This window comes from Cryptomeria japonica, chromosome 2, assembly GCF_030272615.1.
Source record: "Cryptomeria japonica chromosome 2, Sugi_1.0, whole genome shotgun sequence".
In the NCBI taxonomy this organism is placed as follows: domain Eukaryota; kingdom Viridiplantae; phylum Streptophyta; class Pinopsida; order Cupressales; family Cupressaceae; genus Cryptomeria; species Cryptomeria japonica.
Genome location: NC_081406.1, coordinates 444,187,616 through 444,475,973, shown reverse-complemented (window position 1 = coordinate 444,475,973; position 288,358 = coordinate 444,187,616). Strand labels below are relative to the sequence as shown.

The window sequence follows — 288,358 nt, the reverse complement described above, 5'->3', positions numbered from 1 at the left end:
ATCATGTATTAACCTCCCTCAGTCCAAAAAGGAAGTATTGAATAAACATCTTAGGTCTTTTTTTCTGGCAGGGTGTTGAGGAGAAGAAGAAGATCTCCCTTATGGATTGGGATAAGATTTGTAGGCCAAAGTCGGAAGGGGGTATTGGGATTAAGAATATTAAGGTCCAGAGTAGAGCGCTAGGGGATAAATTAGTTTGGAGAATGTTCAGATTCCCCCACCTCAAGTGGGCTCAAATCTTATACCACAAATATCTTAGAGGTAGTGACAATTCTAACCTCTTTATGGAGTCTTCTCCCCCGAAAGGCTCTCACATTTGGAATTTTATGTTGGATTGCAGGAAAATAATTTTAGACAAATTATCTTGGAATTTGGGCAATGGCAAAGAAGCCCTTTTTTGGACAGATTCATGGGGAGGTTTCAAGGCCATTCATAAGAGTGCAAATCTAGAATTGTACAGAGCAATGCTGGAATCCACATGGGACAGGTATGTCAAGGATTACATATCACCAATTGACAAGGACCTAGTTAAGGGTTGGAAATGGAAATCTCTAGATCATGTGGATATTCTAGTATTGGAAAAACAGATGCTCCAAGACATCCTTAAAAAGAGAATGGTCACTTTCAACATGGGGTTTGGTACTCTTGTCTGGGATGGATCAAAATTGGGAGAGTACACCTCAAAAGATGGTTATAATCTTCTCCTTAGTCATCAACTTCCCTCAAGAACTTATGTCCTCTCAGTCCTGTGTTGGGATAAGATGTGTTTGTCAAAAGCAGGACTGTTTTCATGGTTTTCTCTCCAAAATAAGATTCTAATAGTAGACAGATTTAGGAAAATGGGCTTTGAGGGACCCAGTAGATGCCCTTTATGTGAAAAGGTAGAAGAGGATAAGGATCATATCCTCCTCAATTGCAATTATGCCTCCAATTGTTGGCTCTGGTTATGTAACAAATTAGGATGGAGCTTAGCTCTCCCTAACTCCATTTTGGGAATGTTTCAGGCATGGCCTATTCTTCATCAATGCTCCCTCTTTGGAGGAATATGGAAATTGGCCCCATCTTTAGTTATTTAGGAACTTTGGAAGGAATGCAATAAGAGACTCTTCAAGGATAAACAAATCAATTGGCTCCAACTTGTGAATAAAATTGAAGCCTCAGTAGTAGAGACCCTTAATAGCAGAACTTCTAAATTTCCTAGAAAACTCTTTGAGATGATTTACTGGGGTGAGAAAATGAGAGGCAGATGGTTAGGTCTAAAGATTCCTCCCTTTGTAGGAGTAAGCAATTCTAATAAAAAGGAGTTAAGAGAAGCCTTCAAATGGAAGGTCCCAAAAAAAGGGTGGGCTAAGCTTAACTTGGATGGTGCTTCTCATGGGAACCCGGACCCTGCAGGGATCAGATGTTGTCTGCATGATGATGTTGGAAGGGAATTAGCTATGATGGCCAAACATATAGGGATTGAATCCAATAATAAAGTAGAAATTTTAGCCTTAGTTGAAGGCCTCCTCTTATGTCAAAATAGGGGCATTAGAAATCTCGTCATTGAAGGAGATTCGGCTATTATTATCAATGGCCTTAGAAAAGGTTTTCTTCCTAACTGGAAGCTTAATGCGATCATGTCAAGAGCTCTAAGCCTCCTTAATGATTTCAAGAAAAGAACCTTCAATCATGTTTATATAGAAGGTAACTCCAGGGTGGATGAATTAGCCAATGCAGGGGCCGATGGTAGGTTCATAAGTTAAGATAGAGCCCTTCCTCTTGTCTTAAGAATCTGCTGCATGGTTTAGACTCTTAGCATTTTGTTCTCTATAAGTTAGGTTATGGTATCCCTCAGGGATTTGTCCCTTGACCCAGCCTCCCCTTTAAGTGGGAGAAGGTTTCATCAATGACAGATGGTTAAGGCTAGGTCGAAGGATGTAGAGTAATTTTATCTTGCATTTCTTAAATCCTAAATATACTAAGACATGTTGGATATCAGAGCACGCTCCTCTTCTTTATATCTCAAATTATGAATATCAGAGGTATTTGGGATAAACACTCAGTGAAACATTTCTATATGTTCTTATATACATTTATATACATATATATACATTCTTATATATAGAAATATTTATATATATACACATATATTTACATATTCAATTTTTAATATACTCGGAGCCATCTATTGAAAGAATTTATGTATATAGGTATATATGTATATATGGATATGCATATATATATGGACATACATATATATAAATATATATACATATATGTATGTATGGATGTATATATATTAATACGCATATATAAATATTATATACAGATATGCATAAATGATATTGTTTTTGTAAGATCCGTATATATATTAATAGGTGTATATGTAAATATATGGATGTATTTATATAGTATTTCATATATAGGGTTATACATATGGTATCAATCATCTATAGACATATTTACAAATTTAAAGGGGCAGTTAAATGCCTTTAGACATATTAGTATGTCTTCATCTTGTCAGCACATTATCTCGAGTATTGCCTTGTCTGGAGGCACACTTAGAATTGATGAGGTGACTTCCCTTGCCGTATGATCCAGCTAATACTAAGAAGCTCACTCAACTAATGGTGGTGGTATTTATTACCTTGATCTTGGAGATTGTCTAACCTGCATCATGACCCTTCATCATTGCTCCTCTAACACTCTTTAGCAATCAAATCGGTCCTTTACCGAGATAGATGAGTTGTATTTTTCGGCGCCTGTTAAAACTCAATTAATATAAGTAAAGTATTTGTTTTGAGCAGATGGTTATCTAAGAAACTTGAAGCTCATTATGAATACTCCGCTAAGGCTTATAGGGCTCAAGCGTCAAATATATTTTATAGGGGAAATTACGGAAGAAATATTGAAAGGCATACTAGTTGTACCAAAGGTCCTGGTTATCAGGGCAGTCATGAAAATTCTTGGGGAGGAATATATCAAGAATGAAGACTGCACTAGGGCTAATTCTAATATTGATGCTATGTTCTTAGCGGTGGCTATGCATTATGAGAAGGACGGGGATGTGTTGATAAAAATTTGTAGAAGTGTCTTCAAGAAAGACTTGTTGGGCGAACTTGAGAGGGCGGTTGTCAATATTGATGAGGCGTTAACTACACCAAAGCCTCACAATTATGATATACTCATACAAATGAATAACCCAGTTCCTATATTTCCAATCCTGTAAATTGAAGATATGGATGCCTTTGCGGCTTATAATCCGACTAGGCAAAGAAATTTTTTCTTCTTATGCGGCTTTTGCATGTTAGAAAATTGTCATGTAACAGGTGGTTGGCCAACTATCTTGAAGCTGAAAACATTGAAGTTGTCATGGATGAAACAATCATCCCTTCTATCCCTGCCATTAGCCTAGATAATTCTCCGGCTAGCTTAGGGAAGAAGGAAACAGAGGTGCGACCGAGAAGGTGTCAGGCTAGATAGTCGGTTTGTTGTCTCGGGTTTATCTTATCGTTACTTTTTTATTCTTAAGGGTTTACCATAATACTTTTACTTTATTTCAAACTTAACTTTCAAGGACTTATGGATGTTAAGGTTAATATTTTCTCTAGCTTTAGATATGCTTTTTCTTCCTTTAGTTCAATAGCTTTCCTCTCACATTCTGCCATAAAATAATTTTTCTAAATTTTTGTGTGACTTTTATGGGTCTTGCTTGTGGGGTTAAGCAGATTATGTCTAAAAACTAAGCTTCCTATAGTATTTTTCAATTCTTGACTCTATGTGGTGAACCAGTGCTCTCATCTTTTTATATATATAAATACATACATGTGTGTGTGTGTGTGTGTATTTATATATATACATATGTACAGATATATATATATATATATATACATATATACATTTATGTATACATGTATACATACATGTATATATGTATATATAGATATATATATATATGTATATATATGTGTGTGTATATATATATATATATATGTATATATACATATATATATATATATATGTATATATATATGTATACATGTATGTATAGATACATGTATGTATACATACATATATATATATATATATGTATGTATATATATATATATATGTATGTATATATATATATATGTATATATATATATATATATATATATGTATATATATATATATATATATGTATATGTATGCGTATATTTATATATAGACAGACATATATATTCAAAGGCATAGATGATATATTCATAGGTAGCTTTATGTTTTGGCAGAGGTGTGAAGGTTGACTGCTTTTATTTTTTTATTTTCTGAAAGTGAACTAATTAGCATGGAAAGGATATGGAAAGTCTAGTTTCCCCTCATACTTTTATTTCCTACTTTCGGTTATGCTTGGTTCTAGTATAAAGGTGGATAACTGTTTTTTTAAATTCTCTTTGGTGACTCAAATAAGTTGACTTTTTGAAAGGAATAGGTTTCTGAAAATCAAATATGATTAAGACTTTTTGAAAGGATTAGGTTTCAGAATATCAAATATGATTAAGGCTTTCTGATAGGAGTGATGTGTCTTTAAGATCTTTTTGGACGATAGATTCCCTTTCTCCCAGATCCATGCTATGTTATTTCTCTATCTAACTTAATTATGATCAAGATGAATACTAAAGTTCAATGGTTGTAGTAATTGTTGGGGAATATTCTTGGCAACCTGGATATGGGATTATATATTAGCTAACAATTCATGAAGTGGTTTGTTGTAGGGCAGGTTTGAAGGTTTTTTGCAGGTATCTGAGATTTTATTTTGTCGAAGTGTACTGATACCAGTGGAAAGGCATTTATAGTCTGTTGATAAGAAGTGGTCCCCCATAGGCAGACCATGGCTATAATTTGAGAGAAGGGATAACAAATCTTCTGGGCCTGTAGGTGAAGGTTCAATTCAGGATGATAGATGGTATTGATTACGATGTAATCTCAAAATTTTGTAATCATAACTAGTCTTTTTGTATCTGGACTTAATGTCTAGGGCAAGGCCGGAGAATTTCTCCTCTTCGCTCTTTCCTACTGGTGCTCGCACTGAGTGGAGATTGTACTGCAATGTAATGAATTTTGAATCTAATAAAAAATTATGGCTTCGACCTTTTACCGATCAAAAATATATATATATATATATATATATATATATATATATATATATATATATATATATATATATATATATATATATATATACATATTTGAGAAAGGGTTAAATGATGAAATGATTAAGGAATAGAAATTAATTAATTAATGAGATAGAGAATGATGATTGAGTTAATTTAGAAGAATAATTAGCTTAATTAAATAATCAAAGAATTATTTAATTAATTAGGATGAATAATCAGTGTGCGATGGATGAGACATTTTTAGGTGTCTTCATTTACCCCTCTTTGACACAATGTCAAGACGACATTGTTTCAAAGAAAATGAAAAATTTCTGCCCTAGTGACGCTTATAGTGTAAATATGCCCCCACTTTTTCTCGACATTGTTTCAAAGAAAATGAAAAAGTTATGCCCTAGTATGCCCTAGTGATGCTTATAGTGTAAATATGCCCCCTTAGAAAAAGTGGTCAAAAAATTATGAAATTGAGATCATTTTTTCAATACCATGCTAGTGAGCAATCGTGTGATGTTTCGTGCGATTTTGAGTCTGTTTAACTGATCTATAGGTGCTTTGAAGTTTACGGGGACCACGACCGTTAGAGTGGTATAAACCCTAATTTTGAGCTATAAATAGTGATTTGGCCCTCCCATTTGTTCATTTGCATTCTTGTGAGCTTTTGGAGATCATTGTGAGTTTTGAGCTTTCATGCGACTTTGCGAGCGTCATGGCTAGCTTCTGAGCACAATTACACCTTTCTGATCGAGTTCGATCATACCAGAGACCACCTGGGATTGGAGGCATGATACTTATTTCAAAAAAATTGTTCGCTTATGCCTGTTTTTGCTATTTTTTTCCAATTTTTCTCTGAGCAAAATGTTTTAGTTGATGTGCATTCGCATTTTGATTTGTGCGCAATTGTCATTATTAATTCACATTTGATATTATTGATATGCAATTGATTAACGGATTCATATTAGTGTATTGTTATGCGCATTTGGTATTACTATTACTCATTCACCCTGATAAATTTGCATTCATATATATTGTGACACAATAACTCTTAATAGTTCGCATTTGCTATAATTGATTCACATTCATTGTAAACTATGATTTTTAATATGTATATATCGAAATTTGTCATGGGAATAGTTAGTCTAACATACTTTTCATGTTTTCACTTGCAGGTGAACTTTAATGTGCTTGTATGTAAACAGATGACGTCTGATGGTCTCGATAGGTGAGATGAGTTACTTGCTAAGGAAGTAGCATTGGTCAAACATTTGGGATTATATCATACCATTCATCCTCCAGAGGTTATGACCAATAGGGCTAGATCACTATTTTAGTCAAGCGATGGCATTTGAGACTTGGTCCTTCCATTTGCCTACTGGAGAGGCATCCAATACATTCGAGGATGTTTGGCGGATTTTGTACATTCCTATCCATGGTGTGAGACTCATATGTGATCGTAGAGATGGGATAGATAGATTATGCGATCTCTTTGAGTGTAGTGAGTAGGACTTGCGTATGAGAGGTCGATATGAGATACCATGGGAGTGGATGGACTATGATGACCTCATTGTAGTCTTGTGTAGTATAGTAGCAGGTCCATTGATACCAGATAGAAGATCGCATGGATTTCCAGTTGGATGTGGTCATGTGATCCATGCTATGATTGTACACAGACGAATGTTTTCTTTGGGTCCATGTCTTCTTGTGACCTTACATTATCAGATGCATGGCATAGTATATCTGAGGTAGAAATCTATTGGATGTGGTGTTACATTGGTCTAGGTTTGGGCTTGGGAGAATATAGCCATCTCTTGACCAGTTGTTCATGTTTCTCTCGAGGGTGAGCAGCCTTATATGTATAGGTACACTCTAGGCATCAGACATAGGAGTTCGGGGAATACCTTGTATTGGAGATATTAGATAGATATTTTACAGTACTTCACATGGCAACCATATTTGGATTTCCCCAGTTGGGCAGATGATGCTTAGTATTTACCATTCTATCATCACCAGTGGTATCTTAATGGTCGAGCCTTGGATACTCATCAAATTATTGACATAAATCTTCTAGGATGGGTACTTTAACAGTTTGGAGAGATAAAGGGTATTCCTGATATGATTTATTATTTTGCTCGTGTTACTTATGAGATCAGCGATTGGGGAGCTTGCATTCAACCTCATGTTGTCATTGGTGATTTTGATTCTCTACATCCTATGCAGTAGGGTTGGGGAGTTGGTCCAACGGATTCAGGGATTACAACTCAATATGATGGGTTGTGGTTGATACATAGACCCATTCCTTTGACAAATCCTACCATTCCCATATCACCATAATAGATTCGGCATCAACGATCATGGGGAGCAAGAGGGAGAGGGAGAGGAACTATGATGGCTATAGAAGCCACAGGAGAGGAGGAGGAGGAGGAGGAAGGGGAGGACGAGGAGAATATAGAGGTAGACATCAGTGGAGACACTATGTCCAGTAGCTCAATCGAGGGGGGAGATGATGATTCTAATTCAGGATCATCGAGCAGCAGACGGGATGATGATTACAATGAGGGTGCAAATGATATTTAAATGTCTGAGTTGGAGGATGTTCCTATTGCAGAGGGAGGTGGGGATGGAGCACAGGGTGGGGATGGAGATGATGATGATGATCCATAGGTACTGAGAGCGCAAACTCAAAGTCTGGAGGATGCATTGGCAAGAGAGCGACAAGCGAGGAGAGAGGGTGATACTGTGCAGATTCTCATAGCATAGATACATAGCTTGGAGGATGTGGTGAGGAGGGTTAGGCAGAGACAAAGGGAGGATAGAAAGATATTTCAGAGAGATTATGGATCCTTGGAGGCAAAGAGGGATCAGATTGCAACAGGGAGGGATCCTCTCTAGCAGGAGAGAGATGAGGTTGTGCACAGAGCATAGTTGACGATGGATGCTTATGATTAGTTGTTTGGTCCAAGGACAAATGCACAAATATAGGAAGAGAGATTTTTCAGTGTTTCCTAGGAGGCTATATACTATAGATAGGCTTAGGAGAGAGTCATTCCCAAGGGTCAGAGGGAGCCTAGCTATTGAGCCTATAGATCTTAAAGCAGGTGTAGCAGAGACACAAGTTGAAAAACTAGCAGTGGAGGAGTGATGGGTCCTCTTAGGGGATCAACAGGACGTCCTAGAGAAGGAACCAGTAGGCAGGACCTTCCTGGAGATAGAGGTGGTGTTAGTTGACACTTATTTGATGATATTAGTCGAGCCATTGGGCCTTTTATTGTATACTTTGACACATTATCATTTTTGAGTTATATGATATGCAGTTTTGGTAGCGTTTTAAATGCTTGTGTTTTATTAATGATGCATGCTTATGTTATGTAGTCTATATGATTTTATTTGTGCTTTCTATGTGATGCATGATGCAGTTTTAGGTGATGTGTGATTCTATATGATTAGCTTTAATGATTGAAATGTAGCTATTAAAGTGGTTAAATGATAATGCACTTAAATGAAATGTAATTGAATGAATGCAATTTAACATGATAATGCAATTAAATTAATTTAATAGAATTAAAGATCTAAATAAATGGTATTTAAAGAACTAGCTAAATGAATCAACTAATTGACTGCAATTAATGTTTTTGTTTCAAATGTGCCAAAGTATTGTTTTATCCTTTTTGACTCAATTCAAGTAGAAGAAATCTTAGTAGGATGAAAGAATTGATGAGAGAGAGATAATGCAAAATGATGAGAAGATGAGAAAGAAATCTAAAGACAATCCACTAGGAATGGTGATCTTGATTGATACAATCAGCACAATAGGACATGAAATGATACGATACAATAGATGATGAATAGTCTTATTGTCTTCATAACACATTATCATCACTGAGCCTTATTATATAACAATGAAGTTGTGTACATCAAGATATAAATATATCTCATTGTAAGAAATAAACACTTAGCAGACAAGGAATGAACCCTCCATTTTGGGAATTATTCTAGGGGTCGAGGTATGTGTGGCATTCACAAGTTGAATGCTCTTATCATAGACACCCACTAGAGCCATTGCCCCAGAACTTCATTGCTTCACACCACAAACAACAAACAAAGAAAAGGATAATGCTCATCATAGCTCCTCTAGTCACTTTTAGATATCCTTGAGTAGCATAGAAACATGATCTTCACCTATTGATAAAAGATAAAAACCAAATTAGACAAAACTCAACAGCTTTATTGATTGTGCCTTTGCTTTGATTTGTTTGATGTGATGGTTGATAATGTCTGGTTTTAGAAAGTTGTGGACCCCATTTGAGACTGATATGTCTGGCTTCAAGTGTATTGTCTTCTATTTAAGACAAGATAATGATCGTGTTGATATGGATAGTTTGACGATTGATAAGACTTGATCAATTTAGTTATAGATATTCGATAAGATAGTTATATCCTTCACGTGAAGTGTTTGCTAGATATCTGCTAGGGTATTTATTTCTTGCGAGACATTTTATTGCATGTTTTTTATTGTTTTTCAATTTTTAGTTCTTTTTAAGACCTTTTTGATGTTTAGGTTTTTTTCCAGGATCATATTTGAATGTTTTTGTTTGATTTTGTTGGATTTTTTTATGTTTCTCGCTGATTTTTTGGATTTTTTGATGTTCTTGGTATTTTGCTTTTTAAACATTTTTTAGGAGGTTTTTCAAGACTTTTTATGATTTTTAGGTTTTTTTTAGGACTTTTTACGATTTTTTTGGATTTTTTCAAGACTTTTTCAGCTATGCCCCCAGTATGCAAACCTATGATGACATGATGATTTGCAAAATGCAGTGGAGACAATGAAATTTTGAAATGTAGCTATGTTATGATGATGCAAAATGCATTTCCTATTTGAACAAGAGTGATTGTGTGTGTATTTCATTCTAAAATGCACTAAGGTGTAAAATATTTCAGAGATAGGAATTCAATCCATTTTTAGAAGAGTCTAGACCATCCAACTTAACATACTATGTAACCAAGATTTATGAATGGAGGTGTGGAAAAATTCTCCATCAATTCTTGAAACTTTGATCTTATTTTCCCCATGTGTGTGCATTTGAGTTTATTCCCACCCTTATAATCATTACAAACCCTTGGAATCCTATGGGACTAGCTACGTAAGTTATTCTGACTTCAAAAGAAACCTAAATAGAGCCTCACTGCCAGCAACCTTAAAGGGCTCTGATGAGGTTATACACTATAACCTCTCGAATATTGCTCCATTTCCCACAACTATCCATAGCCCTAATGGAGTTATTCACACGTTCCCATAGTCAATCTTTTTGTCGCACTTGTATGCATGATATTTCAATTATATATCATTGCTCATTTTGCCTTGATGTTTTGATATGGATATTGGCATAACAATTTTTTTCTTTTATGTTCTTGCCTTGACTTGAAAGTAATGAAACCTACTTGGGTATGATGATCACAGTGGCGTTGAAGCATAATTTTAGATTTTTCACTAGCCACATGACCAACTAGATATCTGTGACAACTTAGAGCATGTTATTAATGTGTGAGATAAATAGCAATTGATAGACCTTGGGTAACAAGAATTAATAGTGAAACTTATACACAACCATGAATAAATCTTAATCATAAGGTTATGTTGAAGATAAATGACTGAAGACCTCCTAAAGACTTCATGAATAAGTATCTAGGAAATGAGACCACCTTCTCTCCTTTTAGCGGAGACAGGTGAATGACTTAGACAACCACCTTGTTTTATTGATGCAACTATATGTGCAAGTGAATATTATATGCTATGAAGATTGAAAATGTGATGCATTTAAGAAATAAACTATATGAGATGGAATGCCTGAAGGAAAATGATATGCAAATGCAGAAAGTAAATGCAAAATTAACCCGACCCTTAGATGTAATATCTTTTTAGGTGCATGTTGTTCATGGGATCTTGGAGTGGATCTCCATCCATTGTTGTTAAATGATAAGCACCATTTCCAACCACTTATGTTATGACAAAAGGACCTAACCAGTTAGGTTCAAATTTTCCCAGTTTTTTGCGTTCTACGAGGTTCTTTTGATTCTCCTTAAACATGATATCCCCTACTTCGAAGCAACATGGATTTACTCTTTTGTTATAACTTCTTCTCATTCAATTTTGATAACCTTGTAAATGATTTAGGGTGCTTTTCCATTTTTCATCCAATAATTCAAGTTCTTGTAAACGTGCGACTCTGTAGTCTTCCTCTGATATGATGTGTTTTAGGGAGATTCTTAGTGATGGAAATTCTACCTCGATAGGCAAAATGGATTCTGAACCATATACTAAAGAGTAAGGTGTATCACCAGTAGCTATGCGGACACCAGTTCGATAGGCCCAGAGAGATAGATTTAGTTGTAGATGCCAGTCTCGTCCAGCTTCGTTGACAACTTTCTTTAAAATTTTCAATATGGTTTTATTTGTTGCCTCAACTTGACCATTTCTTTGGGGATAATAAGGAGTTGCAAAACATTGTTGAATGTGGAATTGATCACAAATTTCACTTACTTATTGATTTTTAAAAGCTCACCCATTGTCAGTAACAATGCACATGGGGACTCCATATCTGCAGATGATATAATTCAAGATAAACTTAGCTATATGTTTGCCTATTGTGTAGGTCATAGGGATTGCCTTGACAAATTTGGTAAACTACTCAGTAGCTATGAGTATGAACTTATGTCCATTGGAGGAGGTAGGGTAGATCTTCCCAATAAGATCTAATCTCCATTATGAGAACGACCATGGTGATGTAATCGGTTGAAGATCTTGAGCAGGTGCATGGATTAGGTTTCCATGTATTTGGCATTGTCTGCATTTTTTGACATACTTGTAAGCATATTTTTCCATCGTTGGCCAATAGTACCTGTAGACACCTAAAATTGTCATGTCTAATTAAATAAATATCTTTATTTATTTAATAATTTTAGTCTAATTCTTCTATTAATTAAATAAATCTTTATTTATTTAATTAATTCTTTTATCCTCTTCTAGCCTTATTTCTCATTTAAATAAATACATTTATTTATTTAAATTATCATTTTGCCTAAATTAAATAAATATCTTATTTATTTAATTGATCCCACTTCTTCTATTAATTAAATGAATCTTTATTTATTTAATTAATTCATTAACCTTTTCTACCCATGACACATGTCATTCATCTATTAATTCATACTCTACCTACCCTCTCATTATTTTCTTATACCTACCCTTTAATCATAGCCGATCATTTATCTTTTACACCTCTCAATCTTATCCCTCCATTTCATATAGTGTCTTCTATATAAGGAGATGCTTCCTTCATTATCAACCCTATGCACCCCGATGATTATTCAACTACTCTACACTTTCAAACTTTCATATGCGATCAAGCCTACTTGCAACCACATTTTCGTTCTTTGTTGAGCTCTTGTGCACACATAAAATCTGAGAGCAAATATATCAAGCAAGATCAATGGAGATAGGAAGAATGGAGATTCAAACCCTATTGGACATGTGATGGTATAATCTTTGTGATTTCATTTGATTTGCATTGTCTTAGGTAATCTTCATATGTTATGGTGGATCTTTGTTGTTGTTAGGCTAGGGTTTTGTGGTTGAATTCATTTAGCCTTTCAATATTGTTGTTATCCATTTTCAACGTATACATTTTGGCATGCCTAGTGGGACTCTTGTCCCTTTTGCATTTAACATCTTTTGTTGCAGATTTTGTGTTTTTGAAGTTGCAGATCTAACATTTTCGACAATATTTTGATATTTTTCGCGTCTGCGTACTTTCAGATTGCATTTTTTATTTTTTGTCACATCTGTGACATCTGGAATTGTGTCTACGCCTTCGACGGTATTTTTTTTTTTTTGCAGATTCTAGGAAGCGCGTCTGTGTCCCTAGTCGTGTCTGTGAAGTCTTCAGGCGCGTCTATGTTCAGGAACCGCGTCTGTGGTTAGGAACCACGTCTGTGTTAGTTCTAACCATGTCTGCGAATTTATATAGCGTTTGTGTTTCTGATAACCGCGTCTATGTACAGTTGTTGCATTTTGGTTTCTTTGATTTGGTTTTTTGTCATTCGGATTTCAGATCTGATTATATTGAGCTAACATCTTCATATCTAGCTAAATTTGTGCAGCTTGTTTTGAAAGCAAAAAAATCATTTTGTTGAAGGCCCCTATTTCACAAAGTCTTTTGGATCTAAAATTTACCTAACTTGTGTGCTTGCAGAAAGGGGTGATCATTTGAAACAATCCAAACTACTAACAAATCTTTGTTGCAGGATCTTGGCAAGGATTTTATTTTGATCTTTATTGTGTGCCTTATTTTCATAAATTAGCAAACACTTCAATTGGTGCACTAAAATTGAACCAGTGTCTTTTGTGTCTTGGGCAATAGGCTCTTTTTGTTTCATCTTTAGAGGGTCTGTCTCCCCGTGTGGTCATTAGGACTACTAGTGAGGAGAGAATGACCCAAGTGGTAGCAAGGAAAACCCACCTCTTTCAAACCACTATAAACAATTGTATCCATGGTGAAAACTATGGATAACGTGTGCTTATTAATTCATACCAACACTATGTCTCCCCATAAACCCATTTGATCAATTTTATTTGATCGGTTGTAGGGCGTAACCCCTACCGGCTGAGAGCCTTTTGTATTTACAGAGCTGAAAGTGTCGCATGTATGGCCACACAAGTGGATGCCCTTACTAGCACCTTTTTGTTTTAGAAGCCAAAATCCTTCTAGTTGTTGGGGAAGGAGGTCGGACCTCTGGAGCGGCCCACACACATACGGTTCTTAGTAGAGATATAAAGTTCGCCACGGGGAGTTTTTGTGGGGACTGATGCTTGGCTGCCCTAAGAAGTGAGTGTCGAGGGTGGAGCCAGTGGGGTCAAGCATCTAAGTATCCGCTCTGAATTGCGTAGCCTCATGTGGGAATCAACAACTATTGTCCTAGCCAGCCATAATAATTGTGCTTGTCTTATTTTGAACAATCAAACATTCAAGACCAAACATTAAAACATTTTGTCTTTTGTGTCTTCCAGTGTATGCAAAACATTTTTTACATCAAACAAAACACTTTTATTTGAGTCATTTTGGGTCTAAACACTTGCAAACATTGAGTCCTCATCAACATTGTGTCCTCTTGTCACGAAAAATAGTCAAACATTCAGATTTGGTCACAACAAGTCACTTCACAGATTGGAAAAATTGCACAAAGTTTCTAGAAACGTGTCTATGTCTGACAGAACCACGTATGTGTTATCTAAACGTGTCTATGAAGGGCAAAAACACGTCTGTGTCTTTTGAGCAACATTACACTTACAACATCTCAGAAACGCGCATGTGTCTAACAGAACCATGTCTGTGTCATTTAAGCGCGTATGTGTCTAACAGAACCACGTCTGTGTCTTTTGAGCAACATCGCACTTACAACATCTTAAAAATGCGTCTGTGTCATTTAAGCACGTCTGTGAAGCATACAGGCACGTCTGTGTTCATAATTGAAAACTTTCATAATCCAGCAAACAAGAAACAGTCAGTTTCAGACTTATTGAGCTTCCTAGGTATCTCTCTGGGTTTTCATCTAGCATTCAACGTATCTTTGGGTTTCACAAAGTCCATCATTGCTCTACACCTTGCATTACATTCACATTTGTCTAAACTTGAGTCAAAAGGTCACTTGCTTGTCCTCATCATACTTTGTCAACACACTACATACAACAAGATTTTGCTAAGTGGTCCCTCATCAAGGTCTATCACCTTTGGGTCTCATTTGGTCTTACTTAGAGTCAAGGTCACTATCATCTCTTTGGAAGTCACACCTACTCTACTACATACATACTTGGTCTTACACTTTGGACATTGCAAATACACTTCAGATTCATTTACATTCCATCCAACTCTTGGTCTTCCATACTCTTTCCATTTTCATCTAGTCTCACATATCTTGGTCAATACCTAGTTCATGGTTGAAACCCATTCCCAAAAATCTAGGAGAGAAACTAAAGAGGCTCAAGAGTCCGCAAACACAAGTTCCTATGAATTTGACAATGATATCTTTTTCAATTCTGATCATACTACATTACCTGACATAGATGCTTATAGAAACATTCCAAATTTTGAGCACATGGACACTACAAACAACAATGATACACACAATGACAATATGGACAACTTTTTTGTACATTCAGCAGAAGTGGAAGACACCATTATGGATCCCCGTTTCAATCGATTGGTTGAGGAAATAATGAGGAGAGATAGACAATATTTCTTACAAGTGATGGCACAAAGTGGAGCCAAGATACCTCATGATTTTGACATGTCTCAAATAATGGAAAATTGACCTTTGCAACAACCTCACCTCAACATGGATCAAAGGAGGCCTAATAGTGGAGGCAATAGAGGACCACATCTTGTGCCTGAATCACCATCATCTTTGTTTCAAAAACCAGAGGTCCCATACACACATGGTCAAGCATATGATACTCACCTTCGCAGACCATTATGGAAGCCTTATGCAAAAAAATATACTCAAGCACATACCAATGCTAAGGACCTACCACCAAAGCAATTGGATATCCAAAGGCATGATCAAAAGTTGGACACAAGGAAACCCCATGTCAAATTTGGGGGCAACACACTAGAACAAACTCATGACATTCTTGTAGAGTATGGTATACATGAACAAAGCAGATATTCCATTCCTCATCGTGACTCTATACCAACTGGTCCATATACGCAGCATCATTATATACCTCCTCCATATGAACATGTGTATGATCAATACCATCTATATATGCAACATGCTCCTCCTCCACCCGATGGTTCAGGCATGGGGTATGGTCCAAGAAGTCGGTCTCCACCTAAGAACAATTTAGAACAACAAATCAAGGACTTACAAAAGAAAATGGAGGACATAAATACACCGAAGCCAACTTACACAATGAGAGACATATGTCCTTATCCATTTGACAAAACCATTCCAATGCCTCCATTCCCTACACACTTTGTGACACCTAAGTTCAATAAGTATAGAGGAAAAGGGGATCCTAAGGCACATATAAGATAGTTTTTCACAGCTTGCATTGAGGTAGCAGCAAAAGAGACATATTTGATGAGATTATTCCCACAAAGCTTAGGTGATCAAGCTATGGAATGGTTCTCCCAACTTCCACCTGGAATTAAGTCATGGGATGACTTAGCAGAGGCATTTATCCAACATTTCTCATACAACATAGAGACAGACATATCAGTCACTACTTTGTGCAACACCAAACAAAAGGATGGAGAATCTTTTTCATCATTTTTACAAAGATGGAGGAATCTAGCCAGCAGATGCTCTTGTGAAATCCCACAAAAACAAATGGTAGAAATGTTCACCCAGAATGTTAACAAAGACATTGGTTATGACCTAAGAAAATCTTGTTTGTCCACCTTCAAGGACGTCATTGAAAAAGGCTTAGCGATAGAAAAGGTCCTAATTGAACAGGGAGTCATCAAGATATTCAAAGAAAACAAAGAGGACTTTAAAGGAAAAGACAAGCCAAGATTTTGGAATAAAAACAAGAACATAGTCGATGATGGTGTTGTGGATGCCAATATGGTACAACCCAAAATTATTTTTTCTAGATCAAGCTCTACAAACAATTAGGTGAATACTCAAACATCGTCAAAGTCACAAAGGAAGTACACTCCATTGGGAGAACCACTTGAGTCCGTTTTCAAGAAGCTAGTGGCAAACAAGATAATAACAATTCCAGATATGCCTCCATATGAACCAAAGGTTAAACCAAATTGGTGGAATGATGATGAATATTGTGAATTTCATAAAAGCAAAGGTCATAAAACAGGAAATTTCCATCGACTGAAGAACATCATAAAAGATATTATTGATAGAGGTGACATTGAGATTGAAGGACACTCATCCAATCAAGAACATGAGATGTTTAAGGAACCATTCCCAAAACATGACAAGGGAAAAGCTAAAGCCACAGATGACCAAACCAACTATACCAAAGCATCCTATAACTATGATTCAACTATCAATCACATTTCGATAGACAATTATGTCTCTACCATTATCATCAAGGACAAAACGCCTAAAAAATTCTACCCAAAGACCCAAGATTGTCCTAAAAGGCATTGGATCTTCTTCCGAACCAACCTCTGAATGTAATGTCATAACTCGTCAAGGTAAATTCACTTTGCAAGGTGCTCCAACTAAAAACACTGCTTCCTCATTAACCAAACCTGAGTATGACCTTGTAGAACAGTTGGGGAAGACACCCGCGCTCATCTCCATCCTTAAGCTCTTACGCATATCCCCCGCGCATAAAGCTATTCTTGACAAAATCTTGAGAGACACTGTTGTCCCTATTGATCTAAACATGGACCAGTTTCAAGCCATGGTGGGATACCTTTCCATTCCACACTTCCTCACATTCACAAAAGCCGATGACGCCTCCGTAAGTCAGCCACATAATGCACCGTTACACATTGAAGCCTTCATACTCAAAAAATCAAATAAAATGAGTCCTGATAGATGGAGGAGCAGGTCTAAACATTTGTACATTTAGCACTATTAAACAATTGGGATATTCAGATAAAGCTGTGAATTCTACAAAAAAAATTACCATCAAGGCATATGATGATGAGGAACATGCATCCAAAGGCACAGTCACCTTACCTCTCAGGGTTGGGCCAGTTACAAAGGATGTGGCTTGTCAAGTCCTAGAACTGGATCTCACATACAACATATTGCTAGGATGTCCATGGATTCATGAGATGAGCGCAGTACCATCTACATATCATCGATGTATCAAGTTCCCACACAATGGAGTTGAAGTGATCGTAAAAGGTGATCCCAATCCATTCATATATTGCAACAATCTGCGACCTAGATCGGAAATAACAATTCCAGTTAATAGAGAAGCAACTCCATCCTCAAAATATGTGGATCCAGAATCCTTGAAACCTTCGGCATCAAAACAAACAAAGCTCAAAGAAAAGTTCAAGTTTAAAGACATGGGATGTGGTGAGTATATCTTTCATTTTCATCAACTCCCACTATCTCCTAACACATTTTGTTGACAGGAACAATCTACAAACAACTTGCAATGCAAAGGAATTGGGTGTGAACCACCTAGTGTTGTGGCTACTAAGTCTGAATGCAAATCTCCTCTAGTAGTGCAAGCAGCTCTTGATTTCAATAGTCCTAAGAGTGGTCCCAACAAAGAATCTATTGAGCGTATCGCCAGCCCTCTTGAGAACTCACTCTGCTCATTCCATTTCCACTCCTCTTCCAGACTTGGATCAACAAGAATCACAAAAGCCCTTACTAATTGGGGATCAAAAATCAAGCTTTGAAAAGAAAAATCTAAAAGTCAATAATAAAGAAAATTCTTTTAGTCCAAATCAAAATCAAAAGCTATTAGACTCTACAAAAATCAAAGTCAAGGATAAAAATCCTACGAAAGAAAAAGAGCAAGAGATGATCTCCCCTAATATCAAAATAACTAGGGGCAAAAGTTCTAAAATTTCAAGCCAAATAGCATACTTGTTGATCTTAAGTCTCCATCATGCTATGATACTTTCACTTCTTTTCGCAATCATAAGCCCTCATCACTCATCCACTTGTTCCACACATCCATCCCCTTCTGGGGATACATCATGGACCTTTAATGGAGCTTCCTCGAAGGACTTTGTTATTAGGGATGCCCAAACTTCTTTAGGTGACATGCATACGGAACAACGTAGTTCACACACTAGTAATTCTATCTCAGTTCCTTCATCAAGGAAGACAATCACTCGAGCTACACATCATTCAGTCAAGGAACAATGCATCTACAATCATAAGGTAAAGCCTCATACATTTGAGGTGGGTGACCTAGTTCTCAAAGAGAATCCTAAAAATTAGCAAGATAGAGAGAAGAAGAGAAAATTCGAACCAAATTGGCTTGGTCCTTACATCATTACAACAACTTAGGGATCTGGTGCATATCAACTCTCAACCATAGAGGGTGAACCTTTGGAGGATCCTATGAACAACATGCACCTTCGCAGGTTTTACACATAGCTCTTCTAAGTATCCTAATTCAAAAATACAAAAAAATAAAAAAAATTCAAAAATACAAAAAAAAAATCAAAAAATTCAAAAATACAAAAAAAATCATAAAAATAAAAAAATTGTTACTTGGTGAAAACCTAGCAAATAGGCACCTCGTGACACAAAAAAAAAATTGAAAAATAGAAAAACATTTTCATCCAATGGTGAAAACCACTTCGGTGGCGCCCTGGGCAAGTACCATGGTGAAAACTGGGTCACCGGTGCCATGTGTAGAGACATTGCTCCTCCCTCCTTCAGGATTCCATTTCATCTTTCACTTTGCACACAATCATAACCTATCCATACATAATAAACTTATCCATTCCCATCATGGCTTGTTATTGATCTATCTAAGATTGGTTAGCCATTCATAATAATCCCTCAGTTTCTATCCATAATAAACCAGTTCCTATCTGTGGCTAAGACAAATCCTACGTCTAGTGATGGGTGTGGAACTAAGAGCATCACATGTTTCGAGGAGTACAGTTTCTTCTAGCTTTCTTCAGTCTATCCATGCACACTCCATAATAAAGCAACATTTTCATCACAATCCGCAATAAAGTTTAGTCTTCTCCGCAATAAAGTATCAATTGCATGGATTTAGTCAGTTTCAGATGAGACACGACAACAACAATGGGATTCAACAAATCAAATCTTTCAACAAACTTAGACAACATTATGGTTCAGTGCTATCTATCCTTTTGTGAAAGTAAACATTGTGACCACAATCAAGTAGACTTATACAAGTGACAAGAGACACTAAACTTGAGGAGTACAGTGGATGTTGGTGTCGAGTCTTGGTTTTCTTTTGATTTTATCTTTTGGTGACATGTCTTTTAGCTTTTCTGGGATGTCTCTGACTAGAGATTCTATCTCCAAGATGTCTTTGACTAGAAAGGCGAGGATGGGGTATCATCACCTATTTTCTTTTATGTCTGCGGATTGTCTCTTAGTAATGCTATGACTTGTCCAAGGATATGAGGAGACTGTGAGTCTAGTGTGAACTGGGGCATTCCTTGTTTGCAACTGTCTTATCTCCATGCAAATAGGTACAATGACTTTTTGGGTCGAACATATGCCTCGATTGTCATAACCTATTTTGCCATAATAAAACTCAATGATGATAACGCACAAGAAGCTCTTTCACTTTCATATCTCCTATCTTCCATCCCCCTTTCTTGATTGACCTCCATTGTCCTTCCTGAGTCTGTGTAGCCTACTATCACATGAATGAGTATAATGACACACCAAAAATATTTGCATTTCATGTAGTTGCACCTGCATTACCACATATAAGCATTTCATACATACATATAGATATCGCAATTGCGTCATATCCTGCACACAACACATGTTAGCACTTCTACATTCTCATCATATTCATTTGCATTTCATACATTCACAATTGCATATACATAACATATAAAACATAAAAAAATCAAAAATATTGCATTTCATTATGTACATATTTGCATCCATATCATAACCATCACATAGAAACATACAACATAAAACATATAGAAGCATCACATAGGTACACATGCATATAGCTGCCGCAAAGATGAATCATCTTGTATATATATATAATCATAAGTGTCATGATACAATGATGTCAAAATCATATGGCTACAATCATCTAAAGGTGTCTACATCATCATACAAAATGGTACAAAATTGATACATAGGGAGCCCTCTAAGGCTATGATGAACTCCCTCCCTCGAAGCCGCCTGGCCTCGACAGAGTCTGAGCCATGGAAGGACCCACCCCAGGATCATCCCTCCTGTCCCCTCTGTCTGGTGGTGGTGGAGGACCCATAACCCCACCACTAGATGCCTGTCTCTTGTCCCTCCCTCCAATGGTCGTCATTGTTTGTGATGGTCTACGGAAGCTCCTGGCCCGCTGCTCTGGTGGAATAGCCCCATAGTATAGGTCTCTCCAGTAGCCTATCTCCTCCCCGGCTCGCAGAACATAAGCATAACCAACTCCTATGTCCTCTATCGCCTGCCTCCCTGCCCTCAGTGTTGTCTCAGCCTCTGTATAATGTTGGATAGCCTGATCTCACTCCCGCTCAGTGTCCCTCAGCTATCTCCTGAGTCCATCCCTCTCCCGCTCGTGATCCTGGATCTCATCTGCCTATCCCTAGCAGATCTCCCTCAACTCCAATAGCTCATCCTCCTCCTCTCCCCCTGTACCTATGGCTACTCATGCCCATGTACCTGTGGCTGCCCCTGCCCTTGTCCTCATCCCTGTCCTTATCCGTGAACCTGTCTGGGACCTTGTGCTGCTGGCATCTATAAAGGCAATCGACCTCTGCCTCTCACCACACAAGCCTATCTCTCCTCCCCACCCTCTCTCTGTGGAGCCACTCTCCTCTCTCCTATCACACCTCGCCTCCTCCGCTGGCCTCTACCCCCACCATCTCCATCATCATCCTCATCCCCCCTGCCATCTCCATCTATCTGCTCACCTGGACCTGTCAGCTGAGGAAATGGATGTTCAGCTCAATATGCAGTATACTCTGCATCCATCCCTGCATCCTCTATCTTTGGCCACATATCCCAAGCTAAGGGAATCATCTCTACCAGCTGCATCACTGCCTGATCATATGACAATAACGGATTGAAGTGTGCCTGATCCCTGACTATCCGAGCATATATCCCAGAACCCCGTGGCATCCGCTGAATCCTGTCAAACTGCTTGCCAACCCTGTCCACCAACTGACTCTCCAGTAAATAGGGCATTTGCCCAATCAGATACCTGCTCCTGAAGGTGTATGGCAGCTCCACTACATCATCCTCCCACTCCTCGCACTCTTGGTATGGCCTCCATACCACAGTGTCAATCTCATCAATGACCCTACGCTAGTTCTCCAGTCTCTCGATCCGCGGCTGCGAGGTAATCATGTCATATAAGTGAACAAAGCTGCGCCCATGACCCCTACCTCTGAAATGTATTGGTCAGGTCACCGGCAGATGCTCATAAGCCCATACCTATAATAATGTCACTCCGCAGCCCAATCCTACGGATCCATGGTATACAAACTAATGAAGCTCATAGTACAAATGTGCCAGCATGCACAGTCCCCTGGCATATCTGGTATGTTGTGTCACCAGTGTCTCCAATGTGCTCCCCCAGCCCAAAGCCAACCCTCGTGTCGCCCTATCCAGACACAAGAACCCACTGATCACTCCTGGTAGTACTGCTAGTAGTGCCAATCATGTCCATGTCATGGTATCCCATGCCACGTGTCCTGCCCTCATCTCCAGTCCAGGATTCTAAAACACTCATCTCAGGGCATCCTTATCTCCCTCTTGATCGTAGGGTATCAACTCCCCATCAATCGGTATCCACAGTATCCTATATACATCCTCTAAGGTGACTGTCATCTCACCCATCGGCAAATGGAACGTGCATGTCTCAGAGTGCCATCTCTCAGCAAGTGCAGTCAGCAATCCCATGTTTGCCCGAAACTTAGGCACATACAGAATGAATCGCAAACCCATAACCTCAATAGCTACTCTATCCTCAAAAGTCAACTCTGGTCGTAAAATCTGAGTCAATGGGAATCTCTCCCATGACTCCAGCATAGGTAGGTACTCCTGCAATCAAGCAAATCAACTATGTCAGTCAAAGTGGCATTCCCTGTTCATCACAAAATGCTGCTCTTTATCCTAGTGCTTATGATACTCTATCCTAGTGACACTCACTGTTCATCACAAAGTGTTGTTGTTTATCCTAGTGGTACTCCCTATTCATCACAAAGTACTACGTGTTTTTGCACTCCCTATTCATCACAAAGTGCTGCTCATATTTGCACTCACTGTTCATCACAAAGTGTTGCTCATATTAGTACTCCCTATTCATCACAAAGTATTATGTCTTGGTACTCACTGTTCATCATAAAGTGCCTCGGTCTATCCTAGCCCTATTTGCTATTCTGGTCTTCCCTAGAGGACCTGCTTGAGTGTATCCTCTCAACAGCTTATCCAATCGACAACGTATGTTCATCACAGAACTGTCGATTTGGCCTAGAAGACTTAAACGCGCCTTCATGACATAAATGCACTTACATATTGCATAAACGCACCTGCTCTGCACAGACGTACCTTCTCTACACAGACGTGTCCACACAACACAAACGCGCCTGAACAATGCAGACGTGCTCGCATTTGACATAGATGCCTTTTCCTGCACAGACGCACCTGGCACAAACATAGATGCTCTTAGCTAACCTAGACACGCCTAGCACCAATACAAACGCGCCTCGATGTTTTTTGACCTTGTTTGACATACCTAAAATGCAATTATTGCGCTACCTAGCATACATTAATGACAACATTTATTGCGACAAAGTACAAGGAGGTTTTGTGGTACTTACCGACTCTCCTGCATTTGCTAGCCTCTGAAATCGGCAAACATGATCGAATCTATGCACCAATGCCATCGTTGCTGACTGTTGCTGCTCTATTCTCTCTCTACACTGTGATCTCTTAGGTGTGTGGATGACAATGAGGATGTATTCCCCTCGTGGTCTATTTTATAGACTGCCCTAGCCCTAGCCTTAGCTCTAGTTTCCTGAGTCAGTATTCTTTATCCCGTGACCCTGTCACTCTATCTTGTCAGTCCATTCTAGCCTTTCTCTCTATATCGAGAGATTGTCTGCGATCTTTTCAACCATTTTCATCCAATCTCTCAATGGGGCATATCATTCCCATCTTGGGGCAACTTTGTATCAGTTCATATTTGTAAAGCGGAAAAATCGAACCCTAGTTGTTCTCCCCTCCCCAACTCTAAGGAGAGAGAAGGGAGGTCACTAGGGTTGATGGTTTTCACTTAGGAGAGACTTTACATTCAAAAGAGGGGTTGAAACCCACAAGATCCAATCCCACACAATGCAGGATTGGATTCTAAATGAGTTTCAAGGGTTGTGATAGCAAGGATACCCTCTTTTGTAAAGAATGTAGATAGAATGATTGAACTAGGAATGAATGTAGAAGCAAGAAAGATTCGCTTGTAAACAGAGCTAAGGATACGGGATGAAGCTGCGGACCTGGAATTAGCAGTAAAATGTCGAGACGGTGCTGTTCTGCAAATTTGAGCGAAAGTTGACGGGACGATGGCACCCGGTGTGCACACGGTCCTCCGAAAAATCTGCAAAACGAAGGTGGATCTGTTCGTCTCTGCACAAGGATTCCAGATCTTCAATTACAGCCGCGTACCTACAACCTTGTTGTAAGAATGTTTGTATTCTTACATGGGAAGGCGTAATGTATGTTGTATGTAATGTGTTGTAAGTGATCTCCTCTTCAATGGTTGAATCCTTGTCTTGAATGCAACACTTAGCCTTGAATGGAGACTTAGAATGCTCAATTGCTTGAAGGAATGCTTGAATGCTTGAATGTTTGAATGTTTGAATATTGCTTCCGCCTTTTGCACCTATGTCCTCCTCCTTTTTGAGAGGGGAAATGTAGTTTATATACTTGTCAATTAGGGTTAGAAGACTGATTTTTCCGACCTTAGGCCGACCAGGAAACATTATTTCCCAATTTGCAAACTTAAAGACCCGATGCCCAAAAGGAGACTGGGCCCAAAATAGGGCCAGGGACCAGGGCGCTGGGCGCCATGGTCCCACCTCCCGGGACAGCAGGGTGCAAGGAGGGATCATGCCAAGGTGCAGAAAAATGCAGTTTTTGGTGTCACAAGCAGGTTTCGAGGTCTCCATTCAGGTTCAACGTTGCGCCGCCATCGTGAAGACCCAAATGCAGTCGAAATTGCGAGTGTCGCAATTTTAGGACGCTACAATATTATCTTCTTTGAAACAACGCAACAAGCTGCATTGTCTCAAAGAGGGGCAAAATGTACACACCTAAAATTATCATGTCTAATTAAATAAATATATTTATTTATTTAATTATTTTAGCCTAATTCTTCTATTAATTAAATAAATCTTTATTTATTTAATTAATTCATTTATCCTCTTCTAGCCTTATTTCTCATTTAAATAAATACATTTATTTATTTAAATTATCCTTTTGCCTAAATTAAATAAATATCTTATTTATTTAATTGTCCCACTTCTTCTATTAATTAAATGAATCTTTATTTATTTAATTAATTCATTAACCTTTTCTACCCATGACACATGTCATTCATCTATTAATTCATACACTACCTACCCTCTCATTATTTTCTTATACCTACCCTTTAATCATAGCCGACCATTTATCTTTTACACCTCTCAATCTTATCCCTCCATTTCATATAGTGTCTTCTATATAAGGAGATGCTTCATTCATTATCAACCCTATGCACCCCGATTATTATTTGACTACTCTATGCTGTCGAACTTTCATATACGATCAAGCCTACTTGCAACCACATTTCTGTTCTTTGTTGAGCTCTTGTGCACACATAAAATCTGAGAGCAAATATATCAAGCAAGATCAATGGAGATAGGAAGAATGGAGATTCAAACCCTATTGGACATGTGATGGTATAATATTTATGATTTCATTTGATTTGCATTGTCTTAGATAATCTTCATATGTTATGGTGGATCTTTGTTGTTGTTAGGCTAGGGTTTTGTGGTTGAATTCATTTAGCCTTTCAATATTGTTGTTATCCATTTTCACCGTATACAGTACCAGGTTCTCAACAGTTTTTTCGCTAATGCAGGACCAGAAGAGTGTGCCCTACATATGCCATCATTAACTTTTGTCAGGGCCATTTGTGCCTCCTCAGGATTGAGGCATCGAAGTAAATTACCATCTATGCCTTTTTTGTAGAAAGTATCAGTAATGATTGTGTGTCTTGCAACTTAATAGATAAGTGTCTGTCTTTGATTGCATGAGAGATCAAGAAACATATATTGATCATGAAGGTATGCATATATGTATTTATATCAAGGAGAGTTAGGTCCTACCATCATGCAGACATATTCAGAAGATGGTATTTCATATGTTGGTACCATGAGTTGTTTGACTATGAATTCAATGTGAGTTCCATTGTTAGGCACATCTAAGAGAGAGACTACTATTGCCATAGCATCTACCACCTTGTTTTGTATTCTTGGGATTTACTCAAATGTTATATTGGTGAAATGTTGCTTGTATTCTTTAACCAACTATTTGTAAGGTTCCAACTTGTTAGCTTTTGTATTGTAATCGTCATTGACTTGATTGATGATAAGTTGCGAATCTCCATAGACTTGTAACTCAATGATTTTCCATTGTATGGTGGTACAAAGTGTTGGCATGAAGTTGTCATTGATGTCAAAATGTGTGTGTGCAAGGATGATCTGATGAAGTTGTAGAAGAGTGCCATTGATGCCATTGAGGTCAACCAAGTCAACTTGCAGGCTGCAGATTAAGCAGAAGAGTTGTTGTGATCAGGATAATGGATCGGGATGATGGATCAGATTGATTAAGATGAAAGTGATGTTGCAGACTCCCACAATGTCATATGACATGTCTATGGAGTTCTTGTTGGATGTTCTGAAGCTAGAGTTGTGAAAACAACAAATCTTGTATATCGACATAACCTCACTATGTTATATCGATCAAGTGTTGTACAGGTCAAGTGATTACATCAAGATAGATTATATCGATAGTGTTGTGCAGGTGATATCTACTCAAGTGGTTGTATCTGAATAGCTATGTCGATACTAGGTCATGCGGTGTTCCTATTTTGCTTCGTTGGATTGAGATAGCAATGTTGAATGTCAAGGCAATGTTACTTATCGAGATAGCTGAATATAGGCAGAGTAACATTTTTTAGTAATATCGATGAAGTAAACTATTCTGACAATCGCTATGTCGATAGAGAAAAAATAAAAATTGACCCATTGTTTAGTTCATCGGAATAACATATGTCACTATGGAGGAGGTCTTTGAAGTTCAGTGTCGGAGTAACTATGTCGATGTTGGTTCATGTTGGGTCATCAGGATAGGTGTGTTTTGATGGGATAGAGTCCAAATGTTAATTTGATACTGTTAACTATTCTGATGGGTATGCACTTTGGTATAATCTAGGTTGATGGGGTTTTGTCACTATGGATTTGTGAGTTCAGAATGCCTATGTCGATATTGAGAAGATAATAGTATGTCTTCAGAATAACTTTTTATGTCAATTTAGCATTTTCTGCCTATGTGGATAGTGTTGACTATTCTGATGATGGTCATTTTGCATGATGATTTGTTATCGGTGTAACTTATGCCGATAAGGTGTGTCCACATGGAGATTGCATTTCAGGATAGCTTATGATGATAACTGAAATCAAAGGTAAAGGAGTTCATCAGGATAGGTTATGAAGGCAGGATAAGTGATACTTGTCTGTCTGATAGAGATTGTTATGCTCATGAATGGACAAGGTAAGCGATTGGTATAGTCAACCCGATACTTGTAGTATAACACAAAGGTTAACAACAACATGGAAATCAGTCGATCTTGGCAACTCGATAGTCCACGTGGATGTTTGACCTAGTTTGACCAAGTGATCTGGATGTAGATTGAGGATAATTTGAGGATACATTGCATGTCAAAAATCACAGGGATGATGTGGCATGTGGAACTACCACAATGGCTATTATGATCAAGTCAACCTAGTTGAATCTTGCAGATCTATGACTTAGATTCAAATTTGTTCATGAACACAGGTTGGCGTATCTAGAAACTTGAACTGTTTACTAGGCAAATACAAACTGACTATGTGAACGATATGTAAGTTGCTTTAGAAATTGTATAGATCGTAGGGCATGACACCAAAGAAGGATAACAATTGTCCTGTGTGTGATGAGTTATGATCCCGTCAACTATTTGGAGGTGATGAGTGCTTTATGAACTGAGGAGTCAACATAGTGGTTGTTGTTGTTGAAAATAAGCAGAGAGAAAAATCAGATGAGATAATTTACAGAAGAGAGAGACAAGAATTGAGTAGTAATAGAAGGTAGATTTGAAAAGATAAGGTAGAGACAGAGGGACAAAGATAAAGTATCATTAATGTACATCTTTCAAAGCAACAGATAGGTGTTACAAAACTCTTTTGTAGAAAGGTGTTAGTAATTATAATAAATTGTTCATTGAATTATTGTGTATCTCTGAGTGGGTGCTCAGAGAAGGGGTAGGTGCTCCTTGAGTTGGTGCTAAAAATTGTAGGGTTTGGTGCTCCTTGGGTAGATGCCCTAATTCATATTGTAATTGTGATTTACTTTTGAGGCTAGATTGGATTAGTAGACTGCAACAGCTATTCTCACCAAGGTTTTTCCCGCATTGGGAATTCGGCATAAAAAACTATCATGCACTGCCATACTTAGTTTTTGCATGAGATCCATTAAGTTAAATATAGGAAGATTGGAATAGTTTTTTTTTAGATTAGATAATATTTGTTTTTTAGTAAATAAAGCATGTTGTGCATGAACTTATTGTATTATTAATTTAGGGAGTAGTTTGTTTTTCAGTTTGAGAGACTCAGTAGCTTTCCATGCAATGTTGGGAATATAATTAGAACTGCACTTATTATTAATTCTTCTAGGCTGCAAATTCTTTATATACACATTGGGTTTTCCTCATAATTACTGGTGTTATGTTATGTGTCATTATGTGTGTATAATTCCGGTTTTGTTTTACTTGCACACACACACTAGATTGAAGTTTTAGATTATCACTCATTCCCCCCCCCCTCTCAGTGTTCACTCATGTTCATTAATTGGTATCAGAGCAAGGTTCCCTTGTTGTAAATCTTTCTCTAGCTTGGGTAGATCCTATCTTGTGAACACAATGGCTAGGAATGAATCCTCTTCTAAAGCACCTATGTTTGATGGTACTAACTATGCCTTCTGGAGTAGAATAATGGAAACTTACTTATCCTCTCTAGGCTTTGATGTCTGGATGTCAATAAAAAATGGTTATACTGTTCCTCAAGTTCCTCCTACCGATCCTGATGCAAAGAGGGAATACGAGAATGATGCCAAAGCTAAGAATGCAATCTTAAGTGGTATGTCTAATACAGAGTTTGTCAAAGTCTTGCACTGCACTTCAGAAAAGGAAACATGGGATAAGATACAAAAGGTATATGAAGGAGATACCAAAGTGAAAGAAGACAAATTGCAGAATCTAAGGGCTCAATTTGAAAGCCTAAAAATGAAAGAAGAGGAAAAGATAGTGGATTATCTGCAAAGAGTGGATGAGATTATGAGTGCTATAAGAGGACTTAGAGAGGGAGTGAAAGATGAAGCCACTGTCAAAAGGTGCTAAGATCACTCACTTCAAAATATGATACAAAGGTCTCTACAATAGAAGAAGCTAAAGATCTAAAAACTTTCTCCATGGATGAGTTGTTTGGCTCCTTCTCAGCCTATGAGATGAGGACAATTGGTAATGAAACCTCAAAAAGAGAACCTGCTTTTAATACTACAAAGAAAGTAAAAGAAGTTGTGAATGTGGAGGAAGATGACTCTGATGCTACTATAGTCAACTTTTCAAGAAATCTCAAGAAAGGTTCAGGTAAATATAAAGGTAAGCTCCCTTTTAAATGTTTCAACTGTGGTAAGATTGGACACTTTGTATCTAAATGTCCCTATGGGGAGAAGGATGAATATGAGAAGCAAAATATGAAGACCTATGGTAAAGAGAAGATGAAGAATTTTTTCAAGCCAAGAAGAAGAAACTTTAGGAGAATGAACAACCTGTACACATTTGAAGAAGATGCCACTGATGAAGAAAGTATGTCTAATGAGTGATATAGTAAAAATGAAAGAGAAGTCAATCTCTTTATGGCACTAGGAGAGTTGCATGATGAATGTATTGTTGATGAGGAAATTGAGGTTAAGGTAGATCTTAAAGGTGAACTTGTGAGTGCACTTGAAGAACTCAGAAAGGTAAGGAGGGAATGCAAAAAGATTATGTATGCTACTGCTGAAGAACAAGACAGATTGAACAAATGTCTTGAAGAATCCGAGCAAAATATTTTAGATCTAAGAGCACAATTGGATGAAGCTAAAAGAATGTATGAGGTAACTAAAACAAAGTTAGAGAATAAGGAGAAGGAATACCAAAAAATGGAGGAAGAAATTGTGAATCTCAGAAAGGATCTAGAAAACTATAAAGATGAACTCAAGGTGAGAATCAAGTATGAGGGTAACACAGATGCACTCGATAAAATGTTGAATAAACAAAAGCACTCCAAAGACACAGAGGGTGTTGGATTTGATGTTGGTCAATGTTCTACAAGTAAAGACTTATCAAGAAAGGAAATACATTTTGTTACTTCAAGTAATAATGAAAATAGGCAAACCTTCACAGTCAAGGATGCACCAAGGAAGAAAATAGATCTGACTACAACTCCTGAAGAGATGAAGAAAACATATGTTGATGCTAAAAAAGGCAAACTTCCTAGAAAGACCGGGATGGATAATGATGATTTCATAAAAGTCAAAGACACAAGAAAAAACTCAAGAAGACAAAACTACGCTGCTCAAAGGAGAAACAACTTCAGCAATGATTGGTATGTACTCCAATTCCATGGCTATTGCTACAAATGTAATACATATGGTCAGAGAATTGTTGATTATAGATTAATGAATAGGTCTCCTCCTAGATATGAAAGTAGAAATTATTTTTCTGCTCTTAGAGATGCAAATATTATTTCTTACCATTGTAATGGTATTGGTCATAGAAGTTATGAATGTAGGAGATGTAGTTTTTAGTTCTATGATAGTCCCTCGAGTTCATCATTCAATATAAATATCAAATGTTATTATTATCAAAATCTTGGACATATAGAAAAGCATTATAAAATTAGAACAATGAAGCAAAAGATGAAAATGTCAATCTTGGAACCTGAAGCCAATCCAGATCAGAAAATAACAACAGACAAGAAGAAAAAAATTAAATAAGTTTGGGTTGAAAAAGATAAGAATAAGGCCGAGTCAAGTCTGATTGTTCAAATTGCCCTACATGATAAAAGGAAGAACTTATGGGTAGTAGATAATGGCATCTCAAATCACATAACAGGTGATAAGAATAAATCTATCAAGCTTGAGGATTGGAATGGAGGCTCGGTGAGGTTTGGAGATAATTCATCAATCAAAATCAGAGGCAAAGGTACTTTCAGCATAGATGGGAAATTAAAATCTCATGATGTATACTATGTGGAAGATTTAAAACACAATCTGCTGAGTGTTAGCCAAATGTGTGACAAAAGGATACAAGTTTACTTTCGATTTAAAAGGATGTGAAATCAGAAAGGAGAGAAATGGTAAAATGATTGCAGAAGGAAAAAGGACTAATGGAAATGTCTACTACCTAAAAGAATGCTTTGAAACACAGTGCATGATGGGATAAGTTGATGAGATTTGGTTGTGGCATAGAAGGTTAGGACACATTAATTATGATAATCTTGTTAAGGTCAACAAGAAAGGGTATGTGAGGCATATACCACATACAATCAAGCTATCAAACACATTCTGTGATGAGTGTCTAAAAGGAAAACAAACTAAAGTGAGCTTCAAGACAAAAGAATATTCACCTACAAGGCCCTTAGAACTTGTGTATAACAATTTATGTGGTCCTACTAAGACAAGAGCTTTAAATGGTGAAAGATACTTGATGTTGCTTATTGATGACTTTTCAAGAATGACATGGGTTACCTTCTTGCAAGACAAATCGCAGGCATTTGAAAGATTTAAAATTTTCAGAAGGATGGTTGAAAAGAAAGTGGTTATAAACTGAAATATTTAAGATTAGACTGTGGAGGTGAACTCACGTCAAATTAATTCGAAGACTATTGTAAAAGACATGGAATCAAAAGACAATATTAAGCCCCTAGGACACCACAACAAAATGTTGTTGTAGAAAGATAAAACAAGACAATCAAGGAGATGGAAATAACTATGTTAAATGAAGCAAATATGTCTAATTTATGCTAGAAGGAGGCAATCCATATTGCTATATATACACTGAATAGAGTGAAACTAAGAATGAATAGAAGAATGACACCCTGTGAGCTATGGTATGATAGAAAACCCTCAGCCAAGTACTTCAAGGTGTTTGGCAGTAAATGCTTTATCAAAAAGGATGAAGATGGTTAGGCAGTTTTGAATCAAGATGCGATGAGGGCATCTTTTTGGGTTGTTCTTCTCATAGAAAATCTTACAAGTATTTCAATAAAAGACTAAGGAGGGTGGTTGAGAGTGTGAATGTTAGAATAGATGAGAACTTGCACAAAGGAAGGGAAAATATAGTAAATCAGGTTGAAGAACCTTATGTTGAAGATGAAGGACAATCTGAAAGTGAACAAGAAGAGGCATCAAATAAGACACCAAATAAGTATGTTCAAAAAAATCATCCTGAGGATCATATTATAGGAGACAAAAATGAAGGTGTGCGAACAAGAAGAAGTTATGCAAGAAATAATGAACAAGTTAACTTTTATCTTATGACTGAGATGGAACCCAGGACATATGATGAGGCTAGTAAGAGTGATAAGTGGATGAAGGCAATGGAAGAAGAGTTGCAGCAGATTGAAAAGAACAAAACATGGGAATTGGTTCCTAGACCCGCTGATAAGAATGTCATTGGGACTAAATGGGTTTACAGGAACAAAAATGAATGAAGAAGGAAAGGTGATAAGGAATAAAGCAAGACTAGTCTGCAAGGGGTATGCTCAAGTAGAGGGCATATATTTTCAAGAAACTTTTTCTCTTGTTGCAAGACTTGAAGCAATTAGAATGTTCCTGGCATTCTCAACATATAAGGGATATAAGGTTTACCAAATGGATGTAAAGTCTGCTTTTTTGAATGACAATCTAGAGGAAGAGGTGTATATTGAGAATCCTGAAGGTTTTTAATTGCATGAGAATGAAAACTTTGTGTGCAAGTTGAGAAAAGCATTGTATGTTTTAAAACAAGTACCAAGGGCGTGGTATTCCAAGTTAGACAAATATCTCCAACAACAAGGATTTAGAAAAGGGAATGCTAACAACAACTTATATTTAAGGCAAATGGTAATCACTTGATCATTGTTGTTGTATATGTAGATGACATCATCTTTGGAAGCAACAAGGATTCCCTATGCAAGGATTTTGTTGATCAGATGCAGTCTGAGTTTGAGATGTCTATGCTTGGAGAGTTGTCATACTTTCTTGGTTTGCAGATTTCTTAGTTAGAAAAGGGTATATTTATATCACAAACCAAGTATGCTAAGGATATGTTGAAGAAGTTTCAAATGGAGGACAAAAAGACAATGAGTACACCTATGGTTATAGGATGAAAATCAAGCAAAGCTGATGAGTCACGTAGTGTAGATCAGACCTTGTATAGATCCATAATTGGCAGCCTATTGTATCTTATAGCCTCAAGGCCTAATATTGTGCAAGTAGTGTGCATGGTAGCTAGATTCCAAGCTACTACAAAGCAATCACATGTGAATGCAGTTAAAAGAATTTTTAAGTATCTGCAGGGAACACTTGATTATGGTCTATGGTATTCAAAGAGTGGTGATTTTAGCTTAGAAGCATACACAGATGCAGATTGGTCAGGATGTATTAATGACATGAAGAGCACTAGTGGTGGTGCCTTCTTCCTTGGTGATAGATTAGTCTCATAGCACAACAAGAAACAAGAATCCATCTCTTTATCTACTATTGAAGAAAAATACATAGGTTCTGTTACATGTTGTTCACAACTTCCCTGGATGAAGCAAACACTTAAGGATATCCAGGTAGTGTATGCAGACCCAATCTCCATCAAATGTGACAATTAAAGTGCAATCAATATCTCAAAGAACCATGTCATGCACTCAAGGAAAAAACATATAGAAATTAAGTATTATTTATGGAGGGAGAAGGTAGCTGACAAGGAAGTCAAGGCTGAATATGTAAGCACAGGTGAGCAAGTGGCTGATATTTTTACAAAACCTTTACCCAAGGATACCTTTGAATATCTGAGATTCAAATTGGGGGTTGTTCCAATTTCTTTTAGCACTTAAGTGTTTACAACAATCTGTGGTTTAGGGGGAGCTCATTGGTTTACTTATTTCTATCCCTGAACCTTATGTATGGCCTCAGGGGAAGATCTAAATTTGTGTAAGCAGCAGAGGCCTTGCCTTTTATATTGTAATAATGGTTCATCTTGCTTAGTTGGAGAATGCCCTTTGCCATTGTTGTCAAAGGGGGAGAGAAGAAATGTATGGTTTGTGTGTTGACATCAATTGCAAAGGGAAAGATTGTTGGCATTGAAGTTATCATTAATGTCAACATGTGTGTGTGCAAGGCTGATCTGATGAAGTTGCAGAAGAGTGCCATTGATGCCAATGAGGTCAACTAGGTCAACTTGCAGGCTGCAGATTAAGTAGAAGAGTTGTTGTTATCAGGATGATGGATCAAATTGATGAAGATGAAAGTGATGTTGTAGACTCCCACAATGTCATATGACATGTCTATGGATTTCCTGTTGGATGTTCTGAAGCTAGAGTTGTGAAAATAACAAATCTTGTATATCGGCATAACCTCACTATGTTATATTGATCAAGTGTTGTGCATGTCAAGTGATCACATCGAGATAAATTATATTGATCAAGTGTTGTATAGGTGATATCTACTCGGGTGATTGTATCAAAATAGCTATGTTGATATTGGGTCGTGTGGTGTTCATGTTGTGCTTCATCGGATCGAGATAGCAATGTCGAATGTCAAGGCAAAGTTACTTATTGGGATAGCTAAACATAGGCAGACTAAATTATTTGAGTAATACCGATGGAGTAAAATACTCTGACAATCACTATGCTGATAGAGGAAAAAGAAGAATTGACCCATTGTTTAGTTCATCAGAATAACATATGCAAATATGGAGGAGGTCTTTGGAGTAACTATGCCGATGTTGGTTCATGTTGGGTCATCGAGATAGGTGTGTTTTGACGGGATAGAATCCAAATGTTAATTCGATAGTGTTAACTATTCTAATGGGTATACGCTTCAGTATAATCAACATTGATGGGGCTTTGTCACTGTGGAGTTGTGAGAATGCTTATGCCAATATTGAGAAGATAACGATATGTCTTTGGAATATCTTGTTATGTTGATTGAGCATGTCCTTCCTATGCCGATAGTATTGAATATTTTGATAATGGTCGTTTTGCATGATGATTTGCGATTGGGGTAACTTTTGTCGATAAGGTGTGTCAACATGGAGATTGCATTTCGGGATAGCTTATGGCGATAATTGAAATCAAACGTGAAGGAGTTCATTGGGATAGGTTGTGAAGGTAGAATAAGTGATATTTGTCAGTCCGATAGAGATTGTTATGTCGATGAAGGGACATGGTAAGCGATTAGTATATTCAACCCAATACTTGCAGCATAACATGAAGGTTAGCGACAACATGGAAATCAGTTGATCTAGGCAGCTCGATAGTCCATGTGGATATTTGACCTGGTTTGACCAATTGAGCTGGATGCAGATTGAGGATAATTTGAGGACACATTTCATGCCGACAATCACAGGGTTGATGTGGCACGTGTAACCGCCATGATGGCAATTATGATCAAGTCAACCTGGTTGAATCTTGCAAATCTACGACTTAGATTCAAAGTTGTTCATGAACACAGGTTGGCGCGTCTAGAAACTTGAACTATTTACTAGGAAAATACAAACTGACTATGTGAACGATCTGTAAGCTACTTTGGAAACTGTATAGATCATAGGGCATGACAATGAAGAAGAATAACAGTTGTCCTGTGTATGATGAGTTATGATCCAACCGACTGTTTTGAGGTGACATAGTGGTTGTTGTTGTTGAAAAGAAGCAGATAGAAAAATCAGATGAGATAATTTACAAAAGAGAGACAAGAATTGAGTAGAAATAGAAGGTAGTTTTGAAAAGACAATAAGGCAGAGATAGAGGGACAAAGATGAAGTATCATTAAGGTACATCTTTCAGAGCAACATATAGGTGTTAAAAAACTCTTTTGTAACAATGTTTCGGTAATTGTAATAAACTATTCATTGAATTATTGTGTATCTCTGAGTGGGTGCTCAGAGCAGGGGTAGGTGCTCCTTGGGTTGCTGCTCAAAATCGTAGGGGTTGGTTCTCCTTGGGTAGGTAGCCTAAATTATATTGTAGTTGTGTTTTACTTGTGAGGCTGGATTGGAGCAGTAGATTCCAACAACTATTCTCACCGAGGTTTTTCCCACATTGGGTTTTCACTCATAATTATTGGTGTTATGTTATGTGTCATTATGTTTGTATTATTTTGGTTTTGTTTTACTTGCACACACACACACACTATATTGAAGTTTTATACTATCATTGATTCACCCCCCGTCTCTCAGTGTTCACTTGTGTTCATCATGAAGTCCTATTACTAGGGCTTCATATTCAGCTATGCTATTGGTACAAGAGAAGCTAATTCTGAATGATTATGGAATGGAATCCCCTTGAGGAGTTATGAAGAGAATTCATGCTCTTGGTCCATGATTTGTATAAGATCCATCAAAATACAATTTCCAATTTGTTGGTGCTGAAAGTGTGAACACTGATTCATCTGAAAAATCTACCATCATTGGATGATTGTATTGTAAGGGTGCCTTTGCTAGTTTCTTTGTTATGATCTATCCTTTGATAGCCTTTCTTTCGACATATTCTATGTCGAATTCACTTAGTATCATGACCCACTTGGTGAGTCTTCCAGTTAATGCTACTCTGTTCAATGGGTATTTAAGTGGATCAAAATGTGCAATGAGCTAGACCTTATGGCTCAACATGTAGTGTCTTAGTTTCTAAGATAAAAATAACACTACTAGATGAGCTCATTTTATTGGCGTGTAGTTGATTTCATATCCAACGAGTGTTCTATTGATGTAGTAGATAGACCTCTCTTTTCCTTGCTCATCATGTTGTGCTAGGAGAGCACCTAAAGAGGAATTTGTTGCAGATATTTACAAGAGTAATGGTTTCCCATGTACTGGTGGAACCAAGACTGGTGTGGACAAAAGATACTCTTTCAATGTTTGAAATGCTCCTTGGCATTGTTTTGTCCATTTGAATGTGACACCTTTCTTCAAAAGATGTTGCAATGGTTGGCACTTGTCTGCCAATTATGCAATGAAACGTCTTATGGATTGTAGTCTCCCTTCTAGACTTCTTAATTGCTTGAGTGTGGTGGGTTACAACATGTCTAGTATAGCTTTTACCTTTTTTGGATCTATTTCTATGTAGCGGTTTGATACAATGAACCCCAAGAGTTTATCGGATGTTACTCTAAACACACGCTTTTTGGGATTGAGATGGACATTGTATTGCTCAAGTCTGTCAAATATTTTAGCTAAGGCATCCAGATGACATCCCTTGTTTTGGATTTTGCCAGTAAATCATCTACATAGACTTTCATGATTTTGTGTATCATGTCATGAAACAAGGTGGTCATTGCCCTCTAATAACTAGCACTGGTGTTCTTGAGACCAAACGACATCGTATTCCAACAATATGTTCTCCAAGGACAAGTGAAAGTTGTTTATGTTGATCTTTTGGTGCAATCTTGATTTGGTTATAGCCAGAAAACCCGTCCATGAGTGACAACATTTCATGTCTATTTGTTAGATCCACGATCATATGTATATTAGAAAGTGGAAATCATCCTTGGGGCAGGCTTTATTTAAATCCCCTAAGTAAGTGTAGATTCTTATACCTCCAGTGGGTTTGGTCACTGATACTAAGTTTGAAATCCATTATGCATAGTCTATGGGGCTGATGGAACCCACATCTAGCAACTTTTATAATTCAAGTTTGACTAACAGGGCTATTTGAGGATGCATCTTCCTGAGCTTCTGCTTGTATGGTTTCACACCTGACAACAATAGAAAATAATGTAATACTAACTCAGGATCTAACCCTGGCATGTCAGCCTACGACCATGCAAAGATGATTGGTCGCTGTGAGAAAAATTCAACATTTTATTTTTCCATGGGGTTCAAAGACTTATCCAGGTGTATCTTACGTACATTCTCAGTATCTTCGATGTTGATTTATTTAGTTTCCTCCACTAGCAATGTAGATTGTTCTTTTTTTATAGGAAGATTATCCAATCTATTCATAGAGGCATTATCTACTCCGTTTACATCTCTTGGATTGGAAGAGGAGCTTGCTTCTCTGAAGTAGGTGGTTCTGTCCAGATCTATAGAAAAAACAACTTTATGATCATCGTAGGAAAGTCCATCTCTAGCACCCAAGAATTCTATTATGGACATCATTTTGTAACCAATCCAAATGTGGTAGTTCTTCTTACCCCCGGTCTATCAAGTGAGGATACATGAGAAAAAGGTCTCTATCTTCATCAGTAGGAGATGTTGCTGAAATCATGTAGATTCTACTATCATATATATACTTGACCGATTTTGGGTCAATTGGTATGTCTTCATATTCAATGTCGTCATCCACAATTAGTTGGTTATCGTAAGCTCTAAAAGTTGAATATGTACTACAACCGTGGAGAGATAAGAAATAATAGTCATGGTAATCAGTTATGCTATCAATATATGTTTCTCTTGTTGGCATGATTTGCATAACTGATGCAGATGAAGAATGGTGGTTGAACCGGTAAAGGACTGTTTGTGATGATTGTGATGAAGAGATTGAGATTGCATGATCGGATGACTTTGATCAGTTATTTGTGTTGTCATTGATGGTAACTAATGTTTACTATGTTGTATTTTGTCATCTAAGTCTTTTTGGTCTACCTGAAATGCCTTATCGGTATTATAGACAGTGAACTAGGAATTAGGACCTTAAATGGTAAACAAGGAATGTTTTGATTTGATCTAGCGATTGGTGATGATTGAAGTGTTGCGGTTTGGAATGTGAGCTTGTATCATTGTAATATGTATCTGATTGGAACCACATCATATTTTGGTTATCCAAAATCATGTTTATGATTTATGTTGTATTTTTGCTAGGGTTTAAGGACTGGTAAAGAATTCTCTTAACTAGTAATGATTTTTGTTTTGGCGGTGATCTACATCAAATTCAAATGTTGGTGATGGCATGGCACAAACCACGTGAAGTGTTTGAAAGATGTTTTGGTGCGTTTGGAGAGCAAATTTCTTGAGAATATGCAAAGTACTTAGCAAAGTGTTCTAAGGGTTTGACTTTGTATTAGATCGAGATGCGATGATCAGTCAATGATTGTAATTGATTGTAATGATCCATATGATGATCAATGATGATCTGTAATGAGTTGTAAAAGATTTGCGATGATCTATGTTGTAAGTCTTAGGGTTTTGTAACCGACTAAGTTGAAAAGGTTATTTATGTTGGTATAGTTGATGTTTGTAGTGTCGGTGGTTTTGAGAAAAGTGTGAAGCCAAACCAAAGTATGTTGGAGCTTAATTGGATCTGATCAAGCAAGTAGTTAAGTGTTGTACCTAGATCATTCACTATTGTTCTCTAACAATTGCAGCAGTCAAAATCCCTTAACCGAGTAGGTCCTTACAAGCCTTACATTGTAAATCCCTTAACCGGGTAGCTCTATATCAGAGTAATAAATCCTCTCGTGAGGTTGATCCTAACAGGTCAAAGCTCCTAACAAAGCTCATCATCTAAATCCCTTAACTAGGTGACTCCTAATATGGTCTTCTCCTATCAGGGTATCATTGTAAGCTTCTAACCGATCTAGGCTCCTAACAAGGCGCATTCTGAAAGAGTGCACAATTTTTGTGGGTGCCAATTCCCACCGTGGTTTTTCCCTATTTGGGTTTCCACGTGAAAAACATGGTGTTCATATGGTGAATTTTTTTATGTGTTGTTATGTTTTAGTTTCAGTTTATGCATACTGATGAACACTTAATGAGTTATTCTGATTAACCGGTTTAATAGTTGGTTATTAGTGATTACCAGTAATGGTAAAGACTTTATTACTGGTTTATGATTAATTTGAAGAAGTTTTATAAGTTCCAGTTTGAGTTTGAAATTATTGTTAATACTGATAAACCCCCCTCTCAGTATTAACCGGATCCTCTAAGATTAACATCTCTATTTGATTCATCTTCATCAATTTCCTCAATTGGAGAGAGAGGAGTTTCAAGAGGGTTGATGATGAATGGGAGAGTTTCTTGAATTTTAGACCCTTCTTCTATGACAGAGGCATCATTGAGTGCTTGAATAAGAGATAGGGGTAATGTTGAATTATCATCTCTTGCTGGCACTATCCTTGTTTCTATTGATTCATTTGTTGGTGCAATTGTTGTTGCCATCATTGCTTTGTTATGAGATGCTGGTTTAATTTATGTTTCTGTCATTGCTGATGTGATTCCTATTTCTATCACTGCATTGACATGTGATGTTGGTGCAAAGGCAATTATTGATGTGTTGGTCTGACTTGGTGACTTAGGATCTTCATTTTCATTTGTAAGTGGTATTTTTGTTGGTTGAGATGTTTTTCGTCTTCTTGTTAGACCAATATATCCTAATCCCCAATTATTTGGATTCTCTTATGGTAATAACCATGTCATTGTAACATCATAACCATGTCTTCCATCATAACCATGTCGCTGTAACATCTTGAAGTCGTCGCCATATTGTTCCAAAGGAATTCTAACACCTGGATTGTCACTTTCTTCTTTGTATAACCAATTGTTGACATCTTCTTCTAAGGATTATTCATCAAGCTCACCCCATATTATAAAGGAACAAGAGTCTAAGAAACTAGATAATTTATTTTCCTTTATTTTTATTGGATGGATTTGGTAATGCTATCCCAAAAGATCTAGGAGAAAATTGTCCTACTGACAATGTTTCGGAACAAGAATACTCGCCACACCCTTCATCCTTGATTTGGAGGGGTGGTGTTGTAGGTGTGTGAGATGATGATGTTGGTTTGTCAGAGATTTTTAGAGATTCCATTTGCATGGTGAGCGGAGTTGCTTGATTAATGGGGACTTCATTGTTTGTGCTTGCCCTTAAATAGTTGCAATGTTGGAAGGGATTTGGATCACCGTGTATTGTGATCTCGATGTCGTTATAAGGGAGCTTAACACATTGGTGGAAAGTTGATGGTACTGCTTGCATGGCATGTATCCATGGGCGACCTAGTAGCATATTATATCCCAATTCTCGGTCTAGAACCTTAAATGTGACATCTGTGGTAACATGTCCTACTTGTATAGGCAACATCACTATACCCTTGGATGGATGTTCTTCATCATCATATGCTTAGATGTTGATTCTCTTGGTAGGCTCAATATGATGCTGTGAGTATCCTAAATCTTTGATCAAATTTAGAGTGCATAAATTGAGTCCGGATCCACCATCTATTAGCACTCTTCTAATGTTCTTTTTATGAACAAAAACTTCTAGGTGAAGAGGATCATTGTGCATGGGCCTGTTTGTTGGTACATCCTGCTCTATGAACGATACCTTGGAAGCTATCAAATTTCCCACCATGGTTTGGAATGCATTTTCATCTATGTCCTGGACAACAATAGATTCTTGTAGTGCCTTATCTAAGATCGCCTTCTGAGCTAGTGAGATGCGAAACAATTCAAATAATGAAATTTGAGCTAGTCTTTCTTAGTTGGTCAACCACATTATAGTTGCTTGTTGGTGGAGAAGTGTTAGTTGAGACACCTTGTAATGTGACCTTTGATCTGCGGGTAATAATTGCACAATCTCGGTTCCTTGGGTTGACGGTAATTGTGGCTACTATTGCATCTCCTACACTGATTGCATTGATTGTATAATTATATGCTACATTGGTGTAGTTTGCAGTATTATTCTGTGTCCCTGAGTTGGAAGCTTTTCCTTTGTCATGTTTAACAAATGGGTCTTTGAATATGGCATGGTTTGTATTGGTTGATCCTTTGTTAGCATCCACAGTGATATACCCTTGGTCAATAAGGCCTCGTATCAAGTTTTTGAGTTTCTAACAACTTGTTGTTTTGTGGCCTTTGGAACAGTGGTATTCACATAAATCATTGTCATTCCACCAAGTAGGATTGAATGGACCAGGTTCGTAGGGTCGAGCCTTTGGCAATGTTATGGCATCATTTTTTATCAACTTCTTGAGAGATGACTCAATTGGTTCCCCTAAAGGTGTGAAATTTGTTTTTGGCGCATTGATCCTTGGGGGCCTTGGATTACTTGACTAAGCCGCATTTGCATTTGCATTGTTGTTTTGAGTTTGATTCTTATTAAAGAATCAACTGTTCCTTGAATTGATACCACTGGTTGATCTCTATTAACAACACGGGTATCTACAACCCCATCATTTATAATATTCTTGTTGTTAGACCAAAACTTTGGCTTTTCATCGCTTGTATTTATGGTTGGTCCATTATCCTTGTGATGTTTCAATATTCCTTGTTCTAACAAGCCCTTTTCACACTTTATGCCCTTTTCTGTGATTTCTTTGAAAGTGCTTAAAAATTGCATTTGTAATGGATATTTGACTTGGGGAACAAGGTTCTCAATAAAAATGTCTACTTGCTCGACTTCAGGAATGTGACTAAGACACTTGCGGTATAGAGCTCTCCATCTTTGCAAGAAGGTAGCAAATGCTTCAACTTCCTTTTGTTTGGTTGCACACAAATCCATTAAGGTAACTGGATCATCTATGTTGTGTGAAAAGTTTGTGATGAATAGCTCAGCCAACTCACCACATGAAGCAATCTTAGGCGGTAGATGTGAAAACCATTCTAACGATGTCCCTCCAATACTTTTGGGGAATAGGTGCATCAAGTATGTGTCTTCATGGGCCACTTCGATACATGTTGTGAATAATTCTCTGACATGATTTCGGGGATCACCTTTTCCTCTATACTTGTCAAACCTTGGTGTCTTAAAATGTGGTGGAAAAGGTGGCATATACAAAGTCCTATCGAGAGGATAAGGACAAAGATCCTCCATAATATAATGCTTCTTGTCATTCACTATTTGCATGTTGGTCATCTGCTTTTGGAGGCTCTCTACTTGTTGAGACAAGATCTTTGTTTGGGTCAAAGGTGTGCTGACCCTATAAGTATTTCCCACAAATGAAATAGTGTTTGTGTATCTTGGAGCTTGTTGGAATATTGACTGACTATGTAATCACGTGCCTTGAATTCCACCAGGTGGTGTGAAATATGCAAATTGTGTACTGATATTTGGATGACTTGATCTATTCATTCTTGTTGATCCCTTGTTCACATTCTAACCACTGTATGTGGGTCCAATGACAACTGATACTGTAGGTTGAGATGTACTTGTAGAGATAGTGTTTTGAGCCATGGTTGTTGTAGCTTTGGTTGAAGTATTCAACATGCTTGACATTGTAACACTTGGTGCGGTTTGAGATGTGAGACTAGTGCTTGAAGATGCAACTGTTTATTGAGCGTGAGTTGTTGCTGCTTGAGTTTTTGCAACGCTGGGTGTTTGAGTTACATTTTGGGTCAATGTTACCCTTGGTGGCAAGATTGTCGAAACGTCAACACTTGGGGGTAGTTTCACCCTGTTTTGAATTAAAAGTGCGAGATATCGATCTCTATCATTATTGATGAGTGCATTCAAAACCATGAGAAGTGTTGGATCTTGTTGGGATGCCTCCAATTCCTATTGTGTTAGATTATGTTGAATTTCATCTATGGAAGGCATCCTGTTGGTGTTTGTTGGTAACATTGCAAGTCTTCTACCTCATGATTGTTGATTCACGGATAAATCCATATTCCAAGTGGGATTGACCAAGGGGTCATTGTTTGGATCCATCTTAGCTTTCTGTGATCTTGTTAATGGCATCAATGTATCTCTAAAGTGATCTTAGCTCTCTATGACTCACTATGACACTCTAAAATGCTAATGGTAGATTAAGATGGATGCAATACTTATGTAATGACTGACTATTTATGTATGCAATCTATAAATGATGACACTCTACTAAGGTCTTTGATGAGGGATCAGACTATCTGCCATGCGTTTTTCAACCAATTGTTGAAATTCTTCTTGATCTCTTTGTTCCTTGATTTCTTTTTCTAGTTTCATATCAAGGCGGATAGATTTTTGAATTCCATCATCTATAATAGTTTCGACTTCCTCGTATTGGGGAAGATCAATTCTCACTTCCCAAGCAAAATTATCCATACCATCAATTATTTCTAACTGATCATTGTCTAGCCAAAGATTGGGTTGTTCAAATGGGAAATTGTCGTCTCCTTTAGACCCATGCAAAGGATATGCTCTTAAGACTTCTATTGAGTGATGAACCAAAATGCGGACTATACAAGGGTTGACTTCAAAACTAAGATGGTAGATGTGGAATCTAATGCGCCCTATTGTAATATGCAAGACCAAGGTGGATCCTAAGATGAAATAGACGATGACACGGTGATTAAATGGATGCAATCTTTGACAAAGGTTGAAGCTATTTCTACGTGAAGTGACGACTTGTGTAAGGACTTAGTGTAATATGAGGACACTAAAGAGACTATGTATGAACTAAATGCCTAGGACCTAAGATCACTGAAAGTACAATTTTCTCCATTTCTTGAATGTTGCAATGTTTGATTTCAATTTTGATGTTGATGTTGGTACTTGGAGTTTTCTTTGAGTTTTGAGTTGATTTCTTTGACAAAACTTGGTTGATATTCCACTTTGTAACATGTTTGATCATGTAGCAAATACACAAAAACAAAGTAAGAAAATCAATCTGAGATAAAGAGAGTATTGTTTAAAGGATTTTTTTCAAACCCCTATGAGTGTTGGAATCTTTTTCAAGACCCCATTTTGTTTTTGATAAATTTTGGCAATTTCGATCATACAACAATCAGACTGTACTAAGGTAAAACGGTCACGGATAGTACCTCAACCCACATCTTGATACTCTATTATCTCAAACAAACTTGTCACACCCTAGGGTACGCCCATTTTTTTGCCTTTGTCCAGAAACTAAACCAAAGAGGATCGCTCCTCAATTCGCTCATTATCCTAGGAGATATATGGCGAGTGTTTTGGGGGCAGATTCTTCACCACCCTTGCACTATGATACTATAAGTGTTTGGTTACTGATTCAGATTGGTCTCTAATTGCTAAAGATATTAGTCAGGGTTCCGTTCGAGTGGTCACAATCAACAGCGTTTTCCACTTCGTTGAAGGAGGTCTCCTAGTTTGTAGAGGTTATGCTCTACAATTTTTTACGTGCCATAAGACATTGAGGCATAATGCCGTTGTGACAACATGTAACACTTGTTGCTTAAAATTTTCATTGCAAACACATTTATTTTATAGTGGCTTGGATTACCTGGCTTTAGCCGTTGCCACTTAGGTTGTTCCCTCTCACTTGGTAATATAAGCTACTCGGGAGCAGACCTTCTAAGAGTTTTATCTTAATGTAGAATTGATAGAAAGCATGAAAAAGGTGGGTCTGGCTTTTTGGTCACCTAGTTAAGGGGAGAGCATATGCCTACCACGTTTGAAAACACGGAGAACAAGAGTTCTTTTTAAACCTTCATCGTAGAATTGTCTATACTACTTAGAGATATTGCTCCAAAATATATGGTGTTCATTTTAACTGACATAGCAATGATGGAATTTGTGTTGTTCTTAGCACCAAAAGAAAAATTATCTAAACTAAGTCCAGCTATCCCTGTAGAAATCCATGAAAAAGGTTAGCATATTGTGGGCTCTCCAGCCTAATTTTCTTCTTTTGGTTACAACTTTTGTCTTATTGTTTGCTAATGATCTGTTTGTAGAACAGAACAGTAAAAATGTCACAAAATGATAGGAAAAGACATAACATAAAGGTTTTCGAATTTCCAGCGAATGTGAATCAATGTAAAACCGAATGCGCATTTTTGTCAAATCGAATGCGGATTTATGTGTACTTGAATGCAAATTTATGTTAGTCCAAATGTGTGGCAGACTCTTACTGAATGCGAACAACAAAATTAGAAGACAAAAGAAAGAGTCAATCGATCATGACATGAGTTGAATCCATGATCAAATTTCCCATGATCTTAATGTTATCAAATACGTTGAATCTGTTTAGGTACTTGTGCACAATGTGATAATATCGGGATAGGGCGGTTGTTTTTTTGATATCTTACAATCTCTATTATGCTCTTATCCACCGTTGATGTGCTCTTCTTTGTCTCTTGTGTTGTTTTCTTTTCATGGCACTTGAAATCTTGAATGTTACCTTTTCTGTCATAGGATCAAATGCATTTTATACAAAATACTAGAAAGTTCCAAATTTTAAAAATAATTGCGGGTCAGAAATGCAATCAAGTAACAAACAAAAGTGACAAAAGAATTCAATTATGCAAGTAAATCCTACGAATGCGTGTCATTGTCTAAGCGAATACGAATTTGAATGATCGATTGCGCATGACTGTCTACTCACATGCTATATGTTGTAGGCAAATGCGAATTTCTGCATGCGAATCTGTGACACCTTCATGTGCATCCACACAAACTCTGCAAGACAGAAAGTAAAAAAAGATCAGATGTTGTTGCGTTCACATCGGGTTCATCATTGTTTCTTAGGAGTAAATTCAGTCATAAATAACATAATCAGATTATAAGAGCAAATCACAACTCTAATCTAATTAAAAATACTCCTAAATGATAATTGAATAATGCAAAATCAATTGAATTAAAATGAATTCTAATTTAAGACTCCCTCAATCAATTTGACAAAACTTCCATTGCTCTTCTCCATAATTGTTGGTTGATTGGCTCTCAGGTGTTGCACTGAAATTCTTGCATAAGATAGACAATTATTTTGAAGACTGTGATTCTAGATTGATTTGAGAATATGATCTTGTTTATATAGATTTTCAAAATAGATGGGGGGAGAATTTGAACTGAAGTGCTGATTGATAGATAACTGATTTTGATTGATTAATGAACTCATCTTGATTGATTTGTTAACTGGATTGATTGAGTTGTTAACTCATTTGATTGAGTAGTCAACTAGATTGATTGGATAGTGGACTGAATAGATTAGCTAGTTGACTGAGTTGATTGGAAAGATGACTAGATTGATCGATTAGTTGATTGAATTGATTGGTGAGAGGATTGAAATATATTGATTAGTCAGAAAAGGTGATTGAGAGTGAAAATGGGAGATCGGAGAGTTAACTGATTACATGTGTTGTAGGATTTTGAATTTGAAATTCAATTTCATGTTATTTGTATTTGAATTTTGATTTTCGAATGTTGAAATGCACATGGAATTTTATTGAAATGTGATGAAATTTAGATTCGGTGAAATGTTAATTTGATGACTTGGAATTAGATGAAATTTATTGAAATCCGAATTTAGAGAATTGGAGGAGCAAGTTAATTAATTTAAATAATTGAAATGAAATTATTTAAACATTAGAAGTAGAATTAATTAAATAATAAAGAACATTTAATTAAGGAAGTAATCATAATTAATTAAATAATAAGTATTTAATTAATATCCGAGAAAAGGTTAAATGATGAAATGATTAAGAAATAGAAATTGATTAATTAATGGGATAGACAATGATGATTGAGTTAATTTAGAAGAATAATTAGCTTAATTATTTAATTTATTAGGATGAATAATTAGTGTGTGATGGATGAGACATTTTTAGGTGTTTACATCCCTCAAAGTCTGGAACTTTACACCCATCATGTTCACGAGTCTCTATAAAGAAGGATAATATCTTTCTTTATTGCTATGGGCCCTAAACTAGGTCCTCTTCTCAATGGGTAGCCTCTACAATTTCAACTTACCATTGTTAAGTTTTCTTGGGGTCCTCGAATTCTTATTTCTTGTGTGCCAAAATATTTTGTCATTGATTTGGGCCTTTCCATTTTGTAACCAAGCCCATTTTCCAATAGCTCTTGCTACCTTTACTTTTTCCCACTCTTTTCGTCTTTCTTCTTGTTGATTTATTGTTAGGTCCTCATCAAGATATATTTGTGTACCTTTGAGGAATATTTTGTTTCTTAGTATCATGTTTTTCTCTTTTACATTCCTTAAAGTAACCCTTACATGTTTGCTTTTGGTATTTGTTATCCATTTACCAATTCTTTGTGCTTGCTAAATGTTGGGAAAAATGATGTCTCAACCTTGCATTTATGTGAGGTTACTATTTATAGTAAGTTTTCATTTGAGCACGAAATGGTGCGAAACTCTCCCTAAAGCTTCTGGTTGGCTAGATAAGCATTCCGGTAAAGTTGCGTCGCAAGGTCACGGCTAGTTTTGAAGATATTAAAGTTTTCGTCTTGGAGGGGTGCAATAAAATGTTTAAACTTAATTTTGGGGACTTTAGAGGCTCCGAAACGCCCTGAAAAGTGGCCGTAACCGGCGAAGCGGGTTACAAGGTGATAGAGCACTTCGCGAGCTTTCCGGCGCTTCAAACGGTTCGTCAATCGGACACCCGGTTCTCAAGTTATGGCCTCCGGAAGTTTGTACTCCTGAAATAGGAAAAATAATTTGTATCAGATACATAAATGAGCTGTAAAAGGGAGCGACACGTGTTGATGTGTGCTTTAACATGTCATAGGGCATCTAGAAGGGAGATAAGGTTGGCTACACCTTATTGGATGGTTTTAGCCCATGGTTTTGTAATACCGTTTGACGGTTTCTTGTATTGTATCTCCTATTTATGAGGTGTGTGAGATAGAGGTTGTGTGTAAGAGTCCTATGGCTATTGAGTTGCCTCTGAATCTCTGATTAGTACTACTCCTGCGAAGAGCTTGCTCTGCGAGTATTTTGTAATCTGTTTTTGATTGCTGAATAAAATATTGAGCTGCTTTTGGAGGGTGGGGTTTTTCTCCCGAAAGGGTTTTCCCCACGTAAATCATTGTGTTGTGGTATGAATGCTATTATATCTATTTCTATTTTCTGTAACTGTTGTAATGATCTGAAAAAGTTTTGCATTACCCTCCTCTCAAGGTTAGTGTAGGAAGTTGTTTCCGCTACTTAACTTCCTTACAAGTGGTATCAGAGCCTGATCACCTTTGGTTTCAATTGTGGGCAGTTAAGTTTTTTGAACTAATCCAGATTTGAGTGGGAGCTTGTGCAGAAGACACTTTTTGATCTTGTTGCAGGAATATTCAGATGGCGAGTTCGTCAGGGAGAATAGAGGTGGAGAAATTTAATGGAAGTAATTTTGAGATGTGGAAGCTGAAGATGGAAGATCTGCTAATAGATCGAGATCTTTGGGATGCTGTTGATGCGAATGTCCAAAGACCCTCAGATCCTACTGCAGCAACTCAGTATGATGTTATGGACCGAAAAGCCAAGGGTCTAATCAGACTGTGCCTGGCAGACTCTGTTTTAATCAATGTCCATGAAGAGAACTCTGCAAAGAAGCTATGGACTAAGCTTGGTGAGATGTATCAAGTGAAATCTTTATTAAATCAAATTTTCTTAAGAAAGAAATTGTATTCCTTGAAGATGGAAGAGGGTGGACGAATTGCAGACCACCTAGAAGCATTCAATATGATTGTGGCTCAATTAGTATCCGTTGGTGTTAAGATGGACGAGGAGGAGAAATGTCAGATCTTGCTTTGTTCTTTGCCTGATTCGTGGGATTCTCTTGTTATGGCTATCGGTAGTACTTCTGTTGTTTTGAAATCTGAAGACGTGGTGGGTGCCCTACTCGGTGAAGAGATGCGAAGGAAGGTATCCATCAGTTCAAAGGAAGCCCTAACCGTTCGTGGAAGACCTAAAGAGAAAGGCAAGAAGAATGAGAAGCGTGGCAAGTCCAAATCCAAAGGGAGATCGAAATCTCTTGGAAAGTCCAAAGTCATTTGCTGGAATTGCGGTAAACCGGGTCACATTCGTAAGGACTGCAAAGAAGAAAAGAAGAAGAAAAAAAAAAAGTTCGATTCTGATTCTGAGTCCGACAAGGAAGATGGCGATGCTTTTATTGCGGCTTTGACGGCTCATGCAGGTAATGATGCCTGGCTAATTGACTCAGGTGCATCTTTTCATATGACTTCCAATAGAGATTGGTTTTCTGAATATGAAGGATTTAATGGAGGTAAGGTGTACTTGGGTGATGATTCACATCTAGACATTGTTGGTCAAGGTAAAGTTAGAATCAAGTTTTCTGATGGTAGAATAAAAAGGATTAATGGTGTGTTGCATATCCCTGGATTAAAACGAAACCTGTTATCTGTGAGCAAACTGATAGATGCGGGTGTGCAGGTAGTCTTTTCTGAAGCAGGATGTAAGATGATTAAGGGTGCTATGGTAGTTGCTAGAGGTGTCAGGTTTGGCACTTTGTATAAGCTTGAAGCATACACTGTTGAGTGTAATAGCACTTCTGTAAAAAGTAAATCTGCGGATACTTCACTGGAAGATTTGAAGGTTTCACCTTTAGCAGATGGAAATGGTTTTTGGGTACCTAAGGGTGCTCTTTCGTCTGAAGCAAAGTTACCTGCAGAGAAGACTATGTTATGGTACCAGAGACTTGGCCACATTGGAGAAAAGGGTCTAAGGACCTTGAAAAATAAAAACTTTGTTGAAGGTTTGAATGACTGTAATCTTGACTTTGATTTCTGTGAGCATTGCATTTATGGAAAACAAAACCGCGTTCAGTTTTATTCGAGTTCTCATAAAACTTGTGGTGTTTTGGATCTTATCCATTCTGATGTGTTTGGTCCAGTAGATGTCTCTTCGATTGGAAAATCCACATATTATGTTTCATTTATTGATGATTTTAGTAAAAGGACATGGGTTTATTTTCTAAAGAGTAAATCTGAAGTTTTTAGTCGTTTTAAAGAATTTAAAGCAATGGTTGAGTTGCAGACTGGAAAGAAAATAAAATGTTTGAGAACTGATAATGGCGGTGAGTTTTGCTCTAATGATTTTGATAGATTATGTAAAGACTGTGGAATTAACAGGCAGAAGACAACTCCGTATTCTCCACAGCAGAATGGAGTTGCAGAAAGAATGAACAGGACACTGATGGAGAAGGCTAGGAGTATGTTGAGTGGTGCTGGTCTTGAACAAAAGTTTTGGGCTGAAGCTGTTGCCACTGCTTGCTACCTGATTAACAGGTCTCCTACATCAGCTCTTGTTGATAAAACGCCTATGGAAGCATGGTCAGGTCACAAGCCTTCATTGATACATCTTAGAGTTTTTGGTTGCGAGGCATATGCACATGTGCCAAAGGAGAAGCGAACAAAGTTGGAGAACAAGGCTGTGAAATGTATCTTCATCGGGTATAGTTATGGTGTGAAAGGATACAAGCTTTGGGATCCTGTTGCACAAAAGGTAATTCACAGTAGAAGTGTTATTTTAGAGAAATTAAGTCTCCTTCTGTTACATTGCAGCCAGAACAGACTAAAAAAGAAGATGTGATTCAACTTCCTTCTACACCTGAAAGAGTTGAATCGAGACCCCTAGATAGGCAAGAATTTGAGGAGAGCTCGTCTAGCTCTGAATCTTCAGAAGAGGAGGAAGAACCTCCAACTCAGCTTGTTTGAAGGTCTACAAGACATAGACAACCACCTGAAAGGTATTCACCTGATGATTGGAGATGTATTTTTGCTTTGAATACTAGTGTGGATGAACCAAAATCTATAGAAGAGGCATTAGGTATGAATGATGCAGAATCCTGGAAGATTGCTATGGAGGAAGAAATGGCAGCTTTGAAAAAGAATGATACATGGGATCTTGTACCATTGCCTGAAGGACGAAAACCTGTTGGTTGTAAATGGGTGTTCAAGAAAAAGATTGGTTCAGATGGAAGCATTGAGAAGTATAAAGCAAGGTTGGTTGCAAAAGGCTACTCTCAGGTTGAGGGTGTTGATTACGGTGAGATATTTTCTCCTGTTGCAAAAATGACGTCCATTAGATTTTTGCTTTCTATTGCTACTGCTTATGATTTAGAGGTTGAGCAAATGGATGTGAAAACTGCTTTCCTTCATGGTGATTTGGAGGAAGATATTTATATGACACAGCCGGAGCACTATGTGGTGAAAAGCAAAAGTAATTTGGTCTGTAAATTGAAGAAATCTTTGTATGACCTCAAACAAAGTCCTAGGATGTGGTACCAGAAATTTGATACATATGTGTTGAGTTTGGGATTTGAACATTCTAAATCAGATCACTGTGTTTATTATAAATCTTATGGTGATCATTTCTTATTCATTGCATTATATGTTGATGATATGTTATTCATTGGTAAAGGGAAAGGTATGATTTCAGAATTGAAGTCTCAGCTTGCTGCTAAATTTGAAATGAAAGATCTTGGTGCAGCAAAGCACATTCTTGGGATGGAAATTAGAAGAGATAGGGTGAACAGAAAGCTATGGCTAGGCCAGAGTAAGTATGTGAATTCAGTGTTACAGAGGTTCAACATGCAAAATTGTAGACCATTGAGTGTTCCTTTTACAGTTGGAACGAAACTATCTGTTTCAGATTGTCCTACATCCCCATTGGAGATGGAAGACATGAGCAGAGTGCCTTACCAGAGTGCAGTTGGAAGCTTGATGTATGCTATGGTCTGTACTAGACCAGATATTGCCCAAGCAGTGGGAGTACTTTCTAGATATATGTCTAATCCTGGTAGAGTTCATTGGGATGCAGTCAAAAGAGTCTTCAGATATTTGAAGGGTACTTCAGAGTATTCTTTGTGTTATCATGGTAATTCAGTTGGAGACATGACTTCCCTTGATATCCATGGTTATGTGGATTTAGATTGGGCAGGTGATATTGATAGCAGAAGATCCACCAGTGCTTATGTGTTTACTTTGTTTGGTGGTGCAATTAGTTGGATGAGTAAGCGACAGGCTGTGGTTGCTTTATCCACTACTGAAGCAGAGTATATGGCAGCTACTCATGCTTGTAAAGAGGTCATTTGGCTTAAGAGACTGTGTTCGGATATTGGAATAAAACAAGGTACAGTGGCAGTTTACTGTGACAGTCAGAGTGCAATTAGCCTAGCTAAGAACCCGACATTTCATGCCCGGACCAAACATATTGATGTTCAGTATCATTTTGTTAGAGATATGGTCGAAGATGGTAGGGTGAAGCTGGTTAAGGTGGACACTTTGATGAATGTTGCAGATGCTTTAACTAAGGCTGTGAGCACAGAGAAGTTCAGATGGTGTTCAGAGTCTATGGGCCTTATGGCCCCTAGCAATTGATTCATTGTGTTGACATTCCCTTCCGCTCATGCAAGGTGTTCGACAAGTGGGAGATTTGTTGGGAAAAATGATGTCTCAACCTTGCATTTATGTGAGGTTACTATTTATAGTAAGTTTTCATTTGAGCACGAAATGGTGCGAAACTCTCCCTGAAGCTTCTGGTTGGCTAGATAAACATTCCGATAAAGTTGCGTCGCAAGGTCACAGCTAGTTTTGAAGATATTAAAGTTTTCGTCTTGGAGGGGTGCAATAAAATGTTTAAACTTAATTTTGGGGACTTTAGAGGCTCCGAAACGCCCTGAAAAGTGGCAGTAACCAGCGAAGCTGGTTACGAGGTGATAGAGCACTTTGCGAGCTTTTCGGCGCTTCAAACAGTTCGTCAATCGGACACCCGGTTCTCAAGTTATGGCCTCCGGAAGTTTGTACTCCTGAAATAGGAAAAATAATTTGTATCGGATACATAAATGAGCTGTAAAAGGGAGCGACACGTTGATGTGTGCTTTAACATGTCATAGGGCATCTAGAAGGGAGATAAGGTCGGCTACACCTTATTGGGTGGTTTTAGCCCATGGTTTTGTAATACCGTTTGACGGTTTCTTGTATTGTATCTCCTATTTATGAGGTGTGTGAGATAGAGGTTGTGTGTAAGAGTCCTATGGCTATTGAGTTGCCTCTGAATCTCTGATTAGTACTACTCTTGCGAAGAGCTTGCTCTGCGAGTATTTTGTAATCTGTTTTTGATTGCTGAATAAAATATTGAGCTGCTTTTGGAGGGTGGGATTTTTCTCCCGAAAAGGTTTTCCCCACGTAAATCATTGTGTTGTGGTATGAATGCTATTATATCTATTTCTATTTTCTGTAACTGTTGTAATGATCTGAAAAAGTTTTGCATTACCCTCCTCTCAAGGTTAGTGTAGGAAGTTGTTTCCGCTACTTAACTTCCTTACACTAAATGACTCTTGACCATTACAGTTGGTCTTCGAAAAAGTCTCTTGTTAGCTCTTTTGTGTTTTCCTTTTCCTTGTAGTTTTTCAGTCCTTTAATGATGATATTAACAACCCTATCACTTCTGTCCTTCTCTTCTCTTATTTGTCTCCTTACTTGATTTTCTATGAGTTCATTTTGTTCCCTTGATGGTCCTTTCACCATTTGAGTCCAAGATTTGGCCTCTTCTATTTGTTCTCTTAGTTGGCTTTCTTTTAACTCCATGTTTGCCATTACAGATTGAATTTAATTTGTGAGTCACTACTTCTTTCTTTCACTTTTGCCTTGATTTCTTCTACTCTTCTGATTTGCTCTAACATTTCCTTTATTGAAATCAGCGCTTATTCAAGAACACAAGTTCTTCACCGAAATGAAATAGTTGGCAAAAATATTTCTATAATAAACAATTAAAAAATAAATAAATATAATAACAAATCCTCATCATTAACGTTAATAACGTTAATATGTTCTATTAACAAGTGAAAGCGCCATTACCATAAAAAGATAAGAAGCGAGTGTTTAAGGCAGTTCAGCTCACATTTCAGTCTAAACAACAATGGCGGCAATCACAGAGTCCCACATGTCGTTCAACCGCAGAAGCCTCTTTCAAACGTCTCTATTTGGTTCTTCCTGCAAGACACCGAGAGCAGCACCACTAATATGTTCACCGCAGGTGGGCATCCAACTTTTTTATTCAGTTTCTACTTCTAACGAATGATGTTCTTGGCATTCACACGTTTGCTTTTCTCTCTCTAAAGTAAACGCTTTTTTTAATGATTGCGTCTTCTCTGAATGGTTTTGAGTCATCAAGCGTTTGAGCAGATGAAAATGAATGTAGTTGTTGCTTGTAATTGTAACAGTTTCCAAAAATAAGAATGGAAGCTCAAGATTTGGCGAAGCAGATGAAGGAGATGGCAACTGCACGAAGGAGATGGGAATCCCAGGTACTTCGAATTGGATGAGTCCTAGATGTCTGCTGCTTCTTTATTGCTTTGGTATGTACTGGGTAAACTTCTGTTGTTCTTGGATTTTTTTCTCTTACAGCTTGGGCGACGTCAGCGCTAGTAAATTAGGGTCACATTCTCAAGTCTCTAGTGTGCGCAACGGTGGAATGTACTCCATATTGGTTAAACAATGACATCACCACGTTACGGGCAGCCTAAGTGCAGTTTAGGGGATTTGTGATTTGAGTTATTCTCTTACTAGTATCCCCTCGCCATTACATGACACTCCCTTGGACAAGAAGTTGATTGTGTTGACCATATAAAGTAACAGCTGAAATAAATGGAGAATTGTATCTCGTTATTACTTTAATTGCACCTATCGGCACAACATAAAACAGAACATTATGTAAAGATAAATATTTAACCTTTCTTTGAATAAGAAGGTGACCGTAATATAAAAGAAAACTAAACCCCAAAACGACATGCACAAGTTTAATCTTACATTTGAACATACATTGCAAATAAACTTAAAAAAATTCTCTCTTTTTTTTGGTTCTTGGGTAACGGTACAAGGCTTATCAGTACTACGCAAGCTGAGAGATTTTTATTTCTTTTCTTGAAAGTAAATACCTGCAATAGCTAACACACATTCTCTCTCTAGCTAAAAGCAAAGACTCGAAAATGTGTATAAAATACAAAAACTAGAATTGGATTACACACGGGGTTAAGCAAATTGCAAGGAGCAAATCGCATACAAAGCTACACGTATTCCTTCAATGAAATATGCAATACAAAGGCTACAACTTTCAAGAAAAACAATTCTATTTTTTCAAGGTTACCAGGAGATGGGGGTGCTTCGACACTTTGGAGATGGGTATCGGTACGACAAATTTTCAGAAGTAGGAGACGAGGGTACTAGGAGACTGGCATTTTTTTATTTATATAATTTAATAATTTTTAGAAAATATCATAACATAGAACATTGAAAACAAGAACAGTGGTAGAGTTTAACAAATTAACATTAACTTTCAAGTTTAAATACACAAATGTCAAATGTCATTTTGTCAAAGAGTCCAAGAGTTCAAAACTCACACTACATATTTCATATTAGATTATCATTACATATTGAAATCCAAAAATATTGATAGTTTGATGCTGATACACAAACAAAAAACAAAAATCAGAAATCTATCATCTGCTCTATTATGTTTCGATCATCCATATCAAGGTCCTCAACTAGGATGATCTCTAGATACTCATCACTCTCTAACTCAAGTTCCTCTGATGGTAGTATAACTAGGGGCAATTCATTAAGACCATTTGGTTCAACCGCTTCATCCCCCATGGCTGCAACTTCTCCATCAGGTGCAATTTGGTCCCATTTTGCTGAAGGACCCTCCATGTACCCAGGATCAACATGAGAGAGAAGACAAAGTGAGATATGAATGTAGAACAAGTTCTTTGCTTTTTTTAACCCTAATTTGTCCCTCTTTTGTGGATAATTAAAAGCTTAAGTGCTCCAATTTCTCTCACAAGATGAAGAGCTAGCTACTTGCGAGAGCAATCTAATTCCAAGTGATTGTAATTTAGGGGTTTCACCACCACTCTAAAGGGTCTTTCTTTGCTTGCATATCATATAAAGCTTCCATTGAAGCAAAATCACTTTGCCCATGTGAAACTTATTCCATTGACTGTTTATAATTTAGGCATGCTCACTTTGACCATAAATCTTCTTTACTGCAGCCCAAAATTCCTTCATTACCTCTCTATCCTCATGTGGAGCCCTCTTATTTGTCTCTTTGTATTATGCCATTTAGGATTTAAGGCATGGGCAACACAATGAAGGGGTGCATTAAGTTTGTTCCGTCTTCCATTTAACTTTTCTTCTATCAAAGGATATAAAGAAAGATCTTTGGCATCAATTATTTTCTTACTCTTTCACATGTGGAATCTATTTCTTCATAAACTCCCTCCAAACATGGCTTGTCTGAGTTTGTAAATTTAATCACCTCACATATAGACCTAATAAAGTCCACAACAAATCTCACATCAGCCTAAAAATGGTTATCAAGGACCAAACCTCTCACCTCAATTGCAGTAACTGATGTAGATTGCCTCCAAGTTGCCCATGTATCACTTACAACCATGGAACACAAAGCTCCTTTGACTTCACAAAGGCAGTCAAGAAGAATAAAGTAAGAAGCAAATCATGTATCAGCTGGTTTGAGAAGTTCCCCCTTGACAAACTTATGATAAATGGTTTGTGTGTGGTGATAGTTATATGAACATCTATATTTTTCTGCCCTTTTTTGAGGTCTGAAACCCATTGGAACTTGCTAATATCTTTGAATGCATTGTTCAACGAATGCACACAACATATGCTTGTACTTTTTTTGCACCATCGTATTTGCTGCTTTACAAATAGGGGTAGCATCGGTAACAACTTGGATTACATGTGATGCCCCACCTCCTCAATGCTGTCACATAGTTGGTTATGAAGAAATCTGCTTTCTTTTCTTGCCCTGAACAGTCTATTGTTTTCAAAAAATAAGGCCCTTTGTTGCATGTCACCATGAAATTAAGTAGTGGACGATTTCTAGCATCTGTCCACACATCCATCACAATATTGCATCCTTCTGTAGACCACACTCTTTTCATTGGTGCAGTTTGTTGCTCTAATCAAGTTTTTTTCTTTGTTATTTAGAGTTGTGCCAAGCTAGTACATTATTGATAGCTTGGACCATCTCTCCATACAAAGGTGAGCAAGTGGCATTAAACAGTGTTCCATTTGCATAAAAGAAGCATGCAATTGCTGCATCAACTGCTTCTCAACCTTGCACATCAAATAGCCTTCCAATGGGGTTTGAGTTGCTAGTATGTGGTCTCTTGTGAGACTATTGTGGTGCTACATCACTAGAAGACACATCTACCTCTGCCTCTCTAGTTGCCCTTGTCGTTGAAGCATGAGAGGAGCTCATATTATAAACTTTCCCATCAACCCTTTCTTGATTCCTCAAAGCCTCATATCGTTCTGATTCATTTAGACAAGGATCAACACCTTTTCTAGGTTGGTGAAGGGAATGAGTGTTCACCCTCATGTAAGTAATAGAATATTAAAATAATGTTATTTTAGTATTAATGCTCAATAGTGTATATTCTATTATAGTTAGATCGTCTTCGATCTTCTCAGCAGTTTCTTATTAGAAACTTGCTATTCTTGTAAATATCCGTGTATTATTTATGAGCGTCTTGCTCATTCTGTGAACAACATCAATTCTTTGAAATCCATATGCTTCTGCATTTGTTTTATGGTATCAGAGCTATAGGAGAAATTTTTTCGAAAAATTTTTAATTCTAGTTTCCAATTAGTGGAAATTTTCGAAATTTTTTCTGGTTTTTTCAAAAAAATCCATCTAGGATTTTTCGGTTGCCTAGCTCCTGTGAAATATCTTGGGTTTGTACAGTCGCGTTTTGTTTTTCGCGACCTGTGTTCGGCGGTGGTCGTGTTGGTGCGCGACCTGCAGAGCCGTCGCAACTTGTGTTCGGCGGTGTTCGTGCTGGTGCGCGATCTACAGCATCGTCGTGGTGCTCCGCCTGTCCGCGACCTTCGTGCGTCTGCAACCTTTGGCGTCGTGCGTCTGCAACCTCCGGCGTCGTGCGTCTGCAAACTTCGGCGTCGCCACCTCCAAGCGTCGCGACCTGCAACCCGCGACCTGCAACCCGCGACCTGCACCTTCGGCGACGCCATTTTTTCTGAAGCAAATCATGGATTCCACGACCCTCTGCAATTTTCGATTAAGGTGTTAACCTTCCAGTTTTTTATCGAAAATCAATTTTTCTTGCAGATTCTTGGTGGGTTTTTCGAACACCAATCTGGTTAGTTGTCCGTTTTTTCTCGGTGTCTCGATTTTTGTGCCTCGATTTTCGAGCCCGTGGATCCAGATTCTGACAGCAGATTCCTTCTGGGTTTTTCGCACGAATTTGTGGGTTGTCTTTGGATTTTTCTGGGTCAGCCGGGAATTGTTTTTTGGGAAACGTGCAAATGGCTTCTCTAACCAACCTGATGTTAGAAGGCAGTTAACGCTTTAATGGCAACAATTACAACATCTGGAAACAGCTTATGTTGACCATTTTTGAATATAGGCGTCTTGACTAGCTCGTTTTGGGAAAAGAGCTCAGTCCTGGTACACCTGGTGCAGATCAAGATAAGTTTGATGAACGCAATCGGGAGGCCGTTATGCTTCTCAAACTCTTAGTGACTGATGATCAGTTACCGTAGATTCCTTCCGGCAAGACAACTTCTGACATCTGGAAGCATCTGAAGGAATTGCATGAGACATCCGACAAGAGCCGAGCATTCTTTCTAAAGAATCAGCTGTTCTCCATTATGATGGACGAACGTATGTCCTTACAGGAACACCTCACAAGGATTAAGGACATCCGAGATCAGCTCGAAGCTATTGGTCGGACTATGGAGGAAGAAGACATGGTAGTAATGACTCTGAAAAGTCTTCCGAAATCGTATGAACACTTCATTGAGACCCTCAATATTACTTCCACTAATGTTGATCTGAAGTTTTCAGAATTGTGCACCAAACTTCTACAGCAGGATCGCTGGAAACAATAGTTTGGTAGTGGTACTACATCAGCCTCCTTGGAAAATGCCTTCACAGCCCAATCCTTTCACAAGGATAAAGGCAAATTTCAGTCCTCTCAGTCTTCTCAGCAGAAAGGCTCTTCTCAGACACAGGATGGAGCTAAGAAGAAGAATGTGCAGTGCAATTACTGTCACAAGTATGGCCATATGAAGAAAGATTGCCGTCAGAGGCTCGCTTCTGAACAAAAGAAGCAGGGAGGGTCACACCAAAAGCCGCATGTTGCTGAACATTCCGAGCAGAAGGAGTCTGCCTTTTATGCCTTTATGGCTAAGAGGTCTTCAGATCATGCCAGGTCTTCTGCTTGGTACATCGACTCTGGTGCATCACGTCACTTTTCTCATCGGTGTGACTTGTTTACAGACTTCTCACCTTTCAGTGATTCCGTTGTATTTGGCGGAGGTGAGGAGTATACAGTTGTTGGCAGAGGCACTGTTCAGATACAGTCTGGTGGCAGGACTCTCCTTTTTCTGAATGTGTACTATGTTCCTGGAATGGAACTTAATCTGCTCTCTGTCAGCCAAATTATGAGGAATTCTCCTCAACTAGATGTGGTGTTCAGTGCTCACAAGTGTTCCATCATTGATCGGGAGACTCGTCTTACTGTTGCTGTTGGTCTAGAGGATCATGGCCTATATAGGCTTCTTGACACTGGTGATTCTCCTGAAGTGGCTCTGGCAGCTCGTGTTTCTCCTCTCAGCACTTTGTGGCATCAGAGATATGGACATCTCAACATTCAGTATCTCTCTCAGCTATCTCGGGAGGGACTTGTTTTAGGGTTACCTGATATTCAGACTCAGCATCTTGGAGTATGTGGCGCCTGTCAAGCTGGCAAACAACATCGGACTTCATTCACACATGGAAAGTCTTGGCGCGCATCTAAGGTACTTCAATTACTTCATGCTGATATTTGTGGTCCTCTGAATACATCTTCTGTTACTGGTTGCAAATACTTTTTGCTTATTGTAGATGATTTTAGTAGAAAGATGTGGGTGTACTTTCTTAAACATAAATCAGATGTATTTAGTATCTTTCAGAAGTTTAAGTCCTTTGTTGAAAAAGAGTCTGGACATAGTATCATTACTCTTAGGACAGATAACGGGGGGGAATTTTGTTCTTCTGCATTCTCCAACTTCTGTGATACCCATGGCATCAAACGCCAATTGACTACACCCTACACTCCTCAGCAAAACAGTGTTGTCGAGTGTCGCAATCGTACGGTTGTTGAGATGGCTCGCTCTATGTTACAACACAGGAGTGTTCCGAATAAGTATTGGGCTGAAGCAGTGTTTACTGCTGTCTACCTACTTAACCGTTCTCCTACTCAGGCTGTTAAGGGGAAGACTCCAGAAGAGGTTTGGTCTGGTCGGAAGCCTAAGATCAGCCACCTAAAAGTTTTTGGCTCTGTTGCCTATGTTTGGATTCCAGATGCTAAGCGCTCCAAGTTGGATTCCAAAAGTCAGAAACTCATGATGACAGGATACAGTGATCACCATAAGGCCTACAGACTGATAGATATAGACACTGAACGTCTTATCTTCAGTCGTGATGTTGTATTTGATGAAGACAGAGGATTCTTTCAGTCCCCGTCTTCTGAGCAGAGTTCTGAGGATCAGCCTCACAGTGTTCTTATTCCATTAGGTTCGCCTGATGGGAGGGATGATGCAGAATCTATTTTCGATGATGCACTACCTGAGTTCCCTCCGGAGAATAATCCTCCTCCTGCTGCTCCTGTTCCTGATCTTGAGCCTCTTCCAGCTCCTCCAGATGTTCGCACTTCTACTCTCCGGCCTAAATGGTGGGCCAAGACCATTGGTGATCTCAGGGATACTGAGCTCATTGAGGGTAGGACTTCCCGTAATGGAGCAGTTGTCTACCATAAAGAGAGCTCCTCATGAAGTCATGTCAGATTTCAGCCACCGTTTTCAGAAGACTTGGGATAGAATCCCACAAACGGTAAGACCTACTGCTGACCATGCTTTCTTGTATTATTTAAGAGCTTTGAATAGTGATATCTCAGTAATGGTACAATCGATGGGAGACATTTCTTTACCCCAGGCCTATGCTATAGCTATTAGAGCTGAGAATAGCCTTATACAGACTGGTAAAATTGCCCCCAGACCTGCTCTACCAATTTTTCCTACCATTCAGCCACCGATAGCAATGCAAATACCTCCTTTAGCTGTTATTCCAGCTGTACCAGCATTACTAGCACCAAGTTCTCAGTCTGTTAGACAAGAGAATAACTTTCTAGCACAGTCCAATGACTTACAAGAAATTAAAGGACTGCTGCAGACATTTGGCTGCGAGATTGTGAATCTGAAAAGGCAGCAAAACCAAAATTATAGGCCAAATACAACCCCTTATCAGGCCCCTTTCCAGCCAAACAGGCCTCAATACCAGCAAAATCCTCAAGGCCAAAGACCATTTATGAATCAAAGGCCATTTCAACCTTACAATCCGAATGCTGCGAGTACCTCGAAAGATTTGGTTCCTATGCAAAATAATTTGTTGCATGAACCAGAATGGTGTTTTCCATGCAATCTACCTCATGACCAGGCCACATGTTCTAATGGTCTTATTAACCAAGCTCTTATGGTACAAAGCGCATCTGCTGTTCAACAAGTTTCAGTGGACGATACAGCGGAACGGAATGCATCCATACACTTGGATATGCAAGGGGAAATGTCCTTTCTTAACTTTCAGAGGGAAGAATTTTGTGGAATGAACAACCCACAAGCACCAAATCAATTACATAATGCTGTTGCAACGTACACAAGGTCAAAAAGGAGAGCTGTAGATGATGGACAGCAAACAGATAGCGATATTTCTCTGCAGAAGCACGTTCCAAACGCCCAACAAGGGGCTGCTGGCTCGTCTAATGGACAAAAAATTCCGTTTTTACCAGCAAATCAATCTGCTGAAAGTACAAAACAGCTAAAAGATTCAGCGCAGCCAGCGTCGGTAAAGGAAAAAGGTGTTGCTGTTCAAAAAATTCAGAACAAAGTAAGTGTACCTGCCTTTAATATCATTGATCATATGAATAAGGCTAATGTTACCTTGTCCATGTGGGACTCATTGGCTATCCCTGGTCAAAAAAGCCTCCTACAATCAGCCTTGTCAGATGTCAATTTGGCACATGAGCCCACCAATGAACAATCTAGAGTGATGCTTACCAATGTTTCGAAAACAGGTATTGAACAGCCAGAAAAGGAAGTCAAGCCACCTCCTTTTTATGTTTCTCTAATCATTGGTAAACACCTAGTCCACAATTGCATGATAGACTCAGGAGCTAGTAGCTCCGTGATGCCCAAACAAATAGCTGACAAGCTAGGAGTGGAATATGAACCTCTTGAACAGGGAGTAGTCCAGTTAGATGGTACTGCTGTTAAAACAGTCGGTGTCATAAAAAATCTGAGTTTGACCTTACATGCATGCCTAGGTTTTGCCATTCCGCAAGAGGTTTATGTCATTGATTTACCTCCTTACTTTGCTATATGTCTATCACGGGATTTCACTGCTAAGATCGGTGGGTATTTATCTTCGGATTGGTCCCACATGTTTTTTAGGACCAGGTATGGCACTAAGGTCACTATTAAGTCAGAGGTAATAGCAAATGACCATATAGAACCTTATGTACCCCCTGCTATAAATGATAACTTGTCTATTCTTGACGAAGAAGAGTGTCCTATGGCCAAAGAATTGGATACATAGGTCGATGGTATTCCTGATATGATATTAGACAAGTGGGCAGCTGAAAATAATCAAGTTTTAGTAAACAAACAGCTGTAGGAGCTTGGTTTTGGTGTTTACTTAATGCACGAACCTGATACCTTCCTTCCCAACTTGGTGAAAGTTGAAGTCCAGCATTTAGATCAACTTGATAATGAGGTTTGGAGGTTATTTTTTGATGGTTCTAGGAGTTCAAATGGCTCAGGAGGAGGTTGCATGCTTATATCTCCTCAAGGGGGAAAATATTATTCTTCTTTCAGGTTTTCATTCAGCTGTACTAACAATACAGCAGAGTATGAATCGTTGATTCAGGGCCTATTATGGGCAAGGAAGAAGAAAATCAGATGTCTCCAAGTGTTTGGAGATAGTGAACTCATTGTAAATTAGGTATGAAGTATTCATGTTACAAAAAATGATACTTTGAAATGCTATAAACACAGGGTATGGGAGTTGATAGAAGAATTCTGTGCTTTCAATTTGCTGTCTATTCCGAGAAGTAGGAATAAGAGTGCTGATAGACTCGCTGCCATAGGAGCACAATATGATATCCCGGATAACATGAATAGTGACAGCAAGCAGCAGTATGTGAAGGTCGTTGTTAGACCTTCTATCCTAGATAATAATGTTTTTTGGCAAGTCTTCGAAAATGACCAGCAGATTGTAAACTTTATAAGGGAAGAGGCTGAGTTTCATGCAAAAATCAAGATAGATTCCAACAGCAATACGAAGATCATATCATACAACTGAAAGGTAATAAGTTACCCAAGGGATTGGTCACCTTGGAATCCATCTTCAATTTTGACGACCAAGTCAGGAAAGAAAGGTCCAACATTCAGATTGATCGGGACCACTATGAGGAGGTTGAGATTTCAAGGGGTAAGCTTCTTAAACTTGGCAAATTTCATATCAAAGGAAAAGAGGAAGCTTTTATATCCCTTTGTCAAGAATTTAATGATATATTTGCTTGGCAATATTCTGATTTGAGGGGATTTGACCCTAAGCTTGCACAACATACAATAGAACTCTAGCCTAATTCCAAACCAGTAAGACAAAAACAGAGACCATTAAATCCCAAATTGGAGCCCTTGATGAAAAAGGAATTAGACAAGCTGATTGAGAGTGCTATAGTTTTTCCCATCAAGCATACTTCATGGGTTTCAAACTTAGTTCTCGTAAGAAATAAAAATGGTGAAATCAGGCTCTGTGTAGATTTTAGAGACCTCAATTGAGCCTCACTGAAAGACCATTATCCTCTACCTTCTATGGAGCAGATTCTGCAAGTAGTTTCAGGTTCTGAAATGTTTTCTCTACTAGATGGTTTTTCCGATTATAACCAGATTTTGGTCAAAGAGGAGGACCAATATAAGACAACTTTTACTACCAAATGGGGTACTATGGCCTATAGGAAGATGCCTTTTGGGTTGTCCAATGTAGGAGCAACTTTCTAGCGAGCCATGGATATGGCATTTCAAGGTTTGATGTATAAAATAGTGCTGGTTTATTTAGATGATATCACAGTGTTCTCAAAGGAAGCCAAGGATCATCTAAACCATTTGAGGCTAATCTTCGAGAGGTGCAGACAATTTGGGGTGTCTCTTAATCCCAAAAAGTGTATATTTGCTATCCATCAGGGCAGGTTGCTTGGTTATGTGGTCTCCAAGCATGGTATTGCCATTGATCCCGAGAGGATAAGTGCCATTTTGGCCCTTCCTCTACCAGCTCACAAGAAAGGTCTGCAAAGCTTCATAGGAAGGATTAATTTTGTCAGGAGATTTATCCCTGATATTGCAGATTTGCTGAATCCTCTAACTGCTATGTTGAGGAAGAATATGTCTTATAGCTAGACTAAGGAGGGCAAGAGAAGTTTTGAACTAATTAAAGAAGCATTGGCTGCTGCTCCTACACTTCTAAATCCTGATTTTTCTAAGGACTTCACTTTGTACGCCTATGGTAATGTAGATTCTATCTCAGCTATGTTGGTACAACAGAACGATGAAGGCTCAGAACAGCCTTTAGCCTTCTTTAGCCAAACATTGAAAGACTACGAGCTAAGGTACACTTTTGTAGAAAAACATGTGCTTGCTGTTATCAGGAGTTTGAAGAAATTCAAACACATGCTGTCTAACAATAGCATTAATCTAATGGTTGCTCATCCGAGCGTAAAAGAGTTTCTATTGAGCAAGGATCTCAATGACAAGAGGGCTGGTTGGGTAACCAAGGTGATGGAATATGACGTCAAAATTCAGGTTACCAAGCTGGTTAGAGGCAAAGGGTTGTGTGAACAGCTTGCTGATGGCATTTCTAGCTCACCAAAGCATGAACAGGAAGCTGTTCTAACACTGCAAGATGACGAGTAGGCAGAAGTTTTGACTCCTACTGCTGATTGGGTGCAGGAAATGGCACATTTTCTGCAAACTGGTGAGTGTCCTAAGCTGCTGGACAGAGCTAAAAGAAGGTATTTTAGACTACAGTCCATACCTTATGCACTTCTTAATGGCATCTTGTTCCGTAAAGATTTTAATGGTGTATTGCTGAGATGCATTGGGCCTAACCAAGTAAGTAAAGTGTTGCATGATTTTCATGAGGGATCAGCTGGAGGCCATTTTTCACCAAGGGCGACAGCTCTTAAAGTGATGAAAGGTGGCTATTATTGGCCCACATTATTTAGAGATGTGCATGTATGGGTTAGAAAGTGCAAAGAATGTGCCCTTTTCGCTGGAAAAATGGGATTGACAACTTTACCTTTGCAACCAATCCAAGTGGAGCAGCCCTTCATGAGGTGGGGTTTGGACTTTATTGGGGTGATAAACCCTTCATCCAGCACTGGCCATAAGTGGATACTTATAGCCACTGACTATTTCACCAAGTGGATTGAAGCAGTAGCACTCAAAGAGGCAAATGAGACTGCTGTTCTAAATTTTTATGAGGATCTGATTGCCAGATTTGGAGTTCCTGAGTCCATCATTTTAGACAATGGCCTCACTTTTGTTGGCTTTAAAATCTCTGATTGGGCTGTCAAGAAAGGGATCTACCTAAATACGTCTTCCAACTATTATCCGCAAGGCAATGGCCAGGTAGAATCAACTAATAAAAATCTGATTAGGATCATTAAGAAGACCATGGAGGGTAACCAACGGAGTTGGCATACTCAGTTAAAATCAGTCTTATGGGCTGATAGGATCACCCCAAAAAGGTCCACGGGACAGTCACCTTTTATGCTGGTGTATGGTAGGGAAGCAAGGCTTCCTATCTCTTTCGAGCTTCCAGTGCTTGACTTAGCAAATCAGCTGGAAACGCTGGAGGAAGGCCCCCTAATAGTGAGATTAGCTCAGTTATTTGAGCTAGAAGAGACTAGAAAGGATGCTATGAACAAGATAGAGCAGCATCAAGCTCAGATGAAGCGATCTTTTGACAAAAGAGCGTCTCCAAGAAACTTCCAGGAGGGAGATGTGTTGCTGAAATGGGACACCCTCAAAAGCAAGCCTGGAAAGCATTCCAAGTTTGATGCATTTTGGAGCGGGCCTTACATTATTTCTGAATGTAAACAGCACAACGCTTTCTAGCTCTCCAAGCTGGACGACAATATGGAGCCAATCCCAGTCAACGAGATTCACCTCAAGCATTGCTTTTGAGGTATGATCAACAACTTTTATGTAATAGAGTAGGGTTTTGGTTCTGAATAAGTGCTGTTGCACTGTTAGTTAGTTGCTGTTTTGTTTTCCCTAAGCGCTTCGTGTGCAGTTAGTTGTTAGTTGTTTCAGTTTTCGCAGTGGTAAGCTGCTGTAGGGTGCTATGGTCCTGTAAAGTAGGCACCCATCATATGAAGGAGTGAATGAAAGAATCACTATCACATAATGCATGTCTGCCTCACAAAACATTAACACTCTCAGCAGTTTTTGAGTGTTTTTAGGAGATGTTTTGTTGCTGCCCTGTCCTAACCTATCAATTACACATGTAGGGTGCATGACAGAAAGATTTCAAACTAACTGCCATAAACCATACACCCATACTCAATAGGTTAGGACAGTCTTGGAAAGAGATTTTTGTAAGTGCTATGAGCGTGTTTGTTTCAATTTTCAGCAGTTTTCAGTGACTCTGTGCCCAATGAATAGTCTAAGGCAGCTGGTCAGGATGTTTAGCAGGCAAACATTTAGCAGAAATCGCCAAAAATGTTACCAGATTTTCACCTACAGGCTCAATCAGGTAGAACCACTAAGTTTTTTGAGCAAGTGGTATTTAATGGCTTCTCTATGTTGCATTTCATTACAAATGAAATAACCTCAAAAGAATGTAGAAAGAAAAGATTGCAAAGAAAGCATTTCATTGATATAAATGTACGAAGCATAGAAAGATTAGGCAAGTCTTTCGGAAAGAATGTAATCTTTATTAAAATGATAGAATGCATGTCTCACACAATAAACCGTGAGACTGACCATATTCATTCAATATGCATGATGCACATGAAAGCTAAATTATACATGAATAAGTAAATGCTAAAAATGCATGTCTAGAGGGTGACCAGTCATTGCTTGAATGACTGGCGCTTGTTGGCTGATCCATAAATCTGCTTGTGTTGTCCTGCTCCTCCTTGCTTCCCAGGTCCTCAGTGCTCCTTTTTCCTGCATGATTCAATAGGCAATAGGTTAGAACTGTGTTCTAAGCAATGAAAAGTCATACACTATACATGAGCATTCATTTATACATGTATAAGTCAGTCTTAATGTGCAAAGAAAGGAGATGCATATTTTAGGTGTCCAAGAGAATCAAGAGAAATCATCATAAATAGGCATATTATTTCTAACATGTTTGCTTCATGTGCAGCTACAAATCTGATCATGTTCATTTTCAGCATGTGGGGTGAAATGGGCTCCCACAAGGGTTGAGCTCAGCGTGCTACAATCTAGTGTTTAAAGCGAAATATGGATTCTCTAAATGTTTCAGTATAACACAATCAAGTAGGGGTTCATTATTCACAACAGTGAACTAGTCAATTCACTGGTACAAACAACAAATCATTACTCAAAAGAGCTACACTGAAACATCAAAGACCAAGCAGCCAAGTCACATCAGAGTTAAGAGAAGAAATAAGGCATCTCATGGCATTTTCAGAAAAAGCACAAAGGCTTCATGTGCATGTAGGACAGCAAAGGCATTTTGGCAGTCTATGCGTGAATACCACGACAAATAGCAGGAGGACAACCTTCCTATGACAATCCTCCATTATAAATCAGTCACAATAACAGTGCCAGGCATTCACAACAGACAAAGACAATCGTTTTCAAAGACTGCATGTGCAGTACATATTATTACACAGGTAACAATCAGATCATGACATTTATAATGGCCAAGATTTAAAGGAATCAAGGTATATCATGTTACTCACAGACCAGCTAATGAGCACCTTCAAGGCACAATGATGATTTACATAAGTATGCCTCATAGTAGTGACAAGCATGCCTAAAGATACGCAGTGAACTGGTAATATTTGAATCTGAGATCACAAAGAGGGTCTTTTGTGAAGCATGGAAAAGGGACATAACAGTGAGTACATTTATACAATGGAGGTGCAGCCATAGAGCCTAATAACTGAAAGAAATATAGGCCATAGATACAAAGATGACGGTCACCATAAAATTGACAGTCTGAAAAGCCAAATGCACAGTGAACAGATTATTGATAGCAGCCATGCTATGAAATAAGAAAGAAAGCAATACATACAGACAGTCATATTGAAAAGTATAAACCATCTTTGAAAAATAATATATATGAAAGAAGAGCAGCATCTATATCGAAGCAGCTCTTGCGACATGATATGTAGTGTGACTATGATCAACTACTTGCCAAGCCGCCGAATAGGCCTGATGCCATATTTCATTGGCCCCAGGATTTGGCTTACTGGCCGATAACAAAGGATACCAGGACTGCATCATTTTGGCTTGCCATTGACAACTCCACAGTTGAAAATGGGTGTCTGCATTTTGTTCCAGGGTCACATCTGGAACCAGAATTGCGAGACCATGGTATTCTTCATGCTGATCGTAATAAGTCCCATACAATTTCAGCTAAACTTTCTGGAAAAGACTCACCCAAACCTGCAGAATTAAAGCGTGGGGATGCTACTGTGCATCATGAATGAGTATTACATGGATCAGGTGGCAGCTACAACAATTCTAATTGGAGAAGAGCATGGGTTATAGCTTTCAGATCTTAAGAAACAGTTGAGGAGGATGACTGTCAAAGAGGTGACTGCAGCAGCAGGTTTCTACAGTCATTTTCCAAATAAATGCAGAAAATCGAATTTAATTTGTAACATAGTGAAATAGCAAACAAGAAGCCTCGCCTGGAGCAACCATTGATGGCCGAAATACACAGCAGTGTTCAAATAAAAGAAAAAAAAACTCATGATCTGAAGAGTATGTGCAATAATAGACATATATCTACAAAAGTGCAGTATTTCAACCCCAAAGAGTAGTAGATTTTCACGTTTTTAAGTGAGCTACAATAGAAAATCGAAAATGAAATGCTTGAAATATGCACCTGGAAGTCAGCAATCATTTCCAGAATTTCGAAAACCCTCAGAATGTAGCAAGAAATCATCATGGCAGCGCCCAGCAGATCAACCAAAGGAAGAATCACGCCCAGCAAGAAGCCCCTGCGAATTTTCCTCATGGTGGCACCCAGAAGCAAGGCAGAGAGATAGGAAAATAGCGCCCGGCTAGAAAGAAAATAGCGTCCAGCACTCAGTGGAATCGACAGAATGATGCAAATCAAATGCCCTTCGTTTCAGCTTTCAAACCCTAGCATGGCAGCCACTCCACGCAACAGCTCGAGAAGGAGAGAAGAAATATCGAATGAAGGAAATGATACTTTAGGGTTTTTTCTTTTCCCTTTATCCTCTTTGTAGCCTTTGAGCATTTTTGCCTTTGGTTTATTTTCATTCCTTTCCCATGCCACGCAAAAATGCCTAAGGGGTCGATGAAATGTTTTTCATCCCCTTGTTTAAATTTATTAAGCGATTTATTAATATCACTTAATATTTGATTTGTAATGTTAAAATATATTAAGTGATATTAATAAATCACTTAATAAATTTTATTTCTTTGTGGAAGCTAGGCATGGGTTTTAACTTAAATGAGATAAATATTTACTAAAATGATTAAGATTTATTACTTAATTTTATTTTTGTTTAATCTCATATTTATCTTTATAAAAGTTAAAAAATTTAATAAATACATAAGAATAATGTCTACTAAAGTGATTTAAAATTCATCACTTTAACAAAGGTTTTCTTATTGCATTTATAAAATTTTAATAAATAAAAATAATAAATTACTTGTTAAAGTGAATTTAATCACTTTAATAAATAACTTAATTATTTTCATGTTATTAAATTTTGACTTTAAAAGGTAAAAATGAAATTAAACAAATATTTAATTAAGAAATGAATTTTAAATCTCTAAATGAGATATTTTTCTCATTTAATTGTGAAGTCAAAGAGATATTTCTTGCATTAATGAAGGCTTGTAGGCTTGTCTGGGAATATTTGTGAGTCATTTATGATGCAATTAAGAGCTTTTATGGTAGCATATGGGTTGGCTTGACTTTGGTTCAAGTGTGTTCCCTTTCAGACCTGTTTGAGGGCCTGAAAAGTGGATTTTTTGGTTCTGCTCGCCCAGGAGGAGGTGGAATTTTGTATTCATTATCTGCTTTTTAGAAGGCATATATTCTACCTTCCTTCACTTTTGTAAGGGTTCTTCTTCATTCATCTTTTTAGTAGACTGTAATTTCTGAGTTCTCTCTGCAAGAAGGAATGTTTTTGTAACACATTTTCAGGAACAATAAAGCTTAGTGATACCTTTTTGGCAGGGATAATAGCTTGACTTACCTCTCTACTTCTCATTTTTTCTGTTATTGTGTCTTTAGTGTTAGGCAGTTCTTTGTGGTTGGCTTATGCCCTGTAATGTCCCCTTCTCATGATGCTCTTTCAGTGGTACATTAGCCTATTCCTGAGACCCGTAGGCTAGGTGGAATGAGTAATCAGGGTCTAGCATCGATGAAACGACGACTTACTATTTTTAGTAAGTCAGGGAATGACCATTCTGGTGCCACTGTCCTACTGAGTCCTCCTTGCTTTGCCTCTAGACGCGATGATCATATTTTTTTGAGCATTAATTCTTGACTTACTATTTTTAGTAAGTGGTTGTGTGGCACAATTCTATTTTTGGCAGTAGACAGGGTTCTGAATTCTGCAGCAGTCTGTGGTCGTCCGGGCTCAGTTTCATCCCAGTGGTGATAATAATCAGTGCGGGAGAAAATTGCAACATAATTAAATATTATTTCCTTATCCTAAGGTTAATATTTAATTAATCTATTTATTGGCTACTGGTTTATTAATTTGGGATTAATGCCTATTTAATCCTAAGTTTGGCGAAATTCAGTTGTTTTATGGAATGAGAAATATTTTTAGAAGGATATTATTTCACTTTGCATCGCCATTATGTGCCTAAGTGTCTAACGTGGGTCCTCCCCCTTCTTGGGCGTGAGTTTTGACTTAGGAGAATGGGCGCTACACTTGGGTCCACATGTAAGTGGAAATGAAATTCAAATGCAAGCATGGAATTTGGAGGGATGTCATTTGAATTTGATGAATGAAGTTATAAATATGAGGCTTGGGTTCTCATTTGCATCATCTTGAAAATCTGTAATGTTATGCTACCGGATTGGCGACAGAACTTGAGGCTTCGGAGTGCGTCTCCCTAGTGCTACCCGGTTTCGTACTTGAAATACAGTACCTAGCTGTGCCTTGTATTCCTCTACCGTTTTCAGAGCTTTGCCATTGACATCTTGGTGTTGCAACGATTCTGTAGTTGCTGGTTTTGCCTGTGGCTGAAGCATATTTTTACTCACATCTCTCTGCTGGAGCGTCTGACAGTTATGGGTATCAATCCTATCTTCCTTCCCAGCACTGGCAAATAAGTTTGTAAGTTTTTAGCACGTTTGTTTGAGTTTTGAATTAATTATGCAAAATCGAAATTCCTAGTCTAGGCATGGGTTTTCTGCCTTGCATTGGGATGCGTGCAAAATAAATAAGGGTCTTTTGGGGGTGTTGTTTTGATTGGTTAGCATTGCATATGTTGTACGGTGGGTTTGGGACTGGTTTGAGCTAAATTGGATGTAAAATGAGGGAGATATGAATATTTTGGCATTTATCTAGGCTGTTGGTTTGTGTTTCCAGCCTGCAGATTTGGTTGTAATAGAAATTTATATCTTTACTATAGAAATCTGCATTACTCTCCTTCTATCATTTCTATTATTGTAAGGTTAGGTAGTAGTACTACTAACCAGTTCTCTCTTTGTAATTCTCATCCCGCTGAATAAGTGGAAGAGGCTGGCTTGCCGCCTGATATGCAATAATTTGTAATTTTCAGTCCTCCCGCTGAATAAGTGGTTGAGTGATAAGTTCAATGTTTTTGGTCCTCTCGCTGAAATATGCGGTAGAGTGATTGTTAATGTAATGTCCTCCCGCTGAAATAGGCGGTAGAGTGATTGAACTTTAGTTTCTTGTAATCTTTCCCTTGGTCGGTTCACCGCCAAGAAGTTTAGTTTCTATCCTGCTGGATAAGCAGAAGGGGATGGCTTGCCGCCCATGCAATTGTAATTTTCAGTTTGTTTATTGATGCTGACGATCCCCGGAACACCGTATGCTCTCACCCTCCCAGTCTGGGCTCTCGGTGAACAAAAGGTGGAAGGGTTCCCTTTTAGTTGTTTGCTTATTACTCTAACCTTAACGGGTTAATTGTTGTGGATGAATTGGTATTGGCCTGAAAAAACAAAAAAAAAATTAGTGGGATATTACATGCCCCCCTTAAAATTGCGCTTTCTATTGATGCCTTATACAGAAATACATATACTCTTGCAGGTCATAAGCTGTGTTTTTCAGTAATTATCAGTCTTAGGTTGTGAAAGAAGGAGTTTTTCCTCTTAGGATTGTGGTTATCCAGCCTTCTTATGAAGTATTGATGCAGAGATTATGGGTTGTTGGTTAGTGTAAAAGAGCGTCATTATCACTATTATACTGTGTATCTTTTGCTTATTTGAATTTCAACATATCATCTGGTGCATCACCTTAGGTTTAGATTTTAGTTTCATATGTTCTCCTCCTCACTCTTTTCCCTGAAGAAATTGTTAGTTTAGGTGAAGAATTTGAAAAGAACCAGCTTACTCTGGATGTCCACTTCAGTCTTTAGGTTACCCACAACCTCGAAGTGTTCCCATGTTTCAATAGGCAGCTGAAGTTCACAACTTTAGCAGAGGGTGCAAGGCTTTATTGATAACACTTCCTTCCCAACCTGATCCTTCTTCAACTTTGCTAGTTCTGCTTCCATCCTTTTGTTCTTGGCTACTTGTTCCTTCACTATACCAACCAATTCCACATTGGTGACTCTAGAGGGTATCTCTTCTTCACCTTGTCCCTCTGTTCTATCTCCCATGGTTCAAACTCTTCCCAAGTTTTTCTAGAGCCTTGATGCAGAGATTGGCACCAGTAGGGTGATAAACCACTCACACACCTCTGGTCTTCTCTTTTCGGTTATGTTTCACACCTCAACGGTGATATCAACTTCTCACCACTAACCAGGTTGACACACTCCTGCCCACTTCCTAAGACCTATTAGGGTCTTCCACAATGCTTATTTGAAACACAAGACGAGTATTGGTTTTTTGAGGACTAGGCAAGCCCACCGGTATAGGTCTACCGGTACAGGGTTCACAGTTTTACCGATACTGGTTTCACAATTTTACCGATGCTGGTTTCACAGACTTAACGGTACTAGTTTACCAGCTAGTAGCCCTATTTCACTATCTTTTGGGACTTTTCTCCAAATAACACCAAACAACACTTTAAACAAACTTAGGTTTCACACACCCTTTTGGGACCACTATCATGTTCGAAAAGATTAGATTTCCACCCTATTCTTGCATTCTTCAACACCTACTTGGTTACAGGCCTAATTGATCAGGTTAGACTGGTCTCACAAAAGAGGTATGGAGAATGGGATCATAGGAAGGTTCCAACCTTTCGGGAAGTTTCTCCCATATTCCAATACCCAGTTTCAACACTTCAACTCATCTTCTCATCATTGTTCATTGTCTATTCAAAGAAACTCATCTAATCTAATCTATACTCTCAACCGGTTTAGACTAGGGCTTGGTGGCACTGTACCAACCAACTCCTCTGACCTCGCCCCTATGGAATCTCAAAATACACATCCCTAACTAGCATTCTACTCATGGCCATCGGATCCCAATGAGTAGACTGCAAGTTAGGGTCTTTCTTGCATTATAACCCTTGAAAAATGGAGGGTTTCAATCCGCAGAAAATAAATGTTTGTAACTTCTACTAAACTTTACCTTGAGAGGTTAGACTTGGTGCATTAGAAAGGTGTTTCAGAGTCACTCCTAACCAAATCAAGACTTCATCAGAAATTTTCACACTCTGTACGAATCGTACGGAAAAACCTCTGTGTGGTGAAATCAAATTTGTCTTATTTTCTTTCTCCACCAAACTTTACAAAACCTTCAACCATCTTCCTATGGTTGTCCACGTATATATAAACCTCTTCCAACGTCCATAACCAACTTTTGAATAGTTAGGACCGTTGGAGAAGTAGTTGTCATTCTACCGGCAACTTTGAAAAGTTGCTTGACAACAAATGTAATATTTTGCAATTTTTGAACAACGTCGGTTATAAACTACCTAGACCGGTCATTATTTACTACAACACCTAAGACAACATCCTAGACATACTAACTTTGACAAAATCGAAATTCCAAGCCTTCATGGCCTAATAGACCTCTAGGTTTATATGCTCACCTAAGAGATTATTGACCATACAAAATAGGCATTCAGTTACATCAAGGTTGATCATTGATCCAACCCACAATTACAACATAAAGAACCTATAGACAACACTATGTGCTTGAAAATTAGCTGTGAAATGAAGTGTGCAATGAAATGTGCTCTGCACCACTAAGAACAATCTCCAAAACATAAAACGATGTGCGGATCTCCGGGAATACCGGCCAAGGTCCAAAGCAACATCTCCAACAATCCGCAAGTCACGGAGATCAACCGCAACCCGATCCAACTCATTGTCAGACTAACCGGTAAGAACATATCAACTGGGCCAATACCGGAATCGATTACTCACCAAGAACAAAGCCGAATGCCATGAAACTCGAACATGACAAAGACCACGAACACAAGGGAATAAACCCAAAACCACAATGCTAAACACTCAAAAAAGAAGAAATGCCACACTCTCAAGCAATTCCACTAAAAACTGCCCAACCGGTAAGAACTAGACCGGTGCTCCTGCATCACCTTCTTTCATAACTCTGTGAAGGCTTGAAGGAATGGCAACCTTATGTCATCCCTTGTGTCTTTGGAGGGTGCCCACTTATCGTCAAAAGTTGATATATCTCGAGAGGCATCTCATTATTTTGCTGCGTTGTTCACATAGGCCTCTCCCCCAATGAGTGTGGAGGAAGCTGCAAATTTGAATTGCATCCCCCCAATAGTTTATCAAGAGATGAACAAGACCCTCATCCACTCTATTGCTCTTCAAGAATTGGAAGATGTAGTGTTTCATATGAAGAGAGGTAAAGCCCTGGGTCCTGACGGATTTTCCATTGAGTTATTTTAGGAATTCCTAGAGATAATCAAGTTGGATCTTCTTGAGGTGGTTTAGGAATCACATAGGAATAAGAAGATGTTGAGGGCTATGAATGCTACCTTCCTTGCTCTTATTCTTAAAAAAGAAGCTGCAAATAAGTTAGATCAATTCAGGCCCATTGCTCTTTGCAATGTGGTTTATAAAGTCATTACCAAGCTCATTGTTGAACGTCTCAAGGTGTGCCTCAAAGATCTGATTTCTAAGGAACAGGGGCATTTGTTGAAGGCAGACAAATTATGGATGGAATTGTGATTGCTGCGGAGACTATTCATTCTATGGCATCATCTAAGGAAAAGGCCATGTTTATTAAGCTGGATATGGCAAAAGCCTATGATAGAGTTAAATGGACTTTTTTGCAAAAGGTCTTGTTAGCCTTCGGATTTGCCAGTGAATGGGTTGATTGGATCATGAGTTGTCTTTCCACTACCTCCTCAATTCTCATTAATGGTGATCCTTTTGAGTTATGTAGTGCTTCTAGAGGTCTTCAGCAAGAGGACCCACTTTCTTCATTTTTGTTCATCATTATGGTAGAAGGGCTTGGTAGCTTCATTGAGTATAAGGTCCTACAGGGATTGATTCAAGGTTGGAGATGGTGTAACAATTTGCCTCCTTCCTCACACCTCCAATTTGTTGATGACATGATTTTGATGGGATTGGCTAGAATTCAGGAAGTAGTTAATTTCAGGAGAACTCTGGACACTTATTTGGCTACATCAGGGTGTTGAATTAATGAAGCCAAGTCTTCCATCTTTTCTTTAATACTCCTAGGATTATCCAGAGTAGGATTGCTCGTATCCTAAGATTTCGGATTGGTACCCTGCCTTTGGTCAATTTGGGGATTCCTCTTGGTTTGGGATCTCAACGTTGAATTTTCTGGCAAGAAATCTTGGAAAAGTTTTGCAAGAAGGTTAGTCATTGGACCTTTCGTTGGCTCTCTTCTGTTGGCAGGGTTACTCTTTTGAAGTCTGTTATGCAAGCTCTCCCCCTTTATAGATTCTTTTTGTAGGTGGCCCCTTCTAGTTTTATGAAGGATTTTGATGCTCCGTCTCGTCAATTTCTTTGGTCTAGTAATTTTCTCTTAGCTAAGTTGAGTTTGGTCAAATGGGACTTAGTTTGTAGACCAAAACAAGAAGGAGGTTTAGGGCTTCGTCCTGTTGGGATGTGTTGATGTGTTTTTAGGCACAATCAAACACAAAATAAAATACCCAAAAGTATCTTATCCTCTCTTAAGCAAAATCTTCCCAAATGCTAAACTTTGTGATCAATTGGAAGACTCCAAGGTTCCTAATGTCGGGTCACGACTTGTGGATAAGCACAGTTGGTCGATGTGATTGCTGGTAATCCAAGGGACCTTATGTTGAATAATTGAATGTTTGATTTGTTGGAACTTAGATTATAACTACTTGCTTGGAGAATAACAAAAAGGGCAAAGGACATAGGGTTTAAAATGTCTAAGATTGTAGGAACGATGGACAATCTTTGGTGAAACTCGACTAAGCCTTTATTTGACATGCAAAGCAACAACTCCACAAAGCTTAGTGCGATCTCCTAAGGTAAGCACATGATGTTCAAATCACTATCAACAACGAGGATACCATCAAGGCAATGCATATCAAAGTGTTAATAGCAATTGAAGTTAAGTTCATTAAGAATTCCAGTTGACCACACAAAGCTAACTTACAATCAGCAAATTGCTAGTGATATGGATAAATGAATTTCACTATTATCATTCATCTAATCAACATGAAAGCAAATGGATTGAGAAGTAGAGACCATGCAACTTTTTTAAATGACACATTAATTCACCATAGCTTCAATGAAATCAATTGTCTTTTACAACAAGATTTTGGCAACAATCTTTGCCTTTCCTAATCTAACTTCTACTCTATCTTCTATTCTATTCTTCTTACTCTTGACCTATTAACTATTATTAACTTGCTATTAACCCTTTACAAATGAGGTACTTGAGCCTTTTATAATGCTCTCAATAAAATTCAATGGCTCAGATCAATTTGGGATCAATGGCCGAGATTATTTACAATAAAACTCTAACTAGGGTTTGTTACATCAAACTTCCTTTTGGCCAATAAGATCATTACAATGAATTGGGCACCTATCCATCTTGATTTCTAACCAATGAGAGATTAGGTTAGGTACATAAAATAATATTTGATGAGGCGCCATGTGTCACTTGCTCCACCACGAGATGAATCAGGTTCATTGAACTTGGACTTGCTGATGTGGAAGTAACTTGATTGGCTTGAATGTGAATAGGATGCCACATCAACCTCTTTTGAAACTATCTCCATTCCTTGATCATGTTCACTCTTCTTTACTCTAACTTGGAAATTTCCTTCCTTGTGATGCATTCTCAAATCTCAACCTTTGAATCTTGTAGTACTTCCTTCCTTATCCTTCTTTGACCTTGAACTTTTTTGATGTAATTCCTTACCTCATGTATGGAATCCTTTGTTTGGTGAAATTCCTATGATGCTTCCTCCTTTTGATTGCGGTTATGATGATCTTCACGTGGAGAAATGTTGCTTTAACCCTCTCACATCCTTACCATGCTTGTAGAGCACTTAGAAGTTCAAACACTTGGTGATTCTCTTGGAATGTTCTGATTATTGTGTCGAAAGGCTCTTCATCTCTTGGAATACATGTGAAGTGTCCTTCATGTTTGGGATAGTCTACCTCTTAACTTGACTTTGTGCAAAACAAAGAGACTTTTGCATTAAAACACTAGGAATGAAAACAAAATTTCACAAAATTTATGTTTTTTTAAAACCCTTTCAAATCTGATTATGAATTTCCAAAGCTTGAACTGATGTTGCTTGACTTGTGATCTGATCAGATGATGTTCAAACCAGAATGCCCTAGCTGGGGGGATTCGCCAAAATCAGACCTGATTTTCTTCGAATTTGATGAACAAAATGGCAGACTGGAGTAATTTATCCTATATCAGGTTAATATTCCCTTCACCCTAGGCTGGAATTTAGCAGATTTGAGGATTAAAATCAGATGAAGCAAAGTTGAATCACTTCAAGCAGCAGCTCGTTCTGGAAGAAGACTTTAAAAATAACCTTAAGTTAGGTCTGATTTATTAGGTTTGATTTTTTTTATGACCTAACTCAGGTCTGGACCAAATTTGCTTTATATTCCTCACCCTTTTCTGCTTTTGGATTCGTTGCCCTTGTTGACCTTTAAATTTGCCTGAATAGTGTAAGATTTGCTGATGAAATTGCTCCACTTCTGCTGGTATAATGCACTCAGATCTGCCTGTAGAAATTCGCCTCTGCTTATTTCTGCTCTTCAAATTCGTATGTATGCTATTCCTTTACTTCCAGCGATATCAGTAACTTTAAGCGATTTTCTCCCTCCAATCTGCTGAGCGAACTTCTTCTAATTGGGATAATTGGGACTGCTGGGCGAATTTCTTCTTTGCATTTGAAGTTATGCTTTGAAAGGCATTTCTCCTTGTACTAATTGAAGTTTAGAGTCATACCTTTTCATGTTCTTTGAGGGCCGACTTGACATTTTAATGATTCAATTAATAAAATCGCCTCCCTTTTCTTTCTTTGCTGGCCGACTTGAGCAAGTTGTTTGTGTGAATTTTCAAAGTTGTTTAACCTCTAGCTGTGTAAGTTGAAGGTCGCTTAGTCTTTGGTTTCAACTCCTATGTTTGGAAGTTAGAATTTTAATTTAATGATTTCCAACCTCCATTAGTGTGACTTGAAAGTCTTAAATTTGTGAGATGTCAATTTTATTTTCTCCTTAATCATACCTTTTCATGTTCTTTGAGGGCCGACTTGACATTTTAATGATTCAATTAATAAAATCGCCTCCCTTTTCTTTCTTTGCTGGCCGACTTGAGCAAGTTGTTTGTGTGAATTTTCAAAGTTGTTTAACCTCTAGCCGTGTAAGTTGAAGATCGCTTAGTCTTTGGTTTCAACTCCTATGTTTGGAAGTTAGAATTTTAATCTAATGATTTCCAACCTTCATCAGTGTGACTTGAAAGTCTTAAATTTTTGGAAGTTAGAATTTTAATTTAATGATTTCCAACCTTCATTAGTGTGACTTGAAAGTCTTAAATTTGTGAGATGCCAATTTTATTTTCTCCTTAACTAAGAGAATTAACCTCCATCTCCCTTCCAGCGAACTTCATCTTATCTGACTTGTATCCTTCTAACTTCTTTGAAATTCGTCTTGATTTTGATTAACTTGTCCATTTAGAGGTTTGGTTCTTTTGACACTTAGTAATTTCAACCTCTATCCTTGTGGCTTGAGGGAGCGAATTTCATCTTTGTTTGCATTTCAACTTCCAGCCGTCTAGGTTGAATTTACTTTGTCTTTTGTTTTAACTCTCATGTTTAGAGGTTCGAATTTTGATTGGGTAACTTCAAACCTTCATCCTTGGGACTTAGAAGTCTCATGTTTGTGAGGCGTCTATTTTTTTCTCTTTTACTAAGCGAATTCACCCTTCATCTTCTTTCAAGCGAACTTCATCTCATTTAACTTAATCTTTCCAACCTCTATCCGTCCAAGTTGAAATTCGTTTCATTCAATCTTCAAGTGAATGTGTTTCCTTTTGATCTCGCTTCCTTAGTAATTTGATATCCTTCATCTTTTAGAAATTTGACTTTGTTACTTGAGCATTTCAACTTACACCTTTGGAGGTTCGATAATATTTCAACCTTGATCCTTGGAGGTTCGATTTTGATACTTAATTTTTCAACCTTCATCGTTGCGAGTTAGAAGTCTTATGTTCTTACCAACTTAAGTTGATGCACATGTTTTAAACTTAGACAATTTTGCCAACTTACACCCTTGGAAGTTCGATTTTGATAGCCGAGTCTTTTCAACCTTCATCCTTGCAAGTTGAAAGTCTCATCTTTCATCTTTTCAACCTCCATCCGTGCGACTTAAGATTTTCACCTTTCATATCTTCAACCTTCATCCATGCAACTTAAGATTTTCACCTTAAGTTAATTCGCCTTGTCATCTTTTGGGAAATTTGCCTTCTTATCAATTCTAGTTGGTTCACACTTTCTTTCTTATCATTAAAGGTTGAAATTGTTCAATTAAACTTCCCAACTTAAGTTGGTGCACAAGAGGTTCAATACTTGTTGATATTAGAATTATATCTTTCTCTGTGTTATTAATGGTTATTTAAGTTGTTTCTAATTTCGCCTCTAGTTAATGATTGTTTCTTTTAGAAACATCATCTTTGTAACTCTATTTAAATGAGCTTTGTCTCCTTGATTAATTGAACAACATCGATTCTTTGAAATCCATATGCTTTTGCGTTTGTATTATGGTATCAGAGCAAAAAGAAATTTTTTGTTATTTCGAAAAATTTCCGAATGAAATTTTTCATCACTGAAAAAACAAATCTAGGGCCTGTGATTTTTTTAGAATTCGAAATTCAAATTTCTTTTCTAAAGGGTTTTCTTTCAGGCGGTTTTTTCTACTGTTCTTTGTGTTTTCTGTGGCAGATTTCTTTTTAACTAGACCTTTGTCCCGCGACGCCATTAATCCTCTACGCGTGACATAATTTTTCTGCCATTTTTTTGGACGAAAATCTACATTTTCGATTAGGGTTTTTACCCTTCAGATCAAGTCAATTTTTTTTTTCTGATTGCAGATTCTTGGTGGGTTTTTCGAGAGCTCAACTGGGTTGTTTTCAGAATTTTGTGGGTGCATCGTTTTCCGTGCCTCAAATTTCGTGCCAGCGGATTTCAATTCTGATTTCAGATTCTTTCTGGGTTTTTCGCAAGGATTTCTATGTTGTCTTCGGATGTTTTTGGGTCAGCCGTAATTTTTTTTCGAAATCTGTGCCAGCCATACCTTAGGTTTTGTGCACTTAGCATCTTCTCAGTACCTCATTTTTCGTGCCTTGAAAAGTGTGAAGATGGCTTATGGGCATTGATGTTTGTTTCGGTTTTTAATATTTTTTTACCTGAAAAAAATTCTGATGGGTTTTAATATTTTTTTCCCTTAAAAAAGTCTCTGGGTTTTTAAATATTTTTTGTCCTTGTAAAAAAAAATCATGGGAGGGTTTATGATTTTTTCCTCAAAAATTTTACTTTGCTGCAGTCTGTTTTTAGTCACACCTGGAGTTGTTGTGTGAACATCTACACTAGTCTCTTGTTTGCAGTCTATTTTAGGGCATCTTGCTCATCTGCAATAGTTTGGAGGGTTTGCCGATTTTTTCCTTAAAATCGTGACAATTGTTCTTGGTGTGTCTCTAGTTACAGGGAGGAACAGTTCTCCAACATTAGGTTGGATGGTTGGTGTTGTTTTGGGTATCTCCAGAAGTTCTGCAGTTTTTGGGAGGGTTGGTAGTAGACTCATCTCAAGTGGCAGAGTTAGTGGCAGGCTCTTGTCTTTTGTTGCAGCGTGTTCTGAGAAGAAGGGGGCAACCTTCTCTGTTATTTCTCTTGGTAGTTAGAACAATGACCATTAAGGGAGGGTATTAGAATAATATCTTTCTCTTTGTGTTATTAATGGTCATTTAAGTTGTTTCTAATTTCGCCTCTAGTTAATGATTGTTTCTTTTAGAAACATCATCTTTGTAACTCTATTTAAAGGAGCTTTGTCTCCTTGATTAATTGAACAACATCGATTCTTTGAAATCCATATGCTTTTGCATTTGTATTAGTTGAGGTCGAAATGCTCTTAATATTATCTCCATCGATCTTTTTTGCCAACTTAGATTGATTCACAGCCTCTTTCTCATCATTGAAGGTTGACATTCATTTAAGCAATTTCACTTTCCTATCAACCTAAGTTGATCTGCAGGCACACTTAGAGACTTCCTACCAACCTAAGTAGATCCACAGGCTTCCATACTCGGGAAATTTTTTTCTCATCATCAACTTGAATCAATCTGCAGGGTCTCCTCTAGAACTCATTTTCAACCTAAGTTGATTCGCACTCTATTGACACTATTGACAACTTAGAACTTCAAATAATTTTGCAATGTGACCTCAACCTGACATCTCTTACTCATTAGCAAAGGTTACCAACTAAAGAAACTAAGAAACCAAGACACCTAATCTAAGCAAAAAGTAGGGGTCCCCATTTGCAATGGGGTGATGTGTGAAAACGTCCCAACAGGATGATAAATCAGGTCTTAGTTGCTAAGCTTTATTGGAGGTGGTGTACTTGTCAGAACCAGGGCTTGGTCAGAATCCTCTCCCACAAGTATCTGAGGGTAGTTAGTGGTAGTGACTTGCTTAGATGCTCTCCTGGGGGAAAGGGATCTATGATTTGGGACACTCTCAAGAGGGGCAAATCTTATCAAGGATGGTTTTTTGTGGATATGTAATAAGGGTTCTGATGCCCTTTTCTGGTACGACTCTTGGGATGATCATCCCCCGATTTCGTCTTAGTTTCTGCATCTTCAATCCCTCTGCAACCTCTTTGTTGCGGCTGGATGGTCTAAGGTTCAGGATTTTAAGAAGGTTATGTCCCATGATCAAATGGAGGTGTGTTGCTGGAAAGACCCCTAGGAATGGCTGATGGGTGGATTTGAAGAGGATCGACAAGAGCTGGTTGGGATTTTAGTCGAGAGACTTTGTAGTTCCCTTATGGACAAAGATGCTCTAGCTTGGAGCCCTGGCCCGAAAGGTAAATTTTTGGTTGCTTCAGGGTACCTTGAGTTAGATAGAAAATTGTATGGTAGAGTGGGGGTCTCTTGGTGGAAATTGGTTTGGAATAGATTCTCATGGCTTAAGTGCAATTTCTTTCTTTGGTTGGTAGCCCAAAATAGGTGTTTAACATGGGATAATCTGAGAAAGTGTGGATTTCAGGGTCCTTCATTTTGTGTCCTTTGTAGAAATAATGAAGAGAGCGCATCTCATTTGTTCTTTTAGTGCCCCTTCTCAAGGGAGATCTGACATCTTTGGTGCGATTTATGGAATCACGCTTGTGCTCATGCCTCCTCTCTGGTAGAGTTCTGGGAAAGCTTGGGCAAACCCCCTACCTAGGCTCCTTTCCTTCAAATTGCTTGGATTATTGGACCCTCTTTTATCATTTGGAATCTTTGGTTAGAAAGAAATTGAAGAATCTTTTAAGAGACTGACCTAGTGAGTGGACTTTTGTGGCATAAGATAGTTGGTAAGCTTAGGGAAACTATTGCAGCTAAGTGTGATCTCTCAGTTGAGGTGAATCCTGCTGATATGGATAAGGTGAGGAAGTTGAATCTCGTTAAGAATGGCTTGTATACTAATGTTGGTAGGAGATTTAGGAAGGCTAAACAAAAAGTCCAAAGAGAAGGGAGATGGCACCCTCCTCTATAGGTGGTTTTGAAAATAAACACAGATGGTTCCTCCAAGGGGAATCTTGGTTTGGATGGGATTGGAGGCGTTGATAGGAGTAGTGATGGTAGTGTTGTGTTCTTTTTTTCCACTTTTAAAGGGCTTCATTCCAATAACCTTATGGAAGACCTAGCTATTCTTCACGCTATTGAAAAAGGATATGCCCTTGGTTGGAGAAGGATTGCCTATGAGTCTGACTCGCAGATTGTGATTGATATGTTGAATACTTAGCGTTTGAAGGATGTTAATTGGCAATTAGCCTTGGTAGCTAGGCAGATTCTGAATTTATGCTTGGCCCTGGAGCAAATTTCTTTTAGTCATATCCCTCGCGAATGGAATAAAGTAGCTGATTGTTTGGCCAAGAGGGCATCAAGGAACCCTGGTGGGTGGGATGTTGAGGATTAGGGGCTCTTACCCCCAGAGTATTTTGGCTTTTTGGAGAAGTTAGTTATGGAAGACAAGAAGGTGTAGCACTTTCTTTGGGGAGGTTCCTAGGGGACCTCTTCCTCTTTGTTGATTGGTTCTTTGTGCTGGCTTGGGGCCCTTTGCTTTGTATTCCTGCCTTTCTCTGAATAAATTTTTACCCTCTTTTTTAAAATAAAAAAGGAAAATTAAGTAGTGACTAGGCTCTGTAAGTTTGCTAAAGGAATCCATTGTAAAAGATATAGAGATGAAAGATTTAGTGATTTCTATCAGTAGCATATCCCTCTCTTATCCCAGTTATTTGTGAACATAAAATTATCTTCATATGTGTTTTGACGTCTTCACACATCGCCCCATTGCAAATGGGGACCCCCACTTTTCTCTTTTTAGAGTAGATGTTTTGCCTAGCTTCCTAGTGTTTGCCTTTGCTTATGAGAGCATTTTTGAATTTTGAATAGGATCATGTGTTTAAAATGTCGAAATGTTAGAGGGATCCTAAGTTTTGCCTAAGTCTAGGGGTTGTCTTAGGGTTTTGATTTATTCTTGCTGAGTGTTGAGTTTTAATTTTGCCTTGACATTTGAGCGTAAATGCATCTAAGTGTGGTAAGTCGGCGATATTTTTGTGCCTAGGCATCAAGAGGTCCTTTAGGGGCTATTTTCTCACTCCTAGGAATCTATTCAAGTCAAATTTGCACTTTCTTCCAATGAAATTCCTATTTTTTCGCTTAAAGTTTGATAAATTTGGCGTTGTCACGATGCGTAATGATGAAATTCTGAGTGTCCAAATGATTTTGAGTGGTTAAATTGTTAAATTCTTAATGAAAATCCAAGTTCTAGGGGTCAAAAAGTCAATTTTCCTGATGGAAGGTGCTTTTCCCCCCACACTTCTGATGACCCATGGTTTTTCCCACTCAAAATCCCGATGGGAGGTGAATTTCCCCTAGATTCCTGATGAACCTATTTTTTCCCCCACTCATTATCCGGACATGGGTTGATTTTCCACCAGGAGGGCAAAATTTTGATGAAGTATGGGAAATTATCCTGATGACCCTCGATTTTCTCCTGGAATGCATATAACTTTGGTTCGGATGAAATTTCATTTCCTGATGAAGATCGATTTTCCCCAAGACAGTTTGTGAACAAGTTTAATGGATTTTTATCCAGATGGAGGTCGATTTTCCTCAAGTGGCAATTGAGTTGATTTATGATACTTTTTAATGAGGATTTTTATCCAGACATGGGACATTTTTCCCCCATCTAGCCAAATTTGAATGAAATTTAAAATATTTTTTAACGCAAGTGGCCAAATTTAATTGTTTTACATTTGATAATGATTATTTAATTATAAAAAACAATTATTTAATGATTTGCAATGATCATTTAATAATTAATTATTTTTCTAATGCAAATCGATTTTCCTAGGCAGGCTATAAAGACAAAGTTTTATCCCACATTGCTTGTGTGGTGAAGTTTTAAGGTGAAAATGTGTTTAAGTATGCTTGCCCAACATTAAAATAACATTTTAAGTTGCTGATGTGATAGTTAGGTGGTTGATTGGAGGCAGATTGGAAGTCCCAGCTGGGCAATTTTTGCCCAAGTGTCAAGTTGACACCATTGTTGGAGTTGAAGTTGCAGATTTGAAGGAAGAGTTTGCCCAATCAAACTTGGGCGCCACCATTGGAGAAGAGCTACAACATGTTTAATGGCTGATTAAGCCACATATAGCGATTTTGGGAGATGGTGCCATGATTGGAGGGACTGCGATTTTGTTTGTGAGGCAGATTGCCCTTCATTTTGGGTGATTTTTGTGATTCTCTTGAGCTCCATTGTTGCTGGGAGGCTGCCATTACACTCAGATCAGAGTTTGATGCCATTGCTAGAAGTGATTTGGATACCATTGTTGGCTGAAGTGTGCATTTCCATATTTAAATTTTCACTCCCAGCCATCTTCACACTTGGGAGATATTGTTTGAAAGTCATTTTAGAGTGGTTTGGAGGCATTTTCTGAGTACACCATTGCTGGTGTGAAGTTTGAAACTCCATTCTCATGTTGTCTTCAGACTTATTCTTCATTTCCAGCCACCTCTACCCTTGGGAAATTTTACTTGTGCATCATCCTTATGAGTTTTTTGGGCATTTGGTGGAGCATCCATTTCTGATTTAAGTTTGAAACTTCACTTTCAGATTTGTCTTCAGATTGAGGTATTTTTTATCAGCCCTTTGTTTGTGCCCAGATTTGACAAAGTTCACTTTGGGAAGGTAAAATCCATCAAATACAGGCGTTTCCTATGACTGCGACAAGTTTAAATGACTGTTTTATTGAAGTTACAGGTTGTCTTCAGACTTTGGACAGCCATTGTTGGACCTTGGAAGGGTGTCTTCAGACTTTAAGAACTAAAAATCAGACTTTTCCATAACATTTTACTGAGTATACCAGGTTGTCTTCAGACTGAAACTTAATTTCCAGCCACATACTTATGCCCAGGCGTGGCCATTTTTGAGCTTAGAAAGGTGAAACAACTTAAGTGCAAGCATGTGACAGGGTTTTGACCACTTCCAGCCAGTGATTTTCATCATCTTCAGTGTGTCTTTAGACTTTTTTGGAGCCATTTTCAGACTTTCAGAGGGTGTATTCAGACTTAAGAATCAGAAAATCAGACTTCAGTACACCATTTTATGAGTATTTTCAGACCTTGGAGGGCGTATTCAGACTTTGTCCTCATAAACCAGACTTTTTTGACAACTTTTTTTCAGGCCTCCAAGTGATATTTCCGGATCTGGAAATCCATTTTTGGGCTCCAAATGCTTGATTTCCTGAGTGTCTTCAGACTTAGCAATTGTGATCAGACTTATCCTAAGTCTGAAAATCGGGTTTTCTTAAGGAGAATCTTCCAAATTTCAATTCGGACCTTCATATTTTCCAGAACTGGTGCTACAATTTTCTAAGACTACCTATCACAAGTTAGGAAAAATGTTAGGAATGTTGCCCTCATTTTTGTTTTAAAAAATGAAGGACCATTACATTGAATTTTTGTGAAAAAATGATTTTTTTTACTCTATGGCATGCTTCCCGAGGCAGAATTTTGACTAATCCTTGGACTGGCTTAATCCTCAGTCTATCCTCGAACTACGTTTGCTATGTCTTTCCTTCAATTTCGGGTTTTTTCTCCCTGACTGCAAGTGGAGAATTTTCCTTGAACTGCAAGTTTTAATGATTTCCATTGTTTTGGTCTTTGTAGGGAAATTTTTAGCTTATTACATGTGCACTTTATTGAAAAATAAAAACTTGTAATTTGCTTTTTATTTCCCCTTTGTTGTTTTTGTTGTTTTTTGGCTTTTTCAGTTAAAATAGGGATTTTTTGGTTAAGTTACAAGTAAACTTGTAATTCTTTCCAAAAACCCCTACTTTAATGGTTTTTACATGTAATAGGGATTTTAAACCCCTATTACATGTGTGCAAGTGATTTAAAACTTGTTGTAGGGATTTTATTTCCCCTTTGCAAGTGATTTTAAACTTGCATATCTCTCTCAAAAACCCGATTTTGCCTTGTAAATGAAAAAGTGACAATTTTAAACTTGCACTTTGTAAGAACCCACACCTGGTGGACTCTAACCAACCACAATTTTCTGCCTTTGTTTAGTTTTTCAATGTTTTCAGTGTTTGGGTTTTGCTTGAGTTTTCAATGATGTTTCACCAAGGAATAAAGAAAGTGCAAATAACATATGCCAATGATCAAATATGATTGGTATGCTGATAGTACTATGAAGGCTGGAAAACAAATCCATAATATCCTTTACAAGGAACAAGTGACTTTAATACAGATTTGTCTTTTACATTTCATGAAATTATGAGTTCATACCGGAAGTATGCAAATCTGAACCCTTAACAGCAATGACTGGAACAACAATTATTTCGTGGATTTTCTGAGTGAAGGCATGACTGTCACAAACTAGATTAACCCAGAATTTGAACAGCACTTAAAAGACTCAGTCTAGAACATTATTTACACACAGCCATGGTAAGATAGCACCCAGAAATGTACACAGCAGTAATTCTGGACTTATTTCAGTCAATAATAGGCATGGTAACAAAAGGTAAATACCAGTTTATGATCTCCAACTGTGATTATGTGGTAACAACAGATTATAATTGCAGAATAAAAGATTTCTGATGATATTTAGAAGCTACAACAGATCAGAAATAAGCTACAGAATGTCTGAAACAGAGCGTCCATAACATGATCAAACTGGTCTTCAACCTTGCATTCATTCTGATTAGTAATAATGGCACTAATTCGATAGTATGATATCCTTAGAACTTACACAACAATCATTGAACATTTACCAAATTGATTACAAGTCTGAAACAAATTAAAGTAAGCAAACAGAGTGCATTGAGAACCTGATTTAATCCGCTAGGACTGGAGAATAACACCCAGAACTCCAATGCAGGTCAGAAAAGAGACTTTGCATGGGAAAGAGTAAAACTCAAGCATCTCACTGTAACAATCACTGTAGCGATTTTACTATTCACGAGTTACTGTAGCGCGGCACTATTCACTCGGGTACTATTCACGCGAGTACTGTAGCAGTGGATGAAAAAACTTGCAATCTGCTCTTAAAACCTTGAATAATTTGTTGATAATCTCTCCCAACAAGAATGATATAACTCCATGTGCCAAAGAAGGATGATTCACAACCAACTATAAATGTTCTTCAACAATAAACTTCAAACCCTTGTAGAAAACTTCACCAATTTGCACAAATGAAAGAACTGAAGTATTCTTTCCCACAACTGCAATAATTCAAGTGTTATTTCACACCTTCAAAATTGCTATCAATAGGAAGTTTTCGTTTCCTATGATCAAAGAAGAAAATTGCAAAAGCCCTAGGCTCCACAATAAAAATCAATCAAAATACTATTCATCAACTGGATGCCGAGAATGAACTCTTGCCTTTCCTTTTATTCTTTCCTTAAGAGAGCTCAAACACCTTCCTGGCCAATGTGGGATAAAAGATTTATTTCCACATTAAATTATTCACTTAACGCACTTTATTATATTAAAGTGACTTTATTATTATAAAGTTACTTTAGAACTTTATAATAATATTAAAATATTAAATAAATCACTTAAGTCACTTAAACTTTAATATCTCTTGATGTACTTGTCTGATTTCTAAGCCATCTGAGCCAGGAGTCGACTCTCCCTGTTCTCCATGTGATTGGATGCCTGTCTAAAAATAGAAACCCTGAATAGTGACTTACTATAAATAGTAAGTATGTGGAACTGAGTCTAGAAATAGCTACAAAGGCCCAATCAAGGTCGACACTGCCAATAAGCTCTGCTCAGGTGTCTTTCTATTAATAGGAACCCTGACTCTCCCAAAATAGTAACTTACTATAAATGGTAAGTGTGCCAATCTGAGTCAAAAAAACCTGTGCAAAGGCCAAAACCTGAATCCAGCTGAAGAGTAATGTCTCTAATCACCAAGTAATTGCCACACGAGGCCCTCTATCAATAATTGTTAGCCTACGAGGGTCAAATGATAGGCTAATTCTTACAAACTTTGATGCTCGCAAAATGGGGACATTACACACTTTGTCTCCAAAAACCCGATTTTGCTTATAAATTGCATTTTTGACATTTTAAACTTTGCTATTTGGTCAAAAAATCCCGATTTTGCCTAACATGTTGAAAAAGTGAAATTTTAAACTTGTTATATCCTCCAAAAAACCCGATTTTCATTGTTTTATGCAATTCAAACTTGCACTTTATATCCAAAAACCCGATTTGCAAGGGAAAAATGTTTTTTTGAGGATTTTTAGCAAATTTTTGTGGAGAATTTGTTGGAGGAGGAAGGCGTTTAGGATTCCTTCCTATTTTCATGCATTGTTAGACACCTTTTTCGCCATTTGGAGGTTAAGATTGCTGGTTTCTTGGTTTATAACAGCAAACACTTTTTTGTCAAAAACCACGTTTTTCTCCTCCAAGGATGCCACGAATCAGCAATCTCTCAAGTTGTTTTTGCATCTCATGCTAAGGCATTGAGGTTAGTGGGAGATTTATCCACTTTCTACGCCATTTCCTTTGCATTTGGTGCCACGATTTGCTGCTGAAAACGTTTTAAAAAAAAACGTGGCAAGGGTTTTGAATGCGGTTCATTGTTTATTAAAGAGTTTTTCTTTCTTATTCCAAAGATTAATCATCTTGTTGAAGAGGCATTTTCAGATTGGAGCAAGGTAAGATTTCTTTTCTTCTTGTTTCATTTTTCTTGTTTTCAAATATGTTGGTTCTTCCCCAAAAAATCGGTTTTGTGAGAGAGGTTTTCCCCTTTGTAAAGCAATTTTAGAATTGAATTGTTCTTCCCCATTTTCCCTCTTTACTTGTATTCGGGATTTTAAATTCCGATTACAAGTTGGATGAAAATCATTGTTCTTCCCTTACGGATAAAAGATTTAACCATCTTTTGTTGAAATTCCAAGTTGCAAAGATGAGAAATACCCATCCTTTCAAAATCGGGTTTTTGGAACCGGATTGCATATTGAAAGTTCTTCCCATTTTCTTGAAGACGATCTTCCCAAAATCTTTTCATATTCATTTCCATCATCCGTACATACCATTTCATCCACTCATTTCACACCTTCATTCATTTTTCCCATTTAAAGTCTTCACTTGCAGTCAGCCATCCAGAACCCGAAATTGGTCTAAAATGCACTCAAAAAACACTTGAAATGAGTTTTAAAGGTCCAATTACAATTGCAAACTTGTAGTTACCCATTACACATATGAAGTTGCATGTTTGTTCTCCACAATTGCAAGTTAATGCTCTTGTTTTTCCCACACATGTAATGCAACTTCCAAAACCCGAAATTCACTTGTGAGCCCATTTTTGCATCAATTTATCCCTTCCCTTGTCAATTCGGTTTGCACACACGATTTACCAAATCAATGGATTAAGACATGGGCCTTATTTTGCAAGAAGATTTCAAGAATGAAGGAAGATACAAAGAAGAGATACAACAACAATTCATGATTGAGAGCATAGAATGCTTTCAAGACAAAGATGGTCATGACATGAAAAGAGGAAGGCGACCCTTTCCCTCTTGAAAAGCTAGTACTACCCCAAGCAAGAAGATAAGGATGCAAGTTCCCGTTCCGGTTCAAGATGTCTTTACCAATCTAGAATACTTCAAGTTCTAGCATCCTGAAGCGACATGGAGATCATCATAGACAAACAATGACACAGTTAGAGTCGTGTCTTTAGACACATGGAATAATTTTAGTTATGCATTTGTAATTTTGTTTTGACAAGTTACATGTAAAAATATCTTTGTAATTGCAAGTTAACTCATTACTTGCACTTTTGTAATTATATGTAAAGCAACTACAAATTGTGTTCAATTAGGACTGTAGTTGGAATAAGTCTTAGTTAGTTATTGAAGTCTTAGTTGGTTATTGAATAAGTCTTGGTGGTTGAGAGAATCTCTCAAGTTAGTTGGGATGCTCCCACCTTTTTCTCAAGGCTCCTCTTCTATAAATACTTGAGGGGGTCTATTGTAATCTTTATCTTTTGGAAAGCAAGCAAAAACTCTGCCAAATTTACAACAAAGAAGTCTTTGAGCTTTCATGTGTAAATTCAAAGATTGAAAGGAATAGAAGGAAATTGCTCAAGCTTTGGGTCTTTGTGCTACATTCTTGAGTTAGTGTTCTATATTATCTTTCTTGCAAGTGTTCCTTAAAGAGCTTAATCACATCTGATTTGCAGTCTTTGTGCTGCAAGTAGTTGAGGTTAATATAGATTAAAACAAATATTTTGTTGAGAAAAGCTGTAAGTCTTTGTGCTTTCACTTGTTCTTAGGAGAATTTAAGAGTAGATTTTGTGAGAAATAGCTGTAAGTCTTTGAGCTTATACTACTTCCCATTCTTTTAAGTAGAAAAGAATAAGATATTTCAGTCTTTGAGCTGTTATAATTTGTTCTTTATAGCATTAATATAGAAAAGGGTAGATAGGACTTCACATAATCAAGTCTTTGAGCTTGATATTTTTGTCTCGTCCCGAAGGAAGTGACGGAAGTCTTTGCACTTTCAGGAAACTTCATTTCCTTTCTCTCATTTCATTTTGAAAGTGGTTACTGTTGTTTATATCAAATCGCTATCCTTTTCTGTGAAGAGAAAAGGATATTGTCTTTCTTGAAGGAAGAAGAAAGATTGCTGTCCCATCCTATTTTATTTTCAAAGTTGTAGTTAGATAAGGGGAGCCTTCCCTTAATTAGGAGAGTTTTACTCACACACTGTGGTTGAAACCACAATTTTGTATATTTCCCCAAGTGTACAAAATTTTCAACCAACAAGGAACAAAGTCTTGATGGTGTCCAGATGTCCACTCCATCGAATGGTGATCAAATCAACACAAAATTTTCAAGGACAATGAGTTTGGATGAGGGTCAAATTTCCACTTAAAGACAAAATTACAAAGGAACAGATAAATCAATACAAAGTTATCCAGATTGACATCAAATTTCCACCAAGTGAAGAAATGGACAAGGATAATGCGGATGTTTTGAGGACTAATCTGTCCTTATCTTGATCAATTTCCCACCAAGGTTGAAATCAAGTTTATCATACTGGTGTTTGATTCAATGTCTATTTGTTTTGCAGGACCAACACGAGGAAGGGAAGCATGAAGATCAACACTTCAAAGATTGGATGAGGATTTCTGGATAGAGATTCTAGAGGGTGAAGATGCGGACTAGATCAAATATGAAAAAGACTTCACCTTGATGATGAACAAATGAAGGAAAGAAAATCCAGAAATACATCAAGAGATTCCAATATCAAGGTGTCTCAAGGAATGAAATAATTCAAGATTCCAAGATCGGGAAAGTTTTCCAAACATAAGGAGGGAACATGTTGTGCATTTTGCACCCCATCCCCGTCATGGATAGGGGACCCCCATCTCTTAGGTCATCGTGTGAAAGAAAGTCCAAGTCAGAATGTCACTGACGCCAAATTCGGTCTCTAAGGCCAAATTGCGAACTCAAATCTCCAAAATCGGCCTTATAGCCTAAATTGCGAGATACAAGTTTCAAAATCGGCCTCATAGGCCGAAGAGGATAACACTTCATAATCGCGCCAATCACTTTAGATATCCGAGCTTTCATTGGCAAACTTAAAACCTTCAGAGGAGGAAAATCGCACAATACCTTAAATATCCCCGAAAATGATCAGAAGGAAAATCGCGCGATATATGATTTTAGCCAAGAATCCTCAGGTTTGTAAAATTGCATGAGAAGCCGAAAAGGTAGGAAAAATAGAGCTAAATATCAAATCACACATTTCGCCTTCAAGGGCCGAAAATGATAAGCAACTTCAAATCGCACCAACTTCCTCACTGAGCCGAAAACCATGAAAACATCTAAATTCGCATATTTACAACTCGCAAAATCAACCTCTGAGCTGGAAATAAAGAAAGAAAATCGCAAAACTTGTAAAAGAGAGGATAAAAGCCGAAGAATAGCATAAAGCTCACAAAAACTCTTCATTAGGCCGAAAACTTATAGACAGGTCTAAATCGTGAAGTCCAAACAGTCCTCATTTGCCTGAAAGCAAAATGCAGCCAAGAGCTTTCAAAATGGCTCCCTAAACCGGAGAAACTTAAGGTTTTCCAAATTCGCGCAATATAGTGATTCAACCCGAAATAAGAAGTTGCGCGAAATGCTCAGTTCACCACGAAAATGGATAAAATCGCACAAACGGCCCCCATTTGCCCAAAATCTTCAACAGTCTAAAATCGTGCAAACTTTCTCTCTAGGTCGGAAAACCACTTAAACTCTCAAATTGGTCTTTAGGGCCGAAAAAGCACAAATACAACCAAAATCGCGCAGATGGTTAAAAGGGCCCGAAGTTTTGATGACATAGGGATAAAGAAAATACAACCCAAAATTCACAAAATTGGTGTTAAGAGGCCGAAATCATTCAAATCTCGCAAATCCCCTCCATAGGCCAAAAATGAGAAGAAGTCGACAACTTCAAGATCGCGAAATTTCTTTTCATAAGCTGAAAAGGTACAAAGGCTTCGAATTTGTCCATTTTGATCAAGGAAGCCGAAATAAATCCCTAGAACCCTAAGTTGCGAAAAGGAGAGCTTCAATCCGAAATTCGAAATGCTTAAAAGCTCAAAATTTGCCTACAAACCGAAAAGTTACAACTCAAAGGTTTGAAAATCGGCTTAATAGGCCAAAATATGAGCAAAGGTTTAAAAATCGCACATACTAGATAAGTTCGGCATTTTTCGTGAAAAAAAAAAGAAAAAAAGAATGAAGTTCTCACATTTTATTTGAAAAGGCCGAGTTACTCCACCAAGGCCACAAAGGCGTTCAACTAAGGCAAAATCGTGCCTAAATCAAAATCGCACTAAACTTCTAAAAGTCGAATTTCTTAGAGGGCCAAACTTGGCTATTTTAAAGGAAAGTCCAAGTCGCGCATTTATGTCTGAATCGTCGAATTTCATAAAGAAGATAAAGTAAATCCTTGAAGTCCCGAATTTCGTTTAAGAGAGCAAACGAAGGATCGAAGTTCATGTTTGAAGAGAAACATTTAAAAGATACATCTCACAAAGAGCTTCTCAAGCCTAAACTTCACCAGACAAATCCCGATGTCATTTAAAATTTGATATATTTGTTAAATTAATTTATTTAATTTTTCAAATTGATTAATTAAAGGTGAAATTGATTGTTTACATGTCGAAGGCGTTGTCGGAAAGAACCAGGAGAAAGCCTGAAACGCAAATCAAAGAAGGATAGCGATCAAAGCCAGGAGCAAAGATGTAGTGTAGGATCCATAGTTTAAAAACTCGTGGACTCGCCACGGACTTGCGAGTCCATGGGAGCCACGAGTCTACTCGCCAAGGACTTGCGAGGCGAGTCCATTTGAAAGACTCGTGAGTCTTTTGCACGGACTCGCGAGTCTTTCAGATGGACTCGCGCGACCTAGAAAAACCATCAGGCAAGCTTTAAAAATGAGTTTTTTTTCTTTTTTTTGCCTTCATTTGGTGTAACCCCCCCCCTTTTTGACTTTTTTGGGGGTTAAGGGGTAACCCTAATTGGACGTGGGCCAATAGAAAAATAACACCCGATGCCTTTATAAATTAATAAAAGTATTTTTGGCCTCGTGGGGTGCTGCCCCTCGACCCCACCCTGTATCGCGACAAGGAGCGCGCAATGGCCGCTGCCCCTTGACCCCAACTTGGGGGTGCTGCCCCCAAACTCCCGTCAAAAAATATAGGGGGAAACTGCGCTGATGGAAGTAGGGAAAATTTAACCTCCGAGTCTGATTAGGCTCCATATAACAAGATAATTAGCATTGAAGAAATCTTGGTATTATACATTTTAGAGTTGAAAGTTTGAAACTATGAGTATGAATGATGAAATTTCAAATATTGCACATTTGTTGATCATATGATATGTGTAATGTTTCAATTATGGCTCTTGTGTTCTCTTAATGCATTAATTTCTTTATGTTTTTTTGTAAAACTATGGTTTTTTTTTTTGCCGAGTCCTTGCCGAGTCTTTCGCGAGTCTTTCACGAGTCCGAGTCCGAGTCCAAATTTTTGGTTTGCCGAGTCCATGGTGAGTCTGAGTTTTTGAACATTGGTAGGATCAAAGCAATGAAACATTGGGAAGCGTGCCGCTGGACAATAAGTTAAAGTCCACCACCGAGACCAAAGACCGAAGAACATTCAAAATGCAGTAAGTATGCATTCTTGAGAAATGCACAGCTGGATTTAATTCCAGAAATTCAGTTTTAAAAACTGAAATTGTTTATATGTAAGGCTGCCTGTGGGTCCCGCTCAAGATATTTTGAAACAAAGTGGAACATAGGTTAGTTGTGGTTAGTTTTGCTCAACTACCGAATAGACCCAAATTGAAACCAAACAGTTGTAGGCAGTTGAGATAGTGGCTGGGTAGATAACTGAGAATTGAGTGGGCATGGGTTAAAGCTGCCAGCTTCTAGAAGGCAAATTGCAACCCTTGGATGCAGTCAATCCTGCCCATCGATTCATATTGGAAAATCTACAAAAGGCAGAGGCCTTTCTTTTGTAAAGGGTTATATTTTAGGCAGTTAGGTTGGTAGATTTCAGTTAGAATAGGTTAGAGTTTTGTATAAGGTTAGATTTTAGGAATAACATAGAAATGGTGCAGAAATTTTTGTAATAGTAGATGAAATCAATATATGGACATTGATTTTGTGTTTATCATCTTGGTTTCATTTTGTTTGCATGGTTTCCTTCAACAATTTAGATAGATCTTTTGGTGTGCAGGTATCTGATGGATTTAGGCTCATACCATTGTGGATATTCATGATTGTGTATCCTTGTGTATGGTTAGCTTGAGCCTTTAAATCGTGCTTAGTTCAATTGCAGGTGTCCGTCTGAGCTGCGCCAAAATTGGATGCTTAGCCATGCTCCTGTAGTCTGAAAATCTTCCAAGTCCCCTTGAAGATTGCACTGTTCCTGCGAGGTTGTGAGTTATTCTGGCCAAGCAAGGATTGGTTATGTTGAATCCGTCTACCCGCATACCAATCTGGTTAACCTTAGGTCTCCTAAAACCCTTCCCTTTTGCTTTTATTTCATAGTCTGAGAATCGCAGTAGACCAACTTGTTGCAAAACGTAAGTCCCCTTGTGCTCCCAACAAAACACATCAACCGTTGACTTTGAGCTATCCCGCAGTCAAGACCTGAGAACCGAAACATTCCCCATTGATCAACTAAAACAACATTAGGGATTTCCTTATCTCAAGAGAGGATAGGATACTCATCATTCTATTCTGCGTTGTTCGGATGAGGTTGTAGTAATACGATTTTAGCCATGTCAGCAGAACAGTTCATGGAATTCCTTAACATAAGGATGAAATGCAAAGTATCACAAGGAATTCCAAACATTATGAAGAGGAAGAATGTTCAAGGCAAATGAGTTAAGTGTACAAGGCAAGCTGAGGTGGCATCCCAGTTACCATTCATTCAATCAAAGGGTTCCATGTCAACGAGGGGATAAGTGACAAATGGCACTACATGAAATATTATTTATCTTACTTACCCTCGTTTCTTATTGGCCAATGTAATGGTGGTTGTAACAAACCCTAATTAGGGTTTTATTTTGTAATCTTGGCCGTTGATCTTTAATCAATTTGAGCCATTCATTTCTTTTGAGGCTCTATATTAGCCCCATTGCCTCTCATTTGTAAGCAAGAGATTTTTGAGAATTGTTGGTAGATGCTGCAAATTTGAATATGAATCATTGTTCGACTTGATGGTGATTTTTGTTTAAGTGTTGTCTAGCATTCAAGGTTCTCAATTCCTCTAAGTTAGATTAGAATTTGCTTTCATGTTTGTTAGATTGAATGAAAGAATTGTTGAGTATATTTGTGTGGAATCTATTTATCCATACCACTAGCCTCTTGCTGATTGTAAGTGCATCATGCGTGGTCAACTGTAAATTTATGCAAGCTTAACTTCGATTATTATACGTCCATTGATATGCATCAACTTGGATGGTGTCAATGTCAGATGGTAGTAATTTGAAAATCTATGAGATACACCTTGGATGATTGCACTAAGCTAGTGTCAGAATCTGTTCGACTTGATGGTGAGTCCTTGCCTAGTTTGATTCCACCAAATTTGTTCATCACTTCTTGCATTCTAGGCTTTAGAATAGAATTCCTAAACCCTATTCCCTTTTGTCCCTTTTTTAGAAAGTCTTGTTAGAATTGAGTCAAGAACTTCAGTGCAAAATCCCAAGTCATTGGCATACCTATCCTAATCCATGATAAGATTGAGCATTCATGTACAACATGTTGTCATCAATTTTTGATTTCAAAAATTGGACTATCACATAAATTTTTTTGTTAAAATAAATTTTTTTACTCTATGGCATGCTTCCCGAGGCAGAAATTCACCCCATCCTTGGACTGGATTGATCGTTGATCCATCCCCAAGCTACGTTTCGAATTTCGTCGTGTTTCGAGTTCGTTTGTTATGTTTTTGTTTCAATGTAGGGGAATTTTTCGATGATTACCAGTAACTGGTAATTTGTTTTTCAAACCTCCCTTGAAGCTTTTAGGCTTGTAGGGGAATTTTTCTCCAATTGCAAGTTTTTATAAAACTTGTAATGGGGGTTTTAAAATCCCCATTATTAGTAGCTTGACTTTAAGTGTTTAAAAACTTGTAAATGAGATTTTAAAACCCTTTTACATGTCTTTATAACTTAAAGTTGTTTTTATAATGTTAAAATAAAACTTGTAAATGGGATTTTAAAACCCCTTTACATGTTTTAAGTGAAATCACTTGTAAAGGGAATTCTATTTCCCTATTACAAATAATTTTACTTGTAATTTCTTTTCTAAAACCCGATTTTGCTTAACATGTTGAAAAAGTGAAATTTTAAACTTGTTATATCCTCCAAAAAACCCGATTTTCATTGTTTCATGCATTTTAAACTTGCTATTTGTTCCAAAAAATTCGATTTTCAAGGAAAAACGTTTTTTTGAGGATTTTTAGCAAATTTTTGTGGAGAATTTGTTGGAGGAGGAAGGCATTTAGGATTCCTTCCTATTTCCATGCATTTTTAGACACCTTTCACGCCACATGGAGGTTAAGTTTGCTGTTTTTTTGGAGGTTAAGTTTGCTGTTTTTTTTTGGTTTATAACAGCAAACATGTTTTTACCAAAAACCATGTTTTTTTGCCATTAGAAATGCCACGAATCAGCAAACTTATGAATCGTTTTGGCTTGGTATGCTAAGGCGTTGAGGTTAGAAAGAGTCTTGGCTATTTTTCATGCCATTTCTCATTGATTTGCTGCCACGTTTTTCAGTTTTGGGCATTTTTTTCAAAAACGTGGCTAGGATTTTGGAATGCGGTTAATTTCTTTTTAAGAGTTTTTCTTTCTTCTTCCAAAGATTGATCATCTTTTGGAGAGGCATTTTCAGATTGGAGCAAAGTAAGATTTCTTTTTTTCTTGTTTCATTTTTCTTGTTTTCTTGTTTTCTTGTTTTTCTTTTCTAGTTGTAAATTTGTAAATATGTTGGTTCTTCCCCAAAAATCAGATTTTGTGAGAGAGATTTTCTCCTTTGTAAAGCAATTTTAGAATTGCATTGTTCTTCCCCTTTTTCCCTTTTTACTTGTATTCGGGATTTTAAATCCCGATTACAAGTTGGATGAAAATAATTGTTCTTCCCTTACGGTTAAAAGAATTTAACCATCTTTTGTTGAAATTCCAAGTTGCAAAGATGAGAAATACCCATCGTTTCAAAATCGGGTTTTTAGAACCGGATTACATGTTGAAAGTTCTTCCCATTTTCTTGAAGATGATCTTCCCAAAATCTTTTCATTTTCACACGCATTCATTTCCATCATCCGTACATACCATTTCATCCACTCATTTCACACCTTCATTCATTTTCCCCAGATAAAGTCTACCAGCGGTCAGCCATCCAGAACCCGAAATTGGTCCAAAATGCACTCAAAAAACACTTGAAAATGAGTTTTAAAGGTCCAATTACAAGTGCAAACTTGTAGTTACCCATTACACATATGAAGTTGCATGTTTGTTCTCCACAATTGCAAGTTAATGCTCTTGTTTTATCCCACACATGTAATGCAGCTTCCAAAACCCGAAATTCACTTGTGAGCCCATTTTTGCATCAATTTATCTCTTCCCTTGTCAGTCTGGTTTGCACACACGATCTACCAAATCAATGGATTAAGGTATGGGCCTTATTTTGCAAGCAGATTTCAAGATTGGAGGATGATACAAAGAAGAGATACAATAAAAATTCATAGTTGAGAGCATAGAATGCTTTCAAGACAAAGATGGTCATAACATGAAAAGAGGAAGGCAGTTCTTTCCCTCCTAATCCAGTACTACCCCAAGCAAGAAGATAAGGTTGAAGTTCGTTGGCCAAGGACACAAAGATCATTAAAGATGCAAGTTCCTGTTCCGGTTCAAGACGTCTTTACCAATCCAGAATACTTCAACTTCTAGCATCCTGAAGTGACATGAAGATCATCATAGACAAAGGACGATGCAGTTAGAGTCGTGTCTTTGGACACATGGAATAGTTTTAGTTATGCATTTGTAATTTCGTTTTGACAAGTTACATGTAAAAGTATTTTTGTAAAATGCAAGTTACACATTACTTGCACTTTTGTAATTACATGTAAGGCAACTACAAGTTGTGTCCAATTAGGACTATAGTTGGAATAAGTCTTAGTTAGTTATTTAAGTCTTAATTAGCTTTTGAATAAGTCTAGGTGGTTGAGAGATTTTCTCAAGTTAGTTGGGATCCTCCCACCTTTTTCTCAAGGCTCCTCTTCTATAAATACTTGAGGGGTCTATTGTGGAGCAAGCAAAAACTCTGCCAAATTTACAGCAAGAAGTCTTTGAGCTTATGTATGTGAATTGAAGATTTTGAAGAATAATAAAGGACTACTCAAGTTTTGAGTCTTTGAGTTACATGTTTGAGTTTGAATCTTTTTATTTCTTCCATGCAAATTGTTTCTAAAGGAGCTTAGTCCAATCTGATTTGAAGTCTTTGAGCTGCAAGTAGAGAAGATTCATTAAGATAGGAAAATCTCTAGAAGGAGCAGCAAGTCTTTGAGCTTGCGTCTATTCTTGAGGAAAAATTATTGTTTGATAAGAAATCGCAGCAAGTCTTTGAGCTTGCATTAGTTCTTGTCTTTGTGTTGAAAGAATAGGTTATTCCAGTCTTTAAGCTGTTGTTTTTTATTCGTTGTAAAATTTAGTATAGCAAATGGTAGATAGGACTTCATATAATCAAGTCTTTGAGCTTGATATTGCTGTCCCGTCCGGAAGGAAGTGACGGAAGTCTTTGTGCTTTCAGGAAACTTCATTTCCTTTCTCTCATTTCATTTGAAAGTGGTTACTGCTGTTTATATCCAATCGCTATCCTTTTCTGTGAAGAGAAAAGGATATTGTCTTTCTTGAAAGAAGAAGAAAGATTGTTGTCCCATCCTATTTTATTTTCAAAGTTGTAGTTAGATGGGGGAGCCTTCCCTTAATTAGGAGAGTTTTTACTCATGTGCTGTGGTTGAAACCACAATTTTGTATATTTCCCCAAGTGTACAAAATTTTCAACCAACACAACATAAGTCCCCTGGTGATTCTAGCATTATCACATCAAACCATTGAACTTATCCACAAGTCAAGACCTGACATTTCATAACCTTGGAGTTGTATCAATTGATCGCAAAACATAGCATTTGAGAGACTTTGTTCAAAAGAGGATAAGATACCTTGGTATTTTATTTTGTGTTCGTATGTGCATAAAAACACATCAACAATGTGTAAAAAAACAGAAAAATAGTTTTTAGAGCTAAGTATTGTGAATGCAGATTTCTGCCCATAACTATGTCTATATACTGTCATAGCAGACTAATACATGTCACAACATATTTATGTAGATCAGCAATATATGTTTCTTGTAAAGACTGTCCAGCTGTTTGCCAAAATTCTTGTATATGAGTAACAACCCACTTCGCCTGTCTTAAAAGGGCCTTTGGAGGAAGCCCTATGTGATCTAAGAGTCATTGTATTAGTATGATATTCTTACAGAAGTCATTTTTTTGTTTAATTTAAATAATTGTGGTTGGTTACAACGAAATGAAAAGCTTGTAAGTATTTGGTTAATCATCAGGAAATTATCATTCATGAATCTGTCACATGACAATGATAAATATTTTGCTGAAATTGTAGGTAGTATGCATTAACATATCGTGGCTATCTCTTGTTATAACTTTGAGCTTTTAGAGTGTCAACAACTGAATTTAAATTATAGTCTACTAACTTGGATTAGGTACATTTAAATATCAATATAATTTTTAATGCTACTCTCTGGTTATAATATATGCATCCATTTTATATTCATTTTGAAGGTTAGAGAGGGCAAAGTGAAGGTCCTAACACCAAAAGAGGCTGGCTATACAATACAACTTTCAGACAAAGTTCTTCTTGATGTCCGTCCATCAATAGAGCGGAGAAAGGTTTGACTTCAATCACACATGAATAAAAAATAAATGCTTGCTGATTTTTAAGCATTTCAAAATAAAGTGCTTGTTGGCATTTAATCATTGGCTACTTCGTCTTTTTAATCTTTCATCATGCAAAATTGATGTTCTACTACTTTTGGGTGCCATTTCAATTGAGCTTAGTGCTAAATTTTTTATGGTCTTAAAAGACAGAAAAAAAAGCATGACAATGCATTGTAAAGTAATGACCAGTTGGTAAATTTCAAATTTGTTTGATCTAGTTCAATATTTATGCTGCATTAATTCATTTCTCCATTAATTGATTTTTGTGCTGTAAAAGTTTGATTTGTCTTTTTGGGACAAAACAAAAGAGAGTAGTGTAAAGTAGAACCTTTTTTGAAATTGGAGGGGACGTTCCCTTGTAAAAATTATGTGAATGAATTTCTGAGGTTCAGTAGGTCTGTTCGACCCCCATCGCAGACCTGATTGAGCTTTCCATGAACGCTCCATTCAAAGATGCCTTGTGATGCGTCATAACAACCATCAGGGGTTGATCAGCAAGTGTAATCTCCTTTTATAGCTCAGATTTTCTTACATTTCTAGTGTGGGAGGCCTAACTTCTAGAGGCCATAACTTTTGATTCAGGAAGTGGATTGAGTTTGTTATTTTCAAAGAAATTGTAGAGCTCAAAGTGATCTATGCTTATAAAATTTTTTTGGGCTGAAAACAAATTCTGTAGCATAGAAATTGAAGTTTACTGTCTTGCAGCTGAACAATTGCAATTTTGTGTCCTTAACATTATGATGCAAGGTTGAGACGCCATTCCTAACATTATGAAGGGATTAAAACAACATAAAAGTGGCAGACATTTCATGTGGCTTTTTCACTCAAATTCTTTGACAAACATTAAAGCAAGATGACACATTTTCTAATTGGCATTGCCTCCTAAAAGTTCCTATAATCACACATTTTTTGGCTACTTTTGCATGACAAAAATTCCCTAAGCATAACAAAATCCAAATTTGAGTGTTGGGCATAAACTCATGGATAGGGTTTTAACAATTTCATAGGGTGCGAAAAAAATCTACCATATCGTAATATCCCTTATATTTGAGTATTTACATTTTATTTGAAGAGGATCTAAACTATTTATTTATTTGTTCATGTATATTACTATTAACCATTATTCACAATAATTATTAAATAAATATTGATTTGCATTTATAATCACAATCAATAATTATTATTAACTAATATTCACAATAACTATTCATAGCCACAATAAATATTAACATTAACGAATAAAGAAGTGATTAAGTTCAGACTTACCACAAGGTCCGACATTTATCTATAACAATCTACATATGGGCAGCGATCTTGAAATACACAGAAACCTTCATAGACAACGATTATTAAAGAAGTAGCAGTAATCAACAATAATCAGACATCAAGCGACCAAGAATAGAGAAAATATGGAATCGCTCAAAGTAAAGCATTCCATACAAATGTTTATTAAGAGCTGAAGTTAATAAATAAAACAAATGAAATGATACAGTGGAGATTAATTAGTACAAGTCAATTTACTTGAGAAACAACTTAACTATTATATGATGAGACTTGAAATGGAATGTTAATATTGTGATTTTATCATAAGTGAAAGGGGTGCACTTATGTTTAAAGAAAAGCTCTTAAGAAAGTACATTGCCATTAATTAAAATGATTATGCTGAAAGGTCACGTCCAATAAGATCCGACTTAACCAATTGAATCTCACAAAAGCAGTGCTTCTGTTCAAGAATTTTAGTTTGTAACGGACGCCTCTTATGGAGGAGTGTCCTTCGCGAAGAGTGATGTCTCTCTACAAGAAAGTGTGAAGGTATATATATATATATATATATATATATAATACTTTTGTTTGGAAATGGGGACGAGAGAGCGAGTAATAAGGAGGGGAGAAAGGAAAGAAATAAGGGAAAACACAAGACATCAGCAGTCACCTCTTGAGAAATATGTACGGTATGAACACTGTTAATATAATATAATACTGCTATCACAATGAACACTGTTAATATGATATATGAGGAAAAACATTAACATAATAATATTGTTAACATGGGGTAATGATATAACATAATGTTAATATAATCTGATATAATCTGTAAATATAATCTAATAAAATCTGAAACTAATATGGATAATAAAATCTGATATGATATTACTAATATAGTATGATATTATCAATCTAATACAATATTGAAATGCAATATAATAAAATGTAGGTAAAATAAAATAATGCTGATAATATAACACAATATAATGATATTAGTAATGCTGTTAATATCAATCTAATAAATGGGTTCGGAAATAACCAACTATTGTAATAAAATTTTGACAATTCACATAACAAATAATTAAGGGCTTAAGTAAATAATTGACAATGTAATTGGAATTATGTCATATTGAATTTGATTCTAAACCCATAGATTGCAGGATCTGATTCTTCGTCTTTCTCTAATGCTTGCTGTTGTCCTCATTTTTGTTTCCAAAAATGAAGGACCACTATAATAAAATTTTTGTGAAAAAATGAAATTTTTTACTCTATGGCATGCTTCCCGAGGCAGAATTTTGACGAATCCTTGGACTGGCTTAATCATCAGTCTTTCCTCGAACTACGTTTCGAATTTCGTCAAATTCTGGGTTCGTTTGCTATGCCTTTCCTTCAAAATTGGGTTTTAAAACCCCGACTGTAGGTGGAGAATTTTCTTCAAACTGCAAGTTTTAATGATATTCATTGTTTTGGTTATTGTAGGGGAATTTTTAGCTTATTACATGTGCATCTTTATTAAAAGATGTTACTTGCAATTTGTTTTAAATTTCCCTTTCTTGTTTTTGTCTTTTTTATTATTTTTTGGTCTTTTTTAGTTAAAATAGGGATTTTTTGACTCAATTACAAGTAAACTTGCAGTTTGGCCAAAAAACCCCTACTTTAATGGTTTTTGCATGTAATAGGGATTTTAAATCCCCATTACATATGTGCAAGTATTTCTAACTTGTTGTAGGGATTTTATTTCCCTTTTACAAGTAATTAGAACTTATAGTTTGCTCCAAAAAACCCGATTTTGCTTTGCAAGTGCATTTTTGACAATTTTAAACTTGTCATTTGTCCAAAAAAACCCGATTTTGGCTTGGCAAGTGAAAAAGTAAAAAATAAAACTTGTCATTTGTCTAAAAAACCCCGATTTTGTCTTGTAAGTGGAAAAAGTGAATTTTGAACTTGTTATTTCCTCCCCAAAACCCGATTTTCATTGTTTCATGGCAATTCGAACTTGTTGTTTGTCTCCCAAAACCCGATTTGCAAGAAAAACGGATTTGTTGAAGATGTCAAAGCGATTTTTTTTGGGAGATTTGTTGGAGATGCAAGGCGTTTAGGATTCTATCCTATTCTCATGCATTTACAAACACATTTTTCGCCATTTAGGGTTTATTGTTACTGGTTTTTTGAGCTAAATCAGCTAACACGTGGTTCCTTCAATCCACATTTTGGGCGTTTTTACTCCACAAATCTGCATTCTCCTAAATCGTTTTCCCTTCTCTCACCTAGGCGTGGAGTTTGGGATAAGATTTAAGCTATTTAATGATCCATCAATGATGCAATGAATACCACATTTTTGCAAAAACGTGATTCCTTTGGCTGCAAATTGGAAGGGATTAATGCCACGAATCTTTGACAAGATGAATCATTTTTGCTTTCCATTCTAAGGCGTCGGGATTTGAGGAAGATTTGACCTCTTCTTGTGCCTCCAAGTTTGCATTTTGCTGCCACGTTTTTCATATAAGACATTCTTGCAAAAATGTGTAAAGGGTTTTGGCATTACGGTTTGGGTTTATTGATTGATTTTGCTTCTTCATTCCAAGGATTGTTGCATTATTGGAGAAGCATTTGCATTTTCAAAAAAGGTATGTTCTCTTTCCTTTCTTTCCTTCATTTTATTATTTTCTTGTTTTCTTTATTTTCGTTCTTAGTTGCATTTTTGGCATGTGTTGTTCTTCCCCCCCCCCAAAAAAAAATCGGTTTTTGTGAGAGAAATTTTCCCCTTGGTATGCAATTTTTGAATTGCATTGTTCTTCCCAAAATTCCCTCTTTACTTGTATTCGGGATTTTTAATCTCGATTACAAGTTCGCTGGAAATTCTTGTTCTTCCCCTATGGTTAAGGAATTTAACCATTTTTTTTTTGGTTAAAATTCCAAGTTAAAAAGTGTGAAATACCCCTCCCTTGCAAATTCGGGTTTTGAAAACCGGATAATATGTCGAAGAGTTCTTCCCATTTTCATGAAAATGACTTTCCCGGATTTTCCCATTTCTTTTTATTCATGTTCCCCATATCTGTACTTTCCATTTCCATCATTTCCCGCAAGTCAAAATCTCATTTTTTGTCCATTTCTACATTTTCGAATTTACAAGTGTACTTGTATTCGGGTTTTAAAACTCCGATTGCATGTATGTCCTTTCCAACTTGTATACTTGCGAAAATTCTCCCAAGATCCGAAATTGGTCAAAGTCAAGATTTTCCCATTTCTACATATTTCCCCTCTTCCTCTCACAAAATCGTGAAATTCAAGAATCAAAGTTTTACCCATTTGAAGAAGGAAGAATGATATTTGTAGTTGACTATGATGTTGCCTTAACTCTTTTAAGTCTTCATCACAGCATTCCAGGTTCACAATCAATGTCAGATTTGCCGGCATCTCCAACTCCAAAGAAAATGAAATACAAATATGACAAATATCAGAATGAGGTTGCACCTTCCCAGGTTTCTTCTCCTTTGGATTGCATCAGAGACACGGAGATAGGGCACGTTGATATGGCAGAATTCATCAACAGGGTAGAAGATCCACAGGATAATAACTTGCAGCGGCTGTTGGACAACCATATCCATCATGCATCTTCCTTCCTAGTGGCTGCCCTAGAACCCGAGTTTGTTCTTGCATGCGCCCATCATTTTGACAAGGAATCAAGAGTCATCAAAAATGATGATGGTGAAGCTATAATTCGTCTTGATGCGGATACAATCGAGAAGGTCTTCAAAATACCTCCTGCACCTGTTTATATGGAAATCACCAAAGAAAGTGCAGCAGAGTATTATGTGAAAAGGAAAAAAGATTGCAAGCGACACATCAATAGGTGGATCCAAGAGCCACATCTTTCCTTCTCAAGGTGGGCAAAGTTGTACCGTTGTGATTTCAAATGGGAGATAGGAGACACCATCACCCTTCTCAACATGATGATGGGCCTTGAGCATTCCAATGTCTTTGAGCCATGGATATATCAGTTCATTATGTTCATACGACAGTCACATCACATTTCATGGGGGGAAGTCATCAGCGATGCCTTGTGCGAACAACTTGTAGCAGTTCCTACCACCATGACCTTCTTCATGAATTCTTATTTGGTATATTTAGCAGCATCACTTAGACACTTTCCAGGTCTTTCTACCAAGGGTGATCGCTCGCTTATACCAGTTTGGGAATATTATGACCAGTTGCCATTGAAACCTAGCAGACTGCATTTTAGAAGGGTCCAAAATGCATTCTTCGGATATTTCATGTGTCAATTTGACATGGATCTCAGGAACAAAAGAGTATCAGATGAGGCATGGGTTAAGGTGTTTGAGTATGGGTGTTTGTTCCTGCAATTTCCCACCTTCACCTATATGAGGATTGGATGCTATGATGGTCAGCCATACATGCTTCCAAGATACCCAACCGATAAGATAATTCTTATGGAGTTGGGAAGACAGATCATGGCTGTTCACACTTTTGAGTCTGCTAGACACAAGGTTGGAATGGGGATCTCTACCACAAATCCATTGAAAATTGGTCGATACTCCCTTGTCACATCTGTGAAGGCTAAGGCCATGGAGGCTGAATTGCAGGAAATCAAGCTTAAAAGGTTCAAACCTAGAGCTGATTTTGATTATAGAGGTATGAAGGAGAAGATCAAGAAATCCTTTGTGCATGTTCATCGCATTGAAGACATTTGGGTAGATCTCCGCACCGAAGCCGACGTTCTGAAGATGGATTACTGCAGGCTCACTGTTGAGCAAATTGTTGATTTGAACTTGGTGGATATCCCACAAGGGATGATTGATGACGGGCATATACTTGATCCTGAATACACTTCATGGAGGGTTGAAGAAGCTCCACTTCCTTTGATCCAATGGTCGCACAAAGAGTGCATCTCCATCCTTGACAGATTTTAGCCTATCTTTGCCAACACTAACGCATGGCTGAAAAGTAATGCTGTTAGACTCATCAAAATCAAGGTTGGTAAAGAAGATGATTCTACGGGGCCTCTTGGACATAAATCTGAGATTCAGATCGACAACAAGGAGGGTGCTTCATCTTCGAGTACAAGGATCAAGTTACGAGTCAGTCGCGCAATAGTGCTTCCCCCTGAGGAGACGACTATTCGTGGGAAGGAAAAATCACGATTCCATGTTCAGGTGATCGATCTGGATAATCCAGAAGAGGGGTAGCAATTTGACGATGCTCCTAAGTCTCCAGTTTCAGACTCGCCTCATGAGGTCATTCCTCCAGTTTCCATTGAGATGCCTCTTTCTCCTCCTGATTTGCTTGTGGATGAGTCTCCTCAGAATGCAATTCCCATTTCAGCATACGAGCCATCTCCTGATCATCAACAAGAAAGTGTGTTGAAAGTTCCTGAAGATATTCCTACTTGCATTCAGTTATCAGAAATTGATACTTCCACTTCTGATTTTGAAGAATTCATGAGGCAATCTTCATGCCCATTGGTAACTGAGCAAACCGTGGTCATTGTCCCAACTGATATTTCTCCCAGGGTGACCATGGTAATTCAAACAAAAACTGCTTCTTCTTTGCCTACGGCTGCTATTGGAAGTGAGTTGATGAATTTGCCTCCATGGCTTAGTTCTTTCACCCCGAAAAGGAAGAAGCAAGAGATCTCACCTGATGCCTTTGACTACGAGCAACTCAAACAGTCCAGATCCAAAGTTGCTAAGAAGGCCAAGACTATCTCTAGGGTAACTGTTGATAGCAACAAGATGAAAGTAGCTGAAATTGTGGAACCTATTGTAGATAAGCCAGTTGATGAAATGTCATATGCTGATTATAAGGTTACAAGGATAGAGTTGGGCAAGCAAACGCATGAGGTCATTAAACATGGTGCTCAGTTTTCTATTGCTTCATTGGTGCAAAGGTGTGATGATCTTCTAGCGAAGAAAGACAAGCTAGAAGAGGAAAACGGACAGCTTATGGCAGCAATTCATAAAATCACAAAACCTGCTGCTGAAGGGAGTAACTCCATATGCTCTTCTGGTTCCCAAGAATCAATTCGTGGAGTGGAAAGGGCTGCTCAGAAAGTACAAGCACTGGATTCCTGGGTTGATCAGCTTCATGATCAATGTGTACAAGTAATGAAAGACATTTTTCAAATAATGTCTAAGTTGGAAACCATTGAGGAGAAATTGGATCAGACTTCTAACACTTTCAAAAAGAATTTGGAAAGTGTTGAGAAAAGTTTGACAATCTGGCATACCATGCCCCAACAACAACTGAGTGTTCTACAGGAGCACGCCATCATCTTTTCTAGGGTCATGTACTTGGAATTTGAAGAACTCCTGGAAAACAAGACCCTTGTTCTTAAATCCCTCATTGAGGAGATCTGTGATGCAAAGAGATTTCGGGGCGAAGTTTACCGAGATATTGTCTCACATTGTGAAAGGGCCTCTTGCAACATAGTAAGTCAGGATGGAGCGCTGATTCCAGAAGAAGTTCTTACTGATTTACAGATGAGGATTCATAATGAATGGAGGAGTGAACAATTCTCGGCAGCTTCGATTCAAGCATTGATGAAACACCAAGCCTTTCTGCATGAAATCCAGTCTACCCTGGATAAAAACAATTCCACGCTCCTCCGCTGTCACGACATTATTGTGAAGACTATGGTTGTTGCCAAGAACACCCATGAACCGAATCCCGAGGAACTACAAGCGAGCATCCGGAAATTTCAAGGATTTGTGTCTTCACAAAATGCAACTTAAGTGTTTTTCAACACTTTGTTGAATTTTCCCTTTTTTGTAATTTTTAGTTGTAATTTTTTTTTGACAAGTTACATGTAAAAGTATTTTTTGTAAAAAGCAAGTTACACATTACTTGCACTTTTGTAATTACATGTAAGGCAACTGCAAGTTGTGTCTGATGAGGACTATAGTTGGAATAAGTCTTAGTTAGTTGGAGTAACTCTTAGTTAGTTAATGAAGTCTCAGTTAGTTATTGAATGAGTCTTGGTGGTTGAGAGAATCTCTCAAGTTAGTTAGGATCCTCCCACCTTTTTCTCAAGGCTCCTCTTCTATAAATACTTGAGGAGTTCATTGTAATTGATATCTTTTGTAAAGCAAGCAAAAACTCTGCCAAATTTACACCAAGAAGTCTTTGAGCTTATGTATGTGGATTGAAATTTTTTGAAGAATAATAAAGAAGGATTACTCAAGTTTTGAGTCTTTGAGCTACATGTTTGAGTTTGAATCTTTTTATTTCTTCTATGCAAAGTGTTTCTAAAGGAGCTTAGTCCAATCTGATTTGAAGTCTTTGAGCTGCAAGTAGAGAAGATTAATTAAAATAGGAAACTCTCTTGAAGGAGCAGCAAGTCTTTGAGCTTGCGTCTATTCTTGAGGAAAAATTACTGTTTGATAAGAAATAGCAGCAAGTCTTTGAGCTTGCATTAGTTCTTGTCTTTGTGTTGAAAAAATAGATTATTCCAGTCTTTGAGTTGTTATCTTTTATTCATTGTAAAATTTAGTATATCAAAGGGTAGATAGGACTTCCAATAGTCAAGTCTTTGAGCTTGGTATTGCTGTCCCGTCCCGAAGGAAGTGACGGAAGTCTTTGTGCTTTCAGGAAACTTCATTTCTTTTCTCTTATTTCACTTAAAAGTGGTTACTGTTGTTATTCAATCGCTATCCTTTTCTGTGAAGAGAAAAGTATATTGTCTTTCTTGAAAAAAGAAGAAAGATTGCTGTCCCATCCCATTTTATTTTCCAAGTTGTAGTTAGATAGGGGGAGCCTTCCCTTAATTAGGAGAGTTTTTACTCATGTGCTGTGGTTGAAACCACAATTTTGTATATTTCCCCAAGTGTACAAAATTTTCAACCAACACTTGCAAAGATAGGGAGTGTGTGAAAGTAAGGCAAAGTAAATTGGTCACATGGCAAAAATGTCCCAAGACAGGTAGAAAACCTTGATGGAGATGCATGTAGACTGTGTCATGCACCATTGGCACAGTAAATCTTCCATCTTGTAAGGTTTAGCAGAGTACGGAAGAGGAGTCTAATGCAATCTATGGGGAGTAAATTGTACAACAAATTAATAATCTATTCATCTTAATTAAAAATATTTTAACTTTTCATTATTGGCATAAGTAAATGATTGATAGGTATGCGTAATATTAGCCATGGTTGGGTAATATGGAAAAAGTCAATTTGTATAAAGGATGAGCCCCTATTCCTTAATCCTAAAATTATTGTTAATTTATATTTTTAGGATTAATTTAGGAAGGGGACATCACACATATCTTAGAGACTTCAAAAGATTTGACAAAGGTGTAAGGATAAGTCATTTTAGATTCTTGAAAATAACTTAAGTTGCAAAACTTGCTTTTTTTAGAGAGGGGATAGAGATGAGCCTTTTCTATACCTTTATTTAATTATTTGTTTTAGGATTAGATTGTTTTAAAAAGTATTTTTATTTAATCTTTTCAATAGATAGGGATAGCTTTAAGGTGATGCTTTTACGGGGATGTTATATTATCATTTTATCCATTAAAGCTACCTTTGCTTAGCTTATAAATAAGTGCCTTGAGCACATAGATTGCAAATATAGTGGATGTTAAGTCGGTGCTGCAGAAACTATTGTTAGTTGTCATTCCATAATTGCTCAATCAATGTTTGCAATTTCCTAAAGTAAATCAAAGGTAGATTGTTTTAGATAAATCTTTGTACTGGCAAAGTATATTTGTTTGTTGGTTGAAAATTTTGTACACTTGGGGAAATATACAAAATTGTGGTTTCAACCACATCACACGAGTAAAAAACTTTCCTAATTAAGGGAAGGCTCCCCCTATCTAACTAAAACTGAAATAAAAACAGGATGGGACAGCAGTCTTCCTTCTTTCTTCAAGAAAGACAATATCCTTTTCTCTTTATAGAAAAGGATAGCGATTGAATACGAACAGTAGTAACCACTTTTAAGTAAAATGAGAGAAAGGAAATGAAGTTTCCTGAAAGCGCAAAGACTTCCGTCACTTCCTTCGGGACGGGACAACAATATTAAGCTCAAATACTTGACTATTGGAAGTCCTATCTACCCTTTGCTATACTAAATTTTACAATGAATAAAACACAACAGCTCAAAGACTGGAATAATTTATTCTTGTAACACAAAGACAAGAACTAATGCAAGCTCAAAGACTTGCTGCTATTTCTTATCAAACAATAATTTTTCCTCAAGAATAGACGCAAGCTCAAAGACTTGCTTCTTCTTCTAGAGATTTCTTATTTTAATTAATCTTCTCTACTTGCAGCTCAAAGACTTCAAATCAGATTGGACTAAGCTCCTTTAGAAACACTTTGCATGGAAGAAATAAAAAGATTCAAACTCAAACATGTAGCTCAAAGACTCAAAACTTGAGTAATCCTTCTTTATTATTCTTCAAAACTTTCAATTCACATACATAAGCTCAAAGACTTCTTGCTGTGAATTTGGCAGAGTTTTTGCTTGCTTTCCCAAAAGATAAAGATTACAAAGGACCCTTTCTTCTATTTATAGGAGAGGAGCCTTGAGAAAAAGGTGGGAGGATCCTAACTAACTTGAGAAATTCCCTCAACCACCAAGACCTATTCAACAACTAATTATGACTTCATTAACTAACTAAGACTTATTCCAACTACAGTCCTAATCGGACACAACTTGTAGTTGCCTTACAAGTAATTACAAAAATGCAAGTGATGACAACTTGCAAATACAAAAATGCTTTTACTAGTAAACTTGTCGAAAGGGAAACTACAATTTTGAAATTACAATTTTAAAATTTTACAACAAGTGTTAAAAACACTTAAGTTGCAACTCTTGAAGATATGAACAATTCGAACTTCTGAATAACTTTCTGCAATTCATCAGGATCTGGTTCATGAGTGTTCATAGCCACCACCCTAGTCTTTACGATGACATCATGGCATTGGCATAGCGTGGAATTGCCCTTTTCCAATGCTGACCGGATTTCCTGCAACTCAGTTTGATACTTAATTAATATTTGAATGGAAGCGACTGAGAATTGCTCACTTCTCCATTCATCATGAATCTTGAGTTGCAGTTCTGCAAGAACTTCTTTCTCGGGCAGCAGCTCATCATTCTGATTTAAAATGTCGCAGGATGCCTTCTTACAATGGGACGTAACATCTTGAAAGACTGCTTCACGCAACTTTAAGGTTTCATCAATTTTTTCAATGAGTGATTTGAGAACAAGAGATTTTTCTCCAGAAGTTCCTCATATTCAATGTACGTGACTCTGGAAGGAATTACGTCATGCACCTGAAGAACGCCCAACTGATGTTGAGGCATCTTTCGCCAAGAAACTAAATTTCCCTCAACCTTCTCCAAATTTAGTTTGAAAGCACCCAAGATTTGATTCAACTTATCTTCAATGATCTCCAATTTAACCATTGTTTCAAATACCTGTCTTATGACTTGTGAACATAAGTCATGCAGTTGATCAACCCAGGTGTCTAAGGCTTGAACCTTTTGGGCAGCTCTCTCGATACCTTGGATTGGTTCGCTGACCCTGGAAGAAATAGGTACTTGGCCTTCTCCACTTGAAGGTTGAGTAATACTTTGGATGGCTGCCATGAGTCTTTGATTCTCTACTTCCAATTGATCTTTCTTGGTCAACACCTCATCATACCGTTGTACCAATGTAGCCACTGTTTGTTGAGCATCATGCTTGACAACCTCATGAGTCTACTTACCCAGTTGAACTTTGGTGATCCGATAATCAGCTGCTTGCATTTCTTCAACTGGTTTATTTGATATTGGTTCAGCAATTTCTGCCACTCTCATCCGATTTTCATCAACGGTCACCCTTGAAACTGTCTTTGCCCTCTTAACAGCTTTAGGTTTTGATTGTTTCAACTATTGGTAGTCAAAGGGATCAGGTGAGATCACCTGCTTCTTCCTCTTTGTAGTGAAGGAACTGAGCCATGGAGGTATAGCCATTAACTCTGATTCTGGGATAGAGGGAGAAGCAGTTTCTGTTTGAATAACTGTGGTGACCTTGGGAGAAGTGTCCATCTGGGTAGCCACCATAGTCTGCTGAGTGACGACAGGATGTGATGAAGATGTCATGAACTCATCAAAACAGGTCATAGAAGTATCAATATCAGACACAGGTACATATGAAGGATCTTCCGAAAAGATATTCAACAAATTTTCCTGAGGATGGCCTTGAGATGGTTCTGCTGTTGAAAGTGGAAGGACGTTCTGCGGAGATTCTAAAACTGAAGGGGCAGATTGAGAGCTCACATCTATCATAGGAGGGAACATGGGTACCTCAATAGGAAGTGAAGAAAGAGAATTATGTGGGGACTCTGTAGAAAGCGACTGAGGAGCATTATCAGATTGAGTTTCTTCCTCTGAAGCTTCAGGATCAATCACATGAATTTCCAACTGTGGCTTCTCCTTGCCTTGAACTGTTATTTCCTAAGGAGGAAGCACCATTGCACGGCTGACTCGCAATTTAATCCTCGTACTAGAAGAGGATGCACCTTCTTTGTTGTCTAGTTGAATTTTAGACTTCCGCCCAAGAGGACCTGTAGAAGCATCTTCTTTCCCAACCTTAATCGTAATGAGCTTGACACCATTATTCTTAAGCCAGATATTGGTATTGGCAAGAACTGACTGAAATCTATCTAAGATAGAAGTGCCTTCCTTATGGGACCAGTGGATAGAAGGAAGTGGAGCCTCATCAACATTCTGATTGACAAACTCAGGATCAAGAACGTTGCCATCATCAATCATACCTTGTGGCACGTTCACGAGGTTTAGATCCACAATCTGTTCTACAGTGAGTTGGCAGTAATCCATCTTGCAAATCTCCTTTTCAGTACGGAGATCAACCCAAATATCTTCTATCCGATGTACATGGATGAAGGTCTTCTTGATCTTCTCCTTCATGCCTCGGTAATCAAAATCAGCTCTAGGTTTGAATCTTTTGAGTCTAATTTCCTGCAACTCAGTCTCCATAGCCCTGGCCTTGATTGAAGTCATTAGAGAATATTGACCAATCTTCAATGGGTTGTTGGAAGAAATACCCATGCCAACCTTGTGCTTAACTGACTGATGTGTATGCACAGCCATGATCTGCTTTCCCAATTCCATGAGAATAATCTTATCTGTTGGGTATCGTGGGAGCATGTAAGGCTGCCCGCCATAGCATCCAACTCTCATGTAGGTAAAAGTTGGAAATTGGAGAAACAAACAACCATATTCTTTCACCTTTTCCCATGCTTCATCTGAGACTCTTTTGTTCTTCAGGTTCTTGTCAAATTGACACAAATAATGACCAAAGAAAGCATCCTGAACCCTTCTGAAATGAGACCTACTTGATCTTAGAGGCAACTGATCATAGTATTCCCAAACCGGTACAAGCATGCGGTTACCCTTGGTGGAAAGACCTGGGAAATGTCTAAGTGACGCAGCAATATACACGAGATGTGAATTCATGTAGAAGGTGAAGGTAGTAGAGACGACTGCAAGTTGCTCACACAAAGCATCACTGATGATCTCACCCCAATAGATGTGCTGAGACTGCCTTATTAACATAATAAATTGGTACATCCAAGGTTCAAAAACATTGGAATGCTCCAATCCCATCATACGGCTAAGAAGAGTAATAGTATCACCGATCTCATTCTTGAAATCAGATCGATATAACTTTGCCCATCTGGTAAGCGCAGTGCGAGGTTCATGAATCCATTTGTTGATATGACGCTTACAGCCTTTCTCCCTTTTGGCAAAGTATCCAGCTACACTTTGCTTGGAGATCTCTATATAAATGGTTTCAGAAGGTATTTTGAAAACCCTCTCTATAGCTTCTGCATCCAGGCGAATGATCACTTCTCCATCATCATTTTTAATAACTCGTGTCTCTTTGTCAAAATGATGAGCACATGCTAGAATAAATTCCGGTTCTAGGGCAGCAACTGGAAAGGATGCGGCATGATGGATATGGCTGTCCAGCAACCGTTGGATATCACCCTCCTTCGGATCTTCAATCTTTTGTATGAATTCGGACATGTCAACATGCCCTATCTCAGTATCCTTGATATGATCAAGGGAGGAGGAAATCTGTGACTGCGGAACTTCATTTTGGTATTTATCATACCTGTATTTCATCTTTTTTGGAGTGAGAGATGATGATACATCTGTCATCTGGAAACAACTGGGAATGCTGCAATGTAAATCCAAGAGTATCAAGGCAACATCAAAGTCAGTATCTTTAGACATTTTCACTCCTCCAAATGGGAAAGTTCAACTTTCGTATTTTGGCTTTGTGATTTCGGGTTTTGAAACATGTTTTGCAAGTACACAAGAGGGAAGTATAAACGTGCAATCGAGTTTTAAATTCCGAATGCAATTATACTTGCAAAACAGGAAGCATGAATAAATGGAAGGAGAATGAATTTTCAGTTTGGAAGTTGGGAAGAACACATTTGCAATTGGTTTTCTAAATCCAAATGCAAACTTATTTACAAACTGAAAATCAAAGGAATGGACAAAAAAAAGGTATTTAGGCATGCGGGAAATGACGAAGATGATAAGTACGGATGAGGGAATTGGAAGCGGATAGGTAAAAATGAATTTCAGGAAGGTCACTTGGAACTTTGTCATGCCAAAATGGGAAGAACTTTCAAATTGCAATTTGGATTTCAAAACCCGAAATTGGGAAGAACTTGATTTTTTCATCATTGAAACTTGATTTTTGGACTAAAGAAGGTTAAGTCTTTGTCCAAAAAGGGAAGAACACATTTTGAGGTAGAACTTTTCACACTTGCAGATTTCTTTGCAAATTAGGAAGATTGCAAATTGGGAAGAACACATTGGGAAAAACACATCTTTCTTGTTTTGAAACTTGATCTTTTGGATCAAAGAAGGTTAAGTCTTTGTCCAAAAAGGGAAGAACACAAATTTTCCTCTTACTTGCAATCGGGTTTTTAAAACCCGAATGCAAGTAAAGGAGGAGAATTGCAAAGGGGAAGAACAACTTTACTTTTCAAATTTCTTTGTAAAATGGGGAATTTCCTCTCATAAACCCAATATGAACATGAACAAAACTAAAACTAAACAAGGAAATGCAAGGAAAGAAATAAAAAGGAAATACAAAAAAAAAAAATAAAAAAATTACCTTGCAAGGTTGAGAAGAAATCCAAACTTGGATAATCAACCCAACATGGAAGATGATGCCCTTTAAATAGATTTTACACAAAGGAAGAAACTTAGCCAGGCATGGTGACCAAAGAAAAACCGATTTGCTATAAAAATGCCATGAAAAATGCCAAGGAAGTAGTTCGAAACTGATTTGATTCATCATTAAATACAAGAGAAGGCAAAAACGATTTAGGATTGAAAGCATACCTTAAATGAGAAAGGTGCGAAATCTTGTAAAAAACGTGACTGGTTTTTAGGGCCCTTTTGGCAAATCGATTACCAAAAATGCGCATAAAATAGCTTGAATGAAGTTTAGAATCCAACGTTTCTATTGAAGAGCCAAAAACGCCTTGGAAATAGGTGGATTCCAACCCTTAAACCATAACCAAACGCATAAATGCGTGATTCAAACAAAAACGCTTCAAGAGGACAAATGGCGAAGAACGAATTGGATAAATGCGTAGAAAAAGGGTTTGAATCCTTCAAAGTTGCAGCAAATCTACACTTGGAAGGAATCCCTATATTTTCTCCAAAAAATTCGAACCCAAATCAGCTTGCAAAGGCATGGAAGAAATTTCGGGTTTTAGGAACAAAACAACAAGTTTTCAAAATGTTCATATTTTTGCCTCTAAGGCAAATTTCGGGTTTTAGAAAAGGAATTACAAGTAAAATTACTTGTAATAGGGAAATAGAATTCCCTTTACAAGTGATTTCACTTAAAACATGTAAAGGGGTTTTAAAATCCCATTTACAAGTTTTATTTTAACTTTATAAAAATAACTTTAAGTTATAAAGACATGTAAAGGGGTTTTAAAATCCCATTTACAAGTTTTATTTTAACTTTAAGTCAAACTACTTGTAATGGGGGTTTTAAAACCCTCATTACAAGTCTTATAAAAACTTGTAGTTGGAGAAAAATTCCCCTACAATCCTAAAAGCTTCAAGGGGGTTTTGAAAAACAAATTACCAGTTACTGGTAATTATCGAAAAATTCCCCTACATTGAAGCAAAAACATAGCAAACGGACTCAAAACGCGACGAAATTCAAAACGTAGCTTGGGGATGGATCAACGATCGATCCAGTCCAAGGATGGGGCGAATTTATGCCTCGGGAAGTGTGCCATAGAGTAAATTTTTTCATTTTTTAACAAAAATTTCCATGTGATAGTCTAATTTTTGAAATCAAAAATTGAGGACAACATTGTTTAAATTATAGCTTTGGATGTATTATTTCCTTCATGAAATTGTGTGGTTTTCATTTGTTTAACCATTTTTGTTATGGCAATTAACTAGTCTCTGATTTAGCTAGCAGTCAACATCCGTTTGTGTTATTCCCTAAAATTTAAATCACAACTGAATGTTGGTCTCTGCTTTAGCTAGTATAAAGTTGTCTTCATTCATGCTTGATAGTTTACCCTCCTTAAATCTGAAAATCTCACTGTAGATCTTGGCTGTTGATAGTCTAGTCATAGTGCTTGCATCCAGAGCAAAAATGTAGTCAGTTAATAAAATATATTTAATAAATGCCCCTACCTCTCTCCCCTACCCCCTTCAAAATTTTGTATAGTATGCATGCTTGTAAATTTTGTTAGTTTTAGGTTTAGTTAGATCTTAGGGAGCTTCCCCATACAATTTGAAGAATGGTTCAATAGTACATGCTGTTCCACTTTCTGTTGTTTTGACAATAGACAAATTAAAATGGTAACATGACTCTATCAAATTTCTTGAGGACTTGCACCTAGCCTCATTTGTTGGGGTACGACACACCTAGGATTGGATGTGGTAGATTAGCCCATTCAGCATTCAACATTTTGTACATTTAAGCAATTACCAACACTCATTTTGAAATTTGTGCATTTAAGCATCTAACATATCTCGTGAAAATTTGAACATTGGTCTCCACTATGAAGGCCTTGATGATTTACAACTTGAGCTCATCCCATTTGACCTAACCAAGTTGGCCATTATGATTGAACATTTTTTTTCAATTTTAGGTATATGTTGTACAGCATTTATGTTTTTATAAAGAATTATAGGTAATAAAATAATTACTGTTTTAGTTTATGATTAATTGTTTTCTAAAGATAATAACAATGAACCTTTTTCTCTTGCATACGAACAGTCTGGTTTTTCATTCATTTTTTTACTGGATATTTTATTATGTTTCCCTATTTTCAAATTGTGATTGTATCTAATGTTCTAGGACAGGCTTGTGTCAAAGATTCTATTTGGATCCCAATTTTTGATGTTGACAAAAAGCTAGATCTTGAAACGTTGCTCAAGAAGATTTCAAATTTCACAATGGGTAGGTCTTTTTCATCTTTGAGTATTCACTAAAAAAGAACTGTTTTGATAATCTTAAGTTGAACTATTCCCTTTCTTTGAACACTACTAAGTTTATTTTCAACTAAAATTTTATTTAATACAATAATGTGTAAACTGTTTTCTCTGCATTTTTACTCTAATTAATATGTGACCACAAACTACGCACATTGTCTCTAACAATTTTCCAATTTTAGTTGCACCAAAGACAGGTGTATGTACATATGTACACGTGTGCACATGCATATATATATGTTGTCTTCTTTTTGCCATAGAAGAAAAAATACAATAGAAGGCCTGTGTCATATGTCCAATTGAAGACCATTACAAACATTGGATCCAAGCAATTGAGTTGGTTGTAAACAAAAATACAGGAAAAAAATTTAATCATCCATGTTTGCCAAACATTTTTTGGGACAAGATTTCCATGCAGATTACCTTGAAGAGTTTTGTTAAATGCATTCCTCCGAAATTTTTAATTTTAAGATTATCAATGTTACAATAAGTAATCTCTCTCCCTCCACACATATGGGGTTGTTAATATCTATTATATCCACACCTATTACTTTTGGAAGAAAACCTAAGACCATAGACATGACAGTGATCTTTCTGTTGACGAAGTTTGCACCCCTATGACATATACTATGTCCTAAAGGTATCTTTATTCCCTGAAGGAGGGTCTTGAAGGAGATATGAATTCTAAGATCAAAAAATTGGAACATATGTTGTTTCCAGATATGTTCTCAAAAATATTTATTTGTGGAACTCTCAAATTACTTATCAAACATACATTTCTCCTAGACAGGAAATGAAATTGGAATTTGACTGAACTAATTGTGAACCAGAATAATTTGTTTTTTAACTCACAAAAGACAAGTCTGCAAATCACTAAAAACTACCAGGTTACACCAGGATAAATTTTTCTTTAAAATTTAAATTCTGGTTTCTTATCACCGCTGAAGAGTTCTGTTCAAAATGGACTACTTCAAAAGGATATGCTAGTTGTTCGTTGCAATTTGATTTCAAGATAAGTAGGAAATAATCATGTGCACTTAATCAATGGCAATTGATGGCCAATAATGTAAAGGTGACCAAGATACCAACAAATGAGCCAATTTTTGTGACTTTTCAGCATCATTAGATATCCCTTTATCTCAGTGGCTTAAAATTAAAAGTGACCAAGATGCTAATGAGTGAGTCAATGATTATGACTCTTTAACGTCATTAAGGATATTGTTGTCATTTTATGACACCTTTGGTCCATTTGTAAGAACCGATCAAAGATATGTTCCATGGAACAGCGCTGCCCCAGTTGATCAAGGATAAAAGCAGTGGAATCATGGTTTGAAGTGTTGCCTTGTCGGAAGTTCCTAAGCCCTCTTTTTTTCTTCCCTCGAAACTCCGGAACCTCGAGGTTCCGAAGTTCTTTGCCTTAGCTGCTTTCTTTCCTGCTTCGGAACTCCTAAACCCCGAGGTTCCGAAGTTCCCTTCCTTCCCTTAGCTTTTCTCTATTTTCTTCGGAACTTTGGAACCTCAAGGTTCTGAAGTTCTTCTCCCTTCCCCTTCCCTTCTTCGGAACTCCGGAACCCCACGGTTCTGAAGTTCCCTTCACTAGCTTAGCCCCTCCTTTGTAACTTCGGAACCCCGAGGTTTCAAAGTTCCTTCTTTTCTTCTTCCCTTTCCTGGAACTCTAGAACCCTGAGGTTACGAAGTTCCTTTGCGCCGTTCCACGGAACTTTAGAACTTGTTGACGTGTCTGAAATCGCATTGCTGCAAACTCCATACGGCCAACGCAGAATAGAATAGCCGACTGATTATCCTACTCTCTCTTGAGATAAGGAAGTCTCTAATGCTGTTTTCTAAGTTTGATCAAAGGAGACTACCTCAAGGTTTCTTTTGTCAGGTCTTGACTGCGGGATCTCTCAGTGGCTTGATGTGTTTATGCTGGAAACACAAGGGGGCTTACGTTTGACCGGCAGTTCTATGGATAAGTTCCTCGGAACCTTTTACGATCTTTCCATCAGGTGATATTGGTTAATTTGAAGCTGTTTTAGCAGGACTGCAGATTTTCCGAATAGATAAAAAGGGGGAAAAGAAAGGAAGGATAGGGAGAGAGAGAGAGAGAGAGACATGAACTGTAAATTCTAACTAAGACAGCAGATTCAGTCAAGTAGACAGACACCTCCAGGAAACTAGATTAGGCATCATCAGCCATTTAGACACAATGCTTGCATAAACTTAGTGCAATCTTCAAAGGAGGAACCAAATTTTCATATTACCAAATACGATATTAGAATTTCTACATTCATGGTATATATATTTGATAATCGAACTGAGCATGAAATGGTCCAGATTAACCATGCGGAAAGAAAAGCAATCAGCTATTCTCTAATGGTATGGACTATGAAGACTCTATTAGATGCTTGATTAAAAAACTGCTATGCAAAATGAATAGACATAACTAAAAGCTTTCAAAATTAAGTGAAGAAGGAGACCATGCACTCACAAGGAAACTTGAAAATAGTCTTAATCCATTGTATTAATTCCTGCAAATTCCTTCAGAGCTTTCGCAACAATCCAAGAACTTCTTGCAAAAAGAGGGGAAACCAGTCCCTTAAATAGGCCTCAAAAAGGATGAATGGCCTAGATTAAATCTAAATAAGTGGCCCAGATTCATCCATAAAGTAGTGCTGCCCATACCCATAAATGGGAGGCAAATATCAACAACTACCCCAAAATGGGCAATAACTACCCAAAAAAGGGATAATTACAATAATTAGGAACAAATTAAAAAGGGGACACAAAAATTTTACAATTTGTTGACCAAAAGTCAACTGTCACCTTTTTGGGACAAAAAGTGCATTTTAAGATTTGGAAGAGAAAAAACACTTTTGGGAAACTATTTTCTCTATTTCGGTTTCACATTCTTTCTTTAGAAACTAGTCCTCGCCATGCAGGTATTCCCGCCATAAATCACGACCTGCTGCCCGTTCCTTGCGAACGTATTCCTGGAATTTGATACATAACTGGAAGAGAAGACTGAAAGGAGGCATGGGAGGGTGGCGAATTTTGTACTGCATGCCCTCGAGATACTGGTCTACGTGCTTTAAACCGTCCTTCCAGCTGGAGCGATTACGCTCGAAGCATAATATGTCTGAATGGAACTGACCAGCAAAACTCAAGTCTCCAACGGAATAAGAAACCTTATCTGCTCCCAACCTTTCTTCCCAGTCTGGCCGGATTACACTGTCGGATAGGTCATTTATCCATCTTGAAACCATTGATCGGAGGATGGTCTTACCTAGTTCTTGCATGTTCCCCAGAATTACCTCACATGCGTCATTTTCTTTGTCAATAATTTCCTGGGCATCGTTCTTCATGGTGATGGTCCAGTACCATTCTTTGAGAACACTGATGCCATGGGGATCTAGGATGTTAGACAATGTGGGAATTTGCGCATGTGTCCAGAAAAGAGCCCTCATGAGGGGAAGGGTAGAGGCCGCCACTTCGTGCATGTGAAGGGATTCCCTCTTTACCTCCAACAGCTTGACTAGAGTGAGCTCCCGATGGAGAGCCATTTCTTTCACCTCCCTAAGGATCTGTTCTCCCTTTTTCTTGATGTCCTGCATCCATTCCCTGACGGCCTTTGCGGTATCCCGAATTCCTTCAAATTCAGTCGTGGTCCTTTGTGCCAATGCCGTTGGGGGAATATGGGATTCGGAGGGGTTGTGCAGTGGCCGTAGGAGCTGATCGATGTATCCCTCAGCTTGTTCAGCACGGGCCCGATACATATCCTTATCCGCTGTGATCTCCTCGAGCTGTCTGAGTATGTTCTGCACTGAATCCTTAAATTCTTCCTTTTCCTGCTCTTTTGTAGCTCGTCCGATGGGGACAGTCATGATGCTATAATCTGCCAGTGTTATTTGATCTGCTGGCTTGTCTACGGGCGGGGTGGCAATATGAAGAGTGCGGTTCCTTTGCTCATCCCTGGTTACTTTAGAATATGCCCTTGGTTTCTTCTTCCCTTTAGTTTTTGCTTGATCCATTCGTGAGAAGATATCCTCTAGATCGATGGGTGCTTTGGTGGCGGCCCTGCGCTGAGCTCTGGCGATCAGCCACTCTTGAGGCACTGGTCAAGTTAGCATCCTGTTCCCCTACGCTCTCAACCGGCTGACCACAAATTCGCAGCTGCCCCGCCATCGGAGGAGTGAAAGAGGGAGGAAGCTCCTTGCTTGCAGCTGAGTTCTCCCCTATTTCGCTGAACAACTGTCTAACATCCTCTTGTGAAGGTTGCTCCTCAGTTCTCTCGGGCTCATGAATTTTGTCTATCCTTTGTTCTCCTTCGACGGTGGAGTCGTCCTTGGCTGTATTAAGGAGTAGCAACTCGTGACGGCTCTGCTGGGTAGGTTCATGCACTTCGACCCCCTGGGTGGATGGGATTTCTCCTCCTTTTATTTGGTTACCCAGTTTGGTCAACTCGAGGCCTTTTGGCTCGGTGTCTAGTACATCAGGTGCAGGAGGATCATTGGCCTCGAATGCATCGATGTCGCTCTGGGAAGGCGGAGCAGGTACGCAATCCAATTCTATGGCATCGTCGGACGAACTGGGGTCTTTTGAAGATGAAGTGACCTCTGGCCTCTTTATGGGAATCTTCTCCCTTCTTGTTCTTTTGGACGTCCGAGTTCCTCTGCAGGCCTTAGCTTTCTTTCTTTTCTCTGGTTTCTCAGTTGATGTCCCTTCGTCTTCGGAAGACTGAGAGTCAAGACTGCCCATCAAATGGTAAGTGAACTGGACCCCTTCATGGACTAGCCTCTCGATCTGATGATGTAACCACTGATCTGTGTATCTTGCTGGGGCTACCATAACTGCTTCGAAATCTGTGATTGGGTCCTGAGACCAATCAACGCCTGGCAAGAGGTGTCTTACTGCTTCGAATTCTCGGACTTGGAGGCAATTTCCTGAGTCCGTGAGTTGATCTGGGACCTGACGGTATTCAAAGAGTCGCATCTGCTGCACACTCAACCTAGAATATTCCCGTCGCCTGACTTCGTAGTCATCGGAGCAATTTTTCCAATAGTCTTCAACTGACTCCTTTGCTCTGTATCTTCGACCATAGGCCCTTTTTGCCAGATTATCATGATCGAAGTATTTTCTTGGGAAATGGTCTTGGAGGCCATAAGAGGCCAATTCTGCAAGGGACTCCTCTGCTAGGGTGGGGGTTCTCAATTGGACATCATGGTTGCCTATGATCATAGGAAATGTGAATCCAGCCTGCTTGCTCTCTCGAAGTAAGATGCCGGCGGGGCGTGATTGCCTTGCCACCTCCATAAGGATTACTTTATCGGTTGGATACCGTGGAAGTCGAAGGGGGGCACCATCGAAGCCAGCTATTCGGATGTAGGAAAACCTTGGGAATTGGATGAACCAGGCTCCGTACCTTTGTACTAAAGTAGTAGCTTGCTCCGAGAGCCTGATGTGCAACTCGCCCTGCATTAGCCTAACCAAGCGCATTGTGAAGGCATCATTGACGCGTTCATACTGACCAACCGCGTAAGCCGGGCTGTTCTTTTCCCTTTGAGCTATATCCTGGTAGTGCAGCTGCGGGTAGCAATCATAGACTTTCACCTGACTGGGCCCATTCCCGATCTCACCTTTCATTATCAATCCTGGCAGTGGCTGGTTCTTTGCGAACATATAGATCAAATAGGAGGTCATGGTGAAGTACTTCTTTGTTTCGAGCTCAATCAGCTGAGTGTGGATGTTATCGCTTATGATCTGGGCCCAGTCAAACTTAGACTTTCCGGCGAAGACCTGCTCTGTAAAATAGAACATCCACTCTTCAAAGTAGCTGGACTTAGGGAGTCCCATGACTCGGCTGAGTAAGGTGACCATATCCCCATGTTCATTATGAAAATCACTTCTGGGGGTCTTTTTCACAATCCTGGTGTTCGAAGGCCTTTTCTCTTTGAACCATTCTTCGTTAATCAGTGCCCTGCATCGGGCCGGATTCATATCATATGCCCCTTGTGCTTTGTCTATGGTTGTAGCTGTGGGATTATTTGGAAAGGGGATATCAAATGCATCACCGATAGCCTCAGGGGAGAAGTCGGCGATAGTCATATTTTCCAGAAGCACTAATCTGGACTTTGGTTCGTAATGCCGAGCAGCCTCTACTACTAATTCATAGTTCTGGATTGCTGGAGGAAAACCCGCCGCTTGGGCGATGCCACTTTCCACCATCTGCCTAGGCCTGCCATATGCGTTGGGTGAGAAGACCCGATTCCTGAAGTCCTGAATATCAATATGGCCAAGGTCGGTGTCACCAATGCTGTCCTAGACGCTCTGAACCTTCGACTCCCGTAATCCTCCCCTTTGATACTGGTACTTCATCCTTTCAACCTTATGCGGGATGTCTGATTTGGATGCTCGTGAGGTTTCGGCTGCAGCAGGTGTTTTTGATGATTCCACCGCCGATTTAGGCATCTATCCTGCACAGCCGGACGCGGATTACAAGGTGATACAAGAACGGTAATGCGGGTTAGATAACAAAAGAAGTGCTCCAGCAGGCCGGGATTAATTTAGAGTTTAGTCCGGACATGGAGCAATATCATTTTAGCTAACAACTTGATTAACTTAAACCGCAGCATATTCTTGGAGATTTGTGACTACGCATTTATACTTATCACTTTGAACTTTGGATTAACTTTCAACAGAGGCAAAGCATGGAAACTTTCTTGAGTTTGAAAAGAGATGCAATTTCTGGCTAAACCTTGTGAGTGAATTCTAAATTTCGAATGCTTTGAACAACGTTTTATGAAAAAGAGATGCAGACTTCAAGAATTCAAGCATTGTGATCAAATTTCACGCATTTGCCTACTTGATTTAAGCATTTTCAAATGATCATATGCGATAAAGCGTACTTACCTGATGGGAGCGGATGGCGAGAGATTACCCGACCTCGTCGCGTGAAATGAACGGATGATCCTGCAAAGTTTGAATCCCAACGGTTATCCCTTTGATTTAAATTTTCGCGGTTTGGTGGACGAAAGAGAATTTATCAATTTTAAATGGTTTTACCCTTGGCAATCTGAATTTAAATGATCGAGAGGGTTTGATGCAGCGTCTTACCTTCTTATTTTCAGACCTTAAAGAGTTTTTCAAATTTTGAATTGCATTCTCTCTCCAACTTTGGATTTTTGACGAATTGGAGGTTTCGAAATTTAAACTTGGTTCTATCCAGCCTACATGAACTTCGGAGCTTGAACGTTATTTGCAAACCTGGAGATTCTCAACCCGCTGGCGAATTTCGGAAGTCCTTGGGGTTTTAGGCGAGCTGGAGATTTTCGGAGCTTGACGCACTTTCGCGACACTTCAAAACTTCGGACCTGAGCGCTCTTATTCACATGCTCTCGCAACTTTCAAACTTCGGAGTTGGAGCGCATTCGGCAAACTTCGGCAAACCTTGGAGTCACGGCGCCCCCTCAAACTTCGGCGATTTGGGAAAAACTTCGGAGGACTCGCCGCTTATGTTGGATGCCTTCGAAACCTCGGAGTGTTTGAATGAATCTGCAAGCTTCGCCAAACTCCTAACTATGCCATCCTTCGCGATTTTCGCGACTTCTGTAGTCACGACGCTCTTTTCGCAAAAAAACTTCGGAGGACTTCAAGATTTCAGATGATTTTCGGACCTAATGCCTCTATCGCGATTTTCGCATCTCGCCTTTCGGAGCTAGGGTCCGAAAATCGGCCTTAAGCTCTTTCGGAGCTTGGAGCGCTTCAAAACATTTCGCTTTTTAAACTTTGCGTTTTCGGACGTAGGGTCCAAAAATCGGCCTTCGCGTTTTAAACTTTGCGTTTTCGGACCTAGGTCCGAAAATCGGCCTTCGCGTTTTAAACTTTATTTCCCTAGGGGTCCGAAATTCGGACGCTTTAGTGATTTCGGGTTTTCGGACCTAGTGCGTCCCTTCATAACATTTCGCGTTTTACTTCATTTTATTCTCAAGGGTCCGAAAAGAAGGACTTAAGTGTTTTCGGACCAAGTGCAAGTTTTTTTTTTTTAAACTTTGCGTTTCACTTCATTTTATTGTCAAGGGTCCGAAAATTGGACGCCTTAGTGATTTCGAGCTTTCGGACCTCAAACACGCTTTAAAACATTTCACACTCTAAACTTTTATCCCCAGGGGTCCGAAATTTGGACGCTTTCGCGCGATTTATGAGCTGGAGGCGCTATCTTTGTAACATTTTAAAAGAACTTTGCATTGCTTTCGAACCAAATAGGGAGCATCTGCTTTGAAATTTTCGCCCCAGGGTCCGAAATCTGCCCCTTTAGACAATTTTGGAAACTTGCACGGAACGCCGGACCTCCTACTAGCTTTGCCAGGTTCCACAAATCTAGATTTGGGAGGCATCAGAATACTAAGGCAACTGGCCGGGCAATTCGATCTTTCATCAACAAGCGAAAATCATCTCTCGCCCAAACCTTGCAAAGGTCGGGTGACAAACTTTATGTAATCGGCCTCATAGCTCTGGCTTGGCGGGATCCATCAATTTCTACCGTCTTACGCCTATCTAAGGCGATTTTCAAAACTTTGAACAAAGCTCTTGGCGTTTACGCCCGAGAGCTAGACTAGTTAGGAGGACTCATCGGTTCATTACTTCAATGTCAATCAGTTTACGGATCGGTCACGAACTTGCTCGAAGAGACATGAGAAACTCTGCTCGGAACCTCAGGACAACGATCGAAAGCTCAAAACAGGAAAGGGGACCCTGTCGGCGACAGGGAGCGTGTGCAACGCACAACAGAACCCCGAGGGTCCAAGGTTTCGAAGTTCCTTTGCACAGTTCCTCGGAACTCCGGAACCCCGAGGTTCCGAAGTTCCCTTCCCTTCCCTTACCCGGAACCCCGAGGTTCCGAGGTTCCTTCCAAGCCCTTCCCCTTCTTCTCTCTGGAACTCTAGAACCCCAAGGCTTCGAAGTTCCTTTCCTTCTCTTCCTCTCTCTATACCGAAACTCTGGAACCACGAGGTTCTAAGGATCTTTCCTTAGCCTTTTGAATGCTCTCCTTTCTCCTATCCCAGAACTTCGGAACCTCGAGGTTCCGAAGTCCTTCCCTTGTCTTCCTCACTTCGGAAGTCCGAGCTTCCGAAGTCTTCGGGCTTCCTTCCGACTGGCGACACTTTCGGATGGCGTGATCAACACTCAAGGCTTTTAATGCTCTGATAGTTTTGGTGACTTGTGCACTTTCTTTTGTGGAGCCACAAGGGTGTATTAAATGTTTTTGGCAGGATTTCCATCAAGGGAGGTACGGGGCCATGCTTGGTGACTTATGTCATGTCTGACTTTGGAAGGTTAGTCAATCCATCTTCTCAAGATTGCCCTTTGATGGTATGGCTAGGTTGCTTGCATGTACAAGTCAAGTGCATGCACTTCCCTGCACTTCCAGACTAACATGCAGGGGTCATGATCACCCTTGTAACCTTTTTTTTCTATATAAAGGCTGTTAAGCCTCATTGTAAAGGGTTCTCTCCCTACTGGCTTGAGCTATCGCATGCTCTCCCACTTCTCTTGTATTTATCTTGCATTTATGCAACTGTAAGTTTGGCCATTGGCGTTATAATTAATTTAAAATCACCATTCTTGCCTCCTTTCAACCTATGCATGTTGTGTATGTTTTCTTACCTTCATCATAGATGTATGTCTTGTGGCTTTTCTCTCCATGTATGCTGTGCTAACTTGTTTTCTGAGTGTTGACTTGTGGGAATCCTTCTCCCCTCTTGACACTCAACAAATCCTAACCTCCATACATGCATTGGAGTCACTGATGCAATTGAAGTTTGTGCATCCCCTGGGTGTTTCAGTTAATTCTTTGTGTCATCTTGGTCGGGAGAGGAACAATCTCTTCTTGGTGCATCACCTCCTTCTATTTTTAGCATTCTCTCTTCCCTTTACCTCTGCAAGCTGTTAGGATAGGCTTAGGAATTAGTTTTATAGTGTTGAGTTGGTTCAACACGTGCACCTGGATTGAAGAAGGAAGTCGACCTCCTCCGAAGATTCAACCCCTTGCGCAAGGTCCCACTCTTCGGGGTTGTTTCCATGTTTCACAAGGTTGCTGAGTTGATAGCTTAGCAAGGGTGCAAGCTTTTGTGATAACAGTTTTTGGCACGCCCGGTGGGTGCTCATTCGAATTATATACCAAGGATTTAGTGCTATTCATGGTATCTCAGCCTTTAGAGGCAGTCATCTTCAAGCACTTGGCGACTCTGCTACTTGCCAGACCTCAGAACTTCGAGCTTTCCGTTACTAGTTGCTGAACTCCAGAATTCCTGACCCCCGAGTTCTCTGAACCTTGCAACTTTGGAACCCCCAGGTTCCGAACTTCCGAACTTCCTCACCTCAGAACCTCGAGGTTGTGAGGTGCCGAAGTGGTCATGCTCCGCAACTCCGGACCTCTGAACTTCCGAGGTCGGTTGCGGGTTTCATGCCCAAAATTCATACAAGGGCATCTTCTAGAGGTAGTTTCCAATTCATAGAACTCCCATCTGCAGGCTCTAGAAGGCGGAGAGGTAGACCTTCATTGTCACGAGTCGGGGGTGTCAAGGTTGTAAACACTCCATCTCCCAGGTCTCGTTGTAATCAGGTTTTTGTTACCTTCAATGGAGGGAGTCCCCTTATTTTGACTCAATGGAGTGACATACCAGTGGCGGCGTTGAAGAGTATACCATACTTCACTGGTGAAACAACTACTACCCCCATTGAGCACATTCAAGACATTGCAAACATTTGCTTCGTCCATAATATCACTCAGGATAATGTTGCTGTTAGACTCTTAGCCACATCTTTGAAAGGCAAAGCCTTGTAGTGGTATAGAGGGTTGCCATCTAGCTCCATTCACAATTGGGACGAATTGGGGGAGAGGTTGTGGAACCATTTCGAAGACAAAAGTGACCACCTATCACTTGTGGAGTAGTTGACTACGATCAAGAGGGCACCCCACGAGTTCATGGGAGATTTCAATTTCAGATTCCATAAGACATGGAATAGAATTCCTGCTATAGTGAAGCCATCTCCAAATCATGCCTTCTTGTATTATCTTAGAGCTCTCAACAGTGATATAGCTGTCATGGTACAATCAATGGGTGGAGCCTCTCTACCGGGTGCATATGACATAGCCATAAGAGTAGAAAATTGTTTGATTCAGGCTGGGAAGATAGCTCCAAGGCCTCCAATGCCTCTCTTCCCAGAAGCTCCTACTCAACAACCCATCTTGGCTCCTATCCCCATGGCTCCTATAGGACAATCATCCACACCCTCTACATCCTCCAATGAGCTCCATGAGGTCAAGGCTCTACTGCAAAACTTTGGCAATGAATTGGTGGCACTAAAAAGGCAACAAACTCAGTATAGCAGACTTTACCAAGCACAAAATCAGAACTATTAGCAGAATAGGCCACCCTTTCAAGGGCAAAATCAATGGAGCAATGCCAGGCCGTTGAATAGTGTGAACCCCACAACTGCAAGCAACTCAAGGGCGATAGTTCCAATGCAAAATAACCTCGCCCAAGAGAAAGATTGGTGTCAACCATGCAATTAGCCACACAACCAAAGTGCATGCCAAAATGGAGGGTTTGTCCAAACTTTAGTAGTGCAAGATGAGCCGACCACTTCAGGCCAACAATATGACCCAAATCAGCCTAGTGTTGGCACTCAGGCTCACTTACAAGGCGACTCTGCCTTCGTTAATTGGCAGGAGGCAAAATTCTGTGGTTTGAACCAAACAAATGGTGAGTCCATGTTGCAGTATGCGAGGTCAAAGAAGAGAGCCATGGAGGCTGCCTCACCTTCAATATCAACCCAAGCTCCAACACCCAATGTAGCCGTCCATGATACAAGCCAAAGTACCATGCACGAGAACAAAAGGCAGGAGGAGACCCAAGTCGTCCAAAGAGCAAAGGCAAACCTTGTAGCCTCAAAGGGGCTTCTAAAGTCAGTTGGCGATCCTTTCAACATAGATGATCAGATGAAGAAGGCCAACCTCAACGTCACTATGTGGGAGGCCCTTTCAATCCCATCTCAAAGGGATTTGCTTAAGAAGGGACTGAAGGATGTCGATCAGTTAGGTGATGAGGCAACAGACAGAGAAAAGACAGTCTCCACTAGTTTGGTGCAACCCAAGGAGGAAGAAAATTCAAGCAAGATCAGCAAGCCTCGCCCTTTCTATTTCTCCTTAATCATAGGAGATAACTTGGTTCACAACTGTATGATAGATTCAAGAGCTAGTAGCTCAGTCCTGCCTAAGAAGGTAGCTGATCTTCTTGGCATAGAATACGAACCTGTGACCAAAGGGGTGGTCCAATTAGATGGCACTTCTATTAAGACAGTAGGGGTGGTGAAAAATTTGAAGTTAACCTTGCATGCATGCCTTGGTTGCACTGCCTTGCAAGACGTATCCATCATCGACCTCCCTACCTACTTTACCATCTGCCTGTCTAGAGACTTCACCGCCAAGATAGGTGGGTACTTGTCTTTTTACTGGTCCCATATGCTATTTCGAACAAGGTATGTACCAAGGTCACCATAAGGGCAGAGCCCATTGCCCAAAACCACATTGAGCCCTACACCCCTAGCCCTATGAGCATGAATTGCACTTGCATGAAGAGGGGAAGAAGTGTGTTGTCCGTGAGCCTGCTACTCTTTTGCAGGAGGTCCCTGATTGCTTGTTGGACGAATGGGCCAATGCTTTTCAGTTTGATCCATTAGCTGAGACTGAAGAGACTGGGATTGGCACCTATTGTATCCATGAAGAGGATACTAGATTCAGAGGGGTTATGGATCATGTTTTTTGATGGTTCAAAAAACAAGAATGCTGCAGGTGTCGGGGTGATGCTTGTTTCTCCTGAGCAGGAGAAATATTTTTTCTCTTTTAGGCTTCAATTTGGTTGCACTAACAATGTCGCTGAGTATGAAGCCTTGATGCAAGGTGTCCAACTTGCACAAAGCAGAAAGACCAGATCTCTACAAGTATTTGGAGATAGTGAGTTGGTTGTTAATCACATCCGAGCGCAAAGTGTAGCGAAGAACAACCTACTCAAATCATACAAACACAGGGTTTGGGATTTGATTGAAGGATTCGAGGCCTTCAATATCCAGAGCATTCCTAGGGATCAGAACAACCATGCTGATAGGCTTGCAACAGTTGGTTCTCAGTTCGACATACCAGCGCATGTTGCAAGAGAGGAGCAACACATCAGAGTTGTTGTGAGGCCTGCTGTCCCAGATAATTGAGTAAACTGGCAAGTATTTGAAAGCGATCAGCAGTGTTGTTTTCAAAAAATGAGTAACCCAAGTTCACCCGCAATTTATCTATGAAATAGCCAATTTCAAATAATGAAGAACTTCAGGACTTGGACAACATGACAAGGATTTAAATCCTTCTACTCTTCAAGCTCTGCAAAACCTAGGTGGGTATACCTTTGATGCATAGAATCAGACCCATTACACACATATGACAGCATCAAACAAGCAGATAGATCTCATTAAAGTCTCAAAACAAGGATGGTATTGTAGATGGGCTAAATCTACACATACAACTCAGCTATGTTTGAGCATGAGATAGGTCGAACATTACCACATAACAGAAAAAGAAAGATATATTCTGATTTGATTTTAAAATGGTGCAAGTAACCTCTAGCTGTAATGGACCAGTACCTTAACCTGGGCATGGAGTCAAATACATAACATTATAAGAGAACCCAGTTGCAAATATCGCTTACCAAAATATCCTTCAATTAATGCCTGACATTAATAAATTCTACATTCATTCATAGAACCATACATATCCAAACAATGATTCAGTTTCACAATTTCTGCTCCAAGAATTTAAATCCTTTCTGTAAAAGATTCCTAAGAACAGGAATTTCACTCCCCCTTGGAGAGGATAAACTCAAAATCCCTTGAAAATTGAATTATATTGAAACTGGCAACAAATGCTTGGAAACAATTCTATGGCACTTTACACCTGCCTTGCACATGTATGACCTGCAACTAAACCAATTACAATCTTATGCAAAATACCCACATACAGAACTAAAACTCTGAAAACATTACTGAACTGGAAATTCATTGCAAATTTGGAACCATTTGGAATTCTCCCTTGGAGCCATTTTCCAAAAATTGGAACCCCCACAAATGAGAAGAATTCAGAATTAAAAGAGGGAGGGAAAACTTCAGATTTCATCTGGTAGTGACAACTGTCCCACTCCTACCATTTACTGCTCACACACTTGGCCTGCTGAAAATGAGCTCTTTTCAACTGAAAAATATTCTCTGCATTCATTCCCATTAAAACTGCTCTCAAAATAACTGACATGTGTTGAAACTGATTGCAGAAATGAACTATTCGTTTCGAGATCTTACCAACAACATATAACACTTGTATGTTATGATAAAAATAACTCAGTCAATGAATTAATGTCGGATGTAGATCAGTTATTTAATTTTTTTTGGCATTTTTAACATAGTTTAACTATAGGATTTAAATCAGATATTTATCCTCTGCTGTGCATCCATTCGTGCCACGTGTCAGCCTTTGGTTCACTCATGAGTCTTCCTGGGCGCCACCTAACTTGCTAACTCACATTAGGCCGAACCCACCACTGGACTTTGCCGGCCTTGTCGCCACGTTGCGATGGGTAACTTACGAGTCGTTTCCCATCGCGAATCGGCGACCACCATTGGATTCTCCGCAACTTGCTCGCACTTTAATTTACTTCTTCGTCGCACAATATGGGCCCCTCGGAATGCGCGCGTACCTAGGCCCCATTGGGCTGCAAGCTTCCTTCACCCGCCAAAAGCACTTGGCTTTTGACACTAAGAAAGTGAGTGGATTTGCATTTAAATATTTAGAATAACCCTCCCACTATCAATGTGGGATAAGTATCCTTTCTCTCTATTCACCCGCTGCATGCGTGAAAATTTTGAATTGGGACTCATAAAATTTTTGGTGTTAATACTTAAGTTCCACATTTTCTCTTCGTGAATACATTTCACTTGAATGAAGCATCTTTTACAATTTTTTCACTTTGATATAAGGAATATCAAATCATTCTTGCAACATTTTTATTCTCGTGAGTGTGCTTCATCCTTTATAAAAATTGAAACTGCTCTCACTTTGAGTTAAAATGACTCATTAATTTGGTAACACCTTTTCCTTTTTCCTTGTTTCTTATATGAATTCACTTTTCACTTGGTAAAATAATTGGCCTGCTGGAAATCTTTATTTGAGTAAATACACCGGTTGTTGGATTTTTTTCTATTTTCTGCAATAGTTTGTTAAAAGATCAATTTTAACTCTGAGTGAAAATGCTTTACCACACAATCCATATACTAACCTTTTACTCATTATTGAAACATTTTCACTTTCAATTGTACAATCCCCTTTGATAGAAAATTTTACCCATACCGGTAGAATCATTAACGCTTCTATCTCTTCCACTTTAAAATTTATGTAGATACTTCACAAGCCTTTTATCTCTTATCCATTTTTTTTTTTTTTTTTTGCATATGTGAAAGTTTTGCTCTGCTGTGGGTAAAACATCTTTACCTTGTTACTCTCATTATCACCACCGGTAAAACTCTTCACCAATAATTTCTTATAAAACACATATCCGCTGGTGAAATAAAATTTAGAATTGAAATATTTTCATCCTGCATATGAACTATGAACAAAAATATTATTGTTCCAAAGCACACAGTTGTATTTTTACTTTGTATATTTTCCTGAAAAGGCATCTCTCTGATGCATCTGTTTAAAAAATTCACAAGCCCAACCTGTGATTCTATCACAAATATCACTACCCCCATCAAAACTTACAAACTACTGCAGGCGTGGAAGAAAAATGGCAAAGGGCATGGGGTCTGGCTTGACTTCTGTTGGTTGCACCTACTGAAATTTCTAAAGCCGTATTAATAAATATACATTGTTTACCTGCAACCATGGCGGCCGTGAGACTATGGAAAAACCTACATTTTATCTTGGCAAAAATTTTAGGGCAAAGAAAATCCCCTTCATCGCAATGCCGCAATGAGTAATGTCCCTCCTTTTTCCAATCGCGCCATCACGAGATTTCAGAGATGTAAATAAAGTTGCAAGGGAGATAACATTTGATTATAATTTTTTAACTTTCCTGGGCCCACCAAATGCTATACACACTTTCATTTAAAATCATTATAAAATGACTTAAATGATATTTCGAATACCAAATAATATGTTTAATAATGTTATCTCAAAACATTATTAAATAATTTCCTGAACCATTTTTCCAATTTACTCCATATGTAATTATTATTTAAATCATAATAATGATTAAGATAATAATATATTACCTTAGAACCATTAGAATATCTATTTGGATCAATCATTTGTAAAAACTTAATCATTGAAACTTGCTTTTTACTGTTTTGCAAAATGATCAAAACCACCTCTGTACCCCTGGAAACCGCCTTCAAAAACCACTCAAATGGCCACTTGAGACCATGCCATCTTACAAGCATATAGATTGATATATTGTTAATCACCCTACAAAATATATTTCCTTGAAGCTTACTAATTTGCAAGATTTTAATCACCAAAGTTCACTAAGCTATTTCTGCACTGAAAACTGCCAAAAACATGTTTATGTTCTCAAAAAATGAGTAACCCAAGTTCACCCGCAATTTATCTATGAAATAGCCAATTTTAAACAATGAAGAACTTCAGGACTTGGACAACATGACAAAGATTTAAATCCTTCTACTCTTCAGGCTCTACAAAACCTAGGTGGGTATAGCTTTGATGCATAGAGTCAGACCCATTACACACATATGACAACATTCAAACAAGCAGATAGATCTCATTAAAGTCTCAAAACAAGGAGTGTACTGTAGATGGGCTAAATCTACACATACAACTCAGCTATGTTTGAGCATGAGATAGGTGGAACATTACCACATAACAATAAAAGAAAGATATTCTGATTTGATTTTAAAATGCTGCAAGTAACCTCTAGCTGTAATGGACCAGTGCCTTAACCTGGGCAGGGAGTCAAATACATAACATTATAAGAGAACCTAGTTGCAAATATGGCTTACCAAAATACCCCTGCATTAGTGCCTGACATTAATACATTCTACATTCATTCATAGAACCATACATATCCAAACAATGATTCAGTTTCACAATTTCTGCTCCAAGAATTTAAATCCTTTCTGTAAAAGATTCCTAAGAATAAGAATTTCACTCCCCCTTGGAGAGGATAAACTCAAAATCCCTTGAAAATTGAATTATATTGAAACTGGCAACAAATGCCTGAAGACAATTCTATGGCACTTTACACCCGCCTTGAACATGTATGATCTGCAACTAAACCAATTACAATCTTATGCAAAATACCCACATAGAAAACTAAAACTCTGAAAACATTACTGAATTGGAAAGTCATTGCAAATTTGGAACCATTTGGAATTCTCCCTTGGAGCCATTTTCCAAAAATTGGAACCCCCACAAATGAGAAGAATTCCGAATAAAAGAGGGAGAGAAAACTTCAGATTTCATCTGGTAGTGACAACTGTCCCACTCCTACCATTTATTGCTCACACACTTGGCCTGCTGAAAATGAACACTTTCCAACTGAAAAATATTCTCTGCATTCATTCCCATTGAAACTGCTCTCAAAATAACTAACATTTGTTGAAAGTGATTGCAAAAATGAACTCTTCGTTTCGAGAGCTTTGCAACGACATATAACACTTGTATGTTAGGATAAAAATAACTCAGTCAATGAATTAATGTCGGATGCAGATCAGTCATTTAAAATTTTTTTGGCATTTTTAACATAGTTTAACTATAGGATTCAAATCAGATTTTTATCCTCTGTTGTGCATCCATCTGTGCTACATGTCAGCCTCTGGTTCGCTCGTGGGTCGACCTGGGCGCCACCTAACTTGCCAACTCACCTTAGGTCGGACCCACCACTGGACTTTGCCTAGCTTGTTTCCAAGTCGCGATGGGTAACTGGCGAGCAGTTTCCCATCAGGAATCGGCGACCACCGTTGGATGCTCCGCAACTTGCTCGCACTTTAACTTCTTTGTCGCAAAATATGGGCCCCTCGGAATGCGTGCGCATTTGGGCCCCACTGGGCTGCAAGCTTCCTGCAGCCGCCAAAAGCACTTGGCGTTTGACTCTAAGAAAGTGAGTGGATTTGCATTTAAATATTTAGAATAACCCTCCCACTATCAATGTGGGATAAGTATCCTTTCCCTCTATTCACGCGTTGCATGCTTGAAAATTTTGAAATGGGACTCATAAATTTTTTGGTGTTAATACTTAAATTCCACATTTTCTCTTCGTGAATACATTTCACTTGTATGAAACATCTTTTACAATTTTTTCACTTTGATATAAGGAATATCAAATCATTCTTGCAACATTTTTATTCTCGTGAGTGTGCTTCATCCTTTATAAAAATTGAAACTGCTCACTTTGAGTTAAAATGACTCATTACTTTGGTAAAACCTTTTCCCTTTTCCTTGTTTCTCATATGAATTCACTTTTCATTTGGTAAAATAATTGCCCAGTTGGAAATCTTTATTTGAGTAAATACACCAGTTGTTGGATTTTTTTTTATATTCTGCAATAGTTTGTTAAAAGATCAATTTTAACTCTGAGTGAAAATGCTTTACCACACAATCCATATACTAACCTTTTACTCATTATTGAAACATTTTCACTTTCAATTGTACAATCCCCTTTGATAGAAAATTTTACCCATACCGGTAGAATCATTTACCCTTCTATCTCTTCCACTTTAAAATTTATGTAGATACTTCACAAGCCTTTTATCTCTTATCCATTCTTTTTTTTTTGCATATGTGAAAGTTTTGCTCTGCTGTGGGTAAAACATCTTTACCTTGTCACTCTCATTATCACCACCGGTAAAACTATTCACCAATAATTTCTTATAAAACATGTATCCGCTGGTGAAATAAAATTTAGAATTGAAATATTTTCATCCTGCATATAAATTATGAACAAAAATATTATTGTTCCAAAGCACACATTTGTATTTTTCACTTTGTATATTTTCCTAAAAAGATATCTCTCTGATGCATCTGTTTAAAAAATTCACAAGCCCAACCTGTGATTCTATCACAAATATCACTACCCCCATCAAAACTTACAAACTGCTGCAGGCGTGGAAGAAAAATGGCAAAGGGCGTGGGGTCTGGCTTTATTTCCGTTGGTTACACCTGCTGAAATTTCTAAAGCTGTATTAATAAATATACATTGTTTTCCTGCAACCATGGCGTCCGTGAGACTATGGACAAACCTACATTTTATCTTGGCAAAAATTTTAGGGCAAAGAAAATCCCCTTCATTGCAATGCCGCAATGAGTAATGTCCCTCCTTTTTCCAATCGCGCCATCACGAGATTTCAGAGATGTAAATAAAGTTGCAAGGGAGATAATATTTGATTATAATTTTTTAACTTTCCCGGGCCCACCAAATGCTATACACACTTTCATTTAAAATCATTATAAAATGACTTAAATGATATTTCGAATACCAAATAATATGTTTAATAATGTTATCTCAAAACATTATTAAATAATTTCCTAAACCATTTTTCCAATTTACTCCATATGTAATTATTATTTAAATCATAATAATGATTAAAATAATTATATATTACCGTAGAACCATTAGAATATCTATTTGGATCAATCATCTGTAAAAATTTAATCATTGAAACGTGATTTTTACTGTTTTGCAAAATGATCAAAACCACCTCTGTACCCCCGTAAACCGCCTTCAAAAACCACTCAAATGGACACTTGAGACCATGCCATCTGACAAGCATATAGATTGATATATTGTTAATCACCCTACAAAATATATTTCCTTGAAGCTTACTAAGTTGCAAGATTTTAATCCCCAAAGTTCACTACTTAGCTGTTTCTGCACTGAAAACTGCCAAAAACCTCTTCAAACCCAGTTTCAAAACAATTTTGAAAACTTATCAGATAAAATCATGAAGAGCTGGAAACTGGCACACATACTCATTTTACTACAAGGAATCTCATGGACCAATTGGTTGGAGAAAATAATCATCCGAGTGAAAGATATTAATAGTCAAAGTGGCCCATTTACATGCTGTTTTTGAAACACTGAAAAAGTCCATATGGAATCAGCCTTGAAAACTGACCAAAGGAAGAGCTGGGGGCTATAAATTTGGTAAATTTTTAGACAAACCTATAGATATTCATGGTGTACTACCACTTTTAATTGCAGGTCAACCGGGTGTGATACAAAATTCCAAAAAGGGTATTGAACTGCTGTTTTACACTGTCTGATTTGCAGAAAACAACAAATTACAAATGATTTGGCTTTGGCAAACAGGTCAAATGAAATCATAGGAGTTTGAAAATGAGTAGGGTAGTACTTAATTTTGCAGGGAAGACAGGGGAACAAGAATTTCTTCATGACAATCAACTGGGCCAAAGATACAGGCATTCAAAGTTGACCATTTAGTGTTTCTGAGAAAACACTACTTGCAGATTTCTACAAATTGCAAATTAGATGACGTTTAAAAACTGGTCAAACGAATTGGTAAGGGCATCAAACTGGAAACACAACTTGTCCTACATATTAGCAATACCTTGGAATAAACATTCTGATGTGACAATCAACTGGGCATTTATTACACATATGCAAAGTGGTGCTCTAATTAGCTGTTAAAACAGGGACTTATGCAAACAGCACAAACTGCAAATGGATTGGGCTTGCCAAACTGAACAAATGGATTCATAGGGACCTGAAATTTGGCATATGGACACACCTATATGTCTAGAATTCAGGGGTACACTTTATTTAACATGACGATCAACTGGTCATGAAATGCAAGGCCTCAAAGTGAGTCATTTGATAAAAGATCTATATGTGCATAAAACAACTTTTAGTCCACCCCTTGAAATGGGTACTTGACAAACTGATCTAAACTGAATTCTGAAAGTTGTAATCCACTGCATAGGCTCAATGAAAGATGTAGGACACATTTCCCAAGAATTTCTTCATGACAATCACCGGGCTGTATTTTACATGCCCTCAAAGTAGGCCTCTCAGGTTGATTCATTAGGTGGTTCTTTGAAAGTGCATATGCAAAATTTTGAAATGGGCCTCTCAAATTCCTCAAATTTTTATGAGTCCCAACAAGCAGATCGTCTACTTCTTGCAAAATGAAGTAGAATTTTTTGCTAAAAATCAGTCTAAGCTGCAAGACCAGTATGGAGATGAAATCATGCAGCTCAACTCCAACAAGTTGCCTAAAGGTCTAGTTACCTTGGAAGGCATTTTCAACTCAGATGATCAGTTGAAGAAGAGGATGAACTTGGCTACAAAGAGGGGAAATTACAATCCAGTTGTTGTTGCTGAGGGTAGGTCCTTAAACTTGGGCAAGGTGTGTTCCTCAACCGAACAAGAGGGCTTTGTTGAGCTTTGCCAACAATATGATGACATAGTTTCTTGGACCTATGAAGACTTGAAGGGTTTTGACCCTAGCTTAGCCCATCATACTATAGAGCTAAACTCGGATGCAAAGCCAGTTAGACAAAAACAAAGGCCAATAAACCCCAAGATCGAGCCACTAATGAGGAAGGAGTTGACCAAGCTTATAGAAGCCAATATTATCTTCCCTATTAAGCACTCCTCCTGGGTGGCCAACCTTGTCCCTGTAAGAAAGAAGAATGGGGAAATCAGATTACGTGTAGACTTTAGGGATCTCAGTAGAGCCTCCCTCAAAGATCACTATCCCCTTCCCTCTATGGAGCAGATTCTCCAAAAGGTCAGTGGCTCAGAAAGATTTTCAATCTTTGGATGGGTATTCAGGCTACAATCAGATATTGGTCCAAGAATCAGACCAATACAAGACTGCATTTACTACTAAGTGGGGCACCTATGCTTATTGTAAAATGCCCTTTGGGCTAACCAATGTAGTTGTCACGTTCCAAAGTGGTGCAAGGCACCTCTACTTTTCACAGTGTTTTCATGGCTTAGGGGTGTCTAGTGATTGTCTTGTGTTTACTTTTGTTGCAATAATGGGTTGGATCTCAAAGATCACCCTTGATGTAATAACATGCCCTTTGTGTGGTCAATAACCTCTAAGGTGCACATATAAGCCTAGAGGTCTATTAGGCCATGTGGGCTTGAATTGTGAATTTTGTGTTTGATGGATCTAGAATGTTATCTTAAGTCTTTTGAAGGCTAATGATGACCTTGGATGTGTCTGACAAGGTCTAGGTGTTTAGTGATTAAAGTTGCAAAAGTTGCAGAATTGTTGTCATTGTTGTCAATCAACTTTTCAAAAAAAAGTTGCCGGTAGGAGTGTAACTTCTTTCCAATGGTCATAACCATTTAAAAGTTGGTTGTGGTCGTTGAGAGGAACCCATATATGCTTGCACAACCGAAGAAGAAAGGTTGTTGATAGCTGTTGATGGTTTTGAGAAGTTTGGTGGAGTATTCACAATAAACAAATCTGATTTTGCCTGAATAGTGTTACATTTCCGTACTGTCCGTATAGGGCATTGAATGTTTTCACAAAACTTTGGCTTGGTAGGAAAGAGCACTGAGTTACCTTTTAGATGAACCTAGTTTGACCCCTTGAAGTGGTGTTTGAAGGAAGATAATGTCATTTTACCCTCTGCAGGTCCAAAACCTACCTATTTTGTAGGGTGTTGTATAGATGATGCCCTAACTTACAGTCTAGCCATTGGTTTTCAACGACCATTGGTAGAATGCAAGTTAGGAGGGTGTATTATGAGATTCCAAAAGGGCAAGACCAGAGGAGTTGGTTTGGTATTTTTGCCGCCAAGCCCTAGTCTAAACTTTGTGAGGGTTTAGATTAGAACAGCCAAAGATTGATTGATTGCAAGATGTATAACAGTGGGAAATTGAGTTAGATGATTGAATTGGTGTATTTAGACATTAGACAAGCCCTCTGAAGCATTGGATCTTCTTTGTGACCCCATTCCCATACACTTCCTTTGTAACCCAAGCCTAACTTGATCAATTAGGTCTGTGACCCAAGTAGGTGCCTAAGAGTGCTGGAGCAGGTAGGAGGTCTGATTCTTTTGGAGTCTGATAGAGGTTCCAAAAGGGTATTTTAAACGAAAATTTGTTTGGGACATTGTTTGGCACTTTTTGAAGTAAAGTCCAAAGAAAAAGGAAAATAGGGCTACTAGTCGGGTAGGTGTGATTAGGGGTAAAGAGCAAAGTTATTTCCCTTGTGAACCAAGAAGGTTGTGAAAGGTCTTGCTAGGGCCTAAGAACATTATAGAGGTGTATACCAACCGTTGTAAGGGGTAAAAGCTCAAATTTGAATTGGTGTGAGTTAAAGCCTTTAAGGGCATGAGATTGAAGGGGTAAAAGGTGAGTGTGTGGGGTTTGCCACCCTACTGCTGTTAACTCTGCATCAGGTTGTATCAGAGCACTAAAAGAACCTTGGGAAGAGTTTAAACCATGGGAGATAGGACAGAGGGACAAAATGAAGAGGAGATACCCTCTAGAATCGCCAATGTAGAATTGGCTAGGATAGTGAGGGAGCAAATCAGGAACATGAACATGAAGGAGAATCAAGGAACATAGGTAGTTTTAGAGGAAGAAGAGCAAGTGGAAGAGGAAGGTTTGGTGGAAGAGGACCTAGTGTTTTCACCGGTAGGTGTTTCTCTTGTAACTAGGTTGGACATTAGTCCTTTAGATGTCCAGAGAAGCAAGGAAATGGTAGTCAAGGGGGTGAAAGAAGAGCACATTTGATTCAAGAGGAACATAGGCAAAGTATGACCTCCTACCACACCTCAACTTCAAGACCTGCAGACCCGGAGCAAGGAGAGCTCTTGATGATCAAAAGGACTCTCTTGAAGGAGCCAATCAGCAAGGAACCACCTCAGAGGAAATCTCTTTTCAGAACCACCTGCAAGGTACAAGGTAAGGTTTGTAGAGTCATTGTAGATTCCGGGTCCACAAATAATACAGCTTCTGTTGAAATGGTCACCAAGCTTAACCTGCAAAGAATACCTCATCCCTATCCTTATAAAGTATCTTGGTTAAACAAAGGACAACAAGTTTTGATTAGTGAACAAGTATGGGTAGACTTTTTAATTGGTGAATACAAGGATAGAGTGTTGTGTGATGTGGTAGAAATGGATGCTTGTCATTTGTTGCTTGGCAGGCCTTGGCAATATGATGTAGATGCTAAGCATGAAGGTAGGAAGAATGTCTATACCATCACCAAAAATGGAGAGAACTTCACCATGACCCCTCTCCCGGATGACAATAAGGATAAGCATATTTTGACTAGTGTCATGCTAGTAGATGAGAAGGAGTTCATGAGAGATTTGAAGGAGAAAGACACTCCTTGGTTTGCAATAGTTGTCAAGCCTAAGGATGAACCTAAGAGGCAGCCTAAGACTCAAGAGGCAAAGAGGAAAGTAGGTCCTAAGGAGGTTCAAGATCTGCTAGATAAGTATAAGGGAATAGTTGCAGACAGTACCACAGATACTTTACCTCCTCCAAGAGAAATCAGTCATTGTATTGACCTTATACCAGGTGCTACATTGCCTAACAAGGCAGCCTACAAACTGACCCCTGAGCTAAATGCAGAAGTTGCAAGGCAGATCCAAGAGTTGCTAGAGAAAGGGTTCATTAGGAAGAGTCTAAGTCCATGTGCAGTCCCAACAGTGCTAGCTCCTAAGAAAGAAGGAACCTGGAGGTTGTGTATAGATTCTAGGGCTATTAATAGGATAACAATAAGATATAGATTCCCAATGCCGAGAATAGAGGATTTGATGGATTGTCTAGGAGGGGCCAAGTATTACTTCAAAATAGACTTGAAAAGTGGTCATCACCAAATTAGGATCAGAGATGGAGACCAATGGAAGACAACATTTAAAACCAATGAAGACTTATTTGAATGGATGGTAATGCCATTTGGGCTTTCCAATGCCCCTAGTACATTTATGAGGTTAATGAATGAGGTTCTTAAACCCTTTATCAATCATTTTGTGGTAGTATACTTGGATGATATACTGATTTTCAGTAAAGATAGAAATGAACATCTAATGCACTTGGATTTGGTGTTGAAAAGGTTGCATGAGGAGCAACTGAAGGTCAACTTGGACAAATGTGTTTTCTTGCAGGAAGAACTAGTGTTTCTTGGATTTGTTGTTTCCAAAGGTAATCTGAGAATAGATCCATTTAAGGTGGAGGCAATCCTTAATTGGCCAACACCTAGGTCTGCAAGTGAGGTAAAAAGTTTCCATGGCTTAGCAAGTTTTTATAGAAAGTTTAGAAAACAATTCAATGGGGTTAGTGCACCCATGATAGATACCATCAAGGGTGGAAGAAAGTGTCAATTTGCTTGGAGTGATGAAGCTAATAAGTCTTTTGAGTTCTTGAAAACAAAAATTGCAGAGCAGCCCATCTCAATCCTACCTGATTTTCATAAGGTTTTCACTATTGAATGTGATGCATCTAAGAAGGCTATAGGAGGAGTCTTGAGTCAGGAGGGTAGGCCTGTGGCCTTTTTCAGTGAGAAGTTAAATGAAGCAAAACAAAAATATTCAACCTATGATCTAGAAATGTATGCTTTGGTGCAATCTCTTAGGAAGTGGAGGCATTATCTATTGCCTATGGAATTTGTTGTATATACTGATAACCATGCTCTAAGCTTTTTGAACAGGTAGGAGAAACTCAATCACAGGCACATGAAGTGGATGGAGTACCTTCAAACTTTCACATTCACTATCAAGCATAAGAAAGGAGTGGCAAATAAAGTTGCAGATGCTCTTAGTAGGAGGAACTTGGTAATCCAAGAGATTCAATTGGAGAGCATGGGGATCACTGCTATGAAGGATATGTACCAAGAAGATGCAGAGTTCAAGGAGGCTTATGAAGTTTGTCAAGCTATGAATGAAAGGTATCATACTGATTTTTCTGAGTATATGCTTCAAGAAGGTTTACTTTTCAAGGGTATGTTGGTTGAAAATTTTGTACACTTGGGGAAATATACAAAATTGTGGTTTCAACCACAGCACATGAGTAAAAACTCTCCTAATTAAGGGAAGGCTCCCCCTATCTAACTACAACTTTGAAAATAAAATAGGATGGGACAACAATTTTTCTTCTTCTTTCAAGAAACACAATATCCTTTTCTCTTCACAGAAAAGGATAGCAATTGAATATAAACAGCAGTAATCACTTTCAAATGACATGAGAGAAAGGAAATGATGTTTCCTGAAAGCGCAAAGACTTCCGTCACTTCCTTCGGGACGAGACGACAATATCAAGCTCAAAGACTTGATTATATGAAGTCCTATCTACCCTTTTCTACACTAATGCTATAAAGAACGAGTTATGACAACTCAAAAATTGAAAAACACTATTCTTTTCTACTTTAAATAATGGGAAGTAGTATAAGCGCAAAGACTTACAGCTATTTCTCACAGAATCTATTCCTAAATTCTCTTAAGAACAAGTGAAAGCACAAAGACTTGCTGCTTCTCTCAACAAAATATTTAATCTAATCTATATTAAACTCAACTACTTGCAGCACAAAGACTGCAAATTAGAAGTGATTAAACTCTTTAGGAACACTTGCAAGAAAGATAATATAGAACACTAACTCAAGAATGTAGCACAAAGACTCAAAGCTTGAGCAATTTCCTTTTATTCCTTTCAATTCTTGAATTTACACATGAAAGCTCAAAGACTTCTTTGCTGTAAATTTGGCAGAGTTTTTGCTTGCTTTCCAAAAGATAAAAATTACAATAGACCCCTCAAGTATTTATAGAAGAGGAGCCTCGAGAAAAAGGTGTGAGGATCCTAACTAACTTGAGAGATTCCCTCAACCACCAAGACTTATTCAATAACTAACTAAGATTTCAATAACTAACTAAGACTTATTCCAACTATAGTCCTAATTGGACACAACTTGTAGTTGCCTTATATGTAATTACAAAAGTGCAAGTAATGTGTAACTTGCTTTTTACAAAAAATACTTTTACATGTAACTTGTCAAAACAAAATTACAACTAAAGATTACAAAAGTGGAAAAATAAAACTAAGTGTTGAAAAACACTTAAGTTGCATTTTGTGAAGACACAAATCCTTGAAATTTCTGGATGCTCGTTTGTAGTTCCTCGAGATTCGGTTCATGGGTGTTCTTGGCAACAACCATGGTCTTCACAATAGTGTCATGAGATCGGAGGAGCGCAAAATTGTTTTTATCCAGGATAGGCTGGATTTCATGGAAAAAGGCTTGGTGTTTCATTAATATCTGACTTGAAGCGGTCGAGAATTGTTCGCTCCTCCATTCATTATGAATCCTCATCTATAAATCAGCAAGAACTTCTTCTTGTGGAATCAGTTCTCCATCCTGACTTACTATGTTCTAAGTGGCCCTTTCACAATGTGAGACAATATCTCGGAAAACTTCACCCCAGAATCTCTTTGCATCACCGATCTTCTCAATGAGGGATTTAAGAACAAGGGCCTTGTTTTCCAGGAGTTCTTCAAATTCCAAGTACATGACCCTGGAAGAGATGATGGTATGCTCCTGCAAAACACTCAGCTGTTGTTGGGGCATGGTACACCAGATTGTCAAACTTTCTTCAACACTTTCCAAATTCTTTTTGAAAGTATTAGAAGTTTGATCCAGTTTCTCCTCAACAGTCTCCAACTTAGACATCATCTGAAAAATGTCTTTCATTACCTGTGCACATAGATCATGAAGATGATCAACCCAGGAATCTAGTGCTTGTACCTTTTGAGCAGCCCTTTCCACTCCACGAATTGATTCTTGGGAACCAGAAGAACCTATGGAGTTACTCCCTTCAGCAAAAGGTTTTGTGATTTTATGAATGGCTGCCATAAGTTGTCAGTTTTCACCTTCTAGCTTGTCTTTCTTTGCTAGAAGTTCATCACACCTTTGCACCAGCGAAGCAACAGAAAACTAAGCATCATGTTTAATGACCTCATGCGTTTGTTTGCCCAACTCTATCCTTGTAACTTTATAATCAGCAGCTGACATTTCTTTAAGTGGCTTATCTGTAATAGGTTCCACAATTTCAGCTACCTTCATCTTGTTGCTGTCAACAGTTACTCTGGAGATAGTCTTGACCTTCTTAGCAACTTTGGATCTAGACTGTTTCAGTTGCTGGTAATCAAAGGCATTAGGTGAGATTTCTTGCTTCTTCCTTTTCGGGGTAAAAGAACTAAGGCATGGAGGCAAAGTCATCAACTCCCCTCCAGTAGCAGCCGTAGGCAAAGGAGAAGCAGTTTCTGTTTGAATCACCGTGGTCATCCTGGGAGGAATATCTGTTTGGACAGCGACCATGGTTTTCTCAGTTACCAATGGGCATGAAGATTGCCTCATGAATTCTTCAAAACCAGAAGTGGAAGTATCAATTTCCGACAGCTGGATGCAAGTAGGAATATCCTCAGGAACTTCCAACACACTCTCTTGTTGAGGATCAGGAGATGGCTCGTATGCTGAAATGGGAATAGCATTCTGAGGAGACTCATCCACAAGCAAATCAGGAGAAAGCGGCGTCTCAATGGGAACTGGAGGAATGATCTCATGAGGCGAGTCTGAAACTGGAGACTTGGGAGCGTCATCAAATTGCTGCCCCTCTTCTGGATTATCTAGATCAATCACCTGAACATGAAATCGTGATTTTTCCTTCCCACGAACTGTCGTCTCCTCAGGAGGAAGCACTACTGCACGACTGACTCGCAACTTGATCCTTGTGCCCGAAGATGATGCACCCTCCTTGTTGTCAACCTAAATCTCAAACTTACGTCCAAGAGGCCCTGTAGAATCATCTTCTTTTCCAACCTTGATTTTTATAAGTCTAACAACATTACTTTTCAGCCATGCGTTGGTGTTAGCCAAGATAGCCTGAAATCTCTCAAGGATGGATATGCGCTCTTTGTGCGACCATTGGATCAAAGGAAGTGGGGCTTCCTCAACCCTCCGAGAAATGTATTCAGGATCAAGTATGTGCCCATCATCAATCATCCCTTGTGGGATATCCACCAAGTTCAAATCAACAATTTGCTCAACTGTGAGCCTGCAGTAATCCATCTTTAGAACTTCGGCTTCTGTGCGGAGATCTACCTAGATGTCCTCAATGCGATGCACATGCACAAAGGATTTCTTGATCTTCTCCTTCATACCCCTATAATCAAAATCAGCTCTAGGTTTAAACCTTTTGAGCTTGATTTCCTACAATTCAGTCTCCATGACCTTAGCTTTCACAGATGTGACAAGGGAATACCGACCAATTTTCAGTGGATTGTGGTAGAGATCCCCATCCCAACCTTGTGCTTAGCAGACTGAAAAGTGTGGACAGTCATGATCTGTCTTCCCAACTCCATAAGAATGATCTTATCAGTTGGGTCTCTGGGAAGCATATATGGCTGACCACCATAGCATCCGATCCTCATATAGGTGAAGGTGGGAAACTGCAGAAACAAACATCCATACTCGCACACCCTTTTCTCATGCCTCATCTGATAATCTCTTGTTCCTGAGATTTCTGTCAAACTGACACATGAAATATCCGAAGAATGCATCTTGGACTCTTCTGAAATGTAGTTTGTTGGGTCTCAATGGCAACTGGTCATAATACTTCCAAACTGGTATAAGTTAGCGATCACCTTTGGTAGAAAGACCTGGAAAATGCCCAAGTGATGCTGCCAAATATACGAAATATGAATTCATGAAGAAGGTCATGGTGGTAGGAACTGCTGCAAGTTGTTCGCACAAGGTATCGCTGATGACTTCTCCCCATGAAATATGATGAGACTGCCTTATGAACATGATGAACTGGTGTAATGTCTCTACTAGTTAGGGATCACTGTCCTGCAAAATAGATTGTTAGAAATACAACAAATATACATATATAACTAATTTAACTTGCAATTTAACCTTAAAATACTTAATTAACACTAATCACAATTCTTATCTAATACTTAATCAACATAATCATAATTTTAATCTAATAAAAAAGGATACGAATGCCATACAAAGTATGTTCTTAGGCGGCCGTGAAGCTCGCCTTCTTGGAACCCATCTTGGTTCCAAGCCCCCTAGGAAGTCGAAGGTGAATTCGACTCCTATCTTGAATGTAATTTCTTACATCCAAGCCCTCCAGGAAATCGAAGGTTATTTCGATTCTTGTCTTGGGTGTAACCTCTTACGCCCAAGCCCTCCAAGGAAGACCATGTGTCATTCCTTGCCTTGGGTGATGCATCCCATCACCCAAGTCCTCGGAGTGGACCGGCCAGATCCATCTCCTCTTGGTTGAACTTAATCAACCAAGCCCTACATATGCATATCAATAATCAGTATATATACTGCCCTAGGGATTTTCATAATCCCTCCCTTAGACTAAGGGAGTTTCCTCCCTATAGCCTCCAACATGTGTTTACATTTGCATTTATAATACACTTTGATGATTTAGTACTATTTTATTTCCTAATCCACATTTTATGTTAACATGTATTCCTAATGTATTCTTTAACATATATACATATCAAATGTACCCTATCATTGTTAACATATGCATTACACCTTCCTTGATAACATCTATATTCCTTAATCATTCCCTATGTGTAGATTAGTATATTAATTAATTGTATTCATTAATGCACACATTTTTAGCCTTAATATACTCTTACCAACGCTCAATGAAATATACATTAATTAATATTAATATATTAATTATCATACTTAGTAAATGGTAATTTTAATGCATATTACTACTGCCTTAACACATTCCTTATCTATGTTCAATAAACACTATAAGTTTAATCAACATTAATATATTAGTTGTTTATAATATATTATACCTTACCTCTTACCTGCTGGTTACGAAAGTCTGCTCCTGAATGCTCTCCCGTGCCCCCTCCTCTCTTGCCTCTGCCTACGTAGCTATCCTTTCTAATCGATGGTGATCTCACTAGATGTTTTTGATTCCTTACCTTTATATCTCTCAATATGAGGGAGAGGTCACACCTCTTCATCATGTATGCCCTTTGGCAAGAGACATACCCTTTCACCATTAGCACCCTTTGAAAGAGTGCAATTCTTCATTATTTCTACCCTTTGAAAGGGACACAACCTTTCGTAATCAGATCTGCACTTATTATTTAAATCAAATCTGCACTTCTCATTTCCAATTTATCCTCCCTCTCAAATGAGGTTCTCTTATCTTTTTTATATCTCATTGTTGAGGGAGTCACAACTTTTCCTTTCATGTCTTTTGACTTTTCATTAACTTAATTAATTTTTAATTAGTCATATTTAATTATATATTTTATATTTTAATTTAATTTTTAATGTTTTAATTTTATTATTATCATTTATTATTAAATTCTATTTCGAAGTGGGGACATTACAACTGGTACATCCATGGCTCAAAGACATTGGAATGCTCAAGGCCCATCATCCTGCTGAGAAGAGTTATGGTGTCTCCTATCTCCCATTTGAAATCGCAACGGTACAACTTCGCCCACCTTGAGAAGGAGGCTCGTGGCTCTTGGATCCACCTGTTGATATGTCGTTTGCAATCTTTTTCCCTCTTCACATAATACTCTGCTGCACTTTCTTTGGAGATTTCCATATAAACAGGTGCAGGAGGTATTCTAAAAACCTTGTCGATTGTATCTGCATGAAGACGAATTATAGCTTCGCCATCATCATTTTTGATGACTCTTGTCTCTTTATCAAAATGATGGGCACAGGCAAGAATAAATTCAGGTTCTAAGGCAGCCACTGGGAAAGATGATGCATGGTGGATATGGCTGTCCAACAGCGGCTGCAAGTTATTATCGTGTGGATCTTCTACCCTCTTGACGAATTCTGACATATCCACGTGCCCTATTTCCGTGTCTCTGATGTGATCCAAAGGAGAAGAAACCTAGGAAGGTGCAACCTTGTTCTGATATTTGTCATATTTGTACTTCATTTTCTTTGAAGCTGGAGATGCCGACAAATTTGACATTGATTGTGAACCTGGAATACTGTGATGAAGACTTAAAAGAGTTAAGGCAACACCATAGTCAGCTGCAAATATAATTCTTCCTTCTCCAAATGGGAAAAACTTCGATTCTTGAACTTCATGATTTTGTGAGAGGAAGAGGGGAAATATATGGAAATGGGAAAATCTTGACTTTGACCAATTTCGGATCTTGAGGAAATTTTCACAAGTATACAAGTTGGAAAGAACATACATGCAATCGGGGTTTTAAAACCCGAATGCAAGTACACTTGTAAATTTGCAAATGGAGAAATGGATGGAAAATGAGAATTTGACTTGCGGAAAATGATGGAATGGAAAGTACGGAAATGGAAAGCAAGGAAATGGAAAGTACGGATATGGGAAAAATGAATGGATAGAAATGGGAAAATCCGGGAATGTCATTTTCATGAAAATGGGAAGAACTCTTCAACATGTAATCCGGTTTTTAAAACCCGAATTTCAAAGGGAGGGGTATTTCACACTTTTGAACTTGGAATTTTAACCAAAAATGGTTAAATTCCTTAACCGTAAGGGAAGAACAAGAATTTCCAGCGAACTTGTAATCGGGATAAAAAATCCTGAATACAAGTAAAGAGGGAAATATTGAAAGAACAATGCAATTCAAAAATTGCATACCAAGGGGAAGATCTCTCTCACAAAAACCGATTTTTGGGGGAAGAACAACAATTTACAAAAATGCAACTAAGAAAGAAAACTAAGAAAACAAGAAAATAATAAAATGAAGGAAAAAAAGGAAAGAGAACATACCTTTCTTCAAACCGAAAATGCTTCTCCAAAAATGCAACAATCTTTGGAATGAAGAAGCTAAATCAATAAATAGAAGCAAACCGCAATCTCCAAACCCTTGCCACGTTTTTGGAAAAAACGCCCAAATGAAAAACGTGGTAGCAAATGCAATAGAAGTGAAACAAATAAAGCTCTAATCTCCACGCCTAGGTAGGAGAGTTCAAATCGATTTAGAAGATTGCAGCTTCATGAAGTTTTAATCCCCCAAAATGTGGCATTTTGGAAACACGTGGTTGCTGATTTGGAGCAAAAAACTAGTAAATGCAACCTCCATATGGCATGACAAGTGGTTTCAAACGCATAAGAATAGGGTAGAAACCAAAACGCCTCTCCTTCCTAGAAACTCTCCCCAAAAATCGATTGAAATCTTCAACGATTTTGCTTCCAACTGAAAATCGGGTTTTTGGGAGACAAGAACAAGTTCGAATTTGCACAAGTGAAAATTGGGTTTTAGAGAAGATATGACAAATTTTGATTTCACTTTTTCCCTTACAAAGCCAAAATCGGGTTTTTTTAGCCAAATAGCAAGTTTTATTTTTCACTTTTTCACTTACAAAGCCAAAATTGGGTTTTTTGGAACAAACTGCAAGCTTAAAATTGTCAAAAATGCACTTTATGTGTAAAATCAGGTTTTTGGGAGAGAGATACAAGTTTTAATTACTTGTAAAGGGGAAATAAAATCCCTACAAGAAGTTAGAATTGCTTGCACACATGTAATGGGGGTTTAAAATCCCTATTACATGTAAAAACCATTAAAGTAGGGGTTTTTGGAGAGAACTACAAGTTTACTTGTAATTTAGCCAAAAAATCCCTATTTTAACTAAAAAAGACCAAAAAACAATAAAAATGATAAAAACAATAAAAGGGAAATTTAAAAAAAATTACAAGTATTCATCTTTTAATAAAAGTGCACATGTAATAAGCCAAAAATTCCCCTACAAAGACCAAAACCATGGACATCATTAAAACTTGCAGTTTGAAGAAAATTCTCCACCTGCAGTCAGGATTTTAAAACCTGAAATTGAAGGAAAGACATAGCAGACGAACCTAGAATTCGACAAAATTCGAAATGTAGTTCGAGGATGGACTGAAGATTAAGCCAGTCCAAGGGTTAGTCGAAATTCTGCTCGGGAAGCATGCCATAGAGTAATTTTTTTTCATTTTTTCACAAATTTTTTATGTAATGGTCCTTCATTTTTGGAAACAAAAATGAGGAAAACAGGGTAGTCAACTTTGTATTCCAAATTGCTCAATGAGGGAGAATATCGTCAAAGAAAAGCATTGTGGGAGTTTATCAGGACATTTTGGATTTGATAAGACACTTGACTTGGTTAGAAGGTTCTATTTTTGGCCAAGAATGGAATCAGATGTGAGGAAATTTGTTTCAGAATGTGTGGTGTGCAAAGGGCTAAAGGCACAAGTTCAAATGTAGGTCTCTATACTCCTTTACCAATCCCTCGCAAACCTTGGGATTTGGTCAGTATGGATTTTGTCTTAGGTCTCCCTAGGACTAAATCAGGGTATGACTGTGTATATGTTGTGGTGGACTGGTTTTCAAAGATATCACACTTTTTGCCATGTAAGGTTACACATGATGCTTCTAATATTGCAGGTCTATTCTTCAAGGAAATTGTCAAACTTCATGGGTTACCCTTGAGCATTATCTCGGACAGGGATCCTAAATTTTTAGGACATTTTTGGAGAACTCTGTGGCATAAGTTAGGGACTAACTTGTCTTTCTCTTCTGCTTATCATCCTCAATCTGATGGGCAGACTGAAGTCATAAATAGGTCCCTTAGAAACTTGTTAAGGTGCTTGACCAAGGATCATGGAACTGCTTGGGATACCATTCTTCCATAGGCAGAAGTTTCCTATAATGATTCTGTAAACAGAAGTATAGGGTTAAGTCCTTTTCAAATTGTGTATGGCACACATCCTAGGGGTATTCTTGAACTTAGAGATGTGAAGAATATTGATAGAAGAAGTGCTCAAGCAGATGACTTTGCTGAAGTCATGAAGGATATACACCAACAAGTCAAAGACAAACTCATTCACACCTCCGAGAAATATAAGCAGGCAACAGATCTAAAGAGAAGAGATGTTCAGTTTAAGGTGGGAGATATGGTGATGATTCATTTCAACAAAGCGAGACTCCCTAAGGAGAAATACACCAAGCTACTCATGAAAAAGATAGGTCCTTTCAAGGTCCTCAAAAGATGTGGAACCAATGCATACAAAATAGATCTACCCTCGGATGTGGGTCTATCTCCTATATTCAATGTTTCTGATGTATATGCATATAAGGGTACTATTGATGATATTTGTGATTCATGTCAGTCTGATTCATCTACTGAAGACATGATGGAAGGACTTCCCACACAACTCAGACCTGAGATTGAATGTATTTTGGATCAAAGGGTCAGCAAGCAAACAAGGAGGAAGACTTATTTGGAGTACTTAGTCAAATGGAGGAATCAACCTTTAGAAGATTCTACATGGATGACTTCTGAGGCCATTGAGAAGACAGGAACAAAATTTGCAGACATTCCAACTCAAGGGACTTGAGTTTCTTTGGCCCGGGGAGTATGGTGCAGGGCACCTCTACTTTTCACAGTGTTTTCATGGCTTAGGGGTGTCTAGTGATTGTCTTGTGTTTACTTTTGTTGCAATAATGCGTTGGATCTCAAAGATCACCCTTGATGTAATAACATGGCCTTTGTGTGGTCAATAACCTCTAAGGTGCACATATAAGCCTAGAGGTCTATTAGGCCATGTGGGCTTGAATTGTGAATTTTGTGTTTGATGGATCTAGAATGTTGTCTTAGGTGTTTTGAAGGATAATGATGACCATGGATGTGTTTGACAAGGTCTAGGTGTTTAGTGATTAAAGCTGCAAAAGTTGCAAAATTGTTGTCATTGTTGTCAAGCAACTTTTCAAAAAAAAGTTGCCGGTAGGTGTGTAACTTCCTTCCAACGGTCATAACCATTTGAAAGTTGGTTGTGGTCGTTGAGAGGAATCCATATATGCTTGCACAACTGAAGAAGAAAGGTTGTTGATAGCTGTTGATGGTTTTGAGAAGTTTGGTGGAGTATTCACAATAAACAAATCTGATTTTGCTTGAATAGTGTTACATTTCCGTACTGTCCGTATAGGGCATTGAATGTTTTCACAAAACTTTGGCTTGGTAGGAAAGAGCACTGAGTTACCTTTTAGATGAACTTGGTCTGACCCCTTGAAGTGGTGTTTGAAGGAAGATAATGTCATTTTACCCTCTGCAGGTCCAAAACCTACCTATTTTCTAGGGTGTTGTATAGATGATGCCCTAACTTGCAATCTAGGGATTGGTTGTCAACGACCATTGGTAGAATGCAAGTTAGGAGGGTGTATTATGAGATTCCAAAAGGGCGAGACCAGAGGAGTTGGTTTGGTATTTTTGCCACCAAGCCCTAGTCTAAACTTTGTGAGGGTTTAGATTAGAACAGTCAAAGATTGATTGATTTCAAGATATATAACAGTGGGAAATTGAGTTAGGTGATTGAATTGGTGTATTTAGACATTAGACAAGCCCTCTGAAGCATTGGATCTTCTTTGTGACCGCATTCCCATACACTCCCTTTGTAACCCAAGCCTAACTTGATCAATTAGGTCTGTGACCCAAGTAGGTGCCTAGGAGTGTTGGAGCAGGTAGGAGGTCTGATTCTTTGGAGTCTGATAGACGTTCCAAAAGGGTATTTGAAACCAAAATTTGTTTGGGACATTGTTTGGCACTTTTTGAAGTAAAGTCCAAAAAAGCAGCAAAATAGGGCTACTAGTCGGGTAGGTGTGATTAGGGGTAAAGAGCAAAGTTATTTCCCTTGTGAACCAAGAAGGTTGTGAAAGGTCTTGCTAGGGCCTAAGAACATTATAGAGGTGCGTACCAACCCTTGTAAGGGGTAAAAGCTCAAATTTGAATTGGTGTGAGTTAAAGCCTTTAAGGGCTTGAGATTGAAGGGGTAAAAGGTGAATGTGCGGGGTTTGCCACCCTACTGCTGTTAACTCTGCATCACAAAGAGCAATGGACATGGCTTTCAAGGGTGTTTTAGCAAAGTTTGTGCTTGTATACCTTGATGACATAACGGTTTATTCAAAGCTTGCAGCTGACCATCTTGATCATCTTGAGCAGGTGTTCATGAAATGCAGGGAGTATACTCTGCTATAATCCGATCTCTCCAATCTCTTGAAATCTCTGCCAGAGCACATAAGTGAGGTCTCCGAGATAAGGCATCAGCCACCACGTTTTTCTTACCTTTGACAAACTCTATGTCAAAGTCATAAGCCTGCAATTTAGTAACCCATTTCTGTTGCCGGTCATTAAGATCACGCTGGTTCATGAAGTATTTAATACTGTTGTGATCAGTTTTGATCACAAAATGCCCACCTACCAAATATGATCGGAATTTGGCCAATGCATGCATTATGGCCAACATCTCCCGGTCATAGACAAAATAACTCCTCTCAACTCCCCGGAGCTTCCTACTCTTGAATGCAATGGGATGCTTCTCCTGCATCAATACTGCTCCAATCCCATCACCCGATGCATCACAATGAAGCTCAAAAGGCTTCGTGAAATCTGGTAGAGCTAGAACTGGACATGAAGACATTACCTGCTTGAAATGCTCAAAACATCTCTGTGCTGCCCCTGTCCACACGAAGGCCCCCTTCTTGGTGAGATCTGTCAAAGGCGCTGCTGTCTGTGAAAAACCCTTAACAAACCTTCTGTAGAATCCGCAAAGACCAAAGAATCCCTTAAGCTGTGTGAGGTTCGTAGGAGTAGGCCAATCAACTATAGCTCTAATCTTTTCAGGGTCTACTCGAACTCCATCTGCACTAATAATATGCCCAAGGTATAGTAATTCTGTCATACCAAACTCACACTTAGACTCCTTGGCATACAAAGACTCTCTCTCTAGGATAGATAATACCTCCTCCAAATGCTGTGAATGTTCCTCCGAGGTCTTACTGAAGACCAAGATGTCATCAAAGAAGATCAAGACAAATCTCCTCAACTGCTCCCTGAATACCTGGTTCATAAAACTCTGAAATGTAGCGGGTGCATTGGTTAGTCCAAATGGCATAACCATAAACTCAAAGTGGCCATAGTGACATCGGAAGGCGGTTTTCTCAATGTCCTCTGCCCTCATCCTGACCTGATGGTATCCAGACCGTAAGTCGATTTTGGTGAAAAAGCATGCTCCATGCAATTCATCAATCAACTCATTAATCCGAGGAATGGGATATCTGTTCTTTATTATTTTCTTATTCAATGCCCTATAATCGATGCACATGCGCATTGTCCCATCCTTCTTTACCAGAACTACAGTTGAAGCAAAGGGGCTTTTGCTAGGCCTGATGTGCCCCATTTCCAACAACTCCTTAATTGCCTTCTCTATCTCATCTTTATGTTTCTTAGGATGACAATAGGGAGTGATCATCATTGGTTTGGCTCCCTCCTCGAGCTCAATAACATGCTCTGCACCCCTGTCAGGAGGAACCCCGTGAGGAATATCACTGAATACCTTGGCATGTCTGTCAAGAATCTCCTGTATATCTGGTGGATGACTCTTCACCCGAGGCTCCGGTGAAGATGGCATAACTAAGCACTCTGTTGCCCACTCTATGTCATTATGCCAAAAAAGTCTCTCCATTCTCCTCAAAGAGACTACCCTGCAACTCCCATCTGAAAGTCCCCTGAGAACAACAATCCTACCCTCATGTTGAAACCTCATTTCCAACTTCGCTAGGTTGAAAGTGAACTCAACCAGCGATGCCATCCATGTCATACCGAGGATGACGTCATAATCTCCCATGTCCACAACATAGAAATCATCCTCCAACTCATAGCCATCTCCAAATCTAATGTGAAGATTTGAAACCTTCTGAGTACATAATAGCTTTTGGCCATTAGCCACCATGACTCTAAAACCATCATGCTCCTCTGTCTGTAAGCCTCTCCTAGCTACCAACTGTGTATCTATAAAGTTATGTGTAGCCCCAGTGTCAATGAGAGATATCACTTTCTGCCCCTAGATAGTACCCTTGACCTTAAATGTGATTGCCTTTTGGGCCCCTGTCAAGCGTGCCAACGATCTATCATCCTTAGGAATGCTGCTCTCCTCTATCGTGTTACCCTCATCTGAATCAGAGTGCTGATCCTCCCCCTCTGACTTTGACTCCTCTGCTGAAAAATACTCCATTTGATTTGCCTTAGCCTTGAAAGGGCATTTATGAGATAAGTCCCAAGGCTCTCTACACTGGAAGCACAGTTTCTTCTTTCGAAGTTCATTCAAGGTTTCACTGTCTAGTCCTTTTGATCCTTCTTTGGGTTTGTTATACTCTTTCAGAAATGGTTTTTTGTCTTTGTCCTTGCAGTAGGAAGAATCTGTTGAATGGTATTTTCCTTTGTATACCGAAGGGGCTAAATCTCGTGCCTTTTTAGTTGCTTCTGCTAAGGTGAGTGGATCATGTCCCTTCACCCAACCACGTAATGGATCAGCAAGCCCATCACAAAATAACACCACCAATCTCCTAGGAGAGATATCAGTAACAAGTACAGACAAACGCTGAAACTCGGCGATGTAAGCGTCCACAGAACCTGACTGTTTTAACTGTGCTAGCTCCTTGAAATGTAACTCGGGATCCCTAGTGTCAAATCTCTCAATCAATCTTTCTGTGAATTCCTCATAGGATGTAATCTGATTATGCCCCAGAGTCACCATGCCATGATGCCACCATTCATGCGCAACGCCGTCCAAATGCATAGCCGCATACTTGATAGCCTCCTCCTTAGGCATAGGATTTAGCTGCAAGTATGTATCTACCTTCTGCACCCAAGCTCGTGCGGTCATCTTCCCTGAAGCATCATAATAAGGCAAGGAAAGTTTTCCAACTTTCTTTCTCAGCTCAAAATTCTGATTCCTCCCTCCTACTCTAGGCATATGTCTCATCCTCAGGTCCATATAATCTCTGAGGGAAATATCTGCCTGAAACTCGGGTCCACTGGCCTCCCAGGCTCTCTTGAACTGACCCTGTAACTTAGTAATCTGCGGTTCGTTCACTGGTTGAACCGGATCCCTAGGTGGGAAGGTGGGTAGAAGAGGTCTCGAGCTCGCTGTTCGAGCTGGGCGTGCAACGTGTCTAAAGTTATCCGCCTCATTCCCATTGTTGCCATGTCCATTATTACCATTAATGTTATTCTCAGGGCCATTGTTGTTGCCTCGGTCTCCATTATTATCATTGCCCCTATTGTTATCGTTTCCCCCATTGTTATTGTTTCCATTGTTGGCATCACTTGGATTAATATTGACGCCCATCTGTCTAGCCATAAGCTGCAACATCATGTCCATTCGCCTATTCTGCTCCTGCTGCATACGCTGCCCTTGCTCTAACGTACCCAGTAACTGTCTGAACATTACCTCCCTCTAATCTCGACCGGTATTCCTATCATCTCGGTCACCCATACTGCTGTCCTGATCAAAGAATATCTCCTCTATGTCTGTATGACTGGATTCTATGTCCACCTGCACGGATGAACTAGACTGCTCGCTTTGTGAGTTCAAATTTCTGTTTTGTCTTGCTTTGGTATGGTGGAAGTTATAAGGCCCCTGTTGCATGCTTAAACATACACGCTTAGCATGTTTTTTAATTCATTAATTTTTGATTTTAGTGTTTTGATATTTTGTCAAACACTTTTCCCTCTATCCGGTTGTTCCAAAGTCTTTGTAAGACCTCCACAGGATGGCAGGACTTATAGCTCTGATACCACTGAAATGACCACCCCTATTTTCATTTTGAAAGAGACTTGCAAACTACTATGTGATATCAATTAAATTGCTTAATAATCAACATGGCATTTTATCAAACACTTGACAAACATACAACAATATATGCAAAACCCGAAACTTCTTATTTGTTGTTAAATACTGATTTGCAATATAAATGTGCACATTCAACTGCCTTATGGGCTGCGACAATTATTCAGGTTTGTATTCAACAATTACAATGCTTAGTTATGAAAATATGATAGAAAAAACCTGGAATTGAATGTTGTAGTGGTCTGCAGATGTAATGGTAGCCTTCCAAACTTCTAATCAGCAGGAAAAACAAGTAAACTTCATACCAACATTGTTCATGCACTATAGCAGCACTATTCATGGCACTGTAGCATTTTTACTATTCACGTGGCGTTGTAGCAAAACACTATTCACGTGGTACTATAGCAAAAACACTATTCATGCGGTACTGTAGCAAAATCACTATCTTCAAATCTGCACTTTCAAACCCCTGTAAAAACTTCATGCGAGAGCACCAGATGAAGCCCAATGTGTTTTCTGAATGAAAACACCATTAATCCTCCTGACTGTGTCTTTCAACAGCGAAGAGAATGCTAGCAAAGAGGGATTCCGTCCTCCAAGCCCAATAATTAGATCTCTACGAAATCCAACAGCATAACATTAATCTCATCCAAGCATACCCCAAAAGAGAGCTCTCAACCTCAATTTATATCTTCTTCCTGGATGCAAACACTTCATTTCCTAAATGTGGGATAATACATTTTAGAATAAAATATTATTTCCCACAATGTACACATTAAAGGGAACTTTTAATATTTTAAACGTTACTTTATATTCCCAACCTTATAATATAATGATAAAGTTAAATATTTAATTTAACTTTACACTTTATCGTTAAATATTAAAACATTGTTGATAATCCCTTTAAATCATTGTCGCCTTCAAATATTTTTTACTGATAATTATGCCAACCGGGGAAACACTAAAAATTTCAAGTCACTGCTTGGAGACTAACTTACTATAAATAGTAAGTGTCTAGAAACCCTGTCAGAGCAGCACCGATTGGCCTGAAACTGAAAACACCTAGGCCAAAACACCTCAGGATCCCACCAATGTCCTTGTTAGCCTTCGGGACCGTGTCAGAATAGGCTAACGACACCCTATATCATGTTGCGCTAAAAAGGGGACATTACATCTTTGGTCCATTAAAACAAAATAGAAAAAAGAAAAAAGATATGTAAAAGAGAAATGAATTTTTTGTTTAAAAACAAATAAATCCTTCAAAATCCAAAGTTACCTTTTAACTCTTGCTTGAAATCAATGGTGAGCTCTAAACAATCCTTTGTAGGCTCCTCTATATTTACAAAAAGTAGGTACAAACCTTTGCCCAAATGTGATTCAAGCACTGACTTTCACTCAATTTTCTTACTGGTTTCCCTTCAATGCAATCCAATTTTGGTTCAAAACGTTTTTTTTTCTTCTCATCTGGCTTGAAAATAAAATGAAGTAGTTTTTAGGGTGTACGAGACAAATATAAGACAAAAGTTTGAGTGAAATTTTTTTTTCTTATTTTTTAACCTCACCCAGCTGTGGTCGAGTCTTCCCATCGGGACTTGCTTAGACTCAATGAGTTTGGTAGGTAGTCAACTTCTGAGTCTCCCAAACTTGTTTGGAGTTGCCCACCTCGAGACTTGCTTTGTCTAGCTGATTTTTGGGAAGTCTAACTATGGTGCTTTGTATCTAAAAAATCAACTAAGGGAAGCCAAGTTGGGAACATACCATGCTTGAAACTAGGTTGTAGCCTCGATTGCTCACGAGAAAATGCAAGCCTGTAATCTCTTAGCAATCAGGCAAAAATATGTAGCCATCTAGGAGAATTTCCTAATATCAACTTCAACTAAAACCATCTGGCATGTACATCTTATTTGACTTCTCAAATTAATCACTCAAATCAAATTTTACTTCTACAAATATCAAACATCACAACAAAAGATTGAAACTGCATAATATAATGCAGAAAGTGATCCAAAATGTTGGGAGGCTTTTAGTTGGATTCAAGCACTAGACTACCTTTGGGGGTTTCATATATACTCCAATTTCCTTTTGCATGTGCTACAAATTCTCATTTGTAGTACTTCTAATCAGTCCATCATAGAATTCCAAGGAAGCAGAGTCACATTATCATATGGCCTTGGAGAGTTTGCAAGGGTATTTGGCATTCCATCGAGAGAGTACAAGGTGGCCAAACCCTCGGGAAAGATGAAGGAAGAAAAACAAAAGTGGCTAGAATTGGCATGCTAGAGTGATTTGACAGAGAAGCAATGGGAAAGCCTATGGAGTAGTAGCAATAGCAGAGGAGTGAAGAAGAGCTTCATAGCCACCACATAATGGAGATGTATTATGGACCTGGTAAAGAGCTGTCTTATGGGGGCAAGGAGAGCCTCCAATGTCGCAATATGGATGATATGATTGATGAATGGGATCGTGAATGGCACTGTGTACAATTGGGTGACTGTGCCCTCAGACGAAATCAAGGAATTCCTAACTCTTAAGCACAAGGCGTTTTGCATGTGCCACCATGCCATCGGGCTCTTCTTGGAGGCACTCCACACGTAGGTACCTACAAATATATGGGGATGGTTCCAACCTCTCAATCAAGTGGAACTGAATAAGCCGACTATGTTTTATTGGATGCATCTCAACACATTCACGGTCGGAAATGAGTAGTCTCAACCCAAGAAGAAGAGACGACAAGAGTTGCAGGACAGTATTGAACCAAGTGCCGAAGATGAGGATGTTGAGGATGAGGGCAGCCCTGGCGAGGAGGAATACGTGGTAGAGGTTTCATCCATCGAGAGTGAGAGTGCAGATAATACATTCTGGATGGCAGTTCATGAGGACAAAGGGGAGGTTCAGCCTTTGGAGGCCATGCCAGCCGTGAGGGATGATGTAGCTATGAGGGATGATTTAGCTGAAGGAGTTGTACAACCAGGGGTTACCATAGAATAGCCGAGGGTTAGTACGACATTGAGAGGTTCAGTGGATCATAGCATTACCTTCGCACCAGCCAAGCTGTCCCTGACGACACATTTACTCTCGCCTAGTACGGTTCTATGGATTGCAATGCTAGAGGGGCTACAAGAGACCACACTTGTAGCTATCACATGGCAAACAAAGCTTCCATGTACCACAGTGGTCGGGAGCACCGTACCAAAAAAGACCACGAGTGCACCTACTAAGGATACCGAAGTAGATGCTTCATTGGACAGTTGGCTGGGTAAGTTTGCTATAGCACTAAGCGCACCTCTAACGCCATGGCCACGCATAGTAGAAGGCACTCACCTAGCATATGAGTTTCAGCGGGAGGAAGGGAAGAGCATATAGAGTGGAACCGCATACTGAGCAGGTAGTGGAGCATGGCAGGAAGGAAGAGGGGACTCATGAACCTTTAGTTGAGAAGGAGAAAGTGTTCATAGAAATTGAGGAGAGTACACATCTTGGGGAGACCATCTTGCAATCTAAGATGGTGATGGATGAATCCTGTAGGAACGAGGAGAGCCATATTCAGGTTTTAAAACTTGACCCATGGGATGCTCTCGGGTCCATACCAAGATTTCTGGCAGAGTTGGATGACATTACTTTAGTTACCCAAGGGGTAATAGAGCTAGCGAGGCAGGTGGATATTGGTGTTGTATCGAAGGCCGAGAAGCTTCTTGCAAATTTATAGGTGCCGAAAGGTTTCATATCATTTGTAGTACTTCTTTTTTTAATTTTTTTTCTTGAGGACAGTTCTTCTTTGTCTTCTCCTCTAGATGATTGCAAATTTTAATGTGAGGGCACATATGCCATCTCTTCCAGCATTTCTATTCATAGGGTGTCTGGGTAGAGGGCTACAACAAATGATGCTGCTACTCTTTCTCTATATAATTCTTTCATTCTTCTTTCCACGCTGCTGCTGCTTTTAGTACGCATCCTGTCAGAATGCACCTTTGACCCTTTCTAGTTCACAAGCACATCTTCCACATCTGGGATCGTTGTGAAAACACTTTGTCCTCCTATTGTATTTTTTTCTTGATGATAAGTGCGAACAAAAATGGTCTTCATTGCAATTTCTTTTCATCTTCAGCGGCACACAGTAATCTGTTCATCCTTTTTTCAATGACAAAACTGCTCATTCTTTCTACCGTTACAGAGCTGCAAAGAAATGGTTTTGGAACTTTCTCTTTCATTGTGCACTCATTTTTTTCTTCTCCTTGACAGAGATTATCATTTTTTATCATATTCTTGGACATTAGTAAATGGCAAATGCAATTGGCCATAGCTGGAGCTTCTGTAGTAGAGTGAGTCAGAATCGCCTGTAAGTCTGCTACTTTCTCCATGCGTTTGCATCTCCTATAAATATTTTGAATGACTTGAACCCTATGAAGTGATCTTGAATGTTGCCATTTTGTTTTTCTATTTTCCTTATCATTCAGGGTCCTGTCAAATTGGTCAAAGGGCTTTTTGTGCATTGCCTGAGAGTTTGTGCTTGTTTTCTATGTTACTTAAATTTCTGCTGGGTAATACCATTATGCTCTTATTTCTCCTTTTTGTACATAGTCTTTTCAAACTGGTTGAGGGCTCTTTGCATATATCCTGAAGAAGACTTCTCTAACAACCTGAAATTCTATGTTTTTAACTTGTTTGATTTTTCTTTGTGGAAAGCTGGCATATTTTTGTGCTTGTTTTCTGTGGAACTAAAATTTCAGTCCAGTAATACTATCATGTTCTCATACCTCCTTGTCATCCATACTCTTTGTCAAACCGGTTGAGGTCTTTTATACATTAGCTGAGGAAGAGTTTTAGTGGTGCAAACCCTATGTTTTTAACTTTTTTTTTTTTTCTTTTCTGAAAAGAATGCATTGTTTTGTACTCCTTGTTTACAGGACTGAAATTTATTCTAACATGTTGTTGACACCTAAAATTGTCCTATCTAAATAAATAAATATTTATTTAATTATTTTATCTTAAGTCTTCTATATATTAAATAAATTCTTATTTATTTAATTAACTGATTAATCCTCTTCTAAGCCTTTCCTCATTTAAATAATAAATACTTTTATTTATTTAAATTGTCCTTTTCCTAAATTAAATAAATATTTTATTTATTTAATTGATCCCACTTCCTCTATTAATTAAATAAATCTTTATTTATTTAATTAATTCATTAGCCTTTTCTACCCATGACACATGTCATTCATCTCTTAATTCTTCTCTTACCTACCCTCTTTATCATTTAATTATTTCCTTTACCTACCCTTTAATCCTAGCTGACCATTTATCTTTGCACCGCTTAATCTTATCCCTCCATTTCTTACAGTGTTCTCTATATAAGAGGATGCCCTCTTCCTTTTCAACCCTAATCAATGCATCTAATCAATCTTATGCAATCGAGACCTTGCGATAAAGTTATCAACCACAATCCGTTCTTTGTTGAGCTCTTGTGCACACAAAAAATCTGAGAGCAAATATGTCAAACAAGATCAATCGAGATGAGAGACAATGGAGATTAAAATCCTACTTGACATGTGAATGGTAATATTGATTTATTTTGTTGATTTACATAATCTTAGGTATCACTATTGGTATTGGTGAATGTTTCATTGTAGGACCTAGATTGTTTGTTGTTGGATCTTTATGGTTTTACAATAGTTTATCATCATTGTTAGACCGTAATTAGGAATAAAACTTTAAGTTGTTATGTCATTTTGTTATGTTGGAGTCGGCCGTGTGGATTCTTGTGTCAGTTACAACGATTGGTACCTCTACCAACCACCAGATGGTATATATTGCCATGTAGGGGAACCCTGACAATAATGTTGATGTACTGAACATTTCTGGAATGCAATAAAAGAACATCTTTCTGCAATTTGATTGTTACTTCCATGTTTTGTAGATAATTGAACTGTTATCATATGTTTTGTGCTTATTTATTGTTATTTCTGGAAACTTGAATAACTCATGGTAGAGATTAAATATTTTGGTGCCGTTGCCGATTCGAATTCCGGAGATCAATATGGCGGCATGCGGTAACCAATAATGGGCCGACCATTTCAACAACAATTAATAGTCACTGAAGGTGATACACATGAGGAGCCCACGCAGGCAGAAGCTAGGGAGAATCAACTGATGGGGGATTTGGTGGAACTGTGGGACGTTTCTGTCACCCAGTATGTGCAGAGGGAAGCTCGAGAGAGAGCGGTCTTTGAGGCCACGGTACGTGTGTAATGTCCCCACTTTGAAATAGAATTTAATAATAAATGATAATAATAAAATTAAAATATAAAATAATATAATTAAATATGATTAATTAAAAATTAATTAAGTTAATGAAAAGTCAAAAGACATGAAAGGAAAAGTTGCGACTCCCTCAACAATGAGATATAAAAGGGAGAAGAAAACCTCATTTGAGAGGGGGGGATAATTTGAAAATGAGAAGTTCAGATCTGATTTAAATAATAAGTGCAGATCTGATTATGAAAGGCTGTGTCTCTTTCAAAGGATAGAAATAATGAAGAGTTGCATTCTTTCAAAGGGTGCTAATGGTGAAAGGGTATGTCTCTTGCCAAAGGGCATACATGATGAAGAGGTGTGACCTCTCCCTTAAATTGAGAGATATAAAGGGAAGGAATCAAAAGCATCTAGTGACATCACCATTGATAAGATCAGAGCATAATTGTTTTCAAGTTACAGGCAGTAACATTTGTGTTCTTGGTGGTATGCATGGGGATGTGCTTGATATGTATGCTTAGTATATGAAGCCTGATAAAGTTGTTAAGCAAAATCTAGTAATAATATTGATATAAACTGCAATATGTATGATAGTCATACTTAATTTCATATATATTTATAATACATGAGAAGTTAGTGTACTTATAGTCTAAATCATTTTATTACTGTCAATATTTAAGAAGATGGGGATGAGATGTTCCAAAGAGGGGCAGTCTAAATCCAAGCAATAGGTTAAGTCCCAAGGTAGGGTGGGGATCAGCGACCCATAAGCCTTGAGGGTATAGACCCAAGATAGGTAAGGGCTTGGATCTGTAAGCTTTGAGGGAACCTATTGTAGTTGGTCTCTAAGTGCTTTGGTAACATACGTAAACCCTTCTCCCTTAAAACTGAAGTAGTAACAGGGTCTGATATCTATATTAATGATGATGTTAATCATTTAATGAGGAAAATAGATAAGCACTTGTTAATAACTAATTGAAGAATATCAATCAATTTTAATATGTTGAAATAGATCAGGTAGGGGACATTACAACCTGAGGAACTCACAGTAAATTTTTACGTGTTTGATCTTTTGGGGAGCCTTCCTAGACTACTGGCACAAAACCTCATTGAACGGCAAGAGAAGAGGGAAGAAACCAGTCGGGAACGTCGTCGACAGCAAATCCTGCAGCAGTATGAAGAAAGGAGCCGTAGGGAAGAAGAGAGGGATACGAGCAGATACCGTACCCCCCACAATTAATGCCCCTACGTCCCAACAAGGATTGACGATGTACTGGTATTAACAGAGAGGTAGGTGAGGGGTTCGTACGGAGATCCCTACGGATGAGAGAACAAAATGAATAGAGACGTCGGCTAGGGGAGATTACTGAAGGGCTGGAGAGTCCGGAAAAGCGAAGCAGGAGCCAGAGTGTGAGTCGGAGCCGTAGTCGGGAGAGACAGAAACTGTGTATGTGGAACGAGTTGGTAGGGGTTGCCAGGACCCTACCATTGCCGGATGTAGGGGAGGACAATCTTGTCGACTAGGCCGCTCACTCGACGTCGAGTGAAGAGTTCAGAACTTAGTTCGAGAGCAATCTGTCAGAGCACTCCAACTGTGACGAAGGGGTTGTACGGGACCTGCAGGGTGAGGTCGCCAAACTCCTTCAGAATAACTTGTACCGAATTGGAAATCTGTCTCTCGGGGAAGACTCAAAAATAGGAGGGTCTTACCCAGAAACCCCGGGAAGGAGGGAATATAGGAGTGAGGGTGACCAAGGCGTGAAGGACGCATAGAAGGCTCGTGGACGAAGCAATACGGTCCGGTCCAGTCGAACGCGTACGGTACCTCCCACGCATATAATACCTTCCAGGCGATACATAAAACCCTCCAGAAGAAGACAATGGCACACACCCCAGAGAAAGAAAAGCTTCCAAAATTCATTTGAGACGGGTTGGAGGACCCCGTACGACATTGCAAGATATGCATAACAATCTGGGAGGCAAACGACCAAGATGACCAGGATTACTGGTTGAAGGCATTTCCAGCCACCCTTCAAGGGATAGCAATTGACTGGTACACGGACCTTGATGTCCAGCATAAAACATCATGGAACAATTTGAAGGCGGCCTTCTAGGAGGAATTCAAACTCCTACGTGACGACAATGAAATTGTGGCGGAGATTTACAATACCAAACAAGGAAAAAGTGAAATTGTCCACACTCATAATCGAAGGTTGAGGGAACTACTGAACAAAATGGAGAACGAGCCGATAGATGGGCTGAAGAAAAGATGGTTTGTCGAAGGGTTGGTATCGTCCCTCATGAGGAAGATGAAGGTGGTCCCTCCGCCGTCATATGATGAAGCTTACAACCGAGCAATGGATATTGAAAGCGAGAGCAAAACATCCAAGGGGAAACAGAGGGCAATTGATGATAACAGTATAGACGGAAGTAGCGACGACGAGTCCAAAACCATGCAAGCTCTTTGGAAGGACATGTTGCAAATGATGAAGGAGTTGAAGGCTGATAAAGAAAGTGGCAGAGGCAGTAAAGAACTTTGGTGCACCGACTGTAAGGCAGAAGGGCATAGGAAGGGGACATGTTCGAAGAAAGCTTTTTGTGACATCTGTCAGGTACTGGGTCATTCCACCAAGGAATGCTGGTACAATTTAAAAACGCGGAGCACACAAGTGCTCTACACTCAAGGCGAGCAAGCCACTCCACCAGTCACACCACCTAAACAATCAACAAACTCGGAGGCTTCACCAAGAGGATACTGTAATAATCGACGCGCGAACAACCGTTCCAATAATTACACGCCAAGGAGTAAAATTCAGTACGATGTAAAAGGGCGGCCCATGATCTAGTGTCGGAAATGCAATGAGTGGGGCCACTTTGCTCGAGAATGTCAGAACGGGAATGATGGTGGAGGTTTCCGTGCAAATGGTGTGGTCCTGGAAACCATGAGGACACTGACTGCCCAAAACAGAAGGGAGTAAACATGTTGGACGTAAAGGAGCCAGACAAGGAGCAACTGGCAATCACAAGATTGCAAAGTAAGAAGGCGGTATAGCCCGATCCTTGTACAGAGAAGGAGAGACTCCACGAAGCAAAGGCTGATGTGGAACAGGCGATGGTAGAAGTGCATAGGGCCTCACACAATACTGCCAGTACCCCACTCCGGTCAATGTCCGAGAAAACTATCATTAAACAGATATTGCAAACCATCGTACTCGTACGCATGTCTGACCTTTTGCAAACAATGCCACAATTGAAGATGGCTCTTACAAACATAGTCGGTGAAAACATTGCCAACCAAGAACACCGCCAGACGATAGCAAAACCATCTGGCACAGATCCCATGGCGGCAACAGAATTATCTGGTATGTCTGCTACAGACCCCATGTTGCTCACCGTAAGCTCTGGTCGGAAGCCGGTCGGGTTGAGATGGAGATAATGGGACATAAATTGACGAACACCATTGTTGATGGTGGCTTCGGAGTGAATGTGTTACCGGATGAGACATGGAGGGCTCTGGGCAAGCCGACTCTCTAGCCACCAACATTCCACCTCGTCGGTGCCGACCAACATGGAATCAAGCCCTTGGGGACACTCATGGCACAACAAGTTGTTGTCGGTACGCAACACGTTTTCCTCGACTTCATGGTCATACTGCTGGAGAAGAAGGCCTATGAAGCTCTTCTGGGAAGGGGTTGGCTGATTATGGCAAAGGCGAACCACAACTGGAAGAAAAACACACTCTCCATCGAGAGTGAAGGCCGGAAGTACGTGATCGACTTGAGGAATCAAGCCGTAAGTGAGGAATTGGCATCGTCAGATTCAGACTCAGATGATGCGCACAATTGGGAATGGGGCTCACAAAACGACCGGGAAAGGATGGAACCTGATGACGAGGGGGTTTTGGAACTGGAGGGATGCTTAGAGGATGAAACAAGTTCCCTCGTCGGGCTCTTCCATTGCTAGATGGAAGACTATGAAGTATTTCACCCCGATTGCCACATGTTGCAAATCTGCGAGATCGGGGAATCAAGTGCAAATACGGAAGATGCAACTTTTCCCCCAGAATATGGGGAGTACCGTGAGGGGGTAGCACGGGTGGATGATACACCCGCACACCGGTTCGAACGGGACAAAGTCATCAAGTAGGAGGAGTCCAACATGAAGAAAGTGAATTTGGGGAATGATTCCGATCCAAAGGTAATTGTGGTCGGGGACGATTGGAACCCCATGCTGAAAGCGGCGACATTTAAAATTTTCTTGGAGTACAAGGATGTGTTCGTCGGGACGTACAAGGACCTGAAAGGGATACCCCCGAAACTGTGCGTACATAGAATACCTCTCGTACTGGGTGCCCAACCCATACGAAAGGGGCCATACAAAATGAACAAGAACTATGCAGCAAAGGTGAATGAAGAAATTGAAAAGATGTTGGACGGTGGAATCATCTTTAAGGTAGAAACCAACGAATGGGTATCGCCAATTGTCATCTCCCTAAAGGAGGCAAATCAAATCAGGATATGTGTGGACCTCCGATGCTTGAATGTCGTGACTATCAAGAATCCCTTCCCAATTCCGTTCACTGACAACATTTTGGAGGAGGTAGCAGGCCACGAGATTAACTCATTCCTGGACGGATTTTCTGGATACAACTAAATTAGCATTGCCGAAGAACATAAACTAAAAACAACATTTATAGTGGAGGACGATGTATATCATCGCAATCACATGCTGTTTGGACTGTGTAGTGCTCCGGCCACCTTCGAGTGGATTATACTACACATCTTTGATGGGATGTCGGTTGGAAGCTTCAAGGCATTTTTGGATGATTGGTCGATTTACAGCAAACAGGAAACTCATTTGAACACTCGGGGAGTGCATGGAGAGGTGTAGGCAGGCTCGACTAGCCCTGAATCCCAAGAAGTGCCGATTCATGGTACCGCAAGGTAAGATGTTGGGGCACATTGTGTGCAAGGAAGGGCTGAAGACGAACCCTGACAAGGTAGGGGTAATTGTAAATATGGAGAGTTCGACGGATGTCATGGGGGTAAAATCCTTCCTGGGACATGTTGGCTGTTACAGGAGATTTATCAAAAGTTTTGCACAGGTGTCATGCCCTCTGGATAAGTTGACGAGAAAAGGTGAAACATTCACATGGGGAGCAGAACAGGAGGAAGCATTCAAGGAATTGAAATCCCGATTGGTGAGTGCACCAATCTTGGCATACCCAGATTGAGACAAGGAGTTCCATGTCCACGTGGACGCCTCCAACTTCGCCATCGGTGCCACTCTTAGGTATATAGGGGCTGGACCACCCTTTTTTTTTCGCTACCCGTCTGCTCTCCAAGGCTGAACGAAACTATAGTATGACAGAGAGGGAGGCACTTGGGATGGTGTACTCAGTGCAGAAGTTCCACCACTACCTCTTGGCAACACCATTCACCTACATAGACCATCAAGCCTTGATGTACCTGGTGAATAAACCGATAATCCAAGGACGGGTAAGTCAATGGTTGCTACTGCTCCAAGAATTCACCTTTACAATCATCGTACGCCCTGGGAAGAGTCATGTCATAGTGGACCAACTATCAAGAATCAAATCTGGAGAGCGTGGGGAAGGAGTGAATGAGGATTTTCTTGATGCTCACTTGTTCCAAATAGCCGTACTACCTCCTTGGTACGAGAGCATTGGCGAGTACCTATCTACCTCTACGTTTCCACGAGACATGCCACCAGGGTAACGACATAAGCGGGCATTGAAAAGTAAAACCTTTCAGCTGATCAATGGCCTACTGTACAAGATGGGACTAGATCAAATCCTGCGAAGATGCGTGATGCAGGAAGAAATTCCAATTGTATTGAAGGAAGCTCATGACGGATTGGCCGGGGGCCACATGGGGCCTGATGCTACTACACATTAGGTTTTGTTGGCAGGACTATGGTGGCCGACCTTGCACACTGATGCACGTGAATGGGTGGTTGGATGTGACACATGCCAGTGTACGGGGGAGCCTTTTAAACGAGACTTAATGCCCTTGTTCCCCTCCCAGCCGCAGGAACTTTTTGAAAGATGGGGATTGGATTTCGTAGGACCTCTCAAGGTGAGCAATATGCATAGATGCCGGTACATTGTGGTAGCCACGAAGTACCTAATAAAGTGGACCGAGGCTCAAGCTCTCCCGGACAACACTGCCATAAGTATGGCGAGGTTCCTGTACGAATAGATTGTGACTAGGTTCGGGATCCCAATTCAGATCACAAGTGATAGAGGGGTTCACTTTGTTAACCAGGTCACTCGGACAATGATGACTAAGTTTAAAATTTTTCACAATATTTCAAGCCTTTACTACCCTCGAGCGAATGGCCAGGTGGAAGCTACAAGTAAAGTGCTGGTGTCTATCATTTATAAATCTTGTGGAGTGGAACGGGAGGAACATCTGCCGGCGGTACTATGGGTGTACCGTACCACGTACAAGGTGACCACAGGCCATACAGCGTTCCAGCTCATGTACGACCAAGAGGCGGTGGTACCGGTGGAGTACATCATACCAAGCCTACGGATTACTGTTGATAACCGGTTGGGAGATGAGGAGAGTTTGCAGGCTCGACTTATGAACCTCACCAAGCTAGACGAATGCGGGATGATGGCACAACGGGTGACAAAAGTACTGGCATGACAAGCATCTCCGACGGACAAACTTTTGTCCCGGACAGTTGGTCCTCAAGTATAACGACCGTAACGAACTTCGTCCTGGGAAGTTCAAAGTTCGTTGGTTGGGGCCCTATAAGATCAGGGAAGTGGGGAAGAATGGAGCAGTGAAATTGTCTACCCTGGATGATAATCCAATTCACGACCCTGTCAAGGCTCGAAATTGAAATTGTATCAAGAACGTGATAAACCGGTCCTATCAATCGATATGTTGGGGTACGCCACAAAAAGAGACTGGACCATTGGAAGAAGTAAAGAAGTAGAGGAAGACCCTGTGGTTGCTGTAGAACCTTACATACATGATGAAGATTGGGCTAAGCCACTTACGTTCATGGAAGAGCGACTTGTACCAAAGCAAGTTGAAGGCATCGTGGTGCCCAAAATTCACAAGCACCTGACAAACGCCTATTTTGGTGATCCGGCAACATGGATAAGGGTCACAGGACACTAGAGAAAGAGGGCCCCATATGAAGGACTCCACGAAGGCTATATTGCCTACGACATTGACGAAGAAGCGGAGGCCAAACGGAAGGCAGAAGTAGCCGAAAAGGAAGAGGAGCCAGTCGACTTGGAGGAAGTAGATTTGGAGGAGTACGATGCAACCTTGGGACCGTGCATGAAAATGGTACTAAAAGACGAAGATCTGTTTGTGATAGCGCTACAACCTAGCGAGCTGGAAGCCGGCCCCAATGCACTCTACCGGGTGATCCCCAACCCCATGGGCCCACCGTAGGCGGATGGTGAAAAAGTAGCATGGTAGCAATAGTATGGAGGTCGGTACATAGATGGAAGATATAAAGGGGTGGGACCGACACCATTGGTAGATAAAATATGGGACCTGGAATATGTGGGCACGTGTTGTCCCGAGAAATGTTACATGAGACTACTGCATGTGTGTGCATGGCTCGACGAAGTAGAGATTAAAGTCCGATCTCAGGAGGATTCGATCGGGGTAAAGAGAAAAATGGAGGATTTTGATGATGAAACTGATATTAAAGGATCCAGCAAAAAGACGAAGAAAGGAGAAGTAGACAATTGGGTAAAACCAAGTAGAAGAAGCAAACATCCGGCAAGAAAAGCCAAATTACGCAAGCTAAGGAAGACAGTAAAGGCACCGGGAAAAGAGGTGGGACTCTCAAAGTTACAGAGAAGCAAAAAAGGAAGCAGTCGGGGGATCCAGTACCATGGCCACTTAAAGGTATGAGGATTGAAATTTAAATATATTTGCCAAGATAAAAAATTAAAAAGATATTTTAAAAGGAGATAACTAAAAATAGAAACAGTAAGGCATGACTTGAAAATTAAAGAGAAGGGGTTAGGAAAAATTCAAAAATTGAAACAAAGGACAATTATTATAAAGTTACAAAAAGAAAAGGTGTATGAAATGGAAAAAAGATTATTTTATAAAAAATTGACAAAGTATGCCCTAACCCTATAAATAAAAAAGTTGTATAAGAATCTGTACCTAGCCATTCCAAGCACATTGCGCAGGAAAGAAGCATGAGGAATTGGGAAGCGAGATGGTTTTGTACTACGCAACATTGGCTAGGCAGTTTTGTACAGAACCGTAAGATTGGACTAGAAAGGAGAGCCATTAACGAAAGGAGGGAAGCTGACCGCACCACCAGTACGAACAACAGACGAAGCTTGGCTGGTACAACCCGTACACCCTTACCCATACGAAGTTGTACGATCATCAAAGCAAATGGAAGGAAAATCGCCACCGTAAGGATCCGTACGTATTGTATAGGGCAACATTTTTTTTTTCGGCGTTGTACAAGGATTCAATTTGTTTTCGTACAGACTCAATTTGTTTTCGTTCGGACTCAAAATGTACACGGCCGTACCGCACAAGGAGAGTGTGCAGCCTGCAGATCGTACGGTCTATATGGCAGATAAGACTTGTAACTCGCGCCGCCTAGCCATCCAAGCAAAAATTCTGAACATTTGTATGACGCTTGAGAATATTCGTAGAGAACTGGGTGATTCGTACAACATCCGTAGGGAAGAGGCGAAGGGACTCAGTGCAGAAATAATTTCGTACCGCCACAGCCAATTGAGGAGTCGTCCGTACAACAAGTAGGGAGGGATTTCGTAGGATTGGTGCACACAAATTCCGTATGATTGGTACGGTTGGAGAAAACAGGAAGAATTCTCGTATGCCAAAGGCAGTTGGCAAAATTCAGTCGGTTGCAGAAACAGTTGGACTTATGGCTTTGATAGCAACAGGGTAGATTCAACGAGAGAATTGAATAGGGAATTGCAACTTATACAAATTGACCTAGGTATGCTGTGGATGAGCTTTGGAAACCCCAGCGACAAAGGCACGGTCATTTTCGTAGGGAACATGGCCACACCAGGAAGCAGCAAAGGGAAGAAGGTGCAGGCACGTGTGCAGAGAGATGAGCCCGTGACGGTGCAGTCTGACATGGGAGGGGTTGAATGGCAGCGACTGCAGGACATGGTGGGAGGAGACGGACGACACCAATATTATTAAAATGAATCTAAAGAGGGCAGGGGTTGACCACATTCTGACCATGCCAATCTTCAACATTAAGGAATTTGAGCATGTATAGAAGGGAATGGTGGCTGGATATGATCAACATACACACAGGTCTATGGTACAGTATGGGGGATGTCATATCACCATTTCGATTCTGCCCCTGAATCTACCAGAATTTTTGGGATTCCCAACCAGGGCAACTCTGTCATTAAAAGGAAGATGATATTGGAACAAAAGCAGCAATTGGTTCGACTGGTTTGCCAAGGGGACCTGATACAAGGCGAACGGGACAATATATGGAAATCTAGCAGTAGCCACGGTGTGAAGCGGACATTTTTGGTGAATGTGGAGTGGTGATGTATCATGGACATCATCAAAAGAAGACTGATAGGAGCCAGTCGGGGGTCAGAAATCGCCGTGTGGATGTTGTATTTGATGAACGGGTTGCGGAATGGAATGGTCTTCAATTGGGTGTCACTCCTTTTTGAGCGCATCCGCGAATGCCTAGGGTTGCAACACAAGGTTTTTTATATGTCGCATCATGCCATTGCCATGTTTCTAGATGCTGTTCGTACAAGAGTGCCACCTGAGAAGAGGGGTGACTTGCAATCGTTAGCCAGACTAGAGCCTGTAATGTCCCCTCTTCTCTAGTGCCATTCAGAGCTCAGATTCACCTGTCACCCATCTCCATAGGTGAAGTTGATGTTTGGAGATGAATTCGCTAGCCAAAGGGGACTTAGATTAGTCATTTCTTTTGACTTTGGTGGGTGTAATAAAGTAACTTTATGATATAAAAGTTACATAAGTCATTTTTCTTAAAATAGAAAATCTAATAAAGTAACTTGTAAGTTACTAATAAAACTTAATAAATGACTTTATTTTAAAAGTCCTTGCACACCTTCCTAGGCGAACTCCAATAACTTTAAAGGTGGTTGTTTATTCATGTTGGAGAACCCCTCTCATGTGGGTGCCACTTTTTAGAGAATAAAAGATTCCAAAGAATCTTTCTTTGATGCCTCTAGGGTTCCTTTTGGTTAAAGAGGCTTGTATGATTCATTTGGAGCATTCATGATTTGTTAATTTTTACAACCTTTGCACATTGGAGATCTGCAGCAGCACGTATCCAGCTATGGCAGCCCAGGGAGGACGAAAACCCTCTACTATTTGATGGTGTGGACGGAATCATACACCCTCAGCAGTACTACAGCAGTAATATCTTCTCAGAAATTGACCATTAAAGATTACAGCCAGCAAAGAACACACCTACATCAGCATCAATTGGTCTTAATCTGCAGATCTGAGCAAGTTGTGTATGATTTCCAGCAAGAAATAAGCCACAAATGCCAGCCGTACAACTCCCTTAGCCAGTTGTACCATTCTCTTGCCTGGGGATCCATTAATAAATAAACTAAAGGGTTTTGGCACCACTATTGGTGTGTGAATTCATTGTTGTGGTAATAATAAGTGATCACAGTCGGTTTGGTGTGAAGAAAATATCAGATTTGGGCAGCAGCAGCAATTCTTTGAGGAAAAGAGACATAATTTGGGAATCTTGCCTGGCAAGAATTTGGAATTCCAATTGGATCTGAATAGTTCTTCAATATTAGTTTTTGGTAATTATCCTAGAGTTAAATAAAGTCACTTGCAGCCATTGGTAGCAGCTGGAGGTGCTTGGTTCAATCACTGCTTCATTCCAGGCTCAAATTCCACCCTCAAACCCCAACATTGGACTCCTGGTAAGCCTTGAACGACTTAATTCTATCAAGAATCCTTTTTACTGTTTATTGGTACTTGCTGCAATTAATAATCACAATTTTGGAAACTATTATCAGTTCTATATTTATTGTATTGCATTTATTATTTTCCATGTACTGTCAAAAATCCAAAAAACTACAAAAAAATTGAAAATACAATAAACTTCCAAAAAGCTCTTTCGCTGGTCAAAGAATTTGAATTTGTAAACAATCAACATTTTGGTTAAGAAATCTAGTCAGGGATCTTTTAGAGCCATACAAACGCCCCATCTTTTACTAGACGCATTTGGACATCATGACAACCAACGGGGAACCACAGAGGAAGAGGCGACGACAAGATGTGGGGCAATCCCCCAGTGCAGGCATCGGGGATAGTGAGGAAGATGTCATGGAGGCATCCTCGTCAGATGATGAGAGTGAAGATGTTGACACTTTTCGCTTGGCTCTAACCCTAGGCCGACTGCCAGTCGAGGTTGGAACAGGGGGTTGGTGATAATCCAGTGGCCGAGGAGGTGACAGTAGGGGTAGGAGACAGTAGCATGGTCGTGGAAGTGATGGTGGCTGAGAACCCCCTTGACAGACCATATGTGGTTGAGCAGACGAAGGATGTACCAACCCAGGTGATTGATGTAGTGGACGTGGAGGCATCACCACAACTGCCGCCTAGGGTGACCTTTGGACAAGAGGAGGCCGTCCCACAGTTGAGTCCCACCCGTGCTGATGACCACCAGGAGCAGACAATCGACTCTTGGCTACTGGAGACCCTCGAGGTACGGGTGGAGAAATTGCCAGAACTGCCGCCGTCACCTGGCGGGGATGGAGGACTTGATACCAACAATCTGTAGATTGGCGGTTTGGAATCTGACGGAGGGAGGGATCTCTAGACTCATAGGACTAGTGGAGAGCTTACATTGCACAGGGAAGTTTAGGAAGGGAGGGGGGAATCTTCCTCTCCTCACACAGAAGAACTGGAACTTCGGCTGGAGAAGCCCGACCCTACAGACCCATTTGGCACTTTGCAGTGATGTGCGTTCCAGTTGGAGGGAATGGCAAAATTCCTGAGTGAGGTCGGCCACGTTGTGAAGGGTGTGGAAGTTGGACAGGATCAGAGGATAGCCCAAGTGGTTGAGCGCCTTTTGTCCTTTGTCAAGGAGGACTATGAGGGGGAATTCTTCCGATGCTTCACAGCCAAAGGATAGCCGAAGTCAGAGACCCCAGAGATGATGGATGCCTGGATGAGGAACATGATTGTGACATAAGAGACTGGGATTTATGGTTCCATGCGTGGAATGGAGATGGCCTTCCGGGACCTAGTCTTGAAGTATCGGTGGACGACAATGGTGAGGATGGAAGCCATGAAGGCCCAGCGGGATCAGGCAGTGCAGGAAGCAGAGGGTGTCAAGAAAACATTAGCCCACCACATTCAGCAGAGTCACTCACAGTTGGCTCAGTAGCACTCTCGGATTACCACGTTGGAGGAGATAGTCGCCAAGCATGTGCAGGAGTTGGAAGTGAGTGGCAAGGCCAGGGATGAGCTGATGGCTAAGGTGGCAGGCTTCGAGGCTAGACTGACCGAGAAGGAGCAGCAGTTGGAGGAACAGGGACAGGAGCTTCAGAGAGCCCGCAACAAAATTGTTGAGGTTGCTGATATGGTTAAGTTGGCACGAGAGCGGGAACTGGCAGTCACACAGCGACTCCAGCGAGCGGGCACATCCTAGTCATCTGTACTTGCAGGGGTGCCCTCTCATCCCTCTCCACACCAGTTTCAGTTGCTTCCATCAACTTCCATTTGTTTGTCGTCTGGAAGACGACTTCTTTTTGGGGGAAGCTGATGTTAGGCCGTAATTAGGAATAAAACTTTTAAGTTATTGTTATGTCATTTTGTTATGTTGGAGTCATCCATGTGGGTTCCCATGTCAGTTACGACGGTTGGTACCTAGGCCAACTGCCAGATAGTATATATTGCTATGTAGGGGAACCCTGGCAATAATGTTGATTTATGGAACATTTCTGGAATGCAATAAAAGAACATCTTTCTGCAATCTGATTGTTACTTCCATGTTTTGTAGATAATTGAACTGTTATCATATGTTCTGTGCTTATTTTTTGTTATTTCTGGAAACTTAAATAACTCATGGTAAGGAGTAAACAATCATATTTTCACCGCATACACATGTCACTTCATTATTATACAAAATTTCTGTTGTATTATGTTGAATTATTGTATAGTATACTTGTGTATCTGTTAGTCTTTTGCTTTTTTGAACTGTCCATTTTCTGGTTACACATGAATAATCCATTTTCGGTAAATTTCTAAGAATAATTTTTACCATTTCCAAAATCTTTATCGGTGGAAGTGTAAATGAGGGTTGTATAAATGTTGTGCTTTTTTATCATTAATATTTATTTTCTGTAAATTCCTAAGAATATTTTTTACCATTTCCAAAATCTTTAGAGATAGTAGCGTAAATGAGGGATGTTCAAATGGTGTGCTTTTCTTCATTGAAATCAATTGGCTGGTGTGAAGGTACTAATTAGAAAGAAAAATTCCACTGTGCAGGGGGGTGGTGGAGTGGGATTGCTTTGATGGCTTACAATGAGTGTGCACGTTATTCTGCATCCCAGTTTTGCTTTTGCAAAAATATTGTTCATGAAAAGTCTTCTGGGCGATTTTACTTATGACTGATGTATTTTTTCTATTTGCAGTAAGTTCATTAGACAAGTAGAAGAAAAAATCAGCAAGGACACTGATATTGTAGTATCATGTCAAAGTGGGATCAGGTAAGATTACCTTCCTCAACATCCATGTTTAGATCTACTAATCATTAACATTTGCATATTTGGCTTTGTAATAGATTATAATCATTGTTGAGTTGATAACAGTGATACATAAATTTCTATTATCACTACGAAGAAGGTAATATGCCATATCACACTGATTCCTTATCTTGTTAAAAGAGATATCTTAGAAGCCAAAAACTACCTTTTTTTTTTTCGATAAAACATGTGAGGCATATATATATGATATATTTATAATAAGGTAGATACAAATGAAGGTTTGCGATATATTTTTGATCCATTCAGGAGCAGTGCACAACTGAAAATAGATAACAAAAAACCAGATCTTTTTATGGAAACATTACAAAAAGCTCCATAAGAAAGCCAGTTGGAGTAATCCCTCTGGACAGACCAAAAATACAAATCTGAGTATCACTTCATGAATCTGTTTTAACACATTCTATAAATCTGCTCAAATACTCTTCACAAATCTGATCTCAAAGAATTGAATGCTTTCCTTAATATTTCTGCTTTAAGGTCTGCACTAATTTCATTTACAAATCTGCTTCCAAAATATGCATCATGTATTTCTTTCTTCACAATATTATTGCTCTCTTCATATTTACTCTTCATATTCTCTTCTCTAGATCTGCTTTATGTCTCTGCTTATAAGACTACCCTTAGTTCATAGATATTCTATTCTTTGCCACAGAAACATCTTCTCCACACTTATTTTCTCTCTTTTTATATCCTTTTGCCTCTGTGTCGAGAGTCATCACTTTGAACAGATCTTAATTGCTGCTCTTAAAGCATGATGACTGCCTTTAAACATAAGCATAACACAATGATTTCTGCCTATAGCGAATCGCTACCTTTGTTTTGATCGTTGCTTTAAATCATATGCTTAAATCACTTAATGAATCTGATCTAATACTCACTATAAATCTGCTGCAATATTCTTCACAAATCTGATCTCAAATAATTGCATGCTTTCCTTTATATTTCTTCTTCGAGGTTTGCCAATCTCAAATAATTTTATGCTTTCCTTTATACTGTTTTCATGGGACGGCACAAGCTTATACTGGAAACCCTTTCTTTCGAAAATTTTAGTGCTTTTCCGTCTATTCATCATGGCAAATCGACCACATTTGTGAAACTGAACTTCTGGGGAGGAACAGAATTAGAAGATAATACTTAAGCCTGCACGAGATGAAATAAATGTTAGTATTTGCAACCAAGGATTGAAGTGTTTGTGCACCCATAGTAGCAATTTCTGTTCAAATTTTTTAGTATATCTCCTTCTCTATGCTTTTCTTCTTTTGTTAGAATCGCAGAACCTACTGGATCTTGTAGAACTTCAGAGTGGGTAAAGAATTTTGATTGTTCTTACAATTCACATCCTAAATTAACTAGCCAATCTGCTAGCTGATTGCCCTCTCTATAACAATGCATCAATTTAAAAACTCTACACCTGTCCAAAAGTTGCCATACTTGTCTGAGAATATAATCCAACTTCCAGTTCTGTTTTCTCCTTGATTTACATGCATTGATAATCACTTGGGAGTCTCCCTCAATTTGTATGGGTAGAGACTTTATGGATAGTACCATAGTTGAACTACTCGCCATTAGCGAAAACTCACCAAGGCCTGAAAAAAAAACTCATGAAAAACTCGGCCAGTACTTAGCAAAAAACTCGGCAACTTAAAAACATGCTTAAATTTAATTAGAAATGGATTTTTTTAGCAAAATTCAATGAGAAGATGCATCCAATGAGTCGATAAATGAGAACACAAAAGAAACAAGCTGAGTCTAGATATATTTAAATGCAAAGTGGGTACAAAATTGCATCGTCATGAGGAATGCTGATCGTTGGAAGCAAAAATAGTAAATAGTTTTTGTAAAACTAAAAGTAAATACATCATTACAATTACATCTTCCTCTTCCCAGCTCAAGTAAAAACTAGGGGAGAGGTAGAACTAGAGGGTCTAGTCCTAGAAGTCTATTGTGGGTGTGAGTGTGTCTCCTCGCTCAGTATGTCTGGCTCAGGCTATGGTTCCTCTCCATCCTAAATGAAGCTATGTCTCTACCTGCTCCTGGCACTGACAATGACTCCTCATCCTCCTCATACTCCTCAATGTCATCCAGTGCGAAACCAAATCCACCCCCCTCCTCCTGCAAAGCCTACCTCTCCAAATCAGTGATGTCATCCTCTGTAAACAATGGAGGTTGCTCCCGTGATGTCCAATCACTGTAAGGATCTATATCATCCAAGTCAATTGGACCAGCTGGTGCTTCCTCTACCTTATGCGCAATCGAAGATTATATTGCACAAAGACAAGGTCATTGAGGCGTTTCTGTGCTAACTTGCTCCTCTTCTTCGTATGGATGGCTTCAAACAAGCTCCAATTGCGCTCACAACTAGATAAACTACAAGGCTGAAATAAGATTCTAAGGGCAATTTTTTTGAGATTTGGGGTATTTCCACCCCAACTTTGTCACCAAGCATCTGCAAAATAAAAAAATATTGAAAAGTTAGAAAGCAAAGAGAAAAGCCAAAACATAATTTATCAATTTATCAATCACTTTAGACCCCAAGTTCCAAATGGCAAATGCTATACCTGGGGATTGAGTGGTTCTTCCTCTCCTGGCCAGCATTGAAGAGAATAGCTTACCCCTTGCTTCCTCATAATTTTGGAGTTCGGCCACAACGAGGCCTCTCACCTCAACCTTAGGTATCATCCTTTGAATGCATGTAGTGAGGCCCTCCATGACCTCTCCATTAGGATCTGAGTAAGAACCCCCGAACTTAAAACGAGGGTTGAGGAAGTACCCAGTTGCATGAATGGGTTGGTGGAGTTGATTGTTCCACCTCTTATCAATAAATTTCCAAATGGGAGCAAATTTGAGTCTATCCCCCTTGTAGTAATTTTTGATAGACTCCTTGGCCCTATCCATGACCTCATAAATATACCCCATTGGGGTTTTATCCCCATCTACCAAGCGGAGAACTCTTACCAAGGGCTCTGACACCTACAATTGATAAATAAAAATTACAAAAAGATTAATTAATGAAGTTACAAATTAATAATGAGAGACTTGAATCAAGAATAATTAACAATTCAGGTTTTGAAGCTACCTTCACAATCTCTGCAGCCTTTTGTGCAAAATGGTTGTTGAAGACTATGTATGCGACACCCTCTCCTTGAATTGCTAGAAGTAACTTCTCAATGCACTCACTTCTCTTTCCACTTTCTTATTCTTTTCTACTTCTAGCCTCAACATGTCGTGGACTGTTTTTAGTGTGTCATTCATATCTTCCAATGCTTGCTTAGTGGTGGGAGGACCTAAATCAATAGTCTCCAAGTCATATTCTTCTGTTGTAGTCTCGCTTTCAAGCTTATCTATTCTTGGAGTGGCAATCCGTATTATTTGACATCCCGCACCATCTTTTGTCATTTGACATCTTCGTTGCTTTCTTCTTCTCAGCAGGCTCTTGAGTTTTGTTTAGGAAGCTGTCCAAATCAATAGGATCTTCGTTTGCTTCTATCACTTCTTTTGTTAATCTCTCCCCAAGCCATGCTGGGATAGCAGATTTCTCTTCTCCTATTGGCATTTCATATAGTTGCTGATCCTCTCGGGGTGGAGATGTTACTTATTCATTTTTGTTCTCAATGTCTACATATACACCTTTGCCTGTTTTGTCATCGATTTGCTCAAGTGGAATTGAATTGTCTTGACCCAATGGTTGCTTACCCTTGTCTATTTTTTCACACTTGCTGTTTTGAACTATAGATTCCATGGACTCATTCACTCCATTATCAATGCTCTCCCTAGGTGGCTTCTTTTCCTAGTCAACTACTTGATTCATTTCTACTTCATGCACGAAAGAGGTACTAGTGGAAGGGTGGCCTGAACTTGATTTATGCTTTTTTGTTTGGAGGCTCTTCCTTGTGACTTTCTTTGCTCTTCAATCCCTTGGAGTGAGCTGACTAGGTGGCACTTCCACTTATGCTTTCACTTTCCATACCATCATTGGAAGACTTTATCTCTCCAATCAATTCGAATGTCAACTGGGTATCCTGATTGTTTAATTTCTAGATTTGGATGTCTACCCATCGTTTTGTATATGCAAAAATTGGCTTCTTCAAATCTTTCATGTTGGTAATCTCCACATCAATCCAATTGGCCTTCACCTCTTTGTCTTTGTCTTGTTCATTTATTGTTTGGAGGCGTCTTCCACTATCTTGTGCTTGATCCGGAATGTCAAAGACCTTGCACGCCCTGATGATGTCGATTGATAGCCTTGAGCACATTTTTCTCCTTGTCTAAATTATCTTGAGCATTCATGAAATGATCTTCGAATTGCAGCTTATGTTTGTGCCTTCTTTCGCTAGATCTTTTGATGCTAACAATTCTTCTTCCACCTTCTCTGCTGCATGCAAGGATGGACACACTTCCAACTACTGTCCAACTAAAATGGGAAATGGGATTCTTGACTTGTGTCTATTTTTCTATACTTTGTTGTATGTCATCAACTTCCTCACCAACTCAAGCAACACCATCTCGTCAGTAGGATATCTTGATACCATGGAGGGTAGACAAGAGCATCCTCGAATTCTTATGTATGTGAACTTGGGAAACTGGATAAACCAAGCATCGAACTTCTTTATCAACTCTTTTGCTTGTGGAGATAACCTTTGATGAATGCCACCTTGCAAGGTTCTTGTTATGTGCATTGTGAAGGTATCGTTCACCCTCTTGTAATGTGCTCTACCAGGATAATGTAGCTGTGTATGTATCACATGTTCTCAATTCTTTAGCTCGCATACCAACTGGACCTCTATAAATTAATCCTGTGTATTCATGAGCTTTGGCAAGAGAATATATTATGTATGAATTCATTAGAATGTTTTGGTCCGTGCAAGTCTCTTGAGTTGTATATCAATGTTACTGCTTATAATTCTTGCCTCGTTGATCCTCTCCTTTCCAATTGACATGATCTCCATGAAGTAGAACATCCAATTCTCGAACTGGGATGCTTGAGGGGTTCCCATGATTCGGTTGAGCAAAGTGATTAAATCACTAAATTCCTCCTTTAAATCAATCCTGTGAAGCTTGGTGGGTAACTTGGATATGTCAGACCGACTCTTCAATAACCAATACTTATTAATTATGCCAAGGCATTTTTCAAGATCATGGTTTAGTCCTAAGGGTATAGTGGTGGATAATCAATAACCCAGCAGTACCTGCATATACTAAGCATTCATAGAACAGAATAATTGTACATCATAACACGAATGACAGATGATAATAATCAGACCAGAAAGTTATATCTTTATTCCAATGTCTCCAATGGTTCATACATCCTCCCCTGCCGAGGTTCGAACCAAACACTATATAGACCCAACGGTTGGCCAAGTTGCCAACCGTCACCAACTCCCCACTACCCGACGGGAACCTCTCGGCAATAGAAAAACATAAACACACATAACACACTTATAATTATTATTCGTACTAACATACGTTTTTACCCCTAACATTATCCCCCCCAAAAAACGTAGTCGTCTTCCAAACGACTCAGACAAGAGAAACTGAAATAAAACATGGCTAAGATTGAGAAGAGGGAGGAGGCGTCCCTGTAGTGGTAGTAGGCTGAGGTCGCTGCCTAGCCTGAGTTTTCAGATTCTTTTCTGCCATTAACTGCTGTTCCCGTGCTTTCTTTACCATGTGAACAGCTTCCATCAGCTTTCCATCTTTTTGCTCCAGCTGTGAAGTGAGCGTCGCCACCTGGGCTGCCAATGCCTGTGCCTCCTTCTCCTGCATGCTGCAGCGGGCCTCATATGTAGTCATTTTCATTTCCATCTCCTTCCTCAAGCTCTTTTCAATTGTGGCCAACTCCGTCTGCTTCCTGCTCTCTTTTTCCAGGGTTACTATGTAGATCTGTTGGGCCTCTTTCTCCACTTGATGTTGTCGCATCTGTAAGTACACCTCGCGAAAAGTTCCCTCCATACTGCAGAAAGTGGTGCCTAAGGTACCCGAGCCTCCTATCACGCGCCTGTGGGTCCAGTTCTGAATCATCTCAGGTGTACTATTATTCGGCCATCCCTGCTACTTGAGGTGCTGCATGAACTCATCTTTGCACCCCTGTGCCATAAAATGACACAGCTGTGTAGTGTTGGCTGAATTACCAACATCCATCTATCCAGTCAGCTGAGCCATGCCGTGTGCAACATTCGAGAGTCCTTGCAGCTCCGTCAAGAATCGTCTGAGTGAGCTTGCTGGGTCACTCGGATCGGGTAGTGTGATATGGAGTCTAGTGAAAGTCCCCTCCAGGCCACTGCTCTACTCGTCCTTTCCCTGCTGCGTCTGATCTGTGGGTCTCTCCTCATCTGGGATCGTGACCTCGCTATCTGGAGTCACGTCGGGCCTGATAGCCATGTTATGTGGTGCGGGGGAGGGGGGCAGGTGTGGGGCAAGCGCGAACTGTCCTAGCCACCCGTCCAACGACGCGTCTATATCCTCATCTGTCATAGTACCTAGGGCTGCCTCTAAGTTAGCTGATGCCATACCAGTCTCTGCTGCCCTCGTACCAGTTCCCGCCGTACTAGTTCCTGCTACCGCTGTGCTAGTCTCTACTGCCATCGTACCAGTTCCTACTTCCGTTGTACCAGTTTCTGTTGCCAGTACGGCTAAACTGATCTGTGGCAATGATACTCGTCGTTGTGCCGGCGGCTCCCCTCCGCTAATCTTCTGGAATAGTACCCCCACAGGTCGTACATCTCCTACGGGGCTGGCGACTGCAAGTGCCTCTTGAGGTACCAGGTGTGCCGAGGCTAATTTTGAGGGCGTAAACTTTACCCTCGTGCTCTTCCATTGTGCCTGCAATCCCCCCTGTTGCTCCTCTTCTTCATCTTCTTCCTATTGGCATGATTCTGTTTCCTCCTCTTCCTCTACGGTGGTGTGTTCCGACAGATGGAACCCTTCATCCCCACTTTCCAGTTCTTCTGTTTCTTCTGCTTTCTCGGACCCTTCAGTACTGCTACCCTCTTCCACTTCCACAGATGTGTCTAGCTTCCTCCTCTTCCGTGTGGGCTGCGCTATGTCGCCAAGGGTGTCCAGGTGAATGTAGTAGTACATAGTGGGTTTATTTGGTTCCACTCGTCCGTGAGGTTCGAACGTCCCCCAACCCTCTGGCGGTACCTGTAGGCGTACTGCATCTCGGAACAAACTGATGGCATGATGGCACATGTAGAATGCTTTGTGTTCTAATCTCAGGAAGTCGTGGATGCGTTCTGCCAGGAGTTGCCCCCAGTTGTACACTTTCCCGCATCTGACCCCGTTCATTAACCCAATCATCCATATGGCAATATCTGAAGCTCGATTGGCCCCTGTCAGGCGGCTTTTAACCAGGTCCACCAACATCCTCCACTCTCTTGGTGCGATAAAACTATGCTTCATTCCTTTGCTATCGACCCAGATGCTCTTCCACTGTTCTTCTGTAAGGTCGTCTCTGTACACCAGGTCTATCAACCATTTTTTCTTTTCTTTGGTAGGGTTTTTGGTTGGTTTGGTAGCAGCTGCTCCTTTATCTGGTATGCCAAACACGCGCCTGAAATCCTCAGGTTTGAATGAAACCTGCACTGTGTGCCCTTGAAAGTGGATGATCGAAGCACGATCGTGAGGGTTATAACCAGATACCATGGTCCGTAGGACTAGCTCGAACTCCTTAATGTTAAATATGGGCATCTGCACAGCGTGGTCGACCTGTGCTTTTTAAAGTGATTCCTTCATCACATGATTTGGAGGGTTTTCCTCCCACCAGGTACAACATTCACTGCCAGTCACACTTTCGAATGCTACATTGGCTGCGGTGAGTTCCTCCGGGTCCTTTGTTGTCTTCGGTCTGCTCCTGGTTTTCCTGCTGGTGGCAGGCTCTGTGGCAGTCATGGTTGTACTGCAACTGCCTTTCCCCGTTCTTCTGACTAAACCCCTTCCTGCGTCCTTATTATAACCTTCTTCTAGATTATCTCACCAGTTGGTACGGCCCATTGTATTACTTCCAGTTTCCCCGCTGTACGGTCCCTTCCTTGTGTTCTACGCTTCCTCTCTTATACCCTCATGCCTTGATTGCCCGGTCAAATGCCTGCTGTATGGCGCGGTTGTTGTCATCGTAATACTTCCTTGTCTGCCACCGTACGGATTTCCCTTGCTTCCGCACGCGTTGGTTTGCGTTGTCCGTACACCATTTAGTGAAGGTGTGTCCCTGCCTTGTATCGTGTCCGTACGGTCAAGCTGTACGCCGTACGGTGGGTCCCTTTTGTTCTTGCTCCATTTTTTGTACACACCAACACCATGCGCTGAATGTCGTACACGTACGGTGGAGGAAGGCCATACGTCGTAAGGCAATATCAGTTTGTGCCTCCTGCTGCGTATGCCATACAAGTACGTCTTCCTTTTTGCTGTGTTCCGGGTGCCGTACGCCGTACGGTGGTTCCTGTTTAACTCGCTGACACCTTGAACCCGTACGTTGTATGGTAGAACCTCTGCAAGCCGTACGCCGTACGGCTCAACTTGCCTTCCAGACTGTGCACACGCCGTACAATGGTTCCTACCCTCTGTGTCTTGAATCCGTACGTCGTACGGTATAACTTGTTGGGTAATCCGTACACTGTATGGCCCAGCTCCCTGGCTCTCTTGCCTTCCAGACTGCATAATCCATACACTGTATGGATTGGTCACTCCCTTCGGTCCTCCTTTTGCGTCCGTACCAGCAGTTCTGCTCAATGCTGTCTCCTGCGTTGTGCCTAATGGGGTCACCTGGCAACTTTTATAAGCACTTTCCTTTTTGAGGGTTAGGGTTAGGTAAATGTGTTTTATCAATTTGACATAAAATACTTGCTTTTTCAGTAACCTTACTTTTTCCTTACTACGTTTACTTATACTTGCCTGACATTCCAATTTTTTAATGCCTGCAGATTTGGCCTTCCTTGCTTTTTCCCTGCATTTTCCCTCTTCAGCTTTTAAGACCCCTTGTTTTACGAGTCGTCTTATTTCTTTTGTCTGGCACAGTTTTTTCAATATTAGCTTCCTTGCCTTCAGTTTACCTCGGTACTGCTTGGCCTGCTTGTGCCTTCTGATGTGGACCCCTGGCTGGTTGATCGAGTTTATTGCGTGCAAGAAATTCCCTTGTATTTTTTGTTTTCTTTTCCCCAGCCTTCTACCCTGCCTTTTCCTCCATTCCTTCCTTAGTACGTCATTTCTCCTCTTGTCCTCCTCCCATTTCTTATTTGGTTCCGGGTCTCTCTCCTCGTTGCTCCTTTTCACTCCTCGTGTATTGTTGGGTGTCCTTACTTTTATTTCTGAGTCGTGCAACCAAGTACACACATGTGGTAATCTTCTGTAGCACTCTTGGGCGCAGCAGGTCCTTACGTACTCCAGATCCCATATTTTGTCCACCAGTGGGGCGGGTCCCACACCCTTGTAGCGACCGTCAATGTACCGGGCCCCGTATTGGTGGTACCATTTTACTTTCTCTCCGTCAATCTCCGGTGGTCCAGCTGGGTTGGGAATCACCTGATATAATGAGTTAGGTCCAGCCTCCATCTCGCCTGCCCCGGACGCGATGACAAATAGATCCTCTGTCTTCAGTACCATTTTTAAACATGGTCCCAGGGTTACCCCATATTCTTCCAGGTTGAGTTTGTCCTTGGGGTCTCTTGGCTCCACTTCTGTAAGTGGGTTCCCAGTTTTCCTCCGAGCTTCTGCTTCTTCGTCGATGTCATATGCGACGTACCCTTCTCGAGCTCCTTCGTATGGCGCCCGTTTTTTCCAATATCCTGAGACTCGTACCCACACAGCTGGGTCTCCGAAATACGCATTTGTGAGATGTTTGTGAATCCTGGGAACTGCTACACCTTCCACCCTTTTTGGTACAAGTCGTTCTTCTATGGTCGTTAAAGGCTTTGCCCAATCGTCATCCCTCCTGTAGGGTTCCTCTTGTACTACTGGATCTTCCTGGATCTCCTTGTCTTGACCAATGGTCCAATGTCCTCTCGTGGCATATTCGAGCATGTTGATCCCAATCACAGGTTTAATTCTTTCCCTGTAGATTTTTAACTTGGAACCGTTCACGGGGTCCCTGATCGGATTGTTGTCCAGAGTTGCCAGTTTCACTGATCCGTTACTGCCGACCTCTCTGATTTTATAGGGCCCGAGCCACCGGACCTTGAACTTCCCTGGTCGAAGTTCGTTCCGACCGTTATACTTCAAAACTAACTGTCCCGGTCGGAAGTTGGCTTTCCGCAGATGCTGGTCTTGCCAATGCTTCCTCCGACGTTGTGCCACCTCAGTCGCCCATTGTGCCATCAGTCTCCGTTCATCCAGCTTTACCAACCCATCTAGCCTTGCATTCATGCTTTCGGTGTCCCCTAATCGATTTTCTACCGCCACTCGAAGGCTTGGTACGGTGTACTCGGCTGGTACCACTGCCTCTTGGCCGTACATGAGTTGGAACGGTGTATGCCCGGTAGTGACTTTGTATGTTGTACGGTAGGCCCATAGTACAGCTGGTAGTCTTTCCTCCCAGTCTTCTTGTTCCACCACACATGACTTGTAAATTATTGATACCAACACTTTGTTGGTTGCCTCTGCCTGTCCATTAGCACGGGGATAGTATGGGCTGGATAGGTTATGGAATATTTTAAATTCCACGGTCATGGTACGGATTGCCGAAGTGCACTCCTCTGTCACTAGTGATTCGAAGTGGTATCCCGTACCTGGCGACAATCTATTCGTACAAGAACCGTGCCGTACTCAACGCTGTGTTATCGGGCAAGGCCCTAGCTTCTCCCCACTTAGTGAGGTATTCTGTGGCTACCACAATGTACTTGCACTGGTGTAGGCTACTTGATTTCAAGGGTCCCACAAAGTCCAGACCCCATCGTTCGAATAGTTCTTGCGGCTGGGAAGGAAAGAGAGGCATGAAGTCCCTCTTTAGAGGTTTTCTGGCTCGTTGACAGGTGTCGCATCCGATCACCCACTCTCGGGCGTCCGTGTGTAGAGTTGGCCACCATAGCCCTGCCAGGAGCACTTTCCTGGCAGTTGCATCTGGTCCCATATGTCCACCTGCCAATCCGTCGTGTGCCTCCTTTAGTACACCGCGAACTTCCTCCTCCATGACACACCTCCTCAAGATTTGGTCGGGGCCCATCTTATATAGAAGTCCATTAATTAGTTGGAAGGTTTTGCTCTTTAGTGCTAATTTCCTTCGTTCCCCTGGAGGCATCTCACTTGGAAATGTGGAATTAGATAGGTACTGCCCTATCTTTTCATACCAGGTTGGTAGTATTGCAATTTGGAACAAGTGTGCATCTGGAAAGTCTTCGTTTACTCCTTCGGCCGGTTCTCCTGATCTGATCCTTGATAGCTGATCTGCAATCACATGGGACTTCCCTGGCCGTACGACAATGGTGAAGGTGAATTCTTGTAAAAGCAGTAGCCACCGACATACCCTTCCTTGAATGATTGGTTTATTCACTAGGTACATTAGTGCCTGGTGGTCCACATAAAATGTGAACGGTGTGGCCAACAAGTAGTGCTGGAACTTCTGAACTGCATACACCATCCCTAGTGCTTCTCGCTCTGTTGTGCTATAGTTCCTTTTTGCTTTTGACAGGAGTCGACTTGCGAAGAAGACGGAATGGTCTAGTCCTTGTGTCCCTACCTGGGCGAGGGTAGCACCAATTGCAAAGTTGGAGGCGTCCACGTGCACGTGAAATTCCTTGTTCCAGTCTGGGTATACCAATATCGGTGCACTCACTAGTCGGTCTTTTAATTCCGTGAAGGCTTCTTCTTGCTCTGTACCCCATACAAACGGCTCTCCCTTCCTTGTCAACTTATCTAATGGCCACGACACCTGCGCAAAGCCCTTGATGAACCTCCGGTAGTAGCCTACGTGGCCGAGGAATGATTTCACCCCTGTTATGTTCGTTGGACTTTCCATGTTGACAATTACTCCTATCTTGTCTCGGTCTGTCTTCAATCCTTCCTTACAGACGATGTGGCCCAGGAGTTTCCCTTGTGGTACCATAAATCTGCACTTCTTTGGGTTTAGAGCTAGCCTAGCCTTCCGACATCTCTCCATGCACTCTCCCAAGGCCTTCAAATGAGTGTCCTGATCGCTGAAAATCGACCAGTCATCCAGGAATGCTCTGAAATTTCATACTGACATCTTGTCAAAAATGTGCAGAATTATTCGCTGGAAGGTCGCGGGCGCGTTGCATAGACTGAAGGGCATGCTGTTATAGGCGTACACTCATTCCTCCACCACAAATGTGGTCTTCAGCTTATCTTCTTCCGTGATACTTATCTTGTTGTACCCGGAGAATCCATCTAGGAATGTGTACATCTCGTGCCCGACGACTTCTTCCAGAATATTGTCAGTGAATGGGATCGAAATGGATCCTTTATGGTTACTGCATTTAGGTACCTGAAGTCCACACATATCCTTATCCGATTAGCTTCTTTTTTAAGGGAGATGACTATTGGGGAAACCCAGTCACTTGTCTCCACTTTGAATATGATCCCTGCTTCTAGCATTTTGTTGATCTCCTCATTGACTCTGGCTGCGTAGTTTTTGTTCATCCTATACGGCCTCCTTCGTACCGGTTGGGCCCCTAGTACGAGGGTTATGCAATGTACGCATAGCTCTGGCGGTACTCCTTTCAAGTCTTTGTAGGTCCAGGCGAAAACATCTTTATATTCTAGAAATATCTTGAAGGTTGCTGCCTTTAGTACCGGGTTCCAATCATCTCCTACCAGTATCATCTAAGGTACTGCTTCGTTGCCTAGATTAATCTTCTCCACATCTCGTTCCTCATACTTGATGGGTTTATCCCTATCAAACTGGTGTGCTGGCTTGCCATCCACTCTTGCCATTCCTTCTTGATATCTACCATACTTTGGGGGAAAGGATTGTTCCTCTGTCTCCCCGCTTGCTTCTCCTAACTCACATATTTGCAGCATGTGACATTTCGGGTGGAAGACCTCATAGTCCTCCATTTGCCAATGGAAAAGTCCTGCCATCGAGCTTTGGTCACCTCACTTCTATAGTCCCTCCTTCCTGGGGTTTTCGGGTCCGATCTTCCTATTTTGATGCCCTTTGACAACGACAAGTTTTTAATGCCGGACAATGTCGCTTCGAAAATAGTGGCGATTTCCTCGTGCAGGTCTCGTACCGCCTCCTCTCCTTGTTCGGAAATTTCTGATTGGGTGCTTTGTGATTCGGTTCCGGAGTCTTCTTCACTTGACGTCGAGTGTGGGGCCTGGTCGGCGAGATCTTCCTCCGCTACGTCTGGAAGTGACAGGTTCCTGGCGACCTCGGCTAACTCCTTCCACGTACACAGTTTTTGCTTCTCCCGACTACAACTCCGACTCACACTCCGACTTCTGTTGTGTTTCTCCGGACTCCTTGAGTCGGCAACCTCTCTTAGTCGTCGTCCCCTGTTGGCCTGTTCTTTTATGCGGAGGGATCGCCGTACAGTTCCCTCGTTTACTCCTTTGGTAGCAGTGGTACGTCTGTCTTTGTTCGGCCGTAGGGGTATCAAGTGCCAGAGGTACGGCGCTGAATGGCCTCCCTCTCCTCTTCCTCCCTACGACTCCGTTCCTCGTACCGTCAGAGAACTTGTTGCCATCGAAGTTCCTTTGCCGTTTCCTCCCTTTGGTCTTGGAGTGCAATCAAATTCCTGGCGAGTAACCTTGGAATACTTCCGAGTAGGTCAAAGACGGGGGTGCTGACGGTGAGTTCACCACGTACTGTACCTTCTGAGACGGCTCTCTCCTGAGCCTCTCGCCGTACGTACTGCGTGACCGACACGTCCCACAACTCCACCAAGTTTGCCGTCAACTGATCCTCTCGTTCCTCTTCCGCGGTACTCTCTTCGTGCGTGTCGTTGTCCTCGACAATTAATTGCTGGTTAAATGGTCGGCCCATTAATTGCTTCGGCCTGCTGCCATGGTTATCTCCAGATTCGTTCAGGCAACGGTGCCAAAATGTTTAGTCCTAAGGGTATAGTGGTGGATAATCAATAACCCAGCAGTACCTGCATATACTAAGCATTCATAGAACAGAATAATTGTACATCATAACACGAATGACAGATGATAATATGTAAGAACCCTTACTAACTTTGCCCTTAAATCATTGATTTCTACCCTTGGGAATTTTGTCAAACACTTGTCTTGCAAAGTCTGTACTTGCTGTTATGAGTTTTCTGTTTGTATTGTTTGGGTCTTGTACACTGCAATTAATGTTTTGAATGCCTCTAACCATGAAAGATTGACTAACAATGTCATAGAAATGATATGCCAATTGATTTTGATGCATATAAGTAACTAAAAATAACAACTACAGCTGCTTGACAAATCATCAAACACTTGGCATGCAAACTAGAAATTATGTGGCAGCAGCATAATGAAGTTTTTATTAGTTATTCTCACACCAAATAGTTACAAAGGTATAACATGTAATTTCCAAAACTTATGACAGCAAAATTAGAGAACCTGATATGTAAAATGCTTGCTGCAAATGATGGTCTCCACTCTTCAATGGACTGCCAATTAAACACGTTCCTGTTGTAGCTACGAATAATTTGCCAATTAAATGCCTGATTTCTTAGTACTGTAGCACGTCACTATTCATGCCACTGTAGCATTTCACTATTCACGGATTACTGTAGCGCAAGTACTGTAGCGCCTACTGTAGCGCGGTTACTGTAGCGCGGGTACTGTAGCAGCAATTGTATCTTGAAATGATTGCTTCAATTCTGATTTTTAATGGCTACCAAATGAAACTGTAGGTCTGCAATTGATATATATTCGAAAATCTGCATACCCTAGATGTCTTCCCTTCTTTTTAAAGCCCAAATAGAACTCCAGAATGAAGCTCTCCTGAAATGCCAAATTCAGTGGATATTTCACCACCTCAAATGGTTGCAACACTGAAGAATTGTCGCTCTCCAATGGCTGACTGAATCAGAAACCCTTGGCTTCTTCTCCCAAGTTCATAACAAACAAATATCAATTCTCTGGATGGATGATATAAAATGAGCTCTTAAGTCCCTTTTTATTCTTTCTTATGAGAGCTCGAACACTTTCTTGGCCAATGTGGGATTAAAGACATATTCACACATTATAATATTAAAGTGACTTTATTATTATAAAGTTACTTTATAACTTTATAATAACATTAAAATATTTAAATAAATCACTTAAGTCACTTTTAATTAAATTAATTAAATATAAAGTCACCTTTTTATTTTATTTTATTTTATTTAATGACTTAATAAGAAATTAATTTAATCAATTTCTCCTTATTTCTCCACTTAGCCTTCGGAGAATGTAAAGGCTAAGAACTCCACTGAGATGCTAAAAAGGTGGGGACATTACAGTCCGCCCTTCCTGAAATTGCTTGTCCTCAAGCAACTTCAACTCCGGATGCTGCAAAATCTCCTCATTCTCCCAAGTAGCATCCTCTACTGGCAAATCCTTCCACTTCACCAAATATTCCCGGATGGTACGTCTCCTCAAGTTCCTTTCTCTGAAATCAATGATAGCCTCTGGTATCAAAACAAGTTTTCCCTCATCATCCAGGGGTGGTAGTACTGTAGAAGGCACAATATGATGTCCTAGCGCCTTCTTGAGGCGTGACACATGAAAAACGTTGTGTACCTTGCTCTCTGCCGGTAAATCTAACTCATAAGCCACCTCTCCCACTTTCTTGATAATCCTAAATGGATCATAGTATCGTGGCTTAAGTTTCTCGGCACCACTCTTCTTGAGAGTGGATTGACGGTAAGGCTGCAACATAAGATACACCATATCTCCAACCTCAAAAGTCCGCTCAGTCCTCTTCTGATCTGCATATTGCTTCTGCTAATTCTGTACCTTAGTTATATTATCCTTGAGAGTCTTAACAATGTCTTGACTCTCCTGTAACAAATCACCTGCATTGGGCACTCTACTGTCACTCAAAAGCAGATCCATAAAATTGGGTGCCTCATACCCATACAGGGCCATAAAGGGTGACATCTGAATAGACATGTGATAAGTGGTATTGTAGCAATACTCACAGAGATAAATCCACTTTACCCATGCCTTTTGTTGCCCTGCTATATAATTTCTGAGATATCCCTCCACCCATTTGTTCACTATCTCCGTCTGACCATCTGTCTGAGGGTGGTAGCTAGTACTCGGAGTGAGCTCTGTCGCACACAACCTGAATAGCTCCTGCCAAAAGTGACTCATAAACCTGCTGTCTCTGTCACTCACAATGCTCCGAGGTAAGCCATGTAATTTGAATATCTCCTTGAAGAACAACTCTGCCACCTGCGTAGCAGTGTATGTAGCAGTGATTGGAAAAAAGTGTGCAAACTTCGTAAGGCGATCCACAACCACATATATGCAGTCCCTGCCTTGGGCTCTAGGCAGTCCTGTGATGAAGTCCATAGACAAACACTCCCACTTCCTATTAGGAATCGGAAGTGGCTGAAGTAAACCGGCTGGATAGGAGTGTTCTTGCTTATTCTATTGGCAGGTGGGACACTCCCTAACATACTGAAGTACCTCTGCTTTGAGCCCTTTCCATGTGAAGCGCTCTCTAATCTGCCGGTATGTCTTGTAGAAACCAGGATGTCCTGCCATATGTGAATCATGAAAAGATTTCAGAACCATCCTCCTCACTGCTGATCCTGGAACCAAAAATATTCGCCCTTTGTAAATGATGAGCTCATTCACAAGGGTGTATCTGCTGTCCTGAATAGTCCCATCTATGAATCCAGTTGCCCAAGTATCCTTTGCATACTCTGCAAGGATCAAGTGTCTCCAATCCTCTGATATGTCTGTCAATAAGCTCAAATGGGGCCGACGTGATAAGGCATCAGCAACTACATTCTGTGTCCCCTTAAAATATGTAATGTCAAAGTCATAGGACTGTAACTTGCTCACCCACTTCTGCTGCCTATCATTGAGATCTCACTGCCCCAAAAAGTATTTTAGGCTATTATGGTTGGTTTTGATAGAAAATTTGCTACCTACCAAATATTGCCTGAATTTAGCCAAAGCATGCATAATAGCTAACATCTCCTTATCATAAATGCTGAAGCTCCGCTCTGGCCCTCTCAATTTCCTGCTCTCATAAGCAATAGGGTGCTTCTCCTGCATAAGCACCGCTCCAATGCCCTCCCCGGAAGCATCACAGTGTAGCTCAAAAGGTTTGCTGAAATCTGGTAATGCTAACACTGGACAAGAAGTCATCAACTCCTTAAATTTCTCAAAACACTCCTGTGCCTCAGGAGTCCACAAGAAAGCTCCCTTTCTCATCAAATCTGTCAAGGGTGCTGCATGCCTAAAATATCCATCCACAAACCTCCTGTAGAAACCACATAATCCCAGAAAGCCCCTCAACTATGTAAGGTTCACCGGTGAAGGCCACTCCACAATGGCACGAATCTTTTCAGGATCCATGCGTACGCCCTCTGCACTGATGATGTGACCCAAGTACAACAACTCTGTCATGCCCAAATCACACTTTGACTCCTTTGCATACAAGGACTCTCTGCCCAATATATCCAACACCGTGTCAAGGTGAACCAAGTGCTCCTTCGAAGATCTACTGTACACCAAGATATTATCGAAGAAGACAAGAACAAATTTCCTCAACTGAGGATGGAAAACCTGATTCATTGTTGCCTGAAAAGTAGCAGGTGCGTTAGTTAGCCCAAATGGCATAACTACAAACTCAAAATGGCCACAATGACATCTAAAGGCTGTCTTTTCAATGTCCTGCTCTCTAACTCTAATTTGGTGATAACTTGATCTCAAATCTATCTTCGAGAAGAAGCAAGCTCCATGAAGCTCATCTATCAACTCATCGATCCTAGGAATGGGGTACCTGTTTTTAATTGTCTTCCTATTAAGCACCCTGTAATCAATGCACATCCTCAATGTCCCATCCTTCTTCTTCACTAAGACCACTGAAGAAGCGAAAGGAGACTTACTTGGTCTAATGTGGCCCATAGCAAGTAACTCCTTTATGGTTTTCTCAATTTCATCCTTCAACCTCTTCGGATGCCTGTAAGGTGTAATCATGATGGGTTTAGCCCCCTCCTCTAACTCAATGATGTGCTCAATACCCCTGTTTGGTGGTCTACCTGGTGGAATGTCACTGAACACCTTAGAGTGTTTAACTCTAAGCTCCTGAATATCAGGAGGATATTCAATCTTCTGCTGTCCCTCCTGTGATGGCATCAACATGCACTCTGCTGCCCACTCTACCTGATCATGTCGAATCAATCTAGCCATCCTCCGAAAAGAAACCATCCTGAGATCATTGTCCCTGATTGCCTTAAGAATATGTGTCTTCCCATTCACTTTAAACCTCATCTCCATCTCCTTGAGGTTAAGAGTGAACTCCCCAATATCATGCAACCAACTCATCCCAAGGACTATATCTGTATCTCCCATAGGCACAACATAGAAATCTGCCTTAAAGTCATAATTATTAACTTTCAATGGGAGTCCAGTGATCTTACGATCACATTTGAGGACATAGCCATCAGCTACCCTCACTCTAATTCCCCCAAACTCCTCTGTTTGTATGCCACGCTTCTCCACCATCCTAGCATCAATGAAATTATGAGTGGCACCTGTATCAACCAAAGTTATGACTCGCTGTCCAGCAAGCACTCCTCTCATCCGGAATGACCCTTCCTGCCTAATACTTGTGAGACGAGCTTCCCTAAGTTGCCCATCTCCTTCCCCATCCTTGGACTCCATTTTAGACAAGTTTTCAGCCTTGTCTTCCTCTTTTTCACCATCTATTTCCTCTATATCAGACTGCTGGTCTGAATTATTTGACTCTGATTCCTCATAGTATGCCCACATAACTCTGTTAGCTTTGCCCTTTGGTCTAAGAGGACAATCATGGTTTGCATCATAGGCTCCTTTACAGTAGAAACATAATTTTTTCTTCCTCAAATCATTTAATGTTTCCCTGTCAAAAGGTGCTGGAGTTTTATCTTTAGAATCATTTTTAAAATCAGTCCTCTCTGGTTTTTAATAAAATGGTTTGTTATCCTTACTAGAAGATGCTCCTTTGGACTGAAATTTGTTTGTTGGGACTGCATGTTCCATACTTCTTGCCTTTTTCATAGCTTCCTGTAAAGAAATAGGATCAAATGCCTTTATCCAACCTCTCAGTGGTTCGGATAGGCCCTCAATGAAAAGAACTATCAATCTACGCTCTGAAATGTTTGGCACCATGACTGCCAACCGCTGAAATTCACCAATGAAATATTCCAAGTTGTCTGTTTGTTTTAGTTGTGCTAAGTCCCGGAAGTAAACCTCTGGATCTTTCTTGTCAAATCTTTCAACCAACCTTTCCACGAAGTCCTGGTACTCTGTCACCTGATTATGCTGAAGTGTTACCATACCATGGTACCACCAATCATGTGCTACTCCCTCCAAATGCAAAGTGGCGTATTTGATAGCTTCAATCTCTGTCATTGGCCTCAGTGCCAAAAATGTGTCAAGCTTATGAATCCAAGCTTGAGCTGTCATCTTACCACTCCCATCAAATGTAGGCATAGTAAGCTTGCCTGTAACTCTATTTAGCTCACTATTTTGACCTCTAGGCCTCCTATCCTGTTTGAGTGATCTGTAATGCTCTCTCCTGTGATTAACAAATCTCTCGAATGTCATCCTCTCTCGCACCTGTGGAGTTAATAAATCCCATTCGTTATTCGCAGCCATGAGGATATCTGCGAACATCTCCTCTCCTGGTTCTCCTGTAGGTGCTACCTCAGGCTCATCTCTAATGAAGGTAGGACGTGTAGGCCTGTCTGCTGTCCTGGAATGAGTCCTATGAGCTCTAGGTGACCCCACTGCACTCCTGTTATCCCCTTGCTCCTGATTCTGTCTGTCTTGTGGGTTCATGCGCCCAATCATGGTGGTGAGTGCCTGCAAGGCCTGAGCCATCTGCTGCTGTCTTGTAGCCATTACTCTGAAAAATTCCCTTGTTTCTTGCTCCTCATTCCTATCGCCTCTGGGTGGGCTACCCCCTTGCCTGTCACCCATGGTGCCCGGCTGCCTGTCAAATTCTTGTTCCCTGTCAAACAAAGCTCGCCTGCGAGTGTAATATCTGTGAGAGCCAACCTCAGGCGGTTGCATGTGATTGCTAAACCCTCAGGATGGCAGGATTTAGCTCTGATACCAATGTAAGAACCCTTATTAACTTTGCCCTTAAATCATTGATTTCTACCCTTGGGAATTTTGTCAAACACTTGTCTTGCAAAGTCTGTACTTGCTGTTATGAGTTTTCTGTTTGTATTGTTTGGGTCTTGTACACTGCAATTAATGTTTTGAATGCCTCTAACCATGAAAGATTGACTAACAATGTCATAGAAATGATATGCCAATTGATTTTGATGCATATAAGTAACTAAAAATAACAACTACAGCTGCTTGACAAATCATCAAACACTTGGCATGCAAACTAGAAATTATGTGGCAGCAGCATAATGAAGTTTTTATTAGTTATTCTCACACCAAATAGTTACAAAGGTATAACATGTAATTTCCAAAACTTATGACAGCAAAATTAGAGAACCTGATATGTAAAATGCTTGCTGCAAATGATGGTCTCCACTCTTCAATGGACTGCCAATTAAACACGTTCCTGCTGTAGCTACGAATAATTTGCCAATAAAATGCCTGATTTCTTAGTACTGTAGCATGTCACTATTCACGCCACTGTAGCGCTTCACTATTCACGGATTACTGTAGCGCGAGTACTGTAGCGTCTACTGTAGCGCGGTTACTGTAGCGTCTACTGTAGCGCGGGTACTGTAGCAGCAATTGTATCTTGAAATGATTGCTTCAATTCTGATTTTTAATGGCTACCAAATGAAACTGTAGGTCTGCAATTGATATATATTCGAAAATCTGCATACCCTAGATGTCTTCCCTTCTTTTTAAAGCCCAAATAGAACTCCAGAATGAAGCTCTCCTGAAATGCCAAATTCAGTGGATATTTCACCACCTCAAATGGTTGCAACACTGAAGAATTGTCGCTCTCCAATGGCTGACTGAATCAGAAACCCTTGGCTTCTTCTCCCAAGTTCATAACAAACAAATATCAATTCTCTGGATGGATGACATAAAATGAGCTCTTAAGTCCCTTTTTATTCTTTCTTATGAGAGCTCGAACACTTTCTTGGCCAATGTGGGATTAAAGACATATTCACACATTATAATATTAAAGTGACTTTATTATTATAAAGTTACTTTATAACTTTATAATAACATTAAAATATTTAAATAAATCACTTAAGTCACTTTTAATTAAATTAATTAAATATAAAGTCACCTTTTTATTTTATTTTATTTTATTTAATGACTTAATAAAAAATTAATTTAATCAATTTCTCCTTATTTCTCCACTTAGCCTTCGGAGAATGTAAAGGCTAAGAACTCCACTGAGATGCTAAAAAGGTGGGGACATTACATAATAATCAGACCAGAAAGTTATATCTTTATTCCAATGTCTCCAATGGTTCATACATCCTCCCCTGCCGAGGTTCCAACCAAACACTATATAGACCCGATGGTTGGCCAAGTTGCCAACCGTCACCAACTCCCAACTACCCGACGGGAACCTCTCGGCAATAGCAAAACATAAACACACATAACACACTTATAATTATTATTCGTACTAACATACGTTTTTACCCCTAACAATCATCATCATAGAATGCCTGTGTTGCTTCCTTGCTTTTGTAGACCATGTGATTGAATTTAAGTATGTGGAAAGCTTCACTGGTAGCTATCACAGATAGATAGGCAAGTTCTTTGCCATTAGGTGCTACTATTGTTCTTTTGCTTGCATCAAGGTGCTTGGCACACTCAAAAATCAACTCATTGCATTGTATAGTGTGTGCATTAAGAGCATAGCAGTACATGAATATAGAAAAGGTAGTAGTACACAAGGATGCAAATGAGAAGAACTCATATGTCTGTATTCATTGATTCTACAATACTAGTACATTCAAAGCATAGCTTTCCTTCCGCTTATCACATATCTCAAAATAGAAGCCCAAGTACATATATATAGGTGTCGGTACAGGTTGTTCGGTGCCAACTGCCGACCACCGTCACATAACCACCGATGCTTAACACACATAACATTTTAATTACCATATGACATAATTACCCGACAACATCATCCCCCCCAAAAAGAAGGTCGTCTCTTGATGACGTACAAACAAAATGGGAAATGACACTAAGACAAAACATGAAAAATCAAAGCTGAGGGGGTACAGAGGGCGTCCTTGATGAAGAAGGGGACGGTGGTGTTGCTGCTGCCAACTGCTCCCTCAGATGGTGAACCTGTTTTGTCCGATGTTGGAGATCTCGCTCAGCTACCAACTGCCTCTCCCTAGATTGCTTCACCATAAAAACTGCTTCAATAAGCTCCTTCTGCTTCCCATCCAACTCCTCTAAGGTAGATGTGAGACGGGTCTCAAGGGCTGCCCGTTCTGCTACCTCGTGTGCACGCTTCGTCGTCTCACCGGCAATGACACCAGATGTTTTACCCCTGAGGGGTGTGTGTGCATTCAGTGCATAGCAGTACAGGAATATAGAAAAGGTAGCAGTACACAAGGATGCAAATGAGAAGAACTCATATGTTTGTATTCATTGATTCCACAATACCAGTACATTCAAAGCATAGCTTTCCTTCCGCTTATCACATATCTCGAAATAGAAGCCCAAGTACATATATATAGGTGTCGGTATAGGTTGTCTGGTGCCAACTGCCGACAACCGTCACATAACCACCAACCTTTAACACACGTAACATTTTAATTATAATATGACATAATTACCAGACAACATATAGTTGGAGGGAAGCCTACTTCTTTCACTATCTTGCTCTCGATCATCATTTTTGAAAATCCAGAAGGCTTGGTGGTATACAAGGGACCTGGGAACTTCTTCATGTTAATTTGCTCGACGTTGGTGTCTCCTACATTACCCCAAAATGTTGTGATCTTGGACTCCAACGCCTCTCTCTTTGAGTCTTCCTTGATGAGAGCCTGCCTTGCACTTGCTCCGACCTTCAGAATCACCATGGTCTACCTGTGGAAGTTGTCTAGGTTAGGGTTTTGATATGATTATTAGGTCAATAATGCTAAAATGTCTCGAGATTAGTAATTCCTTTCAAAAGCTCATAGAATCATCAAAATCGTTGATGAATTACAAAACCCTAGACGTAGATAAAACCCTTGACTTCTTGAAATCTGAAAATTACCATCTAAAACAATGAATTATGCTTTTGGAGTATGCTTAGAGGATCAAAATGTAATGAACACTGCATCATATGATTAGAACAACATAAAAATATCAAACATGAAGCTGTTCTAGAGTTGAATTAGGGTCTGATTTCAATAAAGATGGTCAAATGACAGTCAATTCAGACCTGCAAACAACCTCTAATGTGGCTGGTAACTTCAAAATTGATCGCTAATTTGGCAAAATTGCCCTTTATATTGATGCGCTCTTGATTGAATGCTGATGTAGAATCACAGATCCTAATGATGAATTCGCTGATTCTTAATGGAAATCGCTGATATTCAGTTTGCTGATTCTTAATGGAAGCAATGTTGATGCTAGCAATAGCAAACTCACTATCTTTGGGAGATAATTTGCTTGGCAAATGAAGGATTCGGTTAGCCTTGAATGAATTCGCCTCCCTTGGATCAAAATCGCTGCTCTTAACAATGTCAAATCACCGCAAATAAAGGATGGAATTGGTGATTGATCAAATGAAATGATCAATCACCACCTTTATAGAGATGCAAAAGACGTGACCCCTTGTTCTATGTTAGGCCAACTTGTGTTTCTTTTAATGATTTACAATTAAAAGCTCAAAGCCGACTTGGGTCATCAAATTCGAATTTGAATAAAAATGTTTCTCTTCATTGTGGGGCCCTTTCAAGATGGCGTGAATGTTAAATGTCTCTCCCTTGCCTTAGATTAATCAAACACTACTTTGGCATCCAAAACAAAATCCCAATTTGAAAGATATATGAAAGGAGGATTATGCAGATTGCAAAGCAACACCTTGAAGAAATGAGAAAGGAGATTGCAAGATCTACACCATCATGCAAGTTCAAGAAGAAAACTTCATCAGCAAGCACAAGGGTATCAAGGAAAGAAGAATCTCAACTCTCACCACACTATGGAGACATCAAGAGATCAAAGGAGCGCAATGGAGAAGTTATACAATCATCCCAAGGCAAGCGAGCGAGGATGGAGGAATGACTCAACTACATCAATGCTTCCCTTCACCACTACTTTGAGCGAACTTGAAAGGTTGAATATCAAAAGATATTTCTCAACATCCCTTCATGGTGATGAACCAAGTTTACAAGTGCAAGTTGAAGTGGCTTCCTAGTCATCATCCCAGTCACTACCTCCACCAATTAGAAAAGTTCCACATCATCATGTCTAGATGCAATGAACTTGACTCATACATGAAGGCACAAATGTCGAGGCACCTACTCTTATTATCTATTGGTCATGTCAAAGTGTTGTAATTATTTCATTGGACAATTGAGTTTGTTGTAACAAACCCTAATTAGGGTTTTCATTGTAAAATCTCGGCCATTGATCTCGAATTGATCTGAGCCATTTAATTGTATTGAATTTTCTATAAAAAGGCTCAAATCTCTCATTTATAAAGGTTAATAGTGAGTAGTGAATAGTTAGTAGCCAGAGAATTAGTGAATAGGAGAAGAAAAGAATAGAAGATAGAATAGAAGTTAGAATAAATTAAGAGAAGAGATTGTTGTTAAAGACTTGTAAGTGAGATACTCTTTTCATTGAATTTATGGTGAAATGTATTATTTCAACAAGTCTCATGGTTTCTACTTCTCAATTTGCTTTCATGTTGATTAGATTGAATGGGAGAATTTGTTGAATGTATTTGTGTAGAATCCGTTTAGTCCATACCACTAGCCTCTTGCTGATTGTGTGCCTTGCATGGTCAACTGGAATCATATGAGCTTAACTTTGAATTGTTATATATTCATTGTTTATGCATTGACTTGAATGGTCATCAATGTTGGATGATAATAATTCGAATATCTTTGAAATGTCCTTAGAAGATTGCACTGAGCTTGTGTCAAATTGTTCAAGTTGATGATGAGACCTCTCCCAGTAGGATTCCATCTAATCATTCATCCATCTTCTTACATTCTAAGTCTTAGAATACAACTCCCCAACCTTTTATCTTTAGCCTTTTTTTCAATTCAAGTTAGTTTAGGAAAGAAAGCATCACAAGATTGCAATATTAGATGATGAAGTTCCAGGGATTCAAGCATTCAACAATTCAACGTAAGTCACCTTGTGATTCCAGCATAATCGCATCAAACCAATGAGCTTATCCACACGTCGTGACCCGACATACAAGAACCTTGGAGTTGTCTCAAGTGACCCTTAAGCTATTCTTCAGCATTTGAGTAACTTTGTTCAAGAGAGGTGTAATGTCCCCTAGCTGATCTATTTCAATATATTAAAGTTGGTTGATATTCTTCAATTAATTATTAACAAGTGCTTATTTATTTTCCTCATTAGATGATTAATATCTTTATTAATATAGATATCGGACCCTGCTACTACTTCAGTTTTAAGGGAGAAGGGTTTACGTATGTTACCAAAGCGCTTAGAGACCAACTACAATAGGTTCCCTCAAAGCTTATAGATCCAAGCCCTTACCTATCTTGGGTCTATACCCTCAAGGCTTATGGGTCGTTGATCCCCACCCTATCTTGCGACTTAAACCTATTGCTTGGATTTAGACTGCCCCTCTTTGGAACATCTCATCCCCATCTTCTTAAATGCTGACAGTAATAAAATGATTTAGACTATAAGTACACTAACTTCTAATGTATTATGAACCTATATGATATTAAGTATGATTGTCATACATATTACAGTTTATAACAATATTATTACTAGATTCTGCATAACAACTTCATCAGGCTTCATATACTAAGCATACATATTAAGCACATCCCCGTGCATAGCACCAAGAACACAAATGTTACTGCCTGTAACTAGATAACAATTCTGATATGATCTGATCAATGGTGATGTCACTAGATGCGTTTGATTCCTTCCCTTTATATGTCTCAATCTGAGGGAGAGGTCACACCTCTTCATCATGTATGCCCTTTGGCAAGAGACATACCCTTTGACCATTAGAACCCTTTGAAAGAGTAAAACTCTTCATTATTTCTACCCTTTGAAAGGGACACAGCCTTTCATAATCAGATCTGCACTTCTCATTTCCAAATTATCCCCCCTCTCAAATGAGGTTCTCTTCTCCCTTTTATATCTCATTGTTGAGGGAGTCACAACTTTTCCTTTCATGTCTTTTGACTTTTCATTAACTTAATTAATTTCTAATTAATCATATTTAATTATATTATTTTATATTTTAATCTAATTTTAATGTTTTAATTTTATTATTATCATTTATTATTAAATTCTATTTCAAAGTGGGGACATTACAAGAGGATAAGATACTTTTGGGTATTTTATTTTACATTCGCATGTGCATAAAAAACACATCAATAGATTGGACACCTTGGAGTCCATCTTCAATTTTGATGACCAAGTTAGGAAAGAAAGGTCCAACATTCAGATTGATCAGGACCACTATGAAGAGGTCGAAATCTCAAATGGTAAGCATCTTAAACTTGGCAAATTGCGTACTAAAGAAAGAGAAGAAGCTTTTACTTCCCTTTGTCAGGAGTTTAATGATGTGTTTGCATGGCAATATTATGATTTGAAGGGGTTTGACCCCAATCTTGCTCAGCATACAATAGAACTTGAGCCCAATTCTAAACCAGTCAAGCAAAAACAGAGACCATTAAATCCCAAGTTAGAGCCCCTCATGAAAAAGGAACTAGATAAACTGATTGAGAGTGCTATAATATTTCCCATCAAGCATACTTCCTGGGTTTCAAACTTAGTTCCTGTAAGGAAGAAAAAAGATGAAATTAGGCTCTATGTAGATTTTAGGGACCTTAATCAAGCCTCACTGAGAGATCATTATCCTTTACCTTCCATGGAACAAATTCTGCAAGTAGTTTCAGAATCTGAAATGTTTTCTTTACTAGATGGTTTTTCTGATTATAACCAGATTTTAGTCAAAGAGGAGGACCGATATAAGACAACATTACTACTAAATGGGGGTACCATGGCTTATAAGAAGATGCCCTTTGGTATATCGAATGCAGCTCAACTTTCCAGCGAGCCATGGATATGGCTTTTCAAGGCTTGATGTATAAAATAGTGTTGGTTTACTTAGATGATATCATAGTTTTCTCTTAGGAAGCAAAAGATCATCTCAATCATTTGAGGCTGATTTTTGAAAGGTGCAAGGAATTCGGTGTCTCTAAATTTTAAGAAGTGTGTGTTTGCTGTGCGTGAAGGGAAAATGTTGGGATATATTGTTTCGAAGTATGGTATTGCTATTGATCCTAAGAGGGTAAGTGCTATCTTAGATCTTCCCTTACCAGCACACAAGAAAGGGCAGATTAATTTTGTTAGACGGTTTATTCCTAATTGTGCTAAATTATTGAAACACCTAACACTGATGGTGATAAAAAGCATGTCTTTCAGTTGGACAAAAGAAGGTAAAAAGAGTTTTGAAGCAATAAAGGAGCTCATACTCTCTTGAATCCCAATTTTTCTAAGGAGTTTGTGTTATATGCATATGGTAATATTGACAGTATTGCAGCCATGTTGGTACAACAAAATGGCGATGGTATGGAACAGCCCATTGCATTTTTCAGCCAAGGATTGAAAGATTATGAGCTAAAATATGCTTTTGTAGAGAAACATGTGCTTCCTATTATCAGGAGTTTAAAAAAATTTAGACATATGCTATCTAACAAAGTTATTTTGCTGGTGGCACATCTTGTTGTTAAAGATTTTCTGTTCTTGGGTGAAAAGAGAGCAAGCTAGATTACTAAAGTTATGGAGTATGACATTGAAATCAAGGTGACTAAGCTTGTAAGGGGTAAAGGCCTTTGTGAGTAGCTGACTGGTCATTCAGGTGAGGAAGAAGATCCTAAGAAGGAAACTCTCCTAGTTGTCCAAGATGAAGTACAAACAGTTGTACCTGTTGCAGCAAATAGTTGGATGCAAGAGATAATTCATTTTTTGCAAAATGGTGAGTATCCTCAAGGGATGGACAGGCAAAGAGAAGGTATTTTAGATTACTATCTATTCCTTATGTTTTAGTTGATGGTATTCTATTCAGGAAAGATCACAATGGAGTTTCATTAAGATGCATAGATATTGATCAAACTAATAAGGTACTACATGAGTTTCATGATGGACCAACCCGTGGGCATTTTGCCCCAAGAACTACAGCTTGGAAAATCATGAGACATGGTTATTATTGGCCAAGCCTTTTCAGAGATGCTTATGCATGCTCTAGAAAATGCGTTAAGTGTGCATTGTTTGAAGGCAAAGAGAAGCTGCCACCTCTTCCTTTGCAGTCCATACAAGTGGAACAACTCTTTATTAGATGGGGTATTGATTTTATAGGTGCCATAATCCGCCTTATAGTGCAGGGTGCAAGTGAGTTCTAACAACCACAGACTATTTTACCCGATGGACTGAAGCAATGGCATTAAAAGAAGCAAATGAAGGTGTTGTTCTAAACTTCTATGATGATCTAATAACTAGGTTTGGTGTACCTAATTCCATTATTTCTGACAATGCTTTGGTTTTCGTTGGATTAAAACTGGGTGAGTGGGCTATCAAGAATGGTATACATCTAAGTACTTAAAATTATTTCCCTCAGGGTAATGGTTTGGCTAAGTCAACCAATAAAAATCTGATAAAGATTATCAAAAGGAGTATAGACGATAACCAAAGAACTTGGCACACCAAGTTGAAATCTGCACTATGGGTAGATAGAATAACACCAAAGAGGTCAATTGGAAATTCCTCTTATATGTTGGTGTATTAAAAAGAAGCTAGATTGCCATTATACACTGAACTTCCAACACTTGACATTGTAAACCAGCTGGAAATGCTAGAAGCATATGATCCAATGGCAGTTAGATACGCACAGCTCATGGAGCTGGAAGAAACCAGAAATGAGGCTATGAAAAACATGGAGTCTCACCAACTCCAAGTGAAAAGAATCTTTGATAAGAAAGCTACACCAAGAGTGTTCAAAGAAGGTGATTTGGTGCTCAAATGGGATGAACTAAAGAGAAGACCTGGAAAACATACCAAATTTGACAGTATGTGGAACAAACCTTTTATCATTATGGAGTGCAAACAACATAATGCATTTCAGTTGTCAAAGTTGGATGGTGAGATACTTCCTATCCCAATCAATGGGATACACCTCAAACTCTGTTGTGAGGTATGATCATTTGAGTACTGCTTAGTTTAGGTGTTTTTACTTTCAATAAGTGTTGCCACACATAGTTTAGAATCATTTTCATTTTGCTGCTGTTATGCACAGCTAGTTAGGTTGTAGAGTAGAGTTAGTGTTGTACATTTTTTGGATGAGTTACAATGCAGACTGCAATGTTGTTTCAGTTTTGTTAGTTCGACTTTGTGCCCAATGGTAAAGCCTAGGCAACTGGTTTGATGTTTGGCAGGCAAACATATCGCAAATGTCGCCAAAAATGTTACCTAATTTCGCTAATAGCTCAATCAGGTAGAGCTAGTTGATGTTTTGCAAATAAGAACAAGGTACATTTTTACTCTGCTATGTCACATTCATGTGCATAAAGGAATACCAGAAAGCTACACTACTACATTGCATTGTACAGATGCATATGACATAAGAGAATACATAATCTTTTCAAACTGTAGTTTTATCAAGCCGTGGAACTAACTATCTGAATGCATATAATGGAAAAAACTATTCATTTACAGATACAAAAGAGAAAAAAATGTGCATATAAGGAAAGGGGACCCATCATTGCCTAAATGACTAATCCCAGTTGTCTGTCCTGCATCAACTTCAGTCTTTCCCTCTTGTCCAAGCCTCCAAGTTGTTGCTCCCTTGCCGCTCCTAGTTGCCTGCATTTAGGAAAGAGAGTGTTGTTAGAGCAATGAAAAACCACCATTCAATATATGTACATACATCTTTAAACATACAATTTGATCCTCTTATGTTCATTCAAACAACTAGCATATCATAGATGCCCAAGAAACAAGAGAAGTCATCAAAAAGACCTTTTATATGCTTATTTTTATCTAACATTGTTTGTTTCTATGTGCCGATACAAATGAAATTATATCATTTGGTTTCATTCAATATTGCTACAGCATGTTGAGTAAATGAGGCTCCCACAAGGGTTGAGCCCAACAGGCTTTTACGTCAATATAGCTTCATCAGGCAGGAATTCATCATCCACAACAGTGAGCCAATGTGGTCACTGTTATAGATAAAAAGTTTGTGCCTAATGGAACCATACTGACATAAAGAAAAATTATAGCGACATAACACAGTTAATGAACCCTAGCAATAGCCCAAATCACTTAAATAGATGCAAAATCAGTCATCACAGTCAAGGATGGACTGTCAAACCATAGTAAGAGAAATGAATAAGGGTATTTCACAGTTAAGTTGCAGCATCTTCATGAAAAGATAGACAATAAAGTGCTATCTACAGCTATAAGGGACAGCCACCTAAGCGTAGAAATGAAAGGACTCCAATCTCAGAGGTTGCAGCAGTCAATCCATGAAGGACAGCCATGGCTTAGTTGTAGCATCAAGACAGTTCATGATGCATCGAGATCACTGAAGAAAATCACAATACAATGACAGTGATTATGACTGATAACAACCCAAATAAGAACCTTAAAGCATGGACAGTGAGCTTGTAGACAGTCAAGAGAAAGCCTACAATGGTTCGAGACAATGTATAGGCAGATCATAGTTAATAATGCAATAACAAGCATTAGATGAACACCATAATGCAAATCAAAGTGCAGTCCTGAGAGATCATCCTCAGTAATAAAGGATAGTTTTCTATATAAAGAGCAATAAAGATACATAGAACTCAGATTTTGCAGTTACAGGAAGGTTGAAGACAGTTTTTAGGAGGTCAATTACAGTCTCAAGGAAAGACAATGCCTTATACATTTGATAGAGATCTCTTTTGAAGCCCATGGATAGCTGATGGATGGTGAAAGAACAAAGCAACCAATAAGAGTCCCAGCAAAGATAATAGCCCATGATTTTCAATCTACACTCAGGAACTTAAGACAGTCATGGTAACAGTGCTATAGTCACAAGAAATGATAATGCTTGTGCTGAGAAGAAAAATCTCATATATCAAATATAAATAGGGCACCATTTGTATCAAAGAAATCAGTCCATAGACCTATGTTTGAAAGCCAAAATGCAGAGAAAAGAAGCAGATGAGGAGATAAAAAGCATTGACTTATGTCAATAGCATTGTTAGTGCAGCAAATGGCAAAATATCACTGTTAAAATGGTGGGTTCTTTTTGTGAGGGTCCGAGTATCTCAGTGAATTGACAAGTGTAGAAAGTGCAACCTAAACATATTGCATCCCATACCTATCAGCAGATCCAAAAGGTAAAACAGAGAGCATGAAGACAGAGGTTGGTTATAGTTCAGTCAAAGATAGATTATTAGACCCTTTGCAAGGATATTGTTCAGTATTCGAAAGGCAGTGAGGAGGTCACAATGTTGACTGTCAAGGCAAATAACAACAGTCTAAACCCTAGGGAGATGAACACAGTCTTGTGTTGTGTGTGAATAGAGTGACCCAAAAGACACAATAGTAACCACTCACAGATCTAAAAGAGCAGTCTCTGGTATATTTTGTATCATCTATTTTATGAATAAGGGACTACAATCACAACTATAGCAGTGTATTGGGTAGGTTATCACTCGGAAATCCTGAGAAAACAGTCACATGTATAGCATCATATAGTCCATATTGTTGGTTGAAAATTTTGTACACTTGGGGAAATATACAAAATTGTGGTTTCAACCACAGCGTGTGAGTAAAACTCTCCTAATTAAGGGAAGGCTCCCCCTATCTAACTACAACTTTGAAAATAAAATAGGATGGGACAACAATCTTTCTTTTTCTTTCAAGAAAGACAATATCATTTTCTCTTCACAGAAAAGTGATAGCAATTTGATATAAAACAACAGTAACAACTTTCGAAATCAAATGAGAGAAAGGAAATGAAGTTTCCTGAAAGCTCAAAGATTTCCGTCACTTCCTTCGGGACAAGACAGCAATATCAAGCTCAAAGACTTGATTATATGAAGTCCTATGTACCCTTTTCTATACTAATTCTATCAAGAACAAATTATAACAGCTCAAAGACTGGAATATCTTATTATTTTCTACTGAAAACAATGGGAAGTAGTATAAGCTCAAAGACTCACAGCTATTTCTCACAAAATCTGCTCCTAAATTTTCTTAAAAACAAGTGAAAGCACAAAGACTTACAACTTCTCTCAACAAAATATTTATTTTAATCTATATTAACCTCAAATACTTGCAGCACAAAGACTGCAAATCAAATGCGATTAAGCTCTTTAAGAAACACTTGCAAGAAAGATAATATAGAACACAAACTCAAGTATGTAGCACAAAGACTCAAAGCTTGAGCAATTTCCTTCTATTCCTTTCAATTCTTGAATTCACACATGAAAGTTCAAAGACTTCTTTGCTGTAAATTTGGTAGAGGTTTTGCTTGCTTTCTAAAAGATAAAGATTACAATAGACCCCTCAAGTATTTATAGAAGAAGAGTCATGAGAAAAAGGTCGGAGGATCCCAACTAACTTGAGAAATTCTCTCAAGCACCAAAACTTATTCAATAACTAACTAAGACTTATTCCAACTACAGTCCTAACTGAACACAACTTGTAGTTGTCATACATGTAATTACAAAAGTGCAAGTAAAGACTTAACTTGCATTTTACAAAAAAGTTTTTACATGTAACTTGTCAAAAGAAAAACTACAACTAAAAGACTACAAATCTGGAAAAATACAACTAAATGTTGAAAAACACTTAAGCTGCAGCACGTGAAGACATGAATCCTTCAAACTTCTGGATGATCATTCGTAGTTCATCAAGATCCGGTTCATGGGTGTTCTTGGCAACAACCATGGTTTTCACAATGGTATAATGGCATCGAAGGAGCGTAGAGTTGTTCTTCTTCATGATGGACTGAATTTCATGCAAAAAGATTTGGTGTTTCATCAAAATTTGAATTGAAGTAGTTGAGAATTGTTCGCTCCTCCATTCATTATGAATCCTCATCTGTAAATCTGCAAGAACTTCTTCTTCTAGTATCAACTCTCCATCCTGACTTATTATGTTGCGAGAGGCGTTTTCACAATGAGAAACAATATCTTGAAAATTTTCACCTCGTAATCTCATTGCATCACCAATCTCCTCAATGAGGGATTTAAGAACAAGGGCCTTATTTTCCAAAAGCTCTTCAAATTCCAAGAACATGACCCTGGAAGGGATAACGACATGCTCCTGTAGAACACTCAACTGTTGTTGGGGCATGGTGCGTCAGATTGTCAAACTATCTTCAACACTTTCCAGATTCTTTTTGAAAGTATCAGAAGTCTGATCCAATTTCTCTTCAACGGTTTCCAACTTAGACATCATTTGAAAAATGTCTTTCATCACTTGTGCACATAGATCATGAAGTTGATCAACCTAGGAATCCAATGCTTGTACCTTCTGAGCAACCCTTTCAACTCCACGAATTGACTCTTCGGAGGGATTACTCCCTTCAATAGCAAGTTTTGTAATTTTATGAACAGCTGCCACAAGTTGCCAGTTTTCCTCTTCTAGCTTGTCTTTCTTTGCTAGAAGTTCATCATACCGCTGTAGCAATAAGGCTACAGAATATTGGGCATCGTGTTTAATCACTTCATGCGTTTGCTTACCCAATTCTGTCCTTGTAACTTTGTAATCAGCAACTGACGTCTCTTCAAGTGGCTTATCTGCAATGGGTTCAACAATTTCAGCTACCTTCATCTTGTTGTTGTCAACAGTTACTCTGGAGATGGTCTTGGCTTTTTTAGCAACCTTGGGTCTAGACTGTTTAAGTTGCTAATAATCAAAGGCATCAGACGAGATTTCTTGCTTCTTTCTTTTTGGGGTAAAAGAACTAAGCCATGGAGGTAAAGTCATCAACTCTCCTTCAGTAACAACTGCAAGAAAAGGAGAAGCAGTTTCTGTTTGAATAACTATGGTCATCCTAGGAGGAGTATCTGTTTGGATGGCGACCACGGTTTGTTCGATAACCAATGGGCATGAAGATTGCTTCATAAATTCTTCAAAACCAGAAGTGGAGGTATCAATCTCTGATAGCTGGATACGAGCAGGAGTATCTTCAAGAACTTCCAGCACACTCTCTTGTTGATGATCAGGAGGCGGCTCATATGTTGAAATAGGAACAACATTCTGAGGAGACTCCACCATTAAGTCAAGAGGAGAAAGGGGCATGTCAATGGAAACTAAGGAAGGGATCTCATGAGGCAAGTTCGAAGCTAGGGACTTAGGAGCATCATCAGATTGCTGCCCTTCTTCTAGATTATCAATATCAATCACCTGAACATGGAACCGTGACTTTTCCTTCCCACGAACTGTCGCCTCCTCAGGAGGAAGCACTACTGCCCGACTAACTCGCAATTTGATCCTTGTGCCCCAAGATGATGCACCTTCCTTGTTGTCAACCTGAATCTTAGACTTACGTCCAAGAGGCCCAGTAGAATCATCTTCCTTTCCAACCTTGATTTTAATGAGTCTCACACCTTTACTTTTCAGCCAAGCATTGGTGTTAGCCAAGATAGACTAAAATCTCTCAAGAATGGATGTGCACTCCTTGTGTGACCATTGGATTAATGGAAGTGGAGCTTCCTCAACCCTTCGTGAAATGTATTCAGGATCAAGTTGTTGTCCTCATTTTTGTTTTAAAAAATGAAGGACCATTACATGAAATTTTTGTGAAAAAATGAAAAAATTACTCTATGGCACGCTTCTCGAGGTAGAATTTCGACTAATCCTTGGACTGGCTTAATCCTCAGTCCATCCTCGAATTACATTTCGAATTTCGTCAAATTCTGGGTTCATTTGCTATGTCTTTCCTTCAATTTCGGGTTTTAAAACCCCGACTGCAGGTGGAGAATTTTCTTCAAACTGCAAGTTTTAATGATATTCATTGTCTTGGTTGTTGTAGGGGAATTTTTAGCTTATTACATGTGCATCTTTATTAAAAGATGTTACTTGCAATTTGTTTTAAATTTCCCTTTCTTGTTTTTGTCTTTTTTAGTTAAAATAGGGATTTTTTGACTCAATTACAAGTAAACTTGCAGTTTGGTCAAAAAACCCCTACTTTAATGGTTTTTGCCTGTAATAGGGATTTTAAAATCCCCATTACATATGTGCAAGTATTTCTAACTTCTTGTAGGGATTTTATTTCCTTTTTACTAGTAATTAAAACTTGCAGTTTGCTCCAAAAAACCCGATTTTGCCTTGCAAGTGCATTTTTGACAATTTTAAACTTGTCATTTGTCCAAAAAAACCCGATTTTGGCTTGGCAAGTGAAAAAGTAAAAAATAAAACTGGTAGTTTGTCTAAAAAAACCCAATTTTGGCTTGTAAGTGGAAAAAGTGAAAATAAAACTTGTCATTCTCTCTAAAAAACCCGATTTGCATTCCCTTATGCAAAATCGAACTTGTCTTTCATTTCAAGAAACCCGAAATGCAAGAAAAAACGGTTTTTGAAGAATTCAAAGCAATTTTTTGTGGAGATTTTTTAGGGAGGAAAGGCGTTTTTGCTTCTACCGTATTTTCATGCATTCATGGACATCTTTCAGGCCAAATGGAGGTTGCATTGACTGGTTTTTTGCCTTAGATCAGCAAACATGTTTTTATTTAATGCCACGTTTTGGGGGATTAGAACTTATTGAAGCTGCAATCTCCTAAAGCGTTTTGCCCTCTCTCACCTAGGCGTGGAGTTTGGGAGGAGTTTTAAGCTATTAAATGATGCCATTAAAGATGCAAATGATGGCCACGTTTTTTTCCACGTGACTCCCTTTGGCTACGTTTTGCAACATTTGTCATCATTCCTTCTACTTCCTCCTAAGGCGTTTTGCTCTAATCCTCTTGGATGTGCTCTCTAATTGGCATTTTGGTCCTCCAAGTTTGGGATTGCTGCTACATTTATCAATTCGGGGCATTTTTGCAAAAAACGTGATAAGGGTTGGGCATTACGGATTGCTCTTTTTTACCGGTTTCGCTTTTTCATTCCAAGAATTGTTGCATTTTTGGAGAAGCATTTTGCATTTTCAAGAAAGGTATGTTCTCTTTCCTTTTTTTCCTTCATTTTATTATTTTCTTGTTTTCTTTATTTTCGTTCTTAGTTGCATTTTTGGCATGTGTTGTTCTTCACCCAAAAACACAGTTTTTGTGAGAGAAATTTTCCCCTTGGTATGCAATTTTTGAATTGTATTGTTCTTCCCAAAATTCCCTCTTTACTTGTATTCGGGATTTTTAATCTCGATTACAAGTTCGCTGGAAATTCTTGTTCTTCCCCTACGGTTAAGGAATTTAACCATTTTTTGGTTAAAATTCCAAGTTAAAAAGTGTGAAATACCCCTCCCTTGCAAATTCGGGTTTTGAAAACTGGATTACATGTCGAAGAGTTCTTCCCATTTTCATGAAAATGACTTTCCCAGATTTTCCCATTTCTATCCATTTATGTTCCCCATATCCGTACTTTCCATTTCCATCATTTCCTGCAAGTCAAAATCTCATTTTTCGTCCATTTCTCCATTTTCGAATTTACAAGTGTACTTGTATTCGGGTATTAAAACCCCGATTTCATGTATGTCCTTTCCAACTTGTATACTTGCGAAAATTCTCCCAAGATCCGAAATTAGTCAAAGTCAAGATTTTCCCATTTCTACATATTTCCCCTCTTCCTCTCACAAAATCGTGAAATTCAAGAATCAAAGTTTTACCCATTTGAAGAAGGAAGAATGATATTTGTAGTTGACTATGATGTTGCCTTAACTCTTTTAAGTTTTCATCACAGCATTCTAGGTTCACAATCAATGTCAGATTTGTCAGCGTCTCCAACTTCAAAGAAAATGAAATACAAATATGACAAATATCAGAATGAGGTTGCACCTTCCCAGGTTTCTTCTCCTTTAGATCGCATCAGAGACACGGAGATAGGGCACGTTGATATGGCAGAATTCATCAACAGGGTAGAAGATCCACAGGATAATAACTTGCAGCGGCGAGTCATCAAAAATGATGATGGTGAAGCTATAATTCGTCTTGATGCAGATACAATCGAGGTGGTCTTTAGAATACCTCCTGCACCTATTTATATGGAAATCACCCAAAAAAGTGCAGCAGAGTATTATGTGAAAAGGGAAAAAGATTGCAAGCGACACATCAATAGATGGATCCAAGAACCACGACCTTCCTTCTCAAGGTGGGCGAAGTTGTACCGTTGCGATTTCAAATGGGAGATAGGAGATACCATCACTCTTCTTAGCATGATGATGGGCCTTGAGCATTCCAATGTCTTTGAGCCATGGATGTATCAGTTCATTATGTTCATACGGCAGTCACATCACATTTCATGGGGGGAAGTCATCAGGGATGCCTTGTGCGAACAACTTGCAGCAGTTCCTACCACAATGACCTTCATGAATTCTTATTTGGTATATTTAGTAGCATCACTTAGACACTTTCTAGGTCTTTCTACCAAGGGTGATCGCTCGCTTATACCAGTTTGGGAATATTATGACCAGTTGCCGTTGAAACCCAGGAGACTGCATTTTAGAAGGGTCCAAGATGCATTCTTCGGATATTTCATATGTCAGTTTGACAGAGATCTCAGGAACAAAAGAGTATCAGATGAGGCATGGGTCAAGGTGTCTGAGTACGGGTGTTTGTTCCTACAATTTCCCACCTTCACCTATATGAGGATAGGATGCTATGATGGTCAGCCATACATACTTCCAAGATACCCAACCGATAAGATAATTCTTATGGAGTTGGGAAGACAGATCATGGCTGTTCACACTTTTCAGTCTGCTAAGCACAAGGTTGGAATGGGGATCTCTACCACAAACCCATTGAAAATTGGTCTATACTCCCTTGTCACATCTGTGAAGGCTAAGGCCATGGAGGCTGAATTGCAGGAAATCAAGCTTAAAAGGTTCAAACCTAGAGCTGATTTTGATTACAGAGGTATGAAGTGTTTGCCCTCTCGGGTAAACGGTTAAATGCAGAAAGTAAATGCACAAAACATAATGGAAATATATTAAATAACCAGCCTCTATATTAATTCCACAGTCCATGTACAATAAGTGCTTATAACATTACATCTGACACGACTAATATGATCTCACTTCGAAGAAAAGGTACACAATATATAATACCCAAAGGGGTGCGACACAACCGTCGCGACTCCAACTACCTACCCGTTGGCTAACTAACTGACCGCCGTAACTCATTATTACCAACGACAACATAAACATAATATAACAACATAACATAATGATTATTCCCGGCAACATCATCCCCCCCAAGAAAAGAAGTCGACTCCGACGACTTAATACAAAATAGAGATGAACGACAGGAACTACGGACGCCAGTCGGGCCCGGATCTTATACACTTGCTGCGTCCTCGCCTGAAAACCCTTTTCTGCTACCATCTGATGCTCAAGTGCGGATTTCACCAATATTGCTTCCTTTGCCATCACAGTCCTCCTGTGCCTAACCCAAACTTGTCTGCAAAACATGTTTTTCAGTCTCAGCTTCCACCAACTGCTACTCAAATGATACTGTCTCCCTAGCCAATTTGTCCTCGATAGCCACCCGTGCTGCTCTCCCGGCATCCAACTCCTGGGTACGCTGAACTAAGTCTCACGCAACTATTGCCTCCAACCTGGTGGTCAGCTCCTCCCAAGCCCTCTGTACATCCACCAAGGCAACCTCACGTCCAGCCAAGACATACTCCGAGTTCCACAAAGCGTACCTATCCTGCCTGGAGGTGGCCACAATCCGCTGGCACAAATGCTAGGAGACACCTCAAATCCTCCATCACACTCCCCAAAGGCCAAAAACTGAACTGAATAACTCCCTAGTGTCATACAACTGCGTAGACCTGCAATGCCTTCCCTCAAACTCTGTTTGTTCCCAACCTCCAAATCCGCCTCCCTCTACGGCTTATGGCTTCCCTGCCAATGCTTAGCTGCGGGCTTCTTTCTCACAATACGGACAACCACAACACTTCCCGTGGTCTTCTGTAGCTCAAACTAAACTGGGGGTCTGGGGGCAACGCCCCCAGCGGGGTCGAGGGGCAGCGCCCCTCGCGGGGTCTGGGGCAGCGCCCCAGCGGGGTCGAGGGGCAGCACCCCCGCGGGGTCGAGGGGCAGCACCCCTCACGGGGTCGAGCAGTACAGGGCGGGGTCGAGGGGCAGTGCCCCCGCCGCCAACACCAATTTACAACCTTCAGAACCCCACGAAAGTCCATGGTGCGCATCATTTCTGTGATATTTTATGATGTCAAAACCCTTCTTCTACACTCCAATATTTTCAGTGTCTAGGCTGCAGATGTCATCGAATCATTTTTCAATCCTTCATCGTCGTTTTTTTTTTTTTTTGTAGGCACTGTAATGTCCCCGATGGCACCCTGGCCATACAACCTCCCTGTACAGTCAACAACAACACTGGCACCTCCAATCGTGCGGCCACTTTCCCTTGCGGTCGACACCCTTCTTATCGTACGGACACACCTCCGGTCAACAACAACACTGACACCTCCAATTGTGCGGCTGCTTGGTCTACCTGTGGCGGTCGTTTTGCCCTTACGTGGCTGTGTGGATTGTGCGGGCTTGGTCTCTTTTTTTCTTTTTCCTTTTGCGGCTGCTACGCGTTGGTGTGCGTAACCCTTGCTGTGCGTGTTGATCGGGCCATGCGGTGCGTGGTCGGGCCGTGCGGTGCGTCTTCCTCCTCCTTTATCCCTTGCTGTGCGGCAGTGTTCGGTGTTGTGCGGTGGTCGGGCTGTGCGGTGTGTGGTGGCGGGTTCATGTCTCGGCAACAACCTTCGGTGGCTCCCACCGCACGATGGGGTCACCGTTGGTGGTTCCACCGCATGGTGGTGTCACCGTCGGTGATTCCACCGCACGGTGGTGCCACCGCACGGTGATTCCACCACACGGTGGTGCCACCGCACGGTGGTGTCACCTTGGTGGTGCCACCGCACGGTGGTGTCACCTTGGTGGTTTCATCGCACGGTGGTGTCACCTTGGTCCCACCGTACGGTGGCCATTTTCCCTTTTTCTTTTTTTTTTTTTTTTTGGGACCGTACGGTCGCTGTCATATGACCGTGCGAATTTTTTCAAATTTTTTTTTAATAAATTTTTTGATCATACGGTCGCCTGTCATACGACCGTGCGTTTCTTTCTTTCTTCCAACCGTACGGTGGTGTTTTTTTTTCTTGCCGTGCAGTTAACTGTCTCGTACGACCGTACGGTGTTTTTTTTTTTTTTTTTTTTTTAAAGTTGTCTAGAGAGTCTTCGGCTCGAGTCCCTTGTCTCTGGAATCGCTCTTCATCCTTCTTGGTTTTCCTCGCCCAAGAGTCGCCTGCTGTGGTCCTGTGCCTCTTGAGTCGCCTGCCTGGCCTCTCGAGTCCCCCTCCATCCTCTCGGGTCCCCCTCCGGGCTCTCGGGTGTCTGTCCGGCCTCTCGAGTCCCCTGCGCGCTTCGCGTGGTAGGGTTTCAATTTGTACCCGTTGGTGGCCAATCTATTTTCAATGGCCATTGGAAGACCTGGAACTACAAATTCTATAGGGACCACGACCTCCTTCCCGTACATAAGAAGAAGAAGAATAATAAAGAGTTTGAAGACTGCGGTCTTCCATACAAGGTTCCAATCGTTGCCAACACTCTTCGGATTATCTACGTCGCCAGGGTTTGGGGCGTCTCCCTTCCAATATTCTTTGTATTCCGGCAGGTACACCTCTGTTGGTTGCTCTGGTTCCTCTACTTCAAGCCTGTAGCTTTGGAACATTTCGTAATCCTCCATTTGCCAGTGGAAGAGCCCGTTAAGTGAGCATACCTCATCTTCAGAACATCCCTCCAATTCGAGCACCCCTTCACTGTTCGACTCCATCGCGTTCTTGCCCTTGCTTTCATCGGGACCCCCTTCCCCTTTATTAAAGTCCTCTGAGTCCGAGTCTGAAGAGGCGAGCTCTTCGCCGACATCTTGGGTGTGTAGGTCAATGGTATATTTCCGCCCTCCCTTCTCCATGGAAAGTGTATTTTTCTTCCAGTTGTGGTTTACCCTCGCGTTGATCAACCACGCTCTCCCCAGGATGGCGTCATAGCCTTTCTTCTTCGAGGGAATAACCACAAAATCTAACAAGAATGGTTGCGTACCAATTGTCACTTGCTGGGCCATCAACAGGCCGAGTGGCTTAATGCCGTGTTGGTCCGCTCCCACCAGGTTGAATGTGGGTGGCCACAGGGTGGGTTTCCCCAGCCGCTTCCATGTTTCTTCTGGTAGTACGTTCACCCCAGATCCCTCGTCCACAATGGTGTCCTTCAGAATGGTCCCACGGATACCCATTTCTACCACAGCTGGGTGTCTACCACTGCTCAAGGCTAGTAACATCGGGTCAGTTGAAGGGCTAACGGAAACCTCCACCTGTGGTGCACTCTTCGAAGCGGTGGTGGGAACCCCTACCTATGGTGCACTCGACGATGCGGTGGCGGGAACCCCTACCTGTGGTGCACTCGACGATGCGGTGCGGGAACCCGTACTTGTGGTGCACTCGACGCTGCGGTGCTTTGCACATTGGTGAGGATGGCAGTCCTCAATTGTGGCATAGAGTCTAGAAGGTCTTTTACCTTTATCGGCACCTCCATCTGCAAGATTTGCCCAATGATGTTATTTTCCACTTCCGTACGGGATGATGTACTCGCCACCTCGTTGTCCCGTCGTTCGGTCGTCATCTCACGTTCAATATTGGCCTTTGCCTCTCGTAATCTCTCCTTCTCCGTACGGGGGTTGGGATAAGTGGCTTTTTTCGTCTGGGCGCGAGTGATCGCCAGTACTTCTTTCTCACCAGTCTTCTCAGCCTTCTCAATGTTGAGGAGATTAACCCCTGCCTGCGGGCAATTTGCGTCCTCATGGTTGCCTGGCCCACACCAACGGCAGAGGTGCTGAGGGGTGGCTTCCTTCGTGCAATCACGGGCGAAGTGCCCCCACTGATTACAGGCCCTACATTGGATAATTGGCCGACCCTTGGCGTCATACTGGATACGGCTTCCGTTATTGTTATTGTTGCTATTCCTTCCGCCGCCGCGTCTGTTGCCCCGGTATCCTCCAGATGATGCTGTTGTGTTAGTATGTTGGCCGGTACCCGCTGGTGCGGATGTTGTGGCCTGCTCCGTGAACAGCACCTGGTTCATTTGCGTACCTCGGGTTTTCATGTTGTATGGGCACTCCTTGGTGGAGTGTCCCATCACTTGGCAAATCTCGCAGAATGCCTTCTTTTGGCAAGTACCCTTTGTGTGCCCTTCCTCTTTGCACTCAGTGCACCATATGTCCCCTTCGTTCCGACCAATGCTTCTCATTATTTGGAATTCTTTTCTCATTCGCTCCATGTCTTTCTGGAGCGCTTGCACCTGTTTGCTAGCCTCGTCGTCGCTGCTGCTTTCCTGTGAAAAGTCATCGTCCTCGGATGAGGATTTATTACTTTTCTTCTTCTTTGATGTTTTGTGTTCGCTCTCCAGGTCCATCGCCCTATTATAAGCGTCGTCATATGACGTCGGGGGTACAATTTTCATCTTCCTCCGTAGGGAGGATTTCAACCCTTCAACGAACCATCGTCTCTTCAATCCATCTGCGGGTTGGCTTTCCATTTTACCCAAGAGTTCTTTCAGCCTCCGACTGTATGCCCGTACTGTCTCCTTAGTACCTTGCTTGGTACTGTATATCTCTGTTACAATTTCGTTGTCATCACGGAGCAACTGAAACTCCTCCGTGAATTCCTTCTGTAGGGTAGCCCATGTGGCCACTTTTTGCTTATCTACATCGGAGTACCAATCTATGGCGACTCCACGTAACGTGGCTGGAAACTGCTATACCCAGTCATCCTGGTCTGTTACTCCGTTGGCAGACCAAATGGTTTCACATGTACGGCAGTGCCGTAAGGGGTCTTCCTTGCCCTCCCTTGTGAACTTTGGCAATTTTTGTTTACTCGCCATCCCACCGCTGGGTCTCGCTCTAATTCCTTGTGTGCTTGTACCTGGCGATCCTCCGCCTCCTGCAACTGAACCTCCACTCGTGGGTCCTTCGGAAAAAGTTGCTGACACCAAACCAAACAAATTGCCTCCCGTACGGTACCCTTGTTTTCCCTCGGCACCTTCGGTCGTACCGTCACCTTTCGTTGTCTCCCTCCGGTTGTCCTCTGAAATGGACAAATTCTTTAGCAAGTCTCTGGTAGCGTTGATCAGGTTTAGACTTCGCCTTGTTTGTTCCACCAACTCTTCGCGGCTTGTTACCCTACGGTGGTATTCTGGCGAACTGTAGAGTTCTCCTTCGGCACCCTCCGTGACTCCTTCTGGCAGCCCTACAACAGTGTAGACAGTGTAGTTCTCTCCGTCTATCTCTGCCTCCGCAACCTCCGTGACACCTCCTGGGTTCCCTTCAGGCAACCCCTCGGCCGATCGTCCCTCGGCAAGCTGCCTTAGCCTACGCCTTCGTTCTATCTGCTATCTGAGATTCAACGCGGTTTGTGCCACTTCCCATTCGTCACTCTGTATCTTTTTAATTTTGTCCTTATTTAGTCTATTGGGCATAAGTCACTTCCATACACAGCAACCACACGCCATGTACACAAAAAAACTTTTATTATTTTTATTTTTTATTTTGCCTTTCGGCCACAATTTATATCAGCAGTGTGTCGGGATTATTACAAGGTTCAATTTCCTCCTGGCCTAGCGCCATCTCGTTCCGTTTCCCGTCGGCTGTTCTCTTCGTAGCGTTGCAGGATTTGTTGTCGTCGCTCTTCCTGGGCAATCTCCTCCAGGCAGGCCTATTGTGCCAGCGATGCCTGTGCAAGCAACCAGGGGAGGTGGTTCATCAACCGGTTTACTGCCGGGCTAACTTCCAGCGATGTCCACACGACACTTGGTGGGATTTCTCCCTCCGCCGCTTCTCGTCGAACGTATGTCTGAATGGCTACCTGGAGCAAAATTGAAAATTCTCGCGTTGCCGTGTCTTCTCCTGTGTAAAGTTTTGTCTGCGCGTCGTCGGCCTCCAGGTTTACTTCACCAACGGGTAGGCCCATTATGTTTGTGCGCCATCCGTGTCTTCCGTTCCCGAGTTCGTCTAGGCAACGGTGCCAAATGTTTGCCCTCTCGGGTAAACGGTTAAATGCAGAAAGTAAATGCACAAAACATAATGGAAATATATTAAATAACCAGCCTCTATATTAATTCCACAGTCCATGTACAATAAGTGCTTATAACATTACATCTGACATGACTAACATGATCCCACTTCGAAGAAAAGGTACACAATATATAATACCCGAAGGGGTGCGACACAACCGTCGCGACTCCAACTACCTACCCGTCGGCTAACTAACTGATCGCCGTAACTCATTATTACCGATGACAACATAAACATAATATACCAACATAACATAATGATTATTCCCGGCAACATGAAGGAGAAGATAAAGAAATCCTTTGTGCATGTTCATCGCATTGAAGACATCTGGGTAGATCTCCGCACAGAAGCCGAAGTCCTCAAGATGGATTACTGCAGGCTCACTGTTGAGCAAATTGTTGACTTGAACTTGGCGGATATCCCAAAAGGGAAGATTGATAACGGGCATATACTTGATCCTGAATACACTTCACGAAGGGTTGAAGAAGCTCCACTTCCTTTGATCCAATGGTCGCACAAAGAGTGCATCTCCATCCTTGACAGATTTCAGCCTATCTTGGCCAACACTGACGCATGGCTGAAAAGTAATGCTGTTAGACTTATCAAAATCAAGGTTGGTAAAGAAGATGATTCTACGGGGCCTCTTGGACGGAAATCTAAGATTCAGATCGACAACAAGGAGGGTGCTTCATCTTCGGGCACAAGGATCAAGTTACGAGTCAGTCGTGCAGTAGTGCTTCCTCCTGAGGAGACGACTATTCGTGGGAAGGAAAAATCACGATTCCATTTTCAGGTGATCGATCTGGATAATCCAGAAGAGGGGCAGCAATCTGACGATGCTCCTAAGTCTCCAATTTCAGACTCGCCTCATGAGGTCATTCCTCCAGTTTCCATTGAGACGCCTCTTTCTCCTCCTGATTTGCTCGTGGATGAGTCTCCTCAGAATGCAATTCCCATTTCAGCATATGGGCCATCTCCTGATCATCAACAAGAAAGTGTGTTGAAAGTTCAGTTATCAGAAATTGATACTTCCACTTCTGGTTTTGAAGAATTCATGAGGCAATCTTCATGCCCATTGGTAACTGAGCAAACCGTGGTCGTTGTCCAAATAGATATTCCTCCCAGGGTGACCACGGTAATTCAAATAGAAACTGCTTCTCCTTTGCCTACGGCTGCTACTGGAAGTGAGTTGATGACTTTGCCTCCATGGCTTAGTTCTTTCACCCCGAAAAGGAAGAAGCAAGAGATCTCACCTGGTGCCTTTGACTACCAGCAACTCAAACAGTCCAGATCCAAAGTTGCTAAGAAGGCCAAGACTATCTCTAGGGTAACTGTTGATAGCAACAAGATGAAAGTAGCTGAAATTGTGGAACCTATTGCAGATAAGCCACTTGATGAAATGTCAGCTGTTGATTATAAGGTTACGAGGATAGAGTTGGGCAAGCAAACGCATGAGGTCATTAAACATGATGCACAGTTTTCTGTTGCTTCATTGGTGCAAAGGTGTGATGGTCTTCTAGCGAAGAAAGACAAGCTAGAAGAGGAAAACCGACAGCTTATGGCAGCCATTCATAAAATCACAAAACCTGTTGCTGAAGGGAGTAACTCCATAGGTTCTTCTGGTTCCCAAGAATCGATTCGTGGAGTGGAAAGGGTTGCTCAGAAAGTACAAGCACTGTATTCCTGGGTTGATCAGCTTCATGATCAATGTGTACAAGTAATGAAAGACATTTTTCAAATAATGTCTAAGTTGGAAACCATTGAGGAGAAATTGGATCAGACTTCTAACACTTTCAAAAAGAATCTAGAAAGTGTTGAGAAAAAGTCTGACAATCTGGCGTATCATGCTCCAACAACAGCTGAGTATTTTGCAAGAGCATGCCATCATCTCTTCCAAGGTCATGTACTTGGAATTTGAAGAACTCATGGAAAACAAGACCCTTGTTCTTAAATCCCTAATTGAGGAGATCGGTGATGCAAGGAGATTCCAGGGTGAAGTTTACTGAGGTATTTTCTCACATTGTGAAAAGGCCTCTTGCAACATAGTAAGTCAGGATGGAGAGTTGATTCCAGAAGAAGAAGTTCTTGCTGATTTACAAATGAGGATTCATAATGAATGGAGGAGCGAACAATTCTCGGCAGCTTCGATTCAAGCATTGATGAAACACCAAGCCTTTCTGCATGAAATCCAGTCTATCCTGGATAAAAACAATTCTGCGCTCCTCCGCTGTCACGACACTATTGTGAAGACTATGGTCGTTGCCAAAAATACCCATGAACTGAATCCCGATGAATTACAAGCGAGCATCCAGAAATTTCAAGGATTTGTGTCTTCACAAAATGCAACTTAAGTGTTTTTCAACACTTAGTTGAATTTTCCCTCTTTTGTAATTTTTAGTTGTAATTTAGTTTTGACAAGTTGCATGTAAAAGTATTTTTTGTAAAATGCAAGTTACACATTATTTGCACTTTTGTAATTACATGTAAGGCAACTACAAGTTGTGTCTGATTAGGACTGTAGTTGGAATAAGTCTTAGTTAGTTGGAGTAACTCTTAGTTAGTTAATGAAGTCTCAGTTAGTTATTGAATGAGTCTTGGTGGTTGAGAGAATCTCTCAAGTTAGTTAGAATCCTCCCACCTTTTTCTCAAGGCTCCTCTTCTATAGATACTTGAGGAGTTCATCGTAATTGATATCTTTTTGGAAGCAAGCAAAAACTTTGCCAAATATACAACAAGAAGTCTTTGAGCTTATGTATGTGGATTGAAAGTTTTTGAAGAATAATAAAGAAGGATTACTCAAGTTTTGAGTCTTTGAGCTACATGTTTGAGTTTGAATCTTTTTATTTCTTCCATGCAAAGTATTTCTAAAGGAGCTTAATCCAATCTGATTTGAAGTCTTTGAGCTGCAAGTAGAGAAGATTAATTAAAATAGGAAACTCTCTTGAAGGAGCAGCAAGTCTTTGAGCTTGCGTCTATTCTTGAGGAAAAATTACTGTTTAATAAGAAATAGCAGCAAGTCTTTGAGCTTGCATTAGTTCTTGTCTTTGTGTTGAAAGAATAGATTATTCCAGTCTTTGAGCTCTTATCTTTTATTCGTTGTAAAATTTAGTATAGCAAAGGGTAGATAGGACTTCCAATAGTCAAGTCTTTGATCTTGATATTGTTGTCCCGTCCCGAAGGAAGTGATGGGAGTCTTTGAGCTTTCAGGAAACTTCATTTCCTTTCTCTTATTTCACTTGAAAGTGGTTACTGCTGTTATTCAATCGCTATCCTTTTCTGTGAAGAGAAAAGGATATTGTCTTTCTTGAAAAAAGAAGAAAGATTGCTGTCCCATCCTATTTTATTTTCCAAGTTGTGGTTAGATAGGGGGAGCCTTCCCTTAATTAGGAGAGTTTTTACTCGTGTGTTGTGGTTGAAACCTCAATTTTGTATATTTCCCCAAGTGTACAAAATTTTCAACCAACAGAAAGTACATGCCCATCATCAATCATCCCTTGTGGAATATCCACTAAGTTCAAATCAATAACCTGCTCAACAGTAAGCCTGCAGTAATCCATCTTGAGAACCTCTGCTTCTATTCGGAGATCTACCCATATATCCTCCATACGATGCATGTTCACGAAGGACTTCTTGATCTTTTCCTTCATACCCCGGTAATCAAAATCAGCTCCGGACTTAAACCTTTTGAGCTTAATTTCTTGCATCTCGGTCTCCATGGCCTTGACTTTAACGGATGTGACAAGAGAATACCGGCCAATTTTCAATGGGTTTGTTGTAGAAATCTCCATTCCAACCTTATGTCTGATAGACTGATGAGCATGGACAACCATGATCTGTCTTCCCAACTCCATAAGAATGATTTTATCAGTTGGGTATCTAGGGAGCATGTATGGCTGCCCACTATAGCATCTGACTCTCATATAGGTAAAGGTCGGGAATTGAAGAAAAAATCACCCATACTCATTCACTCTTTCCCATGCCTCATTTGATACCCTTTTGTTCTTCAGATTCCTGTCAAACTGGCACATGAAGTAACTGAAGAATGCATCTTGAACTCTTCTGAAATGCAATCTACTGGGTCTCAAAGGCAGTTGATCATAGTATTCCCATACCGGTATAAGCGAGCCATCACCGTTGGTAGAAAGACCAGGGAAATGTCTGAGTGACGCTGCCAAATACACTAAGTATGAATTCATATAGAAAGTCATGGTGGAAGAGACTGCTGAAAGTTGCTCACACAAGGTATCACTGATGACTTCTCCCCATGAAATGTGATGGGACTGCCTTATGAACATGACGAATTGGTACATCCGGTGCTCAAAAACATTAGAATGTTCAAGGCCCATTATCCTGCTGAGGAGAGTTATGATGTCCCCAATCTCCCACTTGAAGTCACAACGGTACAACTTGGCCCACCTTGAGAAGGCGGCTCGTGGCTCATGGATCCACCTATTGATATGATGTTTGCAGTCCTTCTCTCTTTTGACATAGTACTCAGCTGCACTATTTTTAGAGATCTCCATATAAACAGGTGCAGGAGGTATTTTGAAGAATTTCTCAATTCTGTCTGCGTCAAGGCAGATTATTGCTTCACCATCATCATTTTTAATGGTTTTTATCTCCTTGTCAAAGTGATGAGCGCAAGCGAGAACAAATTCAAGTTCTAGGGCAGACACTGGAAAAGAAGATGCGTGATGGATATGGATGTCCAACAACCGTTGCATATTGCTATCTTACGGATCCTCTACCCTCTTGAGAAATTCCAACATGTCCACATGCCCTATCTCTGTATCTTTTATGCGATCCAAAGGAGAAGAGACTTGAGAAGGTGAAACCTCATTTTGGTACTTGTCATATTTATACTTCATCTTTTTTGGAATTGGAGATGACGGCAAATTTGACATTGAAGGGCAACCTGGTATACTGCGATGAAGACTTAAAAGTGTTAAGGCAACATCATAATCAGCTGCAACTAACATTTTTCCTTCTTCAAATGGGAAGAACTGCAACCCTTGCACTTCACGATTTTGTGAGAGAAAGATGGGAAATAAAGGGGAATGGGGGAATCTTGACTTTGACCAATTTCGGATCTTGGGGAAATTTTTGCAAGTATACAAGTTGGAAAGAGCATACATGCAATCGAATTTTTAAAACCCGAATGCAAGTACACTTGTAAATTTGCAAATGGAGAAATGGGTGGAAAATGAGAATTAGACTTAATGGAAAGTACGGATATGGGTGACATGAATGGATAAAAATGGGAAGATCTGGGAATGTCATTTTCATGAAAATGGGAAGAACTTTCAACATGTAATCCGGTTCTAAAAACCCGATTTTGAAAGGATGGGTATTTCTCATCTTTGCAACTTGGAATTTTAACTAAAAATGGTTAAATTCTTTTAACCGTAAGGGAAGAACAAAGATTTTCATCCAACTTGTAATCAGGATTTAAAATCCCGAATACAAGTAAAGAGGGAAAATGGGGAAGATCAATGCAATTCAAAAATTGCTTATCAAGGGGGAAAACTCTCTCACAAAACTGATTTTTGGGGCAAAAACAACATATTTACAAATTTACAACTAGAAAGGAAATTAAGAAAACAAGAAAACAAGAAAATGAAACAAGAAAAGAAAAGAAATCATACCTTGTTTCAATTTGAAAATGCCTCTTGTTGACGTGTCTAAAATCGCTGAACTTGCGACTTCATCCGGCCAACGCAGAATAGAATAAACTCACTGAGTATCCTATCCTCTCTTGAGATAAGGAAATCCCTAATGCTGTTTTTTGTTTGATCAAAGGGGACCACCTCAAGGTTTCATTTGTCAGGTCTTGACTGTGGGACTACTCAGTGGTTTGATGTGTTTTTGCTGGAAACACAAGGGGACTTATGATTTGCAACAAGCTGGTCTGCTGTGATTCACGAATTACGTAATAAAGAGCAAAAGGAAAGGGTTAGGAGATCTAAAACTAACAACACGGGTATGGGGGTAGACGAATTCAACATAACCAATTCCTGCTTGGCCAGAATAGCTCACAACCTTACAGGAACGATGCAATCTTCAAAGGGACTTGGAAGATTTTCAGACTGGAGACGCATGACTAAGCACCCAATTCTGGCGCAGCTCAGACGGACACCTGCAATTGAACTAAGCACAATTAAAGGCTCAGGTTAACCATACAAAAGGATACACAATCAGTATATCCTCAATGGTATGAGCCTGAATCTATCAAATACCTGCACACCCAAAACAGAAAGATCTATCTAAAATGCTGAAAGAAACCATGCAAACAGGATGAAAACAAGACAATAAACACCAAATCAATATTTATATATTGATTTCAGCCGCCGATTACAACAATTTTTGCAGCATCTATATGCTACTGCTTAAAATCTAACCTATTCTAACTCTAAAATCTAACTCTCTCACCAGAGTCTAACTATCCAACAATCTCTAACTATTTAACCCTTTACAAAAGAAAGGCCTTTGCCTTTTATAGCTTTTACAATTTTGAATCAGAGGCCAGGATGGACTGCATCCAAGGGTCCTGATCTGCCTTCCAGAAACTAGCAGCCTTAACCTATGCCCATTAAATTCTCACTCATCCATTCAACCACGATTTCAACTACCTACCACTATTTGGCTTCAATTTGAGTCTATCCGATAGTTGGACATAACTGTCCACAACTGACTTGTTTCCCCTTTCTTTCAAAATATCTGAGTGGGACCTACAAGCAGTTTTACAATAAAACAATTTCAGCTTTTTAGAAATCGAATTCCTGGAATTAAATCGAGCTGTGTGCTTTTTCTTGAGAAGGCATAAACTTGCAGCATTTAGAGTGTTCTTTGGTCTTTGGTCCCGGTGGTGGACTTCATCTTTGTTCAGCGGCATGGTTCCCAATGTTTGGTTGCTCTCGCACTCCTGCAACACGTTTCCACATCTTTTTTCTTTTCCAATCTTCAATGCCTGGCCTTGATTGCGATCCTTCTTCGATTTGCGTTTCAGGTCTTTCTCTCGGTTCTCTAATGACGTCCTGCGACCTGCGAACGATCAATTTCATTTCAATAAATCAATTTGAAAAATTAATTAATTTAATTTAACAAATATTAAAATTTAACGCTTGTAGGATCATTTGAAAATTTCCCAAGTTTTAACGCTTTTACTCCTTCCGCGAATTTAGTTGTTCTTGGCAATTTCGGGCAAGAGGGGCGTTCGAAAAGTTTTAAAAACTTTGACATTTTCACCCCTTAATGGTGAATTTCGGGATTTTGGGCACTTTTGCAAACTTTGGGATTTTGGATTGTTTTGCCAACTTTCACTTTTTAACATTTTGGCTAAAAGGTCCGAATTTGGCCATTTGGGGCATTTTTGCCAACTTTTCACTTTTTCAGTTTTTCACTTAAAGGTCCAAATTCGGCCCTTTGGGCACTTTTGCCAACTTTCACTTTTTAACATTTTGGCTAAAAGGTCCGAATTTGGCCATTTGGGGCATTTTTGCCAACTTTTCACTTTTCAGATTTTTACTTAAAGGTCCAAATTCGGCCCTTTGGGCACTTTTGCCAACTTTCACTTTTTAACATTTTGGCTAAAAGGTCTGAATTTGGCCATTTGGGCCATTTTTGCCAACTTTTCACTTTTCAGATTTTCACTTAAAGGTCCAAATTCGGCCCTTTGGGCACTTTTGCCAACTTTCACTTTTTAACATTTTGGCTAAAAGGTCCGAATTTGGCCATTTGGGGCATTTTTGCCAACTTTTGATTTTTTTTTCCAAAAAGTACGAGTTTTGGCACTTGGGCGAGTTTGTCAACCTTGGCACTTTGCATTCTTTATCTCCTTTGTATCCGTTGGCGAAAATCGGCATTTCAACGTCATTGCAGGCTTTAACTCTTTCTTCACATTTAGGCGATTTTGCGAGAATTAGGGAGTTTTAAGTTCGCAATATGGCCCTAGAGGCCGAATTTGGTTTTAGCGGCACTTGACCCTTCATATCCCCTTCCTCTTCCGCAAGGGCAGTCAGAAAGGCACAAACTGGGGGGTCCCTGTCCAAGACGGGGATGGGTGTGCGATTCGCACAACCCCTCTCCAAAAGATCAATCTTTGGAAGAAAGAAGAATAGTTCTTAAATAGAGACAAACCACAATCCCAAACCCTAGCCACGTTTTTCCAAAAACACCAAAAGCTGAAAAACGTGGCAACAAATGCAAATAAAATGGCCCAAGGAGGGGTCGAATCTTCATCCACCCTCAACGCCTAGGCAAGAGAGGCAAAAACGCCTTAGGAGTTTGCAGATTTGTGGAGTAAAAATCGCCCAAAATGTGGATTGAAGGAACCACGTGTTTGCTGATTTAGACCAAAAAACCAGTAAATGTAAACCCCAAATGGCTTGAAAAGTGTTTGCAAATGCATGAGAATAGGATGGAATCCCAAATGCCTCTCCTTCCTAAAAAATCTCCACGAAATTTGCTTTGAAATCTTCAACAAATCCTTTTTTCTTTGCTGGTTGGGTTTTTGAAAAAGATGAACAAGTTCGATTTTGCATGTATTGAAGGAAATCCTTTTTTTGGATGAAATAGCAAGTTTAAAATTGCACTTTTTCATCAATAAGGCAAAATCGGGTTTTAAAAATGAAATTACAAGTTCAAAATTCCCCAAAATGCACTTTATAGAGAAAATCGGGTTTTTTGGGCAAAATAACAAGTTTTAAATGTCACTTTATTTCATTCCTAGGCAAAATCGGGTTTTGGAGAGAGATGTGCAAGTTTAAAATTACTTGTAAAGGGAAAATAAAATCCCTACAACAAGTTTTAATAACTTGCACATATGTAATAGGGGTTTAAAATCCCTATTACAAGCAAAAGACATTAAAGTAGGGGTTTTAGAAAAGAATTACAAGTTTACTTGTAACTTATCCAAAAAATCCCTATTTTAACTTAAAAAGCCAAAAATACATCAAGGGGGAAATAAAAAGCAAATTACAAGTTCTTATTTTTCAATAAAGTGCACTTGTAATTAGCCAAAAATTTCCCTACAAAAACCAAAACAATGGAAATCATTAAAACTTGCAATTCAAGGGAAATTTCGCACCTGCAGTCAAGGAGAAAAAACCCGAAATTGAAGGAAAGACATAGCAAACGAATCCAGAATGCGATGAAATTCGAAACGTGGTTCGAGGATGGACTGAGGATTAAGCCAGTCTAAGGATTAGTCGAAATTATGCCTCGGGAAGTGTGCCATAGAGAATTTTTTCCATTTTTTCACAAAATTTTTATGTAATGGTCCTTCATTTTTGAAAACAAAAATGAGGACAACACATATGCAAGAAGTATTAATGGCAGATCAAATCATGACCAAGAGGAGCATGCACAACCCAGTCTCATGAAGATCAAAAAACAATGGCCATGTAGCAGTCATGAATGTCAAAGCAAGATGTTAATCTTTTCATCAACAAGACATTAATTCAAGTCACAAGAAATAGTCATGAGAATATTGACAAAGCAGCTTCATAAAGCAAAGTAGTATATGACCATATTGACAGGAAGATCATTTGCCATCATGATATTCACAGAGCAGGACAGTCCTTTCTCACCAAAGACAGAGGTATCCCTGTATGAAGCCATTATCAGTGCAAGGTCAAACAAATATATAAGTACAGTCTACATGATCATAGAGTGCAGAAATAACGAATATAAGAAAGTCCGAGACAAGTTTAAAAGCACTGTCAAATACAATTACAGGGGCAACAAAGGTAAATGAGCAGTCCATAGAATATTCAACAACTCAAAAGACAGTTACAGTATTTTCATAGTCAAGATACACAAAGAGATAACCAAGAGCTTAGCACAGTGAAATAGCTGACTTCTTGATAGGGTTTCATGCTGGAAATGATAGTAGGAACAGATTAAGGGACTAAAGACAGTCATCACAATTGGAACTCATAACAAAGCTACAATGTATGGTGAGCTTTCACTGTCAGATGACTGTTAAAATAGCAGCTACAGTGAGACAGAAGAATAAACAGTGGAAAAATCAACTAGCAACAGTAATGTAGATCAAATACAGTGATAATACATCTGCAATAGCTTCTCAAGGCAATTCACAAACCAAAATGTAGTCGCTCATGAAGCCTGCAGATAGTGACAGAGCCAAGAAGCATTCACAAAGAGTATTAGTCCTTTTGACAGTCTAGAGGGCATAGATCACAATGATGGAGCAACTTTGTGCATATACTCAGAAGAGCTACACACACTGAGCACGAGAAATGAGCAGTCTATTGACAATACATGGACCCTTCACAGTCACCTTGACAGCTTTGGGCATAAAACTATCATATCATTTTCAATCCTATTCAAGGAGAGCATTATGGATAACATCCAATAAAGCATGTAGCAGAAAATACAACACTAAAATGATGCAAAGAATATGGACCTAGAACGGATATTAAAACCTTGAGATGGCTATAGAGGGTTAAAGCTTTAGGGTTTGGTATTTCAAAAGAGAATGCAAAGTAAAGCTCTCGTTTTTCTACAAAACAAGTGCACAAACCCTTGATATGGAAATTACGGTTTTGAAACAAAATGATAATATAGAAAGCATGCAGAGGCCGCTTAAGAAACAAATATATGCACAAAAGCTCTACATATTTTTATTCACAGAGAATATCAACAAATTTGCTCTTTAGTCAAGGTTTGTAGAAGCTCGAATTGATCATGTATAGAATCAAAAGAATAAAAAGTGCTCATCCTTTTCCCAGTGCAAAACAGAGATCAAAACGGGTTGTGTACAGAAAATGACAAAAGCTCACCAAATCTAGCTTCGAGGAGCATGTTGACCTACAAGAAACCATTCCAAAAGCTTCCCAGGAACCCTCATGGTGGCACAACTTGCAGAGAAGCAAAACCAAAATGCAAAATGAAAATATGTGGTTGCTTTGTGTTTAGGGGTTCTGTCTAAGCTAATGTGCCCAATAAGCAATTGGGCTTTTTTGCCTTCTTTTTGACATTTTTCTCCTCCTCACTAATACCCCGTGGGTATTGAAGTAGAGTTTTTTCTTTACATCTTTCTTGCCTTGATATAATATTTATTAAGTGATTTTTAGTCAATCACTTAATAAACAATTTTGATGTAATGAGTATTTATTAAGTTGTAAATTATCATTTAATAAATATCTATTATGGAGCAAATAACAACATATGTTCAAACGACATGTCAAAATGATGTAACTGCACAATTTATGACAATTGACAAGTCATAAAAGGGGATAAGAATAAAATTAATGACAAAAGGCCAAGTTCATAGGGAGTTGTCAAAACATGTGCCAAAGATATAGGGAGTTTAGAAAGGTGTTAAAACATGTGGAGGGGATCTAGGAGCTTTTTTAGTGGCAGTTTGAGAGTATCAAGTGCTTTTTGAAGAGTCATCATGGTTAACATGGTCAAACTTGACTTTTTCACCCTTTTGGAGCTCATTTGGAGGAGATCTAGTGGTTAGATTTTAGGCTTTTCGGTTGCATTCGACCAAGGAAGTTGGGACTCCTATTATTTTGTAACTGCTCGAGAAAAGCATAAGTATGGTCTTAACTTCATTTGTGAAGTTAGTTCTTTTCATTTACTTGCGTTATTGTAACTCATTTTTAGAGTTCTTTGTTGCAGAAAGAGATTTGTAACTCAATTTATCGGACTTGTATATCAGACTACCTTTTGAGATTAATGGATAAGTTTTGCCTTCTTTCATTTTCTGTCATATTGTATGCACTTGAGTGATTCAACATTGCTATTTGTAAAGTTTCTCTCTTCCTTGTAGTTCTGTTCAATTATTAAGCATCTTTGTTGTTCAAGTTGTGAGGTTTATTTCTTCCTGCTTGATTAGGTGCAGTTTATGCCTTCTTGTAGATTGTCTATGCAAGAGTATGCAGTGTGAAGTTGCGCAAGTTAGTTTATTTCTTAGTTGAAATTGTGTCATTGTTAATGCTGATTTTACAGATTTGGACAGTATACTTTGGTGCATCACCTGTTAGTTTGTAAGTTTAATTAATGCAATCCTTCTTCCTCTTTTCTTAGTAAGATCATTAGAGCAGTAAGATTTAGGTGAAGCCCATAAGAACCAACTTTCTCTGGAGGCTCACTCCAAGTTTAGGCAACCCATAGGCCTAGGAGTGTTCCCATGTGTCACAAGCCTATTGAGTTGATAGCTTAGCAAAGGGTGCAAGTTTAGGTGATAACAGGAATATTTGCTAAAAGTTCATCTCTGTACTCTTGCTGTGAGATAGAAAGATTTGATGGCTTAGAGAGCAGGTCTAAGAAAAAGCGAACAAATTGCCTTTTGACATCTTCCTCCTTGATTAGGATGTCACCTAAGGTACTATTTGTTGTGATGTTTTCACACATCACCCCATTGCAAAAGGGGACCCCCCTACTTTTTAGGCCCTCTTGGTCTTTTTGGTTTTTTGGGTCTTCTTGTGACAATCTTGTCGGTCTCTCTGAGTTTGCAAGTGAGTGGGGTCAGTTTGATCAAGCCTGCTTTATGTTTGAGCAATTTTGGCTAAGTCTACGACTCGTTTTGTCAGTTTTAGGGTTTTTTCCTTCAATCCTAGATTTTAGGGGTTTCCTTTTAGGATTTTTGAAAACGAAAAGTTGCAATGGAGTTAGGACCCTCTAAGGATTTGGCACGTGAAATTTGAGCAACTTTTTTTTTTAGAAAGTTCCTATTTTTTAGGGATTTCACTACCTCTCGGAATGTCTTCAATTCACCGAAAATCAAACTTACTATTTTTAATAATTTCTATTTTTAGTTTCTATTTTTAGAAAGTGTCTCTATTTCTTGTTTTGCTCTAACATTAACATTTTGAAAAGTTTCTTTTTTTTGGAAAGAGTATTTGTGATAGGGCTTTGCAGGCAGACACTAAAGACTAGACATGCATGATCATTTCTAAATTTGGAGAACTGGAAAAGCAAGCTAAATTGACCCAAAAATAGCTAAGCATGGACATTCATTCCAGGCATGGAAAGCTTGAAAATCACCGAAGTCTGGAAACTGCTTCAAAATCCACACGTCATCCAAATCTAGAAATGACCAAAATTGATTAAGTCTGGAAATTCCTTCGTCAGAGTTCAAATTGTGAAAATCCATCACTCAGTGAATTCCACACCCAAGTCAGTCTGGTGGGCGCTAAAATGGGGTCATCATGGAATTCATGAAAAATGAAGAAATCCCTCCCCAAAGCAAAACAACACCCAATCAGAGAGTAGGGCTCTAAAATGGAGTGTTCATGGAAAGTCAAAAAATTTGTGAATTCCTTGCCTATGCCCAAACAACGCCCAAGGATTAGTTAGGGCGCTAAAATGCTCGTGCCTTGGAAAATGTTGAGCAACGAAAAATCCATGACCAAGTCAAAAATGCACCCTAGTCCTAGCAAAGGCGCCAAAGCTAGGTTGTCATGGAAAACGGTGGAAATCAAGAATTTCTTGACACATGCAAAATTCCGCCCAAGGATGGAGTAGGGTGCCAAAATGCCCATGGCGTGGAAAATGTGAAAAAAGTGAAATTCCTTGCCCGGTGGAAAATTTGCCCAAGGATGAGTTAGGGTGCTAAAGGAGAGGGTCGTGGAAAACCAAGAAGAATCAAAATTCCACCACAAGAGGAAAATAGCACCCAAGTCAAGGAGAAAATGTTAGAATGACAGAGGAATGGAAATGATGAAATTTCTCCACTTAGTGGATTCCACGCCCAAGGTTGGAAATTTTCCAAGGCAAAGGGGAATTTGAAGGTTAGGAATGGAATGAAGAAGCAAGAAATCCCCTCGGAAAGTTTTTAGAAAAATCTATTTTTAGACACCAAATCTCATTTGAATTTCAATTTTTTTGCAGATTTGGAATCGTGAGAGAATTCTCTCTCTCCTAGACCCGGTTCCTAAATTTTAGGAAAATCCCTAAAATAGGAAATGTGGCAAATTGATGAAAAAGTTTCCTCGAGACAAGATGAATTCAAAAATTCCTTCCTCTAGGAACAAATTTCCAAAATTTCTTCTCCAGTTCCGTTTTGTGCCTAAGGTTGGAAGTAGAACATGAAAATCAAGGTTCAAAAAGGAAACTTCAAGAATTCAAAAAAATTCCTTCCTCGAGGAAGAAATGCGCCCAAGGTGAAGAATTCTAGGAAAGTGGAAAAGTTGACTAAGTGTTGGAAATTCCTTCCTTCAAGATAGAATTCTAGAAAAGGTGAAAAATTGACTAAGTGTTGGAAATTCCTTCTTTCATTACATAATTCTTGGAAAAGGTGAAAAATTGACTAAGTGTTGGAAATTTCTTCCTTTGTGATAAAATTCTTGGAAAAGGTGAAAATTTGGCTAAGTGTTGGAAATTCTTTCCTTCGAGATGAAATTTCAAGCAAGGAAGAACACCCAAGGATGAATTAAAGATAAAATTTCTGAGGCAAGGAAAGAATCAAGGATGAATTGAACAAAAAATTTCCCCCCCGGGAAATATTTTGGAAAATCCATTTCCGAGCATCAAATCACATCCAAATTTTAAAAAAAATTCAGATTTGGATTCGTGAGAGAATTTCCTCTCACCTGCAACCTGAAGCCCTATTTTTGGAAAGTTCCATAAAAATAGGAGATGGTGGAAAATCATTAAAAATCTTCTCCAGGCAAGGAAAGTTTGAAAAACTTAAAGAAAATTCTTCAGGGATCAAATTTTTCTCTCTCTAGGGGTTTCTCGCCAAGTGGTAGTCGAGTCAGTGCATGCTGAGTCAACGGAGCATCTTTTCGCATGTAGTCGTCACAAGAAGGCATAGTGGTGCATTCATTGTTGGAATATTTGACCATGGTGGCAGCTAATTCATTACATGGCAACCGTGGTACTTAATGCAGTGGTGGAGCATCTTTCGCATGTACCTATCATATTCAAGAGATTTATTACGCATTGGGCAAATTTGAAAGAAGTGGTGCATTTAATGCACAATGGAAGCCATTTTTGGCACGTAAAATTAATTTTATATGGGCATGATGGGTCATTAATTGTTGATTCCCATCTTGTTGCATCATGTGTGGGGAATCTTTTTGGGAAAACCCTAATTAGGGTTTGCATGTGTCCTCAAGGTATGAAGCCTATATAAAGGGGTAACCCCCTCATTTGTAAGGGAGGGAGATTTGTATGAAATTGTTGCGATAAGTTTTTGAAATAATAACAGTGAAACATTGTTCTATGATGATGTCCACTTAATTTATTTTTCAAAACTTGCATGGTTTCACCTTCCTCACTTAGAGTAGTAGTATAGTGCTTTGATTTCAATGGAGAATGTAATGGTGCTCAATGAATTTCCATGGTTCATACTTTTTCCATTTTGCTGATTGTAAGTTACAGCATAGAGTTAGTCTGAGCCCCTAAATTTGTGCTAAGTTCGATTGTGGATAGTCATTTGGATTGCGCCGTTTTGGGTATTCAAATGCACTTTCTCGATTTGAAAATCCTCAGAAGATTGCACCGGTTCTTGCGGAGTTTTAGTTGATCTTGGCAAAGCAGAGCTTGGTTTATCTGGAGTTTGTCCACCCAAGCACTATTCATTGATATCGTTGCCCTCAGGAGTAGATGTAGATCCTCTAACCCTTTACCCTTTAGTTTCAGTTCGTTTGAAGCAGAAGCATCGTAGAATTACCATATCCGATGATAAGTTCCACGCCACAACAAATAAGTGAAAGAACGATCCAATTGTAAGGCCACTTGGATTATTAATGATTTCCATATGTACCTTTTCCAATTCTGCTTGAATTAGTGATTTCTAATGAAAGATGTTTTTGAAGTGAGAGGAGTTCCATTGACAAATCTGATCCTTTAGATGTTGCAGCTTTTTGCAAAGTTGAAACATTCATGAGCCTAGGAAGAAAGGAGTTGATAACCACCATTGTTTCAGAAGCAACAAAAAAGAAGGATCCCTGAACCACATTTATTCAAATTTGAAGGAAGAATGCTTATGTGGAAGGGATCTATGGGCAAAATTCAAGATGATTCCATAGTGATCAGAAGCTGATAATGGGACTATTTCTAAACAGAATTAGATTTCTTCTACCGCCCAATGATATGTGACTAAAAATCTATCCAATCTTTCTGCGATTTGAGAAAATTGTTTCTTTTATTTGTCCATGTGTATTTACCATTCATGAGTATTGTTGATGTGTTTTTCATGCACATGCGAACACAGAATAAAATACCCAAAAGTATCTTATCCTCTCTTGAACAAAGTTACTCAAATGTTGAAGATTCGCCGAAGGATCACTTGAGATAACTCCAAGGTTCTTGTATGTCAGGTCATGACGTGTGGATAAGCTCGTTGGTTTGATGTGATTATGTTGGAATCATGAGGGGACTTACATTGAATTGTTGAATGCTTTAATCGTTGGAACTTAGATTCTAACTATTCGCTAGGAGAATAAAGAAAGGGAAGAAGGCATGGGGTTTAGGAAGTCTACGCTACTCCTAAAAATGCAAGAGAAGAGTGAATGATTTGATGGAATCCTACAGGGCAAAGTCTCACCATCAAACTGAACAATTTGACACAAGCTCAATGCAATCTTCTAAGGTGCAATTCAAAGATGTTCAAATCATTATCATCAAACATTGATTACCATTCAAGTTAGTGCATAAACAATGGATGTATAACAATTTGGAAGTTTGACTCATATCATTCTAGTTGACCACACAAGGCACTCTTACAATCAGCAAGAGGCTAGTGGTATGGACTAAACGGATTCCGCACAAATGCATTCAACAAATTCTTTCATTCAATCTAACCAACATAAAAGCAAATGAGAAGTAGAAACCATGTAGCTTGTTGAAATAATGCATTTCACCATATCTTCAATGAAAAGAATATTTCTATTTACAAGCCTTAGCAACAATTTCTTCTTCTCCTAATCTATTCTAACTTCTAACTTCTACTAAACTATTCTTGAGCTACTAACTATTCTATTACTATTAATCTTTACAAATGAAGAGCTTGAGCTTTATAGAAAGAGCTCATTACAATGAATGGCCAAGATCAATTTGAGATCAATGGTCTAGATTTTACAATGAGACCCTAATTAGGATTTGTTACAACAAACTTTATTCCGACCAATGAAATAATTACAATGCTTTGACGCATGTCCTCTTTAGAATATTCAACCAATAACTAGTGGGGGTAAGTACATCGGAGTTTGTGCCCTCATGGGTGAGCTTGATTCATTGAATTTGGACATACTGAGGTAGAACTCCTTTGATTGGTGGAGTAGTGACTGGGATGATGACTAGGACGCCATCTCATCTTGCACTTGTAGACTTGGTAGCTCATCATGAAAGAATGTTGAGCGATATCTCTTGATACTCAACATTATCTGGTTTGCTCAATGTGATGATGATGAGAAGCATTGTCATGATCTAACAAACTTTGATTAACTCTTTTGAAACTATTTGCTTCCTTGATCATGTCTGATATAGGCTTTGTGTGATGACCTTGATTGATCCTCCCTTGTTCATCATACATTTGATGAATTGTGCACCTAGTGGGATTAGACTTCTCAATGTACTGGCTTTGATTCTTGAATTCCCGAAGGGAATTGAAAATTGTAAAATGTTCTTTCATCATGTAAGTTATCCTTTTCATGCTCCAGTACCTTGATTCTGATCTTTGCATTGCAAGTCTCGAACTTGATCTTGATATTGAACTGTCTTTGATTCCTTACTTAATCACCTCTTTATAGCGTGAACCTTGTTTTGATATTGTCTTCTTATTGAATCCAAATCCTTCATTTTTGCAATGTCTTGAATCTTCCTCCATGCTCATCATTTTTGCAATGTCCTGAATCTTCCTCCATGCTCTTGAATTGTTCTTGATGTTATTTCCAGTTCCTATCTTCATCCTTTGTTACCTGCAAAATAAACAAAAATAGTAAACACACATGGATAGGTTTCACAAACGTACAATTTGGTATACCCTCAAAACGATGATGAGATGGTGATTATATCTTTTATTTCTATATCTCATTTTGAACTACTCCGAGGTCTGAGTCACATGTTTGGAGATCTCATTCCACCTTTTATATGCAGATGTAGGGTTGATTATACATAGAGATTCTGATCTGAAAATGCCTTTAAAATCAGAATAATAATCTTCAAATTGATTCCATTCTCCTTGTGGAAGTTGGGAAATATAAGGTAGTAAGGGGTGGGAGGTAAAAAGGTTAAGGGATAGGATGGAGGTTATGTAGGTGAAGTGGGTTAGGATATGGGAATGGATGGAAGAAAGGGTAGATGGAGGATAGAAAGGTAGGTAGTGGGGTGGAGAGGGATAAATGATGGAGAGGTGGAAGGGAAGCGATCGTGCTTGGGCCTCCACTGGTCATATTGGGAGAGGCAGATCGGAAGCTTTGGAGGGCAGAGAAAGTGTCATACTGCAGTTCATCCTAGAGAGACAAACCTAACTTGATTAACTTTTGATCCACTAGCTTCTTCAACATATAGGTTAATAGGAGAAGGCTCTACCACTATCCTAGAAAGCAGGAAAAAAAAATGGGGGTCCCCATTTGCAATGGGGCGATGTGTGAAAACGTCACAACAGGTACAATGCCCATTAAAGCATTATCTTGATTGAACTGAATGAAATCTTCAATAACTTTTTGTGGAGGACGGAATTCCCCCTTTCTTTTCATGTAAGGAAAGAATGGCATTGAAATCTCCTGCAAGTTCTACTTTTTCATCCCCCAAAGAACTAGAATTTCCGGCAGTTTAGTCCATAATGCTTTCTTTCCGAAGGTCGAGTTTGGACCTTAGACATTAATTAGCCAAAAAGAAAGATTAAAGGATGAGACTTTTACCAAGATCCAATTCTCTCTTGTTGAAATTTCTTCCAATACCACTGTTTTTGGGTTCCACAAAATGGCTTGCCCCCCTGACACACCATTGGCAATCAATGCAAATAATTTCCATTTTTTCCAACTGTTAGAACACTTATCAGCTGTGTCTGCTGAAAATTTGGTTTCTTGAAGAATCAACATGTCTGCCCCACAAGCATCCAACTAACGCTTGACGAGGGCCCTTTTGTTTGGGGCATTCAAACCCCTAACATTCCATGAAAGGAGTTTCATAGTGATTGAGGAGAGAAGCATGCTCTCCTCGGCCTATTGATCGTTTGTGCAGGTGATTTCTCCATAGATTTAAAACAACTAAACTAGAACTTCCAGCCATTTAATAGGAACCTAAAATAAAAAGCATTACAAATTAACAACAATGCAACTGAATTTTAAAAAAAAATCAGCATTATAACCTCTTATTACTTATATGCATAAAAAAGTTAACAAAAAAATATTTACAATATTGTAAGTTGCACCTTTTGTTTTTAATTACCTTGTTCTTTGGTGTGCAGTTAATTAATTTAATTACAGCTATATATTTGCCATCACTGTTTATTGCCACTCAATCTTGTTTGTGTATATTTTAATCTAAATTTAAATGATAAGATGTACTTAATGAATTGCGGTGTGGATGGCTGCGAAGAGTAATGAATGAATGAATTTGTTTGTGTTTGCTGTTTAGATCCTTAGCTGCTTGTGAGCAACTATACAATGCTGGTTATAGAAATTTGTATTGGATTCAAGGGGGCTTTAATGCTGCCGAAGAAGGGGTAAATTCTGCTCTTTCCAGATATTTCCGTTTTTTTTCTCGACAGTCTATTTAAATTATTAGCTTCCACTCCATACTGACATAAATTGGTGAATATTACAAAATCTAAAAGATCTGAGAGATTATATTTATCGTTTGTTTCATGAAGTTCGCTATGTTTGATGATACTAGGATCTTGAAAGGAGTGGAACACAACCTTTAAGATTTGCTGGCATAGGTGGAATTTCTGAATTTCTTGGGTAAGGAACGAAACTATTTACTTTTCAGTAGTTTTTCATCGTTTCCTCAAAGTAGCACATGTTTCGTTCTTCACTAAAGAGACCAAACTGATAGTTTGGTTAAAGTTTTATTTTGACATTAAATAATAATGTGGATTTTCTGTCCACTGGGTTTGGGTTTAGTTGTGGGGAAGGACGAATTTTACACTTAAGGTTCAGGTTCAATTATTACAAGCTGGGCACTTTGTAGTGGTCATGAGGGTACCTTGAGGTAGGAGTCGTATTTATGGCAATGTACAGATCTATGGTTACCCCATATCCTCTATGAGGTCTACCCAATCCGAATCCTAACATTCTGAGTCCAATGTCATGACTGGATGGTAAAGTCAGACTACTACCATGAAGAAAACTCAAATTCAAATCCCACTGAGAATCTTTGGGCTAGCTCCAAGATGTTCATGCTCAACTGTGAAAGCACCAAAAATGTTCTGCCATATGTGAACACACAAGCTGGACATATGGAAAATGCATGTTGTGCTTGGGACTAGATCCATGTTTATGCTTAAAAGATGGGGCCTGATAAAATCCACAACTTACTGATAGATAAAATAATGCATTTTTCATAGGGTCTTAGAATTCAAGTCAAGGCAAACACATCTTTGTAAATAAATCTCAAAAGGGGGTTCTGTTGTGACCATTTCACACATCGCCCCATTGCAAATGGGGACCCCCCTGCTTTTTGCTTTCTAGGGTTTGTTTTCAGGGTCTTTTAGGGTTTTGTCTGTTAGCCTTTACATTTTGAGTGTCACCAAGGGGATCACCTGGATAGCAGGTCCTGCTGGAGTGATGTCCTTATCCTGAAATTTGGCTAAGTCTGGAAAGTCCTGATCCTGAAATTTGGCTAAGTCTGGAATATCCTGATCCTGAAATTTGACACAGTTTGGAAACTAAAAAACCTCCAAAAACTAGATTTTGCAATATAGCTCCTGGAGGTCTGAAACCACTCTCAAACATCCTTGAAAGTATATATGGAATATAACTTGAAGTATAAGAAATGTCACTTATACTTAAATGTTATATTCCATAAAATTATCCTGACGGAGAGTTCAAAAGGTCAAAAAATCGCTCCTGACCCTCAGTGAAGGCCCAGAGCGAAAATCGCTCCTGACCCTCAATGAAGGCCCAGAGCGAAAAATCGCTCCTCACCCTCAGTGAAGGCCCAGAGCGAGATTTTCAAAAGTGCACTATTCTTGCAAAATCAAAATGATTTTTATGATTGGAAGGGATGAGGGAAAGCATGTTCTACCCATTGAATATAATTTGGATGATCAACAAAAGAGGAAATCAACCCAAAATCAAAAAATCGCTCTTGACCCTCAGTGAAGGCCCAGAGCGAAAAATCGCTCTTGACCCTCAGAGAGGGCCCAGGGCGAAAAACCTAATATAGGAACTTTTCATCCAAATTTGAGGAAAGCTAAGGTTAGGCATGGGTTTGAAACGATGTTTGAAAAGCCTTGAAGTGAAAAGAAATCGTTGAGAATCAAAATTTTGAAGGCAATTACAAAAATCGCTTCGGACCCTCACTGAAGGCCCAGAGCGAGATTTTCAAAAAATGCATGTTTTCTTCAAAATGGTGCTAAGGCAAGGTTAGGATAAGGAGAAGAGACCTCCAAAAACATGATGAATATTATTTTGCCTTTGAAATTTGATGATTTTGGTCAGAAAATGAAAAATCGCTCCTGACCCTCAGAGAGGGCCCACAGCGAAATTATTGAAAATCCTCATTTTATCTTGCAACAACAAAGCAAGTTTGGATGAGATGGATAAAGGAAGGATGTTGCTTAATGACGAATGAAGTTTCAATGAAAAATGATGAAGAATCAAGCCTAAAATCAAAAAGTCGCTCTTGACCCTCAAAGAGGGCCCATAGCGATTTTTCAGGATCCTCTCCTTTGTTTGAGGAATTGAGACCAAATCTTGTGTGGATAGGAAGAAGAGATGATATTTTATGTCTTGGAAGCAATTTGGAATCCAAAAGATGAAGGATTAAGAGCAAGATTGAAAAATCGCTCCTAACCTTCACCGAAGGTCTAGGGTGAAATTGGTGATATCCTTCATTTTTACATTATTGAGCATTGATATTCCTTAAAATCCTCAAAATTGCTCACTTCAAAGCCTTTGGAAAGATTAAATCAAATTCGCATTAAATTAAAGGCATTTTAATTTAATAAATTAATTTTTATGCCTTGAAATAATCAAAAATCCATTTTGGAGGCATTAAAATTAATTTTCAAATTTTAAATGAAGGTGAGCGCTCAAATACATTTATTTGCTTTTACAAGCAAGTCGGCCTTCTTTTGAGGGGGATTTTATTTCATTTTCATTTCCCTTTTGGCAAGTCGGCCTTGGAGGGAATCAAGGTGAGCGCTCTATATATGGGTGATGCTTTGTTCAAGTTTAATCATTCATTCATCCTTTCCTAAGTGCGAAATAGGAGAGGTATTTGAGGAGCGAAATCCAGAGGTTGAAGTGCGAATTGGAGGAGTGAAATCTAGCTAGAGTGGAGCGAATTTCTACTAAGTGTTGAAGATCAAAGAGGGTGGAGTCTATTCTTTTGAAGTTAGAGGAGGCGCAATTCATCCAAGGGCGAATTTTGATTTAAATTTTGCCTAGCAAAATCCATTTTTTGCATCATTTCTTAGAGTTTAATACTCAAGAGGAGGTATGGCAAAATCATCTTGACACCCTTGTTTAAGGTTTGATTTTTGGACATTTGTTTTGGAAAATCTAAGTATTGCATGGTTAATTAGGAAATGATAACTCAAGATTTATCATGAAGTTTCCTAATTAAAATCTTAAATCCTTCTTTTGAGTCTTATTTTCTACCCTTTAATGATCAAGGACTAACTTTATATATTTTGTGTAGGCATCAAATGGAGACCCCGGAGTTGGAAAATCAAGCCAGATCAAGGACGGTCTCCTCCATGAAGATCAAGCAAGGATAAGGGTGACCTCCTCCAGCCTAGCATCGACAAGGACGGCCTTCCTCGGTCAGGCATCATCATGACTAACCTCTTCCATTCCGGCATTCCAAGGCGAGGTACATCATCATCCTGCACATCAAAGACAAGAGAAGTTAGAGCAAGGGTTCGTTGAAGAAGCAGATAGATTCAGAAAAGTTAATTAAAGCTGGCTTCTCAGCAACATCGAATTGGTATCAACCAAGTGTCAGACGAGTTGGCATCCCAGTAATCACTCCTCCAGTCGGATTGGTCCACCTCAGCAAGTCCAGATTCAATGTACCTAACTCATGGGAGGTGGCACAAACTTCGATGTACCTACCCCAGCTATCCATTGGTCGAATTTTCCAGAGAAGACATGTGTCCTTAAAATGTAATTTTATCATTGGTCAAGCATTAAATGTTATGTAATGGTTGTAACAAACCCTAATTAGGGTTTTCATTGTTGAATCTTGGCCATTGATCTCAAATTCATCTGAGCCATTGAATTGTATTGTGGGCACTATATAAGCCCCGACTCTTCATTTTGTAAAGGCAGTTGGAAGCAGTTAGAAGGTAGGGAGTGAATAGTTAGAATAGTGAATTAGTCAGTTGATAGAATAGCAATTAGAGTAGAGTAGAGAGAGAAGGCAAAGATTGTTGCCAAGGTGTTGTTGTAAAAGACTTGTAAAACTTCATTGAAGAAATGGTGAAATTCATGGGTCGATTCAACAATTTGCATGGTCTCTATACATCTCATATTTGATTTCATGTTATTAGATGAGTGGAAGAAATGTGCTTGATTGACGGTGAAATTCGTATATCCATACTACTAGCAATTTGTTGATTGCAGACTTGCCTTGTGTAGTCAACTGGAATCATTCAGCTTAAGCTTAACTTCAATTGTCGCTTCTTCATTGATATGCATTAGCCTGATGGTGTCTATGCCTGCAGTGATGATTTGAACATCATAAAGCTTTCCTTCGAAGATCTCACTAACCTTGTGGAGATGGTCCTGGGATGTCAAAAGAAGACTTAGTTAGAATTTCATCAAAGATCATTCATTGCTCTTACATTCTTAGTATCAGAATTAGATCCTTTCCTCCCCCTCGTCCTTTTTCCTTTTTTTTCAAATGTAAGCTAGTAAAATCCTGTGATTCTAGCAAATCAGACGTTCAGGTCATTATGTGTAAGTCCCCTTGTGATTCTAGCAAAATCACATCATACCACAAAGAGCTTATCCACATGTAGAGATGCTGCAGCAAAGAACCTTGAAGTCACCCTGATTGATCCTTTTCGCGATATCTTCAGCATTCAGAGGCTTTACTCAAGAGAGGATAAGGTACCCTTGGGTATTTTATTCTGTGTTTGATAGTGTACAAAAAACACATCAACAGAATTGGCGCTAGAAGGAGGGCTTGAACAGTTGGACTTCGAAATTTAATCAATTTATGTTTGCAATGAGTAATGTCAAGGACTTTTTACCCTTCTCCACGCTCGACAGAATTGAAGCAGAAGAAAGGTGAGCGAATACGAACTCTTGAATCCTAGGAAGATCAGTGGAAAGCCTTTTCTCAAACACTCGACGGAAGTAATACAGAGAAGGAAGGTGATCGCTGGATCGTCAGTTGGACTTGCGAAAACAAGGAATCAAGCTGGAACTAGTTGAACGTTCAAGTTGAATCTGAGATATTCAAGATCTCTCTTATTCCAAAAAATCCAAAAAAAGTGAAAAATAGAGAATCCAAAAAAATAAAAAAATAAAAAATTCAAAAAAAGGAAAAGATTTCTCAATGGAGCAACAACAGTTTCACGAGGAGCAACAAGTTGATTTTCCTGAACTTTGGTGGAGATTAGATACACAACTTTATCCGTGCAGATTGTCCGAGTTTGCAAGACCAGGGCAGTGTCGAGTTCACGAGACAGAGGAGCATGATGAAATGCATTGCTTGAGGTACTTATCAAGGATGGAATCGGTAGCGCAGGGAAAAATCTTCTTTTGGGATGTCCCCAGGCTAGAGGCAGAAGAAAGCAACTTCAGTGTCCCAGAGAGCAAAGATCCTCTTCTAAGCTTCATGTGGGTGATCGAGAGTCAGCTCATTTTGAATGGTGAAATGCGTTTGGAGAACATATTGCTACCATTGTGGTGTAGAATTCACAACTCACCTCACTCTGAATTTACTTGCTCAGTATGTGAAATGGCTATCAATCAAGTCAGAAACCAGTTTGGAATGCCAACTTTGTTCGAGAAAGAATGTATTATGAACAGATCTTGGAGTTCACATCTTGCAGTTGAATTCAGGAGAACCTATGAACAAGACATTGCTCCAGCCTTTGATTGTGAGAAGGATCAATTGTACGTTGACGATACCAATGCACCTGAGGAACAATGTATTACAATGGATAGCTCGCCATGCCTTGCACTTGAAAAAGAATACCATGAAACAAAAGTTGAAGAATCAGTTGAAAATACTCAAACAGTCATAAAGGAAGATCCAGGAGTTGAACAAGCAATTAAAGGAGAAGATGACTCATTCCTTGAAGAATTCTCGTTTATACTACAAAAGGAGATCCTTGAGATTGAATTGCAGTAGGTTTCAAATAACATTCTTAAAGAGGACAATCAAGTTGAGATGTTGAACAAAGAGATACAGATCATCATAAGTGAGCCCAGGTATGAAGAACAATTCAAAGGGGCACTTGAAGATTTCATCACCATTATGCTATTTGAGGAAGTGTTGAAGGATCTTGTAGAAGAAGTACAAATGGAATCACTGCCAAATTTTTTCAAGATAAGCAAGTTACTGTGAGTGATATGATCCATCATCAACTCCGACCTTCCGAGACTAAGCTTGAAGAAGAAACATCACCTGAGATTATCTTTGATCGACTAGAGGAAATGTTTGAGGCTCAATCCATCAAGGAGACTCTCATTTTTGAGGATATGCTAACAAAATTTCATGAAGATGCTTGGTTTATGCAAGATGTCTCAGTGGAAACAAAGAATCTTGAGTTATTCAAAGGGGCGTTGGGCTTGTTTCTAGAAGAACTTCCAAATCAGGACCAACATACTGCAAATGCTCGTGGAATGATTCATCATCAATGGCGACCTCCTGAAGTAGCTGGTGACCTCGCTTCCGACAATGCAATCCCATTTGAGCCTGAAATATGCCAGGTTGTCTCTTTCCTTAATCCTAGCCTTGAAAGTTATTATGATTTTGATTATGGGGATTTTGGGAAAACAACTTGCATCTGGATTGATCATGGTCCTAACGAATTACCCCAGTTGATCATTTTAAGTGAAAGCTTGCTTGAGTATGAGATATGCATGGTGAGAGTTTGCCTTTCTGTATTTAAGGATGAATTTGCTTGGTTGAGAACCATCACGTTTGCCATGCTCCTGTTGCACAACCTGAGAAATCATGTGAAGTCATGTATATATTTTGCTTCTTTGAGTCGTGTTGAGTCTAGGAGTCTTGTATATAGGTTTAGAGTAGGTTTTCTTTTCGTGTTTTAGGTTAGAGGTCTTTTGAGCCTTGTTCTTAATTTGCCTTGAGTCATTTGACTCATGATCTAGTGTGGCTCAGGTAGTTTAGTTTTGCCTCCTTTTGGTAGTTTGCTTTTGGTGTGCGCTTTAGCTTAGTTTGCTTTGGGTCGGTCTGTTGGTCGTTTGCTTTAGTTTAGGTGTCTTGAGTGGGAGCCTCCATCTTGTGAGAGGGGCGTTTGTGTTGTTGCTCACACATTGGCAATATCCTGGATCTTATGTTAGACTCATTTCTTAGATATCTATTCATGAAGTGCTCGGAATCCGAGGTTGTTCCTCTCCAGCTTTATCATCTGATTAGGACTTGTATTTGACTTGGAAGGGAATCATTTTCTGTATCTTGATGCCGACATCTGTTGATTACTATATCTTCACACATTAATAGACTCCAAGTCATTATGGTTTTCAGGCAAAGCTATGATTGGTGAAAAATCTAAAATCTGGCTTCAGGGCCACCGCAATCCTCAAACCCTAGTAAGCTTCACTGCTTATGAGCCAAAGGAATTGACGGAGTGAAAAAGCAATATCAAAAGGAAAAAATGAGAAAATGAAAGAGAAAAATGAAATGCAATGAGATATCAAAATTGGCTAAGGGGAATATGCGAGTAACTCCATCGGGGCTATAGACACCTGGCTGGCAAAGGAGCAATGATCGTGAGCTTGCGGCGATAACCTCGTCGGGACTATGGACGTCTGACTGGCAGCGAGGCTCTATCCAGGATGCTTTTGAAGTTTAGATAAACTATGTAGCCGATCACAGGGGAACTCGAAGATCATAATTGTCTTGTCGAGAGGAATGAATACACTTGCACACACCTAGGTAATCAAAGACTAGGCATTTTGATCTGGTTAGGGATTCTTCTTCCACTTTGAGTGCACTTTCTAGTCACCTGATAAGTTGGGTTGAATCTTCCGGAGCTTCTAGGTGTCAATTGAGTCTTTATCTCTGAAATGTTCAGGAACATTTATTCAAGGTGGTGCTAGATGTTGTGACCATTTCACACATCGCCCCATTGCAAATGGGGACCCCCCTGCTTTTCGCTTTCTAGGGTTTGTTTTCAGGGTCTTTTAGGGTTTTGTCTGTTAGCCTTTGCATTTTGAGTGTCGCCAAGGGGATCACCTGGATAGCAGGTCCTGCTGGAGTGATGTCCTGATCCTGAAATTTGGCTAAGTCTGGAAAGTCCTGATCCTGAAATTTGGCTAAGTCTGGAATATCCTGATCCTGAAATTTGACTAAGTCTAGAAACTGAAAAACCTCCAAAAACTAGATTTTGCAATATAGCTCCTGGAGGTCTGAAACCACTCTCAAACATCCTGAAAGTATATATGGAATATAACTTAAAGTATAAGAAATGTCACTTATACTTAAATGTTATATTCCATAAAATTATCCTGACGGAGAGTTCAAAAGGTCAAAAAATCGCTCCCGACCCTCAGTGAAGGCCCAGAGCGAGATTTTCAAAAGTGCACTGTTCTTGCAAAATCAAAATTATTTTTATGATTGGAAGGGATGAAGGAAAGCATGTTCTACCCATTGAATATAATTTGGATGATCAACAAAAGAGGAAATCAACCCAAAATCAAAAAATCGCTCCTGACCCTCAGTGAAGGCCCAGAGCGAAAAATCACTCCTAACCCTCAGAGAGGGCCCAGGGCAAAAAACCTAATATAGGAACTTTTCATCCAAATTTGAGGAAAGCTAAGGTTAGGCATGGGTTTGAAACGATGTTTGAAAAGCCTTGAAGTGAAAAGAAATTGTTGAGAATCAAAATTTTGAAGGCAATTACAAAAATCGCTCCGGACCCTCACTGAAGGCCCACAACGAGATTTTCAAAAAGTGCATGTTTTCATCAAAATGGTGCTAAGGCAAGGTTAGGATAAGGAGAAGAGACCTCCAAAAACATGATGAATATTATTTTGCCTTTGAAATTTGATGATTTTGGTCAAAAAATGAAAAATCGCTCCTGACCCTCAGAGAGGGCCCACAGCGAAAAATCGCTCCTGACCCTCAGAGAGGGCCCAGAGCGAAATTATTGAAAATCCTCATTTTACCTTGCAACAAAAAAGCGAGTTTGGATGAGATGGATAAAGGAAGGATGTTGCTTAATGACGAATGAAGTTTCAATGAAAAATGATGAAGAATCAAAGCCTAAAATCAAAAAGTCGCTCTTGACCCTCAGAGAGGGCCCATAGCAATTTTTCAAGATCCTCTCCTTTGTTTGAAGAATTGAGACCAAATCTTGTGTGGATAGGAAGAAGAGATGATATTTTATGTCTTGGAAGCAATTTGGAATCCAAAAGATGAAGGATTAAGAGCAAGATTGAAAAATCGCTCCTGACCTTCACCGAAGGTCCAGGGCGAAATTGGTGATATCCTTCATTTTTACATTATTGAGCGTTGATATTCCTTAAAATCCTCAAAATTGCTCACTTCAAAGCCTTTGGAAAGATTAAATCAAATTTGCATTAAATTAAAGGCATTTTAATTTAATAAATTAATTTTTAGGCCTTGAAATAATCAAAAATCCACTTTGGAGGCATTAAAATTAATTTTCAAATTTTAAATGAAGGTGAGCGCTCAAATACATTTATTTGCTTTTACAAGCAAGTCGGCCTTCTTTTGAGGGGGATTTTATTTCATTTTCATTTCCCTTTTGGCAAGTTGGCCTTGGAGGGAATCAAGGTGAGCGCTCTATATATGGGTGATGCTTTGTTCAAGTTTAATCATTCATTCATCCTTTCCTAAGTGCGAAATTGGAGAGCTATTTGAGGAGCGAAATCCAGAGGTTGAAGTGCGAATTGGAGGAGCGAAATCTAGCTAGAGTGGAGCGAATTTCTACTAAGTGTTGAAGATCAAAGAGGGTGGAGTCTATTCTTTTGAAGTTAGAGGAGGCGCAATTCATCCAAGGGAGAATTTTGATTTAAATTTTGCCTAGCAAAATCCATTTTTTGCATCATTTCTTAGAGTTTAATACTCAAGAGGAGGTATGGCAAAATCATCTTGACACCCTTGTTTAAGGTTTGATTTTTGGACATTTGTTTTGGAAAATCTAAGTATTGCATGGTTAATTAGGAAATGATAACTCAAGATTTATCATGAAGTTTCGTAATTAAAATCTTAAATCCTTCTTTTTGAGTCTTATTTTCTACCCTTTAATGATCAAGGACTAACTTTATATATTTTGTGTAGGCATCAAATGGAGACCTCGGAGTTGGAAAATCAAGCCAGATCAAGGACGGTCTCCTCCAAGAAGATCAAGCAAGGATAAGGGCGACCTCCTCCAGCCTAGCATCAACAAGGACGGCCTTCCTCGGTCAGGCATCATCATGACTAACCTCTTCCAATCCGGCATTCCAAGGCGAGGTACATCATCATCCTGCACATCGAAGACAAGAGAAGTTAGAGCAAGGGTTCGTTGAAGAAGCAGATAGTTTCAGAAAAGTTAATTAAAGCTAGCTTCTCAGCAACATCAAATTGGTATCAACCAAGTGTTAGACGAGTTGGCATCCCAATCATCACTCCTCCAGTCGGATTGGTCCACCTTAGCAAGTCCAGATTCAATGTACCTAACTCATGGTAGGTGGCACAAACTTCGATGTACCTACCCCAGCTATCCATTGGTCGAATTTTCCAGAGAAGACGTGTCCTTAAAATGTAATTTTATCATTGGTCAAGCATTAAATGTTATGGAATGGTTGTAACAAACCCTAATTAGGGTTTTCATTGTTGAATCTTGGCCATTGATCTCAAATTCATCTGAGCCATTGAATTGTATTGTGGGCACTATATAAGCCCCGACTCTTCATTTTGTAAAGGCAGTTGGAAGCAGTTAGAAGGTAGGGAGTGAATAGTTAGAATAGTGAATTAGTCAGTTGATAGAATAGCAATTAGAGTAGAGTAGAGAGAGAAGGCAAAGATTGTTGCCAAGGTGTTGTTGTAAAAGACTTGTAAAACTTCATTGAAGAAATGGTGAAATTCATGGGTCGATTCAACAATTTGCATGGTCTCTATACTTCTCATATTTGATTTCATGTTATTAGATGAGTGGAAGAAATGTGCTTGATTAATGGTGAAATTCATATATCCATACTACTAGCAGTTTGTTGATTGCAGACTTGCCTTGTGTTGTCAACTGGAATCATTCAGCTTAAGCTTAACTTCAATTGTCGCTTCTTCATTGATATGCATCAGCCTGATGGTGTCTATGCCTGCAGTGATGATTTGAACATCATAAAGCTTTCCTTCGAAGATCGCACTAACCTTGTGGAGATGGTCCTGGGATGTCAAAAGAAGACTTAGTTAGAATTTCATCAAAGATCATTCATTGCTCTTACATTCTTAGTATCAGAATTAGATCCTTTCCTCCCCCTCGTCCTTTTTCCTTTTTTTCAAATCTAAGCTAGTAAAATCCTGTGATTCCAGCAAATCAGACGTTCAGGTCATCAAGTGTAAGTCCCCTTGTGATTCCAGCAAAATCACATCATACCACAAAGAGCTTATCCACATGTAGAGATCCTGCAGCAAAGAACCTTGAAGTCACCCTGATTGATCCTTTTCGCGATATCTTCAGCATTCAGAGGCTTTACTCAAGAGAGGATAAGGTACCCTTGGGTATTTTATTCTGTGTTTGATAGTGTACAAAAAACACATCAACAGGTTCCTTGGTGACTCGATGAAGAGATGACACATTATAATTGCACAGAACATTCTCACACTTCCTTCAAGGGATCATTGAGAAGAATGTTGATGTACTTGTTAATTTTAAACAAGCAAAGAAAACATATAAAGAACAACTAAACTAAAACAAAAACAAACAGAAAATAAACACATAACACAGCAGATTACGTGGCTTACCAAAACTAGCTACATCCACTGGAAAGCAGGGAAATCTCTTCATTAATTGATATTACAATAATACTAGAACATAGCCATTTATACATGCATATGTAGAAGCCAAAAAGTCATTGGAGAAATCAAAAGGTCATGTGACTGTTGGACTTCACATTCCTAATAATCTATCCCTTGAAGTCCAATCGGTACAGCCATGCACTGTGACATCCCTGCCTTTCCACTTTTAATATCACATTACAACCAGGTGCATCAAAGATTTTAACTTCGCCAGATTCTATTCGAGAACACTTTGCATTAATGTTCTCCAAATTCTATCCTAGACAATAAAATCGAATAGTCGAACATTGTCTATTTTATATCATGAAATAATTTCCTCTACTCTCAAACTATAACCAATAATACTAGTTAATGGATCATATATGATCCCCAAGTCAATGTGCTCTGGAATTCCAAAACCAAAATAGCTTGTGTTGTTGAAGTTTCTTTGAAGCAATTTATCCCCCCTAACCGCTGCTATATAATCCTTTTCAACTAAAAACTTATTGTTTCCACCTGATGCAACCTCCTGATTATCATATGACCACTTTAGCCCACATAACTCGTGGCCAACAAGCCTGTTGGCAAAGTCATCTTGAGCACGATTATCATGTTGAAGGATGTTTCAATTCCTGCTTCCGGAAGATAATATGTGGGAACTCCAAGCTAATGCCCCTACTCTACACGGTTACCCTCTATGGTCCGAACAGTTTTGCATTGAGTAGCATCCCAATCTGGACCTCACCAACAAGATAAGTGCCTCGTTGAGTCTCCTCATCGAATCCTATGAGCAAGAGCGAATAAGATGACTCAGGTCTAGAGCTCGAACCCACGCCCGAGATGAAGTTAAAGACATTTCTATCGGGGCTGATGAGGCAACAAATTTTAGGATCTCTCCCCATCTTCTCTGGTGTGGCAGTTTGTTTTAATGTACTCTCATTTCGATCCTATGCCTTGGAATTAGCCGCCGGACTCTTTGGTTCCTCAACGGGTTCAACCATCACGAAAACCGCATACATTGACTCTTGAATTTCAAAGCCACAACCCCTGCCACTCCTAAAACCTTGATGACAAGAAGGGCCACTGTAATTGAAAACACTTTCAAAATCATGAATAGCATGATCAAACTCAGAGACACCACGATGGAATTTACGACCAACATGATCAAAGTCAAGACTGTAGCGATCAATGTCAGCCATTGAGCTCCTCCAACCACATTGCCTTCAATTCTTCAACAAATCTGCCATCACAATAGTTTCCCTCACAACCACCGAGGGTTTGCCTACCCTGTTCCAGCAGGGGGCATTGATGGCTCTGCATACTAACCAGTATAACCTCCTTCCTTTTTTAGTCCTCCATCTTTTTGCATTTCGTTTTTAGCTTCAGTCAAATTGATTTCTAGCTTGGCCTTCGCCTTGACAACATCTTCATTGTCCTCCTCATCTGAGGTTCGAACTGGGATCTCCGCCTACGCATCTAATCTTTACCTTCCTCCGCCAAATCCTTAGCAGCACTCAAAAGCCCTCTATCCAATTCATCTTCAACAACTTCTTTGGCTACCTGCTCTTTTCTGGACAAAGTAAAATCCACAAATTGTTCTGTAATCTTAAAGATTGGAAGCCGTACACTTTTGAATCTCCTGCTTAAGCCTCATTCTCTTATCAATACATGCCGCTGCATCAAGAGTCGAGAAGGAGACAAACCTAGCATCATCCTCTTCAGTCGAAACCTCCTCTTTTTTCCAACCATCCCACCAATGTACATGGCGCTTCTTTTCAGTTTTTGTTTGCACAACATCATTCTCTGCCAACTCTAAATTACCAAGAAATTCTTCAATAAATGAATCAGCTTCATCATCTGAAACTACAAATTTAGTTAGTCCCATTAAAACATACTTGAAGTACGAAGAAGCACAGAACAAAAAACCATTATCCATCTCCCAAATTTCACCTCCTTCTTCCATTTCTACACAATCTAACCAAGCTTTGATATCAATTGTTAATTTTAAACGAGCAAAGAAAACATATAAAGAACAACTAAACGAAAACGAAAACAAATAGAAAATAAACACAGAACATTGCAGTTTACATCGTTCACCAAAACTGGCTACATCCACGGGAAAGCAGGGAATTCTCTTCTTCATTAATTGATACATCAATACTTTAATACATAGCCATTTATACATTCATATGTAGAAGCCAGACGATCATGGAAAAATCAAAAAGTCATGTGACCGTTGAACTTCATATTCCTAACCATATTTGGGTTCTTTCTTATCTTGACCACTGAAATTCTTGATGTTCGCATGAATCTTGTTGAGCTGGGAGAAGATTTTCTACATGTAGGATGAGCAAGCTTGAGAGTGCATAATTCAATCTCAAGGTGATTAATAAGGGAAACATCAGTGGTGTCGGACAACTCTTGAAGCTGTTTCACAACTTTATCTATCACTCTTAAAGCACCATAGTATTTGAATTTAGCTTCAATTTTTTCTCCCGATTTTTTGGTTCAACTACGATCTTGCATCTCTGAATTTATACAAACATTAGAGACACATGCTGCACATATTAATTTGGTTTCAATTAACTGTAATTTAATATCTGCGTGGTTATATAGCTTTACAGATCAACAAAGATATGCAGCTAAAAAGGAAGGATGGGGTTATCGAGCAATGTTTTTCAGTCGATTGGTAAAGTTTCATTACTAATTTTACTTGTAAAACAGTATAGCATGAAGGGATTAAACATTTTTCTTGATGTTATTTGTAAATTGTTGCAATTTGACGATGCAGGTTGCGATCATTTTACTTGTAGATGCCCTCTTCATAGGGGTTCAACAACTTCAACGCACTGTACGCTAAATATGGCTCTACAAAAGGGCTTCTTCACCCAATTTTGATTCAATGTTCGCTGCTTATTGCATATGAGAGTGGATTCAATACCAATTCAAACGTATGTCTTCTTATGGAAGATCAAATTAACTGAAGAATGGAGGCAATTATTAAGTAGAAAATAAATTATTACGTTTTAATAATTTTGATCATGCATTTGTTGTTTATTATTATATATAATTTATTTAAATAGTTGGAATAATTTAAAATTTAGGTCTTCTTAAAACATTAAAATATAGTGATATTTAGATTATTTAATTAGTTTTGATTAATTAATATACATATATTAACTATTGATTGTTTCATAAAATTTAATTTATTGTAAACAAAGGTATTATTCAATAAATTGTTTAATATAGTATACGTAGGTAATGTAATTAACAATGTTAGTATTGGCATAGTGTGATGGTTTAGTTGTGGTGTCATTGCTCTTGCTTCCAAGGTTCAAATTCTATTGCGCTCTTATTGTTGAGTGTTTGTCTTTCTTTGATAAGAGAAGTAACACAAGTAACAATAAATTTTAAAGTTTTATTAATTTAAGAAGTTAATATTTCATATTTATCATTGCATCCTTTTACTATACAATTTTAAATAAATAGAAAACATTTTCATTGTTCACATTTTATATTGATAAAGTTAGAGATAATTTGGCTGAACAATTCTATTGTTATGAAAGCTTCTGGGTAATAATTGTGTATATTTTTGCTTTTCAACATTTCAGATCAAACTCTACGATCCTTCATCGGGAAAATGGAAATGATTAGGAAAACAAATCTATGGTCTTATAAAGAAAGAGGAGAGAGAAAGGAATAAAAATAAAAAAAATAATAAAGAAAAGACAAAATAAAATATGAAAGGCAAGAGTCTAAAAAATAAGGCCATAGATATACTTTCCTAATCATTTTCATTTTCTTGATGAACGATCACAAAGTGTGATCTGAAATGTTGAAAAGAAAAAATATACATAGTTATTACCTAGAAGTTTTAAAACAATTAATGGACAGTGGAAAATACCTTCTATAAACAATTCTAGTTGTAACACTTGGGAAAATCAACCATGTTGAACTCCTTATGAGAGTCCATTCCATTGTTAGGAGGTTCAAACTCATCCAAATCTAAAAGGACACTTTACTCTTATTATTGTTAGGAGTATATATAAAGTAGAATTCCAAGGTTTTTTCATTCATAAAAGCTACAAACCAAGCACAACCGTGATAGGGTCTTCGCCCTTGGAAAGGACATGCCTAACTAGCCATGGTGCTAGCCTAAGAATTGCTCATACTCTCCCATTAGTTTAGAGATGTCACATTTATGGATAGTGGAAATCACGAGAAGTGTCTTTAAGAACTTTGTGTTTGTTTTCAACAGAGTGACTAATATGGCTGAAGATATTATCTTGAACCAATAATATGATTGCTAATAAATTCTTTTACCATAAGGAATATACAATGCAAGAAGTTAAGCTTTGATTTTCTTTAAGTAGAAATGAATGCATTCCAATTGAGACCGTCAAACTAGTTTTATTTGCATGTCAAATAACTTTTGAGGATTGATAGGACACAAAGCACAACTATATTACTTCCACAAAAATCATAAACACACCACGATAGAAGTAGATTTACTTAGTTAGGCTAATTGTATACAAAGACTTCTCTTTTGGGACAAACTTTTCTAGATAAATGCATTTGAAATGTCATGGCTTGCCAACTTGTGAAAAGTCTTGAATAATCTTTTGATGTAAACACATTTAAGACTTGCACATAGGATCAAATGATTTTGAATTTATCCATGTTCTTGAAATAAAATCTTAAATGCACAAATTTTTAAAATTACATGAAAAAAATTATATTCCTTCAAGCAGTTTTATCTAATTTATTATTTAATTCCTTCAAATATGGTAACCATGAATTCGTTTGCAAATTCCATTCCATAGAGTATAATCTTGATATGTTTCAACATCATCTACTAACTTAAGAGTAATAATAACACACAATTCTCATATTTGTTCAATGATGACAAAATGTGACAAATTAATTAAATAAAAATTAGAAACTCTTGAAACTCTTGAAATTTTCACATTTGTCATTGTAGACACCTAAAATTGTCATGTCTAATTAAATAAATATCTTTATTTATTTAATTATTTTAGCCTAATTCTTCTATTAATTAAATAAATATTTACTTATTTAATTAATTCATTTATCCTCTTCTACCCTTAATTCTCATTTGAATAAATACTTTTATTTATTCAAATTACCTTTTTCTTAAATTAAATAAATATCTTATTTATTTAATTGATCCCACTTCTTTTATTAATTAATTAAATCTTTATTTATTTAATTAATTCATTAACCTTTTCTACCCATACCACATGTCATTCATCTCTTAATTCCTACACTACTTACCCTCTCATTATTTTCTTATTTTCTCTACCTACCTTCTAATCATAGTCGACCATTTATCTTGTACACCTTTTAATCTTATCCCTCCATTTCTTATAGTGTCTTCTATATAAGGAGATGTTTCCTTCATTATCAAACCTAACTGATCAATTGACTACATTACGCTTTTGAACTTTTATATGCGATCCTACTTGCAACCACATTTCCGTTCTTTGTTGAGCTCTTGTGCACACATAAAATCTGAGAGCAAATATATCAAGCAAGATCAATGGAGATGGGAAGAATGGAGATCCAAACCTTATTGGACATGTGATGGTATAATCTTTGTGATTTCATTTGATTTGCATTGTCTTAAGTAATCTTCATATGTTATGGTGGATCTTTGTTTTTGTTAGGCTAGGGTGTTGTGGTTGAATCTATTTAGCATTTCAATATTGTTGTTATCCATTTTCACCCAGTAAGCAGTGATGGCATTGGTTCACAGATTTGATCGCGTTCATCGATTTCAGAGGCCAGTAGATGCAGGAGAGTCGGTAAGTACCACAAAACCTCCTTGTACTTTGTCACATTAATTGTTGTCATTAATGCATGCCAAGTAGTGCAATAAATGTGCTCTAGGTAGAGCAGTAAATGCGCGTTTAGGTATGTCAAACAAGGTCAAAAAATGTCGAGGCGCGTCTGTGTTGGTGCTAGGCGCGTCTGTGATTGTGCCAGGCGCCTCCGTGCAAGAAAAGACGTCTATGTCAAATTCGAGTGCGTCTGCGTTGCGTAGGCGCGTTTGTGCTATGTGGGCACGTTTGTGCAGAGCATAGGCGCGTCTGTGCAGAGCAAGCGCGTTTATGCAGTATGTAAGCGCGTTTATGTCTTCAAGGCCGAATCGACAGTTCTGTGATGAACATACGTTGTCGATTGGATAAGCTGCTGAGAGGATACACTCAAGCAGGTCCTCTAGGGAAGACTAGGAATAGCAGATAGGGCTAGGATTGACAATTCTGTGATAGAACATACGTTGCCAATCAGGAAACTACTCAAGAGGATACACTCAAGCAGAGGCTCTAGGATAGGATAGATCGAGGCACTTTGTGATGAACAGTGAGTACCAAGACATAGTACTTTGTGATGAACAAGGAGTACTAATATGAGCAGCACTTTGTGATGAACAGGGAGTGCAAATATGAGCAGCATTTTGTGATGAATAGGGAGTGAAAAACACGTAGTATTTTGTGATGAACAGAGAGTACCACTAGGATAAACAACAACACTTTGTGATGAACAGTGAATGTCACTAGGATAGAGTATCATAAGCACTTAAGATAATAAGCAACATTTTGTGATGAACAGTGAATGCCACTTTAACTGACACAGTTGATTTGTTTGACTATGGAGCTAACATTATTACAAGTATGGGCATACGAGATGATCTTCCCCTCGAGGATGATAAGGCAGGATACACTATAGAACTCAATAGCGTGGCATATTTTGGTGAGGGTGTCGGACCTTCCAGTCGCAAAAACATAAAAATAAAAACAAATCAAGGGTCTTATGGCGAAAACCACGTTGTGGTGCTGTCTGACCCCAAAAAAGTAAAAAGAAAGGACGTATCTGAGGGCGAAAACCTCTCTGAGGCACCCAAAGATGGAAGGCTCGACATTCTCTCAGCATCATATGAGGAAAAATCATCTATGTTGGTAGAGGAGACCATCAAAACAAACATTGGCATAGAAGAAGTTCCACATAACATTTTTCTGGCTCAATCTCTAACAGAGACAGAAAGATCAAAGTTCATAAGTTTCTTCACAGAACGACAAATTAGTTTTGCATGGTCATACGTTGATATGCCTGGATTGGATCCGGATTTGGTAATGCATCATTTGACAATTAAACCGGGGGCAAAACCAGTGAAACAAAAATTAAGAAAGATGCATCCATAAGTGGCATTATTAGTCAAAGTAGAGCTTGAAAAATTATTGGACGTCGGATTCATATGCCCAATTGATTATCCTGAATGGATCTCCAACTTAGTGCCTGTCAGTAAACCAGATCGTAGCATCAGAATATGTACAGACTTCAGAGACATCAACAAAGCTTGTCCGAAGGATGATTTTCCATTACCAAATATTGACTTGATTATAGATCTCACAGTAGGTCATGCGATGTTATCTTTGATGGATGGATTTTCTGGTTATAATCAAATAAAAATTGCATCGGAGGATCAACACAAAACAACATTTACTTGTCCTTGGGGAACTTTCTGCTGGAATGTCATGCCCTTTGGGCTAAAAAATGCAGGCGCTACATATCAAAGAGCCATGACTACTATCTTTCATGATCTCATGCATGTTACTGTGGAAGATTATGTTGATGATCTCTTGGGCAAATCAATAGATAGAGATACACATTTGGACATTCTTTCAGTCATTTTTGATCGATTGGAAAGATATAAAGTAAGATTAAACCCCAAGAAATGTGTCTTTGGAGTAACCTCCAGGAAGCTTCTAGGATTCATTGTCTCAAAAAAGGAATCGAAGCCGATCCAGCAAAAGTCAAGGCCATCCTAGAGATGCAACCACCAAGAAATATCAGTCAACTTCGATCTTTGCAAGGGAGACTCTAGTCCATACGAAGATTCATAGCACAACTTGTAGATAAATGTAATCCTTTTCAGCACCTGCTACATAAAAACATCAAATTCAAATGGGATGATAATTGCCAACATGCCTTCCAGACACTCAAAGGTTATCTTCTGAATCCACCAGTTTTGATGCCATCAGTTCCAGATCAACCTCTATTACTATACATATCAGCTACTTCAACAACGTTGGGGGCACTCTTAGCACAATAGGTTGCAGAGGGCAAAGAAAAGGCAGTATACTATATCAGTTGCACATTAGTGGGATATGAGCTAAATTACACACCAATTGAGCGTGCATGTCTCGCTGTGGTCTTTGCTTTGCAAAAATTACGACATTACATGCTAACTCATAAAACTAAGTTGGTTGCAAGGATCGATCCATTTAAATACCTTCTCAACAAAGCAACGCTTACTGGGCGACTAGCCAAATGGGTGATGCTCCTAAGTGAATTCGACATTGTGTATGTGGATAGAAAAGCAATAAAAGGACAAGCTATAACAGATCAATTAGCAGATGCTCCCATGATAGATGATGTTCCTCTAACTTTAGAATTTCCAAATGAATCCATCTTGACAGTGTCACACGCAAAGCCTTAGCAGCTATACTTTGACGACTCATACACACAGCATGGCGCAGGAGTTGGCATCTTCTTTGTAACTCCTCAAGGGGATTCTATACCAAAATCATATCGATTATCATTTCCTTGCACTAATAACATAGCAGAATACGAGGCATTAACAACTGGATTACGAATTGCAGTTCAGTGGAAGATCCAGGAGTTTCATGTTTTTGGGGACTCTCAACTTGTAATTCGTCAAGCCACTGATGACTACCAAACAAATGATGAGAAATTAATGCCTTGCAAAAGAATGGTGGATGACCTGAAACAACATTTCATAAAGTTAGACTTTGGGTAGATACCAAGAGAGCAAAATCGAGTCACGAATGTCATGGCTACAATTGCTTCCCTAATCAATCTACCACAGAATGAAACCCGCTATGAGTTCTTAGTGGATAACCTTTTGGTTCCCTCGTATGAGATCATTCCTACTGAAATGATATGTGTCGTCGGTCCTGAGTCCTAGTTATATGGCTCCATTTTCACATACCTTCGGGACAATACACTTCCTCCTGACTTATCGAATAACCAACGTCGCACTTTCATTCGCCAATCTTCTCGATATGTCATTTTAGCCGATATCTTATACCGTCGAGGTCTAGATGGCACTCTTCTTAGATGTTTAGAGGGGACGAAGCTTAGATTGCGTTACGTGAAGTGCATGAAGGGATATGTGGTCCACATTCTAGTGGTCCTACCTTAGCCAAGAAACTCATCAGGACTGGATATTACTGGCCCAATATGGAAAAAGACTAATATCAGTTTGTCAAAAAATGTAAGCAATGTCAACTTCATGGAGACCTCATTCATGCGCCAGTGCAAGAACTTCAACCAATTGCGACTCTTAGGCCCTTTTGTCAATGGGGACTTGATCTCATAGGCAAGATTCATCCTCCTCCCTCCAATGGTCATAAATGACATCACTGCCACAGAGTATTTCACAAAATGGATCGAAGCTGTGCCTCTTACATAAGTCACTAGAAAATAAATTGCTACATTCATTCTCAACTATATCATTTGTCGATATGGTATTCTTGTTTGCATCATCACCGACAATGGGCGTCCCTTCAAAAATCAAGATGTTCGTGAACTCTGTGACCGCTTCCATATTATCCATCGTTTTTCCACACCTTATTACTCCCAAGGTAACGGTCAAACTGAGGCATCTAATAAAACAATCCTTAAAATCCTGAAAAAGACAGCCGACGATGCTGGTTGCAATTGGCATATCCAACTTAATCCTGCACTTTGGACCTACCGCACAAGCGTCCACACACCTACAGGAGCTACCCCTTTTTCACTTGTCTACGACGTTGAAGCTATCTTGCCTATTGAGGCCGAGTTACCCTCTTTACGAGTCTCCTTGTAAAACATTATCAGTGACAAAGACTACAAGGTCTTTCGCTTACAAGAACTTGAACTATTGGATGAATGAAGATAAACTGCTTTTAATCATCTCAAGGCTTATCAACAACGAATGAGTTGCAGCTACAATCATAAAGTCAAGCCTCGCACATTTGAGGTAGGTGACTTGGTTCTCAGAGAAAATCCTAAAAATCAGCAAGACGGAGAGAAGGGCAAGTTCGAACCAAACTGGCTTGGTCCTTACATCATCACAGTAGCCTATGGATCTGGTGCATATCAACTCTCAACCACAGAGGGTGAACCTTTGGAGGATCCTATCAACAGCATGCACCTTCGTAGGTTTTACACATAGCTCTTCAGAGTATCCTAATTCAAAAATACAAAAAAAAGCAGAAAATTCAAAATACAAAAAAAATCAAAATATATCAAAAAAGACAAAAAAATCATAAAAATAAATTATTGTTACTTGGTGAAAACTTGGCAAACAGGCACCTTGTAACACAATTTTTTTTGAAAAAAATAGAAAAACATTTCATCCAACGGTGAAAACCACTTTGGTGGCGCCCTGGGCAAGTACCATGGTGAAAACTGGGTCACCAGTGCCATGCGTAGAGACATTGCTCCTCCCTCCTTCAGGATTCCATTTCATCCTTTCACTTTGCACACACTCACAACATATCCATTCATAATAAACTTTACACATTCCCATCATGGCTTGTTATTGATCTATCCAAGATTGGTTAGCCAGTCATAATAAACATTCATTTTCACCTCTTTCCATCCATAATAAATCAACTCCTATCTGTGGCTAAGGCAAATCCTACGTCTAGTGATGGGTGTGGAACTATGAACATTGCACGTTCTGAGGAGTATAGTTTCTTTCATTTTTCTTCAGTCTATATGCGCACAATCCACAATAAAGCAATTTGCATCGCCAATCCATAATAAAGTTTCATCTTCTCTGCAATAAAGTATCAGTTGCATGGATTCAGTCAATTCCAGATGAGACACAACAACAACAACAATGGGCTTCAACAACTCAAATCTTTCAACAGACTCAGACAACATTACGGTTTAGTGCTATCTATCCTTTTGTGAAAGTAAACATTGTGACCACAATCAAATAAGACTTATACAAATGACAAGAGACACTAAACTTGAGGACTACAGTGGATGTTGGTGTCGAGTCTTGGTTTTCTTTTTTATTTTGTATTTTGGTGACATGTCTTTTAGCTTTTCTGGGATGTCTCTAACTAGAGATTTTATCTCCAGGATGTCTTTGACTAGAAAGGCGAGGATGGGGTATCATCACCTATTTTTCTTTGTTGTCTGTGGATTGTCTCTTAGTAATGCTATGACTTGTCCAAGGATATGAGGACACTGTGAGTCTAGTATGAACTAGGGCATTCCTTATTTGCAACTGTCTGATCTCCATGCAAAATGAGTACAATGACTTTTTGGGTCAAACATATATCTGGATTGTCATAACCTCTTTGCCATAATAAAGCTCAATGATGATAATGCACAAGAAGCTCTTTCACTTCCATATCTTTTATCTTCCATCCCCCTTTCTTGATTGACCTCCATTGTCCTTCTTGAGTCTATGTAGCTTGCTATCACACAACTGAGTATAATGATACAGCAAAAACATTTGCATTTCATATAGTTGCACCTGCATTATCACATGTTAAGCATTTAATACATACATATAGATATCATAATTGCATCACATCGTGCACACAACACATGTTAGCACATTTTACATTTGCATTATCATATTCATCTGCATTTCATACATTCACATTTGCATCATGCATAACATATTAAAAACATAAAAGAACAAAAAAAAATATTGCATTTCATCATGTACATATTTGCATTCATATCATAAAATCATCATTATAAAACATCTCATCACATAGATACACATGCATATAGCTGCCGCAAAGATGAATCATCTCATATATATAATCATAAGTGTCATGATACAATGATGTCAAAATACATATGGCTACAAAATCGCCCAAAGGTGTCTACATCATCATACAAAATGGTACAAAACTAATACATAGGGAGCCCTCTAGGCTATGATGAACTCCTTCCCTTAGAGCCGCCTGGCCTCGACGGAGTCTAAGCCCTGGAAGGACCCGCCCCAGGATCATCTCTCATGTCCCCTCTATCGGGTGGTGGTGGAGGACCCATAACCCCACCACTGGATGCCTGTCTCCTGTCCCTCCCTCCAGTGGTCGTCGTTGTCTGTGATGGTCTACAGAAGCTCCTAGCCCGCGACTCTGGTGGCACAACTCCATAGTATAGGTCTCTCCAGTAGCCTATCTCCTCCTTGGTTCGTAGAACATAAGCATAACCAGCTCCTGTGTCATCTGCTGCCTGTCTCCCTGCCCTTAGTGCCGTCTCAGCCTTTGTATAGTGTTGAATGGCTTGATCTCTCTCCCGCTCTGTGTCCCTCAGCTGTCTCCGGAGCCTATCCCTCTCCCGCTCGAGATCCTGGATCTCATCTGCCTGTCCCTGGCAGATCTCCCTCAACTCCAGTAACTCATCCTGCTCCTCCTCCTCTCCCCCTGTACTTGTGGCTGCTCATGCCCCTATACTTGTGGCTACTCCTGTGGCTGCCCCTGTCCTCGTCCCTGTACCTGTCTCAGACCCTGTGCTGTTGGCACCTGTAAAGGCAATCCACCTCTGCCTCTCACCACTTGAGCCTGTCTCTCCTCTCCACCCTCTCTCCATGGAGCCACTCTCCTCTCTCCTATCACACCTTGCCTCCTCCCTCGGCCTCTACCCCCACCATCTCCATCATCATCCTCATCCCCCCCGCCATCTCCATCTATCTGCTCCCCTGGATCTGTCAGTCGAGGAAATGGATGCTCAACCCAATATGCAGTATACTCTACATCCATCCCTGCATCCTCTATCTCTCTGGCCACATATCCCAAGGCAAGGGAATCATCTCTGCCAGTTGCATCACTGCCTAATCAGATGACAATAATGGCCCGAAGTGTGCCTGATCCCTCATTGTCCGAGCATACATCCTAGAACCTCGTGGCATCCGCTGAATTTTGCCGAACTGCCTGCCAACCCTGTCCACCATCTGCCTCTCCAGTACATAGGGCGTCCGCCCAATCAGATACTTGCTCCTGAAGGTGTATGGCAACTCCACTGCGTCATCCTCTCACTCCTCACACTCTCGGTATGGTCTCCATACCACAGTGTCAATGTCATCGATGACCCGGTGCCAGTGCTCTAGTCTCCTGATCCGCAGCTGAGATGTAATCATATCATATAAGTGAACAAAACTGCGCCCATGGCCCCTGCCTCTGAAATGTATCGGTCGAGTCATCGACAGATGCTCATAAGCCCATACCTATAATAATGTCACTTCGCAGCCCAATCCTACAGATCCATGGTATACAAACTAATGAAGCTCATAGTACAAATGTGTTAGCACGCATGGTCCCTAGACATATCTGGTATGCTATGTCACCAGTGTCTCCAATGTGCTCCCCGAGCCCACAGCCAACCCTCGTGTCGCCCTGTCCGGACACAAGAACCCACTGATCACTCCTGCCAGTACTGATGGTAGTGCCAATCCTGTCTGTGTCATGGTATCCCAAGCCACGTGTCCTGCCCTCATCTCCAATCTTGAATCTTGAAACACTCGTCTCAAGGCATCCCTATTTCCGTCTTGATCGTAAGGAATCAACTCCCCATCGATCGGTATCCTTAGTATCCTGTATACATCCTCTAAGGTGACTGTCATCTCACCCATCGGTAAATAGAAACTACAAGTCTCTGAGTGCCATCTCTCAGCTAGCATAGTCAGCAATCCCATGTTCGCTCGAAACTCAGGCATATACAGAATATGTCGCAAGCCCATAACCTCAATAACTGCTCTATCCTCAAATGTCAGCTCTGGTCATAAGCTCTGAGTCGATGGGAATCTCTCCCATGACTCCAACATAGGTAGGTACTCTTGCAGTCAAACAAATCAGCCGTGTCAGTTAAAGTGGCATTCAATGTTCATCACAAACTGTTGCTTTTTATCCTAGTGCTTATATCTATCATATGGCACTCTATCCTAGTGGCATTCCCTGTTCATCACAAAATGCTAGTTTTTATCCTAGTGGTACTCACTGTTCATCACAAAGTACTACGTGTTTTATTTGCACTCCATGTTCATTACAAAGTGTTGCTCATATTAGTACTCCCTGTTCATCACAAAGTACTATGTCTTGGTAGTCACTGTTCATCACAAAGTGCCTCGATCTATCCTATCCTAGGGCCTCTGCTTGAGTGTATCCTCTTGAGTAGTTTCTTGATTGACAACGTATGTTCTATCACAGAATTGTCAATCCTAGCCCTATCTGCTATCCTAGTCTTCCCTAGAGGACCTGCTTGAGTGTATCCTCTTAGCAGCTTATCCAATCGACAGCGTATGTTCATCACAGAACTGCCGATTCGGCCTTGAAGACATAAACGCGCCTTCATGACATAAACACGCTTACATACTGCATAAACGCGCCTGCTCTGCACATACGCGCTTGAAATACAAAGACGTGCCTATGCTCTACACAGACGTGCCCACATAGCACAGACACCCTTGCCCAATGCAGACACGCTCGCATTTGACGTAGACGTCTTTTCCTGCACAGACGCGCCTGACACAAACACAGACGCGCCTAACTAACCTAGACGCGCCTCTGCATTTTTTTTTACCTTGTTTGACATACCTAAATGTGCATTTAGTGCTCTACCTAGCATGCATTTATGACAACATTTAATGCGCCAAAGTACAAGGAGGTTTTGCGGTACTTACCGGCTCTCCTGCATCTGTTGGCCTCTGAAATCGGCGAACACAATCGAATCTGTGAACCAATGCCATTGCTGCTGACTGTTGCTGCTTTATTCTCTCTCTGCACTTTGATCTCTGGGATGTGTGGATGACAATAAGGATGTATTCCCCTCGTGGTCTATCTTATAGACTGCCCTAGCCCTAGCCCTTGTCTCCCGAATCAGTCTTCATTATCCCATGACTCTGTCACTCTATCCTATCTAGCCAATCCATTCTACCCTTTCTTTCTTATCGAAAGATTGTCTGCGATTTTTCTAAACATTTTCATCCAATCTCTTGAGGGGGCATATCATTCCCATCTTGGGGCAACTTTGTATCAATTCATATTATCTTCTTTGAAACAACGCGACAAGCTGCATTGTCTCAAAGAGGGGCAAAATGTAGACACCTAAAATTGTGATGTCTAATTAAATAAATATCTTTATTTATTTAATTATTTTAGCCTAATTCTTCTACTAATTAATGTAGCGTTCTAAAATTGTGACACTTGCAATTTCGACTGCATTTGGGTCTTCATGATGGCGACGCAACGTTGAACCTGAATGGAGACCCCGAAACCTGTTTGTGACACCAGAAACTGCATTTTTCTGCACCTTGGCTTGATCCCTCCTTGCACCCTACTGTCCCGGGAGGTGGGACCATGGCGCCTAGCGCCCTGGTCCCTGGCCCTATTTTGGGCCCGGTCTCTTTTGGGCATCGGGTCTTTAAGTTTGTAAATTGGAAAATATTGTTTCTAGGTCGGCCTAAGGTCGTGAAAATCAGTCTATCAGCCCTAATTGACAAGTATATAAACTACTTTTCCTCTCATAGAAAGAGGAAGTAAGAGAAAAAAGGAGGACATATGTGTGCAAAGACGCGGGAGCGATATTCAAACATTCAAACATTCAAACATTCAAGCATTCCTTCAAGCAATTGAGCATTCTAAGTCTCCATTCAAGGCTAGGTGTTGCATTCAAGACAAGGATTCAACCATTGAAGAGGAGATCACATACAACATACAACATACTACATACATTACACCTTCGCATGTAAGAATACAAACATTCTTACAACAAGGTATCAGTACTTGTTTACATTACAAACATTTACATTTACAGCATTCTCATTTCTTGGTTAATTCCAAAACCGAGGTTTGACCTAAAGGCAAACCCCTCATCCCTAACCCCCCAATCGTCCTCTCTTTTCTGTGTGTAGGTTGCAGGTATGCGGCTGTAATTGAAGATCTAGAATCCTTGTGCAGAGACGAACAGATCCACCTTCGTTTCGCGAATTTTTTGGAGGATCGTGTGCACGCCGGGCGCCATCGTCCCGTCAACTTTCGCTCAAATTTGCAGAACAGCACCGTCTCGACATTTTACTGCTAATTCCAGGTCCGCAGCTTCATCCCATATCCCTATCTCTGTTTATAAACGAATCTTTCCTACTTTATATGTATTCCTAGTTCAATCATCCTATCTATATTCTTTACAAAAGAGGGTATCCTTGATGTCTTAACCCTTGAAACTCATTTAGAATCCAATCCTGCATTGTGTGGGATTGGATCTTGTGGGTTTCAACCCCTCTTTTGAATGTAAAGTCCCTCCTAAGTGAAAACCATCAACCCTAGTGACCTCCCTTCTCTCTCCTTGGAGTTGGGGAGGGGAGAACGACTAGGGTTCGATTTTTCCGCTTTACATTTTGGTGAACCCGACGTGAACATCCTCATTCTGATTATTCATGGTTAGATCTCAAAATTTTGTTTCCTTAATTACATTTCCATGTTTGATCTTTTGCAAATTTTAGAGGCTAATTGCATAAAAACCCTAAAATTTTCTTTTTAGTAATTAAACTTGTGGAATGTTTAATTGTTAATGCTTGTTTCAGATCTACCCTTCTATTGCAAATTGTCAATTCATATTTGTGCTTTAATTCTGAAAATTAAGTGGTTAAGTGTCAAAACCCTAATTTTTAAAACCTTCTTGATTGAACCTTTGACTGATAATTCCACTGATCAAAACACCTCCAAATCGGCTGTAACTTTGGATTCCGCAATAAAATCACAATATCTCTCATCCCTGAAAATTTGGAAAAAAGTTGCGAGGACCGTGTGCACCCCGAGCGCCATCGTCCCCGACATTTTTTCCGAAATTTCGGGAGCTAGATCTTACTGTATTTTTCTGCTAAAATCCAGAATTTTGGCTGATTTTATCAATTCTAACACTTTCAAAATTACAGTCAAAGTTGGTCTAGCGATTGCTTGGATTGAGGCTTATAATCATTCAAAAATTGTTGAAATTGAAATTTGTGTCAAAATTGTGTTCCTTACTGTCCTAAATCTGAAAAATGTGTTGGCATTCATTCGAAATTTCAGTGCTTTATTCAAATTTTTGCAGTTTGTGACTTTTGAAATTAAGTGTTTAATTACAGCAACTTTGATTTCCACTTTCAAATTTGAATTTTGCATGAAATCGAGTCAACTTTTAAATTTCAAAGCTTGCATTGCTTTCAGTATTCCCTCTAAAATCATAAAATTCAAAATTTCAGTTTCCCCCTCTTTTTCAAAATTCAAATTTTACATTTTTCAACAATCTTGGTAGGGTTCAATTTTGAGATTGCAACTTTAATTTGGCCTATCTACAGATCGTAAAATCACTCAATTTTTTTAGATTGGCTTTAAAATCATCATAACTTTCATCCCTGAAAATTTCGAAAAAAGTTGCGAGGACCGTGTGCACTCCGTTCGCCACGGTCCTTGACATTTTTTCCGAAATTTTGGGAGATTGTCCTGATTGCATTTAACAGCTTAAATCTAGGAGATTGGCTGATTTTATTGAAGTTTACTACCTCTAAAATTCAAAATCTTCTCTCTCTCTTTAGCGCATGAGTTTTACAACAATAAGTCCTACTTACACCATTCCCGTTAGACGAAGCCTTAGAATTAAGTCTTTCCAAGGTTTAATTACTGAGGAGATGGAACCTAATTTGAATGGCCTTTTTAACGAGGACATGGGTAATTCCTCTAATCCTCTTAATGATGAAGAAGCTCTCCATGAGGTTTCTGTAGAACAACTTTCGAAATTGGATAACCAATTTGATGATTTTCGACAATGGATGTCTCAAGAATACCCTGATAGTGAAGCTCTTTCATTAATTGAGGGTCTAAAACGTATGGTTCAAAGTGATAAAAATGGAATTGATATTTTGTGTGGTATTGCACACATTGTGGATTCGAATGTGATGCCGATGAAAAGTTGTGCCGAAACCTTAGGTTATACACAACCTCCTACTCAAGTTAATCATTCTATTCCTTTGACAACTCCTATTGCTAGTATACCTACTTTTACATCAAACATAATGACTACTTCAATACAAGACATTCCTCCTATGATCACCAGTCATGGGGGCAATCCTTCTTCAATCAACCCTCTTCCTTCATTCAATCCAACTTCTTTACTTCAATAAGTGTTCCTATTATATCTCCACAAATGAACATGACACAAGGGGGAAATTCATTTAACCATTCCATTCCTCCTTGTAGTGTTCCTCCTTTCCAATCATCTCCTATGACTAACTATCATAGTGTCCCGCCACCTTACTCTCTACCTTCTTTTAATAACATAACACCTCCATCACAATCTAACACGTCTAATATGAACTCTTCAACTGAAGCGACCATTAACAATCTTGCACAAACTGTCTCTTCTTTACAGCAACAAATTGCCTCTATGAATCAATCTAAGTTTAGTGTGCCCACATTTGATGTTGCGAGCCCACTTTCTCTTGACATTGTTCGAGCTATTACCCCTAAACATGTTGAAATTCCGCATTTGGAGCTTTATAATGGTAAGGGTGACCCTCTAACACATGTTAAGACCTTTCAAACAATATGTACCGATTTTGCTTATGACCAAAGGTTGCTTGCAAAATTGTTTACTAGAACATTAAGAGATAAAGCCCTACAATGGTATTGCTCGTTGCCTTCTTATTCTATTTCTTCTTTCGAACAACTTGCAAATGCTTTTATTCAACAATTTCAAAACAATATAGGTCCTAAAGTTACTTTGATTGATTTAATGCATTGTAAACAAGGTGTTAAAGAAAAAGTGACTGATTTCATTGGTAGATATAAGCATTTGTATGCTCAAATTTCTTTTCCAGTACCTGACAATGATATTCAAAGAATCTTTATTTCTAATTTACAAAAAGATATTAGAGAAAAACTTCTGTTTTCTGAGTTTACTTCTTTCCAACAGTTGTGCGCAACTCTTCACAATTATCAATTGACTGTGAGTCAAATGGAACAAGCAAATCCTATGGCTCCGAGTGATAAGGGTGATAGTAGTCAACAACCATTTGGGAAGTTTAAACCGAACAGAGAGTCCATTAAATTCAATGAAAACATCATCAACAACAATGTGAATGCAGCATCAGGTGTGCCTCTCAAGAAAGAAAGAAAGTTTACTCCTTTGAATGAATCATTGCATAGTATTATGAATAAGTTATTGGAACAAAATGTGCTTACTCTTCCTCCTATAAGGCAAATAGATCCTACAAAGATTAATTCGCCCTATTTTGATAACAAATCTTTTTGTCAATTTCATCGTCAACCTGGGCATGATACTGAAAAATGTTTTGCTTTAAAGGGTAAAATTCAAGATTTGATTGATAATAATACTATCTCTGTTTCTGGTGTGAATGATAAAGGCGACACATCTGTAGCTCCTCCTAACCAAAATCTTCAGATTTTTACTGATCCATTACCTTCTCATACCTCTAATGTGGTTGAGACTAATGATTCCTCTGTCTCACCTGATGATCTTGTGTCTATGACTCTGAATGTGATTAACTTTGTAGAGCAGCAGAAAATCCCTAAAGAACCTTCCATCACCTTTGATTCCAGTGAAACTATCAGGGCACCTGATGGTCCTTTATATATAGTTGCAAAAGTCAAGAATACACCTTGCCGTGGAGTGCTTATTGATCCTTCTTGTATGGTTAATATCATTACTGAAGAATTTCTTTTTACTTTGCAATTGAATCAAGTGATCTATGACGAAACAAATGTGGTTGTGAAATTATTTGATGCATTTTCTTCTCTTGCAATTGGTTCTATTACATTACCTATTGAGGTCCATAACAAATCCCTTGATGTGGACTTTGCTATTATTCCATCATCCGAACAATTTTGTGTGAAGCTAGGCTATCCTTGGCTATCTTCCATGAAAGCTATTGCTTCTCCTATTCACAAGTGTTTGAAATTTCCCCATAATGGTGAAATTGTTACTATTAATCATAGTCTCTTTAAACCAGCTGAAAGAACTTCTAGCGTTCCTATTGATTACTTTTGGCCTAAACAATTCCAATCTCTTCCGCCGCGAAGTGATCATCTTTTCAAATCTTATCAAAAGTGGAAAAAAGATATGATCCTATCTCTAAGTGAACCTAGAACACCCAAACTTGGCATTCCTATCGTTCTTGAGAAGGAAGTTCTTCCTTTGAAAGATAAAACTAATGTCTTTCCTCAAGAAGATTCCCAACCCATTCCTATGAATGTGACTATGCCTATATCTAATAAACTTCCTAAAAGTAGACCTATACCTCCTCGTCATGATGGGCTTGGTCTCCTTCCTAAACCAAATATCCCTCCTTTATATGGAGCAGTTCCTCCTCCTTCTTCTTATAGAGAGAAGAGACCTTCTCCTTCTCCTATTGTTCAACCTAAGAGACCACAACCTAAACACCCAAGTGATAAGGATGAGAACATTCCTCCTCCTCACTCTTCTCAACTTCCTACTAAGACTAGACGAAATCGTTCTGCACGTGAACGCCGATGAAAGCATCGTCTTAGAGCTCAGGCAGCTGCTTCTCAAACTTTGCAATCCCCAAAAACACCTTCAGCCAGTATTATTCCATTTTCTCCTCAGCCGAAAATTGAGCCAAAATCTCCTAAACATAAGATGCATGATGGTCTTGATCCTGTGCGAGTTAAAGATCCTATTTTTATAAATCTGGATGATGATATAGATGAAAATGTTATTCATGATGAAAATGTTACTCCTGTTCATTCTGATAGTGAATATGAATATGTTGATGTTGATAACCATTTATCTAACGAATTTTCTAAAGCACTTATCCTAGCTCCTAGACAAGAACAACGTGGCTCAGAACATGAACATAGCCCTTGTTTGGATCTTGTGATAGCTCCATCTGCTGTGTTGGATGTTCCTCCTCTAGCGTGTTTCCTACCTTCTCGAAATATTGATCAGCAAGATCAGGGGGTAGATGACGTGCTAGACTAGTTCATTAGCATAGCAGACTCTCTCCTCCTCTCTTGATCTCTTTTGTTACTTCTTCTATGTGTTATTCTCATTCTTCTATTTGTTGTCCTTAGTGTTGTCTACTTGAGGACGATGCAAAGCATTGAGATCTCTTTTGGTCTCTCTCATGTTGACTCAAAAGACACATGTGTTCCCTTCTTCTAGGTGACCTTCCTTGATTGGGGAATGAAGAACAATTATGCATACATACATATGATATACATGAATTATCATACAACATACTGACCCCGAGGAAAGCAAAGTCACCTTGTGCTTTGTGTTTTGTGTCTATTATCCTTGGGCTTATCTCACACTTGGGGGCTAAATCCTTGTGATAACGTGCTCCTTTCCTTTCTCATTCCTTATATGTATCACTACCTTAAAGTAATCATCCCCGATGAGGCGTGTGCGATCGCTTTAACGTAGGGGGGCATACATCCCGTTCATATCTTTTCAAGATACTTGAAAATTTCTTGACAAATTTAGCTTTGCCTTGAAAATTTTTGATATCTTTCTTGCATGACTCATAGTGAGGGAACCTTACTACTGACAGTCATGGTTCTCCCTCATGATCTTCCCTTTTACTTTGTCAATCGAAGTCGTAAGATCCTTAGTCCACTAGGGGCTTGGTGTATCTTGCCTCCTTGACGTGGTGAAAGTTTTTCAATGTTGTTTCCTTGTACTTTACCGGAAGTATGAGCGTACGCTTATACTCCCGCTAAAGTGGGGGCTAAATGTAGCGTCCTAAAATTGCGACACTTGCAATTTCGACTGCATTTGGGTCTTCACGATGGCGACGCAATGTTGAACCTGAATGGAGACCCCGAAACCTGCTTGTGACACCAAAAATTGCATTTTTCTGCACCCTGGCTTGATCCCTCCTTGCACCCTGCTGTCCCGGGAGGTGGGACCATGGCGCCTAGCGCCCTGGTCCTTCAGGACTAGGGTGCCCAGCGCCCTGGTCCCCCAGGACCATGGCGCCCAGCGACCTGGTCCCTGGCCCTATTTTGGGCCCGATCTCTTTTGGGCATCGGGTCTTTAAGTTTGCAAATTGGAAAATATTGTTTCTAGGTCGGCCTAAGGTCGGGAAAATCAGTCTATTAGCCCTAATTGACAAGTATATAAACTACTTTTCCTCTCCTAGAAAGAGAAGGTAAGAGGAAAAAGGAGGACATATGTGTGCAAAGACGCGGGAGCGATATTCAAACATTCAAACATTCAAGCATTCCTTCAAGCAATTGAGCATTCTAAGTCTCCATTCAAGGCTAGGTGTTGCATTCAAGACAAGGATTCAACCATTGAAGAGGAGATCACATACAACATACAACATACTACATACATTACACCTTCACATGTAAGAATACAAACATTCTTACAACAAGGTATTAGTACTTGTTTACATTACAAACATTTACATTTACAGCATTCTCATTTCTTGGTTAATTCCAAAACCGGGGTTTGACCTAAAGGCAAACCCCTCATCCCTAACCCCCCAATCGTCCTCTCTTTTCTGTGTGTAGGTTGCAGGTACGTGGCTGTAATTGAAGATCTAGAATCCTTGTGCAGAGACGAATAGATCCACCTTCGTTTCGCGGATTTTTCGGAGGACCGTGTGCACGCCGAGCGCCATCGTCTCGTCAACTTTCGCTCAAATTTGCAGAACAACACCGTCTCGACATTTTACTGCTAATTCCAGGTCCACAGCTTCATCCCATATCCCTATCTCTGTTTATAAACGAATCTTTCCTACTTTACATGTATTCCTAGTTCAATCATCCTATCTATATTCTTTACAAAAGAGGGTATCCTTGATGTCTTAACCCTTGAAACTCATTTAGAATCCAATCCTGCATTGTGTGGGATTGGATCTTGTGGGTTTCAACCCCTCTTTTGAATGTAAAGTCCCTCCTAAGTGAAAACCATCAACCCTAGTGACCTCCCTTCTCTCTCCTCGGAGTTGGGGAGGGGAGAACGACTAGGGTTCGATTTTTTCGCTTTACAATTAAATAAATCTTTACTTATTTAATTAATTCATTTATCCTCTTCTAGCCTTAATTCTCATTTAAATAAATATTTTTATTTATTTAAATTACCCCTTTCCTAAATTAAATAAATATCTTATTTATTTACTTGATCCCACTTCCTCTATTAATTAATTAAATCTTTATTTATTTAATTAATTCATTAACCTTTTCTACCCATAACACATGTCATTCATCTCTTAATTCCTACACTACCTACCCTCTCATTATTTTCTTATTTTCTCTACCTACCCTCTAATCATAGCCGACCATTTATCTTTTACACCTCTGAATCTTATCCCTCCATTTCTTATAGTGTCTTTTATATAAGGAGATGCTTCTTTCATTATCAAACCCCTAACTGATCAATTGACTACATTACGCTTTTGAACTTTCATATGCGATCCTACTTGCAACCACATTTCCGTTCTTTGTTGAGCTCTTGTACACACATAAAATCTGAGAGCAAATATATCAAGCAAGATCAATGGAGATAAGAAGAATGGAGATCCAAACCCTATTGGACATGTGATGGTATAATCTTTGTGATTTCATTTGATTTGCATTGTCTTAGGTAATCTTCATATGTTATGGTGGATCTTTGGTGTTGTTAGGCTAGGGTTTTGTGGTTGAATCTATTTAGCTTTTCAATATTGTTGTTATCCATTTTCACCGTACACAGTCATTAACAATTTTCACATTTGAAGCATTGATTTTCGCATTTGTGATATAAGAATTTCACAATTGTAAATTGATTTTTGCATCTGTTACTCAAAAATTTTGCAATTGTTTGGTCAAGATACCACATTTACGAAAACGGGCATAACTTTTGCAAAACATATCGGATTTTTGAACTTCAAAATGCATTGGAAAGTTGATTTGATGCTCTATCATTCGGTATAATTGTCTTTTGTATACCAATCAGAGAAAATTTGTTTAAAGTCGCCTTTTTAAAAAACTTCATATTCTCATATTTTTTCCATACAATATGATCTTTTAGTAATATTTATTTTCAAATTGATGAGAAAATCATAAGGAATTCAATCAAAACATGTCTTTTATCATTTTGATATCAATAATTTTGGCCTATTCTTGTTGTGATTAACTCAATCTATGTAGCTTGTCCTTTGTTTGATGAAGACCCCTCACCCTAGCAACAATTTTCTTGCAAAAAAGGGGTGGAGTTGAAACTACTAATTTGTGTGTTTTCAGGGGTAATTAGAAGTGTATTTGTGATTTTATAGAAAAGTTCACACTTTGACTTGGTTCTTTAAAAAGAACAAAATTGTTTGAAGTGTTTGGGGCACTTGCCCAATCTGTTGTAGAACCCCTCTTTTTTATTTTTTTAGAGAGCCTACCTTGGTAAAGAAAAAGTACTCACCCCAAGAGTGACTCAAGTGGTACTTTAATCTAGTTCGCTATAGAAAAAGGGGTAGAGATGAAAGTCATAACCCCACTGGTATTAGCCTTTGTCGTACATGTCAATTTGAAAGGGTGTTATACTCTAAGGTTGGTTTGGGCTCTCACAGTGTCACTAACCCCATATTCTAACTAGAAACTTCTATGGTAATCTACCCTTTATTTTGACCAAACATTGTGATAGTATTAGTGCAAGGGCATAGATAGTTTTGCCCCTAAGATACTCACCATTAGGCTCCCTTGATATGAGACAAAAATCTTCAGCTTTGCATAACCTACGTGTAGCTTTCTAGGAAGAGGGTGATTGGGTCATTTTTCCAGTCTTGGAGGCCCCTACATGTCCTCTCTTACAAAGACAAGAGTGAATACACCCCTTTAGGTGTCCCTACACTAATGTTGATAGAGATTCCAAGTTGTGGGCTGAGATATCATAGTGAAGTCTTGTCCATACGAATAGGTATTGTTTGAGGTGTTTTGAATGTGTAAAGACCAGTAGAAATTTGGGGTTGAATTTGGCCCTTGAACATACCCAGTTACAATAGTTAGAATTAGGAAGTTTGTCAAGCATAGCATCTTTGTTGTTTTTTGACGGTTTGATCACCACAAATTGTCCAAATTTCCCTAAAACAAACCAGAAAAAAATTTAGACTCTATAAAACACTAATTTTTGCATTCAATACCAATCACTTTCATATTTGTACAAAACAATTTTCGCAATTGTCCAAATCAAGTCACACATTTGTCCAAAATCAATCCCGCATCTATCCAAAATCAATCCCACATTTTTCCCAAATCAGTCTCATATTTGTTGATAACCTGCTTCACATATATCCAGTCACAATTTCGCATCCTACATAAAACCAATGCCTCTAGGGTCAATCAAAATCTATCAATTGGGATCCAAATCATTTCAAACTTTGTGATCAATTGAGCTCTTAGAGTCTATATGTGCATCTAGTTCGTCTTTTTAGAGTCACTTTAAATCTCAAAAAAATTAAAAACATAGGTGCATTTTAGTTGCATTGTTATTCAAAATTCCAAAAAACATAGTGTTCACCTTTACATATATCAATGTACTCCTAAGAGTCTTTCAATGCCTATACACAATCACAAAGCAAGAGAAGTCAAATATGTTAAGATGCCTCTTTCAAGCATGAACAAAATCATCCACCTATGTCTAGCAATGGTTCATTTCAAAGTGATTATATCAATGTCATATCTATCTCATGTGACTCCACACCAAGTAGTAAATCCGATATTGACATCCTTCGAGTTTACCCCCAAGGGATATCTACAATACAAATCCAAGCTAATCAATTTTTTTTATACAAATCCATTCTACAATTTAGAAATCCTAGATCCAATGCTACCATATGATCCATTCCTTGTCAAACCTACTCCAAAGAGTCATTCAAAATCCATTCTTATCATGCCAAAGTGATGAATCCATCCAAGATTCTTCCATAAATATCAAACTCCTATGCCATGTCAAGAGGATAATTCAAAGTTAGAAGAAATGAGTCCTAGTACAAATCAAGATCAAGATACCATGACTCTGCAATCCAGTCCAATTTTTTTTTATCAAGATTCTTATGAAGATCCCCTCATCCTTTTGTATTCCATCCACGATGATCCCCTTCCATGTTAAGAGTAAAGTGTCTTTCCAAGTCTCATTCAACACCCACCTCCTAAGCAAGATCATGATTTCCCTTCCATCCCCTCCAATGAGCGAATTCAAAATCAAAAGCAAAGCGCAAACTCCAATGATCCTCTTCCAAGTCAAGATCAAAGTATCCCTTCGTCTGCTTGTCCCAATCCCCCTCATGATCCTATTTCACCTCAAAATATCGTCAATCTCCCCTATCAAAGCTAGTCATGAACCACTTATTTATCAAATGGGTTCCTCCACTTTCATCCAATCTAGTCTACTTCATGATCCTATCATTCCTTCCATACCACATCCTCCTCAAAATGGACGTTCATCTTGTTTCAAATGTAACAAGTATCCCATTGCTAAAAAGATTTGTCAAAACATGCATTATCAAGGCATAGTGTTAGGTCGACATAAACAAGGTATATTAGAACCCCTTTGTATCACAACAAATCTCAATTATCATGAACTTGGCTACACAACTCACTCTCAAAATGTTGGTGTTCCTACTAAATCCCACATTCATCCATCTAAATACAAGCATACACAGTCCCTATCCTTCAAATCTATTTTGGGTCCTTGTATCCGAAAATCAAAGCCTTCCTCCCTTCCATCTATCTTAGGACCCTACATCCCTCCATCCACTATACATATGACCCCTAGGTCACAATCCAATTACCCTGTCATAAATCAAAATCAACAAGGGCACACATCTTTGAGCACCTTCCAACCATCTACCTACATCAACCCATCAAAAAGACCTCCATACCATTCCTATTCATCCATGAATCCCATTCCCTTTGGAAGCAATTTAGATGCCAAGCATAAAACCCATAAGTCCGAAAATCCATTTGCATCAAAAGATCAACATGTCCCATCTAAAAGACATGTGAAAACAAAGAAAAATTTGATCCAAAAGCAAAAAGCAATAACTAAAAGGCCACAAAGGCCTATTAAACAAAAAGAAAAATAAAAAACTATTTGTATTTCTAAGTCTCTTATAGAAGCAATGCAATCTAAAGGACCATAAAGGAAAGAAAAATTAAAAACCATGTTGATTCCCAAGTTGCTCATAAAAGCATGATATCCAAAAGAAAAAGAAAAATTGGCATCCAAACTTGTTATTCACAAGGATTCCTTCATTTCTCCATCTAAACATATCACACCTTTCAAATTTGTTTTGGGTCCTTGTGCTCCAAAATCCACTATCTTAAATAATTCATCAACTCCATCCATTTTGGGTCCTTGTGTCCCAAAATCCATATACATGCCTCCCTTAAAATCTCAAAGTCCAAAATCCACTAGTCCTCCATCACTCCACCCCTCAAGGTGTGTGCCAATGTTGATCTTGAAGACATTTCCATCCACCCTTGCACAAATTTTCCAACATCCTATCCATTATCCAACACCTATTTTCCATGATTTCATACTCCACATCCAATCCTTTGCATAAATCCTTTCCATCTTATCATCCATTTCATTTCCCTTTACCATCACCCTACTAATGTCTTTGAGCATTCCTTCAATAGCCATGGTCCATTGTAGTACATCTTTCAAGGGTATCATCTAAAAAACAAGATACTTGAGTCCTCCCACCATATCATATCATGCTTCCATTATATTAAAAAAAAAGAAGTGATAAATACAAAAAAAAAGAAAAAAAGAAAAAAAAAAGAGCAAAGAGAAATAATTCGCCCTATAGTGAAAATCTGGCAAACATGTGCTTTGGATAAGTACCATGATGAAAACCTTACAAACAAGCATCATGTGTAATCCATCATCCCCTTGCACTCTATGTTTGGAGGCAAGTTTCATGCTACCCTACCTACCACATCTCCCACTATCCATCACCCACTATCCATCATGGGCTCTGGCTATTCTGGCTCCAAAACGGCATGCCTCCATATGATGCCGAAGGCATACCATTCAAGTACGACAAGTCCATGAGAGCGACGTTCCTAGGACCCACAAATGATATGGAGGAATTCGCGGTTGCGATGGCGTGGACGATGTTGTCATTTTACGTTTGACGGAAAAGCTTGCTCGCGGTTAACATTTTCCCGGCCGTTGTCACCGCGATGTGACGGTTACATCAGGAGAGGCAGTTAACATACTGTCGGGCAAGCGGTTTACATTTTCGGTGACCGCCAATTTTGATTTTATTTTTTTTGAATGGCCATGTGGCCATTTTTTTAGCTAACCCGCTTTATTGCGTCCACGAGTCGACTAACATCGGCGGTCACGTGTTATGGGCACAGTTTTCAATTCATTTTTAAAATTTTTTTGAGTGAAAACTCGATTTCGTGAAAATTGAAAATATATTTCATTTGGTAGCTGCATGCAGAACGCACTGGTGGAGGCAAAACAAAATATTTGACCGTATAAATTCATGTCCCCGGTTGAATCACTGAGTGAAGGAGCTGAGCTTCAATTGTAGTTATAGGTATGCATTCTCAAAATATGTGTGGCTCCGAAGGGGAGGAGAAAAGCCGACTGCATGCATAATGCAAGTTGTCTGGGTATATTGTTAGTCTTATTGTTATCGCCTGTTAACATGCGGGTTTTTTTCATGTGCAGGGAGGAGGTATCGTAGCGTATAGGGGGTGGTACGATTGAAGATTGTTGTGTAGGGTTATGGCAGCATCAGTAAATTCAAACCCTAACAGATAAAGATAGTTTTATGATTCCTTCGTCAACCCTGTGTTTGAAATTATAAATTTTTATATCATTTTTGTATCGCAGAGGTGGTTGTGAGTGTGCCCTTGGGAGGTGTGAAGAGGACAATGATTTGGGTGGAGGCGTAGGTGGCTGCGGTAATTTGAAACCCTAAGACATTCAATAAATTTTATTTTATTTTCTATGTCATTTTGTGTACTGTCTGTGAAAATTAGGCATCATTTTGCAGCATGGCCATGTCAGGATACCAAGGTTCCCTATTTGATTGTTGATGACTCATTGTTGAGGGCTGATTTTTGGGATTTTGTTGAAAACTGTGAGGGTTTGCATTGTTGTTTGCGTTTTGGTGTGTGTTAGTATATATATGTGAATATGAACCAATACACACACACACACGCACACTCACAGAGAGAGAGAGAGACACACACACACAAACATGTCTACTACAATACAGAGGAAAATGACAGAATAAAACATAGATAAAAGAAACTATGGAAATATTATACTCTATTTCCATTATTCTCAGGTGCTCATTAGATTAAAAAAAGAAAACCTACAGTCACATAAATCCCCCTTCAACAATGAGCCAGAATAGACGGAGGCTGCTTCAACAAGGAGCCCTTCAACAATAATATTTTCGTTTGTGCATTAGTCTTACTTTTTCCACGGTAGGCAAATAAAAAAGGTGCCATGTTTGCTATCATCAAACAAACAACAGATCAACTCCTAATTGTTAGCAAACAACAGATCAACTCCTAAAGAAGAGCAGGTCACACATAGTCAAGGAATGGTTGCATCAACCAGTCAACAACTTGATTATGAGGAGTCTGTTTGCATCAAAAGGCAAAACATAACATGTAAACGAGGTCAAGACCACGTAAAAGAAGCTCAATTTGAAACAAAACATTTTACCTCACTTTGTCTTTCATGTAGCTATTAGGTGCCTGCCACTTGTATTTGCATATATATTTATTCTCGGACATGTATGTTGATGCATGTCATTGGTACTATATGTCCTTTTTGGAGCTAGAATAGATGTATGTCTTGTATGTTGATTCATGTTGTTGTTACAATCTCATTTTGAAGCCAGAATAGACATGACACAAGTTTGAAGTACCTAATCACACTCGAAAAGTGCAGAATAAACATATATGCAAATATATGTGGGAGGCTATGTGTATTGTGGCTCGACAGTGGACGTATCGTACCAACAACATGCATCGACATACATTTCCAAGACATGCATACCATGCCAACTTCTCGTGGTGCTCCGACCCATGGTATGTAATGTGGAGTTGTTGTCGAGTTCTCGGTTTCAGTCCTCGGCGCCCATGCAAAATTATGTGGACATGCAGGAGGGTGGTTGCGGCATGCTTCGTGGTTACTGCCAGTTTATTGTCCATAACACGCACATTAAAAGCTTGCGAATGAAGGAATCATGTTCGAAGGGCATCCCGATAGGAAGAAGAGGCTGCGGGTTGAAATACTTGGTACTTTTGTTAGAGAAAAAACTAGCACGAAACTCAAGTTACTCTGGCAGTGGGACGCCTCTATTGTGGCTGCAAAAAACAGAATGGGGGGACTAACACCCCATGTTTGTGGCAGTCTTTTAATCGTAGGTTTTGCATTTGATGGCTGCTTCTGTCTAACACAACGCTGTTAGTCTGTACGATTTGTCTATTTTGGAACCAAAAGAGACACAACCTCTCGGACCATTGTTCATGTATGGGTTGTGATTTGATGCAGCTAACAACGATAAAGCCAAAGGCTAACACGTGATGCAATTTACAAAAGGAGATGGAGTTAGTCAATAACAAAGCTCGAGAATAGACAAATGGTACTGT

The 288,358-nt window shown here is 39.2% G+C and overlaps 1 protein-coding gene across 2 annotated transcripts; it reads left to right on the top strand.

Moving 5' to 3' along the window:
- The first annotated feature begins 54,827 nt into the window (after nucleotides 1-54,827).
- LOC131031597 (rhodanese-like domain-containing protein 11, chloroplastic) lies at nucleotides 54,828-260,770 on the top strand. Of its 2 annotated transcripts, XM_057962749.2 has the most exons (10): nucleotides 54,829-55,004; nucleotides 55,192-55,275; nucleotides 103,091-103,198; nucleotides 120,908-121,004; nucleotides 181,562-181,601; nucleotides 181,708-181,782; nucleotides 245,940-246,027; nucleotides 246,198-246,265; nucleotides 260,292-260,364; nucleotides 260,467-260,769. In XM_057962749.2, the coding sequence occupies exons 1-10, from the start codon at nucleotides 54,888-54,890 to the stop codon at nucleotides 260,533-260,535; spliced, it is 819 nt and encodes a 272-aa protein (XP_057818732.1). In that variant the 5' UTR covers nucleotides 54,829-54,887; the 3' UTR covers nucleotides 260,536-260,769. The 2 variants fall into 2 exon arrangements, with proteins under 2 accessions (XP_057818733.1, XP_057818732.1); XM_057962750.2 differs by lacking the exons at nucleotides 245,940-246,027; nucleotides 246,198-246,265 and having other exon boundaries at nucleotides 54,828-55,004; nucleotides 260,467-260,770.
- Nucleotides 260,771-288,358: the final 27,588 nt, after the last annotated feature.

What these genes read in the sequence shown, in the direction of transcription:
- LOC131031597 (XM_057962749.2), top strand. Translation starts at nt 54,888, where the DNA reads ATGGCGGCAATCACAGAGTCCCACATGTCGTTCAACCGCAGAAGCCTC. An exon ending in TTAATGCTGCCGAAGAAGGG is followed by an intron (nt 246,028 to 246,197) that starts GTAAATTCTGCT and finishes TGATGATACTAG; the next exon opens with GATCTTGAAAGGAGTGGAAC. An exon ending in GGAATTTCTGAATTTCTTGG is followed by an intron (nt 246,266 to 260,291) that starts GTAAGGAACGAA and finishes GTGGTTATATAG; the next exon opens with CTTTACAGATCAACAAAGAT.